Source organism: Pogoniulus pusillus, chromosome 4, assembly GCF_015220805.1.
Source record: "Pogoniulus pusillus isolate bPogPus1 chromosome 4, bPogPus1.pri, whole genome shotgun sequence".
Taxonomy (NCBI): Eukaryota; Metazoa; Chordata; class Aves; order Piciformes; family Lybiidae; genus Pogoniulus; species Pogoniulus pusillus.
Genome location: NC_087267.1, coordinates 19,591,332 through 19,870,064, shown reverse-complemented (window position 1 = coordinate 19,870,064; position 278,733 = coordinate 19,591,332). Strand labels below are relative to the sequence as shown.

At 53.7% G+C, this 278,733-nt stretch overlaps 10 protein-coding genes across 15 annotated transcripts in view; 6 read left to right on the top strand and 4 right to left on the bottom strand.

Moving 5' to 3' along the window:
* The first annotated feature begins 68,485 nt into the window (after nucleotides 1-68,485).
* On the top strand, nucleotides 68,486-137,227 carry SLC6A15 (solute carrier family 6 member 15). The gene is made up of 12 exons (XM_064142330.1): nucleotides 68,486-68,801; nucleotides 91,239-91,707; nucleotides 108,020-108,177; nucleotides 111,587-111,713; nucleotides 114,067-114,248; nucleotides 115,441-115,551; nucleotides 124,095-124,336; nucleotides 124,459-124,651; nucleotides 126,909-127,101; nucleotides 128,750-128,909; nucleotides 131,590-131,752; nucleotides 134,582-137,227. The coding sequence occupies exons 2-12, from the start codon at nucleotides 91,419-91,421 to the stop codon at nucleotides 134,951-134,953; spliced, it is 2,190 nt and encodes a 729-aa protein (XP_063998400.1). The 5' UTR covers nucleotides 68,486-68,801; nucleotides 91,239-91,418; the 3' UTR covers nucleotides 134,954-137,227.
* Nucleotides 137,228-139,284: 2,057 nt separating this feature from the next.
* NME6 (NME/NM23 nucleoside diphosphate kinase 6) lies at nucleotides 139,285-145,474 on the bottom strand. 4 transcript variants are annotated; one of them, XM_064142332.1, is made up of 7 exons: nucleotides 145,345-145,474; nucleotides 145,106-145,208; nucleotides 144,983-145,022; nucleotides 143,925-144,085; nucleotides 143,517-143,676; nucleotides 143,134-143,167; nucleotides 141,342-141,396 (listed from the first exon to the last, which is right to left on the bottom strand). In XM_064142332.1, exons 1-5 carry the CDS (start codon nucleotides 145,444-145,446, stop codon nucleotides 143,531-143,533), a joined length of 552 nt encoding a protein of 183 aa, XP_063998402.1. In that variant the 5' UTR covers nucleotides 145,447-145,474; the 3' UTR covers nucleotides 141,342-141,396; nucleotides 143,134-143,167; nucleotides 143,517-143,530. The 4 variants fall into 4 exon arrangements, 3 of the variants coding, with proteins under 3 accessions (XP_063998403.1, XP_063998404.1, XP_063998402.1); XR_010302090.1 differs by lacking the exon at nucleotides 143,925-144,085 and having other exon boundaries at nucleotides 139,285-141,396; nucleotides 143,071-143,167; XM_064142333.1 differs by lacking the exon at nucleotides 143,134-143,167 and having other exon boundaries at nucleotides 139,285-141,396.
* A 23-nt stretch (nucleotides 145,475-145,497) lies between these two features.
* LOC135174789 (rab-like protein 2A) lies at nucleotides 145,498-153,600 on the top strand. The gene is made up of 8 exons (XM_064142331.1): nucleotides 145,498-145,672; nucleotides 145,789-145,818; nucleotides 145,983-146,062; nucleotides 148,273-148,352; nucleotides 150,306-150,417; nucleotides 152,472-152,569; nucleotides 152,794-152,877; nucleotides 153,168-153,600. The coding sequence occupies exons 1-8, from the start codon at nucleotides 145,566-145,568 to the stop codon at nucleotides 153,246-153,248; spliced, it is 672 nt and encodes a 223-aa protein (XP_063998401.1). The 5' UTR covers nucleotides 145,498-145,565; the 3' UTR covers nucleotides 153,249-153,600.
* Nucleotides 153,601-155,733: 2,133 nt separating this feature from the next.
* GCC1 (GRIP and coiled-coil domain containing 1) lies at nucleotides 155,734-160,266 on the bottom strand. The gene is made up of 2 exons (XM_064142329.1): nucleotides 158,798-160,266; nucleotides 155,734-157,198 (listed from the first exon to the last, which is right to left on the bottom strand). Exons 1-2 carry the CDS (start codon nucleotides 159,833-159,835, stop codon nucleotides 155,894-155,896), a joined length of 2,343 nt encoding a protein of 780 aa, XP_063998399.1. The 5' UTR covers nucleotides 159,836-160,266; the 3' UTR covers nucleotides 155,734-155,893.
* Nucleotides 160,267-161,332: 1,066 nt separating this feature from the next.
* ARF5 (ADP ribosylation factor 5) lies at nucleotides 161,333-167,879 on the top strand. The gene is made up of 6 exons (XM_064142328.1): nucleotides 161,333-161,569; nucleotides 162,132-162,212; nucleotides 162,951-163,060; nucleotides 163,357-163,428; nucleotides 166,064-166,189; nucleotides 167,147-167,879. Exons 1-6 carry the CDS (start codon nucleotides 161,503-161,505, stop codon nucleotides 167,231-167,233), a joined length of 543 nt encoding a protein of 180 aa, XP_063998398.1. The 5' UTR covers nucleotides 161,333-161,502; the 3' UTR covers nucleotides 167,234-167,879.
* Nucleotides 167,880-169,369: 1,490 nt separating this feature from the next.
* On the bottom strand, nucleotides 169,370-192,040 carry MAPK8IP2 (mitogen-activated protein kinase 8 interacting protein 2). Of its 2 annotated transcripts, XM_064142324.1 has the most exons (13): nucleotides 191,934-192,040; nucleotides 184,129-184,234; nucleotides 182,927-183,160; nucleotides 181,440-181,545; nucleotides 180,945-181,076; nucleotides 178,773-180,818; nucleotides 177,131-177,206; nucleotides 176,692-176,864; nucleotides 176,499-176,608; nucleotides 174,694-174,813; nucleotides 174,507-174,577; nucleotides 172,961-173,059; nucleotides 169,370-171,172 (listed from the first exon to the last, which is right to left on the bottom strand). In XM_064142324.1, exons 1-13 carry the CDS (start codon nucleotides 191,996-191,998, stop codon nucleotides 171,100-171,102), a joined length of 3,411 nt encoding a protein of 1,136 aa, XP_063998394.1. In that variant the 5' UTR covers nucleotides 191,999-192,040; the 3' UTR covers nucleotides 169,370-171,099. The 2 variants fall into 2 exon arrangements, with proteins under 2 accessions (XP_063998394.1, XP_063998393.1); XM_064142323.1 differs by having other exon boundaries at nucleotides 178,773-181,076.
* Nucleotides 192,041-196,502: 4,462 nt separating this feature from the next.
* Nucleotides 196,503-202,259, top strand: CHKB (choline kinase beta). Its single transcript, XM_064142322.1, has 11 exons — nucleotides 196,503-196,726; nucleotides 197,358-197,466; nucleotides 198,211-198,324; nucleotides 198,440-198,573; nucleotides 199,667-199,771; nucleotides 199,993-200,051; nucleotides 200,684-200,771; nucleotides 200,860-200,968; nucleotides 201,068-201,174; nucleotides 201,291-201,372; nucleotides 201,456-202,259. The coding sequence occupies exons 1-11, from the start codon at nucleotides 196,557-196,559 to the stop codon at nucleotides 201,510-201,512; spliced, it is 1,134 nt and encodes a 377-aa protein (XP_063998392.1). The 5' UTR covers nucleotides 196,503-196,556; the 3' UTR covers nucleotides 201,513-202,259.
* Nucleotides 202,260-204,429: 2,170 nt separating this feature from the next.
* CPT1B (carnitine palmitoyltransferase 1B) lies at nucleotides 204,430-220,205 on the top strand. Of its 2 annotated transcripts, XM_064142326.1 has the most exons (19): nucleotides 204,430-204,496; nucleotides 206,168-206,327; nucleotides 207,160-207,299; nucleotides 208,167-208,338; nucleotides 208,577-208,678; nucleotides 208,757-208,894; nucleotides 209,398-209,475; nucleotides 209,569-209,676; nucleotides 210,830-210,914; nucleotides 211,020-211,215; nucleotides 213,390-213,575; nucleotides 213,664-213,769; nucleotides 214,376-214,492; nucleotides 215,189-215,353; nucleotides 216,015-216,149; nucleotides 217,470-217,622; nucleotides 218,217-218,330; nucleotides 219,088-219,180; nucleotides 219,964-220,205. In XM_064142326.1, the coding sequence occupies exons 2-19, from the start codon at nucleotides 206,187-206,189 to the stop codon at nucleotides 220,051-220,053; spliced, it is 2,319 nt and encodes a 772-aa protein (XP_063998396.1). In that variant the 5' UTR covers nucleotides 204,430-204,496; nucleotides 206,168-206,186; the 3' UTR covers nucleotides 220,054-220,205. The 2 variants fall into 2 exon arrangements, with proteins under 2 accessions (XP_063998396.1, XP_063998395.1); XM_064142325.1 differs by lacking the exon at nucleotides 204,430-204,496 and having other exon boundaries at nucleotides 205,862-206,327.
* A 2,372-nt stretch (nucleotides 220,206-222,577) lies between these two features.
* On the top strand, nucleotides 222,578-225,097 carry LOC135175042 (rheacalcin-1-like). The gene is made up of 5 exons (XM_064142870.1): nucleotides 222,578-222,644; nucleotides 223,761-223,873; nucleotides 224,487-224,630; nucleotides 224,823-224,928; nucleotides 225,030-225,097. The coding sequence occupies exons 1-5, from the start codon at nucleotides 222,578-222,580 to the stop codon at nucleotides 225,095-225,097; spliced, it is 498 nt and encodes a 165-aa protein (XP_063998940.1).
* Nucleotides 225,098-236,651: 11,554 nt separating this feature from the next.
* Nucleotides 236,652-278,733, bottom strand: part of SHANK3 (SH3 and multiple ankyrin repeat domains 3) — a 235,853-nt gene continuing 193,771 nt past the window's right edge. Inside the window, 7 exon segments of the mRNA XM_064142320.1 lie at nucleotides 236,652-237,326; nucleotides 258,838-261,098; nucleotides 261,100-261,197; nucleotides 269,548-269,647; nucleotides 271,845-271,972; nucleotides 273,356-273,379; nucleotides 276,674-276,754. Of these exon segments, the coding sequence (XP_063998390.1) occupies nucleotides 236,744-237,326; nucleotides 258,838-261,098; nucleotides 261,100-261,197; nucleotides 269,548-269,647; nucleotides 271,845-271,972; nucleotides 273,356-273,379; nucleotides 276,674-276,754 (3,275 nt within the window). The 3' untranslated portion in view covers nucleotides 236,652-236,743.

The window sequence follows — 278,733 nt, the reverse complement described above, 5'->3', positions numbered from 1 at the left end:
TTTCACTTTCCCAAATTCTGTTTTTGAGACTTAACTACGAGGGGCTCCAAAATGTACCCTGGTGCTAGGCCAAGAACCTGCACCTATGTCTGGATCTGGGCTGATTCATTCTTCACTCATTTCATATAAGCTGGATAATAGCACCCATTATAAACACCTCAGACTATAAAAACCAGCCTTAGGAGGCTCTACCATGAAAGGATCAGCGTTGTAAGACTATCAAAATAGATTCCCTATAGGCACGGCAATCATAAAGCTTCAGACTGCTTTCTGTATGCACACTGCAGTTTTACTTTTGCTTCAGATTCAACACTCATGAGAGCACACCTCGAGCACTGTGTCCAGTTTTGGACACCACAGTATAGGAAGGACATTGAGGATCTGGAATGGGTGCAGAGAAGGGCGACGAAGGTGGGGAGAAGTCTGGCAAACATGGCCTATGAGGAGTGGCTGAGGGAGCTGGGGGTGTTTAGTCTGGAGAAGAGGAGGCTGAGAAGAGACCTTATTGCTCTCTGCAACTACCTAAAAGGAGGTTGTAGTGAGGCTGGAGCTGGTCTCTCCTCCCAAATTACTACTGATAGGACAGGAGGAAAATGGCCTCAAGTTGTGTCAGAGAAGGTTCAGGTTGGATGTTGGGAGGAAGTTCTTTCCTGAGCAGGTGGTCAGGCACTGGAACAGGCTGCCCAGGGAGGTATTTAAAAGGAGAGTGGATGAGGTGCTTGAGGCTATGGTCTGGTGATGAAGGATGCTGGGATGAAGGTCGGACTGGATGATCCTGGTGGTCCTTTCCAACCATAGTGATTCATAGTGCTTAGATGTTGTGCTGAGGGATTTGGTTTAGTCAAGGACTTGTCAGTGTGAAACTGATGATTGGACTCGATGAGCTTGAAGGGCTTTTCCAATCAAAGAAATTCTGTGATTCAAGTCATCTTCATTTCCATGACAAATGATCTTCTCTTATCACAGAAATAAGGAAAAAGAAGACTCAGAAAGCCCAAGCAGAATTCTCATGCATTTAAACTTAAGCACATATGTAAATGCCCTGTGGCTGTGGCAGAGCATATACACTTTGGAGGGAAAAGCTGAGCCCTAGAAACCAGTAGTAAACCTTTCTTTGACTTCAGCAGATGCCAGCTTTTAGCACACATCTTTTAATGCCCAATACTTTGCATTAATCACATCATCACTTCCAGCATGTGTGAGAATGAAGCATGCTTTAATGTCCCAGAACTTAGTTCAGATTTATTTATCTATCAGTATATAAAAGATATAGAATCTCAGTAATGTCTAGCAAACTTTCAAGTTATTGATGGTGACTATCATGGTAAAGAGTCCAGCAGTACTGTGGCAAGTCTTCCCTGTGAAGAGAAATCATGAGGGAGTCCTATGCCTCTGCATTACTGAGAGCAGAAGAAAGACCATGTCCTCTGATGGAAAGTGACTTGAAGCTAGAGTGGAAATCACAGAACATTAGGGATTGGAAGGGACCTCAAAAGACTTTCCAGTCCAACCCCCCTTCCAGAGCAGGATCATAGAATCATAGAATGGTTTAGGTTGGAAGGGACCTCAAGGATCATCCAGTTCCAAGCCCCCGCCATAGGCAGGGACATCTCCCACTAGAGCAGGTCACTCAAGGCTTCATCCAGCCCATCCTTGAACACCTCCAGGGAGGGAGCATCATGTGATAATAGTGTCCAAGTATATGCACTGTACCCATCCCCAAGAAGGCAAAGCATCAGAGCTGAAACACAAAACTCTTTTATTCAGGTGGAATTTTTTTTCTTCTTCCCCCATCTCCCCCATATTCACATATCAAAGTAAATCATTCCATTAACACTAATTCCTTGGATCTCTTTTGTCTCCAGTCAATGAATGTTCTTAAGACAGAGGTTTTCTTTAAGGAGGTAAACTAAGCAATAAAAGGACATCTGCAGGGCCCTTGGTGGTCAGCTGTCATACCTATGCAGGCAGTTTTATTTTGCTGACAAATAACATTAAGCCACAGCTCTTCAGATCTCTGCATGCAGTGATTTTCAGTGGGCTCTCTCTGGGTTTCATAACTAAATGCACTGAGAAGTTTGATGCACATTTAAATGCTCAGCCCCTCCTGACCTTGATTGGATTGGTGTATATCACCCTCATGTGTCACATTCAGTTACACAACCAAATTTTAGCTTTATCCCAGAATTTACCTACAAAGTGTGTCCCAGCCTGTTCAGTATTTTTGTTGGTGATCTGGACCAGGGGATTGAGTTCAGCATCAGTAAGTTTGCAGATGACACCAAACTAGGAGCAGGTGTGGAGCTGTTGGAAGGTAGGAGAGCCCTGCAGAGGGACCTGGACAGACTGGATGGGTGGGCAGAGGCCAGTGGGATGAGATTTAATAAGGCCAAGGTTCTACACTTTGGCCACAACAACCCCAAGCAGCACTACAGGCTGGGGACAGAGGGGCTGGAGAGCAGCCAGGCAGAAAGGAAGCTGGGAGTGCCGGTAGAGAGTAGCTGAAGATGATCCAGCAGTGTGCCCAGGTGGCCAGGAGAGCCAATGGTGTCCTGGCCTGGATCAGGAACAGTGTGGCCAGGTTCTTCTGCCTCTGTACTCAACACTGCTCAGGCCACAGCTTGAGTGCTGTGTCCAGTTCTGGGCTCCTCAATTCAAGAGAGATGTTGAGGTGCTGGAATGTGTCCAGAGAAGGGCGACAAGACTGGTGAGGGGCCTGGAGCACAGCCCTGTGAGGAGAGGCTGAGGGAGCTGGGGGTGTGCAACCTGGAGAAGAGGAGGCTCAGGGCAGAGCTCATTGCTGTCTACAACTACCCAAAAAGAGGTTGTAACCAGGTGGGGTTGGTCTCTTCTGCCAGGCTACCAGCAACAGAACAAGGGGACACAGTCTCAAGTTGTGCAATCAGGGGAGGTCTAGGCTGGATGTTAGGAGGGAGTTGTTGTCAGAGAGAGTGATTGGCATTGGAATGGGCTGCCCAGGGAGGTGGTGGAGTCACCATCCCTGGAGGCATTCAAGCAAAGTCTGGGTGAGGCACTTAGTGCCATGGTCTAGTTGACTGGCCAGGGCTGGGTGCTAGGTTGGACTGGATGAGGTTGGAGGTCTCTTCCAACCTGGTTGATTCTCTGATTCTAAGGAAGAGCTGTTATTGACTAGGAAAGTATCTCATAGACTTGTATGGTTCCTCAGACAGAAGCTGTTTGTGTAAAAGTAAGAAGGCAGTAGTGTTCAATAGTTTGAAGCAGAATTTGCTGCTATTTTTTTTTCCCTGTCAGTGATCAGGTTTTAAAGGCAATTTCTATTTTAGGATAGCTGTCCACACTTGAGATCACAAAAAGAAGTTCAGCCTCATTCTGGCCCTGCAAGGCATTATGTATAATCCTGGAAGTAATGGTAACAATATACCTGTGTCTTCCTTGTTCTGCTGATGCAGCTGGTCAGGAAGTGGGTGGTTAGAAATGGGAGGATAATTGTACTGTTTCCAAGCATGTGAGAATCATGAGTAAGCCCAGAAAATACCATTTGTCTGACTTGATGCTCACAGGATTAAAAATAATAATAATAATAAGGAAGAAAAAAAAAGAGAGAGAGAGAGAGAGAGAAACAGTTTTAACTTCCTTTTGATTTATGATTTCTGAGTCTTCAGATTATACCAAGGTTAGAGGCTGCAGCTTTTTTCCACTTATGGTAGGATTAATATACTGCTGATATATAAATAAGCATATAATGTATGTATAATAAGGAGAAATATAGAATCATAGAATCAAGCAGGTTGGAAGAGACCTCCAAGATCATCCAGTCCAAGCTATCACCCAGCCCTATACCAGGAATATTAGATTACATGATGTTAAACTGTAGAATCATAGAATGACTAAGGTTGGAAGGGACTTCAGAGATCATCTACTCCAACTGCCTTGCCATGGGCAGGGGCACCTCTCAGTTAGACTCGGCTGCTTAAGGCCTCATCCAACATGGCTTTAAACACTCCCAGGGAGGAAGCATCCACAGCCTCCCTGGGCAGCATATTCCATGGTCTCATCACCCTCTTAATGAAGAATTTCTTCCTAAGACCCAGTCTAAACCTACTCTCCTTCAGCTTCAAACAATTCCCCCTTCTCCTATTACTAGACACCCTGATGAAAAGTCCTTCTACAGCCTTCCTGTAGGATTATTCTATTCTACCCTAATTGCATTACATGATATTACATTACATTAGAAATCATAGGACTGTAAAATCAGCCAGGTTGGAAGAGACTTCCAAGATCATCCAGTCCAACCTAGCACCCAGCCCTAGCCAGTCAACTAGATCATGGCACTAAGTGCCTCATCCAGGCTTTGCTTGAACACCTCCAGGGATGATGACTCCTCCACCTCCCTGGGCAGCCCATTCCAATGCCAATCACTCTCTCTGACAACAACTTCCTCCTAATATCCAGCCTAGACCTCCCCTGATTGCACAACTTGAGACTGTGTCCCCTTGTTCTGTTGCTGGGTGCCTGGCAGAAGAGACCAACCCCCACCTGGCTACAACCTCCCTTCAGGTAGTTGTAGACAGCAATGAGGTCAGCCCTGAGTGTCCTCTGCTCCAGGCTGCACACCCTCAGCTCCCTCAGCCTCTCCTCACAGGGCTGTGTTCCAGGCCCCTCACCAGCTTTGTTGCCCTTCTCTGGACACATTCCAGCACCTCAACATCTCTTTTGAATTGAGGAGCCCAGAACTGGACACAGCACTCAAGCTGTGGCCTGACCAGTGCTGAGTACAGGGGCAGAATAACCTCCCTTGTCCTACTGGCCACACTGTTCTTGGTCCAGGTCAGGATGCCATTGGCTCTCTTATCCACCTGGGCACACTGCTGGCTCATCTTCAGCTACTCTCTACCAGTACCCCCAGGTCCCTTTCTTCCTGGCTGCTCTCCAGCCACTGTCCCCAGCCTGTAGTGCTGCTTCAGATTTTTTTTTTCTTTAATTGATCAGTTACTATTAAAAAAAAATGCAGTGACATGGTCTCCTTTTCTTAAAGCATTCTTAAACCAGAACTGTTGAAATAGACACAGGTTTGGCTTAAATTAACCCATTATATCTGAATTTTACTTATAAATGCCTTTGGGGGTTTTTCTTTTACTGAATGAGGCAAAGATTTCTTTGGGTGTGTTCAAAATAAAGTGCACATTTACCAATTTACTTCTTTGCATACAGAAATATCTGTGTCAATGCAGACATTCTCCTCCAAGGGCTGGTCAATATATCATACTGGAACGTGTCCAGAGAAGGGCAACAAAGCTGGTGAGGGGCCTGGAGCACAGCCCTGTGAGGAGAGGCTGAGGGAGCTGGGGGTGTGCAGCCTGGAGAGGAGGAGCAGCAGGGCTGACCTCATTGCTGTCTACAACTCTCTGAAGGGAGGCTGTAGCCAGGTGGGGTTGGTCTCTTCTCCCAAGCAAGCAGCAACAGAACAAGGGGACACAGTCTCAAGTTGTGCAATCAGGGGAGGTCTGGGCTGGATGTTAGGAGGAAGTTGTTGTCAGAGAGAGTGATTGGCATTGGAATGGGCTGCCCAGGGAGGTGGTGGAATCGCTGTTCCTGGAGGTGTTGAAGCCAAGCCTGGGTGAGGCACTTAGTGCCATGGTCTGGTTGATTGGACAGGGCTGGGTGCTAGGTTGGACTGGATGATGTTGGAGGTTTCTTCCAACCTGGCTGATTCTCTGATTCTGTGATTTACTTTATAGCAGTTGCTGAGCACAGTCTCGGTAGCTGTGCCATCACAGACATAAACATGCAAGCCTGCTGTGAGTGTGGGTGAACACAGATTACAAGAATAACAATGACTTTATTAAAAACTGGATTTTTGAGGTCACTAAATACCTTCAGTCATTGTACTTAGATTTGTGAATGCAGAGCAGTCTTGCACAAAGTCTGAGATTCATAGAATTCTTTAGGTTGGAAGGGACCTGGAAGATCATCTAGTTCCAAACTCCTACTGCCACAGGCAGGGACACCTTCCACCAGCCCAGGTTGCTAAAGGCCTCATCCAACCTGGCCTTGAAGACCTCCAGGGAGTGGGCACTCACAGCCTCCCTGGCAACCTGTTCCAGTGTCTCACCACCCTCACTGTAAAGGATTTTTTCCTAATCTCCACTCTAAATCTGCCCTCCTCAAGCTTCAATCCATTCCTTCTCATCCTTTCACTACAAGCTGTTGTTAAAAGTCCCTCTCTGGCTTTCTTATAACCCCCTTCAGGTATTGGAAAACTGCTAGAAGGTCTCCCCAGAGCCTTCTTTCCCCAGGCTGAACAGCCCCAACTCCCTCAGCCTCTCCCCATGGGGAGGTTCTCCATCCATCTGATCATCTTTGTGGCCCTCCTCTGGACGTGGCTCCATGTCCCACTTATGCTGGGGGTACCAGAACCGGAGGCAGTGTTCCAGGTGGGGTCTCACAAGAGCAGAGTGGAGGGGCAAAAATCACCTCCCTCATCCTGCTGTTCATACTGCTTTTGGTGCAGCCCAGGACACAGTTGCCCTTTTGGGCTGCAAGCTCACAGTGCCAGCTCATGCTGAGTTTTTCAATAGCTGATTATACTTCAAAGTCAGACCTTTTAGATTCTTAATTATCAGTTTGTTAGATTCATTGATCTAATGCAGTGATTTAAATTAGTGACAAGTGAGTGTCAGCTTGATCCCAACGAGGATCTTCACAAAACTCCTTATTTGCATGGATAAATGATTCTTAGATGCAAGGCTTTGTATATGGATAACAAATGAAGCTGCTGACTGCTTACCTCTGAAAGCATGGTAAAAGAAACATTAACTGCAGGCAGCAGTCAGTTACCCCAACTGCACCACTTGATTTCACAGAATCACAGAACATCAGAGGTTGGAAGGGACCTCCAGAGATCAAGTCCAACTGCCCTGCCAAAGCAGGATCCCCTAAGGTAATTCACACAGGAATGCATCCAGGTGGGTTTTGAAAGTCTCCAGAGGAGGAGACTCCATGACCTCTCTGGGCAGCCTGCTCCAGGGTTCCATCATTCTCACTCTGGAGATACTCAGGACTTGCCTGGACGTGATCCAGTGTGATCTGCTCTAGGTAGTCCTGCTTTGGCAGGGGGGTTGGACTGGATGAGGTTTTGGGGTCCATTCCAGCCCCTGTTATTCTGTGTTTCTGTCTGATTCTTTTTTGCTCTGTCTCAGTTCTAGTTTAAATTTCCCACAGACTCAAATGTAGTTAGTAGAACCAATAACAATTTATAGGATGCCTTTCCCTCCTCCCTCCCTCCTTTTTATCAAGAAAGGGAACTAGATGGAGAGAGGGAGAGGTGAAGCACACCAAAGTAAATAGTCTCACTTTGATTTGGAAATTGAAAGAGAAAACTTTAACAAAAAATAAAAGGTATTTGAGGAAGGGAAGTTACAAAAGGTATAGGGAAGGGATAACATGATAGAAAATATGTAAATACAACCAGATTGATGGCAATAGTTCTGTCCATCTCTTGGATTATGGCCACATGATAAAACAAAGGGCACCAGGAAGCAGGATGGCAACCCCAGCCAGCAGGGAGAGAGAAAGAAGAAGTTCCTCTGGTTTTATATGGGGTCTTAGATAGGAAGTGGGAGTGGGCTAACCACCACACCTGGGAGTGTTCGGACCCTGGGGAGGGGTCAGAACCACTTGGGGTCAGGGTCAACACCACTGCCCCAGGAGGGGTAAGCCTTTACATCTCCCAAACCCAGAGCACCTGGGTTCTGTTGGAGTCTCCTCCCACCCCAGATGTGACCACTTTGCCGTCCCTGCCCACTCCCCTTTTTAATGGCCCCAGGAAAGGCAGAAGCCTCAAGCTGTGCCCATCTGGGCAGAGGGATCCTCCTTCTCTCATCACTGGTGAGTGCCCTTGGTGTGCACTGGGCGTGTGGTGGAGGGGATCTAAAGGCTGGGGGGCCTGGTGGCCCCCCGGTTAGGCAGGATAGAGAACTGATGATCACTCTGACATCACCTGTGGGTGCTGGCTGAGCCTCTCTCTGTTTAGCTGCTTCTTTCTGCTCACTTGTAAAGCTCTAACAATGGCAGGAATGAATCTGTGAACCATTTTGAGAAGCGTTGACTTACCATGGAGGAAATGTCTGAGAATTCCTAGCAGGGAAAATGGAATGGAACTCAAATCCCATTGACATTCTCTTATGTCAGAGTGGCTCAAACTGTCTTGTTTTGTAACAGAGTTAAAACTATCTTTATTCAGTGAGAGGTGCTCAGCTGTCATTCCTTTCCCATACCTTTCTCACCTGTTACCACTCTTGACCACATTTGCCAGAGGAAGATTGAAAGGTATAAAAAATAAAACTTAAGGTTTCTACTATAGAGACAAAAACAGATAACTGAGGATATCAGAGAGCCTCTTAGAAGAAGGCTGCTACAAAAACATGCCTTGGATTAGTGACGTGAAACTTTACACAGGGAAGAAACTATGAGAATGGACTCACTAAGGGCTCGCTGAAGAGCAGCAAAGTGCATCTTAGATTAAAGCTAGAGACAGCTAAATTGGCCTTCCTGTCTCCTCTACTTTTTGTAGTGGATGATACCAAAGCTTTTGCTCCATTCCTTTGAGCTGCTCAGTGAATGATGTGCATTTGTGTCTGGATTAGCAAAGGAAGCAAGATGGCTTCACAGAAACATCAAAAGTGTCCCTTTCTCTCAGCTGTATGAAACCTCACTGATAATGACTGATGGATGGAAGAACAGGATGGATGTGCTATGCAAACAGCCCAGGAATGCAGGAGATGAGGCTTGTGGAGGTTGCCTCACCAAAGAGTTCAGCACTGACTGTTGGTTCAGACTCAAGTGCCATTGGGAGATGCTTCCTTTGCACTCAGCAGAGTCTTTTGTTTCCTGAGACTACAGCTGTGCAATGGAACAGGGCTTTGCTAAGCTGTGCAGCAGGCTTTGAGAAACCACAATCCAAGTGCTCATTCAAATCTATGACTGTTGCCACAGTCACAGCAGAATGACCTTGTTCAAGTCCCACACTTGCTGTCGGTGCATAGACAATCAGTGCCCTGTTGGCTATGGCAATGAGGAGCTGGCTTCTGCTTGCAGGGTGTTTGGATGGGAACCCAGGCAGTAACCTGAATTTAAAACAGCTGCAGATAGACTAGGTCCCAAAGATCTGTAGTATTGCCAACTCCATCCAGGCCAGGAAGAAAGGGACCTGGGGGTACTGGTGGATAGTAGGCTGAAGATGAGCCAGCAGTGTGCCCAGGTGGCCAGGAGAGCCAATGGCATCCTGGCCTGGACCAAGAACAATGTGGCCAGTAGGACAAGGGAGGTTATTCTTCCTCTGTACTCAGCACTGGTCAGGCCACACCTTGAGTGCTGTGTCCAGTTCTGGGTTCCTCAATTCAAGAGAGATGTTGAGGTGCTGGAATGTATCCAGAAAAGGGCAATGAATGGTGAGGGGCCTGGAGCACAGCCCTGTGAGAAGAGGCTGAGTGAGCTGGGGGTGTGCAGCCTGCAGAAGAGGAGGCTCAGGGCTGACCTCATTGCTGTCTACAACTCCCTGAAGGGAGGCTGTAGCCAGGTGGGGTTGGTCTCTTCTGCCAGGCACCCAGCAACAGAACAAGGGGACACAGTCTCAAGTTGTGCAATCAGGGGAGGTCTAGGCTGGATGTTAGGAGGAAGTTCTTCACAGAGAGAGTCATTGGCATTGGAATGGGCTGCCCAGGGAGGTGGTGGAGTCACCGTCCCTGGAGGTGTTCAAGCAAAGCCTGGCTGAGGCACTTAGTGCCATGGTCTAGTTGATTGGACAACGCTGGGTGCTAGGTTGGACTGAATGATCTTGGAAGTCACTTCCAATCTGGTTGATTCTAAGTGTCCACAGGATACAAGTTCTTGCCAATTTTTAAAAGCTTCTTTTTAACAAATATTAAAATTATCTGGAGCTCCATTCCCTCACAGCCTCTTTTTTTTTTTCTAGGCTTTTTGTTGTTGTTGGGTTGGTTTTTGTTTCTTCTTCAGTCTGTATGCTTCATGGTAAGCTTTTCTTTTCATATAGGCAGTCTACAGATGAATAGCAAAATGCTAGAGTTGGAAGGGACCTCCAGAAAGAGAGTCCAACCCCTTTGCCAAAGCAGGATTTGCTGGGGTGATCCTTGCAGGAGTGCATCCAGGTGGGTTTTGAAAGTCTTCAGGGAATGAGACTCCACAGCCTCTCTGCGCAGCCTGTTCCAGGGCTTCCTCACAGTGAGGAAATTTCTCCTCATGTTGAGGTGAAACCTTCTGTGTTCCAGTTTGTACCCATTGCTCCTTAGAATCACAGAATCAACCAGGTTGGAAGAGACCTCCAACATCATCCATTCCAATTTTGCACCCAGCCACCACCTCCCTGGGCAGCCCATTCCAATGCCAATCACTCTCTCTGACAACAACTTCCTCCTAACATCCAGCCTAGGCCTCCCCTGCCGCAATTTGAGACTGTGTCCCCTTGTTCTGTTGCTGGTTGCCTGCCAGAAGAGACCAACCCCACCTGGCTGCAGCCTCCCTTCAGGTAGTTGTAGACAGCAATGAGGTCAGCCCTGAGCCTCCTCTTCTCCAGGCTGCACACCCCCAGCTCCCTCAGCCTCTCCTCACAGGGCTGTGCTCCAGGCCCCTCACCAGCTTCGTTGCCCTTCTCTGGACATGTTCCAGTACCTCAACATCTCTCTTAAAGTGAGGACCTACTCCTTTACAACAGCAGCCACATTTCACATGGCCAGTACTCTAATTGCACTGATCTCAGAGAAAGGTGGCCATCTTCCTAGCAGCCATGTTTCAAATCAATAAGCATAACCAATCAGATGAATTGGTGTTCAAGCAAAGCCTGGGTGAGGCACTTAGTGCCATGGTCTAATTGATTGGCTAGGGCTGGGTGATAGGCTGGACTGGATGATCTTGGTGGTCTCTTCCAACCTGGTTGATTCTATGAATGAGTTAAAAGATGGAGAGAGACAAACAGATTAAAAAGTAGTACAGAGTAATCCATCTTTGGGCTCCTCAATTCAAAAGATGTTGAGATACTGGAATGTGTCCAGAGAAGGGCAATGAAGCTGGTGAGGGGCCTGGAGCACAGCCCTGTGAGGAAGTCCAGATGGCCAGTGATGTCAAGGCAGTAGTAGAACAGCAGGTGATCAGAAGAGCTGTAAGAGACACCACCTGAGAGGAAAGCAGTAATATTCAGCTACTACACTGCCTACTATTTCAGCACAGCAGTTGCAGATATAGCAGGGAAGATACCCACAGCACCTCCATACCCTGGTAGCTAAGTTTGGGATCAGTATTTGTGTGCAGAACTGGAATCATCTCAGTCTTCTGTTTTTACAGGAAGTGCTTGTGCTGGGGACATTCTCAGCTGAAATGAAATTACTGCTTAAGCAAAGCAGGGTTAGTCAACAGGAGGCTCAGCAGGACCAGTTTTAACCAGAAACATTAATATCAAATACAATTTGCAGCTCTTGCATGGTGGGAAGTGATTCACAGTAGGTGAACACTTCAGGTTATCCATAAAGTTAAATAAACCAGCTCCTGTAGTACACCTGTCTAATCACACAGAACAGCTTTCTGAAAAGCTGAATTTGACTTCTGACAACATTTATAGAATCACAGAATCGGTCAGGGTCAGGAGGGACCACAAGGATCAGCCAGTTCCAACCCCCCTGCCATTCCCAGGGACACCCTACCCTAGAGCAGGCTGCCCACAGCCTCCTCCAGCCTGGCCTTAAACACCTCCCTTCAGATCCTGGAAGGCCACAAGAAGGTCACTTGGGAGCCTCCTCTTCTCCAGACTGAACAGCCCTAACTTCCTCAGTCTGTCTGGATAGCAGAGCTGCTCCAGCCCTCTGAGCATCCTCCTGGCCCTTCTCTGGACATGCTCCAGCATCTCCACATCCCTCTTGTCACAGTGGCTCTAGAACTGGATGCAGTACTCCAGGTGGGGTCTCAGCAGAGTGGAGGGGCAGAATGATCTCCCTGGCCCTGCTGGCCACACTTCTCCTGATGCAGCCCAGGCTCTGCTTGGCTCTCTGGGCTGCAAGTGCACACTGCTGGCTCATGTTGAGCTTCTCATCCACCAGCACCCCCAAGTCCTTCTCCTCAGGGCTGCTCTCCAGCCACTCACTGCCCAGCCTGGATTTGTGCTTGGCATTACTTCAACTCAGATGCAGGACCTTGCACTTGATCTTGTTGAACCTCATGTGGTTGGCTTGTACCCACCTCTCCAGCCTGTTCAGGTGCCTCTGGATGGCATACCCATTATGGGATACTGTGTTTTGCAAAGCTGTCTGCTTTAGAGCAGAACATAAATTTAACAAAACCTTTCTTTTTTAGCAATGTTTTCTTTTTAAACAGAAGTGTTTCTTCTCTCTCCAGGCAATGAAAGAATGAGGTTTCAATCTCCTCAAGAAGTGTATGAGTGTTTACGGAGGCCTATTCCCTACTTTTGAACCAGTCATGGATATCAAATATGAAAGAGAAACAGAAGCCTCCAAACTGTTACACTCATAGAAAATCAAGTTTTCTGAAAAGACAACTTGCCCAGGGGTAAGTTTCCCCAAACTCTGTTCTCACTCCTAGATAGACACCAAAACATCCATTACACAAGCAGCTAAGAAAAGAAATAATCCAGATATAACACTAAGCCCTGACACAAGGCCTCCAAACTTAGGAGAAAATCCATACAGGGCTGCTTCCTTCCTTCCCTTCTCCACCACTGCTGATACAATATTAAAACTAGAAAGATGCTACCCACATTTAGTCTACATTTACTACTTAGTACCAATGGAGTAATGGTATCATGATGCTGGACACAAAGATGGCATCAAAAGTACTCTACAGAATGCACATTACAAGAAATTGAGCTTCCTTAATCATAGGATGTTAGGGGTTGGAAGGGTCTTCCATATATTGATTTCAACCCCTGTGCCAGAGCAGGACCATGGAATCTAGTGCAGGTCACACAGGAACACATCCAGAGAGGTCTTGAAAGCCTCAAGAGAAGAAGACTCCACCACATCTCTGGGCAGCCTCTTCCAGTGCTCCCTGGCCCTTACAGTAAAGAAATTCTTCCTCATGTTGAACTTCCTGTGGTTTCCATCCATTGCCTCTTGTCCTATCCTAGGGCACAGCTGAGAAGAGTTTGACCCCTCCCTCTTGACCCTCAGATTTAAGATACTTATAAACATTGATTAGATCCCCTCTCAGTCTTCTCTTCACCAGACCAAACAGCACCAGATCCTTCAGCCTCTCCTCATAAGAGTGCCCCCCCCCCCCCGCCTTCATCTTCAGAGCCCTCTCTTGGACTCTGTCCAGTAGACCACTGTCCCTTCTGAACTGGGGAGCCCAGAACTGAATGCAATAGTCCAGGTGAGGTCTCAGCAGGGTAGAGGAGAGCTTCCTTTGATCTGCTATATGCACTCCTCTTAGTGTCCCCCAGGATCCCCTTGGCCTTCTTTGCCACCAGGGCACGTTGATGTGCCATGGATAGCTTTTTGTCCACCAGGACCACCAGGGCACATTGATGTGCCGTGGATAGCTTTTTGTGCACCAGGACTTTCAGGTCCTTATTTAATCAATAAAGATACCACTAATGGAATCTTAGAATCAACCAGGTTGGAAGAGACCTCCAAGATCATCCAGTCAACTAGACCATGGCACTAAGTGCCTCAGACAGGCTTTTCTTCAACACTCCAGGGACAGCGACTCCACCACCTCCCTGGGCAGCCCATTCCAATGCCATTCCAATGCTTTTCTTCAACACTCCAGGGACAGCGACTCCACCACCTCCCTGGGCAGCCCATTCCAATGCCAATCACTCTCTCTGACAACAACTTCCTCCTAACATCCAGCCCAGACCTCCCCTGATTGCATAACTTGAGACTGTGTCCCCTTCTTCTGTTGCTGGTTGCCTGGCAGAAGAGACCAACCCCCACCTGGCTACAGCCTCCCTTCAGGTAGTTGTAGACAGCAATGAGGTCAGCCCTGAGCCTCCTCTTCTCCAGGTTGCACACCCCCAGCTCCCTCACTGCTAACAGCAATGATGGGATGCTTTCAGCCCTGTTGTCCGAATCATTGAAGAACTTGTTGAACAGTTAGAGGGGACAGCATTGATCCCTGGGAGACCCAATGTGTGACCAGCTGCCAGATGTCCCTTCTTAGCTGACAAACTCTGATGCATCTCCTGGAAACCTTAATGAATTTTAGAGGTCACTGAAATTTTAACAGAACAAGGTAAGGGCAATAATATTTCTCTTACATTTTGGCAGTCTGAAACATCACTCCTGTTCGCAAATGATTTAGCCAACTGGCAACAAACTCAGAATCACAGGATTGCTTAGACTGGAAAAGACCTTCAAGATCATCGAGTTAAATCATCGGTTTTACACTGACAAGTCCTTGACCAAACCAAATCCCTCAGCACAACATCTAAGCACTATGAATCACTATGGTTGGAAAGGACCACCAGGATCAGCCAGTCCGACCTTCATCCCAGCATCCTTCATCACCAGACTATAGCCTCAAGCACCACATCCACTCTCCTTTTAAACACCTCCAGTGATGGTGACTCCACCACCTCCCTGGGCAGCCTGTTCCAGTGCCTGACCACCTGCTCAGGAAAGAACTTCCTCCCAACATCCAACCTGAACCTCCTCTGACACAACTTGAGACCATTTCCTCCTGTCCTATCAGTAGTAATTTGGGAGAAGAGACCAGCTCCAGCCTCACTACAACCTCCTTTTAGGTAGTTGTAGAGGGCAATAAGGTCCCCTCTCAGCCTCCTCTTCTCCAGACTAAACACCCCCAGCTCCCTCAGCCACTCCTCATAGGCCATGTTTGCCAGACCTCTCCCAGCCTCATCACCCTTCTCTGCACCTGCTGCAGTACCTCAATGTCCTTCCTATACTGTGGTGACCAAAACTGGACACAGTGCTTGAGGTGTGGTCTCACAAGTGCTGGGCTCAGGAGCATGATCACCTCCCTACTGCTGCTGGTCACACCATTTCTGATCCAGGCCAGGATGCTGTTGGCCACCTTGTCTGGCTGGGCACACTGCTGGCTCATGTTCAGCCAGTTGCCCACTCAGGGTTTTTGATAGCTGATCTCGTGTATCAAAAGAAGATGTAGAAACAACTGAAATCACGATTCTGGGTGCCATGCTCTTTTCTAATGTTTAATGTTCTTCTTTATTAAGCCATGGCTGACTCTAAATCGAGTTCTTAAGCCACTCCAAACATTTGGCATGGCTTGCTTCTAGAGAGCAACTGTTGTGGTTTATAGTCTCCAAATCTCCTAGCTCGAATTTTATGTGTATAAATACAAATCACACTTAAGTGCTGTTGTTTGGCCAGCATCCCCTGCAGCTTAAAATTCCTAAGCTGTGAGAAACCAATTCAGAATGCATATCAGGGAATGTTCAGGTTTTCTCCTTGTAAATGATGATTTTTATGGGCTTTCCAGTAAAATAGGCTAAGCAACAGAGGATCTAGCTGCAGCATTCTTGCCTAGCAGTGGACTCCTCAAGTACCTTTGCTTATTGTTCATTCATTTAAAAGATTAATCAGTGAAACAATTACCCAGAGTTACACAAGGCAAGCCAAAAATAAAGATTCAGTATAAATAGCGTAAATATGGGGGTTAACCAAAATGTTGCCTGTTTAAAATTAACTACTCAGACTTTAGGGATATAAAGATACAGAAGGAGGAAAGTGCACGAAGGAAAAAAGGAAACTGTCATGTGTCATAAAACCATCATAGAATGCCTTAGGTTGAAAGGGACCTTAGATATCGTTTCATATAATCAACCAGGTTGGAAGAGACCTCCAAGATCACCCAGCCCTAGCCAGTCAGCTAGACCATGGCACTAAGTGCTTCATCCAGGCTTTGCTTGAGCGCCTCCAGGTATGGTGACTCCACCTCCCTGGGCAGCTCATTCCAATGCCTGAACTTTCTTGTTGTGAGAAAATGTTTCCTAATGTCCAGTCTAAACCTACCCAGTCATGCCTTGATGCCATTCCCTCTTGCTCTATCACTATTTACCTGTGAGAGGAGACTGGCAGTAACCTCTCCTTTCTGGTGATGAGGTCTCCCCTCAGCCTCTTCTCTTTCAAACTAACCATCCCCAGCTCCTTCAGTTCCTCTTCATCATACTTATTCTCCATGCCCTTCCCCAGCTTCTTTGGCTTCTTCTGCACTCCCTCCAGCACCTCCACATCCTTCTTGTAATGAGGTGCCCAAAACTGAACACAACACTTGAGGTGTGGTCTCACCAGAGAAGAGTTGAAGGGCACAATCACTGCCCCACTTCTGCTGAACTCAGCATTTCTAACCCAAGCCAGAATGCCATTGGCATTCTTTGCCACCTGGTCACACTCCTTGCTCAAATTCAGTTGCTAGACAGCTTTCCAGCCACACTTTTCCTTGATATGAGCTTAGATATGAAATAATATCTTCTCTTCTAATTGCTTACTTTAAATGCTTTGGCAGTAAACCAGGTTCTTTCCATTTCTTGAATCTGGGCATTTAATGAAGAATTGTGTGTAATGCATGAAAAAATATATCTCTTTAATTACGTTTTAGGCTTTTCCTGGTGCTAGGTCAGGTTGGAGTGAGGTAGTTATGCTTCTGACAGAGAGGGAGAGGGAAATTTGTTCTGTTTCAAAACAGAGTCCAGAAAGTAGAAGACATTGGGAAAGGGGCAGCTTGTACAGCTCACTAAGCAACGCTGCATCTGAGATGGCAGTTTGCACATGAGGAGCAAGGGCTGCAGGAGGGCACATTTTCTGAAGGTCCAAGTGAGTAAATTCAAACTAGGGCTGACACTTCTATTTGTTCTTTCCAATGGTTACCAGGCTTACTCTGAGAAAGCAAGAGAGGTAGGGAGAGAAAGAAGAGAGATGGAGGAGGTTATTTGTCTTTTACACCTCTGTCAGAAAGTCTACCTTGCTTAGGTTCAAAATCATCCTTAGTATCATAGAATCAACCAGGTTGGAAGAGACCTCCAAGATCATCCAGGTCAACCTAGCACCCAGCTGTGTACAGTCATCTAGACCATGGCACTAAGTGCCTCACCCAAGCTTTGCTTGAACACCTCCAGGGACGGTGACTCCACCACCTCCCTGGGCAGCCCATTCCAATGCCAATCACTCTCTCTGACAACAACTTCCTCCTAACATCCATCCTAGACCTCCTCTGATTGCACAACTTGAGACTGTGTCCCCTTGTTCTGTTGCTGCTTGCCTGGCAGAAGAGACCAATCCTGACCTGGCTACAACCTCCCTTCAGGTAAGAGAGGTTCAAAGTCATGAAGCTTCATTATATGGCAGCAAGGCCACACATTCACCAAATTATGATCATTGTCATGGAATCATAGAACCAGTCAGGGTTGGTAAGGACTACAAGGATCATCTAGTTCCAACAACCCTGCCATGGGCAGGGACACCTCACAACTACATCAGGCTGCCTAGAGCCTCATCCAGGCTGGCCTTAAACACCTCCAGGGCTAGGCAACCTGTTCCATGTCTCACCACCCTCATGCTGAAGAACTCCTTCCTAACATCCAGTCTGAACCTACCCACTTCTAGCTCTGTTCCATTGCTCCTACTCCTATCACTACCTGACATCCTAAAAAGTTCCTCTCCAGTTTCTCGTAGGTCCCCTTAAGATACTGAATGGTTAGATCTCATTTCACTGTCCTGCTCCTGTGTCAGCACTGAAATTCTTAAGGCAAGTAAAAAAGGAGCTTCATTCCATAAGCTGATGGCCAGGACTTGGACAGTGCTGGAGGATTTTCTCTTTCTATTTCACCAAGACTGTTTCTGCACTTTAATTCATCCCAACACAAGTTCTTTGTGCTCAGCTGGATACTCAACTCAGATCCCCATAAATCCATCTGGCTTCTGTTTTTAACCTGCAGTGGTAAAGTGCAGGTGGAGTATGCAAAAAGCACCCCTTTCCATAATTGCTCTGCTTCTGTTCCCTCAACGTGCAGCTTGGTTCCTACATGACTCTCCTGGGGTGCAGGTGATGTATGTTTGAATCCCTCAGGTGAAGGAGGGAGCTCAATCCAGGTTGCCTGTTTCCTGGTTGAATGCTTGAACCTCTGTGGCTACTATCCCCTTCCTCAGCTGAAACTGTAAAGAAAGGGAGGTCCTGTCAGCTTGTGGCAGACCCTGGAGGAGCCTGGCAGGGAAACAGTTTGTTTCTGGAACTCAGTCAGGCTTAGACAGGAGATAAGTATCACCTGGGGCTGGGGAAGCCTTGGGCACGCACTGAAACAGAATGTTAGAGGTTTAGAGAACTTCAAAATTAGACAGGGAGGAACCAACTGATCTTAAGAGCCTTCAGGCTGGGTGGGAGTACAAGGGGATTTTTTTTTTATTGCAGGCATCTCAAATGTACCTGAGCACTGCTTAGGTCTCCCACTGTGCCTCATGGAAAGATGCTCTGGCAGATGGAATTAGGTTGTTGAATACTTGAGTAATGTGAGGTTCAGGTGCTAAAAGCTTCTGTGATTTGCAGGTAATTCTCTTCTTGCAGAAAGGAATTTCGGGGGGGGGGGGGGGGAGAAAGAAAAAGGCATTTTCTCAGAAAGAATTCAAGTATAGCAAATGAGCTGTTACTGTTAGAAATAGCATAGAATCAGCCAGGTTGGAAGAGACCTCCAAGCTCATCCAGGCCAACCTAGCACCCAGCTCTGGCCAATCAACTAGACCATGGCACCAAGTGCCTCATCCAGTCTTCTCTTGAGCACCTCCAGGGACGGTGACTCCACCACCTCCCTGGGCAGCCCACTCCAATGCCAATCACTCTCTACAATGTCTCTTAGAATCATAGAATCAACCAGGTTGGAAGAGGCCTCCAAGCTCATCCAGTGCAGCATATCACCCAGCCCTACCCAGTCAAAGAGACCATGGCACTAAGTGCCTCATCCAGGCTTTTCTTGAACACCTTTTTCTTTTCTTTTTCCTTTTTCTTTTCTCTTCTCTTTCTTTTCTTTTCTTTTTTCTTTTTCATATATTTTTCCTTTTTTTCTTTTTTATTTTTCTTTTCTTTTTTTCTTTGTATTTTTATTTCCTTTATTTCCCTTTTTGATTATTTGTTTGCTTGCTTGCTTGCTTGCTTTATTTCTTGGTATAAATAACTCTTGGAAATACATCTTAGAATACTGATTGGCACTTTTTGATACCTGTCCACTTTTCCATGAGAATTATCAATCCATGTTATCATTGCAGTGCACTGAGAAACTCCAGCTGTCCAAATCAATATTTCCAGCCCTCTCATTTAAATCTGAGCTCTCAATGTTGTTGGCTGGCTGCAACACACTAGGGCCATCACATGCCTCTCTGTTGCTATCAGCAACAGTACAGAGGCTGAGAGCTGGTCCCTTTACATCACGTGGTGAACTCCACCATACCATGGTTTCAGACAACCTTTCCTTGAATTGCTTAAGCTGATCACAGGATCATAGGATCACAGGATGTCAAGATTGGAAAGGACCCAAAGAGATCGAGTCAAACCCCCCCTGCCAGAGCAGGACAATACAATCTAGCTCAAGTCACAGAGGAACACATCCAGATGGGCCTTGAAAGTCTCCAGAGAAGGAGACTACAACCTCTCTGGGGAGCCTGTTCCAGTGCTCTGTGACCCTTACAGTAACGAAGTCCCCCTTGTGTTGAGGTGGAACTTCCTGTGCTGCAGCTTACACCCATTGATTCCTGTCCTATCCCAGGGAGCAAGTGAGCAGAGCCTGCCCCCCGCCATCCTGACCCCCAGCCCTCAGATATTTATAGACATTTATTAAATCCCCTCTCAGTCTTCTCCAGACTAAACAGTCCCAGGTTCCTCAGCCTCTCCTCACCTGGCAGTGCTCCAGTCCCCTGATCATCCTCGTAGCCCTTTGCTGGACCCACTTCAACAGATCCTTATCTCTCTTAAACTGGGGAGCCTGGAACTGAATGCAGTACTCAAGATGAGGTCTCACTAGGACAGAGTAGAGGGAAAGGTGAACCTCCCTTGATCTGCTGGATACACTCCTCTTAATGCACCCAAGGATCTCATCGGCCTTCTTGGCCACAAGGGCACATTGTTATCCCATGGATGTTATCCACCAGCACTCCCACATCCCTCTGCACAGGGCTACTTTCCAGCAGATCACCTCCCAGCCTGTACTGGTGCAGTTTGTTGTTGTTCCAGAGGTGCAGGACTCTGCACTTGTCCTTGTTGAACCTCATTTGATTCCTCTTTGCCCAGCTGTGCAATCTGCCCAAGTTTCACTGAATGGCCACATAGACTTCATCTGCATCAGCCAAGCCTCCCAGTGTGGTGTTGTTGCAGAGGTTATTCTGCGACCTACGCCGATTAGGCAGAGGGCACAAATTAATATGAGAGGATCTTTGTAAACAAATATATATTTGTATTAAACTCCTATATTTTCAACTCTGGTCAACCCCAACCACTGAACTTTAATATTAAATTGTTCTTTACACAGTTATGAAGACATTATGGGAATATATATCTACAGAAACTTATGAATAACTAGCAAACATTCAAACTATTAACAGAGAGAGAGTTTTCCCTGTGGCTTAATGCCACCTGGGGTCTTATACTATTTGCCCAGCAAAGCTGAGCTGAAAGCTGCTCTCTGCTTTCTGGCAGAGGTAATAGAAATTACAGAGGCATTCAAGTATTTACTCACAATTTGGATTAATAAGAAATTATCCTCCAGAGCTATGTCACAGCCTATTGCAAGTGTCCAATCCTTCAGGGTCTCTGTTTGTGGACTTTAAGGCTGGAATCCTCCAGTTTCAGGGGAAATGGCAGTCTCTGACCTTGCTGCTGGCTCCTGCTGGCTGCTCTCTCTCCAGGGGTACACAGGCAGGATCTTAAGGTGCAGAGGCAGGATTCTGTGCAGTCTGAGCATGGGTCTAACGCTGGCTAAAGGCAGGCAGGCAAGCAATGTGGCGGAGCCGCAGGTAATGTGGGGAAGGCTGCACCTGAGCCTGTGTACCCTATTTATTAACTGTGGGCCAAGAGTTAATGGTCTCATTGGCCACTCGAATGACCAGTCAGGTTGGCAGTCAGCCAAACCTTCCCATACTAGGCAAAAGGCACTTGCCTGGACTATCCCAAATATGGGAATCCCATGGGCCCAGCACCAGGCAGGCACGAGCTGGGCGTGTGGGGACTTACACAATCAGGTGTCCTGGGCAACTGACTTTATGGCCCCAGTCTGTTGTGCCCCTTTGTGCTTGTTTACCCCCTGGTGCAGGCAGAGAGGCATAAATAAGCCTGCTTTGGGGCCTACAGGCCCTCCACAACAGGTGTCATCAGCAAACTTGCTGAGCTGCCTCTTTCTGTCTGTCTGTCCCCTCATCAGCATCATTGATGAAGATGCTGAACAGGACTGGACCCAGCACTGACTCCTGATGTTAAGATCATATGATTCTCCAAGATCTGTACCAGAGCCACTGAAAAATAAAACTAATTCTTTTTTTCTTTGTTACTGTAATAGGCTCACATAGCATCCAACTCTGACTTTCCCTCTGAAAGGAAGGGTTAAAGCGAGTAATCAAAATTTATTGCCCTCTTTTTGCCTATTTATTCACGTTGTGAAGATATCTCAGGTTTGGGTTTATCTTCAGACTGTATTTTTGGAGTATTCACTTCAAATGCCAGCCAGTACACAACCAGCTGAAGAGCAGGGGTGAGGAAATGGTGTTAAAGGTGGGGGAACATGGGGTTACATCTCTAAGCTACCTTATCTGCAAAACTGCTTCAGGTCACAAGTGAAAATTAATTTCTTGCCATTAACTTTCTCATGAACTGGCTGCAGATCCACACTGAGTTCAGCTCAGGGGAGGCTTAGGACTGGAATAGCAAGAGCATTGCAGGTCAAGCATGCTGTGCCTTGGCAGAAATATAAGACCCAGTTTTAAAGTGAACTTCTGTTGCAGCCATGAAAATTACAGTGAGCATCATTGGGAAAAATCTTTTGTCCAGGTTTGCATTCTCACTTGCTACACACTGAGGCATAATTACATGAGTAAACCCCATCAACCTCATACAGCAATAAATCATAGAATAACCAGGTTGGAAGAGACCTCCAAGATCATCCAGGCCAACCTAGCACCCAGCCCTATCCACTCAACTAGACCATGGCACTAAGTGCCTCAGCCAGGCTTTGCTTCAACACCTTCAGGGATGGCAACTCCACCACCTCCCTGGGCAGCCCATTCCAATGCCAATCACTCTCTCTGACAACAACTTCCTCCTAACATCCAGCCTAGACTTCCCCTGGCACAACTTGAAACTGTGTCCCCTTCTTCTGTTGCTGGTTGCCTGTCAGAGGAGCCCAACCTCCACCTGGCTACAACCTCCCTTCAGGAAGTTGTAGACAGCAATGAGGTCAGCCCTGAGCCTCCTCTTCTGCAGGCTTCACACCCCCAGCTCCCTCAGCCTCTCCTGTTCTTTAAGCTAAACAGTCCCAGCTCCCTCAGTCTCTCCTCATAAGGAAGATGTTCAACTTCCTTAATCATTTTTGAGGCTCTGTGCGGAACTCTCCCAAGCAGCTCCCTGTCCTTCTTGAAATAGGGGTCCCAGAGCTGGACATAATACTGAAGATGGGGCCTCACCGGGGCTGAGTAGAGGGGAAGGAGAACCTCCTTCAACCTACTAACCACAGCCCTTCTAATGCACCCCAGAATGGCACTGATCTTCCTGGCCACAAGAGCACACTGCTGGCTCATGACCATCCTTCCATCCACCAGGACTCCCAAGTCCTTGTCCCTTTCACTGCTCTCCAGCAGCTCAGTCCCCAACCTATACCAACACAAGGCATTGCTCTTTCCCAGGTGCACAACTCTCCACTTGCCCCTGTTGAACTTCATTCCATTTCTCCCTGCCCAACTGTCCAGCCTGCCCAAGTCTCTCTGAACAGCAGTACAGCTCTCCATTGTGGCAGCCACTCCACCCAGCTTGATGTCATCGGCAACCTTGCTGGGAGTGCACTCCATGGCCTCACCCAGGTCATTAATGAATACATTGAATAATACTGGTCCCAGTACTGACCCCTGAGGGACTCCACTAGTTACAGGCCTTCAGCTAGACTCTGTCCCATTGACCACAACTCTCTGACTTCTTTCCTTTAACCACCTCACTGCTTGATCATCCAGAGCACACCTCTTCAGCCCTAAGCTGTAACCATTCCAGTCAAGAATTTCATAGAAGAGACATCCAAGATGATTCAGTCCAACCTATCACCGAGCCCTATCCAAGCAACTAGACCATGGCACCAAGTGCCTCATCCAGTCTTTCCTGGACATCTCCAGGGATGGCAACTCCACCACCTCCCTGGGCAGCCCATGTGCTATAATCCTGCAGAACAATGCAGGAACCAGATTTATTCTTTTTTCTCTATTTTTTTTTTATTTTGGGGGGGGGGGGAGGTGAACACTGAATATTCTTAATTCTACTCGAATTTCTAGAAACACAAGCAAATTTGCTGCGATGAGAGACGGGGAGCAGCTTGATGCAAGCTAAGTTCCATTTATTGTTCTTTCAGCACTTGGTTATATACTCTTAATGTCCAAGCTAAAGATCATGTCAAATCCTAATTGGTCATCAAGACAGACCTCAATGCAGACATCAAGACAGACCTCGTACCTTAGCAACTGGATAAGCAAGGATTAACAAAAACCACAAGTTCCTGCTTCACACTGTTTTATCTGTGGCAACATCCTCTAAGGTCATTTCGACCCTCTGTTTTACTTCACTCAGTACTTTTCCACTTAGACGTTCTGACCCCATGGCTTATGTTCCAGGGTGTCAAGATGTACAGGGTTAACCCTCCAGGGGAAGTTGTCACAGGCCTCTCTGCCTGCTATCTCTGCTTGCTGCGGGACCGCCATAAACAAACCTATGGACCAATATGGTCAAAGGTCAGCCACGAGGGAACTCCAGAGGATTCAATGTGAATTATGCAGAAGCCACTTCATGTATCAGCCTGAATATATACACTCAGCCAGTAGAGCACACGCCTACACATTAGCATAATTAGCCAGGGACAACCCACCACATCTGCATACATACACGCCTTGTTATTCTCATGTGCTAGTTTGAAGCAGGCTAGAATGTTTTGGTGAAAAGAACTAGATAATTGGCTGAAAAAGGAAAGCAATGGTTGTGTCTCCTTCCCTCATCAGTCCTGCTGAGAAGTATGGGAACAAGAAGTAAACATTAGATAACATTCTCCATTTTGTCTCTCACTCTGCTTTTGCCTTCAGACCGAGCCACATCTCCTTAACCTCACTGCCACTAACCTTGCTCCTTAACCTCTTGTCTGCACCTCTATTTTTTCTCAAGATTGGGGTAAGGTTGAGAGAGTAAGGGGGAGGTGCTGGGGTGGTTGAGAACCCCTCCTGGGGACTCAGGTTTCTGGGAGGGGAGTTGTGCTTCTGTATTACTTTTCCTTTGTATATTTCTGTATATAACTGTATATACTGTAAATAGCTGCTTGTATATTGTGCTGCTGTAAATAAATAGCTTCATTTATATTCCTGGAGCCCTTCTGAGTTAGCTGGGGCAATTCCAAAAGTGGAGGGGGGGAGGCAGATAACATCCAAACCACCACATCTCATTAGCAAAGTCTCCATTATCTACCCCTTCTGAGATAAGGTGGCCAGCTGCATGTGAGAACCAAGGTATTGTAAGGGTCTGCCTGTTGTCATTTCTCTTCACTCCATTCCCACAGCTCTCCTGCACCCCACAACTCTACTGCATCCTGCATTCCCACAGGAAGTGACCTTGAACCTGACCCTAGGTGGTCTTGACCCTTCAGGGCTGGGTCTGAACACCACCAGGTGATGGTTAGCCCACTCCCCCTTCCTGTCTAAAGATCCATAAAAGCAGGAGGACTTTCTAATCTCTCTCTCTCTCTCTCTCTCTCTGCTCCCTGATTACCAGCATCACCATCCTGTTCCTGGCTCTCTGTTTTACCATGTGGCCATCACCCATGAGGCAGACAAAGCCATCACCATCAAAATTTGGGTTGTATTTACACATTTTGTATTTGTTTTCCCTTCCCTGTACCTTTGTAACCTCCCTCCCTCAAATACATTTTTAATTTATTGTTAAACTTTTCTTTTTAACTTCCAAATGGAGTGAGATTCATTTATTGGGGTGTGCTTACCTTTTTCCTCTCTCTACATCTAATTCCTTTCTTTTGGGAAAGAAGGGAGAAGAGGGAAGGGCACTCTATCAATTGTTCATTGGTTCTGTCAAATATATTTGAGTCCCTGGGAATTTAAATTAGACCCAAGACACAAGATCAAGCAGTTGTACAGCATTAAAAGTCCTACCACTCCCAACACAAACTCTGCATGTGAAATCCTGCTTTTCCAGAAATGGTGCTTATCCTGTCACCTCATCACAATGTTGTATCCCCACCTAGCAGTCATCATGAAATAGTCTCTTACACTCTAGACCAGGGGTCCTCAAACTACAACCCGTGGGCCAGATACAGCCACCCAGGGTCCTCAGTCTGGCCTGCCAGCATTTACATGTGCTAGTTTGAAGCAAGATAGAATGTTTAGGTGAGAAGAACTGGATTACAGGCTGTGAAAGTAAAACAATGGTGATGTCTACTGCACTCATAGGCTTGCTGACATGTATAGGACCAAGAAATAAAAACACAGATAACCACTCTCACTTGGGCTGCTGGCTGAGCTGCAACTTACACTCTAACTTCACCTTCCATTTTGGACTAATCCACTTGGCTTCCTAACTCCCCTGGCCAAACCTCCACTCTTCCTTGGGACTGGGGTAAGGTCGAGAGGGGCAGGGGGATGGTGAAGGGGCAGTTGAGAGGCCCTCCTGGGGACTCAGGTTTCTGGGAGGGGAGTTGTGTTTCTGTATTACCTTTTACCTTGTCTATTTCTGTCTATAACTGTATATATTGTAAATATCTGCTTGTATATTGTGCTAGCTGTAAATAAATAGCTTCATTCATATTTCCAGAGCCGGCTGAGTCTAGTTGGGGTGATTTCTGAAGTGGGGGGGAGGGGGGGGAACACCCTAACCATCACATTACAGACACCCCCCCTCCATCAGGGGTTGGAGGGGAAGCCAAGCCGCCACTTCCTGCCACTTAATCCACTCGCAAGCCTCCACAGCCCCCAAGTACCTGCCAGGACTGGGCTGGAACCAGCATCCCATCCTCGACCTGCCCTCACCGTGAGGCACCTCTCGGCTATGAACCGCGCCGCCGCTGCCCTGTCCTACTCCTCTTCTTTCTCATTGGCACTCAACAAAAGCAATGATGTTCATGATTCTGCACAACTTCTGATTTTCCTTGGTGGGACAAATGATTCTTCCAACGTCACAGAGGAGCTTGCTACACTGAAAAGCATCAAAGAACAGCTACAGGAGAGGACATCTATGAGAAGGTTTACGAAACTGTGAATGATTTGAAGCTGGACTGGGGTAAACTATTCAGTGTGACAACTGATGGTGCTCCTAGCATGGTGGAGTCCATGAAAGGAGTGGTTCACACACAGTATCACACACACAGTATCATCAGGGTTGGAAGAGACCTCACAGATCACGTAACATTTATGTCAGTGTTCAGTTAAATATGTTTAAAACATAGGCAAGCAGAACATATATTTTACCTATGCATACTTTTTTTTCCCTGCATTTCAGTCCAAACAGTTAGAGACTGTTCTACAGCCCACACCCAGCAAATCCTTCAGTGCTCGACAGTTCTATACAAGCCTTGCATATAAGCTGCAGTTAGTATCACAGTATCACAGTATCACCAGGGTTGGAAGAGACCTCACAGATCATCAAGTCCAACCCTTTACCACAGAGCTCAAGGCTAGACCATGGCACCAAGTGCCACGTCCAATCCTGCCTTGAACAGCTCCAGGGACGGCGACTCCACCACCTCCCCGGGCAGCCCATTCCAGTGTCCAATGACTCTCTCAGGGAAGAATTTTCTCCTCACCTCCAGCCTAAATTTCCCCTGGCGTAGCTTGAGGCTGTGTCCTCTTGTTCTGGAGCTGGCCACCTGAGAGAAGAGAGCAACCTCCTCCTGGCCACAACCACCCCTCAGGTAGTTGCAGACAGCAATAAGGTCACCCCTGAGCCTCCTCTTCTCCAGGCTAAACAATCCCAGCTCCCTCAGCCTCTCCTCGTAGGGCTGTGCTCAAGGCCTCTCCCCAGCCTCGTCGCCCTTCTCTGGACACGCTCAAGCATCTCAATGTCCCTCCTAAACTGGGGGGCCCAGAACTGAACACAGTACTCAAGGTGAGGTCTAACCAGTGCAGAGTACAGGGGCAGAATGACCTCCCTGCTCATGCTGACCACACCATTCCTGATGCAGGCCAGGATGCCACTGGCTCTCTTGGCCACCTGGGCACACTGCTGGCTCATTTCAGGTGGGTATCAACCAGCACCCCCAGATCCCTCTCTGTTTGGCTGCTCTCCAGCCACTCCGACCCCAGCCTGTATCTCTGCATGGGGTTGTTGTGGCCAAAGTGCAGCACCCTGCACTTGGAGCTATTGAACCCCATCCCATTGGACTCTGCCCATCTGTCCAGGCGGTCAAGGTCCCACTGCAGAGCCCTTCTGCCCTCCAACCCATGGTTGCATGCATTAACAAAGAGATGGGCAAATGCAACCATTCATATCCAATGGCCATACACTGCAGCATCCGCCAATGAGCACTGTGTTGTAAATCACTGAAGCTGGACTCTGTCATGAAAACTATGGTTTCTTGTGGTAGCTTCATCAGAGCTCATGCACTAAACCACAGACAGTTTCAGGAATTTCTGTCTGAGCTAAATGTTGCCTATGAAGATATTCAGTACCACACAGAAGTCCATTGGCTGAGTTGAGGGAGAGTTTTGAAACGATGTTATGACTTACTTCCACAGGTTTATGATTTTATGCTTTCTAAAACCAAAGAAGTACCAGAGCTCAAAGATGCAGAATGGAAATGGCACCTTGCATTTCTGACAGAGGTAACAGAGCTACTAAAAAATTTCAGTAACCAACTTCAAGGAAAGGGGGAGCTCATCTGTGATATGTGTTCGCATGTGAAAGCATTTCAGGTCAAATCAGACCTGCTCATTAACCAAGTAAAGGAGGAAAGCTTCTGCCACCTTCCCACAACTCAAAACCTGTCTGCAGAGAAAGCAGCAGTTGCATTCCCAAACAAAACATTTATGGAGGTACTAAAAATGTCACAAAAGGAGTTTCAAATTAGATTCAAAGAGCTTTGTCTCCATGAACAGGACACACAGCTTTTCCAGAACCCTTTTCTGTTGATGTTGAAACTTTCAGACAAGGGAGGTTATTCTTCCCCTGTACTCAACACTGGTCAGGCCACAGCTTGAGTCCTGTGTCCAGTTCTGGGCTCCTCAGTTCAAGAGAGATGTTGAGATATTGTAACATGTCCAGAGAAGGGCAATGAAGCTGGTGAGGGGCCTGGAGCACAGCCCTGTGAGGACAGGCTGAGGGAGCTGGGGGTGTGCAGCCTGGAGCAGAGGAGGCTCAGGGCTGATCTCATTACTGTCTACATCTACCTGAAGGGAGGCTGTAGCCAGGTGGGGGTGGTCTCTTCTGCCAGGCAACCAGCAACAGAAGAAGGGGACACAGTCTCAAGTTGTGCAATCAGGGGAAGTCTAGGCTGGATGTTAGGAGGAAGTTGTTGGCCGAGAGAGTGATTGGCATTGGAATGGGCTGCCCAGGGAGGTGGTGGAGTTGCCATCCCTGGAGGTGTTCAAGCAAAGCCTGGCTGAGGCACTTAGTGCCATGGTCTGGTTGACTGGACAGGGCTGGGTGCTAGGTTGGACTGGATGATCTTGGAGGTCTCTTCCAAGCTGCTTGATTCTATGATTCTATGTTGATCTGATTTACCAAATGGAATTGGCTGAGCTACAGCCTTGTGACTTTCTGAAAGATGCATTCAAATCAAGCAGCCTCACTAATCTCTATTCATCTCTCCTCTCAGAGACATATCATAATCTCAGGAACCATGCACTCAAAATTGCAGCCACCTTTGGCAACATCTATGTCTGTGAGCAGACTTTTTCCCCAATGGAACATCTGAAATCTCCAATCAGATCCAGACTAACTGATGAATGCTTGCATCACTTGCTATGACTGGCAGTGACAAATATGGAACCTAACATTGACCATCTCAGCAGCCAAGAGCAGGCCCATAGTTCACATCGAAATATGATTTGGTTTTTGTTGGTTACAATTGTTCTTCATTTTAAATATTGCATTCTTTTTCCTGGTGTTTTTGGGTTTTTTTGGGTTTTGGGGTTTTTTTTTTGTGCACTACTACAAATAAAATCTGTGCAGTGTGCACAGGAATTAGTTCATTTTCTTCCAGGCTATAGTCTGGCCCCCGGCAGTGTCTGAGGGACAGTCAACCTGCCCCCTATTGAAAACGTTTGAGGATCCCTGCTCTAGGCTGTTAACCTCTGTCTTTTCAAACTGCCTGGGTTGAAATGGCAGTATCCAGTCGAGTCTGTAGGTGCCTACAGGCAAAAATGTGGGTAAGTGTAGAGTTGTGCACCTGGGAAAGAGCAATGCCTTGTGTTGGTATAGGTTGGGGACTGAGCTGCTGGAGAGCAGTGAAAGGGACAAGGACTTGGGAGTCCTGGTGGATGGAAGGATGGTCATGAGCCAGCAGTGTGCTCTTGTGGCCAGGAAGGTCAGTGCCATTCTGGGGTGTATTAGAAGGGCTGTGGTCAGTAGGTCAAGGGAGGTTCTTCTTCCCCTCTGCTCAGCCCTGGTGAGGCCCCATCTTCAGTATTATGTCCAGTTCTGGGACCCCCATTTCAAGAAGAACAGGGAGCTGCTTGGGAGAGTTCTGCACAGAGCCTCAAAAATGATTAAGGAAGTTGAACATCTTCCTTATGGGGGGAGACTGAGGGAGCTGGGACTGTTTAGCCTGGAGAGGAAGAGACTAAGGGAGACCTGATTCATGTTTTTAAATATGTAAGGGGTGAGTGCCAGGAGGCTGGAGCCAGGCTCTGCTTGGCGAGGCTCAATTGACAAGGGGCAATGGGTGGAAGGTGAGGCATAGCAGGTTCCATCTGAACCTGAGGAAGGATTTTTTCACTGTAAGAGTGACAAAACACTGGAACAGGCTGCCTGGGGAGTTTGTGGAGTTTCCCTCCCTGAAGATATTGAAGAACTATCTGGATGCATTCCAGTGTGATCTGCTCTAGGTAATCCTGCTCTGGCAGGGGGGGCTGGACCAGATTACAGAAAAGAGTGTGCCCACAGCATGAGGATTAAAGGATTCAATCTCATCACTGAAATATTAGAGTCATCTGATTTCACACATCTTAAAATCCATGTCTCACCTACTCTTTCTTTGTCTGAGTTCCTCAGGATATGTATGCTTATCCAGGGCAAAAAGAAAACAGAAAGAGGACCTTTCTTTCACTTCAAGATGAATGTGGGGAAATGCTAAATAGTTGCACAACCTCTAAATGAAGCCATGACCCAGACATGGAAAACAAACAAACAAACAGCACCGATTAAAATCACTGCCTGTTCCAAAACACAGAATCTCAGTGGGTTAACTTTGTGTCTTTTGAGTCATTCTTGCTGCATGCCGAGGCACATGGAAGCCATTTCTCTTTATTGCATTTACAATTCACTCAGCAAACTTCCAATAAAAAAGAGCACAATGTGGAAAGAAAGTCCAGTGCCCATAATTAACCACCCACAATGAACTTTGGATTGTCAGAAGTCCTGATGTTTGATTTTACAGAAGTTAATCTAGTTCCTCATCAAGATGCTCTGTTGATAAAGAAATGAGTTTAATATTCCCCAAAGCCCTTGGAATGTAACTTTTATAACCAAGTTAAAGAAGTTATGTAGGCTCCAGGTGAGGCAGGAAAGATGGTAAGTTCCAAATTGTACATATTTCTCATCCCACATCATCTTACTTTTACTGCCAATATCAACTGCAGGGAGATGAGAAGTGAAATTAATCAGAGAGTAAGGAGACAAAGCTGGTGAGGGGCCTGGAGCACAGCCCTATGAGGAGAGGCTGAGGGAGTTGGGGGTGTGCAGCCTGCAGAAGAGGAGGCTCAGGGCTGACCTCATTGCTCTCTACAACTACCTGAAGGGAGGTTGCAGCCAGGTGGGGTTGGTCTATTCTGCCAGGCACCCAGCAACAGAAGAAGGGGACACAGCCTCAAGTTGTGTCAGGGGAGGTCTAGGCTGGATGTTAGGAGGAAGTTGTTGGCAGAGAGAGTGATTGGCATTGGAATGGGCTGCCCAGGGAGGTGGTGGAGTCACCGACCCTGGAGGTGTTCAAGAGAGAACTGGATGAGGCACTTAGTGCCATGGTCTGTGTGACTGGACAGGGCTGGGTGCTAGGTTGGACTGGATGATTTTGGAGGTCTCTTCCAGCCTGCTTGATTCTATGGTTCTATGATTCTATGAAATGAAATAACTAAAGTATAGCAAATAAACTGTTTCTGTTTGAAATATGGTCCAGATATATGGCTTATAGTTACAAGGAAAAGACACTGACTCACCCGACTGTGGACATGGCTTTCCCATTCTACCCAGCTTGAGCTCTGCTGTGCTCCTGGCTAGAGCCAGAGATATGATGGCTTCCAGTAATGCAGGTTGCAGATGGCAAGGATGTGGAAGTGATGATTTTTCAAATGGATGTGGTATTTCCTCAATACAATTCTAGGGGGGAAAGGCAGTGTGGTGCTTTGGCTGTTCCCTGCCCCCCCACACACTATCGAAATCACCCAGACTAGACTCAGCCAGCTCTGGAAATTGAAGGAAGCTTATATTTACAGCTCAGCACAATATACAAGCAGAGATTTACAGTACATACAGCCATGGACAGAAATATATCAGTTAAAAAGCAAAACCAGTTAAAAAAAACACAACAGTCCTCCCAGAAACCAGAGTCCCCAGGAGGGACTCCCAACCACCCTTCCACCTTCTCCCACCCCTCTACCCTACCCCAGACATTGCCTTGAGCCCCAAGGAAGAATGGAGGGTTGGCCAGGGGGGCTAGGAAGCAAAGTGGATTAATCAGAGAGATGGAGGGTGAGGTGAGAGAGAAAAATGCAGCCCAGAGCTCAGGCAGTGCCTGAATGCCCGAATGCCTTATCTGTGTTTATACTCCTGTCTTACACCTCTCAGCAAGCCTATGAGTGAAGCAGACATCACCATTGTTTCCTTTTCACAGCCTGTGATCTAAACCTTCTCACCAAAACATTCTAGCTAGCTTCAAACTAGCACAGGCAGTTAAGAAATTTCTAGTCAGAAGATGTAAAACCCCAATTTTAAGATCCGTGTTGGACACCCCCTCTGTTTCAGAGTAATGATTTCACTGTAGTTGTAACAGCTTTTATGTTCAAAGATGAAGCAATTAACAAGCAATAAATGTATATATAATGACCCAGCCCAATCCAGTCAACTAGACCATGGCACTAAGTGCTTCAGCCAGGCTTTGCCCGAACACCTCCAGGAACAGTGACTCCACCACCTCCCTGGGGAGCCCATTCCAAGGCCAATCACTCTCTCTGCCAACAACTTCCTCCTAACATCCAGCCTAGACCTCCCCTGACACAGCTTGAGCCTGTGTCCCCTTGTTCTGTTGCTGGTTGCTTGGCAGAAGAGACCAACCCCCACCAGGTTGGTTCTGTGACATACCATCTGATGCTATAAGAACAAACAAAAGCCTAAAAGTACTTTCTTGTGCAAAACCAGGTCCAAGAAAATAAGTAAAGAGTGGCAAACTGATAGCACTCAGGGAGACTGAAGACAGACAAAATTTTAGTTGTAATGTGTGCTAGTCTGAAGCCAGCTAGAACGTTTTGGTGAGAAGAACTAGATCATAGGCTGTGAAAGGAAAACAGTGGTGATGTCAACTCCCCTCAGAGTCTTGCTGAACAAGAAATGAAAACATTAGATAACATTCTCACCATTTTGTCTCACTCTCTGGCTGGGCACTGACTGAGCTGCATCTCTCTAACACACCCTCCACTCACTTTTGCTTCTTAACCTCTTGGCTGAACCTCCATTCTTCATTGGGACTGGGGTAAGGTTCAGAGGGGCAGGGGGAAGGTGCAGGGGTGGTTGAGAGCCCCTCCTGGGGACTGAGATTTCTGGGAGAGGAGTTGTGCTTCTGTATTACCTTTTACCTTGTCTATTTCTGTCTATAACTGTATATACTGTAAATCTCTGCTTGTATATTGAGCTAAGCTGTAAATATAAGCTTCATTCAATTTCCAGAGCTGGCTGAGTCTAGTCTGGGTATTTCTAAAGTGTGAGGGGGAGGGGAACAAGCAAACCATCACATAATGAAATCAAAGCCAACAGTCTACCAGTACTACAAGTATTTCTTACCTTTTACCCCAACTTTCTGTTCTTACAAGCCTGTAGAAACTCATGTACAAAGAAAACAATAAAGAGGGGGGGGGAAAGGCTAAGACTATGGTTTTTGATCAAGATAAAAATGGGTATGCATCATATACCTTACTACTCACAACACTCAATCCATGGAGCAAAGGTTAAAGCAAAAACCAACGACTGATTGCTCAGTTTATAGTCATCTATTGGAAACTACTGAGTACTATTAATATTAATTAACATTCATAGATGTTAACATTAATTAATATTAATTAACATTAATAGATGATTGGTGAGCAACTGATGTCATTTACCTGGACCTGAGCAAGGCCTTCGACACTGTCCTGCACCACAGCCTGGTCTCCAAGCTGCTGACACATGGGTTTGGTGGGATGGACCATGAGATGGATGAAGAAGTGGCTTGATGGCTGCACCCAAAGAGTGGCTGTCAGTGGCTCCATGGCCAAGTGGAGGCCAATCACAAGCGGAGTCCCTCAGGGATCAGTCCTGAGCCCAGTCTTGTTCAACATCTTTGTGGGTGCCATGGACAGAGGCACTGAGTGCAGCCTGAGCAAGTTTGCTGATGACACCAAGCTGTGTGGTGCAGCAGACAGGCTGGAGGGCAGGGATCCATCCAGAGGGATCTGGACAGGCTGGACAGGTGGGCACAAGACAACCTCAGGAGGTTCAAACAGACCAAGTGCAAGGTCCTGCAGCTGGGTGGAGGCAATGCCAAGCACAAATGCAGGCTGGGCAGTGAGTGGCTGGAGAGCAGCCCTGAGGAGAGGGTCTTGGGAGTCCTGGTGGATGAGAAGCTCAACATGAGCCAGCAGTGTGCACTTGCAGCCCAGAGAGCCAAGCAGAGCCTGGGCTGCATCAGGAGAAGTGTGGCCAGCAGGGCCAGGGAGGTGATTCTCCCCCTCTGCCCCGCTCTGCTGAGACCCCACCTGGAGTACTGCATCCAGTTCTGGAGCCACTGTGACAAGAGGGATGTGGAGATGCTGGAGCATGTCCAGAGAAGGGCCACGAGGATGCTCAGAGGGCTGCAGCAGCTCTGCTATGAGGACAGACTGAAAGAGTTGGGGCTGATCAGTCTGGAGCAGAGGAGGCTCCCAGGTGACCTTCTTGTGGCCTTCCAGGATCTGAAGGGGGGATAAGAAAAAGCTGGGGAAAGACTCTTCAGGCTGTCAGGGAGTGACAGGACTGGGGGGAATGAAGCAAAGCTGGAGGTGGGGAGATTCAGAGTGGACATGAAGAGGAACTTTTTCATCATGAGAGTGGTGAGAGCCTGGCATGGGTTGCCCAGGGAGGTGGTTGAGGCCCCATGCTGGCTGGAGGTGTTTAAGGCCAGGCTGGCTGAGGCTGTGTGCAGCCTGCTCTAGGGTAGGGTGTCCCTGGGCATGGCAGGGGGGTTGGAACTGGCTGATCCTTGTGGTCCCTTCCAACCCTGACTGATTCTATGATTGCAATGTTGTTCAGCTGTTCATTTCAACACAAACTGTCAGAAAGATCTGGCATAAAATAAAAAGACAAATTACAGAGGTAAAGGTTTACAAAATGTATTTTCACTCATACTACTTTAGTCAAAAGGAAGTCAGTTGTGACATTCCTAGATGTTTTGCTTTTGAACTCTGAGACTGGGCTCTAATTTTCTGCATATCCCTTTTCTGTTTGCTGCTGTTGTATTCATTTTGATCCATGTCCATCTTATTCTGTTCCATCTGATGGCAAAGCTAAGATAGGTAAGTCCTTGAGACTTTTAATTTCAGCCCACAGCCATTATATAAGTGGTCTAGAGGCCAGAAGTGTCTTATCCTGCCCCACAGTCTAGGCAAAGCTATGAATTGAGACAGATTTAATTGTGGCACAGTTTCACAGAAGCCTGAGCCTGTGAGCACAGAGTGGACACAAAGTGCTGTCAAGGCAATGTTTCAACTGCCAAGAGCAAGTCTGGAGATCAAAGGCAAGAGCCAAAACTCCTAATCTCTCTATGAAAGGCTCAGGATGCCCAGGCTTCATGGCAGGCTCTGATCAGACCATTATTCGTTATTACTTCTGCTATTTCCACCCACAGGAAAAAGGAATGAGCCTTGCCTGTGAGTGTTTTAACAGGCAAGACAGAGACTCTCAGGAAAATCCTATGGCCAGGGGATGAAAGAACATTCCCACCCCTCACCCCCCCAAATTCTAACGTATATGAACACTGAGGGTTTAGATTTGAGAGTAAAAGTTAAGTCCCTTGTGAGTGTAAAATTCCTTCAGATTTTATTTATTTGCTCTGACAACTGTAAGGAAAAAAAAATCTTATATCATATCATAGAATCAAGCAGGTTGGAAGAGACCTCCAACATCACCCAGGCCAACCTAGCACCCAGCCCTGTCCAGTCATCTGGACCATGGCACTAAGTGCCTCAGCCAGGCTTTTCATGAACACCTCCAGGGATGGTGACTCCACCACCTCCCTGGGCAGCCCATTCCAATGCCAATCACTCTCTCTGCCAACAACTTCCTCCTAACATTGCAGCACCTCAACATCTCTCTTGAATTGAGGAGCCCAGAACTGGACACAGCACTCAAGCTGTGGCCTGACCAGTGCTGAGTACAGGGGCAGAATAACCTCCCTTGTCCTACTGGCCACACTCTTCCTGATGCAGGCCAGGATGCCACTGGCTCTCTTGGCCACCTGGGCACACTGCTGGCTCATCTTCAGCTACTATCCACCAGTACCCCCAGGTTCCTTTCTGCCTGGCTGCTCTCCAGCCACTCTGTCCCCAGCCTGTAGTGCTGCTTGGGGTTGCTGTGGCCGAAGTGCAGAACCCTGCACTTGGCCTTGTTCAATCTCATCCCATTGGCCTTGTTGACTCAAGTGGATTCACTGAATAGTTGAGCTTGGTCATAGAAACATTGGTGTTGCCGTCAGCATCCACTAGGAGCAACCTATAGCTAACGTTCTGCTGAGCTATTCTTGTGTATACCAATGTGGTTTATTAGCAGGCACACCTGTGGTTAGGGACAGGGAAAACAAAAGAACTCACTGCAAGGGAAGGAGGAGAAGAAAAAAAGTCATCTCTGTTCCTCTTCTCTCCTTTCCTCCCCATAAAATAGACTTGTTCTTAACTCTTTTCATTCCTCACTCCTGAGTGTCATAAAATCCCTTGGAACAAGAGGTTGAATCACAGAATATTAGAGGTTGGAAGCGACCTCCAGAGATTCCCCTGCCAAAGTAGGATCCCCTAGGGTAGTTCACACAGGAATGCATCCAGGTAGGTTTTGAAAGTCTCTAGAAAAGGAAACTCTTTGGGTAGCCTGCTCCAGTGCTGTGTGACCCTCCCTGTTGTGAAGGTTTAGGTGCTACCCACCTCACTACTCTTATGAAATCACCCAGACTAGACTCAGACGAGATGGAAGTTAAGGAATGAAGCTTTTTCTCTACATCTTAGCACAATATACAAGCAGGTATTTGCAGGTATGCAGGTGACACCAAGCTGTGTGGCACAGTCGACTTGCTAGAGGGCAGGGATGCCATCTGGAGGGACTTGGGCAGGCTGCAGAGGTGTGCCCAGGCCAGCCTCATGACATTCAACAAGGCCAAGTGTAAAGTCCTGCACCTGGGTCAGTGCAATCTCAAGCACAACTCCAGGCTGGGTGGGGAATGGCTGAGAGCAGCCCTGAGGAAGAGGACCTGGGGGTCTGGGGTGATGAAAAGCTCAACATGAGCCTGCAGTGTGAGTGCAGCCCAGACAGCAACTGCGTGCTGGTTGATCCAAGTCATTGAGCCTGAACCAAATGACCTTTCACTCTTGCTAGAAAGTTCTCTGGAGGTATTCTTTTCATGACATTTGACTGTTAATCCTGTTACTGATTTTTTTCTCCTTTCCTTCTTACAATTCAGAGGAGCAGTCCTGAAATAAAGGCAGCATCACTAAAATAAGTCACAAGGGAATGCAAGAAGTTTGAGATGCTCAAATTACATATGCTGATTATGTGTCACTGCTACTCCATTAACTCCTAAGACATGAGGAACCCACTCTTGTAATCAATATTTTAACTCAAACTGGTGTTTGGAAAGAGTGGGCTCAGACCCAAGTTAATTGTGAAGGTGACTGTTCAGTGCAAATGCTTGAGATGAAGTTAGTAGTAAGAGGATGTCACCAATGCTTGCTGTCGTTTGTGTGCTCTTCTAAACTTCTGAAGTGCTGTGCTTATCTCGTGGGACACTCCTAGAGGTGTTTAAGGCCAGGCTGGATGAGGCTCTGAGCAGTATGATCTAGGGGAGAGTGTCCCTGGCCATGGCAGGGGGGTTGGAACTAGATGATCCTTGTGGTCCCTTCCAACCCTGACTGATTCTATGAAAAGGAAAAGTAATGTTTTACTGCACACCAGCTACACTACAATGATGTCATAGAATCATAGGATTATAGAATCAACCAGGCTAGAAGAGACTTCCAAGCTCATCCAGGTCAACCTAGCACCCAGCCCTATCCAGTAAACTAGACCATGGCACCAAGTGCCTCATCCAGGCTTTTCTTGAACACCTCCAGGGATGGTGGGATGGGAATCATCAAAGAAACCTGTTGGAGCTGAGAAGGAGGATTCCCTGTAGTCACTCACTCTAAATTCCCCATGCTGCTAAGGGCAGTATATCCATGCCTACTCCTCTTCCTGCTCTTCCATGTTTCCTTTACAGATCATGAGATGTGCATCCTCACTGTGGTCCCTTGTTTCTGAACTGATGAAATTCCATTTCCTAAGCTGCTCCCTGGATGTTCAGGAAAGGACAAGGACCATGTTTTAAGAACAAGGCTGTGTGAGGCAGCACCCTTTATGAGCCCTTTTCTCTTGCAGTTGTCCTGCCCTGCTTATCCCTACTCGGTGCTAGCTACAGTCAGCAGGAGGAAAAACCTATTGCTGCTGCCAAAATGACTTGATGATTTATCACCCTCCCTTTAACGTTAGACCAGCATTTACTCCCTGCCTTTTCTTATTTCCTAATTTACAAAGCTTCTAGCAAAAAATGATGCTGAGAAATAAGTGTGTCTGGAGCTGTCAAGACAGAACTGAAAGCCTTGACTCTTAATCTATAGTTGAAACCTGGTAATCAGGTGACAAATACCCTTTGACAGATGCATATGAACACACCAGACCAGATTATTAATTAGTCTCCCAAAGGGATTTTTTTTAGTGGTTATGTCTGAGCCATTCAAGCTGCCCAAAGACACCTGACAGAAATAGTTTATATTAGCTAAGTATTAAGAATAAACCTTGTGATACAACTGGATTTCACTAACTCTTAATCTCTCCTTAAAAGAAGTAGGTTTAAAATACCTTTGAAGGTGTGAATTTTCAATTGCAAACAAAAGGCTGGCTGCATATGTTTTACTGTTTAGAGTATGTTATTGTTATGGGGGGTTTATATTTTTCATAGAGTCAGAGAATCAACCAGGTTGGAAGAGACCTCCAACATCATCCAGGCCAACCTAGCACCCAGCCCTAGCCAATCAACAAGACCATGGCACTAAGTGCCTCAGCCAGGCTTTGCTTCAACACCTCCAGGGATGGTGACTCCACCACCTCCCTGGGCAGCCCATTCCAATGCCAATCACTCTCTCTGACAACAGCTTCCTCCTAACATCCAGCCTAGACCTCCCCTGATTGCACAACTTGAGACTGTGTCCCCTTCTTCTGTTGCTGGTTGCCTGGCAGAAGAGACCAACCCCACCTGGCTACAGCCTCCCTTCAGGTAGTTGTAGACAGCAATGAGGTCAGCCCTGAGCCTGCTCTTCTCCAGGCTGCACACCCCCAGCTCCCTCACCCTTTCCTCACCAGGTCCCTCACCAGCTTCGTGGCCCTTCTCTGGACATGTTCCAGCACCTCAACATCTCTCTTGAATTGAGGAGCCCAGAACTGGACACAGCACTCAAGCTGTGGCCTGACCAGTGCTGAGTACAGGGGAAGAATAACCTCCCTTGTCCTACTGGCCACACTCTTCCTGATGCAGGCCAAGATGCCATTGGCTCTCCTGGCCACCTGGGCACACTGCTGGCTCATCTTCAGCTACTCTCTACCAGTACTCCCAGGTTCCTTTCTGCCTGGCTGCTCTCCAGCCACTCTGTCCCCAGCCTGTAGTGCTGCTTGGGGTTGCTGTGGCCGAAGTGCAGAACCCTGCACTTGGCCTTGTGGATTGCTGAGCTACAAGGTAGACAGTTACCATATGCCTTTCATTGTGCTTCTCTCCTAGCAAATGAGATCCCAAGTGTCTAAAAGGTCCTGCTGCCAACAGTGATTTCCTCAAGGTAGGAAGATCATGTCCATCATGGGGAGACATCTGCTTCCAGAGAGCTCCTCAGCATTCCCTCTGTTTCCTGCTCTAGTGCCTATGTGCTGTTCAGGCTACTCATTCCATAGTAGGACAACCACTGGAAATGTAAGGGAAACAGTTCTCCATTGGAGCAGCCTAACTGGGGCAGCACTCCAGATATAGTCTCAAATCTATCATTCTGTGCCTGCAGAACACAACTGAATGTGCTGATGTATGGAATGGGCGCAAGAGCTGCACTGTAACAGCAGAACACCTCATGTCTTTTCTCCTCTAATGATAACTGTTCCCCACATGGCATAAGCTGTGCAACTGAAAACCTGTTTAAATCGTGCCTGCTCAGGGATCTCTCCTAAGTTTTTTGTATAAAAGATGTCCCCTCCCCTGAAAAAAAACCCACACATTTCTGCCAGCTACCTTCTCTTCCCTGCCACTGCTCGTCATAAGCATAGCTGGAGACACTGCAAACCATTTGCCTCTTGGTTCTGAATGGAGGAATAGAGTCATAGAATCAGTCAGGGTTGGAAGGGACCACAAGGATCAGCCAGTTCCAACCCCCCTGCCATGCCCAGGGACACCCTACCATAAAGCAGGCTGCACACAGCCTCAGCCAGCCTGGCCTTAAACACCTCCAGCCATGGGGCCTCAATCACCTCCCTGGGCAACCCATGCCAGGCTCTCACCACTCTCATGCTCAAAAACTTCCTCCTCACATCCACTCTGACTCTCCCCACCTCCAGCTTTGCTCCATTCCCCCTAGTCCTGGCACTCCCTGACAGCCTAAAAAGTCCCTCCCCAGCATTTTTGCAGGCCCCCTTCAGATCCTGGAAGACCACAAGAAGGTCACCTGGGAGCCTCCTCTTCTCCAGACTGAACAGCCCCAACTCTTTCAGTCTGTCCTCACAGCAGAGCTGCTGCAGCCCTCTGAGCATCCTCGTGGCCCTTCTCTGGACATGCTCCAGCATCTCCACATCCCTCTTGTCACAGGGACTCCAGAACTGGATGCAGTACTCTAGGTGGGGTCTCAGCAGAGTGGAGTAGAAGGGGAGAATCACCTCCCTCGATCTGCAAGGAAGAAAGAGTTCAGTAAAATGGGCATTGTTGATGGATTGTCAGCATAACAGGGAATTTTCTGCCCTTGAAAGTTGTACATTCTTGTTCACAAGATGACCAGAATAAGACTATCTTTTAAGTTTGCAGTGAGAGGATTAGGTTATGTCCTGCACTTAATTGTTTCATTGCTTGGGTGGATTTAACTTTTTTTTGAGAGAGAGCATAAGAGAGATTTATCTGCAGCCCTGTGGAGAAGGACCTGGGAGTGCTGGAGGACAAGAAGCTATCCATGGCACAGCAATGTGCCCCTGTGGCCAAGAGCACCAACGGCATCCTGGGGTGCATCAAGAAAAGTGTGTCCAGCAGAGCTAGGGAGGTTCTTCTCCCCCTCTACTCTGCCCTGGGAAGGGCACATCTGGAATACTGTGTCACATTTTGGACTCCCCAGCTCAGGAGAGGCAGGAACCTGCTGGAGAGAGTCCAGCAGAGAGCCATAAGGATGACTGGGGGACTTGAGCATCTCCCCTGTGAAGAGACAGTGAGAACCCTGGGGCTGCTTAGTCCAGAGAAGAGAATCATAGAATCAGTCAGGGTTGGAAGGGACCACAAGGATCATCTAGTTCCAACAGCCCCTCCCATGGGCAGGGACACAGTACAGTAGAGCCTCATCCAGCCTGGCCTTCCTCCAGAAGGCTGAGAGGAGATCTGATCAATGTTTATAAACATCTGAGGGCTGGGGGTCAAGAGGGAGAGGGCACAAACTCTTCTCAGCTGTGCCCTGGGATAGGACATGGGGCAGTGGATGGAAACTACAGCACAGGAGGTTCCAGCTCAACATGAGGAAGAACTTCTTTACTGCAAGGATCAGGGATCACTGGAGAAGGCTGCCCAGAGAGGTTGTGGAGTCTCCTTCTCTGAAGACTTTCAAGACCCATCTTGACGTGTTCCTGTGTGACCTGCCCTAGACTCTGTGGTTTGAGCTGGATTCTCTGGTCCTGACCTGGCAGAGGGGGTTGGACTTGATGATTTGTGGAGGTCCCTTCTAACCTCCAACACCCTGTGATCCTGTGATCTGTGAGAATTTCTCTTTTAAGCTATTTAGGAATTTTAAAAAGCTCAACTTCTTGCTGCCTTGACCTCAAGGAATCCAGCAGTGGAATAAGAGTTCTACCACAATGCTGAGCTTGTTCTAAAGCAGGATAATTTTTTTTCTGTGCTATAAGTCCAGCTGCAACTTGTTGAGAGCTGTAGACACATTAAGGTACTGAAAATTACACCCAATTAGAAATGCATCACAGTAGAAGTATTTAATGGTTTTTGGCAGGCAAACTTTTCTGAATGGGTAACTTCATGTAGCATAGAATCATAGAATCAGTCAGGTTGGAAGAGACCTCCAACATCATCCAGGCCAATCTAGCACCCAGCCCTGTCCAATCAACCAGACCATGGCACTAAGTGCCTCAGCCAGGCTTTGCTTGAACACCTCCAGGTACAGCGACTCCACCACCTCCCTGGGCAGCCCATTTCAATGCCAATCACTCTCTCTGACAACAACTTCCTCCTAACACCCAGCCTAGACCTCCCCCACCACAACTTGAGACTGTGTCCCCTTCTTCTGTTGCTGCTTGCCTGGCAGAAAAGACCAACCCTCACCTGGCTACAGCCTCCCTTCAGAGAGTTGTAGACAGCAATGAGGTCAGCCCTGAGCCTCCTCTTCTGCAGACTGCACAACCTCAGCTCCCTCAGCCTCTCCTCACAGGGTTTGTGTTCCAGGCCCTTCACCAGCCTTGTTGTCCTTCTCTGGACACGTTCCAGCACCTCAACATCTCTCTTGAATTGAGGGGCCCAGAACTGGACACAGCACTCAAGCTGTGGCCTGAGAATTGTTGAGTACAGAGGCAGAATAACCTCCTTTGTTGTGCTGGCCACACTGTTCCTGATCCAGGCCAGGATGCCATTGGCTCTCTTGGCCACCTGGGCACACTGCTGGATCATCTTCAGCTACTATCCACCAGTATCCCCAGGTCCCTTTCTTCCTGGCTGCTCTCCAGCCACTCTGTCCCCAGCCTGTAGCGCTGCTTGGGGTTGTTGTGGCCAAAGTGTAGAACCCTGCATTTGGCCTTGTTAAATCTCATTCCTTTGGCCTCTGCCCACCCATCCAGCCTGTCCAGGTCCTCTGCAGGGCTCTCCTACCTTTCAAAAGATCAACACCTGCTCCTAGCTTGGTGTCAACTGCAATGGTATGTTGTGATTAATCTCAATTATCTTTGGTACCTTTAATCCACATGCAAGGCCAAATACCTGGGGAAATCTGTTAGAGAAACCATTTAGTGGGCTTCTTCTGTGGAAAAGTGAGTGGCACCTGAATACTGCATTGTGTTTGGGGCATTTCCTGCAAGGAAAGAGTGATAAAGTCAGAGAACAATCATAGAATCAATACTAGGGGTTGGAAGGGACCTCCAGAGATCATCATGTCCAACCCCCCTGCAAAGGAGGGTCACTTATAGGGAGGTCACACAAGTACACGTCCAGGCAGGTTTGAAGTTCTCTAGAGAAAGAGACTCCAGCACCTCTCTCTGCAGCTGCAGCAACAAATGCTGGCACTCACCAACTGTTCTCACTGCGGACTCCATAATTAAACAGTTCAACAAGGCCAGGATTAGGGGGAAGGATTTAGACAGGTTGAGTTAAACCAGATTCTGAAATCACTGCGCTGCCTGTTTTGACCTGCCTCTAGCATGCCACACTGCCTGTTGCTCTTCCCCACTATTTTGGACTTTGTGGAGTACTGCTGCATGCCAGGACAGCATCAACCTGCCCAGCACTTATTAGTTCCCATATGTGAGCGGGCTAGAAAGGCTAATTCCCCTTACCTTGATTCATGCTTCTGAACCAAAACACAAAAGAGGAGGAATCAAAACTCTTGGGAAAGATGGTGCTGAGTTTAAAAAATGCCAAATGCAATGCAGCAGATGTTTATCTTGAAGCACAACTGATACCTTTGCTGTACAGCTCAGCCAGCTGTGCCTGCATGTGCCATTGTCATAGAATCATAGAATCAGTCAGGGTTGGAAGGGACCACAAGGATCATCTAGATCCTACCCCCCTACCAGGGGCAGGGACACCTCACACTACATCAGGCTGTCTACAGCCTCAACCAGCCTGGCCTTAAACACCTCCAGGCATGGGGCTTCTACTACCTCCCTGGGCAGACTGTTCCAGTGTCTCACCACTCTCATGCTGAAGAACTTCTTCCTAACATCCAGTCTGAATCTACCCATTTCTAGCTTTGTTCCATTCTTCCTAATCCTATCACTATGTGTCATTCTAAAAAGTCCCCACACAGCTTTTTTGCAGGCCCCCTTCAGATACTGAAAGGCCACAAGAAGGTCATCTGGGAGCCTCCTCTTCTCCAGACTGAGCAGCCCCAACTCCCTCAGTCTCTCCTCATAGCAGCCCTCTGAGCATCCTCATGGTCCTTCTCTAGACATGCTCCAGCATCTCCACATCCCTTTTGTAATAGTGGCTCCAGAACTGGATGCAGTACTCCAGGTGGGGTCTCAGCAGAGAGGAGTAGAGGGGGAGAATCACCTCTCTCACCCTGCTGGGCACACTCCTCCTGCTGCAGCTTCTCATCCACCTGCACCCCCAGGTCCCTCTTCCCAGGGCTGCTCTCCAGCCACTCACTGCCCAGCCTAGATTTGTGCATGGCATTACCTCCACCCAGCTGCAGGACCTTGCACTTGGTCTTGTTGAACCTCCTGAGGTTGGCTTGTGCCCACCTCTCCAGCTTGTCCAGGTCCCTCTGGATGGATCCCTGCCCTCCAGCCTGTCTGCTGCACCAGGCAGCTTGGTGTCGTGCATAGAACGATGGTGCCCAGAGCAAATGTCTGAAGATGTCTCTAATTAACGTGCTGACCCCTGTGGGCTATGAACAATGCTGCTGTAGAATTGTTTCTCAGCAGTCCTAAGGTGATTCTGAGGTCTTTGAGTGATCAGAATGATTTGAAAACACCTGCTAATGAACAGCACTTGTGTTGGGGTTGAGATGACCCATGCAGCTACCTGAAAAAATCATTTATTGCAATAGTTCTCATCAATGAGTAGTTAAATGAATATAGACAGTAAGGGCAGGGAATTATCTCACTCAGTGTACATAGTACACCTCCTCTAGCTACCCATAACCCCTGTATTGATGGAGAGAAATGAAGGCACCTCAGGAGCAGCTGATCTTGTCCTGAGGTCAAAGGACTTGCACTTCAAAATTGCCTAAGGTTCTGATGTCAAAGCCCAAGAGCATCCTGGCCTGGATCAGAAATGGTGTGACCAGCAGCAGTAGGGAGGTGATCATGACCCTGTACTCAGCACTTGTGAGACCACACCTCGAGCACTGTGTCCAGTTTTGGTCACCACAGTATAGGAAGGACATTGAGGTGCTGGAGCAGGTGCAGAGAAGGGCGATGAGGCTGGGGAGACATCTGGCAAGCATGGTCTATGAGGAGCAGCTGAGGGAGCTGGGGGTGTTTAGTCTGGAGAAGAGGAGGCTGAGAGGGGACCTTATTGCCCTCTGCAACTACCTAAAAGGAGGTTGCAGTGAGGCTGGAGTTGGTCTCTCCTCCCAAACTACTACTGATAGGACAAGAGGAAATGGTCTCAAGTTGCATCAGGGAAGGTTCAAGTTGGATGTTGGGAGGAAGTTCTTTCCTGAGCAGGTGGTCAGGCACTGGAACAGGCTGCTCAGGGAGGTGGTGGAGTTGCCATCACTGGAGGTGTTTAAAAGGAGAGTGGATGTGGTGCTTGAGGCGATGGTCTAGTGATGAAGGATGCTGGCATGAAGGTTGGCCTGGCTGATCCTGGTGGTCCTTTCCAACCATAGCAATTCCTAGTGCTTAGATGTTGTGCTGAGGGATTTGGTTTAGACAAGGACTTGTCAGTGTGAGACTAATGATTGGACTCGATGAGCTTGAAGGGTTTTCCAGTCTAAGAAATTCTGTGATTCTATGACTTGCCCTTCAAAATTGCCTGTGGTCTCTCACAAACCAGCTGGCAGTGTCTATGCTGCAACCAAGTTCATCTGTAAAGCATCCCATCAGCAGTGTTTGTCTTTTGGGTCCATAGCCATCACCAAGCTCCATCATTATCCATTTTCAAGCACAAAACCTCTATTTTGAGCTCCCATATTATTTTAGCAGAAGGCAGTCCAAAAGGAGCTGCTTAGTTGGATAGTGATGTCACATCCCCCTGCAAGCTGTTGGGGTCAAGGGGTTATATGACAGGCAGGTGGTTTTATGACATGCTTGTGTGAGGACTGGCATGGTACTCTGGAAAGTAATACAGGATACATTCCTAATGCCAAAGAGCTCTAAAGTGAGCTGTGAGTTCTGACTTTGCTACCTCTAGTCAGCAAAGAGCAGACTGCAGTTACATTGTCCCAACGTCAGGCAAAGAAACTGATTCACAGGATCACAGAATGTCAGGGGCTGGAAGGAACCTCCAAAGCTCATCCAGTCCAAAGCCTCTGCCACAGCAGGATCACCTATATTAGATCACACAGGAACCCCTTCAGGCAAGTCTTGAATATCTCCAGAGAGGGAGACTCCACAACCCTCCTGGGCAGCCTGTTCCAGTGCTCTGTCACCCTCACAGGGAAAAAAATACTTCCTCAGGTTCACATGGAGCTTCCTGTGCCTCAACCTCCACCCATTGCCCCTTGTCCTGTCACTGGGCATCACCCAGCAGAGCCTGGCTCCATGCTCCTGGCACTCACCCTTTATATCTTGATCAACATGAATGAGGTCACCCCTCAGGCTCCTCCTCTCCAAGCTAAAAAGCCCCAGATCCCTCAGGCTCTCCTCATAAGAGATGTTCCATTCCCTCAGTCATCTTTGTGGCTCTGCACTGGACTGTCTCAAGCAGTTCCCTGAGATCCTTCTTGAACTGAGAGGCCCAGAACTGGACACAGTACTCCAGATGTAGCCTCACCAGGGCAGAGTAGGGGAGGAGGAGAACCTCTCTTGACCTACTAACCACAACCCTTCTAATAGACCCCAGGATGGCACTGGCCTTGCTGGCCCACAAGAGCATATTGCTGGCTCAGTATAAATCTAGGCACGTAACATTTATGTCAGTGTTCAGTTAAATATGTTTAAAACATAGGCAAGCAGAACATATATTTTACCTATGCATACTTTTTTTCCCTGCATTTCAGTCCAAACAGTTAGAGACTGTTCTACAGCCCACACCCAGCAAATCCTTCAGTGCTCAACAGTTCTATACAAGCCTTGCATATAAGCTGCAGTTAATATCACAGTATCACAGTATCAGAGTATCACCAAGGCTGGAAGAGACCTCACAGATCATCAAGTCCAACCCTTTACCACAGAACTCAAGGCTAGACCATGGCACCAAGTGCCACGTCCAATCTTGCCTTGAACAGCTCCAGGGACGACGACTCCACCACCTCCCCGGGCAGCCCATTCCAGTGTCCAATGACTCTCTCAGTGAAGAACTTTCTCCTCACCTCCAGCCTAAATCTCCCCTGGCACAGCCTGAGGCTGTGTCCTCTCATTCTGGTGCTGGCCACCTGAGAGAAGAGAGCAACCTCCCCCTGGCCACAACCACCCCTCAGGTAGTTGTAGACAGCAATAAGGTCTCCCCTGAGCTTCCTCTTCTCCAGGCTAACCAATCCCAGCTCCCTCAGCCTCTCCTCGTAGGGCTGTGCTCGAGCCTCTCACCAGCCTCGTCGCCCTTCTCTGGACACGCTCAAGCATCTCAATGTCCCTCCTAAACTGGGGGGCCCAGAACTGAACACAGTACTCAAGGTGTGGTCTAAGCAGTGCAGAGTACAGGGGCAGAATGACCTCCCTGCTCCTGCTGGCCACACCATTCCTGATGCAGGCCAGTAACGGGCAGGAGATTATATCATCGTCAAATAAAGTATTCACCTTTCTGTCCAGTTTAAGACTTCTTCTACAGGTGAAAAAAAAACCCCAAAAGCTTAGATTTGGCAGCACAGTCAAAAGCACATATGAAAGATCATGTTGGAACCCAGAAAGAAGTAAATGTGTTTGCTTAAATTTTTAGGATTCAATTATTCTGCATCTGTTGCTTTAAAGAAGAAAATGTGATAGTCTGAGAATAATTTGGGGGTCTCTGGTTGCTGACAAGAATACTTTAACAAGCAAAATTACTAAAGGCTAAGAGTCAAATTTGACTTTGGTGTAGGAGACTGGATAGGACTGGGTGCTAGGTTGGACTGGATGATCTTGGAGGTCTCTTCCAACCTGATTGATTCTGTGATTCTATGAACTGTATCAGGAACAGTGTGGCCAGTAGGACAAGGGAGGTTATTCTTCCCTTGTACACCACACTGGTCAGGCCACACCTTGAGTGCTGTGTCCAGTTCTGGGCTCCTCACCTTCAGTTCTGTGTCCAGTTCTGGGCTCCTCAATTCAAGAGAGATGTTGAGGTGCTGGAATGTGTCCAGAGAAGGGCAACGAAGCTGGTGAGGGGCCTGGAGCACAGCCCTGTGAGGAGAGGCTGAGGGAGCTGGGGGTGTGCAGCCTGGAGAAGAGGAGGCTCAGGGCAGACCTCATTGCTGTCTACAACTACTTGAAGGGAGGCTGTAGCCAGGTGGGGGTTGGGCTCTTCTGGCAGGCAACCAGCAACAGAAGGAGGGGACACAGTCTGAAGTTGTGCAATTAAGGGAGGTCTAGGCTGGATGTTAGGAGGAAGTTGTTGTCAGAGAGAGTGATTGGCATTGGAATGGGCTGCCCAGGGAGGTGGTGGAGGCACCATCTCTGGAGGTGTTGAAGCAAAGCCTGGCTGAGGCACTGAGTGCCATGGTCTAGTTGATTGGATAGGGCTGGGTGCTAGGTTGGCCTGGATGATCTTGGAGGTCTCTTCCAACCTGATTTATTCTATGATTCTATGATCTAGTCCAACCCCTCTGCAGTCAGCAAGGTTGTTCTCAACTGTACCAGGTTGCCCAGGTATGTGATGACTACAATATTCCACAACAATACATAACAGCACTGATTTGTTGCATCATTTCTGATGACATATTTCGTAGCTGATAATGCTTGCTAACTGTGGCAGCTCAGTTTTCTGTGACAGGCATAAGAACGAATATTTATCAGCTATAAGCCAAAAAGAGACTGAAATGCTGCTGCCAGTTACAGCTATTAACTTTCCTTCACAATGTGGCATTGTTGGTTTTGGCTTTAGCATACACTGCAGTGAAAGGGACATTATTTGCTGTGTGCAGTGGTGCCATATGTATTTCATAGAAGATTATGATTACTAGCAGGAACAAAGAGTCCATTAAGGTTTTACACAACAATTTAATATCAAATAACATTCCACAATCCTTTGCCTTAAGACAAAATGTAACATATTTAAAACAGCCCATCAGAATTCCTTTTACATACAGTGTGGTGGTGCTCAAAATCAAATGTTTTATAGACGGGATCACAGGATGCTAGAGGTTGGAAGGGACCTCTGTAGATCATCAAGTCCATCACCCCCTGCCAGAGTGGGACCATAGGATCTAGTTCAGGTCATACAGGAGCACATCCAGACAGGGCTTGAAAGTCTCCAGAGAGGGAGACTTCACAACCTCTCTGGGCAGCCTGTTCCAGGGCTCTGTCACCCTCAGTGTTGAGGTGAAACCTTCTATGGTCCAGATTGTATCCACTGCTCCTTGTCTTATTACTGCAGATCACCAAAAGGAGATTGGTGCCATCCATTTGATACCACTTCTCAAATAGAATAGAATCATAGAATCAGTCAGGGCTTAAACACCTCCAGCCATGGGGCCTCAACCACCTCCCTGGGCAACCCATGCCAGGCTCTCACCACTCTCATGCTCAACAACTTCCTCCTCACGGACACTCTGATTCTCCCCACCTCCAGCTTTGCTCCATTCCCCCCAGTCCTGTCACTCCCTGACAGCCTGAAAAGTCTCTCCCCAGCTTTTTTGTAGGTCCCCTTCAGATCCTGGAAGGCCACAAGAAGGTCACCTGGGAGCCTCCTCTTCTCCAGACTGAACAGCCCCAACTCTTTCAGTCTGTCCTCACAGCAGAGCTGCTGCAGCCCTCTGAGCATCCTCCTGGCCCTTCTCTGGACATGCTCCAACATCTCCACATCCCTCTTGTCACAGTGGCTCCAGAACTGGATGCAGTACTCCAGTGAGGCCTCACCAGAGCAGAGTAGAGGGGAAGAATCACCTTCCTGGCCCTGCTGGCCACACTTCTCCTGATGCAGCCCAGGCTCTGCTTGGCTCTCTGGGCTGCAAGTGCACACTGCTGGCTCCTGTTGAGTTTCTCATCCACCTGCACCCCCCAGGTCCCTCTCCTCAGGGCTGCTCTTTCTTTTTTCAGTGAAAAAAAGGTGCTCTATTTGAATTCTATTAATCTTATTCATGCATATGTTCAATCTCCCAAACCTAGTCACTTTTCAGCATCTTGCTACCTTGACCAAGCCCAAGATACATTTGCTCATTTAAGACCAGATATGAATAGATTAGGACCCGAAAAACTTGGTACATCACGGATAGGTGAAACTCCTGAAAACATAATAAATTCAAAGATTTTTTTTCCCAGTATACAATTCAGATTTCTTTTCTTTCTATGATCTACTAATGACATCTCTCTGAGACTTTTTTCTCTTTCTCTTTTTCTTTTCTTTTGCTTTTCTTTTTCTTTCTCTGACTCTTTTTCTTTCTCTTTCTCTCTCTTTCTTTTTCTTTCTTTTTTCTCTTCTTTCTTTCTTTCTTTCTTTCTTTCTTTCTTTCTTTCTTTCTTTCTTTCTTTCTTTCTTTCTTTCTTTCTTTCTTTCTTTCTTTCTCTTCTTTTGCTTTTTCTTTCCCTTTTTCTCCTCTTTCTCTTCTTTCCCTTTTTCTTTCCCTTTTCTCCACTTTCTTTCTCTTCTTTCCCTTTTTCTTTCCCTTTTTCTCCTCTTTCTTTCTCTTCTTTCCCTTTTTCTTAACCTTTTTCTCCTCTTTCTTTCTCTTCTTTCCCTTTTTCTTTCCCTTTTTCTCCTTTCTTTCTATTTTCCTTTTTCTTTTCTCTTCCTTTCTCTTTCACTTTTGCATTTTCTTTCTCTTTCTCTGACTTTTTTCTTTTTCTTTTTTTTCTTTTACTTTTTCTTTTTCTTTATCTTTTTCTTTTTCTTTCTTTTTCTTTCTCTGAGTCTTTCTTTTTCTTTTTCTTTCTTCCTCTCTTTTTCTTTTTTCTCTTTTTCTCTGACTTTTTCTTTTTTTATTTTTCTTCTTTTTTTCTTTTCTTTCCCTTTTTCTCCTTTCTCTTTCTTCCTCTTTCTTCCTCTGACTCTTTTTCTCTCTTCCTCTTTTTCTCTTTCTTTCTTTTTCTTTTTGTTTTTCTTTCTCTTTCTCTTTCTCTTTTTTCTTTCTTTTCCTCCTCTTTCTTTTTCTTTCTCTCTTTCTCTTTCTCTTTCTCTTTCTCTTTTTCTTTTTCTTTTTCTTTCCCTTTCTTTCTCTTTCTCTTTTTCTTCCTCTTTCTCTTTTTCTCTTTCTTTCTCTTTCTTTCTCTCTCTCTTTCTTTCTTTCTCATTCTGTTTTCCTTTTTCCTGCAAAGTTTATGTTACAAGAGAAAAAAATCCACTCTTCCAGGTTCGGAAACTCAATAAAACTTAATTAAAGCTGGAAGGAGATTTGTCAAGAAATCCTGTCAAGGAGAACTGAAGAGAAAGTCTGTGCCATTTCTCAATTATCCTTCGAGGTTACTCTTCAACTGTTTCCCCTCATTGCTAAGGTAAGGTACTGACATGTTGTAAATGGGCTAGAAGAGGCAGGCCTTAGGTTGCAAATTTGTGCTTGGTTTTCATAGTTGCTAGCAGCATCTTAGCAGGGAAATCTCTCCAGGTAAGAAAAGAGGTAAAAAAAGGAGTCTATGGACTGATGTGCAAACAGAGGATCAGAGGGCAACAGCAGTCTGGTTGGTGCAGGCAGATGAGTCAGAACAATTGCTCCACTCATAATGAGAATGATAGCCTGCAGGTCTCAGGCTGTGGGTGACTTGTTCACACAGACCACTGCGCTGCCCTGAGTCACGGTGCAATATGCAAATCCCTGGCAAGTCATGCGGAAGCAAAGCCTGCTGCTTCCCCACTCCAGGGATGGGTGCTCTGTAGATGTAAAAGGCAGGCATGTAGCTTAAAAGATCTTTGCCACAAGATTTACTTTATTTGTGTTTTTGTAGGTGAGGTATCCTTCCCCCTCCAAAACCTTTCTGAGTCACCAGACTATGCCAGGGAGTAGCAACAAAGACGGGAATGAGGATAGCATCTTCAGAACTTACTTTTGATTGCTCTTCACTGCTTGAAGGACTTTGAAATGTGTCTGCAGTGTGTCCAGAGAAGGGCCAGGAGGATACTCAGAGGGCTGGAGCAGCTCTGCTGTGAGCACAGACTGAAAGAGTTGGGGCTGTTGAGTCTGGAGAAGAGGAGGCTCCCAGGTGACCTTCTTGTGGCCTTCAGGATCTGAAGGGAGCCTACAAAAAAAGCTGGGGAGGGACTTTTCAGGCTGTCAGGGAGTGCCAGGACTAGGAGGAATGGAGCAAAGCTGGAGGTGGGGAGAATCAGAGTGGCCGTGAGGAGGAAGTTGTTGAGCATGAGAGTGGTGAGAGCCTGGCATGGGTTGCCCAGGGAGGTGGTTGAGGCCCCATGGCTGGAGGCTGTGTGCAGCCTGCTTTAGGGTAGGGTGTCCCTGCCCATGGCAGGGGGTTTGAACTAGGTGATCCTTGTGGTCCCTTCCAACCATGACTGATTCTGTGATTCTATGATTCTATGAAGGAAATGCTTAAGGAGTCCATTTCTGGACAGCAAAATTCTGTAACTAATGGAGAATTTTGTAGTGCTTTATACTCCTGTGTATGCAGTAACCTTGCAGCTCCTTAGTATCTTTACTATCTTAGTGTATTTCTTAAAGGGGAAGTTGAAAAGCAGAATTTCTGTACTGTTGTGATGGTTTGAGTGTTACCTGCCCCCCTACACATAAAAAAATCACCCAGACTCGACTTAGCTGAACTGGAAATTGAATGAAGCTTTATATTTACAGCTTAGCACAATATACAAGCAGATATTTGCAATAGATACAGCTATAGACAGACATCTACAAGTTAAAAAGGTGATACAGAAACACAACAGCCCTCCCAGAAACCTGAGTCCCCAGGAGGGGCTCCCAACCACCCTTCCACCTCCCTTCCACCCCTCTACCTTATCCCAGACTTTGCCTTATGTGCAAGGTGAGTTTGGAGAGTCAGCCAGGGGGGTTAGGAAGCAGATGGATTAGCTACACAGACAGCAGGTTAGGGAGAGAAGGGAGGCAGCCAAAGCCAGAGAGAGCAACTCTGTTATCTCTATTTATGTTCTTGTTTTCACACATCTCAGCAAGCCTATGAGTGCAGTAGACATCACCATTGTTTCCTTTTCACAGCCTATCATCTAATGCTTCTCACCAAAATATTCCAGCTAGCTTCAAACAAGCAAAACTGTCAAAGCAGTATGGCATATTTTTCTAGATCTCAGATCTCTCCCTATCTTTAAGAGCTTTAAAGATGCAAAATTAATTCTAGTTACATTTTGAGCATTGCTTTTCACCACGAATTTAATATCCTGGCCTGGATCAGGAACAGTGTGGCCAGTAGGACAAGAGAGGTTATTCTGCCCCTGTACTCAGAACTGCTCAGGCCACAGCTTGAGTGCTGTGTCCAGTTCTGGGCTCCTCAATTCAAGAGAGATGTTGAGGTGCTGGAAGGTGTCCAGAGAAGGGCAACAAAGCTGGTGAGGGGCCTGGAGCACAGCCCTGTGAGGAGAGGCTGAGGGAGCTGGGAGTGTGGGGGTGTGCAGCCTGGGGAAGAGGAGGCTCAGGGGGGACCTCATTGCTGACTACAACTCCCTGAAGGGAGGCTGTAGCCAGGTGGGGTTGGTCTCTTCTGCCAGGCAACCAGCAACAGAACAAGGGGACACAGTCTCAAGTTGTGCTGGTGGAGGTCTAGGCTGGATGTTAGGAGGAAGTTGTTGTCAGAGAGAGTGATTGGCATTGGAATGGGCTGCCCAGGGAGGTGGTGGAGTCACCATCCCTGGAGGTGCTGAAGCAAAGCTTGGCTGAGGCACTTAGTGCCATGGTCTAGATGATTGATTAGGGCTGGGTGCTAGGTTGGCCTGGATGATCTTGGAGGTCTCTTCCAACCTGGATGATGCTATTCAATTCTATTCTTTCCACATCTCCAAAGAGTTTTTGATGTATTTACCCCTTTCCCAGCACTACTAATTTGTGCCAATTCTGTGGATAGAAACCTCCTCAAGCCTCTTTTTTTTTCTCATGCTGTCCCAAGGATATTCTCAGCAGACACCATGAGCTTGTCTCTCACTTATTTTCTTTAGAGCACTTCATGAGCTGTGGAACTAAAAAAGAGATTCCCTTTTTGATGTCAGCTAAATGCAATGAATGATGCATCTTTGGAGCACATCTCTTGTGTATCCTTGAGTCAAAAAAGGGATTCCCTTTTTGATGTCAGCTAAATGCAATGAATGATGCATCTTTGGAGCACATCTCTTGTGTATCCTTGAATCCTCCAACCTGGTTGATTCTATGATCTCACGGCTATGAGCAAGTGCTGTAAGTAACCCTTTTGGTTTAGCTGTTATTAGTTACAAGTCAGAGAAGAAGTTGAACATCAGCAGAAGCCTTTGAAAAACAAATTGTATAATAAGCAGGCACAAGAGAATAAAAGATAGGAGGATGAGATATGAGGATTAGGCATCTGTCTGGTAGTAATGGAGCTGTATCAGGAACTGGTTTACTCTTGCTACCAAAATGCACAGCATCAGCCAAACGCAAACAAACCTCCAGGTACCGAAAGGAGGAGCTTACAGCTGAACTGAATTAATCGTTTGGGAAGTGGGGGGGGGGGGGGAATGTAAATACAAAAAGCTCTTTCATTCAGGCTACAACATGCAGAGAAACATGTGATGTAGCCCTGAACTTTGAACATAATGAAATATTCCTCACAAGATGGTGAAGCAGGAGGAGAAAAAAAAAAGTCCATTCCAAAGCTAAGCAAAATATTAATGTAGATGCTGAGTTTGATGCTTTCCTGTTGAGTTTCAAACTGCTGAACCTGATCATAGACTCAACCAGGTGGGAAGAGACCTCCAAGATCATCCAGTCCAACCTGATGTGATCTGCTTCACTGAATTGCAGCTTTAATGAAATATTTGCTCTCAGCTCCTAAATGTCTGCAAATAAGTTTCCATCCCGCTTTATTTTGTGTTGTATCTTTTGCTGTTGTTCCTTCCCCTTGCCCTTGAAGAGATACTCTTTCTCTGCATGTTCACTGATACCTGTGTCATTTTACCATCTCCATCACAGCAGTAACCATCTGGTAATGGATTCGATGATCTCCGCTTCTCATTGTTGCTCCCACTCCCATCACGCAGTGGTTTTATCTCTGCCTCTGCTGTGTGTGAGTAGCAGTGGGGTTTTGAGGGAAAAGGACACACATAGCCTGACTTTCCATGTTAATTACCTCTTGGCCAACAAACCCTTTCTGATCCATGCTTTCTATTCTGTTTTCACTCTTAGTTAGGCCTGATACAAAACAATTTGTACTTGAAAATGAAGTCTGAGCTTCTCCCATCCTACAATGCGGGTAGGGGATTGGGATGTCAGTTTCCTGCCTGGGGACTGTGCTAGTTTAGAACAGCATAGAATCAACCAGGTTGGAAGAGACCTCCAAGATCATCCAGTCCCACCTATCACCCAGCCCTATCCAGTCATCTATACTGGATGCTTGAAGCTAGCTAGAATGTTTTGGTGAGAAGAATTAGATTACAGGCTGTGAAAAGGAAACAATGATGATGTCTGCTGCACTTACAGGCTTGCTGAGATGTATAAGAACAAGAACATAAATATAGATAACAGAGTTGCTCTCTAGGCTTTGTGGGCTGCACTTCTCTCTCTAACCTAAATGGCCATTTGTGTGACTAATCCATTTGCTTCCTAACCCCCCTGGCCGACCCTCCAATCTTCCTTGGGCGCAAGGCAAGATCTAGGGTAAGGTAGAGGGGTGGGAGAAGGTGGAAGGGTGTTTGAGAGCCCCTCCTGGGGACTCTGGTTTCAGGAGGGGCTGTTGTGTTTCTGTATTACCTTTTTAATTTGTATATATCTATATATATGTTACTACCTGCTTGTATATTGTGCTAAGCTGTAAATACAAAGCTTCATTCAATTTCCAGTTCAGCTGAGTCTAGTCTGGGTGATTTTGTTAAGTGGGGGGGGGCAGGGAACACCCAAACCATCACAGGGACTGCTATGATTCCAGGAAACATCGTGTTGTGAAAATCTCTGAACAGCTAGAAATTTCAAACCAGCTTGTTTGTTTGTTTGTTTGTTTGATTTTAAGTGCATTCTCTTTTGCCTGCAGGTGTCCTTGTCATGAGGAATGTGTTTGAAATCACCTCGCCCAAAAATCAACTCCTTTCCGGAGTGCACAGGAGAGGAATGAAGTTTCAACGGCAACTTTCAAAGTTTCAAACGTGGGTTTTGTACTGCATTAGCACAGCCCATTGGTGTTTTTAACTCTTAGTATGAAAGGAGTACACTTTGAGGAATTACTTTTCACATCAACTTTTGCATTTTAAACTTTGATTTTGTTCTGTATTAGAACAATTCAGAATGATTTTTTTTCTTAACTTTAAATGTGAAAAGAGTGGAAGTAATCTCTAGGGTGTGCAGATGACACCAAACTGGGAGCAGGTGTGGAGCTGTTGGAGGGTAGGAGAGCCCTGCAGAGGACCTGGACAGGCTGGATGGGTGGGCAGAGGCCAATGGGATGAGATTGAACAAGGTCAAGTCCAGGCTTCTACACTTTGGCCACAAACCCAAGCAGCACTACAGGCTGGGGACAGAGTGGCTGGAGAGCAGCCAGGAAGAAAGGGACCTGGGGGTACTGGTGGATAGTAGGCTGAAGATGAGCCAGCAGTGTGCCCAGGTGGCCAAGAGAGCCAATGGCATCCTGGCCTGAATCAGGAACAGTGTGGCCAGTAGGACAAGGGAGGTTCTTCTGCCCCTGTACTCAGCACTGGTCAGGCCACAGCTTGAGTGCTGTGTCCAGTTCTGGGCTCCTCAATTCAAGAGAGATGTTGAGATGCTGGAACATGTCCAGAGAAGGGCAACAAAGCTGGTGAGAGGCCTGGAACACAGCCCTGTGAGGAGAGGCTGAGGGAGCTGGGGGTGTGCAGCCTGGAGAAGAGGAGGCTCAGGGCTGACCTCATTGCTGTCTACAACTACCTGAAGGGAAGCTGTAGCCGGTGAGGGTTGGTCTCTTCTGCCAGGCAAGCAGCAACAGAACAAGGGGACACAGTCTCAAGTTGTGCAATCAGGGGAGGTCGAGGCTGGATGTTAGGAGGAAGTTGTTGTCAGAGAGAGTGATTGGCATTGGAATGGGCTGCCCAGGGAGGTGATGGAGTCACTGTCCCTGGAGGTGTTCAAGCAAAGCCTGGATGAGGCACTTAGTGCCATGGTCTGGTTGATTGGACAGGACTGGGTGCTAGGTTGGCCTGGATGATGTTGGAGGTCTCTTCCAACCTGGTTGATTCTGTGATTCTATGATATCAATCTAAAATGATACCTCAGGCAAACAAAATTCTCAGATTACAGAGCAATTAACACATAGTAGCAAATATATATCCACCCATACATATAGATAGATAGATAGATAGATAGATAGATAGATAGATTGATTTTCTGCCACACAGAAATGGCTCCTATGTTAGAGAATCTGAGGGCACTTCACTAAAGTGAAAGGAAAGCAATTTTAAAGTATCTCCATAATTGAGAAGCAACTGCTCCATTCCCAATTGATAAAAATCAGGCTTTGAAGTAAATTACATGCTCTTCAAAATGACAGCCAGAAGCGAATACCTACTGCCAGGAGAACAGGATTCTATCCTAGGGGAGAAGGATTATAATCTCTACATCCAAACAAGCCAGAGGAATGTAGGACCTTGCTGCCTGTTCCGTATGATTTTATTTCAGCTTGCTTTTGGGACCCATGCCCAATGTGAATAGCTTTCAGGAATACTTTCTTCTGCTCCACAGGGAAGGAAATAAGTGAATAACGAAACAGTAACTGGTACAGCTTATGCTTAGTCTAAGAAGATGTAGAAAGTAAAGGATTTCTGCATATTTGCAAGTTAAGGCAACAGTTTATACTTGAGTCTTGTATAGCCAGAGGACAACAAGTTCTTGCCAGAGAGAGTGATTTCCATTGGAATGGGCTGCTCAGGGAGGTGGTGGAGTTGCCATCCCTAGAGGTGTTGAAGCAAAGCCTGGCTGAGGCACTTAGTGCCATGGTCTAGATGACTGGATAGGGCTGGGTGCTAGGTTGGACTGGATGACCTTGGAGGTCTCTTCCAACCTGCTTGATTCTATGATTCTGTGATTCTAAGGGGGAGAGCTGGCAGGATATCATTCTCCTAATTACATACCACAGACAATGTCATCCAATACATGCCCTAGAATATGAGCCCTAGCTGCTCACTTAAGCAATAAAGGAACAATATATCAATTAAGTAGATTTTCCTCATGCTGTTTCACCATCACTCTACTTTGACCTGGTTTTAAGTCATGTGAGAATCCACTCAGATAGACACTGGAGGTATCCAACACTTCTGCCCTGCAGAATGAACAAGGCATTGCTTTATTCTGATGCCCTTTTTAGTAGGCACAGTCTCTCAAGGGTCCCTGTAATTGTGGACAGAAAGAAGTCTTCCAGAAAAAGACAGAGTTCCTAATTTGCATCCACCCTTGGACCAATAGGCTGCATACTAGGAGGAAGTTCTTGCCAGACAAAGTGATTTGCCATTGGAATGGTAAAAGGCAAATGACATTGGAATGCCCAGGGAGGTGGTGGAGTCACCGTCCCTGGAAGTGTTCAGGAAAAGCCTGGCTGAGGCTTCTCGCTTCCACTTCTCCTGCTGGCAAGCTTGGAGCTGCATCTCTCTTCTAACCTCACCCTCTGTTTCTTTGACTCATCCACTTTGCTTCCTAACCCCCTGGCCAAACCTCCATTCTTCCTTGGGACTGGGGTAAGGTTGAGAAGGGTAGAGGGAAGGTGAAGGGGCAGTTGGGAGCCTCTCCTGGAGACTCAGGTTTCTGGGAGGGCTGTTGTGTTTCTGTATTACCTTTCACCTTGTCTATTTCTGTCTATAACTGTATATACTGTAAATATCTGCTTGTATATCCTGCTAAGCTGTAAATGTAAAAGCTTCATTCAATTTCCAGAGCCACTGAGCTTAGTCTGGGTGATTCTCTCAAGCGTGGGGGGCAGGGAACACCCAAACCATCACAGCTGTGAAAAGGAAACAATGGTGATGACTACTGCACTCATAGGCTTGCTGAGATGTCTAAGAACAAGAGCATAAATATAGATAAGAGAGTCTCTCTCTGGGCTTTTTGGGCTGCACTTCTCTCTCTAACCTGCCTGACTAATCTTTGTGTTTCCTAACCCCCCTGGCTGAGCCTCCAAAGTCACCTTTGAACGTAAGGCAAAGCCTGAGGTAAGGTAGAGGGGTGGGGAGAAGGTGGAAGGGTGGTTGAGAGTCCCTCCTGGGGACTCTGGTTTTTGGGAGGGCTGTTGTGTTTCTGTATTACCTTTTTAACTTGTTTATTTCTGTCTATGTTGTCAATACCTGCTTGTATATTGAGCTAAGCTGTAAATATAAGCTTCATTCAATTTCCAGAGCTGCTGAGTCTAGCCTGGGTGATTTTCTTAAGTGTGTGGGGGGGGGAGTGGGGGGCAGGTAACACCCAAAGCATCACACTGGGAATCTCTACAAAGTAGAACAGTCTTTAGACCAGAACAAATAGGAGGGAGTCTGATATTCACTACAACATCAAAGGAGTTGTGTCTTTGTGCTTAGAAATTGAGAATAAAGAGGCATTCCCATTGAGCGGATTCAGACACAACAAAGGTTTCAGATGCTGACTGTGGACTGAAAAGGATTCAAACAGAAAACCCACCAACTGCCCTTCATTTCCAGCCAAAAAAAGTCCTGATTTACACTGCAAACCATGAAAAAATAGCAGGCATGGGGGGAGGGAGGGGAATCACAGAAGTGGAAAGTCAGTGAACACAAAAATGCCACTAACCCAGCAGCAATATGACTATAAATGGAGTTTTAGGACTTTGGAGGAAGAGGTTGTGGAGTCTCCTGCTCTGAAGACTTTCTTGTCCTGTCTAGATGCATTCCTCTGTGAGCTGAGCTAGATTGTATGGTCCAGTATCTGAAGGGAGCCTACAAAAAAGCTGGGGAAGGACTTTTCAGGATATCAGGGAGTGACATGACTGAGGAGAATGGAGGAAAGCTGGAGGTGGATAGGTTCAGAGTGGACATGAGGAGGAAGTTGTTGAGCATGAGAGTGGTGAGAGCCTGGCATGGGTTGCCCAGGGAGGTGGTTGAGGCCTCATCCCTGGAGGTGTTTAAGGCCAGGCTGGATGGAGATATGGGCAGCCTGATCTAGGGTAGGGTGTCCCTGCCCATGTCAGGGGGATTGGAACTAGATGATCCTTGTGGTCTCTCCAACCCTGACTGATTCTATGATTGTATGATTCTATGATTCTGCTCTGGCAGGGGGGTTGCACTCCATGATCTCTTTGGGTCCTTTCCAACCCCTAACATCCTGTGATCCTGTGACAGTAAAGTCTGACTTGGATTTTCTTTTCCTGTTTTAAATTGGTATTTGGGGTTAAAAACTCTTTAGAACTGGAGCTCACAAATGGTTTTCTGGAAATCCAGGTCTAGGTAATGAGGCTGAACAAGATTTAACAGAGCTTCTCTGAGGTATTTGCAGGAAAAAAGACTGCTTTCAAGACATGAAGTCAGTGCTAAGCATACAAGTATGCCAGGTATCTAAGATCAAAGCTAGTCCCTAAGCTTTAGAAGCAAACAAACAAACCACAAAAAAAAAACCCAACCCAAACAAAATCAAACCAAAACCAACAAACACAACAACAAAAAAAGGTCAACCGTGCCAAAATTTGGGAGTCTCAGATAATCAAGGCTACTTACATTAGTCATAGAATCATAGAACTGTCAGGTTTGGAAGGGATCTCAAGGATCATCTAGCTCTAAACCCCCTGCTATGGGCAGGGACACCTCCTACTAAATCAGGTAGCTCAGAGCCACATCCAGCCTGGCCTTAAAGACCTCCAGGGATGAGGCTTCCACCACCTCCTTGGGCAACCTGTTTCAGTGTCTCACCACCCTCATGCTGAAGAACTTCTTCCTAACATCCAATCTGAATGGATCCACTTCTACTTTTGCTCCATTTCCCCCAGTCCTATCACTACATGACAGCCTAAAAAGTGCCTCACCATTTAGTAAAGAAGAAGCAGGGTAAAGAAGACAACTGGAGTGGTGAACGACACAGAAAATCAAAACCAGTATGTTGGGAGAAAGAAAATACAAACAGTGGTGAGAGTGACAAAAGCAGGAGTCAAGGATATAAGACAGAGGAAGACTCTATCTTATGTTTGTCTTGAATTTCCTAATTCAGCCAGGAAATTGGATGCCACTTCAGATACTGGAAGGCTACTATGAGATGTCCTCAAAGCCTTCTCTTCTTCACACTGAAGAGCCCCAACTCTCACAGCCTGTCCTCATGGCAGAGCTGCTGCAGCCCTCTGAGCATCTTCGTGGCCCTCCTCTGGACTGGCTCCAACGGTTCCATGTCCTCCTTGTGCTGGGGGCTTCAGAACTGCACACAGTACTGCAGAGGGGGCCTGAGGAGAGCAGAGTAAAGGGGTAGAATATAGAATCATAGAATCACAGAATCACAGAATCATAGAATCAACCAGGTTGGAAGAGACCTCCAACATCATCCAGGCCAACCTAGCACCCAGCCCTATCCAGTCAACTAGACCATGGCACTAAGTGCCTCAGCCAGGCTTTGCTTGAACGTCTTCAGGGACGGCAACTCCACCACCTCCCTGGGCAGCCCATTCCAATGCCAATCACTCTCTGTGAAGAACTTCTCCTAACATCCAACCTAGACCTCCCCCGGCACAACTTGAGACTGTGTCTCCTTCTTCTGTGTCCCTGGCAGAAGAGACCAACCCCACCTGGCTACAGCCTCCCTTCAGGTAGTTGTAGACAGCAATGAGGTCTGCCCTGAGCCTCCTCTTCTCCAGGCTGCACACCCCCAGCTCCCTCAGCCTATTCTGGCTCATCTCACTATGAGATCATAAAACCAACCAAAGCATAGCAAAAGAGTACACATAGAACAGTTTAGCTAGCTCAAATGTAAGGACAACCTCAAGCCTTGTGTGTGCAGTTTCAGGCAAGAATTAGACGAAAAGTACCATTTAGAACTGAGTCTTCAGTCTAACACTCAAAATGTGGTATGTGATGTCGTGACACAGGCAAAAGTGATTTTCTGTAGAGAGATGTTCTGCAAACTTAGGCTGAAAATAAATTAATGAAATCCTGCCATTTCATCATTTTATCACTTCATTGAAGACTGAACAGATGACTGAGCAGATCATTATGCTCAGCTGTATGCTGGACAATAGATTATGTGCCACTGTGATGTGAGGAGGAGGTTCTTGCCAGAGAGAGTGATTGGCATTGGAATGGGCTGCCCAGGGAGGTGGTGGAGTCACCATCCCTGGAGGTGCTGAAGCAAAGCCTGGATGAGGCACTCAGTGCCATGGTCTAGTTGGCTGGATAGGGCTGGGTGCTAGGTTGGCCTGGCTGATCTTGGAGGTCTCTTCCAACCTGGTTGATTCTATGATTCTATGACTGGCCCCAGCACTGGTCCCTGGGGGTCTCCACTGGTCACAGCTCTCCAGCTGGACCTGGCACTATTGATCACCACTCTCTGAACTCTGTCTTGCAAACAGTTCCTAACCCACCTCACTGCCTGCTCTTCCATCCCACACTTCCTCAGCTTGCTCACTAAAATGTCATGGGAGATGGTGCCAAAGGCCTTGCTAAGGTCAAGGTAGACTACATCCACTGCTCTCCCTGAATCTACCCATTCAGTTGTGTCATCACTGGATGCTATCAGGTTAGTCAAGCATGACTTCCCCTTGGTAAATCCATGCTGACTACTCCTGATAACCTTCTACCCTTCCAAGTGCCTTGAGATGCCCTCAAACAGGAGACGCTCCCTCATTTTCCCAGGGATGAAGGTGAGGCTGACTGGTCTGTAGTTGTCATTATGGTTGAATATGGCACTGATACACTCAGAGGCTTTTTCAACTGATCTTTCACCACGTGTTGCCCAGTTGTTAGTAATTCCTGTGTGCAATTGTAAACATATAGGACAAGGGAGGTCATTCTGCCTCTGTACTCAACACTTCTCAGGCCACAGTTTGAGTGCTGTGTCCAGTTCTGGGCTCCTCAATTCAAGAGAGATGTTGAGATATTGGAACGTGTCCACAAAAGGGTGACAAAGCTGGTGAGGGGCCTGGAACACAAACCCTGTGAGGAGAGACTGAGGGAGCTGGGGGTGTGCAGCCTGGAGAAGAGGAGGCTCAGGGAGGACCTCATTGCTGTCTACAACTACCTGAAGGGAGGCTGTAGCCGGTGAGGGTTGGTCTCTTCTGCCAGGCAAGCAGCAACAGAACAAGGGGACACAGTCTCAAGTTGTGCAATCAGGGGAGGTCCAGGCTGGATGTTAGGAGGAAGTTGTTGTCAGAGAGAGTGATTGGCATTGGAATGGGCTGCCCAGGGAGGTGGTGGAGGCACCATCCCTGGAGGTGTTGAAGAAAAGCCTGGATGAGGCACTTAGTGCCATGGTGTAGGTGATTGGATAGGGCTGGGTGCTAGGTCGGACTGGATGAGCTTGGAGGTCTCTTCCAACCTGGTTGATTCTATGATTCTATGATTCTATATTTCAGTCGTCTTCTAACCAGACTCTTAAATACTGCAGCGCAGTTATCCACAGAGTAACAGACAATCCACGTTTGACAACATGGAAACAGATGTGTCCTTTGTTAGAGCCACCAAAAAAAAAGGAGCAGATCTCTTGTCATAGAATCATAGAAACACAGAATGGGCTGGGCTGGAAGGGATCTTCAAAAGTCATCTAGTCCAACCCCCACTGCAGTCAGCATGGATATCCTCAACTAGATCAGGTTGCCCAGAGCCCTGTTGAACCTTACCTTGGATATCTCCAGGGAAGGGGCCTCAAACCACCTCCCTGAGCAACCTATTGCTGTGTTCCACCACCCTCATAGTAAAGAAACTGTCCCTAACTTCCAGTCTGAATCTGCTCTTCTCCAGTTTGAAGTCATTGCCCCTCCCTTCTGTCACTCACTGCAGGTCTTTGTAAACAGTCTCTCTCCATCTTTCTTGTAGGTCCCCTCCAGGTACTGTAAGGCTGCTATTAGATCTCCCTGGAGCCTCCTCTTCTCCAGGCTGAACAACCTCAGCTCCCCCATCCAGTCCGTGTAGCAGAGGTGCTCCCACCCCGTGATCATATTTGTGGTGCTCCTCTGGACCTGCTCCATCCAGTCCTTGTCCTTCCTATATTGAGGACTCCAGACCTGGACACAGTACTCCAGGTGAGGTCTCACCAGAGTAAAGTGGCAGAATCACCTCTCTGGGTCTGCTGGCAATGCATCTTTTGATGTAGCCCAGGATGTGATTGGCTTCAGGGCTGCAAGTGTGCACTGTCTGCACTTGAACTTCTCCTCCATCAGCAGCCCCAAATCCTATTCTTCTGGGCTGTTTTCTATCACCTCTTCCCCACCAGTCTGTATTGATAGTGAGGATTGTCCTAGCCCAGGTGCAGAATCCTTGCACTTGCTCTTGCTGAACCTCAGAAGTATTTTAGAAAATATTTAGAGCTGAAAACTGTGATAAAGTTCCAGCCAGACACTAAGGAGTCCAGCATTACTGCAACGTGTAGGAGCAACTGCTGAGGCTGAAAAGCACTCACAGTACTTGGCAGTACCTCAGCAGATCACATGCTGTATAACCATTGCCTGGCACATCTGAAATCACAATGACTTCTCACCTGATCCCAGATATGTTGGCATACTGCTTGTAGGTCACTGCTCAGGAAAGAACTACATCAAAGTGTAGAATGTTTTTCAGAGTCGTGGTAAGAACAATTAGGAACATCACTACTGTGCTTGTTTGCTTGCCCAAGTAAGTCTGCTCGTGCCATCACAAAGCACCTACAGGATGGCCAAGGGATCAGGCCCAGCCCCCATGGGTTTAGGAAGGGCAGGTCCTGTCTCACCAACCTGATCTCCTTCTATGCTCAGGTTTCCTGCCTGGTGAATGTGGGGCAGGCTGTGGATGTAGTCTACCTGGACTTCAGCAAGGCATCTGACATCATCTGCCACAAGAAGCTCCTGGCCAAGCTGGCAGCTCGTAGCTTGGACAGATTCACCTTGATATGGGTCAAGAACTGGATGGATGGCAGGGCTCACAGAGTGGTGGTGTATGGTGCCACATGCAGTTGGCAGCTGTCACTAGTGGTGTGCCCCAAGGATCAGGGCTGGGCCCAGTCCTGTTCAAAATCTTTACTGATGATCTGGACCAGGGGATCAGGTCTAGCATCAGTCAGTTTGCAGATGACACTGAGCTAGGAGCAGGTGTGGAGCTGTTGGAAGGCAGGAGAGCCCTGCAGGGGGACCTTGCCAGCCTGGATGGGTGGACAGAGGCCAAGGGAATGAGATTTAACAAGGCCAAGCGCAGGGTTCTGTACTTTGGCCACAACAACCCCAAGCAGCACTACAGGCTAGGGACAGAGTGGCTGGAGAGCAGCCAGGCAGAAAGGGACCTGGGGGTACTGGTAGAGAGTAGCTGAAGATGAGCCAGAAGTGTGCTCAGGTGGCCAAGAGAGCCAATGGCATCCTGGCCTGGATCAGGAACAGTGTGGCCAGTAGGACAAGGGAGGTTATTCTGCCCCTGTACTCAGCACTGGTCAGGCCACATCTTGAGTGCTGTGTCCAGTTCTGGGCTCCTCAATTCAAGAAAGATGTTGAGGTGCTGGAAGGTGTCCAGAGAAGGGCAACGAAGCTGGTGAGGGGCCTGGAGCACAGCCCTGTGAGGAGAGGCTGAGGGAGCTGGGGGTGTTTAGCCTGGAGAAGAGGAGGCTCAGGGGAGACCTTATTGCTGTCTACAACTACCTGAAGGGAAGCTGTAGCCAGGTGGGGTTGGTCTCTTCTGCCAGGCAACCAGCAACAGAACAAGGGAACACAGTGTCAAGTTGTGCCAGGGGAGGTCTAGGCTGGGTGTTAGGAGGAAGTTGTTGTCAGAGAGAGTGATTGGCATTGGAATGGGCTGCCCAGGGAGGTGGTGGAGTCACCATCTCTGGAGGTGTTCAAGCAAAGCCTGGCTGAGGCACTTAGTGCCATGGTCTAGTTGATTGGACAGGGCTGGGTGCTAGGTTGGACTGGATGATGTTGGTCTTTTCCAAGCTGGTTGATTCTACGATACTCTATGATAACTGTGGACTTAGGAAGCCATCACTATAATCACCACCACTGATACACAAGGGGACAACTGTCACTGTCAAAGATGTTAAAGAGCAGTGGTGCTTCCCAGCAACTCAGTTGCTGACAGACTGTAGCTTAGAGGAATTATCTTTGTGTTCAGTAGCTACCAATAGCTTTTTCTCTGTGAATTTGTCCTATCCCCTCTTTTACATCTATGTAAATCCATTCCATGAGATGGACTAGCAAAGGGACCCCTGTAAAGATGTCAGGTAGCAGATGGCAAAACACACAATCGGTTTGCTTCCAAGTCAGTTGGCTGGGATTTACAGGCCAGTACATGTTTGCATCTTCAGTCTTTATTAGGTGTGTCGAACTCACTGGGCCTGGATAAGCTACCTGAGGATTTCCTTCCCTCCAAAGGTGGTGTGCTATGTGCAGGTGAGGTTTGAAGTGCTGGGTAAAAGAGACATGTGGACAATTTCCACTTCTTCTGTTCCATACTTGGTGTGCTGTGTGCAGGTGAGGTTTGAAGTGCTGGGTAAAAGAGACATGTGGATAATTTCCACTTCTTTTGTCCCATACTATATGGAAAAGTACATGGATCTTAATGTCTGCTATCCTAGCAAAGCTATTGATTCACAAAGGCTGGTTTAGGTGTGAGACCTCACCTCCAAGGATGCCTCCAGTTCTGGACTCCACCGCCTCCCCGGGCAGCCCATTCCAATGCCAATCACTCTCTCTGACAACAACTTCCTCCTAACATCCAGCCTAGACCTCCACCAGCACAACTTGAGACTGTGTCCTCTTCTTCTGTTGCTGGTTGCCTGGCAGAAGAGACCAACCCCCATCTGGCTACAACCTCCCTTCAGGTAGTTGTAGACAGCAATGAGGTCAGCCCTGAGCCTCCTCTTCTCCAGGCTGCACACCCCCAGCTCCCTCAGCCTCTCCTCACAGGGCTGTGCTCCAGGCCCCTCACCAGCTTTGTCACCCTTCTCTGGACACATTCCAGCACCTCTACATCTCTCTTGAATTGAGGAGCCCAGAACTGGACACAGCACTCAAGCTGTGGCCTGACCAGTGCTGAGTACAGGGGCAGAATAACTTCCCTTGTCCTCCTGGCCACACTGTTCCTGATCCAGGCCAGGATGCCATTGGCTCTCTTGGCCACCTGGGCACACTGCTGGCTACTCTCTACCAGTACCCCCATGTCCCTTTCTTCCTGGCTGCTCTCCAGCCACTCTGTCCCCAGCCTGTAGTGCTGCTTGGCGTTGTTGTGGCCAAAGTGTAAAACCCTGCACTTGGCCTTGTTAAATCTCATTCCCTTGGCCTCTGCCCACCCATCCAGCCTGTCAAGGTCCCCCTGCAGGGCTCTCCTACCCTCCAACAGCGCTACACCTGCTACTAGCTTGGTGTCATCTGCAAACTTACTGATGCTAGACCTGATCCCCTGGTCCAGATCATCAGTGAAGATGTTGAACACGACTGAGCCCAGCACTGACCCTTGGGGCACCCCACTAGTGACAGCTGCCAACTGGATGTGGCACCATTCACCACCACTCTCTTTCAAGTCTTTCACATTTTGCTGTTGTACCTTTGAATTTCTTTTCTACAACCCTTCCTTTCCATCCAGACTCAGTTTGCTTTCCTCTTTAAATATAAGTGCAAGGGAAGGATAAAGATCTGATAGAAGGGCAATGGGCAGACTTAATGACATAAATTTTAGGGGAGGTTGTTAAAAGGAAATATTATCTTTACGTGACTACAGCATCTCTAGGCTACAAGGACGGTCCCTGCCATGCTCTTCATGGTCTCTCTCCATCCCTTCGGTGCGCAAGCCAGCCTTTTCCAGGTCTCCATCCTTCCATGCGGCTATTCCTGATGCTGCGGCTGTCACCTTTCTCCTGACCGTCCATCTTCCTCACACGGGGCCACATCCCTCGCTCCCACTCACGCCCATTTGGATAATCTCCCCCCTCTCCATGGAAGCTCACACCCGTGAGCCCGCTTCCCGCCCGCAGGCCCCCCGGGGCCACCGCTCTGCCTGTGCGCCGCTATCCCGCCAACACGAGGCTCACGGCTGCGGCTCCGCTGGCCGCTCGCAGCCCATGTGTGGGGCACACTGGATCGGGACTCGCTGACCGTCACGCGTCCGGACGCGATGCGGCAGGGCACGGGGCACCCGCGGTGCCAGAGCTATTCCGCAGGGCATTTGTCGCGGCGGCGGCAGCGGACGCCTCCCGCCTCCTCCGCCTGCCGCTGCCGCCTCTGCCTCCTCGCCTCCCGCGGAGGAGATGCTGCTGCAGGCGGGGGGGCGCTGCTCCTTACGTCAGGAGGTGCGGTTCCCCCGGCCCGGCGCTGCCCTCCCCTTTCCTCTCCCCCCGCCGCTTTTATGTCTGTCTTTAAACGCCGTCGCAGTGAGGGTTGAGCACATGTGCCTACCACCGCCTGCTCGCAGCTGAGCTCCGCGCCTGAACGGACGCACTCTCCACCCCTGGCCCCTCATCATCCCTCGCTTCCTGCCGCTGTCGCGGGCGGAGGTAAGGCAAGGGAAGGCGGCGGCTGCGGAGGGCGGGCGAGCAGGGCGCCGCCGCGGTTCCGCGCGTTCACAGCCCGGCCCTGCGGACGCGCCGCATGCAGAGCATGGCCGGCGCCGCCGCCTCGCCTGTGCCTCGCTTGCGCCTCGCTTGTTTCGGGCGGGCGGGAAGGGGCATGGGGTGCTGGGAGCGGGGTCCTTTTCCGTCCTGTGTACGTTTTCCTGCGGAGGAGCCTGGGGGTCCCTCCCCGCTGTGGGGAGGCTGCCTTCGCCCCGGCGCCAGCATCTTGATGGCAGGGAGGGGACCAGCCCCACGGAAGACAATAGCGAGCGCTCGCTGGAAGCCGCCCATGTGTTTTAACGCGGCAGTAGGTTAGGAGGAGGTACGGGGCTGTTTTAAGAATGATTACTGAGGGTGGGGAATTTACATCCTTTTGCTGCCATGAGTTGTGGAAATGTCATTAAACATCTCCCTCGTGATGTCTAAAGCACCTTCAGTGTATGTGCAGCGCATGTTTCACGGGGAGAGGGGCCGAGGGCTGTCTCCATCGCGGGAGCACCGTGCTGATGCGCCTCCTTGCGCGGGTATCTGCGGGCTCGCAGGTAGCGGGACGAGCCTTGTCGTTGTGGCGGATGAGGGAGGGAGCGGGGATACCGCCAGTTGCGCCGGGAGCGGCCCGCGGGCGCCCATCCCCGCCTTGTGACGGCGGCAGCGTGCGAGGCTGAGTCGCAGCAGGGCGAGGGCTGCGGTCGCCCGTGTTCGGTGGCTGCGTGGAGGAGACGCAGGAGGTAGGTGGGGAAGTCCCGCGGCTGCCCGGGCCCCGCATTGTTGCTGCGGAGCGTGGGCGTCGCCCGGCGGGGGCAGGCGCGGGTCCCTCCCACCGCCGCCACCCGCATCCCTCGCCCCACGCCCGGCTGGAGCAGCCTCGGCGGCCTGGGTGCTGGTGCACCCTGGTGTCGGCCATGTTTGGGTGGGAATGGTGATGAGGACCTTTTCTCGACCTTCCGCGTCTCGGATTTATCTTCTCTTTATTGGCTGCAGCCCCCTGTGTACTACGGCACATCCACGGACCGTACCTAGAGTTTTCCCCCTAGGGGATTTTTTATTTTTCCTCTTCCGTTTTCCATACTCATTCTTATTTCCCATGCCTATATTGGCTGGGTTCTGTGGCGATTTTGCCAGTGTTAGTTCGAACTGGAACACCTATGCTTTTCTCGTCGAAGTAAACGAGACGGTTGGAATATGCCTGCCCAGTCACACCGGCCTCCCACACGAGAGGTTCCACCTAAGTAAATGACACGTTGTTTTGGTTGTAGAAAGGACTAAGCAAGACCTCATCCTCATCAGCCATTTTATTTGCTGTGAGGTGTTGCTACATAGTAAGATCAACTGTTGTGGTGTTGATTTCTGAGAGAAGCCTCTTTATTTTTAAGCAGTGTGTCAGCATCACTATGTCACTGACATACTATAGGACACTATATTCTCCCTGCAAAGAAAGTGTAGATGAAGGAAGGGTTTTGTTATGTCATGCACATGTGCACTGGATGTATTATGCAAACAGCTCACTCTGATTAAAGAAAAAAAACAAACATTCTTTTTTATTCTGTTTTAGTAGTGTGATTCCTGTTCTCAATGTCTCATTAAAAAGGACACCTTTAAATACACAGGTTGCTTAATTTTTGCCTTGGCTAACAGACGAGGTTCTGGTTTACACCCAGACCATAGCAAGTGGAGAATGGAATTGAAAGCCCACATTTGGTGCATGTCCAGCACTCCATTTGGCTGTAGCCAGGTGGGGTTGGTCACTTCTGCCAGACAACCAGCAACAGAACAAGGGGACACAGTCTCAGGTTGTGCTGGGGGAAGGATAGCCTGGGTGTCAGGAGGAAGTTGTTGTCAGAGAGAGTGATTGGCATTGGAATGGGCTGCCCAGGGAGGTGGTGGAGTCGCCATGCCTGGAGATGTTCAAGAAAAGCCTGCATGAGGCACTTAGTGCCATGGTTTAGTTGACTGGATAGGGCTGGGTGCTAGGTTGGACTGGATGATGTTGGAGGTCTATGATTCAGCTGTGCGTTTCAGATTCCAAACCAAAAACTGCCATTGGTTTCGAAACCTAACCACTCGATAGCTGTTCAGATGTGTTACCAATAGTAAAACAGAGTAAGTGAAACTGCTAATCATTTTTAAACTAGTTTTGCAGCACAGGCTGGTTCCTGTTGACCTTCTGTATCATCTTTGCCTGTTTTTTTTTTTCTGGCAGGCAAGCAAATCACAGAATCAACCAGGTTGGAAGAGACCTCCAACATCATCCAGTCCAACCTAGCACCCAGCCCTATTCAGTCATCTAGACCATGGCACTAAGTGCCTCAGCCAGGCTTTGCTTGAACATCTCCAGGCACAGTGACTCCACCACCTCCCTGGGCAGCCCATTCCAATGCCAATCACTCTCTCTGACAACAACTTCCTCCTAACATCCAGCCTAGACCTCCCCTGATTGCACAACTTGAGACTCTGTCCCCTTGTTCTGTTGCTGCTTGCCTGGCAGAAGAGACCAACCCTCACCTGGCTACAGCCTCCCTTCAGGTAACTGTAGACAGCAATGAGGTTGGCTCTGAGCCTCCTCTTCTGCAGGCTGCACACCCCCAGCTCCCTCAGCCTCTCCTCACAGGGTTTGTGTTCCAGGCCCCTCACCAGCTTCATCACCCTTCTCTGGACACGTTCCAGCACCTCAACATCTCTTGAATTGAGGAGCCCAGAACTGGACACAGCACTCAAGGTGTGGCCTGACCAGTGCTGAGTACAGGGGCAGAATAACCTCCCTTGTCCTACTGGCCACACTGTTCCTGATGCTGGCCAGGATGCCATTGACTATCTTGGCTACCTGGGCACACTGCTGGCTCATCTTCATCCTATTATCCACCAGTACCCCCAGGTCCCTTTCTTCCTGGCTGCTCTCCAGCCACTCTGTCCCCAGCCTGTAGCGCTGTTTGGGGTTGTTGCGGCCAAAGCTGCACCTGGCCTTGTTAAATCCCATCCCATTGGCCTCCACCCACCCATGAGAAACACGTAGTGTAGATGAGAACCATGCTTGGTCACCTGTCTTTTCTCTATTGTGATTTGCAGGAGCCTGGGTGCACAAAACTTGTCAAATGTTTCTTTTACCTGAAAATTTAAAACAACTACCAAGAAAAAAAGCCAAGCCCAGATGTTTCAGAACCACAATCTACTAATTACAGCTGTTCCTTTTGATGCAAAATGCCTTGTTGAGATACTATGGACTAGTTGTTGCTTAAGTGGGATGGAATTATAGCCCTTTGGGAATGTTTGTGGTAGGACCTTTTTTTTTTTTGGAGAGGACATTAATTATTTTACATTTTCTAGTGTACAAGCAGAAGGGTCCACAATGTTAAGGGCACGTCCACAATGTTAAGGGCACATCCCCAACATTAAGGGCACGTCCACAACATTAAGGGCACGTCCACAACATTAAGGGCACGTCCACAACATTAAGGGCACGTCCACAACATTAAGGGCACGTCCACAACATTAAGGGCATGTCCACAACATTAAAGGCACGTCCACAACATTAAGGGCACGTCCACAACATTAAAGGCATGTCTGCAACATTAAGGGCACGTCCACCTGTGTCTCCAGCACTGTTTCACTCATATCAAGGAATAATTTCCTTGCTCAGAATACAAAAAGTCTAAATTTTGGAAGGACCCTTCTTTGTCCTTTGCTTGTAAAGTTTATGGCTTGTAAAAAAGATATAGCAATAACAGCTTTTCTGCGTGACATTAAGATCTCTGAATTCTCAGCTGGTGGCAGAAGGACTTTGATACGTCAGCAGGTGGTATCTCCAAAGTTATGCAATTCTCTGCTTCCTTGAAATCTGATTTAAAGTAACTTTATCACTACCCAGGAAATGTTGTAAAATGATTTAGGGGGTAGAAATCTAAACATTATAACTGAGCACAGCTCTACTAAAGAGCTGGATGCACAGTTTCTGACAAGCCCATCCAAAGTAGCGTGAAAGAGCAATGGTACCTGCCAGAATGGTTGCTTTAGGCAATGGCAGTAACTGTACTGAGCTGCTCAGAGGGCTACACTAAAATAGAGGTATTCATTCTTACATTTCAAACCGTAAAACTTACTCTTAGCTCTTAAAAGGTTCCTAATTTTCTCCATGGAGAAAGAGAAGAAAAAGGTTCTGTTAGTGCTGTGGACTGCAGTGTTTCAAATCTAACGTTTCCAGCAGTCTTTGTTTCCCACATTGGGAAAATACTGGGGTTTGCTGCTGAGAAATGGTATTGGTTTTGCATTTCAAGCATGTAGTGCAGTGCCAGTGATTCAGCATGCTCTTCTTAAACCAAAACGGAGAAGGGATGAGAAACTGGAATAGGATGTGTATGGTGCAAGAGTTCCTATAGTGGAGTTGGTGTTAATCATCTTCTTTTTATATATGGACAGGGATTTACTGTAACATAACTCATGAAAGCATGATTGATGCAATGAGTAATCACTTGAGGGTCGCAAAACTTCTGCAGATAATATCTGTGAACAATTCAGCTTCTCTACTTATGTATGAGAAACAGATAAAGAAGTGATCTTGTCATTCTTCCCAAGGACTGTTTGATTTACTTGCTGATCCATTCAGATGCACATGAGGCATGAGAGTTAAAGTCAGGCCACACTTACAGTCCTGTGTCCAGTTCTGGGCTCCTCAATTCAAGAGAAATGTTGAGATACTGGAACATGTTCAGAGAAGGGCAATGAAGCTGGTGAGGGGCCTGGAACACAGCCCTGTGAGGAGAGACTGAGGGAGCTGGGGTTGTTTAGCCTGGAGGAGACTCAGGGGTGACCTCATTGCTGTCTACAACTCCCTGAAGGGAGGCTGTAGCCAGGTGGGGTTGGTCTCTTCTGCCAGGCAACCAGCAACAGAACAAGGGGACACAGTCTCAAGATGTGCAATCAGGGGAGGTCTAGGCTGGATGTTAGGAGGAAGTTGTTGTCAGAGAGAGTGATTGGCATTGGAATGGGCTGCCCAGGAGGTGGTGGAGTTGCTGTGCCTGGAGTTGTTGAAACAAAGCCTGGCTGAGGCACTTGGTGCCATGGTCTGGTTGACTGGACAGGGCTGGGTGCTAGGTTGGACTGGATGACCTTGGAGGTCTCTTCCAACCTGATTGATTCTGTGATCCTGTGAAATGAAGTACACTGTTTAGAAAAGAATGGAGACTTTTCCTGCAAAAGATCTACTTGATTTGATAAGTTGTTTCCAGAAGTTTGTTTATGCTCACTCAGGCTATTGATGAATTGGACTGAGTAAAGCCTTTTTAAATTGGGATTTTCAGAAGGGAGTGTTGGTTTTGGTAGGGATTACAGTGTAAAAAGCAATTGTGTTTTAATTCATCACAGAAGCTTTGCTGAAAGTTGTTTAACACTTAATTGTTGCAATGTGTGCTAGTTTGAGCCTAGCTGGGGTATTTTGGTGAGAAGCATTAGATGATAGGCTGTGAGAAGGAAAAAATGATGATGGCTACTGCACTCATAGGCTTGCTGAGATGTATAAAAAGAAGAACATAAATATAGATAACAGAGTTGCTCTCTCTGGCTTTGCCTGCCTCCCTTCTCTCTCTAACCTGCTGTCTGTGTAGCTAATCCATCTGCTTCCTAACCCCCCTGGCTGACTCTCCAAACTCACCTTGAATGCAAGGCAAAGTCTGGGATAAGGTAGAGGGGTGGAAGGGAGGTGGAAGGGTGGTTGGGAGCCCCTCCTGGGGACTCAGGTTTCTGGGAGGGCTGTTGTGTTCCTGTATTACCTTTTTAACTTGTAGATGTCTGTCTATAACTGTATATACTGTAAACACCTGCTTGTATATTGTGCTAAGCTGTGAATGGAAAGCTTCATTCAATTTCCAGCTCAGCTGAATCTAGTGTGGGTGATTTTCTTAAGTGTGGGGGGGCAGGTGACACCCAAACCATCACTGAGTGTTACAGTGGGATGTTTTAAACATGAAATTGCTTTCTAAATGGCTTTTTTGCTAGGGGCTTGTGCTGTAACTGCAAGAACATGAGGCACTTGTACCTATGCTTCCAAACTCATAAGCAAGTTTGGGGGTTTTCTGCTTGTTTTTCTCCAACAACCTCCATCCTCACAACTTAATTGTTCACTGGTGTTATGCAGTTGAGAGAACTGGAAGTGTGATTTTTTTTTTTTTTTGTCTAGTAAATAGCTGGATGTTGGTGTGCAGATCTGTCTGATAGAGATGGGCCAAGAGGCAGCCTGTCATAAGATTCATTAGCAGTGAATGATGCTAAGAATCAAAGCAGGCAGCTTTGGACAGACTTAGAATCATAGAATCAATCAGGTTGGAAGAGACCTCCAAGATCATCCAGGCCAACCTAGCACCCAGCCCTGCCTAGTCAGCCAGACCATGGCACTGAGTGCCTCATCCAGGCTTTGCTTGAACACCTCCAGGGACGGCGACTCCACCACCTCCCTGGGCAGCCCATTCCAATCCCAATCACTCTCTCTGACAACAACTTCCTCCTAACATCCAGCCTAGACCTCCCCTGGTACAGCTTGAGACTGTCCCCTTGTTTTGCTGCTGGTTGCCTGGCAGAAGAGACCAACCCCCACCTGGCTACAGCCTCCCTTCAGGGAGTTGTAGACAGCAATGAGGTCCTCCCTGAGCCTCCTCTTCTCCAGGCTGCACACCCCCAGCTCCCTCAGCCTCTCCTCACAGGGCTGTGTTCCAGGTCCCTCACCAGCTTTGTCACCCTTCTCTGGACACATTCCAGCACCTCAACATCTCTCTTGAATTGAGGAGCTCAGAACTAGACAGAGCATTCAAGGTGTGGCCTGAGCAGTGCTGAATACAGGGGCAGAATAACCTCTCTTGTCCTACTGGCCACACTGTTCCTGAGCCAGGGCAGGATGCCACTGGCTATCTTGGCTACCTGGGCTCACTGCTGGCTCACCTTCAGCCTACTATTTCCAGGGGAGCACCTGGGTGAAATGACTCTGGGGTCACCAGTATGGTTAGATGGTCATTCTCCGTTTGTTTCCGTGTTGCAGAGACCTATATGCTTTCTTGCAAGAGGCATGCACAACTAACTTAGTGTACATGTTAATGTAATAGTGAATAGCTCCAGTTGGTCCAGGGTTACAAGCATGGCATGGATAGGGTGATACACAATAACATTCTGAGGGTCAGCCCCAGGGCTGGCTAACCCATTCCCCTTGGGCTGGCTAACTGCCCACATGCTGCTGGCACTCCACCCCCTGCAGCTGCATGTCGGGGGTGCTACCCAGCGCCTGCTATCTTAACTCCCAAAACGGACTCAAGGACACTTCCCAGCACGGGTTGCTCATGTTTATCATTTCATGTCCTGTTAGCAAAAATCTCTCACATGCTCTCCACCAGCACCCCCAGGTCCCTTTCTTCCTGGCTGCTTTCCAGCCACTCTCTCCCCAGCCTGTAGCGCTGCTTGGGGTTGTTGTGGCCAATTCCCAACTAGGCATTGCAGAGAAGAAAGATAGGGAGAAAAGGGCACGTGGCAAAATCTTTCAGTGTTATCTTCTGGCATTTGGACTAATGAAGTTCCTTTGAATCTTGTTGCAAATGCTTGCAGCTTGGTCAGTGGAGGCTTTACAGGTCTTATCTCCCTGTGCCAGCGCTTCTGAATGCAGGGCTGAAGCTGAAGTGAAAAGTTCCATTGCAAGCCTAGATCTCCCAGGATGCTAATTTGGGTCTGAATTCTCAGTTGCAAGGGATTATTACTGCTTAATCTGCTAATAATGTGGCAGTCTAATCAGGTTACTTTACTCCAGCGTGCTGATGCATTAAGAGTTGATTGCACTTCTGCAGAAGAAAATAGCAGAATTCTCACTGTGTTCTGAGAAAGTGACTTTTGAGTCTGCAGTTTGCTTGATGTGTCAAACACAGCTCACTGTTGTATCTTGTTGTAAGTTGCAGCAAAAGAGGTTCTGCCTCAGCACAAGGGGGAACTTCTTTACTGTAAGAGTCACAGAGGACTGGAACAGGCTCACCAGAGAGGCTGTGGAGTCTCCTTCTCTGGAGTCTTTCAAGACCTGTCTGGATGTGTTCCTCTGTGATCTGTGTTAGTATTGTCCTGGTCTGGCAGGGGGGGGTTGACTCGATGATCTCTTTGTGTCCCTTCCAACCCATAACATCCTGTGATCCTGTGATCTTTCAATATGAATAAGAATTAGAGATTTTAATGTATCAAGGGCAGTGAGACTTAAGATGTCATAAAAATATCTGATCATCTTTGAAATGGTCATTCCAGGGCTGGAGCACCTCTCCTGTAAAGACAGCCTGAAAGAGTTAACGTATCATGTGCATCCTAAAGAAGGGGAAGCTCGGGCAAGACCTTTGAACAGCCTTCCAGTGCTGAAAGGGTGTTTGTAGGGAAGATGAGGAGGGACTCTTTACCTAAACCTGTAGCAACAGATCAAAGGATAATCATAGAATCAGTGAGGTTGGAAGAGACCTCCAAGATCATCCAGTCCAACCTAGCACCCAGCCCTAGCCAGTCAACTAGACCATGGCACTAAGTGCCTCATCCAGGCTTTGCTTGAACACCTCCAGGGACGGTGACTCCACCACCTCCCTGGGCAGCCCATTCCAATGCCAATCACTCTCTCTGACAAGAACTTCCTCCTAACATCCAGCCTAGACCTCCCCAGCACAACTTGAGACTGTATCCCCTTGTTCTGTTGCTGGTTGCCTGGCAGAAGAGACCAACCCCCACCTAGCTACAGCCTCCCTTCAGGTAGTTGTAGACAGCAGTAGTGTTAGAACCTAACCCCAGTCTGCTGAGTATGACCCCCACATTTTCCCAAGCCCCATTGACTACTACAAGTCTGCACAGCTACAGTGCTGTGGGAAACACCCTGCTTAATGCAAGGTTAATACAAGGGGAATTAACATGATACTGTGCTAAGAATAAAAGTATCAAGCCCAGCTTATTTTGAAGCGTAGTAATGCAATGTTTAATGCATGAATTGACAGAATGATGCAATTTCTGTTGGAATTGACTCATCTGTGAGAGGTCCACAGAAATCATGTTGCTGTGCTGCAAGTTGCTCTGTCTAAAATAATGAGTACAGGTGTGACCTTTTAAAAAGATTTTAATAAATAGAGATAGGTGGTTTGGGTCTTTCTGACCAAAAATACCCTTTGCTTATTACTCAGCACTGGTCAGGCCACACCTTGAGTGATGCATCCAGTTCTGGGCTCCTCAATTCAAGAGAGATGTTGAGGTTCTGGAATGTGTCCAGAGAAGGGCAACAATGCTGGTGAGGGGCCTGGAGCACAGCCCTGTGAGGAGAGGCTGAGGGAGCTGGGGGTGTGCAGCCTGGAGAAGAGGAGGCTCAGGGCAGACCTCGTTGCTGTCTACAACTCCCTGAAGGGAGGCTGTAGCCAGGTGGGGTTGGTCTCTTCTGCCAGGCAAGCAGCAACAGAAGAAGGGGACACAGTCTCAAGTTGTGGTGGGGGAGGTCTAGGCTGGATGTTAGGAGGAAGTTGTTGTCAGAGAGAGTGATTGGCATTGGAATGGGCTGCCCAGGGAGGTGGTGGAGTCACCGTCCCTGGAGGTGTTCAAGCACAGCCTGGATGAGGCACTTAGTGCCATGGTCTGTGTGATTGGATAGGGCTGGGTGCTAGGTTGGACTGGATGATGTTGGAGGTCTCTTCCAACCTGACTGATTCTGTGGTCCTGTGAAATGAAGTACACTGTTTAGAAAAGAATGGGAGGCTTTTCCTACAGAAGATCTACTTGATTTGATAAGTTGTTTCCAGAAATTGGTTTATGCTCACTCAGGCTATTGATGAATTGGACTGAGTAAAGCCTTTTTAAATTGGGATTTTCAGAAGGGAGTGTTGGTTTTGGTAGGGATTACAGTGTGAAAAGCAATTGTGTTTTAATTCATCACAGAAGCTTTGCTGAAAGTTATTTGACATTTAAAAGTTATTTAACATTTTCTAGAAGTTATTTAACATTTAATTGTTGCAGTGTGTGCTAGTTTGAGCCTAGCTGGGGTATTTTGGTGAGAAGCATTAGATGATAGGCTGTGAGAAGGAAAAAATGATGATGGCTACTGCACTCATAGGCTTGCTGAGATGTATAAGAAAAAGAACATAAATAGAGATAGCAGCAATGTCTTGGGTTCAAATGCAAGTTCCCAGAGACTCTTATAAATTTGGTAGACCCAATGACAATTTATAGGATTTATAGAGTTTATAGAGTGCCCTCCCCTCCTCCCCCTCCTTTCCCCAAAAGACAGGGAGAGAGATAAGAGGTAGGGACACCCCCAATAAATCAATCTCGACTCGATTTGGAAGTTAAAAAGGAAAAGTTTAACAATAACTTAGAAAAAGGGATTGGAGGTAGGGGAGTTTACAAAGGATAAGGAAGGGAAAAACAGCAAAATACAAAACAGGGATGGATACAACCCGAGTAGTGTGATGGTGTCTCTGCCTCGTGGCTGGTATGCAGTATCAGTGTGTGTGTGCGGTCATGAACGCAGGTAGGGAGAAAGAGGGCGAAAAGAGAAAGAGACAGGAGAACTCCTGTCTTTTATACCACAGGAAGTGGGGGGAGTGGGCTAACCATCACCTGGAGTGTGGCCCACCCCTGAGGAGGGGCCAAGACCCCTAGGGTCAGGTTCAGGGTCACTCCCCCAGGAGTGTTAACCCTATACATTCCACCCCTTGGTTAGACCACTTCCACCTTCCTAAGAACAGTCTTCTTCTCCAAAAATGGGAAAAAAAAGTTGTCCATGGGTTAAGAGTTCTTAAAGTCCTTCTTGGTTCCCGGCTGTATCCCAAGGTGATGTGCTCCTCTGGTCCGGTGCAGGTTGCTGAGATGTGAGCAGGGCAGGAACGGAAGAAAAGTCAGTGAAGCAGGAACAGTTCTTGTTGGAACTCAGGAAAGTCTTTTCCCTCTGTGAAGGAAAAAACATCAGGAACAGTCTCTTCATGTCTGGCATCAGGGGAACAGGTGTGGATGAGATGGCTGTAGACATCCTCTGGAGGGAAATCAGGAACAGTCTCTCACTGCAGGGCATCAGTGACGAATCAGATGCAGGGTTCTGGTTGGACGCCGTGGTGTGATGCGATGTTGTAGGACTCTGGATAGCTGCTGCTGTCATGTAGGTTCTGTTGGACGCCGTGTAGTGGTGAGGGTATAACTACAAAAACAACTTGTAACCCCTTATGAACTATGATACAAGTATTGCACAACTATGATACAACTATTATACAACTATAATACAAGATAACCTGAAAGTATCTGGAACACATGGAATCAACTCTGAGATTTCAAAACCTTTTCAGCTAAAGAGAGGTTTCTCTGAGGGACACACTCGATAACACCAGTTTCCATCATCACCCAGTATGTGTGACCAGGACCCTCTGCAGATACCACCCCTTTGATAGGTTTTCCCCCACCAGAGGCAGGAGCCACCCACACGGTCTTTCCCAGTAGATTCCTTTCACAGACTACAGGAACTCCATCTCCCTCAACTATGGGCAGTAGGGCAGACTGAGCAGGACCAGCTCTGTTAACTGATCCCCTGCTGTTCACCAGCCAAGTGGCTTCTGCAAGGTGCTTCTCCCAGTTTCTGAGAGTTCCACCTCCCATAGCCTTCAGGGTGGTTTTCAGCAGGCCATTGTGTCGCTCAATCTTTCCTGCAGCCTGTGGGTAGTATGGGATGTGATAAACCCATTCTATCCCATGCTCTTTTGCCCAGTTGCTTACAAGGTGGTTCTTGAAATGGGTCCCATTGTCTGACTCAATTCTCTCTGGGGTACCGTGTCTCCACAGGATGTGGCTCTGCAGACCCAGAATGGTGTTACGGGCAGTAGCATGAGGTACTGGGTAGGTTTCCAGCCACCCCGTGCTTCCCTCCACCATGGTTAACACATACTGCTTGCCACTGCGAGACCGAGGCAGAGTGATGTAATCAATCTGCCAGGCCTCCCCATACCTGTACTTTGACCACCTTCCCCCATACCACAAAGGCTTCATGCGCTTGGCTTGCTTTATGGTGGCACAGATGTCACATTCATGGATAACCTGAGTTATGGCCTCCATGGATATGTCCACGGACCTGTCTCGGGCCCATTGGTATGTGGCATCTCTTCCTTGGTGACCAGAAGAGTCATGTGCCCACCGAGCTAAGAACAGTTCACCTTTGTGCTTCCAGTCCAGGTCAATCTGACAGATGTGGGCAGCCTGGTCAGCTTGGTGGTTATGCTGCTGCTCTTCAGTGGCTCTGCTCTTTGGGATGTGAGCACTGATGTGGCGGATTTTAACTGGCAGTTTGTCCAGGCGTGCAGAAATGTCTTGCCAGAGATCAGCAGCCCAAATAGGCTTCCCTTTTCTCTGCCAATCATTTCTCTTCCACTCCTTCAGCCACCCCCATAAGGCATTTGCTACCATCCATGAGTCGGTGTAGATGTATAGCATTGGCCACTGCTCTCGTTCTGCAATGTCCAGGGCCAGCTGGATGGCTTTCACCTCAGCATACTGGCTGGATTCGCCTTCTCCATCTCTTGCCTCTGCAACCCTGCGTGTGGGGTTCCAGACGGCAGCCTTCCATCTCCGCTTGCTGCCTACCAGGCGGCAGGATCCATCTGTGAAGAGAGCATATGCCTTTTCCTCCTCAGGAAGGTCACTGTATGGGGGGGCTTCCTCGGCACGGGTCACTGCCTTCTCTTCTGCTGGCTTTCCAAAGTCAGTGCCCTCTGGCCAGTTGGTGATGACCTCCACAATGCCTGGACGCTCGAGAGTCCCCATCCTAGCCCTCTGAGTTATCAGAGCCATCCACTTACTCCAAGTGGCATCTGTGGCATGGTGCGGAGTCGAACCCTTCCCTTTAAACATCCAAGTCAGGACCGGAAGCCTTGGAGCTAAAAGGAGTGGTGACTCCGTCCCAATCACCTCAGAGGCAGCTCTGACTCCCTCATAGGCAGCTAGGATTTCTTTCTCTGTGGGGGTATACTTGGTCTCTGAGCCTTTGTACGCCTTGCTCCAGAACCCGAGTGGGCGGCCTCTTGTCTCATCAGGAGCTTTCTGCCATAGGCTCCAGCTAGGACCATTCTCACCGGCTGCTGTGTAGAGAATGTTCTTAATCTCTGGGCCGGTTCGAACTGGTCCCAAGGCCATGGCATGGACCACCTCTCGTTTGATCTGGTCAAATGCCACCTGCTGCTCAGGTCCCCACCCAAAGTTATTCCTCTTTCTTGTAACGTCAAAAAGGGGTTTCACAATTTGACTGTACCCGGGAATGTGCATCTTCCAAAAGCCCACAAACCCCAGGAAGGATTGTGTCTCCTTCCGGTTAGTGGGTTCCACCATAGTGGCCACTTTATTCACCACATCCATAGGGATGTGGCGTCGGCCATCCTGCCATCGAACTCCCAGGAACTGGATCTCTCTGGCAGGCCCTTTCACTTTGCTTCTCTTAATGGCAAAACCTGCATCCAACAGGATATTAATGATCTTCTCACCCTTCTGGAAGACCTCCTCTGCTGTCTCACCCCATACAATGATGTCATCGATGTACTGCAGATGTTCCGGAGCTCCACCCTTCTCCAGTGCAGTCTGGATGATGCTGTGGCAGATTGTAGGGCTGTGCTTCCACCCTTGAGGCAGTCTGTTCCAGTGGTACTGGACTCCTCTCCAGGTGAAGGCAAACTGCGGCCTACATTCTTCTGCAATGGGGATGGAGAAGAAGGCATTAGCAATGTCAATTGTGGCATACCATTTGGCCTCCTTCGTTTCCAGTTCATACTGCAGCTCCAACATATCAGGCACGGCTGCGCTGATTGGAGGAGTCACTTCGTTCAGGCCTCGGAAATCCACCGTGAGTCTCCACTCCCCCGTCTCCTTTCGCACTGGCCATATCGGGCTGTTGAAGGGCGAGTGGCTCTTGCTGATGACAAGCTGCTGCTCCAGGCGGCGAATCAGCTGCTGTATGGGTAGCAGGGAGTCTCTGTTGGTGCGGTATTGCCTGCGATGAACTACACGAGAAGCAATAGGTAACTTGACATCTTCCACCTTGTGGGTACCAACCACGGAAGGGTCATCTGACAAGCCAGGCATGATAGACAGCTGCTCTTTGTCTGCAGTCTCTACAGCTGCTATGCCAAAAGCCCACTTGTTCCCCTTCGGATCTTTAAAGTACCCTTCCCGGAGAAAGTCGATCCCCAGGATGCAAGGTGCATCAGGGCCAGTTACTATGGAGTGCTTCTCCCACACATTCCCGGTGAGGCTTATCTCAGCCTGCAGCACAGTCAACTCCCGAGACCCCCCTGTGACTCCTGCAATTGTAACAGTATCTGTCCCCCTGTGGCTGGAGGGGATCAGAGTGCATTGGGCACCGGTGTCTACCAACGCTCTGTACTTCTCGGCTTCAGAAGTGCCAGGCCATTTCACAAACACGTCCCAATATACTCTGTTATCCCTGGCCTCCGCCTGGCTGGAGACAGGGCACCTCTAATTCTGAGCAGTGTGACTGCATGAGGCACATGGACCTGAGTTACTGGCTTCACCACCCCTTGAGCGAGAGCGCTGCCTGCGGGACACTGGGGCAACCCCTCTTCTGGAGGAGTTATTCCCTGTGTTTGTCCCCTGCAGTTCCCTTACCCTGGCCCATAGAGCTGAGGTGGGCTGGCCATGCCATCTGTCCATGTTTTCCCCATGGTCACACAGTGTTCTCCAGAGTGACCCCCTGTGTGTACCCTGTCTGCTCTGGGCTGGTCTCCTGCGGGGAGGAGGAGGAGCACGGCGTATGTTCCTTACAGCTGAGACTTGCACCCATTCTGAAGGTGAAGAGCAGTCATCCTCTGCCTTCTGCATTTCAGAGAAAGAGGCTTTTAGCTCGTTCATTTCTTGGGTGAGGGTCTCTACAGTGGCAATTAAGGTTTTCCTCGACAAACTGTCTTCAAACTGTCTTAGGTCATTCACAAACTCCCTGATTGTGGGAAGGTTGTTGGGGTCTCTGCCCAGCAGCAGTGCTCCCAATGTGGGGGCATATGTGGAAGGGGCACACTGAGTCAGTTTCTTTAAGAGGGCTGGCTTCATGCGGACATCATCAGGGTCCGAGGGCCTCTGGTCGGCTCCATAAATTATCTCTTGAACCGCCATTTGCCTCAGGTATGAGATCCCCTGTTCCATATCTGTCCATCTAAGGGGATGGAAAATCATGTCATCCTTAGTCGGGTACCTGTACCTCACAGCTATCAGAAGCCTGGCCCAAAGTGAGTGGGTACCATCGAGCCTTCCCAGCTCCTTATCCACACCTCCATCCCTCGACAAGGATCCCAGCTGCTTCGCCTCCCTGTGATCTAGGTCCACTGTTTCTGCTCCTGCATCCCAGCATTTCAAAAGCCAGGCTAAAAGGGACTGTCCGTTTGCCCTTGCATACTCCTGCCTTATGTGCCTGATTTCCTTTCTGGGCGTGGAGCTGATAAGGATCACTCCATTATCAGGTCCATTTCCAGCTGGTTGCTGTTGCTGGGGGGTGCTGGTTCCCGAAGAGGTCCCTTGCCCTGGATCGGTATCTGCGGGAGGGTTTTGATTTGATCTTGCTGGCCGCGTGGTAATTGGCGCTAGGTGAAGGGGGCTGGGCTGAGGGGGCAGGGTCCGGGGGGCTGCCCTGGGCGGGACCGGAGGCGGAGTTCGGGGCGGAGCCACGCTAGGGGCGGTCTGCCCTGTCGCCCAACCCCCGCATCTGCAGCTCGGGCAGTGAGGACCACCCCTCCCCCTAAGCACCCTAATGGCAGCGCCCACCCGATATTTCCACGTGTCCCAGTTCACCGCTATCTTATTAATTCCCAAACCCAAATTTACACACAGTGAAATAACAGCTATCCAGTACCATTTTTCCCCCAAAATATCTGGAGCTTCTGTGCTCCAATGCATATACTCAGATTGATTCCATGTTCCAGAAACATTTCTAAACACAGTGATATTACTAACAGAATTCAGGAAATAGGCATAGACTCGGGCAGGCAAATGCTTAGAATATTCCCAGAGCATATCAATGACAATCCAGAAGACATGGTAACTTATAAACTTTAACAGCCAGCCCCACAACAGCCATGCAAATGCGTTAATGATTAAGACTTTCAGAATATCCATTTTTTTTTTAACTTCCAAATCTTCTCTGAAAGAATTCTTTCTACCTAGCCCCACGTTGAGACGCCAAATAAATTGTCTTGGGTTCAAATGCAAGTTCCCAGAGACTCTTATAAATTTGGTAGACCCAATGACAATTTATAGGATTTATAGAGTTTATAGAGTGCCCTCCCCTCCTCCCCCTCCTTTCCCCAAAAGACAGGGAGAGAGATAAGAGGTAGGGACACCCCCAATAAATCAATCTCGACTCGATTTGGAAGTTAAAAAGGAAAAGTTTAACAATAACTTAGAAAAAGGGATTGGAGGTAGGGGAGTTTACAAAGGATAAGGAAGGGAAAAACAGCAAAATACAAAACAGGGATGGATACAACCCGAGTAGTGTGATGGTGTCTCTGCCTCGTGGCTGGTATGCAGTATCAGTGTGTGTGTGCGGTCATGAACGCAGGTAGGGAGAAAGAGGGCGAAAAGAGAAAGAGACAGGAGAACTCCTGTCTTTTATACCACAGGAAGTGGGGGGAGTGGGCTAACCATCACCTGGAGTGTGGCCCACCCCTGAGGAGGGGCCAAGACCCCTAGGGTCAGGTTCAGGGTCACTCCCCCAGGAGTGTTAACCCTATACAAGCAATGAAAAAGAAGAAAAAAAAGAAAGAAGAAAAGAAAAAAGAAAAAGAAAATAAAAGGAAAACAAAAGAAAAAAGAAAATAAAAAGAAATTTTTTTAAAAGGAAAATAAAGAAAATAAAAGGTAAAAAGAAAATTAAGAAAAAAAGAAAATTAAAAAAAGGGAAAAAAAGAAAGAAAAATAAAAGAAAAATAAAAGTGAAAGAAAAAAAATTAAAATAAAAGGGAAAAATAAAAGAAAAAGGTGCTGAAGAAAAGCGTGGATGAGGCACTTAGTGCCATGGTCTAGTTGATTGGCTAGGGCTGGGTGCTAGGTTGGCCTGGATGATCTTGGAGGTCTCTTCCAACCTGGTTGATTCTGTGATTCTATGATTTGAGGTAGTTTCACATGTGCAGCTGTTACCTTAAGTACAGAGAGAAACCATTTAATTTCGTACTGAACTTCACACTAATTAACTGAGAAGCTGCTCTGCTTTTACATCCATGGAATGAAAAGCAAAGCTTGAAATGTCTCTAAAAGTAGTGGTTCAAGTACCAGGTGTTGAGGCTTCCAGTCCAAAATCTGCATTAGGACTTGTGATGGTTTGGGTGTTCCCCACCCCCTACACTTTGGAAATCACCCAGACTAGACTCAGCCATCTCTGGAAATTGAATGAAGCTTATATTTACAGCTTAGCTCAATAGACAAGCAGATATTTACAGTATATACAGTTATAGACAGAAATAGACAAGGTAAAAGGTAATACAGAAACACAACAGCCCTCCCAGAAACCTGAGTCCCCAGGAGGGGCTCCCAACCGCCCTTCCACCTTCCCCCTACCCCTCTCAACCTTACCCCAGTCCCAAGGAAGAATGGGGGTTCAGCCAGGGGGGTTAGGAAGCAAAGTGGATTAGTCAGAGAGATGGCAGAGAGGCTAGAGAGAGAAAAAAAATGCAGCTCTGAGCTCCCCAGCAGAAGAAGTAGTGCCTTATCTATGTTTGGGTCTTGTTCTTATACCTCTCAGCAAGCCTATGAGTGAAATAGACATCACCATTGTTTTTCTCTTTCACAGCCTGTGATCTAATCCTTCTCACCAAAACATTCTAGCTAGCTTCAAACTAGCACAGGACTGCTTTAATGTTTCAACTTCATGTATTACAGGCATTTGCATTCTGGTTCTACCTAGGTATCTCAGAGCTACAGAACCATACATGGACCAGAAGAGGGTGTAGACCTTTGAAGAGTATAACCCAAAAAGAGAACATAAACACAAAGAAACCTGAACAGACAATCATTAGCCCACCTGTATGGAAAATGGTAGTAGGATTTCTCTGTTCTCTTGACAGCTCTTTCTCCCCATTACACTGCTGTCTGTAGACCTGAAGCCCTTCTTTTAAGAACTGGTGTTAGGCAATACAAAGCCTGGTACTAGTTCTACCGTGCATCCAAAGGAAGGTTTATAGCGCCCTGAGCCCTTCCAGAGACAGTGGTGGGCATGAAGCAGATCACAAGCCAAGGCTCTACTGTGCTTAAAAAATGTGGGCTGAGTGCCAGAGCTGGAGTTGCTGAGAGGAAGCAGTAACAGGAGAGAGAAGGAAAGTGAGAAGGCAGTGACAGGAGTCTAGAGGATAAATGAAAAGAGCTTAAAATGGAGTTCAGTAGGCAACTAGAATGAAGGTCAACTTCCAAATCCTTGGAAGCTGTTGAAAAAGGTAATTGTCCTGTCAGCCACCAGGCTGCTCATAGTACTTGTGGTGGCAGAGGTTGTAGTCATAGAATCATAGAATCATAGAATCAAGCAGGTTGGAAGAGACCTCCAAGATCATCCAGTCCAACCTAGCACCCAGCGCTATCCAGTCAACTAGACCATGGCACTAAGTGCCTCAGCCAGGCTTTGCTTGAACACCTCCAGGGATGGTGCCTCCACCACCTCCCTGGGCAGCCCATTCCAATGGGAAATCACTCTCTCTGTGAAGAACTTCCTCCTAACATCCAGCCTAGTCCTGTTGTTGTGAAGTCTTATCCTGATAAGCTGTGGGCTGGGTTCCAGTGCCTGTCACTGAAGCAGCAGGGACCCTCTGGAGCTCTCAATTATTGTGCCAACAGTCCAGTAACAACTTGCAGTTCTCAGCTGTGTGTGAGTGCATTAGAATGTGGTACAGGCTTCATCCAGTAACACCTTGGCAGTTCTCAGCTGTGTGTGAGTGCATTAGAATGTGGTACAGGCTTCATCCAGTAACAACTTGCAGTTCTCAGCTGTGTGTGAGTGCATTAGAATGTGGTACAGGCTTCATCCAGTAACAACTTGCAGTTCTCAGCTGTGTGTGAGTGCATTAGAATGTGGTACAGGCTTCATCCAGTAACAACTTGCAGTTCTCAGCTGTGTGTGAGTGCATTAGAATGTGGTACAGGCTTCATCCAGTAACAACTTGCAGTTCTCAGCTGTGTGTGAGTGCATTAGAATGTGGTACAGGCTTCATCCAGTAACAACTTGCAGTCCTCAGCTGTGTGTGAGTGCATTAGAATGTGGTACAGGCTTCATCCAGTAACAACTTGCAGTCCTCAGCTGTGTGTGAGTGCATTAGAATGTGGTACAGGCTTCATCCAGTAACAACTTGCAGTTCTCAGCTGTGTGTGAGTGCATTAGAACGTGGTAGAACCTTCATCCAGGAACAACTTGCAGTTCTCAGCTGTGTGTGAGTGCATTAGAACATGGTAGAACCTTCATCCAGTAACAACTTGCGGTTCTCAGCTGTGTGTGAGTGCATTAGAACATGGTAGAACCTTCATCCAGTAACAACTTGCAGTTCTCAGCTGTGTGTGAGTTCATCAGAACATGGTACAGCCTTCATCCTATGGGCAGGTGTTACAGAAAGTCCATGAGCAAAGCCTGTATGTAGGAGTAATTTCCGATTCCCATCACTTAGCAGTTCTTGATTAGCCTTCTTGTCTTCCCTCTTCAGGGTTTTCATGAAGCTTAACACGTAACCTAAATCCCTCTTAAGACTCTTAATTGTGCAGATGGCTTTGCATGTCCAAGTTTTATGCCATTTGATTAGAGAAGAATTTCTCAAACAAGCATTCCTCCCCAGAATCTTCTGCTTGCCTTAGCAAGGCAGCTTGCAAGCAAGTCTGTCTGTCTGTCTTTTTAAACAGTCATTTTTATGTCTGTAGAAACATGTTTGAAACAGCAGGGTTAGTTAGAGCTTTTCAGAGAGGCTATTACAGAAATAACCCACATCAAAGCTCCTCAGAGGTGAGCATCTCAACCTTTGAAAAGATGTATCAGGAACAGTATGGCCAATAGGAAGAGGGAGCTAATTGCTGCCTACAACTACCTGAAGGGAGGCTGTAGCCAGGTGGGGGTTGGTCTCTTCTGCCAGGCAACCAGCAATAGAACAAGGGGACACAGTCTCAAGTTGTGCAATCTGGGGAGGTCTAGGGTGGATGTTAGGAGGAAGTTGTTGTCAGAGAGAGTGATTGGGATTGGAATGGGCTGCCCAGGGAGGTGGTGGAGTCACTGTCCCTGGAGGTGTTCAAGAAAAGCCTGGCTGAGGCACTTAGTGCCATGGTCTGGTTGATTGGACAGGGCTGGGTGCTAGGCTGGACTGGATGATCTTGGAGGTCTCTTCCAACCTGGTTGATTCTATGATTGTGATGATATCTTCAGTGATGAAGAATGCAGGAGAGTAATTCAGCATTGCTTTTGAAGCTTTTCAAGAGGTGCCTCCTCTGTATGTGACTTTAGTTGCTGCACGACTTTCTGAAGTGATGAGGAAAAGTTTATCTGCTTTGTTTAAAATGGTATTTTTAGTAAAATGAAGTCCAGCTGTTAGCCTGGGAAGTAATTTAATTTGGTTCCTAAATTTTGCCCCACATTATGCCTGATTAGAAGAATCTTGTTACACTGACAAAATCATAGAATCACAGAATCAGTCAGGGTTGGAAGGGACCACAAGGATCATCCAGTTCCAACCCCCTGCCATTGGCAGAGACACCCTACTCTAGAGCAGGCTGCCCACAGCCCCATCCAGCCTGGCCTTAAACACCTCCAGCCATGGGGCCTCAAGTACCTCCCTGGGCAACCCATGCCAGGCTCACACCACTCTCATGCTCAACAACTTCCTCCTCACTTCCACTCTGACTCTCCCCACCTCCAGCTTTGCTCCATTCCCCCCATTTCTGGCACTCCCTGAGAGCCTGAAGAGTCTTTCCCCAGCTTTTTTTGCAGACCCCCTTTAAGACACTGAAAGGCCACAAGAAGGTCACCTGAGAGTCTCCTCTTCTCCAGATTGAACAGCCCCAACTCTTTCAGCAATTAGCCTATCAGTCTTCAGGGAATTACCCAAACCAACCCCAAACCCTTAGCAAGCAAACAAATATATTCTGCTTGTAAGTCTTTAAGACTAAACAGTGGACTTAATTCCTACAATTTGAAAGTGATTTAGCATCCCTTTCTTCTCTTTTAACTAGAGAAGAGCACATTTAGATTGGACATTTAGATTCTCTTATCTACAGATATCTCAGTGGTGTGATGGTTTGAGTGTTCCCTGCCCCCACCCCTCCCCACTTTGGAAAATCACCCAGACTAGACTCAGCAGCTCTGGAAATTGAATGAAGCTTTGTATTTACAGCTTAGCATAATATGCAAGTAGATATTTACAATATAGGCAGAAATATACAAGTTAAAAAGGTAATACAGAAACACAACAGCCCTCCCAGAAACCTGAGTCCCCAGGAGGGGCTCCTAACCTCCCTTCCACCTTCTCCCACCCCTTTACCTTACCCCAGACTTTGCCTTATGCTTCAAGGTAGTTTGGAGAGTTGGCCAGGGGGGTTAGGAAACAAATGGATTAGTCAGACAGATATCAGGTTAGGTTAGAGAGAGAAGTTCGTCCTAAAGCCTAGAGACTCCCTTATCTATATTTGTTCTTGTTCTGATACATCTCAGCAAGCCTATGAGTGCAGTAGACATCACCATTGTTTCACAGCATATCATCTAATTCTCCTCACCAAAATATTCTAGCTAGCTTCAAACTAGCACAAGTAGAGAAAAGCAAATTTAGATTGGAAATTAGGAACAAGAAGATAGTGGAACAGGTTGCCCAGGGGGAGGTAGTTGGGGTCCCATCCCTGGAGTTATTTGAGGTCAGGCTTGACAAGGCTCTGAGCAGCCTGATCTAGTTGAGGATGTCTCTGAAAACTGCAGAGGGGTTTGGAGTAGATGACCTTTGGAGGTCCCTTCCAACCCAAACCATTCTATGATTCTTTTTCTCCTCATCAAATCACTGAGATAAGAAGAAATCACTGGATCACAGGATATTAGGGGTTGGAAGGGACACAAGGAGATCATGGAGTCCAAGCCCCCTGCCAGAGCAGGGCAATACTAACACAAATCAGGGTCTTATAAAATCACTGTGATAAGAAGAAATCACAGACACAGGATCACAGGCTCACAGGATACTAGGGGTTGGAAGGGACCCAAGGAGATCATAGAGTCCAACCCCCCTGCCAGAGCAGGACAATCCTATCCAACACAGCTCAGAGCCTTATCAAATCACTAAGAATAAATGGGTAAACCAAAGCATATGAGTTCTAATCCTTTTTTCTGCATAGTTCTGTAACATATTTTTAAATCTTTCTCTTTCTTTTTTTCCCCCCCCACAGATACTTTCAGTAGAACAAACACTGAGAAGCAGAAGTCCTTACTCTTGATTCTGAGGTGTCAAAGGCTCATCGGGCAGCATCGTCAGTCTGTTTCCTCTGCATTCTTGGCCAGAGGGGGAGCTTTCTTCAGGGCCTGTCCATCTCTGCACTTGACTTGTTACTGTTTTTCTCATACTACAAATGCCTAAGAACAGCAAAGTAGTGAAAAGAGAACTAGATGATGATGTCATTGAGTCGGTTAAGGACCTCCTTTCTAATGAAGACTCTGCAGATGATGCCTTTAAGAAGAGCGAGCTGATGGTTGATGATCAGGAAGAAAAAGACACAGATGTTGAGGAAGGCTCTGATGTGGAAGATGAAAGACCTGCTTGGAACAGCAAACTCCAGTATATTCTGGCACAAGTTGGATTTTCTGTGGGCTTGGGGAATGTGTGGCGGTTCCCATACCTCTGTCAGAAAAATGGTGGAGGTAAGTCTTGGTTTAACTGGTTGACTGGTTAACTAAATGATCAGGCTAACCTTTGAGATCTCAAAGTTGTCAGAGACAGCCACAGGGGGTCAGGGTTTTCTTTTAATACCTGCCAGAGCCTCTGAGGAAAAACACATCTGTTCAAGTAGCAATGCTTACAAGAGTGCACATTTGAGGGGATAAAGTTCTTGATGTGACCCTTTTACAGCCAATGGTTTAATTTCGCTTATTAGAATATTCCAATGAGCCTTAAACCACAACAAACTCTGACTAGTGGATGAGCAAAACACATTTATGAAGAGGTAGAGCTACCTGGGATGTGGCTATTATTGTGTTAGTGCTCTTTGCAGTACTCAGACAATCACAGAATCAGTCAGGGTTGGAAGGGACCACAAGGATCAGCCAGTTCCAAGCCCCCTGCCATGCCCAGGGACACCCTACCCTAGAGCAGGCTGCACACAGCCTCAGCCAGCCTGGCCTTAAACACCTCCAGCCATGGGGCCTCAACCACCTCCCTGGGCAACCCATGCCAGGCTCTCACCACTCATGCTCAAAAAGTTCCTCCTCATGTCCACTCTGAATCTCCCCACCTCCAGCTTTGCTCCATTCCCCCTAGACCTGTCACTCCCTGAAGAACCTGAAGAGTCTTTCCCCAGCTTTTTTGTAGACCCCCTTTAAGACACTGAAAGGCCACAAGAAGGTCACCTGGGAGCCTCCTCTTCCCCAGACTGAACAGCCCCAACTCTTTCAGTCTGTCCTCATGGCAGAACTGCTCCAACCCTCTGAGCATCCTCCTGGCCCTTCTCTGGACATGCTCCAACATCTCCACATCCCTCTTGTAATAGTGGCTCCAGAACTGGATGCAGTACTCCAGGTGGGGTCTCAGCAGAGCAGAGTAGAGGGGGAGAATCACCTCCCTGGCCCTGCTGGCCACACTTCTGCTGCTGCAGCCCAGGCTCTGCTTGGCCCTCCAGGCAGCAATAAATCTATACATTGAATCTGGGTCCACTTAAAAGCCAAACTACACTTTTAAATACCAAAGCAGTTATCAGTTTTTATTGTTTAGCGGCACCAAGCTTCACACCCTAACTTTTTCAGTTGCTTTTAGCTCCCAGGCAATTTGTCTGTAATTTACTTTCTGGAAGAAGAACAAAACAATGGTGGAGCAAAAAGGATTTTTTTTTCTTATTTTCCTTTTTTTTCTGTTACTGATAACAATTGAAGTTATTAGATTAAGGGACTTCATCTTGTTTGTGCTGTTATATAGTTAACTATTTGTCCTCAATAACAAATTACTTTTCTCATAGAACAGTAACATCAAGCTGCTTGTTAGCTTTCCTTTTCATAGAATCATAGAATCAAGCAGGTTGGAAGAGACCTCCAACATCAGCTAGGCCAACCTAGCACCCAGCTCTATCCAGTCAACTAGACCACAACACTAAGTGCCTCATCCACCTGAACACCTCCAGGGATGGTGACTCTACCACCTCCCTGGGCAGCCCATTCCAATGCCAATTACTCTCTCTGTGATTAACTTCTCCTAATATCCAGCCTAGACCTCCCCTGGCACAATTTGAGACTGTGTCCCCTTTTTCTGTTGCTGGTTGCCTGGCAGAAGAGACCAACCCCACCTGGCTACAGCCTCCCTTCAGGTAGTTGTAGAGAGCAATGAGGTCTGCCCTGAGCCTCCTCTTCTCCAGGCTGCACACCCCCAGCTCCCTCAGCCTCTCCTCACAGGGCTGTGCTCCAGGCCCCTCACCAGCTTCATTGCCCTTCTCTGGACACGTTCCAGTATCTCAACATCTCTCTTGAATTGAGGAGCCCAGAACTGGACACAGCACTCAACTTGTGGCCTGAGCAGTGCTGAGTACAGGGGCAGAATAACCTCCCTTGTCCTACTGGCCACACTGTTCCTGATGCAGGCCAGGATGCCATTGGCTGTCTTGGCTACCTGGGCACACTGCTGGCTCATCTTCAGCTACTCACTACCAGTACCCCCAGGTCCCTCTCTGCCTCGCTGCTCTCCAGCCACTCTGTCCCCAGCCTGTAGTGCTGCTTGGGGTTGTTGTGGCCAAAGTGTAGAACCCTGCACTTGGCCTTCTTCAATCTCATCCCATTGGCCTCTGCCCACCCATCCAGCCTGGCAAGGTCCCTCTGCAGGGCTCTCCTACCTTCCAACAGATCCACACCTGCTCCTAGCTTGGTGTCATCTGCAAACAGACTGATGCTGGACTCAATCCCCTGGTCCACATCATCAATAAAGATATTGAACATGACTGGGCCCAGCCCTGATCCTTGGGGCACACCACTAGTGACTGACTGTCAACTGGATGGTCTTGAATGTAGTATGAAATAGAAGGCTGAAGACCTTCCTTCCTTGGTAAAAGGTCTGCTTTATCCTGTGCTGTACTGTACCCTACATGAATGCACATCCTGTCATATCTAATTACTTAGTTGGAATCAAAACACAACTTCTGTCACTTCTAGTGATAGAAAAAGAGAATCTGTATTACAAAATAGAAAATAAAGGTCAATGGTCTAGTGATGAAGGATGCTGGGATGGAAGTTGGACCAGATGATCCTGGTTTAGGTTGGATGTTGGGAGGAAGTTCTTTCCTGAGCAGATGGGCAGGCACTGCAACAGGCTGCCCAGGGAGGTGGTGGAGTCACCATCCCTGAAGGTGTTTAAAAGGAGAGTGGATGTGGTGCTTGGGGCTATGGTCTAGTGATGAAGGATGCTGAGATGAAGGTTGGCTTGGCTGATCCTGGTGGTCCTTTCCAACCATAGCAATTCCTAGTGCTTAGATGTTGTGCTGAGGGATTTGGTTTAGTCAAGGACTTGTCAGTGTGAGACTGATGATTGGACTCGATGAGCTTGAAGAGCTTTTCCAGTCTAAGCAATTCTGTGATTCTGTGTTTGTTTTTTTCCCCCCTGCTGGATTTTCAATGTTGAATGCCAAAACTGATGTAATTGAGGAGTGTAGAAATGAGCCTAGAATGTAATCAGAGTAAAAGTCTGTCATTTATTTGTTTTCTCTCAGACATTTGAAGCATTAAAAACTGAGTTTATACATTCAAGCATTCCATCTCCAGGATAAAATCTGAATTCTTCAATAACCTTCTTACTGTAAAATTTTGCTGGTCACTCTCAATTTAACTTTTTTGTTCTTCCTCTATTCTGGAAAGAAAATCTTTTAAGTGGTTGATTTAATAATTTGCATTATATATATATATATATATATATATATACATATATTTCATCTTTAACAGTGTTAACTAAGAAAATACATTGAAGGTGGTTTCTCATCCTCCCTGTTTTATTCAGTGGCTGACAGTTTCATCTGGACTCCCAGATACAATATAGATGTGATCAGGCATCACTGCTGGTACTTGAAAAGCCTAAATACAGCTGTTAGCTAACAGCTTTTAAAGCAAACTGCTTCATAGTTTAGGTATAGCTCTTAAAACGTTTAGATCCTGTACCACTGCCTCCTTAGTATGCTGGCAAGATGTGGCCCAAAGGATAATCACAGAGTCACAGAACCTCAGAGGCTGGAAGGGACCTCCACAGATCATTGAGTGAAGCCCTTCTGCCAAGGCAGGATCACACAGTGCAGTTTGCACAGGAGTGCATCCAGACAGGTTTTGAAAGTCTTCAGAGGATGAGACTCCACAGCCTCCCTGGGCAGCCCATTCCAGTGCTCTGTCACCCTCATTGTAAAAGAAGTTTCTCCTGAGGTTGAGCTGGAACCTTCAATGTTCCATAGAATCAGCCAGGTTGGAAGAGACCTCCAAGCTCATCCAGTCCAACCTAGCTCCCAGCCCTGTCTAATCAACTAGACCATAGCACTAAGTGCCTCATCCAGGCTTTGCTTGAACACCTTCAGGGATGACTTTTCTGTGTCCTTTGCTCTGCCAGTGAGGAGGTGCACAAGAAACTGGGAGGGAGCACAGCCAGGAGAGCTGATGCAAAGTAGCCATTAGGACACTGTACACAACACATAAACTGAGGAGGAGATGGCAAGGATTGATGTATTACTGTTTATGGACTGGCTGGGCAGTGGACAGCAGGTGATGAGCACTTGAATTGTGCATCAGTTTGTATCCATTGCTCCTTGTCTTACTGCTGCTGACTGCCAAAATGAGATTGGCCCCAGCCACTTCACACCCACCCCTCAGGTATTTATAGACACTGATCAGATCTCTCACTCTTCTCTTCTCCAGACTAAGCAGTCCCAGGGTTCTCACTCTCTCTTCATAGGGGAGATGCTCAAGTCCCCTAATCATCCTCCTGGCTCTCCACTGGACTCCGTCCAGCAGGTCCATGTCTCTCTTGAACTGGGGAGCCCAAACTGGACACAGTATTCCAGGTGTGGTTTCACCAGGGCAGAGTAGAGAGAGAGAAGAACCTCCCTAGCCCTGCTGGCCACACTTTTCCTGATGCACCCCGGGATGCCACTGGCTCTCTTGGCCACAAGGGCACATTGCTGGCCCGTGCAGAACTTGCTCTCCACCAGCACTCCAAGGTCTTTCTCCACAGAGCTGCTTTCCAGCAGGGCAGCCCCCAACCTGTACTGGTGCCTGCTGTTATTCCTCCCCAGGTGCAGGACCCTGCACTTGTCCTTACTGAACTTCCTGAGGTTTGCCTTTGTCCAGCTCTCAGCCTGCTTAGGCCTGGTTGGATGGCAGCACAGCCTGACAGGTATCAGCCACCCCCCCCCAGCTTGGCATCATCAACAAACTTGCTGAGGGTGCACTCAGTGTCCTCACCCAGGTCGTTGATAAAGATACTGAAGAAGAGTGGAGCCAGCACTGATCCCTGTCTGTTCCAGAAGTTTGTTTTGTGTACTTGTGTCTCTTTTGAAAAGTCTGTGTTTAATGTAGCATTCCTGATTTTGCAAGCCCATTGGATTTTCATAGAACCATAGAATCAACCAGGTTGGAAGAGACCTCCAGGATCATCCAGTCCAACCTAGCACCCAGCCCTGTCCAGTCAACTAGACCATGGCACTAAGTGCCTCAGCCAGGCTTTGCTTGAACACTGTGCTAGTTTGAGGGTAGCTGGAATGTTTTGGTGAGGAGAACTAGATTAGAGGCTGTGAAAGGAAAACAAGGATGATGTCTGCCTCGCTCATAGGCTTGCTGAGATGTATGAAAATAAGAATCCAAACATAGATAAGGCACAGCTTCTCCTGCTGAGGAGCTCCAAGCTGCATCTCTCTCTCTAACCTCACCCTCTGTTTCTCTGACTAATCCACTTTGCTTCCTAACCCCCTGGCTGAACCTCCATTCTTCCTTGGGACTGGGGTAAGGTTGAGAGGGATAGGGGGAAGGTGGAAGGGTGGTTGAGAGCCCCTCCTGAGGACTCAGGCTTCTGGGAGGGCTGTTGTGTTTCTGCATTACCTTTTACCTTGTCTATTTCTGTCTATAACTGTATATACTGTAAATATCTGCTTGTCTATTGAGCTAAGCTGTAAATATAAGCTTCATTCAATTTCCAGAGCTGGCTGAGTCTAGTCTGGGTGATTTCCAAAGTGGAAGAGGGGGGGGGGTGGGTATACACCCAAGCCATCACAGACAAGATGAGGAGGAATGGGTTGAAACTGGCAGAGGGGAGAGTCAAACTAGAAGTTAGGAGGAAGTTCTTTCCAGTGAGGGTGGTGAGACATTGGCACAGGTTGCCCAGGGAGGTTGTGGCTGCTTCCTCCCTGCAGGTATTTTAGACCAGATTGGGTGAGGCCTTGAGCAATCTGTTCTAGTGGGAGGTGTCCCTGCCTATGGCGAGGGGTTGGAGCTGGATGATCTTTGAGGTCACTTCCAACCTAAACCATTCTATGACCCCTTCCCCATTTTGGCTAAGGTTGTTATATTTCTCTAGTAGTTTATCTCTCCTTATACTGCTATATTTAAACTATAAGAGATACAACTTCATTTTTCCCTGACTTCCCCCCAACAAATTCATGTTGTAGTGAGTTTATTCTACTGGGGGTGGGATTGTGGTGGTTTGGGCATTCCCCACGCCCCCACACTTTGTACAGTCACCCAGACTAGACTCAGCTGGCTCTGGAAATTGAGTGAAGCTTTGTATTTGCAGCTCAGCACAATATACAAGCAGATATTTACAGTATATACAGTTATAGACAGAAATATACAAGGTAAAAGGTAATACAGAAACACAACAGCCCTCCCAGAAACCTGAGTCCCCAGGAGGGGCTCCCAACCTCCCTTCCACCTTCTCCCACCCCTCTCAACCTTACCCCAGATGTTGCCTTGTGCCCAAGGAAGATTGGAGGGTAGGCCAGGGGAGTTAGGAAGCAAGTGGGTTAATCAGAGAGATGGCAGGTTAGGTTAGAGAGAAAAAAATGCAGCCCAAAGCCCAAACAGAGAGCAACTGCCTTAGCTATGTTTGTGTTCTTGTTCTTATACCTCTCAGCAAGCCTATGAGTGAAGTAGATATCACTATTGTTTCCCTTTCACAGCCTGTGATCTGTTTATTCTCACCAAAACATTCTTGCTAGCTTCACACTAGAACGGGGATCCATCCTTTAGCTGTAAGTGAAAGAAAGCATCTGCAGCAACTGATTGTAGATCTGTACAACAAATTCCAGAGGGGCAACCAGAGCCTGGGCTGCAGCAGGAGAAGTGTGGCCAGCAGGGTGAGGGGGGTGATTCTCCCCCTCTACTCCTCTCTACTGGAGTACTGCATCCAGTTCTGGAGCCACCATGACAAGAGGGATGTGGAGATGCTGGAGTGTGTCCAGAAAAGGGCCAGGAGGATGCTCAGAGGGCTGCAGCAGCTCTGCTGTGAGGACAGACTGAAAGAGTTGGGGCTGTTCAGTCTGGAGAAGAGGAGGCTCCCAGGAGACCTTCTTGTGGCCTTCCAGGATCTGAAGGGGGCTTCCAAAAAAGCTGGGGAGAGACTTTTCAGGCTCTGAGGGAGTGCCAGGACTAGGGGGAATGGAGCAAAGCTACAGGTGGGGAGATTCAGAGTGGATGTGAGGAGGAAATATTTCAGCCCTGACTGATTCTATGATTGGCTTCGTTGTTGAACTTTTCCTCCATAATTTATAACTGTGCCTAGAATTCAGCATTATTTTGTAAGTTCTGATCTAGAGCTTATTAGCAGACTCAAAATTCAGTTGTACTTCAGTGGGCTGTAAATGTATGTGTAGTTTTCAAATACAGTTTTTCACTGGTTGAAGGGATTGTTGTTTTTTAAGCACAGTCTTGAAACAGGCACACTTGAGAAGACTTACCAGTAGGATAGACTGCAAACCTACAGATAAACCATAAACTGTTTTAGAAAGGTTTTCCCAATAAAAGTTTGTATTAGGTCATGGTAAACCATTTCACTTGCAGGACATTAGTAGACCTTGGCAGGCTGGATGGGTGGGCAGAGGCCAGTGGGGTGAGATTGAACAAGGCCAAGTGCAGGGTTCTACACTTTGGCCACAACAACCCCAAGCAGCACTACAGGCTGGGGACAGAGTGGCTGGAGACCAGCCAGGCAGAAAGGGACCTGGGGGTGCTGGTAGAGAGTAGCTGAAGATGAGCCAGCAGAGAGTCAATGGCATCCTGGCCTGGCTCAGGAGCAGTGTGGCCAGTAGGAAAAGGGAGGTTATTCTTCTCCTGTACTCAGCACTGGTCAGGCCACTCCTTGAGTGCTGTGTCCAGTTCTGGGCTTCTCAATTCAAGAGAGATGTTGAGATGCTGGAATGTGTCCAGAGAAGGGTGACAAAGCTGGTGAGGGGCCTGGAGCACAGCCCTGTGAGGAGAGGCTGAGGGAGCTGGGGGTGTGCAGCCTGGAGAAGAGGAGGCTCAGAGGTGACCTCATTGCTGTCTACAACTCCCTGAAGTGAGGCTGTAGCCAGGTGGGGTTGGTCTCTTCTCCCAGGCAAGCAGCAACAGAAGAAGGGGACACAGTCTCAAACTGTGCAATCAGGGGAGGTCTAGGCTGGATGTTAGGAGGAAGTTGTTGTCAGAGAGAGTGATTGGCATTGGAATGGGCTGCCCAGGGAGGTGGTGGAGTCGCCATCCCTGGAGGTGTTCAAGCAAAGCCTGGCTGAGGCACTTAGTGCCATGGTCTAGTTGACTGGGTAGGGCTGGGTGCTAGGTTGGCCTGGATGATGTTGGAGGTCTCTTCCAACCTGGTTGATTCTGTGATTCTCTGATAAAACACCCACATCAGCCCAGTCTTTAAACATGTGTTTAACTTTGCAGCCTTGTGGTTAAGTTTGTGGACTGGGACACTGAAGAGCTGGGTTCAGTTCCTGCTCTAGTGCAGTCATCCAGAGGGACACAGGGTAAGTCACTTAGGCCCCAGTTTTCTTGAGCTGTTTAGGCTTGTGTCTGCTCAGCTGTGCAACACCTCTCTGATTCAGAGCTCGGGTCCCAGCTGCAGCAGTGATATACGATTTAAGGAAGCTCTGCACTGTTGGCTTTCACTTCATTGTATGGTCACATCTTTAAAGACAGTGATGCCAAAGTTTCCCATTTCTCATTTGAATTGTCAGTCTACTAATCTCAACAGAAGAAGTTTTCACCCCTGCTAAACCAATTGTATTTGATGGTATTCTTTGCCCTGCATAGTCTTGACACAGATTATCCCCCTCCTTCTGGAGTGTGGTTGGTACTCTATTTGTGTTTTCCTCTCATTTATTTCCTTCTCTTCATAGTTGTGATGGTTTGGGTATTACCTGCCCCCCCCCACACTTTGGAAAATCACCCAGGCTAGACTCAGCCAAGCTGGAGATTGAGTGAAGCTTTGTATTTACAGATTAGCACAATATACAAGCAGGAATTTGCAATCTACACAGAAATATGCAAGGTAAAAAGTAATACAGAAACACAGCAGCCCTCCCAGAAACCTGAGTCCCCAGGAGGGGCTCAAAACCACCCTTCCAACTTCCTCCCACCCCTTTGCCTTACCCCAGACTTTGCCTTATGCTCAAGGTAGCTTGGAGAGTTGGCTAGGGGGGTTAGCAAGCAGATGGAGTACTCACACAGACAGCAGATTAGGTTAGAGAGAGTGACTCTGTTATTTATGTCTGGGTTCTTGTTCTTATACATTTCAGCAAGCCTATGAGTGAAGCAGACTGTGGTAGTTTGGGTGTTCCCTGCCCCTCCACACTTTGGAAATCACCCAAACTAGGCTCAGCCAGCTCTGGAAATTGAATGAAGCTTATATTTACAGCTTAGCTCAATATACAAGCAGAGATTTACAGTATATACAGTTATGGACAGAAATAGACAAGGTAAAAGGTAATACAGAAACACAGCAGCCCTCCCAGAAACCTGAATCCCCAGGAGGGGCTCCCAGTTGCCCCTTCACCTTCCCTCTACCCTTCTCAACCTTACCCCAGTCCCAAGGAAGAATGGAGGTTCAGCCAGGGGGTTAGGAAGCAAAGTGGATTAGTCAAAGAAACGGCAGAGAGGGGTGAGGTTAGAGATGCAGCTCAGCCAGTTCCCCAGCAGAAGTAGAAGCGAGACTTCCCTATCTATGTTTTGATTCTTCTTGTATCTCTCAGTAAGCCTACAAGTGAAGTAGACATCAGCCTTGTTTTCCTTTCACAGCCTGTAATCTAGTCCTTCTCACCAAAACATTCTAGCTAGGCTCAAACTAGCACCTAGACATCACCACTGTTTCCTTTTCACAGCCTGTAATCTAATTCTTCTCACCAAAACATTCTAGCTAGGCTCAAACTAGCACCTAGACATCACCACTGTTTCCTTTTCACAGCCTGTAATCTAATTCTTCTCACCAAAACATTCTAGCTAGGCTCAAACTAGCACCTAGACATCACCACTGTTTCCTTTTCACAGCCTGTAATCTAATTCTTCTCACCAAAACATTCTAGCTAGGCTCAAACTAGCACCTAGACATCACCACTGTTTCCTTTTCACAGCCTGTAATCTAATTCTTCTCACCAAAACATTCTAGCTAGGCTCAAACTAGCACCTAGACATCACCACTGTTTCCTTTTCACAGCCTGTAATCTAATTCTTCTCACCAAAACATTCTAGCTAGGCTCAAACTAGCACCTAGACATCACCACTGTTTCCTTTTCACAGCCTGTAATCTAATTCTTCTCACCAAAACATTCTAGCTAGGCTCAAACTAGCACCTAGACATCACCATTGTTTCCTTTTCACAGCCTGTAATCTAATTCTTCTCACCAAAACATTCTAGCTAGGCTCAAACTAGCACAATAATAAACAGGAAGACCTTCACATTTTATGCACCTGCAGAGTGAACTGTAAGAGACACTAAAGCACTGAATGGGAATCTGCCTGCTACCTCGGCAGGAATAATCACAGAATCACAGAAAGTCAAGGGCTGGAAGGGACCTCAGAAGATCATCCTGTTCAACCCCCCTGCCAGAGCAGGATCGCCTACTCCTGATCATACAGGAACTCATCCAGGCAGCTCTTCAGTTTCTCTAGAGAGGGAGACTCCACAGCTCCCCTGTGCAGCCTGTTCCAGTGTTCTGTCACCCTCACAGTGAATATATTTTATTTCATGTTTCCATGGAACCTCCTATGCCACCCATTGCCCCAGGTCCTGTCATTCACCATCATCCAGCAGAGCCTGGCTCTGTCCTCTTGGCACTCACCCTTTTGTCATGGGTTATCATAGCATCATGGAATCAACAGGCATTGCAAAGTTAGCTTCTGGGTTGCTAATTCATAGCATCACAATCATAGAATCAACAGGCATTGCAAAGTTACTTTCTGGGTTGCTAATTCATAACATCACAATCATAGAATCAACAGACATTGCAAAGTTAGCTTCTGGGTTGCTGATTCATAGCATCACAATCATAGAATCAACAGGCATTGCAAAGTTAGCTTCTGGGTTGCTAATTCATAGCATCACAATCATAGAATCAACAGGCATTGCAAAGTTAGCTTCTGGGTTGCTAATTCATAGCATCACAATCATAGAATCAACAGGCATTGCAAAGTTAGCTTCTGGGTTGCTAATTCATAGCATCACAGAATCATAGAATCAACAGGCATTGCAAAGTCAGCTTCTGGGTTGCTAATTCATAGCATCACAGAATCATAGAATCAACAGACATTGCAAAGTCAGCTTCTGGGTTGCTTATTCATAGCATCACAGAATCATAGAATCAACAGGCATTGCAAAGTCAGCTTCTGGGTTGCTAATTCATAGCATCACAGAATCATAGAATCAACAGGCATTGCAAAGTCAGCTTCTGGGTTGCTTATTCATAGCATCACAGAATCATAGAATCAACAGGCATTGCAAAGTCAGCTTCTGGGTTGCTAATTCATAGCATCACAATCATAGAATCAACAGGCATTGCAAAGTCAGCTTCTGGGTTGCTAATTCATAGCATCACAATCATAGAATCAACAGGCATTGCAAAGTTAGCTTCTGGGTTGCTAATTCATAGCATCACAATCATAGAATCAACAGACATTGCAAAGTCAGCTTCTGGGTTGCTAATTCATAGCATCACAGAATCATAGAATCATAGAATGAACAGGCATTACAAAGTTACTTTCTGGATTGCTAATTCATAGCATCTTAGAATCAACAAGGTTGGAAGAGACCTCTCAGATCATCCAGTCCAACCTAGCACCCAGCCCTCTCCATTCAACTGGACCATGTCACTAAGTGTCTCATCCTCCCCCATAACTTACTACAAACCTGCCCCTGAAGGAAAGTAAATTGATACACCTTAGAATTTGAAAAGTCAGACAAATGAAATTGCATTTTTGCATTTTAAACTAAATGTAAGAGTACAGAGAGAGTTACAGAGTATAGGAACCTTAAAGAAGAGAGGGATGGGGTCAAGTGGCGGTGAAGCTGCAAAGCAGCAGCCAAAACAGTGGCAGGGCAAGATAGCAGCAGGCGCAGCAAAGGGGAGAATACAAGCTGTGCCTGCAGACATCAAGCTTTTGATGCTCCAGTGAAAGTACATTAACTTATCCATTGTTGGCATTTTATTGCCTATCCCTGGAATGTTCATCTCTCTGCTCAAGACTCCTGTACTCCTCCACTTCTGAGTTTCTCTGTTCCTACTTCTTTTTACGTCTGAGCTAGAAATCTAGCTCCAACGGCCACACCTTTACATCTGTATCAACATGAATGAGGTCACCCCTCAGGCTTCTCTCCAAGATAAAGAGCCCCAGATCCCTCAAGCTCTCCTCATAAGGAATTTTCCATTCCTTTCACCATTCCTATGGCTCTGTGCTGGACTCTCTCAAGCAGTTCCCTGAAATCCTTCTTGAACTGAGGGGCCCAGAACTGGACACAATATTCCAGATACAGCCTTTGCAGGGGAGAGTAGAGGGGAGGAGAACCTCTCTCCACCTGCTAACCACAGCCCTAATATATAAGTGGGCACTTTCTAGTATGATGAAATGGATAGACAAATCATGCTGATTAGCTCTGAGAAGGGTTATTGTAGCCTCAAAGCTGATAGGTTGACTCTTCAAAGCTTGGCATGAGTTTTGACCCAGTGCTGCTCAGATGGCATTGTTGCAGGGCATCATACCATGAAAATAAGCAAGATGGAACAGCAGCCTTCAGACAAATATTCTTTGTCTGCTCCATTAGTAGGCTTTGGTCAGATTTGTCTTTTTTTCAGGTTCTTCAGAGAGTCAGGACTGTAGTTACTCCATGCTTAGGATCATTCAAAGCTCTTTGTAATGGAAGATGATGTCAAATTTGTGCATATTTCATGAAGAGCAACTCAGCAAGTGGACTTGAAGAGGAATGGATACTACCAGAAAATCTAAGGCCTCCTGAACAGCTTAGGAAAAATTAACTTCTCTAAAATGAACTCTAATCCATGAGCTAAGCTGCCTGCTAAGGATATGACATGACAGGGGATTTCGATAGACTCCTAAACAAAAGCCCTAGAAAGTTGATGCTGGATGAAGAAACCTGAAGCAGGACTTTGCTGGAGTTGAGGATAAATACCAAATTGGTTTCTGAACTGTGCCCAGCTTCTCTCTCACCAGAGATAATAAACTGACTAGACAACTTAATAGCTCTGACTCCTAAGCTTTTGCAGTCTTTGGATCTTTGCTTTACAGCTTGCTCCAACATGCTGCAGTCTGCATCCCTCTAAGTGCTTTTCTTTAGCCTTACAATGGCTGCAACCAAAAGTCCTAAGCTATTTGAGATAAGTGGCCAGCACAGTACTCTATATTTTAGCATGAGAGCCAGGCATAACAAAATTAGCTTCTGGGTTGCTAATTCATAGCATCACAGAATCACAGGCTCACAGAATCATAGAAGCAACAGAAATTGCAAAGTTAGGTTCTGGATTGCTGATTCATAGCATCACAGAATCATAGAATCAACAGACATTGCAAAGTTAGCTTCTGGATTGCTGATTCATAGCATCACAGAATCATAGAATCAACAGGCATTGCAAAGTTAGGTTCTGGATTGCTAATTCATAGCATCACAGAAGCACAGAATCAACAGGCATTACAGAGTTAGGTTCTGGGTTGCTGGTTCATAGCATCACAGAATCATAGAATCAACAGGCATTACAAAGTTAGCTTCTGGGTTGCTTATTCATAGCATCACAATCATAGAATCAACAGGCATTGCAAAGTTAGCTTCTGGGTTGCTTATTCATAGCATCACAGAATCATAGAATCAACAGACATTGAAAAGTTAGGTTCTGGATTGCTGATTCATAGCATCACAGAATCAACCAGGTTGGAAGAAACCTCCAAGATCATCCAGTGCAACCTAGCACCCAGCCCTGTCCAATCATCTAAACCATGGCACTAAATGCCTCATCCAGGCTATTTTGGCCACAACAACCCCATGCAGAGATACAGGCTGGGGTCGGAGTGGCTGGAGAGCAGCCAGACAGAGAGGGATCTGGGGGTACTGATTGATACCCGCCTGAACATGAGCCAGCAGTGTGCCCAGGTGGCCAAGGGAGCCAGTGGCATCCTGGCCTGCATCAGGAATGGTGTGGTCAGCAGGAGCAGGGAGGGCATTCTGCCCCTGTACTCTGCACTGGTTAGACCACACCTTGAGTACTGTGTTCAGTTCTGGGCCCCCCAGTTTAGGAAGGACACTGAGATGCTTGAGCGTGTCCAGAGAAGGGCGACGAGGCTGGTGAGAGGTCTTGAGCACAAGCCCTACGAGGAGAGGCTTAGGGAGCTGGGATTGGTTAGCCTGGAGAAGAGGAGGCTCAGGGGTGACCTTATTGCTGTCTACAACTACCTGAAGGGTGGTTGTGGCCAGGGGGAGGTTGCTCTCTTCTCTCAGGTGGCCAGCACCAGAACAAGAGGACACAGCCTCAGGCTGTGCCAGGGGAAATTTAGGCTGGAGGTGAGGAGAAAGTTCTTCACTGAGAGAGTCATTGGACACTGGAATGGGCTGCCCGGGGAGGTGGTGGAGTCGCCGTCCCTGGGGCTGTTCAAGGCAAGATTGGACGTGGCACTTGGTGCCATGGTCTAGCCTTGGGCACTGTGGTAAAAGGTTGGACTTGATGATCTGTGAGGTCTCTTCCAACCTTGGTGATACTGTGATACTGTGATTTTTGTTCTGCTAGCTCTAGTGCTAAATATCCTATAGCAGCAAGGACAAAGCTGGACTGTGAACTTGTCACTGTATTTAGTGTAAGGATATATTTGCATGCAGTTAGTTTTACTGACATAAAGGGAGTTGCATCCTCAAGTTAGAATTGTGTTTGACAACTTCCTGGGAAGAAGACCTTAAGAAAAGGAATTGCTACATACACACATATCTATATAAATTATAGATATAATATATATTTTTTATATATATATATATATGTGTGTATAATTTTATGTAAAAGGTGGAGCTGCATTTTCAATCCATCTTTCAGAAGACTTTGTGAGTACAGCAAGATCTGGATCTACAACACTGCCTTTCATTTCACCTCAGGTCTGTGATTTCTGTTGGAGCCTGCTTAGCTGTGCATTGTACATTCCCCTTTCTGAGCGTCTGAGGTGCCGATGGAGAAGTCAGCAGTCTTCTGAAACCCCTTATGATTGGGTGAAATTAGAATGTTTTCTGCATTTACTCTATGAATTCAGTCTTGCTGCTCTGCTACGAGTCAAGATCGTAGAATCAGTCAGAGTTGGAAGGGACCAGAAGGATCAGCCAGTTCCAACCTCCTGCCATGGCCAGGGACACCCTACCCTAGAGCAGGCTGCCCACAGCCCCATCCAGCCTGGCCTGAAACACCTCCAGCCATGGGGCCTCAAGCACCTCCCTGGGCAACCCATGCCAGGCTCTCACCACTCTCATGCTCAACAACTTCCTCCTCACGGACACTCTGAATCTCCCCACCTCCAGCTTTGCTCCATTCCCCCCAGTCCTGTCACTCCCTGATATCCTGAAAAGTCCCTCCCCAGCTTTTATGGAGGCCCCTTTAAAATACTGGGTGGCCACAGGAAGGTCACCTGGCAGCCTCCTCTTCTCCAGACTGAGCAGCCCCAACTCTTTCAGTCTGTCCTCAGTGCAGAGGAGAGCATCCTCATGGCCCTTCTCTAGACATGCTCCTGAATCTTCACATCCCTCTTGTCACAGGGACTCCAGAACTGGATGCAGTACTCCAGGTGGGGTATCAGCAGAGCAGAGCAGAGGGAGTGAATCACCTCCCTGGCCCTACTGGCCACACTTCTGATGCAGCCCAGGATCTGGTTGGCTCTCTGGGCTGCAAGTGCACACTGCTGGCTCATGTTGAGCTTCTTGTCCACCAGCACCCCCAAGTCCCTCTCCCCAGGGCTGCTCTCCAGCCACTCACTGCCCAGCCTGGATTTGTGCTTGGGATTGCCTCAACTCAGCTGCAGGACCTTGCACTTGGTCTTGTTGAACCACATGAGGTTGACTTGTGCCCACCTCTCCAGCCTGTCCAGGTCCCTCTGGATGGATCCCTGCCCTCCAGCCTGTCTGCTGCACCATACAGCTTGGTGTCATCAGCAAGATGCAGAGTTTTTAAAGACACATTAATCCATCTCCTGATGCCTCCTTATATCACTGAAACATTTCATCAAATCCCCCAAATGTTCATAAAAGCAAACAACTCGTTCAGGAAATAATTCACTTTCAGTCAGGTTTGCCTCAGTGTTTCAGTGCTTTGGAAATTCAGTGTCTCTGAAGATGTATGGCAAAGATTCAGGTACAAATTGCTCTTCACATGAGGTCAAAAAAGCTCTGCAGCAAATGATTAAACTTAAAACTGCAGCAAATTAAAACCTAAAGCTATTGGAAGATTTCATATCTGTTGTGTGAAGTTCTTATTCTTCAGCTCTTATCCATGCTTTGTTCCTTTCACAGGTGCCTATCTTGTGCCATACTTGGTCTTGCTGCTGATAATAGGAATTCCACTCTTCTTCCTGGAGCTTGCTGTGGGGCAGAGGATCCGCCGAGGGAGTATCGGTGTGTGGAATTATATCAGCCCCAAACTCGGAGGAATTGGATTTGCCAGCTGTGTAGTAAGTTTTCAGCATCAGTTGTGTGGTTTGCCTTCAGTCTGTACGATTCACACTTTGTTCTGATGTGGAGAAAGGCCACTGATTTGTAGCCAGGTATCAAGGTCGTTTTGCAGTGTTTCAGAAGATCTTAGAATCATAGAATCAAGCAGGTTGGAAGAGACCTCCAAGATCATGCAGTCCAACCTAGCACCCAGCCCTAGCCAGTCAACCAGACCATGGCACTAAGTGCCTCAGCCAGGCTTTGCTTGAACACCTCCAGGGTCGGCGACTCTACCACCTCCCTGGGCAGCCCATTCCAATGCCAATCACTCTCTCTGCCAGCAACTTCCTCCTAACATCCAGCCTAGACCTCCCCTGATTGCACATCTTGAGACTGTGTCCCCTTGTTCTCTTGCTGATTGCCTGGCAGAAGAGACCAACCGCACCTGGCTACAGCCTCCCTTCAGGGAGTTGTAGACAGCAATGAGGTCAGCCCTGAGCCTCCTCTTCTGCAGGCTGCACACCCCCAGCTCCCTCAGCCTCTTCTCATAGGGTTTGTGTTCCAGGCCCCTCACCAGCTTTGTTGCCCTTCTCTGGACATGTTCCAGCACCTCAACATCTCTCTTGAATTGAGGAGCCCAGAACTGGACACAGCACTCAAGGTGTGGCCTGACCAGTGTGGAGTACAGGGGCAGAATAACCTCCCTTGTCCTGCTGGCCACACTGTTCCTGATGCAGGCCAGGATGCCATTGGCTCACTTGGCCAGCTGGGCACACTGCTGGCTCATGTTCAGCTGCTATCTACCAGCACCCCCAGGTCCCTTTCTGCCTGGCTGTTTTCTTTTATTATTATTATTAATAGCTAATAAATCCCTCTTATCTGAATCAAAAAAAATCTTGTCTCTTATTTAAAAATAGTTAACAAATTGTTGCCTCTTGTAAGACTTTTCACTGCTTGACAATCACCTTTGTGTTTTTTTGTTGTTCGTTTTTTTAAATGGTGAAACACGAAAGTGAAGACATTTAAAAGTCTCCTGTTATACTCAGTCACAGCATCACAGTATCACCAGGGTTGGAAGAGACCTCACAGATCATCAAGTCCAACCCTTTACCACAGAGCTCAAGGCTAGACCATGGCACCAAGTGCCACGTCCAATCTTGCCTTGAACAGCTCCAGGGACGGCGACTCCACCACCTCCCCGGGCAGCCCATTCCAGTGTCCAATGACTCTCTCAGTGAAGAACTTTCTCCTCACCTCCAGCCTAAATTTCCCCTGGCGCAGCCTGAGGCTGTGTCCTCTCGTTCTGGTGCTGGCCACCTGAGAGAAGAGAGCAACCTCCTCCTGGCTACAGCCTCCCCTCAGGTAGTTGTAGAGAGCAATAAGGTCACCCCTGAGCCTCTTCTCCAGGCTAAAGGATCAAAAATAATTTGTTTTCTCAATTGCTGAGATGGTCTATGCAATAAATGAAGATGGAGCTTCTTGTAACCTTCCAATACCTGAAGGGGGCTTACAGGAAGGCTGGAGAGGGACTTTTAGGGTGTCAGGTAGGATAGGACTAGGGGCAGTGGAGCAAAACTAAAAGTGGATAGTTTCAGATTGGATGTTAGGAGGAAGTTCTTCCCAGAGAGAGTGATTGGCATTGGAATGAGCTGCCCAGGGAGGTGGTGGAGTCACCGTCCCTGGAGGTGTTCAAGAAAAGCCTGGATGAGGCACTTAGTGCCATGGTCTAGTTGATTGGATAGAACTGGAATGGATGATCTTGGTTGGATAGGTGTGCTAGCTGTAAATAAATAGCTTCATTTATATTCCCAGAGCCGGCTGAGACTAGTCTGGGTGAGTTCTAAAGTGGGTGTTCCCCGCCCCCCCACACTTAGAACTCACCCAGACTAGTCTCAGCAGGCTCTGGGAATATGAATGAAGCTATTTATTTACAGCTAGCACAATATACAAGCAGATATTTACAGTATATACAGTTACAGACAGAAATAGACAAGGTAAAAGGTAATACAGAAGCACAACTCCCCTCCCAGAAACCTGAGTCCCCAGGAGGGGCTTTCAACCACCCCTGCACCTTCCCCCTGCCCCTCTCAACCTTACCCCAGTCCTAAGGAAGAATAGAGGTTCAGCCAAGAGGTTAAGAAGCAAAGGTGAGTGGAAGGTGAGGTCAGGGAGATGCAGCTCAGTCAGCAGCCCAAGGCAGAGTGAGACAGAATGGTGAGAGTGTTACCTAATGTTTTCCTTTCTTCTTCAGCAAGACTCTGAGGGGAGCAGACATCACCATTGTTTTCCTTTCACAGCCTATGATCTAGTTCTTCTCACCAAAACATTCTACCCTGCTTCAAACTAGCACAATAGGTTGGACTGGATGGATATGTTGGATAGGTTGGACTGGATGATTTTGGAGGTCTCTTCCAACCTGGATGATTCTATGATAAGTTCTTCACCATGAGGGTGGTGAGACCCTGGAACAGGCTACTCAGGACTGTGATGGAAGCCCCATTCCTGGAAGTTTTTAAGGCCAGGTTGGATGTGGCTCTGAACAACCTGATCTAGCATGAAGTGTTCCTGATCTAGTGGCAGGAGGCTTGGAGCTAGATGGTCCTTGTGGTGCCTTCCAACCCTGACAATTCTATGATTCTATAATTTAGGTGTTAATCTGTACTGTGCCCTCTTTAATGAGTTAAACAATGAAGGCTTCTAACAGATAAAGTCACTGTGTAGAAAACTTCAGGTAATTGAATGGAACAAGCCCTTCACTTCTTACTGCAGCTAAAATTAGCATCAGTGGCTGATGTGCAGGAATAGGCAGTTCAGTACACTTATATTTTTTAATACGTTGTTGTGCTAGTTTGAAGCTAGCTGGAATGTTTTGGTGAGAAGAAGTAGATTAGAGGCTGTGAAAGGAAAACAAGGCTGATGTCTGCCTCGCTCATAGGCTTGCTGAGAGATATAAGAACAAGAATCTCAAACATAGATAAGGGAGTCAGTCATTCCACTTCTTCTTGGGGCATTGCCTGAGCTGCACTTCTCTCTAGCCTCTCTGCCATCTCTCTGGTTAATCCACTTTGCTTCCTAACCCCCTGGCTGAACCTCCATTCTTCCTTGGGACTGGGTAAGGTTGAGAGGGGTGGGAGGAGTTGGAAGGGAGGTTGGGAGCCCCTCCTGGGGACTCAGGTTTCTGGGAGGGCTGTTGTGTTTCTGTATTACCTTTTACCTTGTCTATTTCTGTCTATAGCTGTATATACTGTAAATATCTGCTTGTATATTGAGCTAAGCTGTAAATAAAAGCTTCATTCAATTTCCAGAGCCAGCTGAGTCTAGTCTGGGTGATTTCCAAGATGTGGAGGGGGCAGGGAACACCCAAACCACCACAAATGTACAAATGTAGTTAATAAATGCAACATTTTAACCTCCTTTTGTTTTTTACAGGTATGTTTCTTTGTGGCCCTGTACTACAATGTCATTATTGGATGGAGTCTGTTTTACTTTTCCCAGTCTTTTCAGCATCCTTTACCATGGGACCAGTGTCCTTTAGTTAAAAATACTTCTCATACCTGTAAGTCTATATTAACACTCTTTAAAATCAACCTGAAGTGTATAAGAGCAGAGATTTTGAAACACAAAGGGGAAAAAAAAAAAGATAGAAATGAAACCCACCCACAATTCAAAGAGCTATTTGGGGGGGGGGAGGGGGAAAGTGTTGCATGTAAAGGTGGGTTTACATCTCATTAAGAGGTCACAGTACAGTACTTGGAAAAAATACAACACAGACCTAATAAAAAACCCCAAAACCTTATATATTGCATATGAAAAGGAGCAGCAATGCCAACAGCATTTGATAGTGTAATGAAATTAGAGTCCTGCTTAGTGTAGGGGAGAAAAAAGAAGTCTGATTGTTTGCTTCTGATGTTGATGCTACTTTTCCTGCCTGCTTGTTGAAAAGCAAAGGTGGGAGAGGGATATTTCTCCATTCCATTTAGCAGGGTATTTCCTGACAAAACACATAGCAAAGAAGAAATGGAAAGCTAGAAACAGCAATGAAGTGGTTGTGATAAAAGTGTTGTTTGCTTTGCAGAGCAACAGAAATGAGATCATTGATCGTAGGTTGCTACAATGAGATAGTTTGGCGTGGAAACGTTGTACGACGTCGTTAGCAGCTCTCCAGCCCTTGGTGCAACAGAACAAGGGGACACAGTCTCAAGTTGTGCAATCAGGGGAAGTCTAGGCTGGATGTTAGGGGGAAGTTCTTCCCAGAGAGAGAGATTGGCATTGGAATGGGCTGCCCAGGGAGGTGGTGGAGTCACCATCCCTGGAGGTGTTCAAGAGAAGACTGGCTGAGGCATTTAGTGCCATGGTCTAGTTGACTGGCTAGGGCTGGGTGCTAGGTTGGGCTGGATGATCTTGGAGGTCTCTTCCAACCTGGTTGATTCTATGATTCTATGATTTTGGTCATCCTGTCATTATTACATGCTTTGCATTATTGAAATATCTCAATTTCATCATATTTCCATAGCTAAACACTTCTATAATGGTCTGTTGTGTTTGGTTGGGTTTCCTTTTCACCTCTTCACGAAGATGATCAGTGGGGAGGTTTGAAAAGTCAGGCAACCTTTCCCCAGTGGATGCATTAAGAGTCGCTCGCTTCGGTTGTGTGACATAATCCGTGTCTCTGAATGCTGCCACACAGTCCCACCGACTGCATGTGTTCCTTAATCAAGTCACAGGCCTTGTCTGCATGCTCTTAGCCTGGCTAAATAGTAAGTCAGAGTGTGTCAGCCCAGCGTCAGCAGAGGTGATCTGAGCAAAGCTTCAACTACATTCAGTCACATCCTCTACCTTCTCAAAGTTCATCATCGCACAGTCCTAGAACAGCTCAGGTTGGAAGGGACCTCAGAGATCATCTACTCCAGCCTCCTCGCCGTGGGCAGGGACACTTCTCCACTAGACTCAGCTACTCAAGGCCTCATTCAGCCTGGCCTTCGACACTCCCAAGCAGGAGGCAGCCACAGCCTCCATGGGCAGCCTATTCCAGAGTCTCTCCACCCTCCTACTGAAGAACTTCTTCCTGAGATCCTTCTCTCCCTCATCTTAAAATCATTCCCCTGTGTCCCACCACTAGACACCCCTATGGAAAGTTCTTCTGCACCCTTCCTGTAGCATCCCTTCAGGTACTGGCAGGCAGCTCTAAGGTCCCCCCAGAGTCTTCTCTTCTCCAAGCTGAACACCCCAGCTCCCTCAGCCTGTCCTCATAGCAGAGCTGCTCCAGCCCTCAGATCATCTTTGTGCCCTCCTCAGACCCACTCCAACAGTTCTGTGTCCTTCTTGCGGTGGGGACACCAGAACTGGATGCAGGATTTGAGATGGAGTCTCACAAGAGCAGAGCTATCTTGGTTCTAATTTAGATTCCCAGGTGGGACACTGGAACAGGTTGCTCAGGGAGGTAGTTGAGGCCCCCATCCCTGGAGATATTCAAGGTCAGGCTGGACAAAGCTGTGAGCAACCCAATCTTGTGCAGGATGTCCCTTTTCACTGCAGGGAGGTCGAGACTGGACGACCTTTGGAGGTCCCTTGTAACCCAGACTTTTCTGTTATTCTGTGACCAAGTCCTGCCTATATTTACCACTTACTTAAGTGAAACCATACATTCTGCCTAGGGCTCAGCTTGGCCATGTGCAGACGAACATGTTATCAGCAAAATGGTGTTTTAAAAGCCTCTACCCAGAGCCTTCCACAAATACCAGACACTTTTTATTACAGAGGGTGCCCTGAAGCTCCTTGTAGATTTAATTTCACAATAAATGGTGGCATAATCACAAACACTAGGAACTGGTACAGCATTGTTATGTGAAATGTTGGAAAAGATACTTCTGTCCTGAACCCATTCTGTGCTTGCTAACATCTCTTGACAGTTGTGGAGCCTGAGTGTGAGAAAAGTTCAGCAACCACTTATTACTGGTACAGAGAAGCACTGAATATTTCTAGCTCTTTGTCTGAAAGTGGGGGTTTAAATTGGAAGATGACTATCTGCTTGCTGGCTGCCTGGGTCATGGTATGCCTGGCCATGATCAAAGGCATTCAGTCTTCAGGCAAAGTGAGTACCCTGTTTGCTTAAGTGACACTTTTACTGTGAAACATCTAGCAGCGTTTTAGTTCACCCCTCCCTCTGTTTGCTCTCATGAGATCTGTAGGAGCAGGTTAGAAGCTGTGACTCACCCAAGTATTTGTATAATCTCAAAATGAGGACTGTTAGAAGTTAAGCAGCAGAATTGTAGTAATTGTAGTGGGAATTGTAGTCATTTAGTGGGAGCTGAGATCTGAAGAAGGACCACTTCTGTTCTTGTCGACGTAGCTGTTGCAAATAACTGTACCTGAGCTTTATTGTGCAGCACAAGGAACTAAGGTCTCCATGTGTGCTCCCAGGGTGATTGCAGTGCACTGAGGTCCTCAAAAGGCTTTACCATTTCTCTTTCATTCTCAGTGTCATTGGCAGCTAGCTTCTGTCATGAGCACAGGTGCTTGCTTTCAGGGTTCTTAGTTGTTTCTCTAGGCTAACATCTAACCATCCCTTTGCATCTGAATATATCACCTTGACTTCTTTCCTCTACATGCAGCCAGCTGGACTGGCTAGGGAAGGATTTGCAAGCTCTGTTGATCTCGGTGGGATTTGCAGATTGAAAAATAATCTGTCCTAATAGAAAAATTCTTTGCTATTAAAGAAGTTTGGCAGCGAGGTGAAAAACTCGATTGGAGTTTGCTTTTGGCAGTCAGCACAACTTAGTGATTTGAGTCCTTTGGTTCTGTACTTTCTGTTGACTCTGGCCTTCTCTCCCTGTGAAGACAGAGTGCTGCCTGTCTTTACCATACTGTGTACTTGAATTAAAGTGCAATGGTAAAGCCAAGCACTTCTAAAACATTCTGCTTCTGTCCTGGTCTTCATCTCATTGAATTCAGACGGAGTTTCCCTTAAGCCCCAGCAGCGCGTGGTCAGTTGTGCAACGCGATGCCAACTGGGTAGTTTTAATACCACACAGGATTTAATTCACACTCAGATGTCACATACAAGTCTCATTACACTTAATTTACACGTGTGATTCTGCTTTCTGCTGCAGAGACAGAGGGGAGTGGGATGTGTTCTGCCTGTTGGTTAGAGCCTCTGATTATCAGTTCAGTCATACAGCTAAAAGATACTGAGTAGTGAGTGAAGAAATTGAAAATAACCTTCCATGGACATCATGTTAAATTTCCTTTTTTAATGTCTTTGTTTGTGGTTTTTTTTTCCCCAGATCATGTATTTTAGTTCCCTTTTCCCTTATGTGGTACTTTTATGCTTTCTGATCAGAGGACTGCTCCTTAATGGGTCAGTGGATGGAATTCGTCACATGTTCACACCCAAGGTAGGTGCTTAGTTTATATTTGCAATGCATTCAAGTTTCAGTTGCACCTTGACCTTTTATGAGTGCTCTCATTTAAGCTTGCTTTCTTCATAGAACAGTTTGGCCATTGTTCTGTTTGATTTCACTTGTTGGTCTCAGTGGCACAATATGGAGCCCTCAAAAGGGTCTAGTTAAAAATCATATAATCATAGAGTCAACCAGGTTGGAAGAGACCTCCAAGATCATGCAGGCCAGCTTAGCACCCAGCCCTAGCCAGTCAACTAGACCATGGCACTAAGTGCCCCATCCAGTCTAAGTGTTTCCAAGGGTCTGTGTAGCTGCACCTCCCTTAAGTGAAGGTTTACCATAGCTGGCTGCCTTTACAAAGCTAAGCAAAGTGCATATTTACAGGATTCAGGATGATTGGAAAGATCCAAATGAGGAAAACAGAAGTGAATCCTAAATCTTGCCATTCTCCAGGGTTGAGATGTCCAGTTCCAGGATGTCACAGTGAAGTGCTATACCTTGAGCACTGTCCTGGCTTTACATAATGAACTTGTCCTTTCAAGAGTGGAGCAAGTCCTAGAAACAAACTAATTCTGTTTACATAGTAGTTCAAAAATACAGGAGACCTGTCTTTAATACTAGCTTGGCTCTTCTTTTCTTGCCATATTGCTTGTTCCTCTGCCAAAGGCAGCATGTCCAAGAACAGGTTTTTCACTTTTAGCACTCTAACTGGTAATGTGTCCTAAAGGAACTTCAGATTCTGTAACTACAGAGATGAGAAGGGATGTTATGAATCGTTGTTTAGCCTGAAGACTGAAATCCTACCCACATCCATCTCAAATGCTTGCCATTGTAGCTATGCTACAGTGTAGGGAGAGCCATACTGAGCAATGAGCAATGCTGGATTTCATACTGTGCTACGAAATAGAGTTCCAAACAAGACCATTTCATAGTACAGGGGAGCAGAGCAGGAGGGAAGTCTCAAAAAATTGAAAGCCACCTAACAGGACGATTCAGATCAATGCACACAGTAGCTAATGCCAGATGAGAGGCTGTTGCCAGATTCTTTGATGTTTTGAGTCTGGAGAGCTGTCATCCTGTTAACGTGACCCGGCGCTGCAGCACAGGGGCGTGCTCTGCTTTGCTCTGCCTCGCCTCTTCAGAGGCTCACGCTTCTGCAAGAGCTTGCAGGCTGCCCAGGCAAATTCAGGGCATTCCAGGAGCAGAGAAATGTAATGGTTACTGATGGGCTGCATGTCTACAGCAGAGGTGGAATACAGACTTCCTGAAGTCCTAACTTGATTTCTCGACCGCACTGCTAATAATTTCCACCTTCAGAGAAGTAGCATTAGATACTGAGGGAAAGTAAACATGGAAAACTCCCCTTAGAAACATAGAATCAGGCAGGTTGGAAGAGACCTCCAACATCATCCAGGCCAACCTAGCACCCAGCCCTAGCCAGTCAACCAGACCATGGCACTAAGTGCCTCAGCCTCTTGAACACCTCCAGGGACGGTGACTCCACCACCTCCCTGGGCAGCCCATTCCAATGCCAATCACTCTCTCTGCCAACAACTTCCTCATAACATCCAGCCTAGACCTCCCCTCATTGCACATCTTGAGACTGTGTCCCCTTGTTCTGTTGCTGCTTGCCTGGCAGAAGAGACCAACCCCCACCTGGCTACAGCCTCCCTTCAGGGAGTTGTAGACAGCAATGAGGTCAGCCCTGAGCCTCCTCTTCTCCAGGCTGCACACCCCCAGCTCCCTCAGCCTCTCCTCACAGGGCTGTGCTCCAGGCCCCTCACCAGCTTCGTTGCCCTTCTCTGGACATGTTCCAGCACCTCAACATCTCTCTTGAATTGAGGAGCCCAGAACTGGACACAGCACTCAAGGTGTGGCCTGACCAGTGCTGAGTACAGGGGAAGAATAACCTCCCTTGTCCTACTGGCCACAATGTTCTTGGTCCAGGCCAGGATGTCATTGGCTCTCCTGGCCACCTGGGCACACTGCTGCCTCATCTTCAGCTACTATCTACCAGCACTTCCAGCTCCCTTTCTGCCTGGCTGCTCTCCAGCCACTCTGTCCCCAGCCTGTAGCACTGCTATACCAACACCTCTTTACTATTTCATCTTTCATGAGTTAGAGTCATAGAATCACAGAATCAATCAGGGTTGGAAGGGACCACAAGGATGAGCCAGTTCCAACCCCCCTGCCATGCCCAGGGACACCCTACCCTAGAGCAGACTGCACACAGCCCCATCCAGCCTGGCCTTAAACACCTCCAGCCATGGGGCCTCAACCACCTCCCTGGGCAACCCATGCCAGGCTCTCACCACTCTCATGCTCAACAACTTCCTCCTCATGTCCAGTCTGAATCTCCCCACCTCCAGCTTTGCTCCATTCCCCCTAGTCCTGGCACTCCCTGATATCCTGAGAACTCCCTCCCCAGCTTTTTTGGAGGCCCCCTTCAGATCCTGGAAGGCCACAAGAAGGTCACCTGGGAGCCTTCTCTTCTCCAGACTGAGCAGCCCCAACTCTTTCAGTCTGTGCTCACAGCAGAGCTGCTGCAGCCCTCTGAGCATCCTCGTGTCCCTTCTCTGGACACGCTTCAGCACCTCCACATCCCTCTTGTAATGGTGGCTCCAGAACTGGATGCAGTACTCCAGGTGGGGTCTCAGCAGAGCGGAGTAGAGGGAGTGAATCACCTCCCTGGCCCTGCTGGCCACACTTCTCCTGCTGCAGCCCAGGCTCTGCTTGGCCCTCCAGAACTTACTGTATAGATCTACAGTCAGTTGCAGCAGATGCTTTCTTTAGCTTGTAGCTTAATTATGCAGTTGTTTCGAGTGTCAAACAAACATGAAAGAAATACAGGTTTTAATTTCTTCTACTGGTTTCCAGTTCTATGTCTTAAAATTTAAGTTGCAGTTTAAATTTGAGGTTAGAAGGCCTATATGCCCTCTGTACAGTGCAGATAGAAACCTTTAGAGGTATTTTCATTATAACCTCTGATTGATTCTGTGCTCAAGCACTAGTTTGGACTCAGAAGCTTGTATGAAACTCCCTGAAGAATGCAGTCTCCCCCACCTGCTGTTTGCAGTCACTTTATTTGGGCAGGCAGACTAACTGATCTAGGTTGAAAATGATCCAGGTAGATCTACAGATGAGGGGGGGGGGGGGGGGGGGGGACACATCTTTTCAGCCCTAATTAGTTCAGAGAACAACCATGCTGCTGACGACAGATGCCCACAGAATAGTTGAGCCAGCGCAGCAGAGCACTGCCACACAGAGCATCACAGAATGTCAGGGGCTGGAAGGGACCTCGAAGAATCACCCAGTCCAGCGCCCCCCTGCCAGAGCAGGATCACAGTATCACAGTATCACAGTATCATCAGGGTTGGAAGAGACCTCACAGATCATCAAGTCCAACCCTTTACCACAGAGCTCAAGGCTAGACCATGGCACCAAGTGCCACGTCCAATCCTGCCTTGAACAGCTCCAGGGACGGCAACTCCACCACCTCCCCGGGCAGCCCATTCCAGTGTCCAATGACTCTCTCAGTGAAGAACTTTCTCCTCACCTCCAGCCTAAATTTCCCCTGGTGCAGCCTGAGGCTGTGTCCTCTTGTTCTGGCGCTGGCCACCTGAGAGAAGAGAGCAACCTCCTCCTGGCCACAACCACCCCTCAGGTAGTTGCAGACAGCAATAAGGTCACCCCTGAGCCTCCTCTTCTCCAGGCTAAACAATCCCAGCTCCCTCAGCCTCTCCTCGTAGGGCTGTGCTCAAGGCCTCTCACCAGCCTCGTCGCCCTTCTCTGGACACACTCAAGCATCTCAATGTCCCTCCTAAACTGGGGGCCCCAGAACTGAACACAGTACTCAAGGTGTGGTCTAACCAGTGCAGAGTACAGGGGCAGAATGACCTCCCTGCTCCTGCTGACCACACCATTCCTGTCTGATCTGCTATAGGATCACCTATAGCAGATCAGACAGGAACCTATCCAGGTGGGTTTTGAGTTTCTCCAGAGGGGGGAGTCTACAAGTCTCCTGGACAGCTTGGTCCAGTGTTCTGTCACTCTCACAGTGAAGAAATTCCTCCTCATGTTTACATGAAACTTAGGTGCAGGTGTGAGAGCACAGGGCTGCTGAAGAAGGGGGGAGAATTTTCCTGGGTGGCATTTGTTGAACAAAGCAGAAATTCCAAGTAATGACCTAATGAAAAGTGGACTCAGAACTGCTCGAGAGAGTGCAGCGCAGAGGCACAAAGATGATGAAGGGAGTGGAACATCTCTCTTACCAGAAGAGCCTGAGGGAACTGAGGCTATTAACTTGGAGAAGAGGAGCCTGAGGGATGACTTCATCGATGGTTATGAAGATGTAAAGGAGCCAAGATCTGCTGGGTGATGCCCAGTGACAGGGCAAGGGGCAATGGGTGGAAGCTGAGGCATAGGAAGCTTCATGTAAACATGAGGAGGATTTTTTTCACTGTGATGGTGACAACACTGGAACAGGCTGCCCAGGGGGGCTGTGGAGTCTCCTCTGGAGATGTTCAGCACCTGCCTGGATGGGTTCCTGTGTGATCTGTCTGGGTGACCCTGCTCTGGCAGGGGGGTTGGACTGGATGACCTTTAGAGGTCCCTTGCAGCCCCTGGCATTCTGTGATTCTGGGAAGATCCAAAAGGAAGGTCTCTGGAAAGCCCACTGGAGTCAGCTCCCGCAGTGGAACTGGAGACCTGCACAAAGCTGAAGTACAGGGGGCAAATCGGTGACAAATTCACCTTGACATGCTGGGCGATGCATGCACAGCTGAGAGCATCCTGCCTCGGGTGACACCAAACGGTAGGTTGCAGGCAGCGCTTGGCTGCTGCAGCCCTCGCTGGTGGCGCTGGCGGAGAGTGCCCCTGCGGCGCCCTCTAGCGGCACAGCCCCGGCATGACTCTGGCACAGGCTGACTCAGCTCCCGGCAGTGGCTACTTGGGCGTTGTAATTGGGACAAAAAGTGCAAGTCACAGGATGGTTTAGGTTGGAAGGGACCTCAAAGATCATCCAGTTCCAACCCCCCGCCATAGGCAGGGACACCTCCCACTAGAACAGATCGCTCAAAGCCTCATCCAACCTGGCCTTGAACACCTCCAGGGAGGGAGCAGCCACAACCTCCCTATTGAACCTGTGCCAGTGTCTCACCACCCTCACTGTAAACAACTTCCTAACATCTAGTTTAAATCCCCCCTCTGCCAGTTTCAACCCATTGCTCCTCAACCTGTCATGACAAGACCTTGTCAATAGTCCCTCCCCAGCCTTCCTCTAGATACTGGAAGACCACTGTGAAGTCTCCTCAAAGCCTTCTCTTCTCCAGGCTGCAGAGCTCCAACTCTTGTGTAGGCTGTCCTCATAGCAGAGGTGCTGCAGCCCTCTGAGCATCTTCATGGCCTTCCTCTGGACTCATTCCAACAGATCCATGTCCTTCTTGTGTTGGGGGCTCCAGAACTGTGCACAGTAACAGTTTTTTTGAGGAACAGTAAAGTCAGGAACAGGTTTTTTTACTGACATATGTTTTTTATACATATATACATATATATATATGTTTTTATTCCCATCCCCCCCAGTATATTGTATTTTACCTGTATAAAAACGAATAGGAGGGAATCTGCTCCCTATCTATATTTCATTTTCCTGTATGGGAAACTGAAGGTGTTTTGAATTACTATCATGATAATAGCAGATGGTTTTTTTTCCTGCCAAGCAAGACAGTCAGTGTCATGATGCTGGCATTTGTGCTGATGCTTTTTACGTCTCCTCTTTCTTCTGTTAAGCCCAAGGTTTAAAGGAAACAAAATGCAAATCACCTGCACAGATGTGAGGTCTTTCACTGTTAAATGAATGGAAGCCCTGAATCAAATTGAGAAGATCTTAGAGTTACAGAATGGTGTGGGTTGGAAGAGACTTTCAAAGGTCATGTAGTCCAGCCCCTATGCACTGAGCAGGGATGTCCTCCACTAGATCAAGTTGAGCCTCACCTCAGGGAGCTTAAGCTACCTCCCTGAGCAACCTGTTGGGTGTTACATCACGCTTACGATGAAGAACTTCCTAACATCCAGTCCAAATCTACTCTTCCCTAATTTCAAACCATTGCCCCTCATCCTATCACTGCAGATCTTTGTAACCAGTCCCTTCACAGCCTTCTTGTAGGCCCGCTTCAGGTACTGGAAATCTGCTATTAGGTCTCCTCTGGAGCCTTCTTTTCTCCAGGCTGAACAACCCCAGCTCACTCAGCCTGTCCTCATAGGAGAGGTGTGCCAGCCCCCTGATCATGCCTAAATTTCACATAGAATCATAGAATCAGCCAGGTTGGAAGAGACCTCCAAGATCATCCAGGCCAACCTAGCACCCAGCCCTGTCCAGTCAACCAGACCATGGCACTAAGTGCCTCAGCCAGGCGTTTCTTGAACACCTCCAGGGATGGTGACTCCACCACCTCCCTGGGCAGCCCATTCCAATGCCAATCACTCTCTCTGACAACAACTTCCTCCTAACATCCAGCCTAGACCTCCCCTGGCACAACCTGAGACTGTGTCCCCTTGTTCTGCTGCTGGTTGCCTGGCAGAAGAGACCAAGCCCACCTGGCTACACATGTACCTCTTTTTAATGTAGATATAGACAGATGTTGACTGATCATGTTGTAACAAAGATAGTTCTTGAAGTGTGGTCATCTCAGTGAGCAACGCAACTCAGTTTTTCGATAGAAGGCTTAGTTGTCCCTCAGATACATGACCCATTTAGGGTAAATTGAAGGCATCTGGATTAAGGGAGATCTGATTTATGGACTATACAGATTGTGGTGGCCAGCATTTATTGAAGGCATCTGAACTAAGGGAGATCTGATTTATGGACTATACAGATTGTGGTGGCCAGCATTTATTGAAGGCATCTTGATTAAGGGAGATCTGATTTATGGACTATACAGATTGTGGTGGCCAGCATTTATGGAAGGCATCTTGATTAAGTGAGAGCTGATTCCAGCAACAGAACAAGAGGACACAGTCCTGAGTTGTGCCAGGGGAGGTTTAGGCTGGATGTTAGCAGGAAGTTCTTCACCAAGAGAGTGATTTGCCATTGGAATAGGCTGCCCAGGGAGGTGGTGGAGTTGCCGTCCCTGGAGGTGTTCAAGCAAAGCCTGGATGAGGCACTCAGTGCCATGGTCTGGTTGACTGGACAGGGCTGGGTGCTAGGTTGGACTGGCTGAGCTTGGAGGTCTCTTCTAATCTGGCTGATTCTATGATTCTGTGATTCATGGACTATACAGATTGTGGTGTCCAGCATTTATTTCCTACCTTGTGTTTTGCTTTACCTACTTGCACGGAATAGAATTCCATGTAAGAGCATTTACCTCCTGCTCCCTTTTTTTCTCTGATAAGTAACAACAAAGCAACTCTGAAAACAGTTAACTGCATTCATATGAGGATTGATCACCTCCAAAATGCATCTTAATGCTAACAAGTGTCCATCCTGTAAAACAAAGGCAGTAAATACTGTATTAAAGAGAGCTAAAAAGGTGGATATTTGTGCTTATTTCTGGCTGTAGCTCCTGCTCCCCTTTTTTCTTTGATAAGTGACAACAAAGCAACTCTGAAAATAGTTAACTGTGTTTATGTGTGGATTGATCACCTCCAAAATGCATCTTAATGCTAACAAGTGTCCATCCTGATAAAAAAAGGCAGTAAATAGTGTGTTAAAGAGAGTTAAAAGGTGGGAAATGCTGTACTAAAGAGAGTTGAAAGGTGGATATTTGTGCTTATTTCTGACTGTACCTCCTGCTCCCTTTTTGACTTTGAAAAGTAACAACAAAGCAACTCTGACAATAGTTAACTGCATTTATATGAGGATTGATCACCCCCAAAATGCATCTTAATGCTAACAAGTGTCCATCCTGTAAAACAAAAGAGGCAGTAAATAGTGTATTAAAAAGAGAGTTAAAAGGTGGATATTTGTGCTTATTTCTCTGGCTGTGCATCCTGCTCCCTTTTTCTCTTTGATAAGTAACAATAAAGCAACTCTGAAAATAGTTAACTGCATTTATATGTGGATTGATCACCCCCAAAATGCATCTTAATGCTAACAAGTGTCTATCCTGTAAAGCAAGAGGCAGTAAATACTGTGTTAAAGAGAGCTGAAAGGTGGGAAATACTGTATTCAAGAGAGTTAAAAGGTGAATATTTGTGCTTATTTCTGGCTGTAGCTCGCTGTTACTTTAATTAAGATGTAGCTCCAGTAAGTGTCTCATTGTTGGGAAGATAACTTGCTAGCATGGTTCTCTTTTAAGGGTTATATACTATGGAATAAATGCAAATGCTGGCCCCTAGGTTTGCTCAGCTTGAGGTTTTGCATTCAGCTTTTCATTGTTGTCCTGGGGAGAATGTTTGCAGTAGAGCATTTAGCACTTGATAATGTAGGTTGTCTTCCTGTTTGTTTTTTTTTTTTCTCTCTCTCTCTCTTTTCTGTTGTCTTTTCATATAACAGAAATTGCACTTTATAGCTGACATATATTATATCTAATTTCAAACAGCTTGAAATAATGCTGGAGCCCAAGGTCTGGAGAGAAGCTGCTACTCAGGTGTTCTTTGCCTTAGGGCTTGGATTTGGTGGAGTCATTGCCTTTTCAAGCTACAACAAGAGAGACAACAACTGCCATTTTGATGCTGTACTGGTGTCCTTCATCAATTTTTTCACTTCTGTGCTGGCAACTTTGGTGGTGTTTGCAGTTCTGGGCTTCAAAGCCAATATCATAAATGAAAAATGTGTTATCCAGTATGAATATCAATTTTCTTTTCTTTAAAAAAAAACAAACCATTATTTTTATGGTCTATTTAATTTCTGAGTCAGTGCAGATCACTGAGTTTAATTTCTCTCTTTTGTTGTGTTTTTTGCAGAAATTCAGAGAAGATCTTAAAGCTTTTGAAAGTAGGCAATCTGAGCCAGGATATGATACCACATCATATCAATTTCTCCAGCATTACAGCAGGAGATTACAATTTAGTTTATGACATTATTCAGAAAGTGAAAGAGGAAGAGTTTGATGCCCTTGGCCTGAAGTCGTGTCAAATTGAAGATGAACTTAACAAGGTGAGAGGAATAAGTAAATCTTAAGTGCAAGAGATTCTGAGCAGGTTAATATTTGTTAAGCCCGAGTAAACTGTGGAGTAGAGTGAGAGTATCACTACAGGAGCAGTACAGCCTGTAGCAGTATAGAATCATAGAATCAACCAGGTTGGAAGAGACCTCCAAGATCATCCAGTCCAACCTAGCACCCAGCCCTGTCCAGTCAACTAGACCATGGCACTAAGTGCCTCAGCCAGGCTTTGCTTGAACACCTCCAGGGATGGTGCCTCCACCACCTCCCTGGGCAGCCCATTCCAATGCCAATCACTCTCTCTGACAACAACTTCCTCCTAACATCCAGCCTAGACCTTCCCTGATTGCACAACTTGAGACTGTGTCCCCTTGTTCTGTTGCTGGTTGCCTGGCAGAAGAGACCAACCCCCACCTGGCTACAGCCTCCCTTCAGGTAGTTGCAGACAGCAATGAGGTCAGCCCTGAGCCTCCTCTTCTCCAGGCTGCACACCCACAGCTCCCTCAGCCTCTCCTCACAGGGCTGTGTTCCAGGCCCCTCACCAGCTTCATTGCCCTTCTCTGGACACATTTCAGCACCTCAACATCTCTCTTGAATTGAGGAGCCCAGAACTGGACACAGTATTCAAGGTGTGGCCTGACCAGTGCTGAGTACAGGGGCAGAATAACCTCCCTTGTCCTGCTGGCCACACTGTTCCTGATACAGTACATCCTGTAGAGGTCCATATGAAAATCTGGTTCTATGCAGGGTTGCTTTTCAGCTCACCTGAAGACTTTTGAGGCTGATACCTTAGTTTAGTCCTTGCTGATTTAAGTCACAGAATGGCTTAGGTTAAAAGGAACCCAAGAGGACATCTACTCCAACCTTCCTGCCATGAGCAGGGATGCCTCTCAACTAGACATGGTTGCCCAAGGCCTCATCCAACCTGGCCCCAAGTACCCCTCTGAGTGCAGGGAATCCACATCATCTCTAGGCAACCTATTCATTACTGAAGAACTTCTTCCTAAGATCCAGCCTCACCCTACCCTCTCTCCACTTCAAACCATTCCCCCTTGTCCCATTGCAGGACATCCTTATGAAAAGTTATCATTTCCAGCCCTCCTGTAGGTTCCTTTCAGGTATTGGAAGGCAGATAAAAGGTTCCCCCAGAGTCTTCTCTTCTCCAGCCTGAACAACCCCAGCTCTCTCAGCCTATCCTCACAGCAGAGCTCCTCCAGCCCTTGCATCATCCTTATGGCACTCCTCTGGACTCACTCCAGCAGTTCTATGTCTTTTCTTCTGATAGAGAGAAGCATGTGGAGAGAAGGTTTCAGGAGATGCAGAGGGCTTGTTGACTTCAGTGATACTTACATCACTCTTCTTATTAGGGGAAGCTTTTAAAGTTCTGTCTTACACTTTGGCCACAACAACCCCAAGCAGCACTACAGGCTGGGGACAGAGTGGCTGGAGAGCAGCCAGGAAGAAAGGGACCTGGGGGTGCTGGTAGAGAGTAGCTGAAGATGAGGCAGCAGTGTGCCCAGGTGGCCAAGAGAGCCAATGGCATCCTGGCCTGGATCAGGAACAGTGTGGCCAGTAGGACAAGGGAGGTTATTCTGCCCCTGTACTCAACACTGGTCAGGCCACTCCTTGAGTACTGTGTCCAGTTCTGGGCTCCTCAATTCAAGAAAGATGTTGAGGTGCTGGAATGTGTCCAGAGAAGGGCAACAAAGCTGGTGAGGGGCTTGGAACACAGCCCTGTGAGGAGAGGCTGAGGGAGCTGTGGGTGTGCAGCCTGGAGAAGAGGAGGCTCAGGGCAGACCTCATTGCTGTCTACAACTCCCTGAAAGGAGGTTGTAGCCAGGTGGGGTTGGTCTCTTCTGCCAGGCAACCAGCAATAGAACAAGGGGACACAGTCTCAAATTGTGGCAGGGGAGGTCTAGGCTGGATGTTAGGAGGAAGTTGTTGTCAGAGAGAGTGATTGGCATTGGAATGGGCTGCCCAGGGAGGTGGTGGAGTCACCGACCCTGGAGGTGCTGAAGCAAAGCCTGGATGAGGCACTTAGTGCCATGGTCTGTGTGATTGGATAGGGCTGGGTGCTAGGTTGGACTGGATGATCTTGGAGGTCTCTTCCATCCTGGTTGATTCTATGATCCCTCTTCTCCTTCAGGATTTAATCAGTGACAATCCATATACACACAGACTATCAAATTACCAAGAAGTGCTGGTACTGCAGAACAATAATATAGGTTGTTTTTTTCTCTCTCTTAACAGGCAGTTCAAGGAACTGGTTTAGCTTTTATTGCCTTCACAGAAGCAATGACCCATTTCCCTGCTTCTCCCTTCTGGTCAGTCATGTTCTTCCTCATGTTGGTAAATTTGGGACTTGGAAGTATGTTTGGAACCATTGAAGGCATCATCACACCCATTGTTGATACTTTCAAGGTCAGGAAAGAAATTCTTACTGGTGAGTGAACTATCTTCTCACTGGAGCAGGGGCATCCTCCACTAGATAGAGGAGGTGGGCTGGAGAGGTGGGCACAAGGCAACCTCAGGACGTTCAGCAAGACCAAGTGCAAGGTCCTGCAGCTGGATCGAGGCAATGCCAAGCACAAATGCAGGCTGGGCAGTGAGTGGCTGGAGAGCAGCCCTAAGGAGAGGGACTTGGGGAGCTGGTGGATGAGAAGCTCAACATGAGCCAGCAGTGTGCACTTGCAGCCCAGAGAGCCAAGCAGATCCTGGGCTGCATCAGGAGAATTGTGGCCAGCAGGGCCTGGGAGGTGATTCTCCTCCTTTAATCCTCTCTGTGAGACCTCACCTGGAGTGCTGCATCCAGTTCTGGAGCCACTATGACAAGAGGGATGTGGAGATGCTGGAGTGTGTCCAGAGAAGGGCCAGGAGGATGCTCAGAGGGCTGCAGTAGCTCTGCTGTGAGGACAGACTGAAAGAGTTGGGGCTGTTCAGTCTGGAGAAGAGGAGGCTCCCAGGTGACCTTCTTGTGGCCTTGCAGTACCTGAAGGTGGCCCAAAAAAAAAAAAAAAAAGGTGAGGAACTTTTCAGGCTCTCAAGGAGTGACAGGACTAGGGGGAATGGAGCAAAGCTGGAGATGTGGAGAGTCAGAGTGGAGGTGAGGAGGAAGTTGTTGAGCATGAGAGTGGTGAGAGCCTGGCATGGGTTGCCCAGGGAGGTGGTTGAGTCCCCATGGCTGGAGGTGTTTAAGGCCAGGCTGGCTGAGGCTGTGGGCAGCCTGCTCTAGGGTAGGGTGTCCCTGGGCATGGCAGGGGGTTGGAACTGGCTGATCCTTGTGGTCCCTTCTAACCCTGACTGATTGTGTGATTCTATAGATCAAACTGGTCACAGCCCTGTCCAGCCTTGCCCTCCATGGATGGGGCCTCAACAGCCTCACTGGGCAGCCTGTTCCCTTGCTCCACTACCCTCATGCTAAAGCACTTGTTCCTAACATCCAATCTAAATATGCTTTCATTTCAAACCATTATCCTCCTCCTGTCACTGCAGGTCTTTATAACCAGTCCCCCTGCAGCCTTCTTGTAGGCCCCCTTCAGGTACTGGAAGGCTGCTATTAGTTGTCCCCAGAGCCTTCTCTTCCCCAGGCTGAATAACCCCAGCTCCCTCAGCCTGTCCTAATGGAACTTTATGCCATGAATGATCTGTTAGAGGAAATTTATTCAGCCTTGATCTTGTCTAGAATTAGAGTCTGAAACTTTGGTTCTTTTCACTTCTGAGTTGCCAGGCATGACCTGGTCACCAAGTAACGTGTGATGTTCAGCTTACCAATTCACTCTTGCCTTGTTATTCATGTTAAGTTGATTGTGCCATGAGAAAGTCATTTGAAAGCCTGCTGCTTGCTCAGGACTGCTGTCATACAGCAGTTCCAGTAACTGTCATTTGATCACTTTTCTCTTGCATAGGGAATAGGTAAGATTGGGTTAATACACTCAAAACCGAGACCCTTAGAAAGCAAAGCGTTATCAAATTCGATGATGTGCCATAATGCATTCAAATGTATCTGTGCTGTTCCAAACTCTCTTTGTTTCCCTCTTCATCTGTGGAGCTTTGTTAGGCTGACAAGTCCCCGTTTCTGTCCTTTGTTCCAGTTATCTGCTGCTTGGTAGCATTTTTCATTGGGCTGATCTTCGTGCAGCGCTCTGGCAATTACTTTGTGACGATGTTCGACGACTACTCAGCTACTCTGCCCCTGCTGATTGTGGTCATTCTGGAGAACGTTGCAGTCACCCGAATTTATGGTGTGGACAAGTAAGTGAAGGAACTGCATCCCCCCCCCTTCCCCCCTCCCAGTCCATATCAACAGTGTTTGTTACAGTGATTCACAGAATCACACAACTCACCAGGTTGGAAAAGAACTTGGAGGTCATCAAGTTCCAACCTATCACCCTGCATCATCGACTAAATCGTGGCAGTGTTTTAATCATCTTGCTCAGGGGGTGTGAAATGGACACATAGAATCATAGAATCAGCCAGCTTGAAAGAGACCTCCAAGATCATCCAGGCCAACCTAGCACCCAGCCCTATCCAGTCAACTACACCATGGCACTAAGTGCCTCATCCAGGCTTTGCTTGAACACCTCCAGAGTCGGTGACTCCACCACCTCCCTGGGCAGCCCATTCCAATGCCAATCACTCTCTCTGACAACAACTTCCTCCTAACATCCAGCCTAGACCTCCCCTGATTGCACATCTTGAGACTGTGTCCCCTTGTTCTGTTGCTGGTTGCCTGGCAGAAGAAACCAACCCCACCTGGCTACAGCCTCCCTTCAGGTAGTTGCAGACAGCAATGAGGTCAGCCCTGAGCCTCCTTCAGGCTGCACACCCCCAGCTCCCTCAGCCTCTCCTCACAGGGCTGTGCTCCAGGCCCCTCACCAGATTTGTCACCCTTCTCTGGATACATTCCAGCACCTCAACATCTCTCTTGAATTGAGGAGCCCAGAACTGGACACAGCACTCAAGCTGTGGCCTGACCAGTGCTGAGTACAGGGGCAGAATAACCTCCCTTGTCCTACTGGCCACACTGCTTCTGATCCAGACCAGGATGCCATTGGCACTCTTAGCTACCTGGGCACACTGCTGGCTCATCTTCAGCTACTATCTACCAGTACCCCCAGGTCTCTTTCCTCCAGTGGCTCTGGCTGGCTGTCAATTTTGATCTGGTTTTAAGGACACGTTTGGAGCAAGATGTAATGCATCAGGATGGTGCACTGGAGCCCAAAGCACATTTGCAACTGATCTGAAGAGAGGAAAATGCAATCAAAGAGACACAATTAGAGAGTTAAAAAGGAGGATGGGGGTGCAAGCATGAGGAATTTCTGTGGAAGTAAGATGGCAAATGAAAGGACTCAGGAAGTAAGAGGTCTCTCTCTGCCCATGGCAAGGAGGGTGGAGCTAGATGATCTGTAAGGTCCCTTCCAGCCCAAACCCTTCTGTGATTCTAGTAGCTGTGATCTAAGGAGCAGATGAGGATGAGTATTCTGAACAGACCCTGCAGTGGTCCAGGCAGCCTGAGTAAGAAACAAAGCAAACTCTTAATGGCAGTGACAGTAAGAAAGTTCCAGTTCATGAGCTAGGTTTAGTTTGGGGTGTTGTAGCATTTAGTTGTTCTTTGCATGAGTTGGCAGAAAGGAAATAAAGTGATATTGAAGAGTAGGGAAGGTGAAAACTTAGTTGGAAGCAGCACAGTTGTCAGTGAAGTTAAGTACCCTTCTATCAGTGATGGCTGAAAAGACCACCCAGTCCCTCCAATTTTTTTGGCATCTCGTGACTGAAACCACCAGAATGTGTTCACCAAGTGACTCCTCCTAGAGGTGCTCCAGCCCTCTAAGCATCTTTGTGACCCTCCTCTGGACCTGCTTCAGCAGCTGCATGCCCTTTGGATGCGGGGCAGGCACCAGAACTGGATGCTGTGATCCATGTGGGGTCTGACAAGAGCAGAGTAGAGGGGGGAGAAATGACCTTCCTCATGTGTCATTCTGTGAGTTGAATTACCTTTGCAGCACAGCCCAAAGAAGCAGTGTACTAAGTCACAGTGCTGGGTTGTGATGCCTTCTGTTCGTCAGACCTGAACTAGGAATACAAGCTCTCGTTTTCAGGCCATCAGGTGATCCAAACTGCTGACAGTTTCTTCTCAGGGGAGAATCACAGAATCAGTCAGGGTTAGAAGGGACCACAAGGATCAGCCAGTTCCAACCCCCCTGCCATGCCCAGGGACACCCTACCCTAGAGCAGGCTGCCCACAGCCTCAGCCAGCCTGGCCTTAAACACCTCCAGCCATGGGGACTCAACCACCTCCCTGGGCAACCCATGCCAGGCTCTCACCACTCTCCTGCTCAACAACTTCATCCTCACTTCCAGCCTGAACCTCCCCACCTCCAGCTTTGCTCCATTCCCCTTAGTCCTGTCACTCCTTGATATCCTGAAAAGTCCCTCCCCAGCTTTCTTGGAGGCCCCCTTCAGAGACTGAAAGGAGATCTGATCCATGTGTACACATAGCTGAGGGCTGGGTGTCGAGTGGATGGGGACAATCTTTTTTTTTGGTGGTGTGCAGCAATAAGACAAGAAGCAATGGGTACAAACTGGGACACAGAAGGTTTCACCTCAACATGAGGAGAAACTTCTTTACAATGAGGGTGTCAGAGCCCTGGAACAGGCTACCCAGAGAGGTTGTGGAGTCTCCTGCCATGGAGACTTTCAAATCCTGCCTGGATGCATTCCTGTGTGGACTACCCATGGGGATCCTGCCTTGGCCAGGAAGTTGGAGTGGATGATCTCTGGAGGTCACTTCCAACCTCTGAGGTTCTGTGATTCTGTGATTTCTAGACTTGGCATCTTTTCAATGTGTCCTCAAGTCAGATGCTGTGTATCACTGACAGTACTTGAAACCCCAGTGTCTGCACTAACAATTAACCTTTTGTTCCCTTCACAGATTTATGGAGGATCTGAAGGATATGCTTGGGTTTTCTCCAAGCCAGTATTACTACTACATGTGGAAGTATGTTTCACCTTTAGTATTGCTGTGTTTGCTGGTAGCTAGCATTGTCCAAATGGGATTAAGTCCTCCTGGCTACAACGCTTGGATTGAAGATATGGTATGTATAGAACAGATACTACCAACATCATTATGATCAAAGAATCAACCAGGCTGGAAGAGACTTCCAAGATCATTCAGTCCAACCTAGCACCCTGCCCTGTCCAATCAACTAGACCATGGCACTAATCTCTCACCACTCTCATGCTGAAGAACTTCCTCCTCAAGGCCACTCAGAACCTCCCCACCTCCAGCTTTGCTCTATGCCCCCTAGTCCTGTCACTCCCTGATATCCTGAAAAGTCCCTCCCCAGCTTCTTTGCAGGCACTCTTCAGATACTGAAATTAGTGCTACCCCCATGTCAGCTGGGCACAGATTTCCAGATCCATTGCCAGTACTGTTTAAGTTTTGGATGTGTGTGCAGGTAGCACAGGAGAGAGCAGGCCTCTCCCAGGGGTGTGCCATGGCCACCCACCAGCATCTCATCTTTCTTCTTCCACCCAGTATCAATTCAGGAATTACAGAATTGCTTAGACTGGAGAAGACCTTCAAGCTCATCGAGTCCAATCATTAGTCTCACACTGACAAATCCTTGACTACACCAAATCCCTCAGCACAACATCTAAGCACTATGAATTGCTATGGTTGGAAAGGACCACCAGGATCAGCCAGTCCAACCTTCATCCCAGCATCCTTCTAGCCATCCACTCTCCTTTTAAACACCTCCAGGGATAGCAACTCCACCACCTCCCTGGGCAGCCTGTTCCAGTGCCTGCTCAGGAAAGAACTTCCTCCCAATATCCAACCTAAACCTCCCCTGATGCAACTTGAGGCCATTTCCTCCTGTCCTGTCATTAGTAATTTGGCAGAAGAGACCAGCTCCAGCCTCACTACAACCTCCTTTTAGGCAGTTGCAGAGGGCAATAAGGTCCCCTCTCAGCCTCCTCTTCTCCAGACTAAACAACCCCAGCTCCCTCAGCTGCTCCTCATCAGTCATGTTTGGCAGACCTCTCAGGAGAGCTTACCTGATTTTAAAACCCCTTGTAGACCTGACAAAGGCACTGTTCACTGAGGGCAATGCTACGGCAGTGCAACCAGAGCACTGACTGCAGGTCCCTGACATTCAGTGGATGAAGTCCATTGATGAACCATTGGCCCACAAGCCTGGGTGCTAGGTTGGACTGGATGATCATAGAGGTCTCTTCCAACCTGCTTGATTCTAAGATTCTATGAACATTTACCATCTGTACAGAGAACCTTCAAGCTAAAAAATGCCATATCTTAATAAACTATTGGGTAAGGGCTTGTTAGATGTTGGGTCTTATGCAGGCTCCTACCCATGACAATGGAAAAAAGTAAACAAACACAAAACCAAACTGAAAAATGCCACAAAACCCCCAACAAACTCAAAACAAACAAACCACTTAAAAAAAAAACCAAACCAAACCCAATCCTGTGTGTGCAAACAGCTCAGTACTGCATGTTGGCTCCAGCAAGAGATTCAGTCTAGTTAACTCCTAAGAGTTCATCAAGCTCATAGGTTCTTCAGCCCTCAGCTGTTGCTACAAGGCTTGGTATACAAAATACAGGGGGGGGCAAAAAAAGTCAGTTAAATTAATCTCAAGGACTCTTTGGAAAGTGTTGGGACTGGCTGAGGCACTTAGTGCCATGGTCTAGTTGACTGGCTAGGGCTGGGTGCTAGGTTGGCCTGGATGATCTTGGAGGTCTCTTCCAATCTGGTTGATTCTGTGATTCTATGATTCTGTGATTCTGAAGTGACCCTTTGTGGCAGCGATTCTCGGATGCAGTAGATGTGTAGGGTGCAGACACTGGCCCAGTGAAAATGTCTTACAGTTCACACATGAAGTTTACACAGAGTAACCTGAGGCAGTCCCTGTCCAGACCAACTCTCAGCCTACAGAACAAGGACTCACTTTCCAGGCACGGTCACACATTGCACTGTGCAGTTGTCTCTTCTGAACATCCCTTAAAGGACCAGGGAATAACTACAGACAAATGTAGCAGAAAGCCTGATGTGAAAAATCTTGATGTGGGTTCTGCTAGAGCACTCTGAGCACTCTGTGGGACATTACTTTGGTCCTAAGTTCTTCACAGAGAGAGTGATTGGCATTGGAATGGGCTGCCCAGGGAGGTGGTGGAGTCACCATCCCTGGAGGTGTTCAAGCAAATCCTGGATGAGGCACTTAGTGCCATGGTCTAATTGATTGGACAGGGCTGGGTGATAGGTTAGACTGGATGAGCTTGGAAGTCTCTCCCAGTCATAGATTCTATGATTCTATGACTGTTCAGATTTGAGACCTTTATTGGTGCCCATGCTGTGGGTGCAAGGGGACAAGGTGAGTGTGTGTTTGATGACTGTGGGCTTGCTCTTTATATTTTTGAAGTAAAGATCATAGAATCATAGAATCAACCAGGTTGGAAGAGATCTCCAAGGTCATCCAGGCCAACCTAGCACCCAGCCCTATCCAGTCAACCACACCATGGCACTAAGTGCTTCAGCCAGGCTTTGCTTGAACACCTCCAGGGACGGTGCCTCCACTACCTCCCTGGGCAGCCCATTCCAATGCCAATCACTCTCTCTGCCAGCAACTTCCTCCTAACATCCAGCCTAGACCTCCACTGATTGCACAACTTGAGACTGTGTCCCCTTCTTCTGTTGCTGGTTGCCTGGCAGAAGAGACCGACCCCCACCTGGCTACAACCTCCCTTCAGGTAGTTGTAGACAGCAATGAGGTCAGCCCTGAGCCTCCTCTTCTGCAGGCTGCACACACCCAGCTCCCTCAGCCTCTCCTCATAGAGTTTGTGTTCCAGGCCCTTCACCAGCCAATGTGTTAATAGCCTCTCTCTCTCTCTTCCTGGGGTTTCTCAGGCTACAGAGGAGTTCCACAGCTACCCAACCTGGGGAATGATTGTCTGTATATCTCTGATGGTGTTGGCCATACTGCCAGTCCCCATAGTCTTTGTGGTGCGCCGTTGTAACCTCATCGATGACAGCTCCGGCAGTTTGGCATCTGTATCCTACAAAAGAGGACGGATAATCAAAGAACCTGTTAACCTGGAGGGAGATAACACGAGTCTAATTCATGGGAAGAGTCCAAGTGAAGTGCCCTCTCCAAATTTTGGCAAGAACATCTATCGGAAACAAACTGCATCTCCAGCTCTGGACACTGCTCCCAATGGTCGCTATGGGATTGGGTACCTGATGGCAGACATGCCTGATATGCCAGAGTCTGATCTGTAACTGCAGAAAAGAAATGCCATTTGTTGTCTCCTCTCTTCTCTCTCACTGACCGTGGCTCTCCAACGAGGGGTGGTCACCTTCACATGCTAGGGTGTGATCTCAGGTGCTCCCTAGCGGCAGCCTTCACAACGCCGCGACTGTACCTACAGGTTGAGAGAACTCCCTTTGGAGGAATCCTCTGGGTTTTTATTTGCACTGGGGGGAACACATTCACAACCACTGGCAGGCTACATCTATCAGCATAGCCACAAATTGGATTGAAAAAAAACAAACCAACCCCCCCCCAAATATTCATTTCTAAACTCAAAGTTTTCTATCTCTGAAGTCTTACTCAAAGGATAAAACACATCTGAGCTAATACTGCTGGTCTCACTCACACAATAACATGTTTCTGAGTTAATACCACTGGCCAAGCCCAGGTCTCACTCAAATGATGAACTATTTCTGAGGTAACACCACTGAAAAATCTGTTTGTTTGTTTGCTTGCTTTTGTTTCTTTGCTTTTGTTTGCCTTTGCTTTGTTTGCTTTTGTGTCTTTGTCTGCTTTTGCTTCTTTGTCTGCTTTTGTTAGTTTGCTTTTGTTTGCCTTTGTTTGCTTTTGGTTTTGTTTGTTTTTGTTTGCTTGCTTTTCTTTGCCTTTGTTTCTTTCTTTTTGTTTGTTTGCCTTCGTTTGGCTTTGGTTTTGTTTGCTTTTCTTTGCCTTTGTTTCTTTCTTTTTGTTTGCCTTTGTTTGGCTTTGGTTTTGTTTGCTTTTCTTTACCTTTGTTTCTTTGTTTTTGTTTGCCTTTGGTTTTGGGCTTGTTTGCTTTTGTTTGTCTTTGCTTTTGTTTGATTGACTTTGCTTTTGGTTTTTGTTTGCTTAGGTTTCTTTGTTTGCTTTTCTTTGCCTTTGTTTCTTTGTTTTTGTCTGACTTTGTTTGGTTTTGGTTTTGTTTGTTTTTGCTTTTGTTTCTTTTTTTGCTTTTGTTTGTCTTTGCTTTTGATTTTGGTTTTGTTGCTTTTGTTTGCTTTTCTTTGTTTTTGTTTCTTTGCTTTTCTTTCTTTGCTTTTGTTTGCTTTTGTTTCTTTGCCTTTGGCTGCTTTTGGTATTGTTTGGGTTTTGTTTTGTTTGCTTTTGTTTCTTTGCCTTTGTCTGCTTTTGGTATTGTTTGGGTTTTGTTTTGTTTGCTTTTGTTTCTTTGCCTTTGTTTGCCTTTGTTTGCTTTTGCTTTTGTTTGTTTCTTGGTTTGTTTCCCTTTGTTTGTCGTTGTTTGCTTTTGTTTCTTTACCTTTTTTTGCTTTTGTTTGTTTCTTGGTTTGTTTGCCTTTGTTTTTGTTTCTTTGCCTTTGTTTGCTTTTGTTTGCTTCTTGGTTTGTTTGCCTTTGTTTGCTTTTGTTTCTTTACCTTTGTTTGCTTTTGTTTCTTTGCCTTTGTTTGCTTTTGTTTGTTTCTTGGTTTGTTTGCCTTTGTTTGCTTTTGTTTGTTTGCCTTTGTTTCTTTGTTTGCTTTTGTTTGTATGCTTTTGTTTCTTTGTTTGGGGGGATTTGTTTGTTTTGTTTTCCTGCTTTCAGGTTTAACTCTCCAGTATTAAAAGCGAGCTCAGAAGCAGTTCAAACCAAACCCACGTGTGTGTGTAAACACAGGTGCATATAGACCTTCTGTAGATATGCTGTACCTCCTTTATGAGCACTGATAATTACTTTAGGCTATTAGCAGAGGGGAAAAAAACCCCAAACCCCACAAACCTGCAAACTATTTTCATATGTAATAGCTGTATAGAGCAATAGCATTAGAAAAAAACCAAGGAGTGGACTTACAGGGAGGCTAGGCAGGATTCCCTGTCCACTGGGGAACTGCATAAACTGTGGCTGTATATTTTTGTGTACAATAAATCTGCTTTTTATTTCAGTGTGAAAGCAAAGTTAGAGTGAGTCACTCCAAGAATATTTAAAGGATGGTGCAGATTCTGCATTTTTTTTCTATGCTGTGTGCCTAAAACAAACAAAAAAAAAAAAGAAAACAAAAGAATCTTGATATTTATTGTGGTTACCAGATTACATATATCTTATATTTATATAATATAGTTGTAATGTAAATATGTATATGATTATGTATCTCAGCATTTCCAAAGTTGAAGCTCAAGACAGCTGTTGGTTTTTTTTTTTTGGTTGGTTTTCATTAACTTCCCTTAAGTTTTGCTTCTGTTTTATGCAGATTATTTTCTCCAGTCAGCAATTGTTAAGAACTGTTAATGGCATTACATTTTAACCTAGGAATAAAGAGATTGACAAGTGGTTGCTCTGTGGTTTCCTAACACACATAGTAAAGCCACCTCCTGAAGGAAGCTCAAAGGTGATCTCATTGCTGTCTGCAACTACCTGAAGGGAAGATGTAGCCAGGTGGGGGGGTCGGGCTCTCAAGACCAACTTGGTCTTGTTGAACCTCATGAAGTTGGCTGGCCAGGTCCCTCTGGATAGATCCCTCCAGCATGTCTGCTGCACGACACAGCTTGGTGTTGTCAGTAAGGTTGCTGAGAGTGTGTGATGGTTTGGGTGTTCCCTGCCCCCCTACACTTTGGGAATCACCCAGACTAGACTCAGCCAGCTCTGGAAATTTGAATGAAGCTTATATTTACAGCTTAGCTCAATATACAAGCAGAGATTTACAGTGTCATATAATCATAGAATCAACCAGGTTGGAAGAGACCTCCAAGATCATCCAGTCCAACCTATCCCCCAGCCCTATCCAGTCAACTAGACCATGGCACTAAGTGCCTCATCCAGGCTTTTCTTGTGGACCTCCAGGGACGGTGACTCCACCACCTCCCTGGGCAGCCCATTCCAATGCCAATCACTCTCTCTGCCAACAACTTCCTCCTAACATCCAGCCTAGACCTACCCCAGCACAACTTGAGACTGTGTCCCCTCGTTCTGTTGCTGCTTGCCTGGGAGAAGAGACTGACCTCTATCTGGCTACAGAGACAAGGTAAAAGGTAATACAGAAACACAGCAGCCCTCCCAGAAACCTGAGTCCCCAGCAGGGGCTCCCAACTGCCCTTCCACCTTCTCCCACCCCTCTCAACCTTACCCCAGTCCCAAGCAAGAATGGAGGTTCGGCCAGGGGGTTAGGAAGCAAAATGGATTAATCAGAGAGACAGCAGAGAGGCTAGAGAGAGAAATGCAGCTCAGAGCTCGCAAGCAGAGGAAGCCTTATCTATGTCTGGATTCTTGTTCTCTTACCTCTCAGCAAGCCTATGGGTGAAGTAGACATCACTCTTTGTTTCTCTTTCACAGCCTGTAATCTAGTTCCTCACACCAAATCATTCTAGCTAGCTTCAAACTAGCACAGGCTGCACTCAGTGCCTCTGTCCATGGCATACACAAAGATGTTGAACAAGACAAGTTCCAGGACTGAACCCTGAGGGACTTCACTTGTCACTGGCCTCCACTTGGACATGGACCCACTGACAGCCACTGTCTGGGTGCAGCCATCAAGCCAGTTCTTCATCCATCTCGTGGTCTACCCATCAAACCCATGTGTCATCAGCTTGGAGACCAGGATGCGGTGCGGGACAGTGTCAAAGGCCTTAGGTCCAGGTAAATGACATCAGTTGTTCATCTCTCATCTGTTAACTTTGTGACCTGTTCATAGAAGGCCACCAGGTTTGTCAGGCAAGATTTGCCCTTGGTGAAGCCATGCTGATTGTAGCCAATCACCTCTTCACTATTCTTCTGTCTCAGTAGTGCCTCCAGGAGGATCAGCTCCATGATCTTACCAGGCAGAGGTGAGAGTGGCTGACCTGGAGTTCCCTGGCTCCTCCTTCCTAGCCTGTTTGAAAATGGGAGTTCTGTTTCCCCTTTTCCAGTCAGTGAGGACGTCACCAGACTGTCAGGACTTTCGGAATAGAAGAGAGATTTAGCAAGATTTTGGGGCTTTGTATGTGATCAGTGTCGAAATGTCAAATGCTCAAAGTGGAGATGGAGCTGGGTGTGAGGGATGGTGTGGAGTATCCCTTCAGTGGGGAAGGTGAGCCCCATGTGGATGGGGAGCCAGGAGATTTGCACTTACAAATCAAAAATGGATTCAACTGAGGTAAATACAAGTCTTAGAAACTGCAATTCAAGAGTATGATTTTGAGAGCATAGGAAAGTTCCCTGCCACACAAAGGCAAAGGAGCAAATGCTTAGACAAATCAGAACATCGTAGCAATTTCATAAAACTTCTTAGGGATAACTCTTGTCTAGGAAGGATAATCCAAGATAACATTCCATTTGCAAACTGGGAGCTTCTGAAACAATATCCAGTCATCAGAAACTAGAATGAGTAGCATCAGTTGAGAAGAAGCTGTCTGTTAATGATCAGACTCAAATTTATTAGAAGTTAATGCACATAAACCAGGTTTAGTTATCTGAAACACAAGGATTAACCTATGGCAGGGACCTGATCAGTCCTGTATTAGTTAGTGTGTGATGAACTGCTCTTGGAGTCAGAGAGCAACCATGTACAGATCCACAGATTGCACCAGGTTGGAAGAGACCCTCGAAAGTCATCTTGTCCAACCCCCTACAGTCAGCAGGGACACCTCCAACTAGATCAGGCTGCCCAGGCCCACATCAAGTGTGAGCCTGAATTCCCTTGCAACAGGGCCTCAACCACACCGCTGGGCAGCCTGTTGCAGTGTCACCCCATGCTTGCTGTAAAGAACTTCTTCCTGATGTCTAATCTAAATCTACCCTGCTCCAGTTTCCAAACCGTTGCCCTTTGTCTACAACTCCAAGCCCCTCTAACCAGTCCTTCCTCAGCCTTCTTGTAGATCCCCATATACTGAAATGCTGCTATAAGGTCTCCCCAGGGCCAATTTCCAGGCTGAACAGCCCTAATTCTTTCAGCCTGTCTATCTGTTGGAGGGTAGGAGAGCCCTTGATAGGCTGGATGGGTGAGCAGAGTCCAATGGGATGAGACTGAACAAGGCCAAGTGCAGGGTCCTACACTTTGGCCACAACAACCCCAAGCAGCACTACAGGCTGGGGACAGAGTGGCTGGAGAGCAGCCAGGCAGAAAAGGACCTGGGGGTACTGGTAGATAGTAGCTGAAGATGAGCCAGCAGTGTGCCCAGGTGGCCAAGAGAGCCAATGGCATCCTGGCCTGCATCAGGAACAGTGTGGCCAGTAGGACAAGGGAGGTTATTCTGCCCCTGTACTCAGCACTGGTCAGGCCACACCTTGAGTGCTGTGTCCAGTTCTGGGCTCCTCAATTCAAGAGATGTTGAGGTGCTGGAAGGTGTCCAGAGAAGGGTGAGAAAACTGCTGAGGGGACTGGAGCACAGCCCTGTGAGGAGAGGCTGAGGGAGCTGGGGGTGTGCAGCCTGGAGGAGGCTCAGGGCTGACCTCATTGCTGTCTACAACTACCTGAAGGGAGGCTGTAGCCAGGTGGGGTTGGTCTCTTCTGCCAGGCAACCAGCAACAGAACAAGGGGACACAGTCTCAAGTTGTGGCAGGGGAGGTCGAGGCTGGATGTTAGGAGGAAGTTGTTGCCCATTGGAATGGGCTGCCCAGGGAGGTGGTGGAGTCACTGTCCCTGGAGGCGTTCAAGCAAAGCCTGGCTGAGGCACTTAGTGCCATGGTCTGGTTGACTGGGCAGGGCTGGGTGCTAGGTTGGCCTGGATTATCTTGGAAGTCTCTTCCAACCTGGTTGATTGTATGATTCTTGCTCCTACCTTCACCTCTCCACATCTCCTTGCTGCTGCTGTTCCTGATAACCATGTGGCCACCATGCTACCTCATGTTGGGGCCTGCATCCAAGAATCCATCTCAATCCCAACAATCCACTGCCAACCAAGCTGGTTTTGTACATATATCTGTATCTATTCCCTTCTTTCATATTTCTGTGACCTTCATTTAGCTTAAATACCTTTTATTTATTGTTACAATTATCTTTTAACTTCTAAATCAGTGCCAAGCTGTTCTTTGGTTGCTTTATCCCTTTTACTCCTCTGCCTGATATTTCCATACAGGGAGAGGGGAAGGCACCCTAAATTCTGTTCCACTGGGCTTGTGTGCTCCAGGAAAGCTTACATGGCAACAATCTTTTCAAGTGCTGAACAGAACAACACTGTGAGATGCCAGAGAATTCATGGCTTGGGTCTTGTATCAGGTTTGTTGTTCTCACACTGTAAAAACGAGGATCCAGTAAGGACAGAGGTGCCTGAGAAACCAGGCATAGAACAAAACCAGAGGTGAAAGAAAGACTCTGTGCCAAAGGGATTCAATCCATCTCAGTACTGGGAGTGCAGCCTTGGAGTGGGAAGGCTACAACCATGTCCTCAGGGAGCCTTTGTATAGGGCAAACCCATCAGTTCAACTATCAGACTTGCAGCAAGCTGAGGATTGGATACGTCCAGGTTGTCTTCTAGAAGGGAAGAAGCATCTTGCCAGTCCATATATCTATCCATCCATCTTCAAACCTGGGAGTAAAACAAGATATGAGGAAATCCAGAGCAAATATCTAAGAAACCAAGGTACTGTGTGCTGAAGCTGGCAGAAGGCTGTGGTGACCACAGCTGCCCAACAATTGCCACGGCCTCGTGGTGTTGGGCCACCTGTGAGTCCCTGCAGTATGTTCTCAGCCTCCTTTCTCCATTCTCAACCCTCAGCTGACCACTGTTGTTTTACTGAAAACTCATCCTGTGCTGTAAGTGCCTCTTGCAGGAGTCAGGAGCCCACAAGGGCACTTGAGAAGTGGTAAAATAATAAACATGACATCAGGTTGACAGAATTCAGTTTGTGACCTACAAACAGCACTACTCTGTGAGGACACCTAAGAGAGGACAAGAACAGCTCCATTCATCATCAGCAAAAGCAGCACCAGGACTGGGTTCATTCCAGAAAGGAAAAACAGACAGGTTGAGAAAGTTTGGGTTGTTTAGTTTGGAGAAGGCTCCAAGGGGACCTTATTGTGGCCTTTCAGTATCTGACAGGGGCTACAAGAAAGCTGGGGAGGGACTTTTTAAGGCGTCAGGTAGTGATAGGACCAGGAGGAATGGATCCAAGCTAGACGAGGGGAGATTTAGATTAAATGTTAGGAAGAAGTTCTTCACCATGAGGGTGGTGAGACATTGGAACAGGTTGCTCAGGGAGACGGTGGGAGCCTCATCCCTGGATGTTTTTAAGGCCAGGCAGGACATGGCTCTGGGCAATCTGACCTAGTAGAAAGTGTCCCTGCCCATGGCAGCCTTGACAATTCTGTGATCCTTCTGCCTAGGATCAAAGTCCCAAGACATGAGGAGTTTTTCTCAAAGAAAAAGGCCTCCTCTAACCACTGTGCCAGGAGAAAGCTACCAGGTGTCCTTCCACACTTACTTGAACTCTGGTGCACACCTCTAGGAAAACAGAGTCTTATTTGTACCATTCCAACAGGCTCTGAGAAAGGAATTCCCCAAGACACAACATTTCATGGCAACAGACAAGAGACATGAGGTGGCACTGTGCTGTGATTGATCATTCTGCAGAGAGGAAAAATAACCAGCAGAGGAGAGGATGATTGCAAGCAGATCTGTGCAATCACTGTACTTGTTCAGTCTCTGCCCTGCTGGCCTGGGCTCTGCCAGCAGGTGAGGGTCCCTGCAGCAGTCACATCTGCTGCAGTGCAGTGGATGTCAGGCTTGCAGCTTCCTCTGGGACACCAGGCTCCCAGCTGGACCAGCTCTCTCCATGCTTCGTGTGGGGTCAGAGCTGGAATGATCTTTCACAGAATCCCTGACTGGTTTGGGTTGGAAAAGCCTTTCAAGCTCATCCAGTCCAACCCCCTTGCAGTCAGCTGGGACATCCCCAAACAGAGCAGGTTGCTCAGAGCCCCAAAACAACCTGACCTGGAATGGTTCCAGGGATGGGGCATCTCCCACCTCTCTTGGGCAACCTGGACCAGTGTCTCACCATCCTCAGTGCCAAACCTTTCTCCCATATGTCCAATCTAAAGCTGCCCTCTTTTAGTTTAAAGCTGCTGCTGCCTCTCATCCTGTCACTAACAGGCCCTGCTATAAAGCTTTCCTGCCTCTCTCTTACAACCCCCTTTCTAGAGTCTGGCTGATGTAGTTGCCAAGCCACTCTCCAGGTATCTGAAGTCACGACACACAAGTGACCTGTCTGTGAAGGTGACTTGTCCATGAAGCAAGGACAGGAGAATCAGCATGACTAATGCTCACCACAGCCAGTTGTGCCTCTCTTCTCCTTAAGAGCCTGTAGGAACAGAGCAAACACTAAGAATCTGAGGCTTACTACCAGCAAAATCAATCCTACCCTAAATGGAACCAGCATCCCCCTTTCCACCTAGCTCCTTGATGAGCTCACACCCAACAAAAATACAATGTGCAAGGTAGGATCTGAACAAAAGCTGGAGTGCTGCTGGCTTGAGTTGTTTCTCAAGTGCCCCAGCACACAGATGCTGCAGAAGTAGCACAATCAAAGCAGCACACCAGCACTTGCTTCTCAGGCCCTTCCAGGCCCAGAGAACACACCACAGCTCCACCTCTTGCCACAGGGCTGACCCAGGAGCCTGGCAGCTCCTTCCAGCTCCAGCAGGCCGTACCCCCCAGAGTGTCTTCAGCCCTGGACAAGGTGGACACGCTCCTCTGCGTCGTAGTAGACAGGCCCACAGCGCAGACGTGGTTCCTCCTGCTGGTACCAGAGCTGCTCGTTGAACTCGGGGAAGAAAAAAGCAATTTCCTTGCTGGCTGATGCTGGAGAATCTGAGAGAAGACAGATGAAAAGCAGCTGAGGTGCCAGCTTGGCACTGCAAACACCTGCTGGCTGCCCAAAGAGAAGCGCCAGGCTCGGTCACAGCAGGAGAGGTGGAGATGGGGGTCTGCAGAGGTGAGCAGCTCCTTTGCTTGGGCTCCTCAGTTGGCAAGCAAGTAAAGGCAGGCACAATGCCACCTCTCGTGCCTCCCTGAGCTCCAGTCTTTGCCCAAGACTCGGCCAAGGAGGACAGGTCTACCTGAGCCATGAGTGGTATTCCTGGTGTCAGTGAGGCCATAAGCTCCTCGGATGGAGTTCGGGACGTTGTTTCGGGCTCGGAATACTTTGGTGGGACCCATCAGGGATCTCCAGAGTGGGACAGCATTCTCATGAGCTAAGATATAAGCCCACATGGGGCCACTGAGGAAAGGACGAGGGAAGAGCAGAGGTAGATAAGGTTACAAGAGGGCACAACTGCTTCATTCTCAGAAACACAGCAAGTGCAAAGAAGCAAGGATGTGCAGCTGTCACTGGGGACCACAGACCTTCCATCTCCCTCGGCACTGAGACCATGGCTCAGGACCAAAGCACAGAATCATGGAGTGGTTTGTTTTGGAAGAGACTTCCAAAATTAATCCAGTCCAAAACCCTGCAGGTCAGCAGGGACATCCTCCACTACAGCAGGTTGCTCACAGCCATGTCCAGCCTCACCTTGAACGTCTCCAGGGATGGGGCCTCAGCTACCTCCATCAGCAACCTCTTGCAGTGTTCCACCACCCTCATGGTGCAGAACTTGCTCCTAACATCCAATCTCAATCTGCTCTGCTCTCATTTCAAACCATTGCCCTCATCCTGTCACTGCAGGCCTGTGCAAACAGTCCCTCTGCAGCCTTTTGGAGCTCCCCTTCAGGTACTGGCAGACTGCTCTTAGGTCTGCCTGGAGCCATCTCTTCTCCGGGATGAACAACCCCAGCTCCCTCAGCCTGTTCTCATGGCAGAGCTGCTACACTCCCCCGATCATCTCCACGGCCCTTCTCTGGACCTGCTCCATCAGGACCTCCTCCTAGGAGATGGCACCACAAGCTCTGCGGATGCCACCCCACCGCCGACTGCTGCTGTCAGGGCAGCGCTGGCTCCCAGCATTTCTCCACCCCGTTCCCAGAGCCTCACAGCTCCATACACCACAAGCACCAGCTCGGGATGCGGCAGATCCCACGCCGAGGAGGACCCTCCAGAGGCAGCAGCATTGCTCCGGGGTCCACCGGCACCGGGACGCGAGCTTCCTCCCGCGCCCCGCGCAGGGGACACGGCAGGTACCTGGCCATGAACTCCACCAGCCGCTGGTAGAAGAAGCGTCCTGCGGGAGAGAGTCGGTCCCTGTCGCACGGCCTGACTCCGCCAGCACCGATCCCCCCGCCCGGCCCGGCCCGGCCTGCCTACCCGCGTGCTCCCGGTAGAACTGGCGGCTCTCTTCCCGCCCGCAGCGCAGCTGCTTGGCTCGGACGATGAGGAACTGGTTGCTGAGGATGGTTTCGTGCACGGCCTGCGGGCAGAGGCGCAGCGGCTGGGCGGGAGGCTCGCACCGCCGGGACGCCCCGTGCCGGAGCCACACAGCGGAGGGGACCGGGCCAAGCCGGTGCGGGCGGAGGCGGGGGCGCCTGGGCCCGCCCAGCCCTCACCTCTAGCACCAGCGGGTGGGCTACGGCATCCGGCTTCAGCAGAGCCAGCGTCAGCTGCAGCGGCCGCCCGCAGCGCCCCGCCAGGGCCGCGGCGGCCGCCATGACCGGCTCCCGGCGGCGCGGCGTGACGTCACAGGGCAGTCGCGCGTGCGGCCGCCCCGCCGGGGCCGGGGCCGGGGCGGGCCCCGCCGGGTCGCGTAGCAGCGGCGGGACGCGGGGCCATGGCGGATGCGGCGGCCGAGGAGCGGAGCCGGGACGAGGCCGCGGGCGGCGCCGAGGACACCGTGAAGATCATCTGCCTGGGCGACAGCGCCGTGGGCAAGTCCAAGTGCGTGGCGGCGCGGGCAGGCGGCCGCCGCCCGGCCGGGGTCCCGCGGGAGGGAAGGGGCGGCCCGGGGCTGCTCGGTCCCGTGGCCTCACGGCGGTGTGGTGCTCTCTCCGCAGGCTGCTGGAAAGGTTCCTGCTCGACGGCTTGTATCCTTGTGCTGAGCCGCCTTAGGCCCCGTCCTCCCTCCCGGGCCCGGTGGAGAGCGGCGGGAGAGCGCCAGTGCGAGCAGGGCCCCGGCTAGGGGAGCGAGCGGAGTTGCGGGGGGGGCGGGCGGGCATGCTCCTCGGTCTGCTCCTTGACTCGGACTCAGCCGCCCCCAGCAGCTCTCCACCTTCGCCCTGACGCTCTACAAGCACCGCGCTCAGCTGGACGGGCGAACGGTCGTCGTGGGTGAGTGGGGACGCCTGGCGCGGGGGCCGGGGCCGGGGCCGATGCAGGCTCCGTGCCGGGAAGGAGACGGCGCCGGGGCTGTTGGCGTGCGCGGCGGGACACGGACCTAAAACGATGGCACGGGAGCTCCGTGTGGTGGGCAAGGGGATGCCAACGATAGCTCGTCCGGGCAAACGGAAGAGCGAAGGGAGCGCAGAATCGCAGACGGGGGAGGCTGGCAGGGACCTCCGAAGACCATCCCGTCCCACCCGCGTTCAAGCGAGGCCACCTAAAGCCAGCTGCCCAGGCGGCTTCTGAGCGCTTCCCAGGGTGGAGCCTCCGCGGGCAGCCTGTGCCAGTTCTGGGGCACCCTCACAGAGATGAAAGTGTTTGCTGGTGTTCAGAGGGAAGCTGCTGTTTGTGCTCACTGCCTCTGCCCTGTCACTGGGCACCACTGCAGTGAGCCTGGCTCCATCTGCTTCCCTTACACTCTCCCTTGAGATGTCTGTGCCCGTTGATGAGACCCCCTGAGCCTTCTCCGTGCTAGGCTTAACCGTCCCAGTCTTCTCAGCCTTGCCTTACAGGAGAGGTGCTTGTGTCCCTTCATCTCTGTGGCTCTCTGCTGGACTTTCTCCGGGATGTCCATGTCTCCCCTGTACTGAGGAGACCAGAACTGGACAGAGAACTCCACGTGTGGCCTCACCAGTGCTGAGCAGGGGCTAGGAATATTTACCTCATGCAGCCCAGGGTAACATCAGCCTTCTTTGTGGCAAGGGCAGGCTGCTGGCTTCTGGTCAGCTTGGAATCGAACAGGAACCCCGAGGCCTTTTCTGCGAAGCTGCTTTCCACCTGAATGGTCCCCAGCAGAAACCAGTGCTATGAGGTTGTTCCTGCCCAGCTGGAGGGCTTTGTCCTCCTTGATGGGCTTCCTGAGGTTCCTGCAAGCCTGTTTCTCCAGCCTGTCCAGGCCCTTCTGAATGGCAGCAAACACAGAGCTGGTTTGGTTGGAAAAGACCTTTAGGATCGTCAAATCCAGCCATTCTCTAACTGCCAAGTCTGGTGCTGAACCATGTCCCTCAGCACCACATCTCTGCCTCTTCAAAACACCCCCAGGGATGGGGATCCAACCACCTCCCTGAGAAGCCTGTTCCAGCCTTTGAGAACCCTTTCAGTGAAGTTTCTTTTAAAGTTCAACCTAAACCTTCTCTGATGAGACTTGGGGCCATTTTCCCTCATCCTATGACTTGTTACTAGGGAGAAGAGATCAAACCCACTTGGCTCCAGCCTCCTTTCAGGAAGCTGTAGAGAGCCAAAAGGTCTCCCCTCACCCTCCTTCTCTCCAGGCTCAACAACCTCAGGTCCCTCAGCCGCTCTTCACCAGCCCTGTTCTCCAGACCCTTCATGAGCTTTGTTGTCCTTCTCTGGACCTGCTCTATCTCCCCAGTATCCTTCTTAGAGTGAGGGGCCCAAAGCTGAACACCAGTACTCAAGGTGTAGCCTCACCAGTGCGCAGCCAAGGGGAACAAATCCCTGCCCTGCTCCTGCTGGCCATACCATTGCTGATACAAGTCAGGATGCTGGTGGCCTTGGCACACACTGGCTCATCTTCATCTGCTGTCTACAAACACCCTCAGGTCCTTCTCCACCAGGCACTGTGCAGCCACTCTGCCCCAAGCCTGGAGCCTTCATGGGGTTGTTGTGACCCAAGTGCAGGACCCAGCCCTTGGCCTTGTTAAACCTCATAGAGCTGACCTCAGCTCACCAGTCCAACCTGGCCAGGTCTTTCTGCACAGCCTTCCTGACCCTATTTCAGTTTATCTGAGGTGTGAAACTGCCTCCAGACTCCTTTACATCTCCAGTGTGGTGATTTAAGCAAGAAGAAATATGCCACAAGCTAATCACAAACCAGCCTGCAGTGGTCTTTAGCTGCCCACCACCACTAAAAGTCCAAGATCTCCTATCTCAGTAGACCTCCTGTTTTAATTTCTGGGGGTTTAATTCATTTTAATGTAATCTTCCTGATCAGTGCTAGCACAGCTCATAGCTAAGCCCAGCTAAGAAAAGGTCCTAGTTTTGCATAATCTCTTAGCCCTGGAATGTTTCAGATTAGTGAGGTGAAACCTGAGGAGCTGGAGTGGGCTTTGCACCCTGGCTCTCAGCTGTGATGAAAGTAGAGCTTGGCAAGTTGTGGTATTCTAAAGCACCCTTTCTTTCTTTCTGTGTCTTTGCAGACTTCTGGGACACAGCAGGACAGGAGAGGTTCCAGAGCATGCACCCATCCTACTATCACAAGGCTCATGCTTGTATCATGGTAAGGGCAGAGGTCTCTCTGTGAGTTCTGGTGGCACTTGGGCTAAGAGCAGTCCCCAGCTGACCCTTGGCTTGACTGTTGCTGGTGGTGATTGTGCTGCTTTGTATTTCTTGCCTCTTCCAGTGCTTAAAAATCTTCCCTGTGTTGTTCCTTCTGCTCCCACCAGGCAGAACTGGTGTAGCTGGGTGTGTTTAGCTCTCTCCTGGCTTTCCTACACTCCCTGGCTTTGCTGTCTTTTACCTTGCTTTACATTTGTCCCTGTGACTGAAGGTTTGGACTTAGAAGCAGTCCTGTCAGAGGTGGTGCAAGAGAGAGGGACATTCCTTTTGTGTTCCAGATGGGACTGTTGGACTATGCAGTATAGAACTCTTCTGACATGTTCTGCAGGGTCCTACCTCAGACATTCTTTGATCTGCCTTTTTCTATTTCCCTGCACTTTGCACTTCCTATTTCTTATCTCAAATCAGTTTTGTTTCCTGCCTCCTAACCCTTTTAGGCCTCTTGCTTTGAGCTGTTGCTTGAATTTCCATCTATTTCTCACCACTTGTGAGCATCACTCAACTCCACTGATCATTTTAGTTGTTAAACTAGAGAAACCTCACAGCTGATCCTATGTAGCAGAACAGATCTGCCCCAGTGCTCACTCACTATCATGGGGGATTGAGTTCTTGTTGTGGTACAAAAAGAAGAATGTAAAGGAAAATGAGGGTCTGTGTCCTGGCTGGGCATCTCAAGGCTTGCTGGACATCCATAGAATGGGTTGGAAGGGACCTCCAAAGCTCATCCAGCCCAAAACCCTGCAGCCAAGAGGGACATCCTCCACTACAGCCACGTCCAGCCTCACCTTGAACGTCTCCAAGGATGGGGCCTCAACTACCTCCATCAGCAACCTGTTGCAGTGTTCCACCACCCTCATGGTGCAGAACTTGCTCCTAACATCCAATCTCAATCTGCTCTGCTCTCATTTCAAACCATTGCCCTCATCCTGTCACTGCAGGCCTTTGCAAACAGTCCCTCTGCAGCCTTTTGGAGCTCCCCTTCAGGTACTGGTAGACTGCTCTTAGGTCTGCCTGGAGCCTTCTCTTCTCCGGGATGAACAACCCCAGCTCCCTCAGCCTGTTCTCATGGCAGAGCTGCTACACTCCCCTGATCATTTTCCTCTGGCCCTGCTCTATCAGGTCCATAGCCTTCCTGTGCTGAGGGCTCCAGAGCTGGACACAGCACTGCAGCTGAGGTCTCCGCAGAGCAGAGCAAGATTTCCTTTACATTCTTCTTTTGTACCACAACAAGAACTCAATTCTCCATGACAGTGAGCAAGTACTGGGGCAGATCTGTTCTGCTACATAGGATCAGCTGTGAGATTTCTTTAGTTTAACAACTAAAATGATCAATGGAGTGATGCTCACAAGTGGTGAGAAATAGATGGAAGTTCAAGCAACAGCTCAAAACGAGATCTAAAGGGGTTAGGAGGCAGGAAATCCTCTCTCCATCTCTGGCCATGCTGCTTTTGATGCAGCCCAGGCTGCTGTTGGCCTTCTGGGCTGCAAGTGCACATTGCTGGCTCCTCTTCAGCTTCTCATCCACCAGCAGCCCCAAGTCCTTCTCTTCATAGCTGCTCTCAATCTCATCCCCAGCCTGTGCTGATATCCAGGATTGCCCCAACCCAGGTGCAGGACCTTGCACTTGGCCTTATGGAACCTCACAAGACTCTTCTCAACTCACCTCTCCAGCCTGTCCAGGTCCATCTGGATGGTTCCCATCCCATCCTTGCCAACCACACCACTCAGTCTGTTTTCATCCCCTTCCCCTGTCACCCTTCATAACAAAGGCTAGATGCCTTTGGTGATGTCCTCCCAGGAGAATGCTGGGTTGTGGACCTGTGTTTGGAGCAGTGGGGTGATCAGGAGCTGCCCTGCTGCTGGCCCCACAGCACATCTGGTTGTGTTTTGGAAGGTGTTTGATGTGCAGAGGAAAGTCACCTACAGGAACCTGAGCAGCTGGTATAAGGAGCTGAGAGAATTCCGACCAGAGATCCCCTGCATTGTGGTGGCCAACAAAATTGATGGTGAGTTCATCAGCTCCTTCTTGCAGCCACTTGGGGTGGGGATGGGATTGTCTTCTGACCTAGCTGAGAAAGAATCTCCCTCATCTCTTAGATTCAGAAGAGTTTTTCAGTGTTAGGCCAAATGAACAGCTCAGTCTGGTCATGCAGGATCCTCTGCTGTCCTTGCAGGACTTCTCTGGTCCTGCTGGCCACACTATTCCTGGTGCAGGCCAGGATGCCATTGGCCTTCTTGGCCACCTGGGCACACTGCTGCCTGGAAGTCCTTCTGTCCCTGTACTCAGCACTGGTTAGGCCACATCTTGAGTGCTGTGTCCAGTTCTGGGCCCCTCAATTTAAGAAAGATGTTGAGGTGCTTGAACATGTCCAGAGAAGGGCAATGAAGCTGGCGAGGGGCCTGGAGCACAGCCCTGTGAGGAGAGGCTGAGGGAGCTGGAGGTGTGCAGCCTGGAGAAGAGGAGGTCCAGGGCTGACCTCATTGCTGTCTGCAACTACCTGAAGGGAGACCGTAGCCAGATGGGGGTTGGTCTCTTCTGCCAGGCAACCAGCAACAGAACAAGGGGATACAGTCTCAAGTTGTGTCAGGGGAGGTCTAGGCTGGAGGTTAGGAGGAAGTTGTTGTCAGAGAGAGTGATTGGCATTGGAATGGGCTGCCCAGGGAGGTGGTGGAGTCACCGTCCCTGGAGGTGTTTAGGAGACTGGATGAGGCACTTAGTGCCATGGTCTGGTTAATTAGGTGTTAGGGGATAGGTTGGCCTGGATGATTTCAAAGGTCTTTTCCAACATGTTTAATTCTGTGACTCTGTGATCCTCTCATTGCTTGGACTGTGCAAAAGGACTTGGTGTTCACAGGCATGTGAAAGACAGAACCTCTGAGTAGGAGAATCCTGCTCATAGTGCTCCACGTGTGAGTGGACAGTGTTCCAAGGGACCCCTCAGCCCTGCTTTGGATTGGTGCGTTCTGCCCAGGCCACAAAGGTGCTCAGCTGACAGTTCTGGCCCAGGCCCAGCCTGCAGGATCCCTGTAGAAGAGAGGCTCTTGGGCAGTGCCTCCTGGGCAGCATTTGGAGTTTGAGCTGCTCTAGGTGTTGCTTTTTCTGTTCTGTCCCACTCCTGTGCTGGCCTGTGGGGCATTTGTGGATCAGAACCTCCTGTGAGCACACTCTGAATTTGTCTCCAAACTCAAAGGAAGCTTCTGGCTGTGGCTGGGGTGGCTGCACCTAACCTGCCTCTGCTGGGTCACTTGGACACTGTCAGCATATCCTTGAGTCATACAGTGGAGGCAGCAGAGAGTGAGGGCAGTGAAGAGCTCTGGTTCCAGTGGCCAAATTGGAGGCAGAGGCAGGCTGAGAGAGTTGACATTGTTCAGCCTGGAGAGGAGAAAGCTCTGAGGAGACCTTATTGTGGCCTTCCAGTATCTGAAGGAGTCCTACAGGAAGGCTGGGGAGGGACTTTTTAGGATGTCAAGTAGTGGCAGGACTGGGGGGAATGGAGCAAAATTAAGAGGAGATTCAGACTGGACATTAGGAAGAAGTTCTTCAGCATGAGGCTGGTGAGACACTGGAACAGGTGGCTCAGGGTGCTGGTGGAAGCCTCATCCATGGAAGTTTTTAAGGCCAGGCTGGATGGGGCTCTGAGCAATGTGATGTAGTGTGAGGTGTCCTTGCCCAGGGCAGGGCGGTTGGAACTAGATGATCCTTGAGGTCCCTTCCATCACTGAGAATTATTCTGTGACTCCTGCTGGCAGCAGTGTCCAGGTGATATGGACAGCAGAACTGGCATGTTCTGGAGCTGCAAGGCAGGATCCATGTAGAGCCTCTCAGAGTCCATCTGACATTTAGTCAAGCAGCAGAGATCAACCCACCAGAACCTTTTTGGGTCTTCCTAGCAGGGGTTTGTTGAAGCTGTGGCTTTTGGGAAGGGCTCTTCTGCTCTTGTACCTCAGTGAGGTCTCAACAGCTAAATTGGTCTCCAGCTGTTCCACCCCACTCCTGCATGTGCTGGCATTCTGCCTCCAGTGGTGTCCTGCTGACCACTTCTCCCTTCTTTGCCCTCAGCTGACACGAAGGTGACCCAGAAGAGCTTCAACTTTGCCCGAAAGCTCAGCTTGCCCTTTTACTTTGTGTCTGCTGCAGATGGCACCAATGTAGTGAAGGTAAAACACAGCTCTTGGGCTTGGCACTCCAGACAGCCCTGCAGCTGGAGCCTGCTGTGTAGGCACAGAGAGCAGAATGTGGGTCAGCCCATCTCTCTGGTGGCTTGCGAGGACCTGGTAGCTGGAGGTGGTTTCTTTGCTTGGGGGGGTGGGCACAATGCCCACATGTTAGGGAAAGCCAGTGAGTGGCCCTTGCTCTGTGTGACAAGCATTCTCCTCCTCAGCTCTTCAATGATGCCATCAAACTGGCAGTGGCTTATAAGCAGAATTCGGCAGATTTCATGGACGAGGTCATGAGAGAGTTGGAGGTAAGAAGGGCTCACTTCTCCTCCCAGGGCACTGGCAGCTCTGCTCAGATTTTGCCCTTCAGGGACAGCAGAGCCTGTGGCAAAATAGTGAAATTTGGACACGAGGGGAGATTTGCCTTCTGCTGGTCACAGCACAGGGTCTGTGTGCTGTTCTTGCCTAGGCTGGAAGGGGTGAGGTGGCGACTCTCCGAGGAGCCCACACTGCCCTAGGCTGAGTTTGAAAGAAGCAGAGCAGAATGGAGGTGCTGCTGATCTGCTTCTCAGCAGCTCCTTGTCCTGCTCCTTTCCAGAGCTTTGACCTGGAGGAGAAGAGTGAGAACTTGTTGGATGAAGAGGAAAGCTGCCCTGAGGAGAAGCCTCCATCTGCCTAAGGGATGGACTCTGTTCTTCCTCTTGCTCTAGATCTCTGGGGCTGGTTAGAGCTGGCCCTCACTGAGGAGGACAGGGGCTTTCTTCAGGCCCAGGAAGCCCAGGTGATGGGCCCCTGGGTCTCCCTCCTTGTGGGAGAGACTGTCTGGGCATGACTTGCCCCAGCCACTGCACATCAGTCAAGGAAGGGGCAGGAGCATCCACAAGGTTGCTGGTTCCTGAATGCTGCCTGTGGCAGAGCTTGCCAGGATTGCTGAGCCACTCCTGGAGGTGCAGGGAAGGGTCCTGCCCATATGCTGACTGGAGAAAACAAATCCTAAAGGAAGCTTTTTAAAAATAAAGCTTTGACCTTCATCCTTCCTGCTGCACTTGGCAGCCCTCTGACAGTACACTGCAGGTCCACCTGCCAGTCCTCCCCAACCTCTGCCCACCCCATGCCTTCTGCTGCAGTCTTCTGGGTTCCCTCCCAGGTGTGTTGTGGGGCAGCCAGACCCAGGACGTGGGCTGCTGTGTCCAGGCACCACCAACAGTCCCTGTGCCTGGACCTGAAGCTCTGTATGGAAACAGACTTGGCATGAAAAGTGCTCAGACTCCCCAGGGCCCAGCCTACCCCAGACAGTGCCAGGCTTCCTGCCCATCCCAGGGGATTTGGTACTCTCTGCCCAGCTTCCTGTCCTCTCACAGAAGGTAGGAAGCAGTGGTGTGGGCTGGACAGGCTGGAGAGATGGGCTTCTGTGAACCTCATGAGGTTCAAGGCCAAGTTCAAGGTCCTGCAGCTGGGTCAGGGCAACCCCCAGAATCAGTCTAGGCTGATGGATGAAAGGCTGGAGGGCAGCCTTGGTGAGACCCCCCCCATGCAGTTCTGGGGCCAGCTCTGGAGTCCTCAGCACAAACAGGGACCTGCTGGAGCAGGGCCAGAGGAGGCCACAGCAATGCTGGAAGCTCTCTGCTGTGAGGCTAGGCTGGGAGAGTTGGGATTGTTCAACCTGCAGAACAGACTCCAGGAAGACCTTCTGGTGGCCTTTTAGGTCTTAAAGGAGCTGAGAAGAAAGTTGGGGACAATTTTGAGCAGGCCCTATTGTGACAGGACAAGGGGTGATGGCTGGAATCAAGAGGGACATTTAGATGACAGAAGAGAGATGTTCTTCATACTGAGGGTGGTGAAAGCCTGGCCCAGGTTGCCCAGACAGGTGGAGATGTCCCATCCCTGCAGGACTCAGCATTATGCCCTTGGGCCACCCCAGAGCCAAGGCCATTTGGTGCTTTCCTTGTGTGTCCTGTCCCAAGGGAGCAGATCCTGGGGTGGCCGCAGTAGGAGAGGACTGGGAGACTAGTGAGTGCCATCTGCTGGTCCCTGTACAGCGTGAAGCTGGCGTGGGAATGGAAAAAGGGGAGAGTAAAGAAAAAAGGAGGTGGAAAGGGGGAAAGAAAGGGGGAGGGGGTGAAAAGAGGGAAGTGAGGTGAGAAAAGGGAGAGGAAGAGAGAAAATGGGAAAAGGAGGGAAAGGAGGGGAAAAAAAGGGTGGGGGAGAAGAAGGAGTGAAAAAAGGTGGGAAAAGAGAAAAGGGGGAATTAAAAAGAGGGGGAAAAAAATCAGGGGAAGAGAGGAAAAACTCTTCTGCTGCAGGAGCATGCTGGGTGTGTGGAGCAAGCTCCTCAAGCCCTGGGCAGCAACAACCCTTGCACCAGGCCAGGTGAGGGGGAACCTGCTGGGAAGCAGCTCCATGGAGAAGGATCTGGCAATGCTGCTTGGCCATGAGCCAGCAATGTGCCCTCATGGCCAAGAAGGCCAAGAGTGTTGGGGAGCACAGAGAAGAGTGTGTCCAGCAGGTCAAGGGAGGTTCTCCTGCCCCTCTGCTCTGCCTTGGTGAGGCCACAGCTGGAGAACTGGAGCCAGTGCTGGGCTCCCCAGTGCCAGAGACTGGGAGCTACTGGAGAGCGTCCAGTGGAGGCTGGGGAGATGCTGAGGGGCCTGCAGCATCTCTGTGAGCAGCAAAGGCTGAGAGCCCTGGGGCTGCTGAGCCTGGAGAAGAGCAGCTCCAGAGGGCAGCTGAGCAATGCTCAGTGAGAGCTGAAGGACTGCAGGGGGCAAGAGGATGGGGTAAGACTCTTCTCAGTGGTGCCCAGTGCCAGGCCAAGGGGCACCAAATGGAAGCCAGGAGGTTCCATCAGGAGCAACTTGTTGGCTGTGAGGGTGCTGGAGGCCTGGAGCAGGCTGCTCAGAGAGGTTGTGGAGTCTCCTTGTCTGGAGAGCTTCCAGCCCCACCTGGCCATTGTGACCCTGGGCAAGCTGCTGTGGGTGCCCCTGGTGGAGCAGGGGGGTTGGACTGGATGAGCTCAAGAGGTCCCTTCCCACCACACCATGTAACAGAGCCTCTCACCCCACACCTGCCAGACAGGGACATCTCAGTGGTGTGGAACAAAGTCTCCATATCTAGACCTACTTTGAAGTCAAGCTCCACCCAGGAGCAGATTCCCACACCAGAGGATTGTGACAGCAGTGGAATTTTTGGCACAATTCTACTTTAAGTTATTTTGAAACCCACAATCCTTTGCTGCAAGCTCCAGGGCATGATCAGAGATGCAGTGACACCACAAGTGAGCCATCAGGAACATGTCCCCACACCGAAGGAGGAAGAGTCACCATCTCATCTCTTCCCTGAGAGCCACCAGCTGCTGGCAGCTGAGTGTTTAGTAACCTCTTGTTTTTCTTCTGGGCTGAAATGAAGGATGGTCAAGATGGCAGTGAGGGTCTGCTGGCGACCAAGAGAATCTGGAAGAGTCAAGAATCTGTAGACAATGTTCTTGAGATATTCCAGGTTGGCTCCTTCCCTACTCTTATCCCTAAAGTTCTTCTGGATTTGGCTGCGAAGCACAGCAGCCTCTTCCTTGTGCTTCTCCTCCTCCATCAAGACCTTCTCCTGCAGCTGGTGAACTTGCATCTCCAGTTTGTGCTTCTGCTTCCTGAGGGCCACGATCTCCACCTCTTTGCGAGCCAGCTGCTCTGCATACAAGAAGAAGGTGGACTCCTTGGCGGTGGAGAGCTGGAGAGCCTGGGGGAGGATCTCAGAGGCGTCATTACCTGGTGGGTCGCTGCTGGCGAGCTCAGTCCCTGACGCCAGGTAGGTTTTGGAGCCTTGGAGGCCGTAAGGCAAGGTGATGGATCTCAGCTGCTCCAGCTCTTGGTCCTTCTCTGCCAGCACGGCCAGCGCTCGGTCCCTCTGCTTGTGCATCTCCTCCTCCAGCCTCAGGGCCCGTTCCCTGTAGTCCAGCTGGCACCGTTCTAACTCCTGCCTGTGGAGCTGCTGCAGTTGGGACATCTCTTGTTTCTTGGCCTCCAGGTCTTGGTGGTGCCGCTTCTCCAGCTCGTCACAGGCCAGCTGCAGCGTGATGTACTTCTCTTTCAGGTCAGCCAGCTGCTCTTGAGCTTCCTCCAGTTCTTTAGCCAGGTTGCCATCTTTGGTTGATTTGTTCTTGAGGACTACCTGTGCCCTCATCTTGTACCTTTCAAACTCTTCCTTCAGCTGCTTCAGCTCCTGCTGGTAGTACAAAGCAGTGGCCTTCTCACCATCCCCAGCCTCGGAACCCTTTGGAAACTCCAACTCACACAACTTCTCAATGTCCAAAGCTGGTTGACTCTTCTCAGCTGCTGCCTTCAAAAGCTTTTTCAGCTTCTCCATCTTATCCTTTAGCACATTGACATCAAGGTTGGCTTCTTCTAGGTGAACGTTGGCAGGGGAACGGCTGGAGGCAGCGATGGCCAAGGTCTTGTTCTCCAGGTCCAACTGCACAATGCGGTCCTTCAGCTTCTGAATGACCACTTGGTCCTTCTGCTTGGCTTTTTCATAAGTCCCAAGCAGCTCTGAGACCTCAGAGACTTTACCTTCCAAACTGGCCACTCGTTGCTCCTCCATCTGGGCGTGCTGGCGGAGCTGCTCCTCAGCTTGTGCTGTCTGAGGGACACAAACCCAGGACAGATTATGTCAACCACCTAAGCAGGAGGTTCAGTTCTCCCTCTGGTGGGCTCCAAACCTGCCATGGGACCACACTTTCTCCTAGAATCCAACCCACCACTACCCCAACTTTCCTCCTGGGGAGAAAAGAAACCCTTTGAGATCTGGAAAACAGCAGGACTTGACAATCACCATCATGAAGCAAACCAGAGGAGGAGTCAGGTTACCCTCTCCTCTGGCAGAGAGAAGCTGTTGAAGATGACTCCCCAAAAACAGGTAAAGTGCCTCAAACCAACCTGATTCTTAGATGAGGAAAGGACCAAACTCATTCCACAGTGCAAGTTGATGAGGAAGGTCCCACCTCAGGCGGGACCAGATGCTTCCAGATGTTCATTCAGTTAGTGGTACCAGCCCCTGTAGATGTTGCTCCATAGGTTCCTCCTTTCCACCCCACCTCTCTGGCCTTTCCCAGGAGTCTTCCTGCTGGATTTGCTTTTCTTCCTTCCCTGAAGCACCCCAAGATTCACTGAAGGTCAGGTTTTATGAGCTTCTGGAGTTGTCCCTTGCCTTGAACATGGACACTTCCCAGACAAGGTATAAAGGGGCAGAGAAAAGCTGTCTCCTCCTAAGCTTGGTCACTGACACAGCACTTAAGAGAATAATTTAGGTTGGAAGAGACCTTGAAGACCATCAAGTCCAACCTTTACCCCAGCACTGCCAGGGCACCACCAAACCATGGTCCTCTGCACCACATCTCCACGGCTTTGAAAGCCCTTCAGGGATGGGGACTCCACTATTGTCCTGGGCAGCCTGGGCCAGGCCTGGACAACCCTCAAAGGGCACTATTTTTTCCTCATGGCCAACCTAAACCTCCCCTGAGACAACTTGAGGTCATTTCCTCTTGTTCCCTCCCTTGGGAGAAGACCTTGATGCTACCAGCCTCCTTGCAGGGAGCTGTAGACAGCCAGAAGGTCTCCCCTCAGCCTCCTTTTCTCCAGGCTCAACAACCCCCACCCCCTTAGCTGCTCCTCACAAGTTCTCTAGACCCTTCTCTGTGCTCCAGACCCTTCCCCAGCTTTGTTGCCTTTCTCTGGACCTGCTCCTGCACCTCAATGTCCTTCTTGATTTGAGGGCCCCAAAACTGACCCTAGGATTTGAGGTGTGATCCCAAATACTCCTGCTCAGAACCAAATGTCATTGTTGGGGTTGGAAAGGACTTTAAAGGTGATCCAGTTCCAACCCCTGCCATGGGCATGGACACCTCCTACCAGGACCAGGTTTCTCCAGGCCTCATCCAACCTGGCCTTGAACATCTCCAGGCTTGGAGCCTCCACAACTTCCCTGGGCATCCTGGGTAATAAGTCACCATCTCATCACCTCCAAAGCTGCTCCCAAACCCACCACCCTCCGATGGATGACATCTCCCCTGGATCACAAACAGCTTTTGATCTCCTCCAGGACTATCATCTCACCAAGCAAAGCCTGGAGGCTCTCACCTATTTGGACCTTTTGGGGACTAGGAAGGGGAATTTGTGCTCCTCTAGCCTGAAACCCTACTCCAGTTGATACTGATCCATCCCAGAGCAGGACGGGGGTTACCTTCTTCATCTCCTGCAACAGCTGCACTTGGAAGTGGTTCTTCAGGCTGGTCATCTCCTCCTGCAGGTCCTGTATCCGAGGGTCTGGCTTGTTGTTCTCCTCCTGAACAGCTCTCAGCTCTCTCTTCAGGTCCTCCACCTCCTGGCTCAGCTCCTTGATCTGCAGCTCGTAGCCCTCAGCACGATCAGCCATGCAGGACCTCCTGGACAGAGCCTCTCTGGTCTCCTCCAGCTTCAGCTCCACGTCCTGCCTCAAGGTCCTCTCGTTCTGCAGCAGCTTCTGAAGCTCCCGGAGCATCACGGCATGGTCGCCCTGCTCCTGAGCTCTGTCATGCTGCTGAGTGATCAAACGAGCCTTGGTCTCAGCAAGCTGCTCCTGAAGGGACCTCAGCTCCAGCTCCAACTTCTCCGTCTCGTCCCCTGCTTTCTTCACAGTGTCATCCAAGTCCTGCTTCATCTTCTTCTTGTCTGCTTGGTAGGAGGCTTCCATGCGGGACTTCTCCTGTGTGACTGTTGACAGAGCACTGGTCAAGGTGGCTAGCTGGGTCTTCAGCTGGAGAACTCTTCTGTCCACCTCCCCAGGAGCAGAGGACACCTCCCCGCTGCTGGTGCTGACACCACTTTCAGAGCCGCTCGTCTCTTCCGGTCGAGGAGAGGAAGCAGTGGCTGCAGCTTTGTCATCCTCAGATCCCAGTTCACCCTTGGTACTGGCCAAACTGGTGGCAGTGTCTGCGCTGGCAGCCGTCCCCACACTGTCCTCACTGTGAACCGAGCTCCTGTCATCAGCAGAATTGGCAAGGGAGGAGCTGCAAGGAGCCACCTGAGCACTGCTCAAGGCCACATCTGCCTCATGGGATGCGGACAAGACCTTCAGGCTGGCTTCTAGAGCTTCCTTCTCCTTCATGAGGCTCTTGTAGGCTCTGACCACATCCTTCAGCCGAAGCTGGTACTGCAGGAGCTGCTTCTTCTGTGACTCAATAGTGTCCAGAAGATCTTTTTTACTTGGGCCACCTCCAAAATTCATCCCAAACTTCTCCATAATTCAGGCAGCCTGAAAGGAGGAAAAGAGCACTAAAGTTAAACCAGCAGCAAAGACACCACCAGCACAGGGCAGGAGGATGAGGTCTAGCAGAATCCCACCATCCTGACCTCCTCAGACCACCACAAGTGCCAGTCACAGCCGATGCTTCCCAGTACTCAGCAGTGGGACCAGGTCTGTTTGATGTCCCCAGCAATGGTCTGGACGAGGGGGATCAAGGCACTCTCAAGTTTGATTGGGTGGAGTGTTGATCTGCTGCAGAGTTGGAGGATCTGGCCAGACTGCATCCATTGGCTGAGGACAGTGGGATGAGGTTCACCAAAGCCAAGGGCTGGGCCTGCTCTTGGGTCACAACAACCCCATGAAGGCCCCAGGCTGTGGGCAGAATGGCTCAAAACTACCCAGTGGAAAAGACCTGGGAGTGCTGCAAGACAGCCACTGAAGATCAGCCAGCAGTGTTCCCAGCTGGCCAAGAAGGTCACCAGCAGCCTAGCTCGAATCAGCAATGGTGCGGCCAGCAGGGGCTGATTTTTCCTCGGAACTGGGCACTGATGAGGTCACATTTCAAATCCTGGGGTCAGTTTTGGACCCTTCGCTCCAAGAAGGTCATTGAAGAGCTGGATTAGACCCAGAGAAGGGCAACGATGCTGGGGAAGGATCTGGAGGAGATGGCTCTAGAGTACTTGTGAGGAGCAGCTGAGGGACCTCAGGGCAGAGGTGGCTTTTGGGTAGTGGCAGAGAGGCCGGTGGGCCAGGGGAGAGCTGTTGGTCAGACGAAGCTTTTGGTGAGTGGAAAAGAGGCCAGTGGGGCAGGCCTGGGGGGCTGGGTGGGGAGGAGACGCGACTGTTGGGCGGCAGCAGGGACCGGTGGGGGAGAGGAAGCTGCGGGGCACGGGGAGACTGCAGGCAGCAGGGGTAGCTTTGGGGCAGCGGCCGTGAGGCCGGTGGAGCAAAGGAGGCAGTGGGGCCGCTACGGAGGGCTCGGGACGGGGAGTGGATGTGGCAGGGAGGCACTCTGGGGGAAGCTGGGGGCACAACGCGCGGCACGGAAGGGCCAGGGGGAAGCGGCGGCTCTGGGGCAGCGGCGACGAGACCAATGGAGCAGGGGAGGCCGTGAGAGCACAGCGGAGTGTCCCAGGCGCCCGCGACGGGAGCGTCTCCATAGCAACCCTCTCGTCCCATCCCCTCTGGCCTTACCTGCGGGGCCGCAGCCGGCGGCGACTGCGCAGGTGCGGAGCGCCGCGTGCCACTTCCGGTGGCGCCTCACTTCCGGGGGGCGGCGCTTCCGGCGGATCCCTGCCGCGCACTGCGCATGCGCCGCTGCGGTCAGGGAGCAGGCCGCAGGGAGGGGCGGGGCCGAGGGGGCCGCGGTCAGGCGGAGGGGCGGGGCCACGCCGTGCGCCGGGGGCGCGGTCTGTGCGTGTTGGGCGGGGTTTGTGCGGGAGTGGCGTAAGCTGATTGGGTGCGTTCGCTGAGGGGGCGACGAGTGGGCGTGGTTCGCTGCGTGTGGGCGGAGCTTCCGTGCGCCGGGGTGGAGCCTGCGGAGCGCGGAGGCAGCGGAGGTGACAGCGCGGCCCGGCCCGGCCCCGATCCGGTCCCCTCCCAGTCCCCTCCCGGTCCCCTCTCCAGTCCCCTCTCCGGTCCCTGCCGCTGCTGCCACCACCGCCATGGGCCTGACGGTGTCCGCCATCTTCTCCCGCATCTTCGGCAAGAAGCAAATGCGGATCCTCATGGGTGAGAGCGGGGGCGGCGGAGCAAGGCCGAGGTGGGGGCGGGGAGGGGTGGGATCGGGATTGGAGTGGCAGTGGGGAGTGGCGATGGAAATGGGTTTAGGATTGGAATTGGAATCAGGACAGGGATGAGGATGAGGCTGGGATCAATATATGGGTGGAAACGGCCTTGGCGACAGGTCTGCGGATGGGGATGGGAATGGCATCGGGATCAGGATGAGAAGGGGGTCGAGATCAAGATGGGATTTGGATCAGAATCGAGGTGGAAATGAGATCAAGGCGGGAACAGGATTGTGATGGGGATGAGGTTGGGGTTGGTAAGGGGTTAGGAATGGTCTTGGATTTGGGGTGGAGGTGGGAATAGATTTAAGGATGGGGTTGGCATGGGGTTAGGGAGGGGGATAGGGTTGGGGTTAGGATAGGGATGGGTTTGGAAGAACGATGGGGATAGAGTTGGGATTGAGATCAGGGTCAGAGTTAGGATGGGCATTGGGATGGGATGGGGATTGGCTAGGGTTGAGGATGGGGCAGGTACCAGTGCCAGTGCCACCACCTCTTCCTTATAGTGGGGCTGGATGCTGCTGGCAAGACCACCATCCTCTACAAGCTGAAGCTGGGGGAGATTGTCACCACCATCCCCACCATCGGTGAGTGCCTCAGCAGTGGGCTGGGTCCCCATTGACCACTGGGTACTGGGAAGGGCCCCATTGCTCCCCTGCCAGATCACAGAGTGGAGCCTTCAGTGCCATATTCTGTAGCATCTTTCACCCAAGCTAGTGGAGAAAATGGCTGGAAAAAGGGGCAGAGAAACCTCGTGGAGTTCAGCCAGGGGACCACCAAACAAACACAGGCCTTGGTTCCTGCTAGAGAGCAGCTCTGGGAAGATGGTCCCGGGATGGTACCTGAGCAAGCCCCATGCGTGGGGCCACCAGACCCTGGGCTGCCCTTAGTATTGAGAGTGGCTTGGGAGAGGAGCTCCTGTCCTACTCAGCTCTGCTGAGCCACTTCAGGGTACTTAGGTGCTCAGTGCAGAAGTGGGGGGATCACAGAAACGTCAGGTTGGAAAAGATCCCTAAACCATGTCCCCAAGCACCACATCCAAACGACTTTCAAACACATCCAGGGTTGGTGACTCAGCCACCTCTCTGGGCAGCTGATTCCAATGTCTGACCAGATGCTGGAGGGATAATGATGACGGTAAAGGAACTGGAACATGTCCTAGAAAGACAGGCTGGGAGGACTGGAGCTGCTTACCTTGAGAGGAGGTGGCTTGGGTGGGGGATCTCATCCATGGAAGGAGTAAAGAAGATGGAGCCAGGCTCCTCTCACCTGTACCCAGCAGCATTGGACACCTTCTCCCCGTGTCTCTTCTGCCCTCCTTGCAGGGTTCAACGTGGAGACTGTGGAGTACAAGAACATTTGCTTCACTGTCTGGGATGTGGGTGGCCAGGACAAAATCCGACCCCTCTGGAGACACTACTTCCAAAACACACAGGTACCTGGGCTGGGGGCTGTCTCCTGCTCCCCAGTGTTGGTGACCTTGCTGGCAGCACTGGGATGCTTTGCTGGTATTTGCCCCATGGCTGTGTCCTGCTCCCCAGTGTTGGTGACCTTGCTGGGAGCACTGGGATGCTTTGTTGGTATTTGCCCCATGGCTCTCATCAGAAGGGTCTTTTGGAGGAGCAAGTGAAGAGACAACACCAACCCTGGGGTGCTCAGGGTGGGTCTCCCTTGGCTGGGGTAGTGGGAGGCTCCTCATCTCCACCTGCTCCAGCCTAGCTTCTCCCCTAGGGTCTCATCTTCGTGGTGGACAGCAACGACCGAGAGCGAGTGCAGGAGTCTGCTGAGGAGCTGCAGAAGATGGTGAGTGATGAAAGTGTCTGTCAGGGAGGTGAGCTGTCCCTCAACCATCCTCCTGCTCACACGGCTCTGTAGGAATATCTGAGTGACTGCCAGAGGGACCAGGACAAGCAGAGGAACCTTTGAGTGACCAGAGGAGCTGTAAGATGGCCAGAAGAGCTGTACATGCCCAGAGGAGTTGTAAGATGCCCAGAGGTGCTGTAGGTGCCCATAGGAGGTGTAGGTGACCAGAGGAGCTGCAAGGTACCCAGAAGAGCTTTAGGTGACCATAGAATCGTAGAATCAAGCAGGTTGGAAGAGACCTCCAAGATCATCCAGGCCAACCTGGCACCCAGCCCTAGCCAATGAACTAGACCATGGCACTAAGTGCCTCATCCAGGCTTTTCTTGAGCATCTCCAGGGATGGTGACTCCACCACCTCCCTGGGCAGCCCATTCCAATGCCAATCACTCTCTCTGGCAACAACTTCCTCCTAACCTCCAGCCTAGACCTCCCCTGCCACAACTTGAGACTGTGTCCCCTTCTTCTGTTGCTGGTTGCCTGGCAGAAGAGACCAACCTCCACCTGGCTACAACCTCCCTTCAGGTAGTTGTAGACAGCAATGAGGTTAGCCCTGAGCCTCCTCTTCTGCAGGCTGCACACCCCCAGCTCCCTCAGCCTCTCCTCACAGGGCTGTGTTCCAGGCCTCTCACCAGCTTTGACCAGAAGAGCTGTAGGTGCCCAGAGGAGCTGAGGGTGCCCAGTGGAGCTGTACATGACCAGAAGAGCTGTAAGGTGCCCAGAGGAGCTGTGGGTGCCCAGTGGAGCTGTAAGTGACCAGAAGAGCTGTAAGATGCCCAGAGGAGCTGAGGGTGCCCAGAGGAGCTGTAAGTGCCCAGAGGAGCTGTGGGTGCCCAGAGGAGCTGTGGGTGCCCAGAGGAGCTGTAGGTGACCAGAAGAGCTGTAAGGTGCCCAGAGGAGCTGAGGGTGCCCAGAGGAACTGTAAGTGACCAGAAGAGCTGTATGGTGCCCAGAGGAGCTGTAGTTGACCAGAAGAGCTGTAAAGTGCCCAGAGGAGCTGTAAGGTGCCCAGAGGAGCTGTAGGTGCCCAGAGGAGCTGTAGGTGACCAGAAGAGCTGTAAGGTGCCCAGAGGAGCTGAGGGTGCCCAGAGGAGCTGTAAGTGACCAGAAGAGCTGTAAGATGCCCAGAGGAGCTGTAGGTGACCAGAAGAACTGTACGTGACCAGAGGAGCTGAGGGTGCCTAGAGGAGCTGTAAGGTGCCCAGAGGAGCTGTAGGTGACCAGAGGAGCTGTGGGTGCCCAGAGGAGCTGTAAGGTGCCCAGAGGAGCTGTAAGGTGCCCAGAGGAGCTGAGGGTGCCCAGAGGAGCTGTAAGGTGCCCAGAGGAGCTGTGGGTGACCAGAAGAGCTGTAAGGTGCCCAGAGGAGCTGTGGGTGCCCAGAGGAGCCGTTGGTGACCAGAGGAGCTGTAGGTGACCAGAAGAGCTGTGGGTGCCCAGAGGAGCTGAGGGTGCCCAGAGGAGCTGTAAGTGACCAGAAGAGCTGTAAGATGCCCAGAGGAGCTGTAGGTGACTAGAAGAGCTGTAAGGTGCCCAGAGGAGCTGTAAGGTGCCCAGAGGAGCTGTGGGTGTCCAGAGGAGCTGTAAGGTGCCCAGAGGAGCTGTGGGTGCCCAGAGGAACTGTAAAGTGCCCAGAGGAGCTGTGGGTGCCCAGAGGAGCTCTAAGGTGACCAGAAGAGCTGTAAGGTGACCAGAAGAGCTGTAAGGTGCCCAGAGGAGCTGTAAGGTGCCCAGAGGAGCTGTGGGTGACCAGAAGAGCTGTAAGGTGCCCAGAGGAGCTGTGGGTGCCCAGAGGAGCTGTAGGTGACCAGAGGAGCTGTAAGGTGACCAGAAGAGCTGTGGGTGCCCAGAGGAGCTGAGGGTGCCCAGAGGAGCTGTAAGTGACCAGAAGAGCTGTAAGATGCCCAGAGGAGCTGTAGGTGACTAGAAGAGCTGTAAGGTGCCCAGAGGAGCTGTAGGTGACTAGAAGAGCTGTAAGGTGCCCAGAGGAGCTGTAAGGTGCCCAGAGGAGCTGTGGGTGACCAGAGGAGCTGTAAGGTGCCCAGAGGAGCTGTGGGTGCCCAGAGGAACTGTAAAGTGCCCAGAGGAGCTGTGGGTGCCCAGAGGAGCTCTAAGGTGACCAGAAGAGCTATAAGGTGACCAGAAGAGCTGTAAGGTGCCCAGAGGAGCTGTAAGGTGCCCAGAGGAGCTGTGGGTGCCCAAAGGAGCTGTAAGGTGCCCAGAGGAGCTGTGGGTGCCCAGAGGAGCTGTAAGGTGCCCAGAGGAGCTGTGGGTGCCCAGAGGAGCTGTGGGTGACCAGAGGAGCTGTAAGGTGACCAGAAGAGCTATATGTGCCCAGAGGAGCTGTGGGTGTCCAGAGGAGCTGTAAGGTGCCCAGAGGAGCTGTGGGTGCCCAGAGGAGCTGTAAGGTGCCCAGAGGAGCTGTGGGTGCCCAGAGGAGCTGTGGGTGCCCAGAGGAGCTAGAGAACCCTCCCGGATCCTTGCGCGTATCTGAGCCGTCTCTCGCGTGCTGGCACCGTGGTCTCAGGGCTGGATGGAGAGCCCAGCGGTGCCAGCTGGGTTGTCCCCACTGTCCCCACAGCTGCAGGAGGACGAGCTGCGGGACGCCGTGCTGCTGGTGTTTGCCAACAAGCAGGACATGCCCAACGCCATGGCCGTCAGCGAGCTGACCGACAAGCTGGGGCTGCAGACGCTGCGCAGCAGGACCGTGAGTCACCAGGGACAGGTCCCCTCAGGCCTGCTAGCATCCACAGAGGCACCTGGCCAGGCTGCAGCCATAGCCTGAGGTCAATGGAATCAGGTGCACTGGGGCCAAGGGTCACAACAGCCCCAGTTGCCAGTGGTGGTCCCCAGGGCTCACTGCTGGGACCAGTTCTGTTTGGTGTCTTCAGCAATGGTCTGACCAAGGGGATCAAGGCTCCCTCAGGCAGCTTGCAGATGACACCAGGTGGGGTGGGATGTTGATCTGCTGAATGGTTGGAGGATCAACAGAGAGATCTGACCAGGCTGGATCCATGGGCCAAGGCCACTGGGATGAGGTTCACCAAGGCCAAGGGCTGGCTCCTGTTCTTGGGTGACAACAACCCCAAGAAGGCTCCAGATTGGGGGTAGAGTGATTGGAAACTGCCCAGTGCAGGGGTTGGTGGCTGGAGATGAGCCAACATGTGCCAAGTTGGCCAAGAAGGCCACCAGCAGCCTGGCCTGGATCAGCAATGGTGTGGCCAGCAGGAGCAGGGCAGGGATTGTCCCCCTGCACTGGGCACTGCTGAGGCCAAAAGTGGAATGCTGGTGTCAGTTCTGGGCCCCTCACTCCAAGAGGATCATTGAGGGGATGGAGCAGGTCCAGAGAAGGGCAACAAAGGTGGGAAAGGATCTGGAGGGGAAGGAGAAGGGTCTGGAGAACTTGTGAGGAGCAGCTGAGGGAGCTGGGGTTGTTGAGCCCAGAGAGAAGGAGGCTGAGGGTAGACCTTCTGGCCCTGGAGAGAAGGAGACTGATGCCAGGCGAGGATTGATCTCTTCTCCCAAGGGACAGGACAAGAGGAACTGGCCTCAGGTTGCCCCAGGGGAGGTTTAGGTTGGGCATTAGAATAACACTCTCCACTCCAAGGTTTCTCAAAGACTGGATCCACCCAAACCAAGGCTCTTCTGTCCCTTCCCTTGGCAGTGGTACGTGCAGGCGACGTGTGCCACTCAGGGCACAGGGCTCTACGATGGACTGGACTGGTTGTCTCACGAGCTCTCCAAGCGCTAAATGCCTGGGACGGTAGCCCAAGGAGCAGATCAGCTGGGGACATCTCTTCCAACTGCTGTTTGGCTTTTTTTTTTCTCTTTGGTCTTCTTTATCTCCCTGGGGTGGGGTGGGGTGGGATGGGAGGGGTTGTTTGCCCTCTTTTGGTTTTGTTGGTTTGGTTCCTTTCTCCTCAGCGTGGCCTCGACTCTCTCTCTCTCTCTCTCGCTCTCTCTCTCAATTCCTCAGCGTGGCCTCGTCTCTCTCTCTCTCTATTTCTCTTGCTCTTGTGTTTTATCTGGTAGGACTTGAACCTCGAGGAAGGACTTCTTTGGGCAGCTCCATTGTCATGGTGGTCCTCTCGCCTTCGACACCCCCCAGCAGTGCTGGCCACCCTTCCCCACCTGCATGTGCTGTATGAAAGAGCTTGCCCAGATATTCCCTGGGTGGCATGTCCCCAAATCGTCCTCGCCCAAAGGCTGGTGGGGCTGGGACCAGGAAGGATCCTCCTTTGATTGGTTGTTTTTTTTTTGTTTGTTTGTTTGTTTGTTTTTCTTTCTCCTCCTTGGATAGACCTTCTTGACCTCTTCCTCTTCAGGAGGGGAGGGGGATGGCTGAAGAACGTTGCTGTTGTACATTGAGTGATTAAACACCACCACTTCGTACCCTGTGCCCGCTGTCTTCCTGGTCTGGCTTCAGGTGCCACCCTCAGAACCTTCCTCCTCCCCCAACCTGCCTCTTCCAGGAGTGTGAGGAGCTGAGCTTTAATCCAACCCCCATGTGACCCTAAACTGGGATGTGGAGGTGCTGAGAGACACCTCCAAGATGCATTTCAAGGTCCTCTTGGGGTCAGGAGGTATCTGAGCCATTTTGAAGTGGTTTTGGTTGGAAGAGACTTTGAGGGTTATGGAGTCCAACCCTTGCCCCAGCACTGCCAGAGCACCACCAACCCATGGCTCTCAGCACCTCATCTCCACAGCTTTGAAACCCTTCCAGGGATGGGGACTCCACTGCTACCCTGGGCAGCCTGGGTCAAGTCTGAGCAACCCTCAAGGGGCAGAAACTGATTTTCACAGCCAACCTGAATGTCTCCTGTGGCAACCTGGGGCCACTTCCTCATGTCCTGTCAACTTGGGAGAAGACCTCAGTGCCACCAGCCTACTTTTAGGGAGCTGTGGAGAGCCAGAAAGTCTCTCCTCAGTGTCTTTTGCTCCAGGCTCATCAGCCCTAGCTGCCTCAGCTGCTCCTCACAAATTTTCCAGACCCTTCTCTGTGCTCCAGACCCTTCCACAGCTCCTTCTCAGGCCCCTCTAAGTCCTCCTAAACCTCCACAGGGGCAACTTGAGGCCAAGTTCCCTGCCCAGGAGTTGATTGCAGGACTCACCCAGGCCGAAGGGGCTCCTCAAGCTCTGCCACTGCAGGTGCAGCTGTGCCACCTCTCAGGAGGGATGATGCCAGTGCAGGTTCCTTGGCACCTTATGCTGAGCATGGGGAGGTGCTTGGGAACTCCTGGCTGCTGCCTTCTCCAGGCTTCTGTCCCACAGGTTCTGCTCCTCTTGCACACCCCTACCATGCTCCACTGACCCCCACACCCTGTGCCACTGCTCACACCACACTTGGGTGTCCCATGGAGCAGCAAGTCCAGAGATGGGCAACAAAGCTGGTGAAGAAGGAGAAGGGTCTGGAGAACTTGTGAGGAGCAGCTGAGGGAGCTGGGGTTGTTGAGCCTGGAGAGGAGAAGGGTGAGGGGGGACCTTCTGGCTCTCTACAGATGCCTGAAAGGTGGTTGGAGCCAGGTGGGCATCAAAGTCTTCTCCTAAGTGATGAGACAAGAGGAAATGGCCTCAAGTTGACCCAGAGGAGGTTGATTTTGGCCATGAAGAACAATTTCTGCCCCTTGAGGTTTGTCCAGGCCTGGCCCAGGCTGCCCAGGGCAGTGTTGGAATCCCCATCCCTGGAGGAGTTTCAAAGCCGTGCAGATGTGGTGCTGAGGGCCACGGTTTGGTTGTGCCCTGGCAGAGCTGGGTTAGGCTTGGACTCCATGGCCTTGGAGGGCTCTCTCCTAACCCAACCCATTCCATGGTTCCACTCTTGCATGGCTGCCCCGTGCCCACCCTGTGCCCACCCCAGTGCCCACAGAAGGTTCCCTCAGGCCCAGGGTCACACCAAGCATATATTTTATTGAAAGACCAGGTGGGTGATGAGGTGGCAGCGAGGGGGCAGAACCGGGCACCGGGGTTTGTACAAGTGGCAGCTGCTGGGGGGTTGGGGGGGGGGTCCTGGTGTCGGTTGGGTGCCAGATAAATACCGGGGTGCGGCGGGTGGCGGTGCGGGCACGACACGGGCACGGGGCGAGGCACGGGGTGAGGCACGGGGCCGGCAAGCAGAGGAGGCCACCGGGGCCAGCAGCCCAGAGAGGGGATGGCCCCTGCCCAGGCCACCGCCAGGCCTCCCTCCGCAGGGCAAACACAGCCAGGCTGGGGGCGGGGGGGGTCCCGTGGGGCTGGTGGCACTGTCTGTGTGTCCCCTCTGCACTGTGGGGAGCCCCCCGACCCCGCCCCAGCCGAGTATGGGTCCTGCATCTCATGGTCACCCTGGCTCCATGGCTATCATGTCTTTATGGCCACCATGGCCTCGTGGTCAGCTTGGTCCCATGGTCAGCATGGTCCTATGCTCACCATGGCTCCATGGCCTCATGGTCAGCCTGATCCTGTGACCACCATGGCCTCATGGCCAATGTGATCCCATGGTCTGCATGATGCTAGGGTCACCATGGCTCAATGGCCACCATAGCTCCATGGCCACCATGGCCTCGTAGTCAGCATGGTCCCATGGTCACCATGATCCCACGGCCACCGGGACTCCCTGGTCACCATGGCTTCATGGCCACTGTGTTCCCATGGGCACCACAACCCTGTGGCCACCAGGACATCCTGGTCACCATGGCTTCATGGCCAGCATCATTCTATGGCCAGTGTGGTCTCAAGCCCTTATGGCCACTATGTCTCCATGGCCACCATGGCCCCCACAGCCCCATGGTCAGCATGATCCTGTGGTGTTGTGGCCACCACGTCTCCACAGCCAGCATGGCCTCATGGCCAGCAGGGCTTGTGTGGCTTCACTTTGGTGTGGTCCCATTGCCAATGTGGCCCCATGCCACCATGGCCAGCCTGGCCTCAGGTCAGGGTGCTCCCATGGCCACCATGGACCCCCCCAGGGCAGGAAAAGGTGGCAGAGCAGTGGTGGTGCAGGGGCTGGGGACAGGGCAGGGGCCAGGAGCTGCTGGCAGGCTCGGAGTCCAGGGAGCCTCCCTGGGGCACGTAGGCTTTCCAGGGTGGGGGGGGGGCTGCAGATATGGGGTAGGGGCCCCCCAGAAGGCTGGGGGGTGGTGCTGCTGCTATGCAAGGTGGGGGACAGCACAGAGAGGGTGTCATGGCTGGGAGTGCTCACCCCAGCACCCCCCTCCCCCTGCAGCCATCAGCCCCCCAAGGCCTTCCCCAGTCCCACCACCCCTCCCTGAGTCCCCACTCCCCAGCTGATGTGTGCCCCCCATTTGACCTCTGCCCCCTGCAGGAGTGGGGTGGGCTCCTGGGCTGGCTTTGCTCATGCAGGGGAGGGGAAGCTTCTCCCCCAGCCCCCCCCCCCCCCCCCCCCCCCCTTTAGGCTCGGCTATGTCACCCCCCAGGGCTGGGGGAACCCAGGACCCACCCACAGGGTCCATGGCTGTGGGGGTGGCCCCCGGCCCCCCTCCCCCCCCAAAAAGAAGCAGCAGTGAGGGTGTGCCTGGGGGGGACTCTGGTGGGGCTGGAGCAGGGGGGCGGGGGGGGCCAAGCCGGCTGGCAGAGAGGACTCAGAGTCTCTGGGGGGGCACTGGGCAGCGCTGCCCCCTCCTATTCCAGGTAAATGTCCTCTGTGGGGCAGGCATATTCCAGGTGCTCCTGGTAGTATTCCTGAAAGGCTCGGCTGCCAGGGGGCACAGCGGGCTCAGGACGGGGCACTGGCACCCCCTGCGCCCCCAGCCCTGGCACTGGCACTCCCTGTATCCCCCAGCACAGCCAACACCCCCTCCCCCCCAGCACTCAGATCCCTGTACCCAGATCTTGGCACCCCCAGCTCTGGCAGAGCCAGTCCTCCTGGCACTGCCAGCCCCTGCTAGCCAGCACAGCCAGATCATCCTGCACACAAAGCCCTGGCACACAAACCTCCAGCCCAGACCTGGCACCCAGCACCCAGCTCCCCTGCATCCATTTTAAGCCCCTTCACCACACCTGGCACTCCCAGCCCTGGCATTCCTAGCTTCCAGCACCAGACACCCCAGCATGCCCAGACCCCTGCCACCCGGCACCCCTGCCACCCACACACTCACATCCCTAACCCTGGTGCCCTCAGTTCCCTTAATCCACAGACCTGGCGCATCCAGCCCCCAAACCCCCCCGCCTGCCCAGCACCCCTGGCGCCCACATACCCACCACCCAGCTTCCTCACACTCCCAGCCCTGGCACCACCAGCACTGGCACCCCCAGCCCCCAAGCTCCCCAGCATGTCCAGACCCCTGCTACCCAGCACCTCTGGCACCCACACACCCACCACCAAGCTTCCTCACACTCCCAGCCCTGGCACCACCAGCCCTGGCACCCCCAGCCCCCAAGCTCCCCAGCATGTCCAGACCCCTGCTACCCAGCACCTCTGGCACCCACACACCCACCACCAAGCTTCCTCACACTCCCAGCCCTGGCACCACCAGCCCTGGCACCCCCAGCCCCCAAGCTCCCCAGCATGTCCAGACCCCTGCTACCCAGCACCCTGGCATCCCCAGCCCCCAAGCCCCCCCAGCATGCCCAGACCCCTGCTACCCAGCACCCCTGGCACCCCCAGCCCCCAAGCCCCCCAGCATGCCCAGACCCCTGCTACCCAGCACCTCTGGCACCCACACACCCACCACCAAGCTTCCTCACACTCCCAGCCCTGGCACCACCAGCCCTGGCACATCCAGCCCCCCAGCATGCCCAGACCCCTGCTACCCAGCACCCCTGGCACCCCCAGCCCCCAAGCCCCCCAGCATGCCCAGACCCCTGCTACCCAGCACCTCTGGCACCCACACATCCACCACCCAGCTTCCTCACACTCCCAGCCCTGGCATCCCCAGCCCTGGCACATCCAGCCCCCAAGCTCCCCAGCGTGCCCAGACCCCTGCTACCCAGCACCCCTGGCACCCCCAGCCCCCAAGCCCCCCAGCATGCCCAGACCCCTGCTACCCAGCACCCCTGGCACCCCTAGCCCCCAAGCCCCCCAGCATGCCCAGACCCCTGCTACCCAGCACCCCTGGCACCCCCAGCCCCCAAGCCCCCCAGCATGCCCAGACCCCTGCTACCCAGCACTCCTGGCACAAACACACCCACCACCCAGCTTCCTCACACTCCCAGCCCTGGCACCACCAGCCCTGGCACATCCAGCCCCCAAATCCCCCAGCATGCCCAGACCCCTGCTCCCCAGGCACCCACACACCCACCACCCAGCTTCCTCACACTCCCAGCCCTGGCACCCCTAGCCCCCAAACCCCCCCCAGCCTGCCCAGACCCCTGCTACCCAGCACCCCTGGCACCCACACACCCAGCACCCAGCTTCCTGGCACCCCAGCCTTTGGCACCGCAGTGCCTTCGCCCCCAGCCCCCGTTCCCCGGCACTGGCAGTGCCAATGGCCCCACCGGCAGTGCCACTGCCCATGTGCCCCCGTGCCCGTGCCCAGCATACCCGACACACTCGGCCACGTGCCGCATGGACTCCTGTGAGACGAAGACGTGGCAGGCGAAGCGGCTCAGCACTGGGTGCTTGGTGATGAACCCAAAGTAGCTGCCAGGGCAGGAGGGGTCAGGGGGGAACCCCAGTGCTGCCCTGGGAAAGAGCACCCCTGATCCTGTCCCCCAAGGTAGGGGCAGGTCTGTAGAGGGGACCCCAGCAGGGCTTTGGGGCTTGGGATTGAGTAGGGGCACCTGGACTGGCACCACAAGGGACCTAAGGGGGCAGCCTTGGAGCTGAAAATGCTGGAGGGCATCTGAGGAGGGGCAGGAGGGGTCTCCTTTGGGGGTGGGGGTGCCAGAGAGGTGGTTGCAGGGGGAGCCTTGGGGTTGGGGGGAGGTACTGGTCTGGAGAGTACTTTGGGACTGGGAGTACTGGAGGGGGCTCCTTTGGGACTGGGCGCATTGAGCAGGGGGTTGGGGGCACCTTTGGGGCTGGGAGCACTGAAGAGGGGGTCTGGAGGATGGTTTGGGGCTGGGGGTGCTGGTCTGGAGGATCCTTTGGGGCTGGCAGTAGTGGGCTGGGGAGGGTCTCTTGGGGCTGGGAGTACTGGAGGGTCGGTCTGGAGGGTGCTTTGGGGCTGGCAGTACTGGGCTGGGGGGGGTCTCTTGAGACTAGGAACACTGAAGGGAGGGTCTGGGGGATGCTTTGGGGTTGGGGATGCTGGTCTGGAGGGTCCTTTGGGGCTGGCAGTAGTGGGGCTGGGTGGCGGGGTCTGGGAGTACTGGAGGGTGGGTCTGGAGGGTGCTTTGGGGCTAGGGGTGCTGGGCTGGGGGAGGTCCCTTTGGGCTGGGAGCACTGGGCTGAAATGACCTATTGGGGCTGGCAATACTGGAGGGGGGCTCCAGGGGATCGTTTGGGGCTGGGGGGCTGGTCTGGAGGGTCCTCTGGGACTGGCAGTACTGGAGGGGGCTCCTTTGGGGTTGGAAACACTGGGCTGGGGAGCGGTCCCTTGGCTGTGGGAGTGCTGAAGTGGGGGGAGTCTGGGGGCTCCTGGGGACCAGAGTAGGGATCTGACGTTCTCACAGGACTTGGGATCCTGGTCTGAGAGGGGCTTTTGGGGCTGGGAGCACAGAACAGGGGTCTGGGGGGCTCTTTTGGGGCTGGGAGCACTGAAGAAGGGTCTGGGGGGCTCTTTTGGGGCTGGGAGCACTGAAGAAGGGTCTGGGGGGCTCTTTTGGGGCTGGGGGCACTGAAGAAGGGTCTGGGGGGCTCTTTTGGGGCTGGGGGCACTGAAGAAGGGTCTGGGGGGCTCTTTTGGGGCTGGGAGCACTGAAGAAGGGGTGGCTTTGAGGGCTGGAGTTGCAGGTTGCAGGAAGTCCCTCATGGCTGGGAGCAGTGGAGCAGGGTCTGGAGGTTCTTTGAGACTGGAGGGGGGGGGGGGGGGGGCGTTCTGGAAGCACTGAAGGAGGAGCCAAGGGGTCCTCAGACTCTGAGAGTGTTGGAGGGGCCGGGGGGGTGCCATGGTCTATGGTCTATGGGGTTGGGGTGGGGGTCTCACCAGCTGTTCCGTGGGTGGCACCCACAGAAGGAGATGTTCTTCATCTGGAAGAAGTGGCTGCACCGCTCGAACTAGGGGAGTGAGGGGCACAGCCGCCCTGTGGGTGCCTGGCTGGAGGGCAGAGCAGGTGCCCAGACACCCCCAGCAGTGCCCCCCGCCCTAGGCATGCCCACCGCAGCCCCGCTACCTCCTCGTCCTGGCTGTACTCTGTGACGGTGAGGATCAGCTTGATGCCCTGCAGCGTGATCTCCAGGTCGCAGCTGGCCGGCGGGCGCAGGTGCACCGTCAGCTTCCTGGTGGTGGCAATCTGGGGAGGCAGGGGGGCACCAAGGCGGGGAAGGGCACAGAGGGGTTGGGGTTGGGAGAGCCCTCCAAGGTCACTGAGTCCAACCATCAACCCCACGCCCACCATGGTCCACTGAATCGTGGCACCAAGTGCCGTGCCCACAGGTTTCTCGAACACCTCCCAGGGATGGGGACTCCAACACTGCCATGGGCAGCCTGAGACAAGCCTCAAGGGGCAGGAATCGTTCCTCATGGCCAACCTCAACCTCTCCTGAGGCAGCTTGAGACCATTTGAGCAGGTCAAGGGAGGTGATTCTCCCCCTCTACCCCGCTCTGCTGAGACCCCACTTGAAGTGGGGTCCAGTTCTGGAGCTCTCATTACAAGAGGGATGTGGAGATGCTGGAGTGTGTCCAGAGAAGGGCCACGAGGATGCTCAGAGGGCTGCAGTCAGGACAGACTGAAAGAGTTGGGGCTGTTCAGTCTGGAGAAGGGAAGGCTCCCAGGTGACCTTCTTGTGACCTTCCAGGATCTGAAGGGGGCCTACAAAAAAGCTGGGGAGTGACAGGACTGGGGGGAATGGAGCAAAGCTGGAGGTGGGGAGAGTCAGACTGGACGTGAGGAGGAAGTTGTTGAGCATGAGAGTGGTGAGAGGCTGGCATGGGTTGCCCAGGGAGGTGGTTGAGGCCCCATGGCTGGAGGTGTTTAAGGCCAGGCTGGATGAGGCTGTGGGCAGCTTGCTCTGGGGTAGGGTGTCCCTGGGCATGGCAGGGGGGTTGGAACTGGCTGATCCTTGTGGTCCCTTCCAACCCTGACTGATTCTATGACGCTATGATTCTGTGATTTTCTCTTGTTCTGTCCCTTGGCAGAAGGGACCAACCCTCACCTGCCTTTAGCCTCCTTGCAGGGAGCTCTAGAGTCCAGGTCTCCCCTCAGCCTCCTTCTCTCCGGGCTCAACAACCCCAGCTCCCTCAGCTGCTCCTCACAAGTTCTCCAGACCCTTCTCCTTCCAGATCCTTTCCCAGCTTTGTTGCCCTTCTCTGGACCTGCTCCATCCCCTCAATGATCTTCTCGGAGTGAGGGGCCCAGAACTGACACCAGCATTCCACTTTTGGCCTCAGCAGTGCCCAGTGCAGGGGGACAATCCCTGCCCTGCTCCTGCTGGCCACACCATTGCTGATCCAGGCCAGGCTGCTGGTGGCCTTCTTGGCCAACTTGGCACATGTTGGCTCATCTCCAGCCACCAACCCCCGCACTGGGCAGTTTCCAATCACTCTACCTCCAAGCTGGAGCCTTCTTGGGGTTGTTGTCACCCAAGAACAGGAGCCAGCCCTTGGCCTTGGTGAACCTCATCCCAGTGGCCTTGGCCCATGGATCCAGCCTGGTCAGATCTCTCTGTTGATCCTCCAACCATTCAGCAGATCAACATCCCACCCCACCTGGTGTCATCTGCAAGCTGCCTGAGGGAGCCTTGATCCCCTTGGTCAGACCATTGCTGAAGACACCAAACAGAACTGGTCCCAGCAGTGAGCCCTGAGGACCACCACTGGCAACCAGCCAGCAACTGAAAGTAACTCCATGCACCACTACTCTTCAGGCCCAACCATCAGCCAGTTCTTAACCCAACAACTCCTGTACCCATGAAAGTAGGCATTAAGAGGGCAGGCTGAGTTTGGGGTGAGGAGAGGGAGACCACCACCACCACTGACCTTCTGCATGGCTGCACAGAGGATGCCATTGCCTTGGTGGTACGGGACCTCCACTGAGCCCAGGAACTGGACGTTGAACCTCTCCACCCAGCATGGATTCCTCTTCAGACCTGCATGGGGAAGGTGGAGACAGTGCCCCAGGACCACCAATGCCACCCACTATCTCTCTGGAGAGCCCCTCACGGGGTCCTACCGATGGTGTCCCTGGCTTGGCCAACCACCTCGTGGGCGTAGAAGGCTGGGAAGATGCCGCGCTCCCCTGTCCGCATGTTGTAGCCCCGGTACCAGTAGTCATCCTCCTCCAGCTCCACCAGGATGGGGTCATCCACATCTAGCTCCAGCTCATCCTCGTGGCGAGGGATGAACCTGGGTGGAGATGGGTGGAAGAAGGAGGTGAAACACTCTAACAGCTTGCCCAGAGAAGTGGTGGAAGCCCCAGCCATGAAGAACACTGATGGGGCCCTGAGCAACCTCATCTAGTTGGAGATGTTCCTGGTGAGGTGAGCACAGGGAGGCTGAAGAAGGTGACCTTGGAGGGCCCTTTCCAACCCCATGTATTCTGTGACATGGGAGTTCCTGCAAGAGCCCCCAGCATTGCCCACGGCCGTGGTGATGGTGGGCTTGGTACTCACCTGAAGACAGCGCGGTGGGTCTGCTCCCGCTCCTCCCCATTGACCATGCAGGAGAACAGCCCAAAGGACTCTGTGCCTGCAGAGGAGATGGAGGAGGTTACCATGGGGTTGGGGAACAGCTCTCATCCCACTATGTGCTGGGGGAGGCTGCAGAGCTGCTGGCTATCACCTATGGATTCAAGGCTCTGACTTTGGGGGGTGTCTCCCTGAGCCCACAGCCATGGCTGTTGAGTCTAGCTCCAGAGTGGAGAACCCATGGCTGTTGGGTCCAGCTCCATTGTGGAAACCCCATGGCCTTGGTGTCCAGCCCCATGGTGGAGAACCCATGGCCTTGGGGTCCAGCCCCATGGTGGAGACCCCATGGCCTTGGGGTCCAGCCTCATGGTGGAGAACCCACAGCTGTTGGGTCCAGTTCCATGGTGGAGAAGCCATGGCCTTGGGGTCCAGCCCTGTGGTGGAGAACCCATGACATTGGGTCCAGCCCCATGGTGGAGAACCCATGGCCTTGGAGTCCAGCCCCATGGTGGAAACCCCATGGCAGTTGGGTCCAGCCCCACGAGATAGAGGCCATGGTTGCTGGGTCCAGCCCTATGCCAGAAAACCTTAGGTCCAGTCCCATGCCCCCCCATGCCAACCTGCCCCATCTCCCATGCTGTACCATGTTGTGCCATGCCACCCAGGGATGATGCCATGGCCAAGGGAGGATGGTGAAGGGCAGCCAGCCTGCCAACAGCACACCAAGCAGCCCAGGATGCATAGCATGGCATTGAGTGGCATGGCATGGCACATCACAGCATAGCACAGGCATGGCACATCATGGCATTGAAGGGCACGACAGCACATCCTGAGTTGACATGACATGGCACAATATGGCACAGTATGGCATGGCATGGTACAGCCCAGAATGACATGGCACAGCAGGGCAGGGCATGATGCAGCATTGCACATCTTGGCATGGCACACAACAGCATGGCACAGCACAGCACGATATGGCATAGCATATCATGATGCTCAGAGGGCTGCAGCAGCTCTGCTATGAGAACAGACTGAAAGAGTTGGGGCTGTTCTGTCTGGAGAAGAGGAGGCTCCCAGGTGACCTTCTTGTGGCCTTCCAGGATCTGAAGGGGCTTACAAAAAAGCTGGGGAGGGACTTTTTAGGCTGTCAGGGAGTGACAGGACTGGGGGGGATGGAGCAAAGCTGGAGATGGGTAGGTTCAGGCTGGACGTGAGGAGGAAGTTGTTGAGCATGAGAGTGGTGAGAGCCTGGCATGGGTTGCCCAGGGAGGTGCTTGAGGCCCCATGGCTGGAGGTGTTTAAGGCCAGGCTGGATGAGGCTGTGGCCAGCTAGGGTGTCCCTGGGCATGGCAGGGGGCTTGGAACTGGCTGATCCTTGTGGTCCCTTCTAACCCTGACTGATTCTCTGATAGCAGGGCAGGGCATGCTGCAGTATGGCACAACATAGTATGGCAGGGCATGGTGCAGCATGGCACAACATAGTATGGTGGGGCATGACACAGCACGGCTCACGATGTGACACACCATGACATAGGAACCGTGACTTGACATGGCACAGCATGGCACGGCATGGCACGGCATGGCACGGCATGGCAGCAAAGGGCACGGCCCGGCCCGAGTGACTCACTAGAGGAGCGTGAGGTGCTGTTGACGAAGACGTTGAGGAACTTCTTGGAGAAGTGGAGGTCGGCCTCCGGGGATGAGTCCTCGGAGGAGCTGTGGGAGTCGGGGGCGCCCAGCCCGTGCCCGTCGCCGTCATCGCCGGCGGGCAGCAGGTCGCTGTCGTCGCTCAGCACCGAGGTGCAGCGCCGCAGGCTGACCAGCTCCAGCTGGGTGTGCTCGTCCACCACCAGCGTGTACTTCAGAGCGTCGTAGGCCAGCGACTCGTCCCGTGCCCGCGGCTCTGCCAGCCCGGGGGTGCCAGCTGCCGGCCCCCCGAAACCTCCCTGCAGCTGCTCCTCGGGAAATGGGGAACCCTTCAGGTAGGGCAGCTCCTCCTCCTCCTCTTGCTGCTGGCTGGAGAAGGCCATGGTGAACCCGCGGTTGGTCTTGGCGGTGGAGACGTCCAGAACGGGCGAGACGGCATCGGGCCCCGGCGGAGCTAACCGAACGTCATCGATCATGGCATCGGCCTCCAGGACGCCCGAGTCCAGGTCCCTGTCGACGGCCCAGCCCTGGGGGCCGGTGCCCGGCGGCGCCGCGGCGCTGCGGTGCTCCCCGACGCCAGGCTGGCTGCCAGGGGAGCCGCGGGGCGGGGCGGGGCGGCAGCCGAAGCTGGCCAGGACCTCGGTGGTGCCCAGCCGGTCGATGGTAACGGGCGCGATGGTGTCGTTGGTGGGGTTGCTCATGAAGAGGAAAGGACCCGGCTCATCGCTGGGCAGCTCGGGCAGCGGCTCGGTGCCCGCCTCCCCGTCCTCCCGCAGGGAGCTGCGCAGTGTCTCCATGTCCACCAGCTCGATGGCACGGGGCAGGGCGCCCGGCTCGCCCGTGCCCAGCGGCGAGGGAGGCGTGCCAGGCTCCAGCGCCTCGCTCAGGATCTCGGGCTCCAGGTCTGAGGCTGGCGAGATGGTGTCACAGAGCGAGTGGCCCTGCTGGAAGCACTCGTCCGGGCACTTGATGGGGTAGGAACCCTCCGATATCATCTTGTTCACCAGGTTGCTGAGCAGCCAGGGCGAGTCCGAGTCCTCGCTCAGGTCCGGCTCCGACTCCGAGTCCGACTCGAAGTCGCTGTTGTCCTCCTCGTCCGCCTCGGGCAGCAGCTTGGGCCCCACGGGCAGGTAGAAGGAGCGCCGGATGCTCTCCAAGCCGTGGTCCGGGTCGATCTTCAGGTCCAGGGGGCTGGAGGCGTCCGTCTGCCCGGCGGGCACGGCGCAGGGGTCAACGGGGCTGAGGCTGTCGTAGTAACCCTCTATCTTCAGCTCCGCCAAGCTCTCCCTCCTCACCACCTCCCTCTCCGGCTTCTCCTCCACCACCACCTCCTCCTCCTCCTGCTCCTTGCCCTTATCCAGCAGCAGGGCGTCCTTGATGCCCATCAGGCCGGGCACCTCCAGCTCGGGCTCCATGTCGGAGGCGGGGGAGCTGGCCTCCTCGATGGAGTTGGTGAGGTGGGAGGACCTGCCGCTGCTGCTGGCGCTGCTGAGGTCCAGCTCGGTCTCGGAGATGGAGGAGATCATGTTGCTGACCAGGTGCCCGCCGCCGAAGGCCGCCGCGATCTCCCCCTCCACCTCCGAGTCGGAGCCGGGTGAGCTCAGGTCCTCCCCGTGCCGCCCGCCGGGCACGAAGCCTTTGCCGGTCCTGCTGGTCAGGTCGGCCTCGATGCCAGGGTCCGAGGAGGGCGAGGTGGTCTCCGAGGAGCCCGAGGGGTGCCCGCGCACGCTGACTGCCCGCCCGGGCTGGGTGCCCTCCCCGTCGGAGCTCAGCGACTCCGCGGGGCACAGGTAGGTGCCCCTGGGTGACGGCCGCTGGGTGAGGGCCAGGGCCGCCGGCTCCTCCGGGTCTGGAGGGGAGCCGGGCTGCTCGCGGTGGGCTGCGGGGGACCCCGGGCTCCCGGTCCCCGTGCCACCTCCTTGGCCGGGCCTCGCTTCGCGCCTGGGCGTGGCACGGTGCCCGGCGGCGGGTGCGGGTGACGAGGTGGCATCGGGGCCGGCGGCGTGGCCGGGAGGTGCCGCGGGCCCTGTTGGAGAGAGAGAGGGGTGAGGGGGCAGCGGGCAGGGACGGGCAGGGGCGTGTGGAGCTTGGAGCGCAGAGGAGATGAGGTTCATGTTCAAATCTTGCCCGCTGCCCGGGGGCGAGGGGTTACCATGTGCCAGCCACCCGGGGCTGTTGCCCTGCGAGTCAAAGGGGCAGGAGGGCGGCAGCGAGGCGGGGGGCAGCCCAGGGGGCGTCTCCAGACAGGGGCCATCCTGGATGCAGGCGTGGGGCGACGAGTGTCCTGCAAGGGAAGGCAGAGCCCCACCGTCACCAGAGCCTACCCACGGGGTGCCTGGTGCTGCCCCACCGCCCCGCTCCGGGGTCAGAACACCACCAGGAGTTAACCCAAGGGATCCCTGGTGCCAGCCCTTCACCCACAGCCCTCTTCTAGAGGCAAAACACCACCACAGGACTTAACCCAAGGGGTGCCCAGTGCCAGCCTCTGACCCGCAGCCCCTTACCAGGGCCAAAACCCCACCAGAAGTTAATTCAGGAGTTACCCAGTGCCAGCCACTGCCCCACAGCTTTGCACGAAGGCCAAAACCCTACCAGATGTTAATACAAGGGGTGCCCATCCCCATGCCCATGCCCACTCCAAGCTCACCGGTGTGTGAGGAAGTGGAGCAGGAGGAGGAGGAGTTGCGAAGGGCATCCTGCCAGGTGGTGCAATGAGTGGGCACGGGGAAGCTGCCGTTGTTGTTCAGGGAGTCCTGGGGGCAGAGCAGTGCCAAGGCGTGAGCAATGGGTGGGTGAGTACTGGGGTGGGTGGATTTGGGGCAGCCAAAACAAGGGGCAGGGCCTTTGGGGTACATCCGGGGCCATGGCAAGGGCAAGGAGCTACAATTCCCATAGAGGGTGGCACAAGGACACCCAAGGCCCTGGGGATGCCCCCTGGCATGGCTGGTGCTCCTGACCAGCTTGTCAGTGCCCGTGCCACGTGCCCAGGGACTTTGCTGGGATTACAGCTGCTACGTCCCCAGCTGCCCCAGCCTGGCAGCACAGGACAGGGAGACAGTGAGATGCCTGCCCCACACTGCCCTGAGCACAACAGCCTGGCACTGCTGTGGCCCCCACAGGCTGTGCCTGTTGCCCCCAGGAGTGGAGCCTGACTTGATGAGCTGGGCATAGCTGCCACTCCCTGAAGCCAAGAGGCACCAGGAGGTGGGATCATTCCCTCAGGAAGCACAGGAAGTGATAATCCTGGTGGGGCTGGCACTATGTGCCAGTGGGCACGCACCAGCATGGCACAGTGGGGAGGGCCAATCACTGGCCCAGGGAGGAGTGCTGGAGTGATCCAGGGATGGGTGTTGGGAGGCAATGAGGTCTTATCCCGCCCTGGAACCAGTGCATATGGGACGGAGTGGGGAAAACTGGGATTGGCACCCTGGACACATGGGTTTGGGCATCACCATTACAATAGAGCAGAGTGACAGCAGGATGTGGCTGTGCCAGCACAACCCCCCGGGTGCAGCGGGTTCCCACCCTGGAGGTTTGGCATTCTCCTGTGCCAGCACCACCCCCCCCCCCTCCCAAATCCCAGTGCCCTCTTGGGAAAGGGTGCCCAGCATCTCAGAAGCCCCCCCCCGCCTTGGCACCATGGCAACACCGGTGGCTGCAGGCGGCTGCCCACGTGCTGCGGTGGCGAGGCTTGGCACACACGTGCACGGGGACACAGGGGCATCCCTGCAGTGCCGCCCCAGCGGGGACACCCCACATGCACCCACCCCCTGGGGGAGCCCCGGATCACAGGCATGGAACAGGGAGGGGCACAGCACATGAGGCTGGCACACAAAGCCAGCTATGCCCACGGTCAGCAACCAGCCCTCAGGCACAGAGACAGCCTGGGCAACTTGGTGCCATGAGTGGGCACAAACCCTTCCCCAGTGTCCCCAGCTTGGCTGGTGCCATCTTTGCTTTTCTGTGCCCACCCTGGTGCCTGGGGCAGGGGTTCCTTTCCATGTCACACCCTGCAAAGCCCCCCCCGCCCCTCTTCCACCAGCCTTGGGGCAGGGTACAGAGACCCCTGGGGGGAAGGGGGCAGTGATCCCAGGGTTGGGGGCCAGAGATCCCTGCCTATGGTCCCAGCCTTACCTGGGTGCCCGGGGCAGTAAGGTTGAGGGTGGTAGGTCGCAGCTTCTGGGTCTCCTCCAGAACAGGTGAGGGCACCGGTGAGGCTGAAGGGGATGGGGGAGCATCGTTGCCTTCTTCCTCCTCCTCCTCCTCCTCCTCCTCCTCATTGTCATCGATCATCTCAAACTCCTGGAAGTCCTCCTGGAAGGTGCAGACCGGGTGCGGCTGCTCCCCGCGCTCCAGCACCAGACAGTCCTGGGGAGGTGGCACGGAGTGAGAGTGGCACGGCCACCAAGGGATGGCCCTGCTAGCACCATCCCTGCCCCGTCACGCTGAGGGGCTCCAAGGGCAAAGTGTCCCCTGCCAAGGACCCTCTGCCAGCACCTTGCCTGTCCTGGCCCCAGTACCCAGCACTCCATGGTTGGGATGACCCACACAGATGTCTGACAGAGCCACCAGGGCCACCAAAGCCACTGAAGCAACCAGAGCCCGGGGAGTCACCAGAGTCTGGGGAGCTTCCAGAGAGAGCACAGGGGAGCTACCAGACCCACTGAAATCACCAGAGCCACCAGAATCACCAAAGCCAAGAGACTGGAGCTATCAGAGCCACCAGAGCCATGTGAGGCACTGAAAATGCCAGAGCCACCAGAGCCATGTGAGGCACTGAATGTACCAAAGCCACTGGAGCCACTGAAGCTGCCAGTCACTGAAGTTACTAGAGCCACCATAGCCTGGGAAGACACTGAGCTACCAGAGCCACCAAAGTCACTGGAGCCATGAGAGCCACCAAATCTGTGGGAGCTGAGGGAGCCATAGGAGCCACCAGAGCCAGGGAAGCCACCAGAGGTACCAAAGCCACCAAGGCCACCAGAATCAGGAGAGACACTAGACCCACCACAGCCACCAAAGCCACGGGAGACACTGGAACCATCATGGCCAGGGGAACAAGGTGGCAGGCGGGCACCTAGCTGGTAGGGCCAGCATGGGATTGGCTGCTGAGTCCCCTGTGTCCCTCCTGCCCCCTGTGACCGCCTCATGCAGCTTGCCCAGGTGTGATGGGAGGTCCTAGGGTGCCCAGCCATGCTGAGGTCCTTGGGCTCAGCACTCTGCGGCACATCCCATTGGTAGCCAGACACAAGGAACATGCACCTTAGGCTCCAGGACAAGCTTTGCTAGGCTGCTGCCCCCTCAGTGCCCTCCCAGTGCCCCTCCAGTCCCCACACCTTTTCATAGTGGTCCGAGTCGTAGTTGAGGCCGATGCCGCAGTCATCTGTGATCTCTGACAGGTCTTCGTCATCAAACTCCTCCAGGCTGATGTCCTGGGGGGGCCTGGGCAGAGGGGCCGGCATGGCAGCATGAGTGACACGACCACAAACCTCAGGGAGATGCCACCAGCTCCCCACCGTGGCACCACGAAGGCTTGAAGAGCCAAGTGGCACCACAAGCATGGGCTGGCAGTGCCCCAACATCAGTCCAGGCATCATCTGGGACCGCAAGCAGAAGACAAGGGAGGTTGGAGGTGACAGGGATGGCAAAGGCCACAGGGGTGCATGGGACCATGTCCCCTCCCACCCAGCTCAATGCCAGCCTCGTGTTATCCTGGTGGTGTTATGCCATGAGCCAGCAATGTGCCCTCATGGCCAAGAAGGCCAAGGGTGTCCTGGGGAACATAGAGAAGAGTGTGTCCAGCAGGTCAAGGGAGGTTCTCCTGCCCCTCTGCTCTGCCCTGCTGAGGTTGCAGCTGGAGAACTGGAGCCAGTGCTGGGCTCCCCAGTGCCAGAGACTGGGAGCTACTGGAGAGCATCCAGTGGAGGCTGGGGAGATGCTGAGGGGCCTGCAGCATCTCTGTTGAGCAGCAAAGGCAGAGAGCCTCTGCTGAACCTGGAGAAGAGCAACCGCAAAGGGCATCTGAGCAATACTCAGTGAGAGCTGAAGGACTTGTGAGGGGCAAGAGGATGGGGTCAGACTCCTCTCCTTGGTGCCCAGTGCCAGGCTAACGAGCAATGGGCACCAAGTGGAAGCCAGGAGGTTCCAGCAGGAGCAACTTGTTGACTGTGAGGGTGCTGGAGGCCTGGAGCAGGCTGCTCAGAGAGGTTGTGGAGTCTCCTTGTCTGGAGAGCTTCCAGCCTCACCTGGCCACTGTGACCCTGGGCAAGCTGCTGTGGGTGCCCCTGGTGGAGCAGGGGGATCGGACTGGATAAGTCCACGAGTCCCTTCCCACCACACCATGCTAGGATCCCATGAGAGCCTATCAGATCTGGCCAGGCAGAGGTGCTGATGCCACCACCATGATGGGCACCAAATTCCCACCTCAGCAAAATCCATCCAGCCAAACCCACAGCAGGTGGAGCACTGATGGCCCAACACTCTGATCTTGCCCATGGTGCCACCAAAGTTGCTGCATTCAAGGATAACAGCAGTCTGAGGAACCTGGGAGGTGCAGCAGCACCTGGTTGCCAGCAGGGATCTTCTGGCCACCTTACTGGGGGACAGCAGCACCTGGGCAGGGCTTGTGGGGCTCCTCTGGTGGTGATGATTCTGGGTACACACTGGGACCTCGTTGATGTCTTGATGGGACCCCTTTGGGGTCTACTTAGGGCTTACTGCAGTCTTGCTGCAGCATCACTGGAGACTTGATGACATCTTATAGGAGTCTTGCTGGGGTCTCAGTGAGGTATTTTTGGGACCTCATTGGGGTCCTGATGGAGCATCACTGGGGTCTTGCTGGGGTCTCATCTGGGGTCTAGCTGGGGCACAGCTAGAGCATTGTTGGGGTCACATCTAGGGTCTAGCTGGGGCAACAGATGGAGCCCTGTTGGGGTCTCATTTGGTGTCTAGCCAGGGCACCACTGGAGCCTTGTTGGGGTCTCATTTGGGGTCTAGCTGGGGCACCACTGGAGCCTTGTTGGGGTCTCATTTGGGGTCTAGCTGGGGTACCACTAGAGCCCTGCTGAGGTCTCATTTGGGGTCTGGCTGGGGCACAGCTGAAGCCTTGTTGGGGTCTCATTTGGGGTCTAGCTGGGGCACCACTGGAGCCTTGTTGGGGTCTCATTGGCTCCTATCTGGGGCACCGCTGGAGCCTTGTTGGGGTCTCATTTGGGATCTATCTGGGGCACCACTGGAGCCCTGTTGGGGTCTCATTTGGGATCTAGCCGGGGCACTGCAGGAGCCCTCTTGGGGTCTCATTGGGTCCTATTTGGGGCACCACTTGAGCCCTGTTGGGGTCTCATTTGGTGTCTAGCCAGGGCACCACTGGAGCCTTGTTGGGGTCTCATTTGGGGTCTGGCTGGGGCACCGCTGGAGCCTTGTTGGGGTCTCATTTGGGGTCTGGCTGGGGCACCACTGGAGCCTTGTTGGGGTCTCATTTGGGTTCTAGCTCAGGCACCACTGGAGCCTTGTTGAGGTCTCATTTGGGGTCTGGCTGGGGCACCACTGGAGCCTTGTTGGGGTCTCATTGGCTCCTAGCTGGGGCACAGCTGAAGCCTTGTTGGGGTCTCATTTGGGATCTAGCCAGGGCACTGCAGGAGCCCTCGGGGTCTCATTGGGTCCTATTTGGGGCACCACTTGAGCCCTGTTGGGGTCTCATTTGGGTTCTAGCTGGGGCACCGCTGGAGCCTTGTTGGGGTCTCATCTAGGGTCTAGCTGGGGCACTGCTGGAGCCTTGTTGGGGTCTCATCTAGGGTCTAGCTGGGGCACCACTTGAGCCCTGTTGGGGTCTCATTTGGGTTCTAGCTCAGGCACCACTGGAGCCTTGTTTGGGTCTCATTTGGGGTCTGGCTGGGGCACCGCTGGAGCCTTGTTGGGGTCTCATTGGGTCCTATTTGGGGCACCACTTGAGCCCTGTTGGGGTCTCATTTGGTGTCTAGCCAGGGCACCACTGGAGCCTTGTTGGGGTCTCATTTGGGGTCTGGCTGGGGCACCGCTGGAGCCTTGTTGGGGTCTCATTTGGGGTCTGTCTGGGGCACCACTGGAGCCTTGTTGGGGTCTCATTTGGGTTCTAGCTCGGGCACCACTGGAGCCTTGTTGAGGTCTCATTTGGGGTCTGGCTGGGGCACCACTGGAGCCTTGTTGGGGTCTCATTGGCTCCTAGCTGGGGCACAGCTGAAGCCTTGTTGGGGTCTCATTTGGGATCTAGCCAGGGCACTGCAGGAGCCCTCGGGGTCTCATTGGGTCCTATTTGGGGCACCACTTGAGCCCTGTTGGGGTCTCATTTGGGTTCTAGCTGGGGCACCGCTGGAGCCTTGTTGGGGTCTCATCTAGGGTCTAGCTGGGGCACTGCTGGAGCCTTGTTGGGGTCTCATCTAGGGTCTAGCTGGGGCACCACTTGAGCCCTGTTGGGGTCTCATTTGGGTTCTAGCTCAGGCACCACTGGAGCCTTGTTTGGGTCTCATTTGGGGTCTGGCTGGGGCACCGCTAGAGCCTTGCTGGGATCTCATTTGGGGTCTGTCTGGGGCACAGATGGAGCCTTGCTGGGGTCTCATTTGGGGTCTGTCTGGGGCACAGATGGAGCCTTGCTGGGGTCTCATTTGGGGTCTGGCTGGGGCACAGCTGGAGCCTTGCTGGGGTCTCATTTGGGGTCTGTCTGGGGCACAGATGGAGCCTTGTTGAGGTCTCATTTGGGGTCTGGTTGGGGCACAGATGGAGCCCTGTTGAGGTCTCATTTGGGGTCTGGCTGAGGCACTGCTGGAGCCTTGTTGAGGTCTCATTTGGGTTCTAGTTGGGGCACTGATGGAGCCTTGTTGAGGTCTCATTTGGGGTCTGGTTGGGGCACAGCTGGAGCCCTGTTGAGGTCTCATTTGGGGTCTGGCTGAGGCACTGCTGGAGCCTTGTTGAGGTCTCATTTGGGTTCTAGCTGGGGCACTGATGGAGCCTTGTTGAGGTCTCATTTGGGGTCTGGCTGGGGCACAGCTGGAGCCCTGTTGGGGTCTCATTTGGGTTTTAGCTGGGGCACCACTGGAGCCTTGTCGGGGTCTCATTTGGGGTCTAGCTGGAGCATCACTGAGCTCTTCCTGGGCCCTCGGTGGGGTCTTGTTTGGCCTCACTGGACTCAGTGCCAGCACCCAGCTGGCAGCAGGAGCAGACCCACACATGGTGGTGGCTTACAGCCCCCAGAGCTGCTCCCCCCCACATCCTTTGCCCCCCTTCTGCAGCACCTGGTCCCTGTTGCGCAGGGAGGAGATGTCCCCTAATCACTTAATGCCCAGAAGTAGGACACAGAGAGCACAGCCAATATGGGCAGATTTGTGAGGAAAACAGCAGGCTGCTGCTGATGGCACTGAGTGGCCTCGACTGGTAGTGGGGCAGCCCCAGCCAGCAGTGGGGCAGCCCCAGGGAGCAGAACCTCAGGGACAGCAGGAGCAGAACCCCTAGGATGAGGAGAGCAGAGCCTCCAGAATAGGGGGGGAGCAGAACACTGACGACGGTGCAGAGAAGAAACTTCAGGACAGGGAGAGCAGAGCCTCCAGGATCAGGGGAATCATAGCCCCCTGGATGGGGAGAGCAGAGCCTCCAGAATGGGGGGGAGGGAGCAGAATTCAAGGGTGGGAGGGTGCAGAACTTCCAGGATGGGGAGAACAGAGCCTCCAAGATGGGGAGAACATAGCCCCCAGGATGGGGGAGAGCAGCACCTTCAGGTTGGGAGAGTGGAGCAGAGCCCTAAGGATTAGGGAAGCAGAACCTTGAGGACTGGTGGGGGAGAGGAAGCAGGACCCCCAAGATGGGAAGAGCACAGCCTCAAATATGGGGGAGAGTAGAACCTCAAGCAGAGCCCTGGGGTTGGTGGCAACCAGACATCAGCATTTGCTCTGCTGGCCACAGGGCTGGGTACAGAACCTGCAGGGACCTCCTGCACTCCGCAGGGGTGAACAGGGGCCTCAGGCATCCCTCATCCACCTGGATGGACAGGGACCAGATCTGCCACGAGTCCTCCTGAGGTGAGCACCTGCTTGGGTGCTGTGAACCAGGAGCAGGGCAGGTTCTTCTACAACCCTGGACTCTGTTCACCCAAGGGACTAGCTTCTCCAGCAGCCCATGTCCTGGTCAAGGGGTGGCACAGCATGGCACAGCCTGGCGTGGCCAGGTTCCAGCTGCCCAAGGAGGCCACGTCCCCCCTCATCAGGGAGCCACCATCGTGACAAACCACGGCTGAAATTTCTAGGTCACAGCACTCAGGAGCTAAGGCAGGCATGGCAGGGAGATGGGGCATCATGGTGGCATCAGGCCACCACAGCAGGACAGGGGTGGTATGGTGGGGTGGGGTCGCCACAGCAGGATGGAGTTGCCGTGGAGAGAGGAACACAGCAGGACAGGGCTGCCACAGTGGGATAAGGAGATGTCACTGTGGGATGGAATGACAGCAGCAAGCTGGGGCCACCACGAAGCGATGGGGTGGCCATGGTGGGATGGGAGCACCACAGTAGGATGGTGGGTTCTTCTGGCAAGATGCCATGGTGAGCATGAGGCTCACACACACACAGGGGGCTGGGTTTGCCATGGTGGGGATGGCATCACACTGGGGCCACTATGGTGGGATGGGGTTGCCATGGTGGGATGGGACCACCACAATAGGATGGTGGCTTGCCATGGTGGGCTGCCATGGTGGGCTGCCATGGAGGGCTGAGATCACCACAGTAGGATGGGGCCACCAGCCAGAGCTGAGGGGGCCCTTGGGGATCTTGGCCACGTCCCAGCTGCAGCAGCATTGCTGCGGGCACAGGACACTGCCAGGGGCACCTGGGACACATGGGAGACAAGGAGCAGATGGGAAGGGAGGGGTCCAGGCAGCATCAAGTGAGGCAGACCTCAAAGAGGTCAAACATCCTCTGTTGCCAGGGAGGGATGCAGGAGCAGCCCCAGGAGGAGGGAATTTCCTGCCCATTTCCAGAGCAGCTCCCAGGACACCTGGGCCTGGCAGAGCTTCTCCTGCCACAGCTTTTCCTGCAGCAACCAGCCAGGGACTGGCACAGCCAATGTGCCACCAGCCCACCTCATGCCCATTGTCATCCCCCCTAGGGAGCTGAGTGCTGGCCCTAGGGGTTGTCCTCCACCCCAAACCTGTGACCAGCACCTAGACCAGCAGGCAAAAGCCACCCAAGAACCCTGCTGAGGTTCTACTGCATGGGCACCACCATGGCCCTTCCAAGCTTTGCCAGCTTCTCCTTCTCCCTCCCAGGGAGGATACCAAAGGACCTCCAAAGAATGTCCCACCATGCTGTGTGTCACCAGGAGGAAGGACATGAGGGGACTCTGCAGAGTGCCCCATCACGTTAGATGTCACTAGGGAGAGAGGGGATGACAAGAGGCCCTCTGGAGTGCCCCCCACCATGTTAGCTGTCACCAAGGAGGGGGATACATGGGGACACAAGGGTGATGAGGGGATCCCACTCTCTTAGCCTTGGCATTGCTACCCACCAAAGGGCTTTGTTCTGCCCATGACACTGGCCGGGGCTTGGGAACAATAGCTGGGACATGTCCCTGGCCCAGGCCCAGCTGCAGCGAAGGGCAGGGACCTGCTGTGAACACCACGGGAAGAGGGACATGGGAAAGGGGGCGCCAAGGGAAGGAGACAGAGTGAGGAAGGGGAATGCCAGGGCGAGGGGACAGAGTGGGGAGGGGGATACCAGGGGACATCTCATGCCAAGGGAAGGGGGATGCCAGGGGAAGAGGACATCTCAGGAGAGGAGGATGCCAGAGGAAGGAAGGGCACAGCCACGTCACCTGCCCAGAGCAGGCCATCAGTAACCAAGGGCACAGCCCACACACCCCCAGCCCCTCTGCCTGCAGCCCATACCCCACCAAAGCCCCCCAAAACCCCTGTAGATGCCCCACAGATATCCCTCCCGATACCCTCCTAGATGCCCTCTGCTGTCACTCTCCACCCTTCCAATCCGGTCCCCATCGGGGACCCTCGATGAGGGGGTTTGCCCTCCCCTGCTAAACCTCCCCCCAGCCCCTGCGGGCCCATTCCCGGGGGTCCCGCATCCTGCATCCCGGGGCCGCTGCGGAGCCTCGGGAGAGACAAAGGGGCGGCGGCGGCAGCTCCCCCCGCACCGGCGGGATACAGCGGCACCGGGGAGGGGGCGGTGGGACCGGCGGGGGTGGGTCTGGGACCTGGGGGTGGGTTCTTGGACTGGGGAGGGGGTCTGGAGCCTGGGCTCGGGGGCGTGGGGGGTTGCTGGGACCTGGGGAGGGGCGGTCGGGAAACCTTGGTGGAGGCGGGGAGGGCTGGGGAGGGGGTCTGGGACCCTGGAAGAAGGGGGCTCTGAGATCGGGAAGGGGGTCTGGGACGAGGAGTGGGGGTTATGACCCGGCGGGAGAGGACAGACACACTGAAATCGGGGAGGGCGTCTGGGGCGAGGGGGGAACGTCCTGACCCCAGGGCTGGGGGGTCTGGGCCCGGGGAGGGTTAAAACCAGCAGAGAGTTGAGCCTGGGAGCGGGGGACATTGCGCCGGGGACACACACACACACCGTGACCCCAGGAGGGGAGGTCTGGGGTGGCAGGGGGAAATGAGACCGGGGAGAGGCGGGGGGAGCTGAGAGCAGGGATCGACCACCCCAAGCCGTGGTGATGGGGGGGGGAGTCTGAGATGGATGTGGGGTGTCTGGGACCGGTCGTGGGGGAGGGTGTTGACTGTCCGTGAGTGGGGTCAGTGGGGCAGGGTACAGAGTGCCCCCCCCCCCGCCTCGTTTCCCAGCACCCGGTGATGTTTGGGGTGGGGGTGGGGGACGGGATGCGTCCGGCGGCTGCTGCGCCGTTAAGGGCGGTGCGAGGCCCCCGCCGCACCCCAAGGTGAACGGAGAAGGCGGGGGGCGGTGGGGTGCGGAGGATGCAGCCAGGGACACCCCCCCCAACAACACCCCCCCACCCCCACCCCGCTCCGCGGTACTCAGGGTAGCGGGCAGAGCATCCCGCAGTGCCCGGAGGTATCTCAGGGGGTACGTCCCGCATCTTCCCCTCACCCCCCAATAATAACCCCCCCTGGGGCTTGTGCGTGCCCCACACCCCCTAACCGCGGAGCGGACCTGACCTGCAGCCGGGGGGGGACAGCGAGTGGAAGGTGGAAAGCGAGAACATCTCGGCTCGATCCGCCATCTTCTCCCGGCCGGGGCTGCGCCGGACTGCGGAGAGCGGGGGGGGGGGGGGGCGGGGGGAGCGGGAGGGGGAGGGGGGACACGGGAATGGGGGGGGGGGGTGGTCAGAGGGAGGGAGGAGTCAGAAGGGGCGGGGGATGAAGGATGAGGGGGAAGTGGGGAGAGAGGGGTATAGGGGCGATGTAGGGAGGGGATGGGGGCGGTATAGGCGGGTGGGAAGGGAGTAAGTGTAAGAAGGGGATGGGGGAGTGCTATAGAAGTGGTATAAGAAGGGGATGAAGCGATATAGGGAGAGGCGAGGGCTGCGTGATCGGCAGGAGGGGTGGTATAGTAGGGGCAAGGGGGAGCATAGAGAAGGGATGGAGCAGTATAGGGAGGGGCTGAAGAGGGGATATAGGGGCGGTACAGGGAAGGGATGGTGTGGTACAGGGAGGGGCAAGGGTTGCGTGATCGGGAGGAGGGGTGGTATAAGAGGGGCTAGGAAGGGTATAGAGAGATGAAGCAGTATGGGGAGGAACTGAGGGAGGGTCTGTAGGGGTGGTATAGTGGAGTGATGGGGGCCGTATAGGCGGGGGGGACCAGATATAGGGAGGAGCGGGGGCTGCAAGGTGGGGAGGAAGGGCTGGGGAGGCTAAAGGGGTAGTATAAGGAGGGGCGAGGAGGGATTTAAGGTGGGGATGGAGCGGTATAAGGAGGGGCTGGGGACAGTATAGGCGGCGTTGCAGCAGCTATAGGGAAGGTATGGAGCGGTATAGGAAAGGGTAGGGGTGCGGAATTAGGAAGGAGGGGTTGTGGGGAGCTATAGGAGCGGTATAGGGAGGAGTTTGGAGCTTTACAGGGAAGCGATAGGGCGGGGGCAGTAGGTGGTCTAGGGAGGGACCAGAGAGGATATAGGGAGGGGGTGTATAGGGAGGGAGAGGGGGGGCCGGTGGATCTAGAGAGGAGCAGGGAGGAGCCGGGAGGGGTCTCTGGAGAAGAGGGGCAGAGGAATAGAATAGAGAAGGGGTTGGAGGTGGTATAGAGAGGGGGGAGGGGGCGTCCAAAGGAAGTCTGAGAGCTGCATAGAGCGGAAGCAGGGGAGCTATAGGTAGATGTAGGGGGTCTATAGGGAGGGACGGGGGGCTACAGGAGGGTCCATACCCTATAGGAGGGTCTCTAAGGGGGCTTTATAGGAAGGTCCGTAGGGGGTCTATAGGAGGGTCTTCGGAGGGAGAGGGGATGGGGGGATGGGATAAGGCGTCTATAAGGAGGTCTACAGGAGAATCTATAGTGGCGTACAGGGGTCCTTAGGGCGTCATTAGGGAGATGCAGGGGTCTATGGGGGGGGTCAACAGGAGAGGTCTCTAAGGGGTCCGTAGGCAGGTGTGGGGTTCACAGGAGGGTCCATAAGGAGCGCAGGGGTCCACAGGGGGCGGGCGGAGCCGCCAGAGCCGGGCAGAGGCGGCCGCAGGAGCTGTCCGCGGCCTGGTGCTGAAGCGGAGCTGTCCCGGTGCTGAACGGCCGCGGCCGTGCCCGCTGCCCCTGCCCAGCGTCGACGGCCCAGAGCTGCCTGGTGTCTGTGCCCGGCTCTGTGCCCGGAGCTGCCTGGTGTCTGTGCATGGGACTGCCCAGCCTCTGTGCCTGATGTTCGTGCCAGGCGTCCGTGCCCAGGGCTGCCTGCTGCTTGTGTCCGGTGCCGATGGCCCAGAGGAGCCAAGGGGGAGGAGGGGACTGTGCCCGTTGAGTGCTGAGGAGGATCTGGGGGATCCCAGGGGTGAGCGTCCAGAAGCCACAAGGCGCTCCGGAGGGATTTGGGGGTGGAGAGAAGTTCAGGATTCCACAGCCTCTGCTTCCTACTCCCCCTACCCCCACAAGCTGTGCCACTCACCTCATACCAGGCACTGGGCACCGGCGGGCGGGTGCCCCCCTCTGGTCTCAAGGAGAACCAGAGGGTGTTGGGGTGGGGCCTGCACCCCCAAAAGGGCCACGGTAAGCATCCCCCCTCCCCTCCCGGCCAAGATCAGTCCCCCCTGGCAGCAGCAGATGGCACAGCAGCACAGATTCTGCCTGCCTCCCCTCCCTGCTGACCCATCTGCTGCTGCAGCATCAGTCTCGTGCCTCCCACCTCCACCCCTGGCACCCCAGAGCCCTCCCTCCCCTAATCCTAGCTCAGCCTGAGCCCCCCCCCAGGACAGCTTGGAGCTGCCCCAGACACGGCGTCCGCCTCCCTGCTGGCACCAAGGCCCCAGTACCCAACAGATCAGCCAGACACAGATGCCAGTGGTGGCTGGCTTTTATTGTGCAGCAAAGGGAAGAGGATGGGGTGGGCATAGGGTGGTAGCTGCCTGTGCAGTGGGCATGAGACGACAGCTAGAGGTGGGGGTGGGCATGAGGTGGTAGCCACTTGGGGTGTGGACATGGGGCAAATGTGTCCTTGGGTGGGCAAAGGACAGTGTCTGTGGGGTGGACATGGGTTGGAAGTAGACCATGGGGTAGTGGCCATGGGTGAGGTGGCCATGAGCCAGTGCTGATGGGGTGGGCAAGGGACAGTGTCTATGTGGTGGGCATGGGGTGGCAGTTGGCCATGGGGTGGCAGCCATGAGTGAAGCGGGCATGAGGCAGTAGCCATAGGGTGGGGACAGAGTTGCAGTGTTTGTGGCGTGGGCAGGGGTAGTAGCCATGGGTGGGGTGGGCACAGGGTGGCAGCTATGGGTTTGGTGGACATGGGACAACAGCTGTCTGTGGGGTGGGCACAGAGTGGCAGTCATGGAATGGCTGCATCTCCACCACCTTCAGCACGATCACAGTTCAGGCAGTGGGAGGCACAGGGTGGGCTCTGCCCCTGTCATGAGCAACCCACCAAGCCCCCTGGTGCCCACCTAACTTGTGCCCAGCACCAGGTCCAGGTATGCCCCAGAGATCAGGTCATTCTTAGACACCCCCAGCTCCACCAGCAGCTGCTCTGCCACGCGTTGCCCATCCTCCTCGCTCTGCCCCTCGCTCAGCATCACCTGCAGGTACAGTCATAGTCAGGGGTGGGTGTGAGCCCCTCCGGGTGTCCCCTGGGCTGGCACTTGTGCCCCCTGATTCACCTCAAGCTCCAGGAAGTCCCCCAGCCCCTCCACACTGTCCAGGTGCACCCGTGTCTGGCCGCACAGGAAGAGGAGTCGCCGTTTCCTCACCACCCCTAGCATGCCCAGTGCTTGCCCCAGCACCACCTGGCACCAACACACAGCTGCTCTGGCACAGCCCGGAGCACCAACCAGTGCCCCGGGGTGCCCATGAAGGGTTCAGAGATGTTGGAGGGAGGTGGGGGGTGTGTCTCAGTGCTCACCTCCAGCCCGTCAGGGTCATCCGTGGGGGTGATGGTGAAGGTGGAGAGCTTGGGGCCTGTGGTGTCAGGGCGCTCATAGAAAATCAGCTCCCCCTGGCCCTGGCAGGGGCAGCGACAGGGACAAGGGAAGTCAGGATCAGGCTCAGGGACAAGCACCAGGGGCAAGATCCAGATTGGAGCCAGGATCAGGGGCAGTGCCAGGAGCAGGGAAAGTCAGGATCAGGCATGATCAGGGAAAAGGAAAGTCATGGGCAAGGAAAAGGAAAGTCAGGATCAGAATCAGGGTCAGGATTGGGATCCAGGTCAAGCTCAAGAAAAGTTAGGATCAGCGTCAGGATCAGGCCGAGGATGAGGGAAAGTCAAGGTCAGGGTTAGGCAAGCCAAGGCAAGGTCAGGCAGGACAGCTCAGGGTGGATCGAGGTCAGGTAAACAGGCAAGGTGAGGCCAGGCTGGGTCAGGGTCAAGGTCAGAGTAAGGAATCAGATTAAGGAAGAGTCAGGGTTGAGGTTAACCAAGATCAAGCAGGGCTTGGGTCAGGTTAGGATCAGCCTTGGGCAGAGTCTAGGCAAGGAAGGCTCAGGAAAGGTCAGAGCTTAGGTAAGGCAGGGCCAGGTTCAGGCAGGGTCAAGGGTTAGGCCAGATCAGGCAGGGCCAGGGCTAGGGCCAGGCAGGACAAATCAAGAGTTTGGGTCAGGCTGGATCGAGACTGGGCAGGGGCAGGCTCCAGATCAGGCAGGCCGATGAAGGGGTCGGGGCAGTGTTGGGATCAGGATCAGGCAGGGCTTGGGGCAGGGTTAGGTCAGATCAGGTTCAGGAGCAGGGGGCAAGCCTCCCACCCGCACCTTCCCGAGCCCTTTCCCTCTCCCAGCACTCACGGCGGTGCGGCGCAGCTTGAGGCGGCCCCGTGGCACACGGAAGAAGGTGTCGGCCTGGACCAGCAGCTGCCCCTGCCCGTGCCCCTGCCCGCCGAGCCGCTGTGCCGCGCTCCGCACCCCCTCCCGCAGCCGAGCCTTCACCTCCACGTTCCGCCGCATCCCCGCCGCATCCCCGCCACGCCGCCGGCCCGGCCCCGCCCCCTGGCGTCACACAGGGCGCGAGTGCTCATTGGCTGCGCCTCTAACGCCATCACGGGGCGCGCGTTCCTATTGGCCTAGAGCCTTCCCCACCTGGCCGCGCCCGCGTCCCGCCCCCAGCGGGTCGGGCTGGGCCGAGCCGGGCCGGGCCGGCAGGGCAGGGCCGGGCAGCGATGGCGGCGGCGGAACGTGGCAGCGGGATCGGGACCAGAGCCGGAGCCGAGGCCGTGCCCGGGACCGTGCCCGCCCCCACTCGCCTGCAGGCCTATGCCTGGTGCCGGGAATTCCTCTCCGGCTCCTGGAAGCTCATCGGACCCGAGGAGTTCTTTATCGAGCCCATCAGGTAGGAGCCGTCACCGGGAGGCCCTGCCCTATCCTCCCGACCCCGGGTTCCTGTCCTGTTCCACCGCGGGGCACCGGTAGCCAAGTGCCCCTCCCTGTCTTCCCTAGTGTCCCGGTTCCCCTCCCGGTGCCCAGTCCCTCTCCCGTTACGTCCCAGACCAGTGTTCTTGTTCTCTTCCCAGTGCTTCTGTTGCATCCGCAGCCAGTGGCCAATGTCCCCCCGTTGGACCCGCAACCCAGTCCCCCTCCGAGCTGCCCCTCACAACCAGCAGCTCTGTACTCCTCCCAGTGGCCCCCAGTTCCCTCCCCGTCTGTTGCCCCAATCCCTCTTCCAGTGCCCCAGTTGCTGCCTTGGAAGGTGTCCCTGTCCCTCTCCCAGTTCCTCTGTTACCCCCCGACCAGTGTCCCTGTCCCCCTCCCAGCTGCCTTCCTGACTGGTATCCCACTCCCTCTCCCAGTTACTCCACCAGCACCCTTGTCCCTCTTTCCTACCAGATCCTTCAGCTCTCCCCACCCTACTCCCCCTCCCCCCCTCCATTTCCCCTCTTTCGGTCCCATCACCGCCCCGGGGGGCTCCCCAGTTCCCCCTTGCCCCATTCCCCAGTGCCCCCCCTGACTCTCTGTGCCCGCAGCGGGGGGCTCAGCAACCTGCTCTTCAAATGTGCGCTGCCCGACCACGTCCTGAGCGTCGGGGACGAGCCCCGCCAGGTGCTGCTGCGTGTCTATGGGGCCATCCTGCAGGTCAGTGCCCCCTGGCATCCGTGCACCCACCCTGCCACTAGTCACCTCCCTCCCCGTGACCAGTACCCCCTGCCCCCAAAGCGGCACTCCTGCGGCACTCGAGGCTCCTCCACCATTGCCCTTATCCCCCACTGTGTGGGGATCCTGGGGGCCTACTGGGAACTGAGGGAGGGTAACTGGGAACACTGGGAGGAGGTCAAAATCGCTGGTCAGGGGTGCACCTTGGAGGGGAACTGGGACACTGGTTGAGGGCAGCCACTGGGGGACACTGGGAGAGGGACTGGGACACTGGTTGTGGGGGTAGCAGGGGTGCGGGGATGCGGTGGGTAACTGGGGGACAGTAGGGTAGCAGCCAGGGGGACAACAGGGACACTGGTGGGAGAGGCAGCTGGGGGACAGTAGGGGGTCAGAGGAGCGACTGGGTGACACTGGGAGGGAAGCATGGACACTGGAAAGGGGACAGAGACACTGGGTGTGGTGGTGACTGGGGAGACACTGAGACTCCAGTCATGGGAACACCTGGAGCACTAGTTGGGGTGGGGGCAGCTGGGGGACAGTGGCAAGGGAACATGGAAAGTAGGGGAATAACTGGGGGACACTGGGAGAGGAACAGGGACATTGGGTAGGGGGCTGCTGGGGGGCACTGGGACAGCGGAGGGGTGGCTGGGGGGGGCACTGGGACAGCGGTCACAGGAGTGACTGGGGGAGTCTGGGGGGGGTTGTCCCTGACTGCCAGTCTCCCAGGGCGTGGACTCACTGGTGCTGGAGAGTGTCACCTTCGCCATCCTGGCCGAGCGGGCACTGGGGCCGCGGCTCTACGGCGTCTTCCCTCAGGGCCGGCTGGAGCAGTTCATCCCAGTATGGAACTGGGGTCCCAGCGCCCCTGATGTGCTGAGGACCGCCTCGGGGAGGGGTTTCCTCCTCCTCCTCCTCCTCCTCCCCCAGCGCCGCTGCCTCGTGCCTGTCCCCCCAGAGCCGTCGGCTGCGCACTGAAGACCTGCGGGACCCTGGCATCTCCAGGGAGATCGCGGTGAAGCTGTCACGGTTCCATGGCATGGTGATGCCTTTCAACAAGGAGCCCAAGTGGCTCTTTGGGACCATGGAGTGGTGAGAGGGGGCTTGGGGTGGGGCCTGGGGCAGGGGAGGCATGAAGGGATGGGTTGGAGGAGAGCTTCAAGATCCCAGAGCTCCAGGACAGTGTATTGGGAAGGGACCTCTGGAGCTCATCCAGTCCAACCCCTCTGCTCCACCAGGGGCACCCACAGCAGCTTGACCAGGGTCACAGTGGCCAGGTGGGCTTGGAAGATCTCCAGATAAGGAGACTCCATGACCTTTCTGAGCAGGCCAGCACCCTCACAACCAACAAGTTGCTCCTGATGGAACTCCCTGTCTTCCAGTTGGTGCCCCTTAGCCTGGCACTGGGCACCACTGGAAAGATCCAAACCTCATCCTCTTGCCCCCCACAGGGCCTTTATCTCTTGCTGAGCATTGACAAGATACCCTCTGGGGCTGCTCTTCTCCAGGCTCAGCAGTCCCAGGGCTCTCAGCCCTTGCTCCTCACAGAGATGCTCCAGGCCCCTCAGCATCTCCCCAGCCTCCACTGGACTCTCTTCAGTAGCTCCCAGTCTCTCTGGCACTGGGGAGTCCAGAACTTGCTCTTGTTTTCCATCTGTGACCTGCCTAGGGCAGAGTAGAGTGTGAAGAGAACCTCCCTTGAGACCGTCCAGCTCAAACTCTTCTCCCAGCACTGCTAGGACACCACCAACCTGTGGCCCTCAGCACCACAGCTTCACTGCTTTGAAACCCCTCCAGGGGTGGGAACTCCACTGCTGCCCTGGGCAACCTGGGCCAGGCCTGGGCAATCCTCAAGGGGCACAAACTGTTCTTCATGGCCGACCTGTAACCTCCTCGAGGGCAGCCTGAGACTGTTTCCTCTTCATCCATCAGACAAGACTAGAGATGATGTCACCTCCCAGCTTGCTCCAACCTCCTGTCAGAGAGTTGTGAGGAGCCAGAAGCCACCCCCAGGTCCTTCAACCACTGGCATCCAGGTCTCAGAAGGCCTCCTAGCCAACCACTGGCAGATCCCGTGGGAACAGGGCTTAGGGCAGCTCCTCAGTGCCAGGCTGAGGACAGAGAAGGGAGTCCTATGGGATGGCAGTACTCAGGGGTGTCTGTGCCACCTGGCTGCTGTCCGCAGGTACCTGAAGGAGATTTCAGAGCTGACCTTCACTGAGGAGGAGCAGCTGAAGAAGTTCAACCACCTCAAGACCTACAACCTGCATGAGGAGATGAAGAACCTCAGGTGAACTTGACCTTACATGGGGCAGGGTGGTCTCAGCTTCTCTGGAGGGAGAGTCTCTGCTGTTCTTCTGGGTGCCTGCCACCTGAGGAACCTCAGGGACAGCTTGTGGAGATGTCCCCACATCCACAGGCAGGGCTCCTCTGGCTCCCAGCCGTGTCCAGAGCTCTGCTAGTGGCAGTGTTGGCCCTGCCCTTGCTGAACCCTCTGCCCCTTGACCGCAGGGAGCTGCTGGAGGCCACCCCCTCGCCTGTGGTATTCTGCCACAATGATGTCCAGGAAGGTGAGTGTGGCCTCCTGCCCCTGCCAAGACACCCACCCCCCCGGGTATGCCCTGGGCATCCCCTGGGCGCAGCCTCAACCTCCTGCCCCTTACCTGTGACCTGCCAACTCCTTCCTGGGCACAGTCTCAACCACCCGGCCCTTGCCTCAGTCGTGCCAGGTCCCTCCCTGGGAGCAATCTTGGCCTCTTGTGCCTATCCAGCTCTTGCCAGTACTCCCCCAGAGCTCTTCTGTGTACAGCCTCTGCCTCCTGTCCCTGCCCAGGTTCCCCCCGAGGTTGATCCTTGACCTCCAGCCCCTTCCAGGTTCACCCAGAACCAACCGTGGGCACAACCTAAGCATTCTAGTCCCTGCCCAGATCCTGCCAGGACCTCCCTGGGCACATCCTCAACTTCCTGCTCCTTTCAAAACCCCTGAAGGACCTCCCCCAGGCTCCTTTTGGGCACAACCTCAACCTGCCCTTAAGGGGCAGGTCCTGCCAGATCCATCCTTGGGCACAACACTGGCCTTTTGCCCCTGTCCAACTCCTTCCAAGATCCCCTCCAAGACCCTTCTGGACACAACCTCAGCCTTCTGCTCCCCACTCAGGACCCCTCCAGAACCCCCCACCTTGATCCCTCCCCATTCCTGCAGGGAACATCCTGCTGCTGGCTGGGCATGAAGCTTCCTCCTCAGACAAGCTGATGCTGATCGACTTCGAGTACAGCAGCTACAACTACAGGTGCCTCTGGGGAGGGGGCTCTTCTGGACCCCCTGAGGAGGGGGTCTGGAGAGGGCCTCTATTCACCCCCACCTCTTTATTCCCCCAGGGGTTTTGACATTGGGAATCACTTCTGCGAGTGGGTTTACAACTACACCCACCCAGCCTGGCCCTTCTTCAAGGCCTCCCCAGAGAACTACCCCAGCAGGCAGCAACAGGTAGAAGACCCCCTCCACCCCCCAGCACTTGGGGAAGGGGGGGAAGGTGTGGCAGTGTCGTGGGGAGAGTCCCCAACCCTCCGTCTGCACTCCCTGCAGCTGCATTTCGTCCGGCACTACCTGTGGGAGGAGGTAGGGCGCCGCGGGGACACGACGCCGGAGGAGCAGCTGCGTGCAGAGGAGGAGATGCTCACCGAGATCAACCGGTGAGGGGCACGGCATAGGGCGAGGGGGGGAAGGGGAGGCACAGCCCCGTCTGCTGGTGGCACAGAGCTAGGGAGCAACAACCTTCCCCTTGTCCTTTGACTGTTTTCTCCACCAGCTTCGCCTTGGCCTCTCATTTCTTCTGGGGGCTGTGGTCCATCCTGCAGGCCAAGATCTCCACCATCAGCTTTGGCTATCTGGTGAGTCCTACCCCGGGCTGGGGGGGGAGGGCTCTGGAGAGGGTCCCAGGCAGCTCCTAACTTCCCTTTTGCTGCTCCTCTAGGACTATGCAGAGAGCCGCTTCCAGGCCTATTTCCAGCACAAGGCACAGTGCTCCTGAGAGTCACTCCCTCAGGGCTGCCTGGGACCCCTCCTTCAGCCCTCCCTGGCCCCCTGCCCCACCTCTGCCTGACCTCCCCCACAGCTCTGCTTGGACCCCCACCCTCACCTCTACCTGACCCCCACGGCCTCCCCCTTCCTGCCTTGACAGTGCCTGGACTGTGGGGCAGGACAAGGACAGGCTTTGCCCTCCCTGGGGAGGGGGCTAGAATTGTTTGGGGTGGGGTTGTTCTGGAACGGTTTTGGGGAAGCTGGTGCCCACTTCGGGTACCCCCCAAGGTGCAGGGAAGAGGGTGGGGAGGGTGGGGGGAATCTGTGTCCCCCAGCAAAGGAGACAACCCTCCCTGGGGAGGTGGGTTGTCTCCTTGTCCCTGCATTGCTGGCACAGAGCAGGGCTTGAATCTGGGGGCCGGGGGGAGCACTGGTGAGACACCCCTGCCCTGGCCAGTGTGGGGCACAGAGCGGGCACAGCTGCCAAAGTTCCCCTCTCTGGGCTCCCAGGGGGTGCTGAGAGCCCCCAGGGGGCTGCTGTTGGGCTCCTTCTCGTGCCCTCCAGAGCTCTGGTCACCCCCAGGCCTCCTGGGGTGAGGGGCAGTGGCTAGGGGATGGGGGCTGCTGTGTGTGTCCCCATCTCCGATGGCAGAATGTACCCTCCCTTCAGACCAATAAATGCTGCGGTGGGGCATGGCCTCAGCTGGCTCTTGGTGGTCCCCTGGCCACCGCCTGCTCCTCCCCAGGATGTCCCAGAGGGTTAGGCAGCTGCTCCAGGATCTTTGGTTGCTGAAGGTGTGGGACTGGGTGGGGAGGGACTTCTTCGTGGCCGCGTTCAGTCGTCACCTTCCCCATGGTGTCCCCTTTCTATGGCCACCCTTCACAGCTGTCTTCCCCGGGGTCACTTCCTCCAGCACCCCCTTGACTCCACCATCCCCATGGTCACCTTTCCCTGCACCTCGTGATCAGCTCCTCTGTGCCTTTCACCTTCCTTGTGGCCACCTTTCCCTGTGCCCTATGGCGTCACCTTCCATGGTCACCTTATCTGTAGGTCACCTTCCCCTACACTCCGTGGCAACACCTTCCATGGTTACCTTCATCCTGGCCACCTTCCCTTATGCCCCATGGCATCACTTTCCCTGTGGGCCACCTTCCCCATGGTCACCTCATGGTCACCTGCCCCATGTCCCTCTCTGCACTCCAGCTCCCTCTGCCCGTCCAGCAGCTGCCAGCAGCAGGCACGTGGTGCTGTACTGGGTGGGTGCCAGGGCCCAGCCCTCCCTGGCACAGCCCCAGCTGCCCCTTCACCCACATACCAGCTATTTATAGCCTGCAGGCACTGCCACACTGTGGGGCACAGCCAGGGGCTCCCTCCCTGGCACCAACCCCTGGAGCTTGCATGGGGCAGTCTCACCCTGGGGTGGGCAGAGGGCATGTACCCTGCTACTGTCACTCAAATGCGGGCATGGCCCTGGCTGTGACCTTAAAATGGTGGCCAGAGGTCTCCTCCAGGGCACTTCCAGCTGTGGTGGATAGTGTGGGCACAACGGGCACTATGGACACTGTGAGCATGACCAACACCATGGGCAGCTGCTTCTGGCCCATTCCCAAGTGGGCAAGAAGGTCAAGGCCAACGTCTTGGCAGCAGCAGCCTCTCCTCTGCCTGTCCTTGCCTGGTGCTGCCCTGGCACTGCCCTGCCATGGCAGGATCCATATGTGGCCCTTGTAACCCTGCCACGGTCACCCACCCCTGGGACAGGCACACAGTCGTGGTGCCCACGAGGTGGGGTCCCCTCCCAGGGTGCCAGTCTGTTCCCAGAGTGTGAGGCCGGTTTGGTGAGTGCTGGTTCCTGCCCGGGCTGCCAGTCCGTGCCTGAGGCTGCTGAGCCCATCCCAGGATGTGGGTCCCTGCCTGGGATGTGGCTTTCCTCTTGGAACTTGCCACCCCCGATCCCTGACCGGGGTTGCGAGTTCCACTCTGAGATCCCGGGGTCCCGCTGCCGGCCCCCGCCTGGGAGCTCTGCTCTGTCCCTGGGTCCCGCTGCCGGCCCCCGCCTGGGAGCCCTGCTCTGTCCCTGGGTCCCGCTGCCGGCCCCCGCCTGGGAGCCCTGCTCTGTCCCTGGGTCCCGCTGCCGGCCCCCGCCTGGGAGCTCTGCTCTGTCCCGGGGTCCCGCTGCCGGCCCCCGCCTGGGAGCTCTGCTCTGTCCCGGGGTCCCGCTGCCGGTCCCCGCCTGGGAGCTCTGCTCTGTCCCTGGGTCCCGCTGCCGGTCCCCGCCTGGGAGCTCTGCTCTGTCCCGGGGTCCCGCTGCCGGCCCCCGCCTGGGAGCTCTGCTCTGTCCCGGGGTCCCGCTGCCGGTCCCCGCCTGGGAGCTCTGCTCTGTCCCGGGGTCCCGCTGCCGGTCCCCGCCTGGGAACTCTGCTCTGTCCCGGGGTCCCGCTGCCGGTCCCCGCCTGGGAGCTCTGCTCTCTCCCGGGGTCCCGCTGCCGGTCCCCGCCTGGGAGCTCTGCTCTGTCCCGGGGTCCCGCTGCCGGTCCCCGCCTGGGAGCTCTGCTCTCTCCCGGGGTCCCGCTGCCGGTCCCCGCCTGGGAGCTCTGCTCTGTCCCGGGGTCCCGCTGCCGGCCCCCGCCTGGGAGCTCTGCTCTCTCCCGGGGTCCCGCTGCCGGCCCCCGCCTGGGAGCCCTGCTCTGTCCCTGGGTCCCGCTGCCGGCCCCCGCCTGGGAGCTCTGCTCTGTCCCGGGGTCCCGCTCCCATTCCCTCTGTCAGCCTGGGGTCCTGGTGGCGGCGGCAGTGCCGTCCGCGGCCCCATGCCCGCTGCGGGGGCGGAGCGGCGCCGCGGGCGGCGCAGGGGCGGGGGGGCGCGGGGCAGCCGCTGCCGTTCGTGTGCCTGGCGCGGGGCCCGCCCGGTGCCGCTGACCCGTGACGGGTGCCCGGCTCCGCGGGCCTCGCAACCGCCGACCCCGACCCCGGCGCTGCCGCCGTCCGCCCCCGAGCAGGTACCGGCCGCCGGGCGGGGTGGGGGGGGGACCCCAGTCCCGCAGCCCCCGGTCCTGCAGCCCCTGACGCTGCGGCCCCCACTCCTGCAGCCCCCACGCCCTACAGCCTCTGACCTTGATGACCCCCCCCAGTCCTGCAGGCCCTCACCCCACGGCCCCCACTCCTGCAGCCCCCACGCCCTACAGCCTCTGACCTCGATGCCCCCCCCGTCCCGCAGCCCCCGCTCCTGCAGCCCCTGGCGCCGCAGCCCCCACCCCTGCAGCCCCCACGCCCTACAGCCTCTGACCTTGCTGCCCGCTCCAGTCCTGCAGGCCCCAGTCCCGCAGCCTCCCAAACTCGCAGCCCTCGAGCCCTCAGCCCCCCACTTCTGCACTCCCTGACCCCACAGTCCTCCACCCCTCGAGCCCACAGCCCCCCAGCACTGCAGCCCCTAAGCCCTCAGCCCCCCCAGCACTGCACCCCCTGATCCCACAGCCCCCCACTCCCACACCTCCTGAGCCCACAGCCCCCCAGCACTGCAGCCCCTAAGTCATCAGCCCCCCTCACTGCACCCCCTGACCCCATAGCCCCCCACTCCCACACCTCCTGAGCCCACAGCCCCCCAGCACTACAGCCCCTAAGCCCTCAGCCCCCCCCAGCACTGCACCCCCTGACCCCACAGCCCCCAGTCCCACACCTCTTGATCCCACAGCCCTTCAGTCCTGCAGCCCCCCAGCACTGCACCCCCTGACCCACAGACCCCAGTCCTGTAGCCACTGGTTCTTCACCCCCCCCCCCAACCCCTTGTTGGGGGTAGCAGGGAGCAAGCCCATGGAGGGGCTCTTCCCACTCACAGGTGTGGGTCCTGTGGGATGTCTGGGAGCCTGCAGTGGCATTGCTGCGCCTGACGGTGCTGTGCCAGGCCTTGCCGTGCACTGCCAGGCAACATCGGACCATGCTGTGCAGTGCCATGCCCTGCAGTGCTATGCCAGGCTGTGCCCGGCCATGCAGTGCAGTGCTCTGCAGGGTGATTGTCTGCAATGGGGCCTGCTGCCCTGCTGTGTTATGCCAGGCAGTGGTCACTGTGCCTTGGCTCATGCCAAGCTGGTGCTGTTCCAGCTCAAAGACACTGATGCACAAGGGCACCCAGAGCTCACCTGCACCAGGGGCATCTCACAGCACCCAGGGGCCCAGCATCAGCTGTGCCCACGCAGGAAAGTTTCCCAAGGTCCCAGCTTTGCCATGTTTCAGTGCAGAGGTGGTGTGTGCCATGTACTATGCTGTAGTACGGGGACAGCATGTGCCATGTGCTGTGTGCCATGTTCCTGCACAAGGACAGCATGTCCCATGTGCCATGTTCTGGTACTGGTGCAGAGATGACGTGTGCCACACGTTGTGTGCCACACTCCAGCACAGGGACACTGTGTGCTATATGCCCTCCGAGGCCACCCGCTGACAGGGCTGTGCCCATGCCCGTGTCCCCTCCTCGGTGATGCTACCAGCACTGAACCTTCCCTCAGTGGGCACTGTGCCAGCACCCCATGACTGGCAGGCAGCACAAGCACTGGGCTTGGCAGAGCTCCCATGGGACAGGCGTGGCCATCCTGGCACTGCATCCAGTGGGTGTCGCTCATGAGGGGGGTGTCCATTCCTGTACTCAGCACCCACTGGTGCCCCCACCACCACTGCAGGTGCCCACAGCTACCCACCATGGCAGAAGCTCACCAGGCTGTGGCCTTCCAGTTCTCTGTCACCCCCGAAGGCTTGGACTTCCACCTCAGCCGTGAGGCTTTGCGCCAGCTCTACCTCGCAGGCATCTCCTCATGGAAGAAGCGCTTGGTCCGTGCCAAGGTGGGCACCCAGGGGGCATCCAGGTGGTCAGAGGCCCCCCAGCCTTGTCCACCTTGGCATCCTTTCTCCCCTTGTCCCTTGTGTGTCCCTTGCAGCTTGCTCACTTTGTCCTCTTTGCCCAACCTGTCCTCCTTTTCCACCCTGTCCTTCTTACCCACCTTGTCCTTCTTGCCCACCCTGCTCACCTTGTCCCTTGTGACTCCCTTGCAGCTTGTCCACCTTGTCCTCCTTGTCCACCTTGTCCTACTTGCCCACTTTGCTCATCTTATCCCTTGTACCTTGTTGTCCTTGCCCACCTTATCCCTCGTGTCCTTTGCACCTTATCCTAGTTGCCCACCTTATCCTAGTTGCCCACCTTATCCCTTTTACCTTGTTCATCTTGTCCTCCTTGCCCACCTTGTCCTTGCCCACCTTATCCCTTGTGCACCCCTCACACCTTGTCCTTGCCCACCCTATCCCTTGTGCATCCCTCACACCTTGTCTTCCTTGCCCACCTTGCCCTTGCCCACCTTATCCCTTGTGTCCTTTGCACCTTATCCTAGTTGCCCACCTTATCCCTTGTGCACCCCTCACACCTTGTCCTTGCCCACCTTCTCCCTTGTGCACCCCTCACACAATGTCCTCCTTGCCCACCTTCTCCCTTGGGCACCCCTCACACCTTGTCCTTGCCCACCTTATCCCTTGGGCACCCCTCACACCTTGTCTTCCTTGCCTGTCTCCTCTCTCCTTGTGTCTCCTTGCTTGTGTCACTTTGTGTCACCGTACCCTTTGTGTCTCCTTTGCATCTCATTCCCCCTTGTGCCCACCACCTGACCATTCTCCATGCCCACAGAACAGCTTCTTGACTGGTGTCTACCCAGCCTCTCCATCCAGCTGGATGGTGGTGGTGATGGCCACTGCTGGCTCCTTCTACTGCCAGGTTGACCCCTCCCTGGGGCTGATCGCCCGCATCCGCCACTGCCTGCCTGAGAGGTGAGCATGGGGGCACCACCCTATCCCCACCCTGCCCACCAAACCATGGCCATGTGCCCACTAACCACAGCCTTTGCTGGACACCACGCCTCACAGTCCATGGGCATGGTCCCACCAGCCATGCCCCTTGGTGGTGGACAACCTCCTCCAACTCATAGCCATGGTCTTACCCACCATGTCTCAGTCCCTGGGCATGGTCCCACCAGCCATACCCTTTGGTGAGGACCAACACATGTCCCTTGACACCATGGGCACAGTCCCACCAGCCATACCCCTTGGTGGTGGCTAAACCCCTCCAACTCATGGCCATGGTCCTACCCACCCAGTCTATAGGCATGGTGCCACTGTCTCTGCTCCTTGGTCAGGACCAACACACATCCCTCAACACCATGGGCATGGTCCCACTAGCCATGTCCTTTGGTGGTGGATAGCCTCCTCCAACACATGGCCATAGTCCTACCCACCATGTCCCAGTCCATGGGCATGGTCCAACCAGCCATGTCCCTTAGTGGTGCCCAATCCCCTCCAACTCATGGCCATGCTTCTACTCACCATGTTCACATCCCACCTCATGGACATAGTCCCACAGGCCACGTCCCTGAGGCCACACCACCTCACACATCTACCAGTCCCACCCACCCTGGCTTCCAAAGCCCCTCACCCCACCTCCCCGTGGGCACCTGCACCATCTGCTAGGGGGTCCCATCCCATCCCTGTGGTCACAGCCCCACTTGTGAACCTGCCTTGGTGGGTCCCACTCCACATGCCCCAAACACTATGGGTGTGCCCTTGCATGGGGACATCCCTTCTGGGTTCCCAGCAGCTGGTCACATCCCACATCCCACCTCACCCCATGTGGTCCTGCAGCCACCTGCTGAGCGCCGAGAGCCGGACGGTGGTGAGCGTTGCAGTCTTCTCCACCGGCGTCTGGCTCTCGACCGTCCTCATCTTCCGCCAGCTGCTGAAGCTTCTCCTGTCCTACCATGGGTGGATGTTTGAGCCCCACGGCAAGATGAGCCGCAGCACCAAGATCTGGGTGGTGAGACCTGGTGGGGTGGGGAGGTCTTCTGATGGTGGGGACAAGCTACCTCCACGCCATGGTATGGAGATGGCGGGTGCCAGGGTGCTGGAGAAGTCTTCTCATGGTGGGGATGAGCTGACTCCACATCGTGGTGTGGAGATGGTGGGTGCCAGGGTGCTGGTGAGGTCTTCTGATGGTGGGGGTGAGCTTTCCTTGCTCCCTGTCATGGAGATCCACCTCCTCCCTGTGCCCACAGGCGCTGATGAAGCTGCTGTCAGTCCGCAAGCCTCTGCTCTACAGCTTCCAGACCTCCCTGCCCAAGCTCCCTGTGCCCTCCGTGCAGGCCACCGTCACCCGGGTGAGGACAGGGGGACAGGGTGGGTCCAGCCATGGTGGGGTGGAGGTGGGAAGGTGACTCTGGCTCCTCTCCCTGCAGTACCTGGAGTCGGTGCGTCCGCTGATGGACGATGAGAAGTATGGCAGGATGGAGGCTCTGGCCAAGGAGTTCAAGGAGCAGACAGCTCCACGGCTGCAGAAATACCTGATCCTCAAGTCGTGGTGGACAACCAACTATGTGAGCACCCTCAGCTCCTCCAGACACCCCTCACGGGCTGCAGCTGGTGACCCTAACCCAAGCCTATGCTCCTGTTGCCACTGGAGGTGGTGACCCTGGGCCCATCATCCTGTTGCCCACTGGAGATGGTGACCCTGTGCCCATCATCCTGGTGCCCACTGGAGATGGTGACCTGTGCCCATCATCCTCTTGTCTCCTGGAGACAGTGACCCTGGGCACATGACCCTGTTGCCCACGACCCTGTTGCCCACGACCCTGTTGCCCACTGGAGATGGTGACCCTGGGCCCATCATCCTGTTGCCCACTGGAGATGGTGACCCTGGGCCCATCATCCTGGTGCCCACTGGAGATGACGATGACTGCAGCCTCCGGTTGTCCCTTCACGATGATGAGGAGGGAGCCCTTGAAACCTCCTGGATGTCCCAGATGGGTCATTATGGCAGGGTGGAGAGTCCTGCACCCCATTCCTGTTCTGATGCCCATCCTTGTGCCCATCACCCCAGGTGAGCGACTGGTGGGAGGAGTACATCTACCTGCGTGGCCGCAGCCCACTCATGGTCAACAGCAACTACTATGCCATGGTAAGGGCTGGGTAAAGGGGCAGAGGTGAGAACCTCTAAGGTCACCAAACCCCACCCTGAGATGGTGACCAAGCCCCCATCCTTGGTCTGCAGGACTTCCTCTACGTGACCCCCAGCCACATCCAGGCTGCCCGGGCGGGCAACGCTGTCCATGCCATGCTGCTCTACCGCCGCAAGCTGGACCGGGGAGAGATCCCCCCCGTGAGCACCCTGGGGCTTGGGGAGGTTTGGAAGGGGGGCAGAGGGCTCTGGGGGATGAGGGTTGTCAGAATTGAGGGGTTTCTGGTGGATCTGGGAGGGGTGGGGTGGTGGGACTGGGGAGACTTGAGGACAGCTGAGGAACAGGAGAGGTTGTGGGGCAGGAGGAGGACTGAGGTGAGTCGACTGAGGTGAGTCACTGTGGGGCTTGTTGGGGGGGGCTTGGGGCTACTAGGGGTTCAGGGGGGTCAAGGGGCTTCAGGGACTGGGGGGCCCATGGGACTGGAGGACTCTGGTGGGTCTGGCTGGGGGTTGGTGGGTCTGGAGGTTTTGGGGAGAGCAGAGGGACAGGGGAGGTTGTGGGCCAAGGGTAGAACCAGGAAAGAGTCACTGTGGGGTTGGTGGGGGGACACGGGGCTGGGGGTGTCTGGTGGGACTGGTGGGAGAGGGGTCTTGGGGCTAGGATGGAGGGGCATGAGGCTGAGGGTGTCTGAGTGGTGTGTGGTAGGACTGAGGAGTCCTGAGGCAAGTAGAGGGATAGGAGTGGTTGTGAGTCAAGTGTAGGAGCGGGGTGGGGGTGTCACTGTGGGGCTGCTGGGGGGGTACAGGACTGGGGATGTCTGGTGGGGCTGGGGAGTCTTTGGGACAGCTGAGGGACAGGAAAGGTTGTGGGGCAGGAGGAGGACCAGAGTGAGTCACTGTGGGGCTTGTAGCAGGGGGGGGGTGTCTTGGAGCTGCTAGGGGTTCAGGAGGTCAAGAGGCTCAGAGGCTGGGGGGCCTACAGGACTGGGGGGGAGTCTGGTGGGTCTGTGTGGGGGTTGGTGGGACTGGAGGTCTTGGGGACAACAGAGGAGCAGGGGAGGCTGTAGGTCAGGGGTATCAATATAGGACTGGGAAGGGGGGGGCGGTTTTGAGGCTGCTGGGGGTCTGCAGGGGGTGCTTAGGGCTGGGGGTGTCTGGGGGGGTTTGGGGTGAGCAGAAGGGCAGGGGAGAATGTGGCACTATGGGACTGGAGGGGGTGGGGGGAGGGAATCTTCGGGATGTGGAGATTCCCGGGGAGGATCTCAGGCTCCCAGTTTGGGGGCTCAGGGGTCAGATGGGGTGGGTCACAGCCCTCCCAGCCCCTCTCTGATGGCTGTGCCCCCCTCCCCCTCAGATGATGGCACTGGGCATCGTGCCCATGTGCTCCTACCAGTCAGAGCGGATGTTCAACACCACCCGCATCCCGGGCAAGGAGACAGGTATGGGCCTGGCGAGGGGAGCCTGGGGGGTGAGCTCCTGGTGCCATCAGGTGCCCATGACCACCATCCCCCGCTTCTCAACGTGCCCGTGTGCCCACCCCTCAGACACGCTGCTGCACTTGTTGGACAGCAAGCACCTGGCCGTGTACCACAAGGGTCGCTTCTACAAGGTCTGGCTCTACTACGGGGGGCAGCTGCTGCCCCCCTGCGACCTGCAGCTCCAATTCCAAAGGATCCTGGATGACCCCTCCCCGCCCCAGCCCGGAGAGCAGCACCTGGCGGCGCTCACTGCTGGAGACAGGTGGCCAACGGGAGAGAGGGAGGGTGGGGGGGAAATGGGGGTGATTGGGTCAGGGGGGGCAAAGGGGACAGTGGGAAGGGTGGGGGTGATGGGGACAAGGGGGCAAAGGGGACAGTGGGAGTGGAGGGGGTGATGGGGACAGGAGGGCAAAGGGGACAGGGGGCATGGTGGGGGTGATGGGGACAAGGGGGGCAAAGGGGACAATGGGAATGGTAGGAGTGATGGAGATGGGGGCAAAGGGGACAGTGGGAGTGGAGGGGGTGATGGGGACGGGGGGCAAAGGGGACAATGGGAACGGTAAGGGTGATGGAGATGGGGCAAAGGGGACAGTGGATGTGGTGGGGGTGATGGGGACAGGAGGACAGTGGGAGTGTTGGGGTCAATAGGGAGCATAGGGACATTGGGAATGATGTTGACAGTGGAGATGATGGGGACAGTTGGAGCAGTTGAAGCAATGAGACAATGGGGACAGGGGGACAAAAGGGACAGTGGGAGTGGTGAGTGCAATGGGAATAATGGGGACAGTGAGGCAAAGGGGACAATACGAGTAGGGGAACTACAGGGACAGTGGGGACAAGGGGACAGTGGGGCAGTGAGGAGTCGGAGCAATGAGGACAATACAAGTGGAGGGAACAATGGGGATGATGGGGGCAAGGGGACAATGAGGACAGTGGGGAAAATGGGAGCAGTGAGTGCTATAGTAGCGGGGGGACAATGGGACAATGAGGCAATGGGGACAAACAGGGACGAAAGAAGTGGGGGGAACAATGGGGACAATAGGAGCAAGGGAACAATGGGGCAATGAGGCAATGGGGAAAATGGGGACACTGGGGACAACATGAGTGGGAGGGACAATGGGGATAATGGGACAAGGGGATGATGTGACACTGAGACAGTGGGGACAATAGGAGGGGTCAGGACAATGGAGACAGTGGAGATGATAGAGACAATGGTAACAGTGGGGATGATGGGGACCATGAGGGCAATGGTGATGGTAGGGACAGTTGGGCAGTGGGGACAAGGAGGCCATGTGGGCAATGAGGACAGTTTGGACAATGGGGACAATGGCTCGTTGGTGGCTATGGAGACAACGGGACAATGAGGGTGATGGAGACAATGGCACCATGGTGACCACAGGGACAATGGGACAATGAGGGCAATGAGGACAATGGGACAATGTGGATGATGGGGACAATGGGACAATGGTGGCGATGGGGACAATGAGGTCAATGAGGACAATGTGGGTGATGGGACAACAGCAGCAGGATAGCCATGGGGACAATGGGACAATGTAGGTGATGGGGACAATGGCAGCATGGTGGCCATGGGGACAATGGAACAATGAGGACAATGTGGGTGATGGAGACAATGGCAGCATGGTGGCCATGGGGACAATGGGACAATGTGGGTGATGAGGACAGTGGGACAATGGTGGCCATGGGCACAATGGGACAATGAGGGTAATGAGGACAATGTGGGTGATGGGGACAATGGCAGCATGGTGGCCATGGGGACAATGGGACAATGAGGACAATGTGGGTGATGGGGACAATGGCAGCATGGTGGCCATGGGGACAATGAGGGTGATGAGGACAGTGGGACAATGGTGGCCATGGGCACAATGGGACAATGAGGGTAATGAGGACAATGTGGGTGATGGGGACAATGGCAGCATGGTGGCCATGGGGACAATGGGACAATGAGGACAATGTGGGTGATGGGGACAATGGCAGCATGGTGGCCATGGGGACAATGGGACAATGTGGGTGATGAGGACAGTGGGACAATGGTGGCCGTGGGCACAATGGGACAATGAGGGTAATGAGGACAATGTGGGTGATGGGGACAATGGCAGCATGGTGGCCACAGTGGGCAGGGTGCCTGCTGGAGTGGCCGGATGGTGGAGCGTCGGAGGAGTTGGGCATCCTGGGGCTACTGGAGATGGTGTGGGCACTGGGGACAGCAGTGGGTGCAGGTGGCTGGGTGTGATGCCACCCGCGGGTGGGCACTGTGGGTGTGGGTGAGGTCTCAAAGCCTTCCCAGGTTAGTGGCCACCACCCACATGCCCCCACGGCTCCTGGAGCCACCGCACCTTGCGGCCCCCAACAAGCAGAGGCTGCAGCGAGATTCTCAGGAGGCTGGTGACTACCGCCCTGATGGGCACTCTGCTGCAGGGTGCCCTGGGCAGAGGCCCGTGCCCGCTTCTTCAGCCAGGGGAAGAACAAGGTAGCCCTGGATGCCATCGAGCGGGCAGCCTTCTTCTTGACGCTGGACGAGGAGGAGCACGGCTACGTCGAGGGCCAGGAGGGCTGCATGGATGCCTACGCCAAGTCCCTGCTCCACGGGCAGTGCTACGACCGGTGCGTGCCACCCCCCAGCACCCTCACCCCGTGCCACCCCCCCAAAACCAGCCGTGGTGCCCACCCTGCCCTCACCCCTCGCCTGCAGTTGGTTCGACAAGTCCTTCACCCTGGTGGTCTACAAGAACGGGAAGCTGGGTGCCAACGCTGAGCACTCCTGGGCTGATGCGCCCATTATTGGGCACCTCTGGGAGGTAAGGAGTCCGGGGGTTGCTGCCAGCACTGGGCATCATTCCATGGGGCTGAGGAACCCCCTCCCCCCATGTTGGGCACCCCTCCTTGGGCACCCACGTTGAGTTCTAGGTTGGTAACCTTCAGCTGGCCGTTCTCCAGCTGGGGATCCTCATTTGGATGACCCCCAAAGGTTGTCACCACCAGGGTTGGGGAACCCCATGGGGCACCTCGGGTGGCACCTTTCTGGGGCACAACAAGGCTGAGCAGTTGCATTGGGCACCCCTGTTAGGGAACTCCAGGTTGGTCATCCCTCAGCTGAGGACTCCTGTGGGGTGCCCTGGGGCTCATGACACCCATTTAAACTACCACTGGAGGTTGGCACCCTCAGGGTGGGCATCCTCTTTAGGTACCCTGGGGCTGAAGACCCCTAGGGCAAGAGATCTCCAGCTGGCACTGCCAAGCTTGGAACCCCTCTTTAGAGGGCAAAAGGAGTCAGAAGGTTCTGGGGATGGGGGCATCCTGGGGCGAGCTGGGGTTGGATGGGACAATGAGGGGGCTCCAGGGGGCATACTGGGGGCGTGGGGGGAGTCTGGTGCCTCCTCTGACTGGCAACCTGTGCCCCCTAGTTCATGCTGGCCACTGACAAGTTCCAAATGGGCTACACAGAGGAGGGCAACTGCAAGGGGCAGCCCAACACGGCCCTGGCACCCCCCCAGCGTCTGCAGTGGGATCTGCCTGAAGAGGTGAGTTCTGACCACTGCAGGGGGGCTTGGGTGCCCCCTGTGCCACCTGGCATTGGGGCAGGCTCTGTGCCCCTCACAGGCACCCCTCACTACTCCCCTCAGACACCTTCCATGGCAATGGGATAGGTTCTGTGCCTGCCCTGGGCAACATCCTGTACTTCCCCCAGGCACCCCCATGGCATTGGGGTGGGCGATGTGTCCCCCTAGACACACCTCTCTGCCCCCTCAGACACCTCATTGTGCCCACTGGTGCCCAGTGCCCAGTGCTCAACCACAGTCGTGGCCTGCTGTCCCATGTCCACACCAAAATGACTGCCCAGTGCCTGGTGCCCACACCACAATGGTGGCCTGGTGCTTGGCTCCACATACCCATGCCATGAAGTCTGCCTGATGCCCACACCTCAATAGTGGCCTGATGGTCTATGCCCACATCATGATGGTGGCCTGGTGCTTGGTTCCCCATACCCATGCTATGGTGCATGTACAGTGCTTGGTGCCCACACCACTATGGTAGCTTGGTGCCCAACGCCCACACCATCACAAGTGTCTGATGCCTGGTGCCCACACCATGATGGTCACCTAGAGCCTGGTGCCCACCTCATGACAGTGGACTGGTGCTTGGTTTCCCGTGGCCACACCATGACACGTGCCTGGTGTGCCCGTGTCATGACACATGCCCATGGGCATGTTCCTCAGTGCCGTGCAGCCATCGAGGGGTCTCTGCGGGTGGCACGGGCGCTGGCACAGGACGTGGACTTCAGCTGCTTCCAGTTCTCAGCCTTTGGCAAGGGCCTGATCAAGCGGTGCCGCACCAGCCCCGATGCCTTCATCCAGATTGCCCTGCAGCTGGCACACTTTCGTGTGAGGCATGGGAATGGGCACGGGGACTTGGGGATGGGGGCATGGGCATGGGGGCATGGAGACATGGGCATGGTGACATAGAGACATGGGTGTGAGAGCATGGGAACAGGGACATGGGGACATGGGCATGGATGTGGGCATGGGAACATGGGAACAGGGATATGGCCATGGATGGACCATGGGGATGGGGACAAGAATGGGACGGGGATGTGAGGATGGAGACTGAAGGACATGGGGACATGGGGATGTGAGGACAGGAATGGGGACATGATGGAGGGGTGGGCACGTGGGGATGGGGACAAGGATGGAGACATGGGGACAGAGGACATGGGGTTGGGGACACGGGGATGTGATGACAGGAATGGGATGAGGAGAAGGATGGAGACTTGGGGACATAGGGATGCGAAGACAGGAATGGGGACACAAAGGAAGGGTGGGGACAGGGCATGTGGGAATGAAGATGGCGCCATGGGGACAGGGCACACGGCGATGGGGACACGGGGATGGGGCACAGGGATGAGGCCATGGACAGAGATGAAGCTGGGGACACAGCACCAGAGATGGGGACTGGGAGGAGGATGGAGCCACTGGGCCATGGGGCAGGGGTTGGGGACAAGGCCACCAGCCCCTGGGGACATGGTGGGGCGCTGGTGGCCGGCAGGACAAGGGCTGCTTCTGCCTGACCTACGAGGCCTCTATGACGCGGCTGTTCCGCGAGGGCCGCACCGAGACCGTCAGGTCCTGCACAGCCGAGGCCACCGCCTTTGTGCGCAGCATGGGGGACCCTCACCGCAGCGTGAGTGACACCGGGGACACCCCGGGACACCCCAACCTCCCCCTGCCCCCTGCCCCAGCCCCGACACTGCACTGGAGCCTCACCACCCCTGCTGGCACAGCCCCCGCACAGGTCCTCAGCCATCCTGGCCTTGGTCACTGAGGAGGTCCCCATCCATCCCCTGGGGAGGTGCCCAACCCCTCGTGGAGGTCCCTGTCTCTAGAAGAGGTCTCCATGCCAGCAGAGATCCCCATTCCTCATGGAAGTCTCCATCTCTGCTAGAGGTCCCTGTTCCTTGGGGACATCTCCATCCCTAGAGAAAGGGACTGTATCTGCAGGAGGTTCTCCTCCCTCATGGACATCTCCATGCCTTGAGGACATAGAATCATAGAATGGTTTAGGTAGGAAGGGACCTCAAAGATCACCCAGTTCCAAACCCCCCCGCCACAGGCAGAGACACCTCTCGTCCTTCATAGAGGTCATCCCTCATGGAGGTCCCTATCCCTGGGAGACATTCCCAGCCCTTACAGACCTTTCCCATCCCTCATGGAGGTCCCTATCCCTGGGAGACATTCCCAGCCCTTACAGACCTTTCCCATCCCTCATGGAGGTCCCTATCCCTGGGAGACATTCCCAGCCCTTACAGACCTTTCCCATCCCTCATGGAGGCCCCTATCCCTGGGAGACATTCCCAGCCCTTACAGACCTTTCCCATCCCTCATGGAGGTCCCTATCCCTGGGAGACATTCCCAGCCCTTACAGACCTTTCCCATCCCTCATGGAGGTCCCTATCCCTGGGAGACATTCCCAGCCCTTACAGACCTTTCCCATCCCTCATGGAGGTCCCTATCCCTGGGAGACATTCCCAGCCCTTACAGACCTTTCCCATCCCTCATGGAGGTCCCTATCCCTGGGAGACATTCCCATCTCTGGCAGAGGTCTCCATCCATCATGGAGATCCCCATCTCTCATGGAGTTCCTCATCCTTCACGGAGGTCTCCATCCTTTGGGGACATATCCGTCTCTTGTAGAGGTCCCATCCCCCATGGAGGTCTCCATTCCCACAGAGGTCCCATCCCCCGTGGAGGTCTCATCCCTTATGAAGGTCCCCATCCCCTCATGGAGTTCCCAGCTCCCACAGAACTCCCCATCCTTCATGGAGATGCCATCCCCCATGGAGTTCCCCATCCCTTGGGACCATTCTCATCCCCCGCTGAAGTCTCTGTCCCTCATGGGGGTCCCCATACCCCCTGGCGGTGCCCACCTCTCAGAAGCAGCTGCCTTGCGGGGCCGGGTGGGCACCGGCATGTGCCCCACGGGCGCTGTGCCTTCCGTCGGCAGCGCTCAGAGCGGCAGAAGCTGTTCCAGCTGGCAGCCACCAAGCACCAGCAGCTGTACCGCCTGGCCATGACGGGCGCGGGCATCGACCGCCACCTCTTCTGCCTCTACGTCGTCTCTCGGTACTTGGGGGTCCACTCCCCCTTCCTCGATCAGGTGCGACCCCGGGCACCCCTCGGTGCCCACCCCGGTGTGTACCCCAGTGCCCACCCCGTGACGCCCGCCGGTGTCCCGCTCGTCCTGCAGCCTGCCCTGTGTGTGCGGGCAAGGCGGGAGGGTGGCAGTGTCACCGTGTGGGGTGCACCGGGAGTCCACAGGGTGCGGGGAGGGCATGGGCGGGTGGCACGGGGCACGGTGGGGTGCCCGCAGGTGCTGTCATAGCTCTGGCAGCTCTCCACTATTGGGTGCATTGGGTCACGGTGGGGTGGCACAGAGCACAGCAGGGTGCCAGGGGTTGGCGTGGGTGACAGTGGGTGCCCTCAGGTGCTGTCATAGCTCTGGCAGCTCTCCACCACTGGGTTCAGAGGGGCACAGTGGGGTGGCATGGGGCATAACAGGCTGCCAGGAGGTGGCATGTGGCACAGTGAGGCACAGTGGGCGGCCCTCAGCTGCTGTTGGAGACCTGGCAGCTCTCCACTGGCCGCAGTGGAGCACAGTAGGGTGGCATAGGGCACCAGTGAGTCAGAGTAGGGTGGCATGGGGCACAGCAGGGTGGCATGGGGAACAGTGGGCGACAGCGGGTGCCTGCAGGTGCTGTCGGAGCCCTGGCGCCTCTCCACCAGCCAGACCCCCCAGCAGCAGCTGAAGATGTTTGACCTGACAGAGCATCCTGACCACGTCTCCACCGGGGGTGGCTTCGGCCCTGTGAGCACTGGGGGGCGCTGGGAGGGCACTGGGGGGCACTTGGCAGAGTGCCTGGTGGGGCAGGAGTTGGGGTCCATAGCGCAACCTCATACACACCATGGCTCTGGGGCAGGTGGGTGCCCCCTACTGGGGTGCTCCCAGTCCTATAGAGCAGGTGGGTGCTCAAAGAGGTGCCCCCAGAGCTGTGGCATGGGTGTGTGCCCTACATGGGTAATGCTGGAGGTGCCCCTAAACTCACAGCCCACATGAGTGCCCCATGTTAGGTTCCTTTAGCGCCATGGCCCTCAAGTGGGTGCCCACAGCCCACGCAGGTGCCCCAAGTAGGTGTCCCCAGCTCCATAGCCAAGACAGATGCCCCGTGGTGAAGGTAGATGCCCCATGTGGGTGCCCTCAGCCCCATGGCAAAGACAGATGCCTCACGTGGGTGCCTCCAGCCCCATGGCAAAGACAGATGCCCCATGTGGGTGCCTCCAGCCCCATGGCAAAGACAGATGCCCCATGTGGGTGTCCCCAGCCCCGTGGCCAAGATAGAGGCCCCATGTGGGCGCCCCCAGCCCCATGGCAAAGATAGATGCCCGATGTGGGTGTCTCCAGGCCTGTGACCAAGACAGATGCCCCAGCTGGGTGCCCCCAGCTCCATAGCCAAGATAAGTGCCTTGGTTGGGTGCCCCTATGCCCGTAGCTCAGCTGGGTTACTCCAGGTGGGTACCCCTTGGCAAGTGCCCCCCAGGGGTGGCAGTGCCCTGTGCCCATGCAGGTGGCAGACGATGGCTATGGGGTGTCCTACATCATCGCTGGGGAGAACCTCATCACCTTCCACGTCTCCAGCAAGTTCTCCAGCCCCGAGACGGTGAGGGGGACCCCCCGAGCTGGGGGGGTACAGGGGGTGCTGGGCAGGGTGAGCACAGGGCAGGCTCTGACTGTGCCATCCAATCTAAGGGAGGGAGAGGGTCCCAAAACCTCAATCCTGACCACCCCCATGGCCCAGACCAAATCCCATAGGGCCAAGACCCCCACTCATCACAGGACCTCCCCCTCCGTGGGACCCCCACCCACTCCCTCTGGGGCCCCCACCCCTCACAGTACCCTGCCTATGGGACCTCCGCCCCCTGTAGGACCCCCCCACCCATGACAGGACCCCCCTCCATGGGACCCCCACCTCTCACAGCACCCTCTCTATGGGACCTCCACCCTCTGTAGGACACCCACAACCCATCACAGGACCCCCCTCCATGGGACCCCCACCCACCACCTGTGGGACCACTCACAGTACCCTCCCTATGGGACCTCCACCCCCTTTGGGACCCCCACCTGTCACAGACCTCCCCCCCACTATGGGACCCCCACTCATAGCAGTACCCCCCCCAATGAGACCCCCCACTCCCTGTGGGACCCCCCCACCCCATCCCAAGCCCTCTCCCATGGTACCCCCCAACCCTGCTCACTGCTCTGGGTGCCACCTGTGCCAGCCCTGCCAGGGTTTGGGGGGTGTGTGAGAGGATGTGGCATCCTCTGGCATGGGGGGTGGTGGTGCCAGCTGCCATCCTGAGGGCACGGGGTGTGCCCCGGGGGCAGGGGGATGGCAGATGGCACCCTGGGGGGGCAGGGTGGGTGACAAGTGGTGCCCCCCCAGGACTCGAAGCGCTTCGGAGCCCACATCCGCCAGGCCATGCTGGACATTTCCCAGCTCTTCGATCTGCCCCCTGCCAAGAGGGCACAGTGAACAGGCACTGGGCACTGCCCCCCCTGCCCTGTGGGGGCACAAGGGTCCGGGGGAGGTGCCAGGCTGAGCCCTGGCACCGGGTTAAGGGCGGGGGGGGGGACGACACAGGGAGGGTATTACTGCTCTGTGTGTGACTCAAATAAAGGCTGCAGGTGTGACACGTGCCTTCTGTGCCTGCTGTTAGGCTGGCACCACTGGGAAGGGATGGGGCACCATGGGGTACCCACTGGGCACCCATGAGGGTTCTAGTATCCCCTTGATGGGCACTGTCAGCAGTTTGAGGGAGGGGGGAGCGAGAGATGGAAGGTGGCAGTTTTGGGGCATTAAGAGAGTGCCCAGTGAGTTGTGCCCATGTCTGTGGGTGAGCTGTGCCCATCAGCAAGTGGTGCTCGTTAGGGCAGTTGTAGTGAGTTGTGCCCCTCGCTGAACTGTATTCATGGGTGCCCACCACTAAGCTGTGCCCGTGGCTGAGCCATGCCAGGTGAGCTGTGCCTGTGCCCGTCTCTGAGCTGTGCCTGCTGAGCCGTGCCCGACGCTGACGTGGGTGCCGTTGGCAGTGCCAGGTGGTGTGCACTGGGGCAGGGTGGCACAGAGAGTGCTGTGCTATGCCCCTTGGCTGTGTCTGGCTCAGCAGGACGCTGTGCCCCTGCCAGCATCCAAGCTTGGCACCACATGGCATGCCTTCAGTGCACCCAGCCAAGCCTACCGCAGAGGTGGGTAGTGGGAGTGGGGGCAGTCAGAAACCCCATAGTGGGGGCACATCCTGTACCCAGCCCCTGTACTGGAGTGCTAGTGCCAGGGGATGCCAGCGTTGGGGGGATGCCCTGTGGCAGGGAGATGCTGGTGGAAAAGAGGTACTAGTGGCAGGAGTGTGCCAGTATTAAGGGGTGGCAGCGGCAGGGAGATGCCAGCGGCAAGAGGTGGCAGTGTCAGGGGGATGCCAGTGGCAGAGGTGTGACAGTGCCAGGCAGGGACTGTGGTGGGTCTAGGGGCATCAGGAGGTGCTAGGAGGTGCCTGGTGCCACCATCCGTGGCAGTGCTGGAGCCATGGAAAGATCCCATCTCCTTATCTGATCACAGCCTGGCATCATGCCCAGCCCTGGCACCACACCTCCTACTGACATGAGTGCTCCAGCTAAGCACCCCCTGGGTCCCTCCTGGCACCTACTGTCCTCCTTTGTTCCTCCTGGCATCTCCCTGGCACCCCATGTCCCTCTAGTGTCCCTCTTGGCACTGCCTGTCCCCTCTGGGTTCCTCCTGGCACCCACTTGTCCTACTCTGAGTCACTCCTGGCACTCAATGTCCCCCCTGTGTCCATGCTGGCACCCTCCTGGTACCCTGGGGTCTCTCCTGATGCCCACTCTGGTGCACCTACCCTGTGTTTATGCCCACCCTGAGTGTCCCACCATGGCTCTGTGCCCACTTGGGGGGGCTTAACATGAGTCTGTGTCTTCTCTAGGAGTCCCACCATGCATCTGTGCCCATGCTGAGGGGCACACCATGGGTTTGTGCCCACTCCAGGGGCCTCACCATGGATCCGTGCCCACCCTGGGGAGGTCTTACCATGGTTCTTTGTCCTTCTTGGGGGTCCACCGTGGGTCTGTGCCCACTCTGGGGGTTCCACAGTGGATCTGTGCCTACTCAGCTGAAGCCATGGGGCGGGCACATCTCCCTTTGATCAGGTGCCAGCACATTGGGTGCTCCAGCAGTGGGTGCCACCTTGCTGGTGCCCACATCCCAGCCTATAAAGGTGTGGGGGTGCCAACATCCCAACCAGCTGCTACCAGCTTCACCTCACTGCCAGAGCTGCCAGGTGGGTGCCAGGGCAGGGGGTGGGTAATGAAGTGAAGGGTGCCCAGAGAGATGCTGGACGCCCCTGGGGCAGGCAGTGGGTGCTGGGGCAAGTGAGTGCCAGGGCAGGTGGTGTGGTAAAGGGTGCTCATGGTGATAGGTACTGCAGAAGGTGGTGGGTACAGGGACAGAGGGTGCCAAAGGAAGTAGTGGGTGCCCAGGGAGATGGTGGGTGCCAGAGCATGGTGCTGGGACAGGCTGTGGGTGGCCAGCTGGGTAATGGAATGATGGGTGCCAGGGTAGGTGATGGGTGCCAGATCAGGGAGTAGATGCAGGGACTGGCAGTGGGTGCCCAGGCAGGCAATGTGTGGTGGGTGCTGGGGATGCAATGTGTGCCCAGGTGAGCAATAGGGCAGTGAGTACCAGGGCAGGTAGTGGGTACTGTAGCAGGCAGTGGGGGCTAAGGTAAGTAATGGGTGCCATGGCAGGTCCTGGGTGCTGGGGTGGGCACTGGGTGCCCAGGAAAGCAGTGGATGGGTATAAGGGTAGGCAATGGACCATGGACCATGGGTGCCCAGGTTGGTGACAGGTGATGGGGGTAGGTGATGGGTGCAATAGGTGCCCACCAGCTATGGCAGGCAGTGGGTGCCCAAGCAGGTGGTGGGTGCTCTGGGCATGGGGGTGGGTGCCCAGGGAGTGACCCTCACCCAGCTGTGCTGCAGACCTGGACAGGATGGGCCCCGTTGCTGTGCTGGGGTTTGTGGTGCTGAGCTGCCTGCTTCTACACCCCCCACTGCCTGGTGAGTGCCCAGTGCCCATGCTCTGCACCCTGCACCCTGCACCAGCACTCTTCATCCTGTATCCCTGCCCCTTGCACCCAGCACCCTGCACCCTTCATCCTACACCCCTGCACCAGCACCCTTCATCCTGTATCCCTGCCCCTTGCACCCAGCACTCTGCACCCTTCATCCTACACCCCTGCACCAGCACCCTTCATCCTGTATCCCTGCCCCTTGCACCCAGCACTCTGCACCCTTCATCCTGCATCCCTGCCCCCTGAACACAGCACCCTTCATCCTGTGCCCTTGAACCCAGCACCCTTCATCCTGCACCCTTGAACCCAGCCCTTTTCATCCTGCACCCAGCCCCTTTCATCCTGTACCCTTGAACCCAGCCCCCCTGCACCCAGCCCCTTTCATCCTGTACCCTTGAACCCAGCACCCCTGCACCCAGCCCCTTTCATCCTGTACCCCTGCACCCAGCCCCCCTGCACCCAGCCCCTTTCATCCTGCACCCTTGAACCCAGCACCCCTGCCCCCAGCCCCTTTCATCCTGTACCTCTGCACCCAGCACCCCTGCACCCAGCACCCTTCATCCTGCACCCTTGAACCCAGCACCCCTGCCCCCAGCCCCTTTCATCCTGTACCCCTGCACCCAGCACCCCTGCACTCAGCACCCTTCATCCTGCACCCTTGAACCCAGCATCCCTGCACCCAGCACTTCATCCTGCACCCTTGAACCCAGCACCCCTGCACCCAGCCCCTTTCATCCTGCACCCTTGAACCCAGCACCCCTGCACCCAGCCCCTTTCATCCTGTACCCTTGAACCCAGCACCCCTGCACCCAGCCCCTTTCATCCTGCACCCTTGAACCCAGCACCCCTGCACCCAGCCCCTTTCATCCTGTACCCTTGAACCCAGCACCCCTGCACCCAGCCCCTTTCATCCTGCACCCTTGAACCCAGCACCGCTGCACCCAGCCCCTTTCATCCTGCACCCTTGAACCCAGCCCCTTGCATCTGAGACCCCTGCACCCCAGAGCAGGCAGGGGTGCTTTGAGCCCCCCCCTCGGAGCAGCTCCCTGGCTGCAGGGAGGGTCTCGGGGCAGGTGCTAGTGACCGCTCGCCCTCTCCCCAGTCGCCCCCCACCCAGGGGTGCCGGTGGCAGTTAAATGCCCCCCGGGCTGGCTGGCACTCAGGGGGCACTGCTACGGCTACTTCGGACAGGAGCTGGCCTGGAGGAAGGCAGAGGTGGGTGCTGGGTGTTGGGTGCTGGGTGCCAGGTAGTTATTGGGTGCTGAGGGTGCAGGATGGTGCCCAGAGGGTGGGTAGAGGTGGGCAAAGAGCTTGGGGCAGAGGGTTCTGGGTGCAGGGTTTTAGGGTGCTGGGGGGGTGCAGGATGATTCCCAGGGGGTGGGCAAAGAGCTTGAGGCAGAGGGTGTTGGGTTTTAGGGTGCTGGGGGATGCAGGATGATGCCCACGGGATGGGCAAAGAACCTGAGGCAGAGGGTGCTTGGCGCAGGGTTTTAGGGTGCTGGGGGTTGAGGATTAGGTCCAGGGGGTGGGTAAGGTGGGCAAAGAGTGTGGGGCAGAGGGGGCTGGGTGCAGAGTTTTAGGGTGCTGGAGGGTGAAGGAAGATTCCCAGGGGGTAGGCAGAGGTGGGCAAAGAGTGTGGGGCAGAGGGTGCTGGGTGCAGGGTTTTAGGGTGCTGGGGGATGCAGGATGATGCCCGGCGGGTGGGTAAGGTGGGTGAAAGGAGGGCAGGGTGCTGGGTGCCAGGGTCGCTGGGTGCTGAGGCTCAGGGGACGCTGAGGGGGCGTCCCCCATCTCCCACTGTCTCCCCACCATGTGCCCCCCATGCCAGGCCTGGTGCCGAGCCACCCGCGGCGGGTGCCACCTGGCCTCGCTGCCCAACCGCGACGAGCACCGAGCACTGGCAGCCTTCATCGCCCAGCGCCAGAGGCAGGAGGAAGAAGAAGGCGACGTCTGGATCGGGTTGCACCGCCGGGTGAGGGCTCCCCGTGCCCACCAGCGTGCCCACCGTACCACCCCCCCCCCCCCCCCGGCTGGCACCCTGGTCCTGCACCCAGACCCTCAGCTGGGGTCACATTCTACCCCCAGCCCCTGCGCTGAGCGGGTGCCGGTGCCCTCTGGGGTGCCCCCCCCCAGGGTGCCCCCCTCACTGCCCCTCTCCCCGCAGGGTCCCGCGTGGCTGTGGGCGGATGGACTCCCCCAGCGCTACTCAGCCTGGGACGGCGACGATACCCCCCCGGGGGGTCCTTGCGTGGCTCTGGAGGACTCAGCGGGTGAGGGGGGGACGGACTAGGGGTGGTGAGGGATGGGTGGGGGTTGGGGGGAGTCCTCCAGAGCCCTCACCCCCAGCGCTCCCTCCTCTTCCTCCCCGCAGGGTTCCTGGCCTGGGACGATGACGCCTGCGGGGAGCGGAAGCCTTTCGTCTGCAAGTGCGCGGCTTAAGGGGGGCACAGTGTCCCCCAATGCATGCCACTGCACCCCCTTCAGCCCAGAGCCCAGTGCACCCCAGTGCACCCCAAACACCAGTGCGTCCCCACTGCATCTCACCTCAGTGCACCCCAAACCCCAGTGCACTCCAGTGCACCCCACCCCAGTGCACCCCAGGCACCCCAAACACCCCAAACCCCAGTGCACTCCAGTGCACCCCACCCCAGTGCACCCCAGGCACCCCAAACACCCCAAACCCCAGTGCACTCCAGTGCACCCCACCCCAGTGCACCCCAGGCACCCCAAACACCCCGAACCCCAGTGCACTCCAGTGCACCCCACCCCAGTGCACCCCAGGCACCCCAAACACCCCAAACCCCAGTGCACTCCAGTGCACCCCACCCCAGTGCACCCCAGGCACCCCAAACACCCTGAACCCCAGTGCACTCCAGTGCACCCCACCCCAGTGCACCCCAGGCACCCCAGGCACCCCAAACCCCAGTGCATCCCCACTGCATCTCACCTCAGTGCACCCCAAACCCCAGTGCACTCCAGTGCACCCCACCCCAGTGCACCCCAGGCACCCCGAACCCCACACCCCAGTTACCACACCTCACCCCAGTGCACCCAGACACCCCAACCCCCACACCCCAGGGCACCCAGACACCCCAACCCCCACAACTCAGGACATCCCAGCACATCCCAGACACCCTAAATCTCACACCCCAGTGCACCCCAGCATGCACCAGTGCACCCCAGACACCCCAAACCCCACACCCCAGTGCACCCCATTGCCCCCCCCCCCAAAGCCCACGCTCCAGTGGCCCCCATTGCCCCCCCCCCAGGCCCCATACCCTCACGTTCCAGTGCCCTCCAGACCTCCAAACCCCAGCACCCCATTGCACCCCAGTTCAACCCAGTGCACCCCAGCTGCCCAGAGCCCACACTCCGGTGCCTCCCAATGCCCCCTACCTGCCAATAAAGTGCCCTTGAAGCCCCCCTGGCTGGCTCCATATTTTCCTCTGCAGTGGCTGTGGCCCTGGCATTGCCCACCCTGGCACAACTTGCACGCATGTGGTGATGGGGAAACCCATGGGTGTGTACCTGGGGAGGTCCTCAAGGCAGGAGGTGCCCAGTTCAGTGAATGCCTAGATCTGTGCCAGGGCAAAAGGTACCCACCTGCGTGCAAGAGCGACAAGAGATGACCAGGTCTATGCCAGGATGAGGCCAGTTCCATACCAGGGAAGAGGGCAGGAGTTAGCCAGTTTCAGGCCAGTATGAAGGGCAGGAGCTGCCCAGCTCAGTGCCAGGATCAGAGTAGAGGACGCCAGGGGTGCCTGTGCCACATTCATCCTGCAGCAGGCTCTCCACCCCGCACTGTGAGGATCACGAGGGTCTGCCCATGGTGCCCACAGCTTTCTACACCCTTCATTCTGCCCACACTGCCCATGAGGCCCATGGCTTTCCACACCCCTCACACTTGCCCATTCCTCCCACACTGCCCACCCTTCCCATGGTGCCCACATGGCCCATGCTGACTACACCTCTCCACTCTACCCATACTGCCCATGATGCCCACACCTCTCACACTGCCCACCCTTCCTATTCCACCCACACAACCCATGGTGCCCATGCTGCCCACACCTCCCACACTGCCCACCCATCCTGTCCTGCCCACAGAGCCAATGGTACCCACGCTACCCACACCTCTCACACAGCCCATCCATCCTATTCTGCCCACACATCCCACACTGCTCACTCATCCTATCCTGCCCGCAGAGTCAGTGGTACCCACCCTACCCACACCCTCCCACCCGTCCTACCCACAGAGCCAATGGTACCCACGTTACCCACACCTCTCACACTGCCCACCCATCCTATCCTGCCCACAGAGCCAATGGTACCCACGCTACCCACACCTCTCACACAGCCCATCCATCCTATTCTGCCCACACATCCCACACTGCTCACTCATCCTATCCTGCCCGCAGAGTCAGTGGTACCCACCCTACCCACACCCTCCCACCCGTCCTACCCACAGAGCCAATGGTACCCACGTTACCCACACCTCTCACACTGCCCACCCATCCTATCCTGCCCACAGAGCTAATGGTACCCACGCTACCCACACCTCTCACACTGCCCACCCATCCTATCCTGCCCACAGAGCCAATGGTACCCACACCTCTCACACCTCTTACACTGCCCACCCGTCCCATTCCGCCCACACACCCCACGGTGCCCATGCTGCCTACACCTCCCCGCTCTGCCCACGCTACCTACAACCGAGATACCAACACGGGCATTGACTCAATCTCAATGAAAGGCTTCCCCCCGGGGGGGGCAGAGGGAGTGGTATCAGTACCCCCCTGGGGTGTGTTCAGCTGGCAGCTGGGAGTGAAACGAGAGGACCATGCAACGCTTTCTTAGAAATTTATTACATAATAATAATAATTAATAATAATAATTAATAATTAATAATTAATTAATAATATAAGAAACATAGATCTCTGTGGGATGTATCACAACGTCGAGGGCAGGAGCCCCGCGGGGGCAACCTCCGCAGCTCCGTACAAAAAGAAGGGCGAAAAACCAAACCGACCCCTAGGGAGGGCAAATTAAACCCAAAAAGGAAAGAAAAAGAAGAAGAAGAAGAAGAAGAAATCCTGCCCGACCCAACCCAGCCCAACCCAACCCAGCAGCGGGCACAGGTGCGGCCCGTGCCCACTGACGCGCAGGGCAGGGCGAGGGCGAGGCTGGGGTAAGGGAGCGGGGGAGAGGGCACGCGGAGCCGGTTTATGCACATGCAGCGGGTGAGAGGGAGCGTGGCTGGGAGGTGGCACATGCATGGGAGAAGGAGGGGGAGAGGAAGCAGAAGGGTTGGCACCCACGCGGGGCGCAGCGGTGGGTTGGCACCCAGCACGGTTGAAGCGGTTGGCAGCCGGCGCGGGCGTGGCCGTGGTTTGGCACCCGGCACGGTTAAGCGGTTGAGCGCCCGCTTTGGACACAGCTAAGCGGGCTGGCATTGCTCGGGCATGGCTGCAGCTGGCACCGTGTGGTCATAACAGCTGTGGTTGTGGCCCCATACAGGCAACCACGTGGCCACGGTTGTAGTTGGTGCCACACAGGCACAGGCTGCAGCTTGGTGCCATTGTGGTTCCAGCTGTAGGTTGGCGCCGAGGCAGGCAACGAGGCTGAAGCTCGGCACCGTGCGGTTACAGCTGCAGGTTGGCACCACATGGCTACAACTAGCGGTTGGCACCACTCAGGCAGGGTTGTGGCCAGGAAAAATCCACAGTGGTGCCCACCAAGCGCTTTGGGTTTGGTTCTTCTTCTAGAGTCCAAGTCACAGGGCCGGGGGAGGGTTGATGGAGGACCAAGGTTGGGGAGGTGGGGGGCATGGGGTGGGGGGTGATGGCATCAGGCTGGGCAAAGGGGAGACCCCAATGAGTCCTAAGAAACTAAAACAACCCCAAAGCGACCCCAAAACAGCTCCTTGGAGCCCCAGAATAACCTCTTGGAGCCCCACAAAAAGAAACCCCTTGGAGCTCCCACAGAAACCCTTGGAGCACCCCCCAGAAAAACCCCTTGGAGCTCCCCCCCCCCCAAAATAAACCTCCTTGAATCCTCCCCCCCCCCAAAAAAAAAACTTTGGAGCCCCCAGAAAACCCTTTGGAGCCCCCAAAACCCCTTTAGAGCCCCCCCAAAAGAGCCCAAGTTGAGTTGGTTTTGGAACCCAACCAGAGCCGAGTGTCCCTTTTTGTACAGGAGATGACCTCAAGTCCTGGAGAAGAGAAGCCACAAGAATCACAGTAACGGTCCCGGTGGCACCAGGATGGCACTGGCAAAGGGGAGGTGGTGGGAGGGTTGGTGCCACAGTTCGTGTGTGTGTGGGGGGTGTGTGTGGGGCTCCTCCTCGCCTGCCACCGCTCTGCCTTCTCCTAGATGGCTTTGGCACCGGGGAAAGGTCCCTCCGGTGCTGGAGGTGCAGCGGTGGCCAGAGCAGGATGGAGGTGGGAAGCTCTTTTATCTACACCAAAGGCAGAGGTGGGGAGGGGGGGTCCAGGTTTTCCTGGCTCAGCTGGGAAAGGAAAGGGAGTGGCCGATGGGGTGGGCATGGCTCTGCCAGGGAGGGGGGTGACAGCTCTGCCAGGGTGGTGGGAACGACCACGGGACAAGCCCTTGACCCTTGGCCATCAAAGACCTTGGTGAAGGTGGGTGAGTGGCTTGGCCCCAGTTGGGTGCTGAGGTGGTTGGATGTGGCCAAGTGGACCAAGAGCTTGACCCTGGTGAAGGCACCACTGGGCATCACATTGCCAGAGCAAGTGCTTTGGCCTCAGTTGGGTGCTGAGGGTGGGTAGATGTGGCCATGGGACAAGACCTTGACCTTCGGCCATCAAGGTTCTTGATGAAGGCACCACCAGGCACCACATTGCCAAGGTGAGTGGCTTGGCCCCAGTTGGGTGCCAAGGATAGCCTCCCTGGTACAGGTGGCACTAGTGGGCACAGATGGGCACAGGTTGGGATTTGTGGTTGAGGGTGAAACAAGCTGGGTGGCTGAAGAAGGGCTGGATGAAGGAGCTTCAGCACTTGGCATGGAACCAGCCATGGCACCCCAAACTGGGGCACCTTCAACCAGTGTCCTTGGTGCCATCTGGGGACAGTGATGTCCCCAAACCCAAGGCCACCTGGCTCTGCCATGTCTGGTGGTGGGCATGGGAGGGAGAAGGAGGGCACAGCACTGAGTGGCAGTGGGTGATGAGGAGGGTGAGGCTGTGGCGGCTGGGGCAAGGGAGAAGGTTTGGGGTGAGCAGCAGGTTTGGGGAGAAGGTTTGAGGAAAAGGTTTTGGGGAAGGAGAGGTCTGGGGTGAGGAGAAGGTCTGGGGTGAGGGAGAAGGTTTGGGGTGAGATGGTTTGGGATGAGGAGAAGGTCTGGGGTGAGGGAGAAGGTTTGGAGAAGGTTTGGGGTGAGGGAGAAGGTTTGGGGTGAAGGAGATGGTTTGGGGTGAGATGGTTTGGGGTGAGGAGCAGGTCTGGGGTGAGGGAGAAGGTTTGGGGTGAGGGAGAAGGTTTGGGGTGAGATGGTTTGGGATGAGGAGCAGGTCTGGGGTGAGGAGCAGGTGTGGAGGTGAGGAGCAGGTGTGGCAGCCCCTTGCAGCCCTTGGGGACAGGGTTGGTGGCCCCAGCAGCAGGGGTTGGAAGTGGCCTTCTCTGGGTGTGCGTTGCCTGACTCGGGACGAGCCGTGGTGCCCTCCCCCGCTGGCAGCAGTGGCCTTGGCCCCGGTGCCAATGTCAGGTGGGGGTCACCCAGTGTTTGCCAACACAGGTACGGCTGCAGCTGCTTGGCACGGGAGCTGGGGGGGTGCAAGGGGTGGGTGCCAGGGTAGGGGTGTTGGGGGGGTGGGTGCACCCACCATTTCCAAGAGGATATTGAGGGGGACATGGGGAGGAGGAGGAGGAGGAGGAAGAAGAGAAGGAAGAAGAGAAGGAAGAAGAGAAGGGAGAAGGGAGAAGAGAAGGGAGAAGAGAAGGGAGAAGGGAGAAGGGAGAAGAGAGAAGAGAAGGGAGAAGAGAAGGGAGAAGAGAAGGAAGAAGAGAAGGAAGAAGAGAAGGGAGGAGGAAGAAAAGGTCTCCTCAGAAATGGCGAGAAGGCTCCAGCTCTCCTGGTCCCGGGGTGAAGGTCCTGCAGCCTGTTGGTGGCTGCAGGAGGTGGCCTCTCGGTGGCGAGAGGAGGGTGCAGGCAGGGTCTTCTCCTGGTGGCCCCAGAAGCAGCTGCGGAAGGGGCAGAGACCCCCCGGGCTTTGCCCGGTGCCCACCCAATGGGCAGCCTGCACTCAGGCCAGCACATCTCACGCTGCCAACTCCCTGCTGCCATTGGGCCTGGAGGACTACCAGGGCCCCCTGTTGGGGGCCACCTGGGTCTTCATGGGCCATCAAGGTCGCCATGGGCTACCAGGGCCTCTATGGGGCCACCAAGGCTTCCATGGGCTACCAGAGCCTCTATGGGGCCACCAAGGCTTCCATGGGCTACCAGGGCCTCTATGGTGCCACCTGGGTCTCCATGGGCCACCAAGGTCTCCAAGGGCCACTTGAGTCTCCAAAGGTCACTTGGATCTCTGAAGATCACCAAGGGTCTCCAAGGACCAGGGGTCTCTGAAGACCACCAGAGTCTCCAAGGACCACCCAGGGGTCTCCATGGGCGACCCAGGGGTCTCTAAGGGCTGCCAGGGTCTCCTCTCCCTGCGGGTGAGGTGGGGCAGGTGCAGCAGAGGTGGGCATGGAGCAGAGTGAGCGAGGCGGGCAGGGGCTGGCAGTCCCAAGCAGAGTGGGTGACACAGCCAGGGACAAGTCAACAGCGGTGAAGGGACTTGGTCAAACCATGGCACACAGATGCCCGGTGGATGCTGCTCTGCAAGGGCCACCCATGCCAACTATGCCCACCCATGCCCACTCATGCCAGCTGTGGCCCTGCAGCAGGAGCAAATGCCAGAGGAGCCAGACTGGGGACAGCCAAAGGCTTTGCAAGTGTGCCAAGCGGTGCCAAAGCCAGCCAGCCAGGGCACAGGTGGCACACCACAGGCTGTCAGCAGGCACATGGATGGGTAGCTCTGGAGCAAACTCAGCTGAGCTCCATGGGTTGGGAAAGCGGTGCCCAGGGATGTGCCAGGCTCCTCAAGGGGCTGTGCTGTGGCAAGGCTGGCATGCAGCACACTCACCATGACGTAAGCTGGCTGCCTGCGGGGATGGGTGCTCGCTGCTAGCCTGGGATGTGCCAGGCATGGAGATGGAGAAGCCACATCAGCCTGGAGTGCCAAGTGAAGGTGCCAGGGATAAGCTAAGTGCCAGTGCTAGAGGACAAGTGATGGTGCCACAGATGAGCCAAGCAATGGTGCCAAGTGGAGGTGCCAGGTATAAGCCAAGCAATGGTGCCAGATAAGCCAGGAACCAGTGCCAGGGGACACATGATGGTGACAGGGATGAGCCATGCACTGGTGTCACAGTAAGCCAAGTCTTGGTGCCAAGGTGAGCCAAGAACCAGTGCCAGGGGACAAATGATGGTGACAGAGATAGGACAAGTGCCAGTGCCAGGGTGAGCCAAGAGCCAGAACACAAGCAGTGGTTTGGTTCGTGCCTGGGTGTCAGTGACCAGCACCACGGGTGTGGGCACAGCAGAGCAAGAAGCTGGCACAAGGATGAGCTGAGGGGGCAATGGCAGAGCTGGGGGGTCTGGAGGGAGATGACAGCAGTGGCATCAGTGCCGAGGTGTAGCCATGCCAGTGGCATAGGTGCCAGTAAGCCCTTGTGACGGAGGGAGTGCCCAGCAATGCCAGCACAGGGGAAGGAGCCAGGATGTGGGCAGCAGAGGGAAGGGACAGAGGGGTGCTGGCACAGGGCATGGTGGGGGCTGTGTTGGCACATGCTGCTGGGCACAGGTGCCAACAGGGTGAGTTTGGAGGGAGAAGGTACCAGGTAGGTGGGAGGGTGAAGGTGGAGCTGAAGAAGGTAAAGGAGATGGGCATGTGGGCTGGGTGAAGGTGCCAGGTACACAGGAGGGTGAAGGTGAAAGGTGCCCAGGAGGGATGAGGGTGCTGGGCACATGGGATGGGTGATGCTGGGAGGTACCCAGGAGGGGTGAAGGTGCCAAGCGCATGGGATGGGCTTAGAGTGGAAGGGCACAGGAAGGATGAAGGTTCTCAGTAGGCAGAGGTGGGGTGTGAAGAAACTGGGCACACAGGAGGGTGAAGGTGCCCAGTGCACAGAGGGAGTGCCCAGTGGGGGTCCTGCTGGGGTGGAGAATCTGGGGGCACCTGGTGGCAAAACGGTGCCTGTCTGGCCTGTGCCCATGGGCCAGAGAGGTGGCAAGGGCACGACCTGGACGGTGGTGCCCTGCTGCAGGATAGAAAACATTGGCAGAGGGAGTGGGCCAGGGGTGTCCACTAGGGCATGATGGCATCTGGCAGAGCAGGTGGTGGCTCGGGCGGGTGCGATGGCTGCGGGCACCTTTTGGGTGCCTCCTGGCTCGCCCCGAGCTGGGGCACGAAGCCTGGGGTGTCCTGGGGTGTGGGCCATGGGCTGGGCACTCTGCTCCAGCTCCAGGCCCCTCCTGCCATCCCCGGGTGCCCACCAAGGCTGGAGGGCAGTGGGTTGGCAGCTGGGGAGGTCAAGAGGCCCCGAACCCCCAGGGTCCAGTGGGACAGAGCTGTGTGGGCACGTGCCCAGCAAGAGCTCAGGGAGAAGGGATGGCACCCTGGCACCTCAGGAACCATCCCAGAGGTCCTGCTGTGCCAGCACAGGGCAGGAACCAACCCAAGGAGGACCTGCTGTGCCAGCAGAAGGTAGGAACCAACCCAAGGAGGCTCTGGTGTGCCAGCACAGGACAGAAACCATCCCAGGAGGTCCTGCTGTGCCAGCAGAAGGTAAGAACCAACCCAAGAAGGCTCTGGTGTGCCAGCACAGGACAGAAATCATCCCAGGAGGTCCTGCTGTGCCAGCACTGGACAGAAACCATCCCAGGAGGTCCTGCTGTGCCAGCACAGAGCAGGAACCAACCCAAGGAGGTCCTGCTGTGCCAGCACAAGGTAGGAACCAACCCAAGGAGGTCCTGCTGTGCCAGCACAGGACAGAAACCATTGCAGGAGGTCCTGCTGTGCCAGCACAGGACAAGATCCATGTCAAGGAGGTCCTGGTGTGCCAGCACAGGGCAGGAACCACCTCGGGGAAGTGCTGGAGCTCAGGAGGGTCCTGCCTCCTCAGCACCAGGCTGGACCTTTGCCCTGGCTGAAGGTTGTCAAGGCTGGGAGATGTGAGGGTCAGGAGGAGCCTCCATCTCCTCCCCTCTAGCACCAGAAGAGTTAATGCCTTCATGGGGGACTTGGCTTTTGGGGACACTGGACACCAAGCCACCTCCTCCTGAGCTGGGCCAACACTGGCCACTCCACAGGCAGGGGCACCATGCTGGGGCATGTCTGATGCCACCTCCTCCAGCATCAGGGCTGGCTGGGGCCACCTCAGTGCCCACAAAGCTCCTGGGCAACGGCATGGCTCCCAGCAAGCCCTGATGGCCTCCATGATGGTGCCACCACCAGTGCCCAGGCTTCCCACTGGCATGGCACAAGCCAACCTGGCCACCAGACCCTCTCTGATGGCATCCTCCTGCTCCCATCAACTGCTCTGGGAGGTACCAACAGGTGCTGTGGGCACCATGGCTGCCCTGAGCAGATGAGGGATGAGAACATGGTGCCATCATGGGGTGGTTGGAAGCTCCAGCTCCCTGGGGGGGGTGGAAGACCTTGGAGCGTCCCAAAAATGCCAAGTTTGGTGGTTTGGTTCCCAAAATGTCCCCAAGCCAGAGGACCTTTTTTTTTGGGGGGGGGGAGAGGTGTGTGTGGGTGTGAGTTGTGGGTTGGGTTTTGTTGGTTGTTTATTGGGTTGGGTTTTTTTTTTCCCTTTCCAAAGGTTTTAAACATTCATGGAGTCAGTCACTAAAAAGTCCTCCCCATCAGCCATGGGTGGGGTTGGCACCTGGGCACCACCTCAGCAGCTCCAGAGATTGGTGGAGCCAAAGCCTATAGGGCCAGGGTGGCTCTAGGTGTACATCTAGAGATGGTTGCTCTCTCTCTCTCTCTCTCTCTCTCTGTCTCTCTCTCCTTCCAAAGATAGAGACTAAAAAGATGCAAAATAAGGGTGGGAGCCACACAGGGTGGGGACCCTGGAGCTCAGGGTCATCATCTCTTGTTGGTCACCAACAGCTCCCTACACCATGGGGACCCTGGAGCTCAGGGTCATCATCTACTCCCTACACCATGGGGACCCTGAACCTCAGGGTCATCATCTCTTCATCACCAACAGCTCCCTACACCACAGGGACCCTGAACCTCAGGGTCATCATCTCTTCATCACCAACAGCTCCCTACACCACAGGGACCCTGAACCTCATGGTCATCATCTCTTCGTCACCAACAGCTCCCTACACCACAGGGACCCTGAACCTCAGGGTCATCATCTCTTCATCACCAACAGCTCCCTACACCACAGGGACTCTGGAGCTCAGGGTCACCATCTACTCCCTACACCATGGGGACCCTGAACCTTAGGGTCATATTCTTTTGTTGGTCATCAACAGCTCCCTACACCATAGGGACCCTGGAGCTCAAAGTCATCATCTCCTACTGGTCATCATCTGCTCCCTACATCAAAGCAGGGAGGTTAAAGATGGACCCACCAATGTCCCCACCTTGGAAGCAAGCCCCCCCCCCCCCCCAGGTCAAGAGGAAAGAAAAGACCTCCCCACCCTCCCACCATCCCCTCACTGAACATTGTCCAAGCAATGGCTGCTGCAGCCCCACCCGCCCCACCATGCTGCTTCTGGACATGTACTTTTGGTTCCCCTCTCTCACCAGCACACAGAGTCCAGGGATGGGCCTGCTCAGGTGGCAATCATTTTTCTGGCTGGTTGGGCAAGGATGGTAGGTGAGCAGGTCTGGGGGTCACCACGGGCCTCTAGGTGTCATCACAGATGTCCACCCAGCTCTGGGCATCACCACAGGCATCCACCAAGCCACCACCAGAGTGGCATGACCCTTCCATGCAGAACCTCCAGAGCTCTTTCCCTTCAAGCACCAGCACAGCCACCTGTCTGGTTTGGCCACCCACACAGCGTCAGGGCCAGCAAGGTGGCCATGGCGTCTCCTGCCAATGCTGAGTGCCAGAACCGGTGCCAGCTCTGCCTGCCTCCTGCAGTAGCCCCTGCCCTGATGTGCTCCCACCACGCTGGCCAGCTTGGCACAGCTTGGGGTGGCCACGCCATGGCTCACCTCAACTTGCTCGAGATGTGGCCTCCAGCCAGCCTGGAGCAGCTTGGGGTGGCCTTGGCACAAGCTGTACCTCACCCTGCCCAAGATGTGGCCTCCAACCAGCTCACCTGCCAGCTCGGAGTAGCTCGAGGTGTCCACGCCACGAGCGAGCCCAACCTGCCCACGATGTGGCCTCTGGCCTGCTTGAAGCAGCTCAGGTCACGCACGACTCGCACCAGCACAACCCGCCCGAGGGGCAGCCTCCAGCCAGCTCTCTGCCCAGGCTGGGAGCAGCTGCACGCCCACGGCGTGGGGCACCTCAGCCTACCCGAGACGCATCCACCAGCCACCTCGCCTGCCTGCCTGCTCTCTGACCAACACCTCCCTGCCTGCCCGCACCTGAACAACGCAGCCCATGCCCAGGGCTCCACCAGAAGCCCTCTCCTTGTTCCCCCTGAGGCTCAGCTCCCGGCTAACCCCCAACCCACCTGGCCCAAGCATTGCTCTCGGAGGCGGCGGGCACCACGCAGGAGAGGACGAGCAGCCGAAGCAGTCAGAGGTGGGACTCTCTGAGGAGCAGCAGAAGAAAGGGGCTAATTTCATGCAACATTCCTTGTCCCGGGGTGGGGGAGGGGAAGGGGGGAGTCGGGAGAGGGCTCCTCGTTTAGGGGGGAGGAGGGGGGGAAGGGGGAAGGTGGGGGTGTCTGCGTCGGGGTGGGGTGGGCAGGAGCCCCTTGGGGGCTCCTTACCCTTCAGTGCAGTGCTCAGAGTAGAAAGAGAATCCAAGTGTGGGCTTTATTGGTCTGGTAGAAACCCCTCACCCCGTGGTGCTGCCCGTGGTGGTGGCGGCCCTGGGCGGGGGGCACGGTCAGCTGTCTACCAGCTGCTTGAGCGCCCTCTCAATGTTCATGCGGTGCCCGACCCTGGTCACCCCCAACTCCACGAAGTCCTCCTTGGTGAGGGCGGGCAGGTGGGTGCCCTCTATCTCGTGGTCCTCAAACTTGTCGCGGTGCTCCACCAGGTTGATGCTCTCCAACCAGTCCCCGACGTCGTACTTGTTCCAGAGGTGGAGGGGTTTCTGCATGAAGGGCCGCGGCGGGTGCAGGGCGTGCAGCGCCGGCGGCTGCGGCGGCTGCTGCGGCGGCCCCGGCGGCGGCGGCCCCGGCGAAGGGGACGGGGACGGGGAGCGGCTGCGGGCGCTCACGCTCCTGACCACGAAGCGGACCTCCTTGGGTTCGTGAGGGATGGAGAGGCTGGAGGATTTGAGGATGGTGGGAGGGGTGAGGCCGTAGGGCCGGACGGTGCTGAGGGGCTCTGCCCGCTCCAAAGGCGGCTTGACGGGGCTGGGGGTGCGGCGGGTGACGGGGTAGCGGGTGCCGGGCCGGACCGTGTAGGTGGTGGCGGAGCTGCGCTGGGAGATGGTGCTGAGCTCTCCTAAACTACTGAAAAGTCTGCGGAGAAGCCGAGGGGAGAGAAGAGAGCAGAGGGCACAGGGGTGAGGAGCGGGGGCCACCGGCGGGCACGCGCGACACACACGGGGAGCGGGCGGGGGGCGGGGGGCGGAGGGCAGCCTGCAGCAGGCGGCTGGGGGGGAGGGGGAGGCTGTGGTGGGAACAAAAGGCTCGGAGAACTTCAGCCAAGGCTTCCCTGCCAAGGGTTGGTCCAGAGGAGGTGGAAGAGGTTTGAGCAAGGAGCTCCTCCGGTTCCCTGCTCTAGCTGGGGTGAGGCTGAAGCTCATCCAGAGCCGCCCAGGGAACGAAGGTAGCCTGGGAGGGTTCACATGATGAAGGCTTGCTGAGCATCCTGCATCTCGTCCTGTCCCAGAGGCTCACCAAGGAGATAAGCCCGGCAGCCCCACCATCCATCAGGGACCTCCTCAACCCCCCTCACTACCATCAATGTCCTCTTAGGTCTCAGCAAGGAGATAAGCCCAGCAACCTCACCACCCATCGGGGACCTCCTCACTTCCATCAACAAGTTATGTCTCACCAAGAAGATAAGCCCAGCAACGCCACCATCCATCAGAGACCTCCTCACTTCCCCTCACTACCGTCAACAAGTTGTGTCTCACCAAGGAGGTAAGCCCAGCAGCTCCACCATCCATCAGGGACCTCCTCACCTCCCCTCACCACAATCAATGTGCTCTTGGGTCCAGCCACAGCCCAGAAGCAAACCAGTGCTCCTGAGGACATTACCCTGTGGGGCAGAGCCTCTTCCCCAGACAGGACAGAACCTTCTGGCATGTCCCCAGAGCATGGTGTAAGAACAAGAGGACCACCACACCACCCAAGGGTGGAGAGGCAAGGTCTGAAAAGCACCTGGTGCGAGGACAAAAGGACCACCACACCACCCAAGGGTGGAGCAGCAGGGTCTGAGCAGTACCTGATGATGGTGGTCACCTTGTGTGAGCTGAGGCAGCCCAGAGTGGTCTACTCCATGACATGTCTACCTCCCACCAACCTCACCTCACTCTGTCATGGTGGATACAGGCTATGGAGCTGGGCAGAGGCAGCCCCTCCTGCAGCCCCTCCCAAAGCTCCGATGGGGAACCTGGGGACACCAGGGGATGCCCTTCTGTCTCCAACTCCCACCTTCAAGACCTCCTCTGACATTAACTCCTGCCCTGCTCTCCAGTCCCACCAACCCCATGGAGGTTCCAGGATGGGGCAGAGTGTCTGGAAAGGGTGGAAAAGGACCTGGGGGGTGTTGGTCAACAGTGGTTGGAAATGAATCAGTGTGTGTGTCAAGGTGGCCAAGAAGGCCACCAGCAGCCTGTCTTGGATCAGCTGATGTGGCCAGCAGGAGCAGGGCAGGGATTGTCCCCCTGTATGGGACATTGCTGAGGCCACACCTGGAATCTTTGGGTTAGTTTGGGGCCCTCACTCCAAGAACTATGTTGAGGGGCTGGAGCAAGTCCAGAAAAAGGCAACAAAGCTGAGAAAGGGTCTAGAGAAGAAGCAGCAGTTTCTGGAGAACATGAAAGGAGCAGCTGAGGGACCTGGGGGTCTTCAACCTAGAGAAGAGGAGGCTGAGGGAAGATCTTCTGGATCTACACAACTTCCTTAAAGGAGGTTGGAGCCAAGTGGACATTAAGGTCTTTTCCCAAGTGACAAGATAGAAGGAAAGAGCTTCAGGTTGCCCCAGAGGACTTTGAGGTTGGCCATGAGGAACAATTTCTGCCCAGGGCAGGGCTGGAGTTCCCATTCCTGGAGGGGATTCAGAGCTGCAGAGCTGTGGTGCTGAGGCCCATGGTTTGGTGGTGCCCTGGCAGTGCTGGCTCAGTGGTACCCCAGCACCTTGGTGTCCATGCCACCCACCAAGCTCTACTATCCCACCTCATTGCCTTCCTGGCACAGATGGAGGCTCTGAGAACCTGCTCTTGGCAAGAGAACCTAAGTGAACCACCCACACCTGATGGCCCCAGCATGCAGGACCTCCACTCCTGGAAGGCCAACAAGCACTAAGAGGTTCTGAGATGGCTCCGAGCTGGGCTGAACAGAGAGCTGAAGCTCTGCTGACGGTCTGTGGGCTCCACTCATCTCCTCCCTCTCTGCTCCTGCTGCCTTGGCTCAGAAAGCAGGAGAACAGCAGAGGAGTGTGACAATGACTCACGGCTGGGAAGCTCCATCAGTGCAGAAGAGCTTGAACGACCTTGAGAACAAGATAAACTGCAGCAGAGGGCTGGCCAAGGACCTCCACCCCATCCTGGAACTGACAGAGTGATGGAGGGAAAGAGAAGAAGAATGATAAAGGTCTGGGGCTCCTGACAGAGCCCAGGAAGGGGTGACTGGGGGGCAACAACATGGCCATGGGAGGTCAGACAGAGCACTGCGAGACCTGAGGTGAGCTTCTCATAGACACATGGATGTATCCATATCACCAAAGAGACACCACCACCTTGGCTTGACATTCTGTGTAGAGACCTGCACCCTCATGTCCAAGGAAGGTCAATGTGAACAGGAACAGCTGCAGACAGAGCAGCTGATGTGCCAGAGGTGTGCTCAACCTGCCCAATGGCATCTCCAACTGGTCCAACACCACGTCCAATCTGCCCAACAGCATCTCCAACATGCCCAACACCGTGTCCAATCTACCCAATGGTATCTCTAACCTGCCCAACGCCATCTCTGACTTGCCCAATGCCATCTCCAACTCCAATCTGCTCAACACCATCTCCGACCCACTCAACATCATCTCCAACCTGCCAAATGCCATCTCCAACTCCAACCTGCTCAACACCATCTCCGACCTGCTCAATACCATCTCCAACCTGCCCAATGCCATCTCCAACTCCAACCTGCTCAACACCATCTCCAACCTGCTCAATACCATCTCCAACCTGCACAATGCCATCTCCAACTCCATCCTGCTCAACACCATCTCCAACCTGCTCAATGGCATCTCCGACCTGCTCAATGGCATCTCCGACCTGCCCAACGCCATCTCCAACTCCAACCTGCTCAACACCATCTCCGACCTGACCAACACTGTCTCCGACCTGACCAATGTCATCTCCAACTCCGACCTGCCCAATGCCATCTCCAACACCAACCTGCTCAACACCAACTCCAATCTGCTCAACACCATCTCTGACCTGCCCAATGCCATCTCCAACTCCAATCTGCTCAACACCATCTCTGACCTGCTCAACAGCATCTCTGTTTCCAACCTGCCCAACACTGTCTCCAACCTGCCCAATGCTATGTCCAGGCCATAGGCCAGGCTGAGCTGAGGTCTCCTCAGCTCTCTGCACCATTTATTCTTTTGCAAGGCTGGAGGGTGGCTTTGGGGGCAATAGCTGGAACCACACATGAGCTATCAGTGGCACATCCAAGCTCCTATGGCTTGATCTCCTCCATGCCCTTCCAATGGCCAAGATGCTGGTGCCACAGTAGACCTTCCTGGGCGCAGCTGGTCAGGAGATGTCACCTAGAGGTCTGTTGTCTTCTGCAGAGCAGCTTTGGTCAGCACAAGACACTGCTGGCAACTTGCTGTTGGCTCCGGACACCTTCAGCAGCGCCGTGCTCTGATGTCCTCTCCAGCTCTGGGAGCTGACCACACCATATGTCATCAGTCCAGTTATTTTGTCAGCAAAGCTTCACCCTGCTCTGAAGCTCTTCTGGAGGTCATCACTCACAGGTGGCACCTTGGCACAGTGTCCATTCCAAGGACTTCATGCAAGGAGACAACATCTGCTCAGGGATTTCTTCTTGGACCATAGCTCTTCTTCACTGCAGGTTCCTGCTTGGCATATCATGTCTGAGGAACACAAGCTGATGGAGATGTTCTCCAGCCAAGCTGTGGCCAAGCCCTGCTATGGTTTAAGATGCTGCTCTCAAGGGCTTCAGCTTTGTCAGGTTGTGTGGGCACCATGGCATTTTCCACTTCTCTCCTTGAGGCAACACCAAATCCATGGAGCTCATGAAGGAAAGTGAGATGCCTTCCTCACTTGGTGGTGCTCCAGCTACACCTCGGTGGACCAGCAGCACTGGTTTCTTTGTGGGTTGGGATGTTGCTGAGTTCAAGCCTGTCTTTTGGGGTTGTTCAGCCTGGAGAAGACTTCTGGTGGCCTTTCAGTGCTTAAAGGGGCCAAGCTGGGGACCAAGTTTTGAGCAGGATCTATTGTGCCAGGACCAGAGAACTCAAAGAGGGAGATTCAGAGACAGATGGAAGATGTTGTTCACACTGAGCCTGTGTGCAGGTTGCCCAGAGAGGTGGGAGATGCCCTGTCCCTGGAACCATTCCAGGTGAGGTCATTTGGGGCTGTGAGAAACTTGCTCTAGTTGGGGATGTCCTTGCTGACTGCAGGAGGTTGGACTGGATGAGCTTGGAAGGTTCCTTTAACCCAACTCATCCTGCAGTTCTCTGAACATGTGGAAGCCAGGTTCTGGCAGCCCTGTCCCAACCAGCTGGGTGGTAGCTCTCCCAGCACCACCACTAGCAGCTTCTCCCTTCCTGGATTCCTTCTTCAGCACAGCCATTGAGCAAAAAAAAAGCAATCCAAAATCTCACATCCTTTGAGAAGCAGAAGACAAGACCTGATTGGTGAACCAGCTCATGTGTGTGGACCTGACTGTAATCAGCCAAGAGCCACAAGAAGTCTCCTGGGGAGCAGCTTTGCAGGCACAGGAAGCCCAGGCTGATGAGAAGGGAAGTTCTGAGCAAAGCAGGGTTTGTGGGCCAGCTAATGAAGCCTTCTGGGAGCACTTTGCTGGAGGTGTGGAAGAGAAGATTTCTTAGGTGAGTCACTCATGGCTGAGGAACCTTCCTTTGAACTCCACATCTCAGCCCAGACACCTTCAGGGGCAGTGGAGTGAGGACAGAGTCAGTCACAAAGGAGGCTCCAAAGTGAAACACTTGGCTCATGCTCATCAGATCCTTCATGACCCTGCCCTTGGCTTCCAGGTGTTTTCACAGCACCCTCCAAAAGCATCTCCAGGGCTTTCCATCAGACCTAGGTGAAGGACCCTCCTCCTGCCAGCAATGACCTTCACTAACTCAAGAGCGGGACATGAGGCTGCTCTCTCGAGGCTCAGTCACAGCTGGTGTCACCTGATGCTCTCACTCACAGCTGTGATCACAGCTAGGACATACTTCAGGGCTCTACAGCTCCCTCCTCCAGAATTGTCTCATCAAAATCTGGGGCTTGGACTAGATGACCATGAAAGGTCCTTGAGCCACAGCAACATGCCTTTGTGGCCAGGAAGGCCAAGGGTGTCCTGGGGAACATAGAGAAGAATGTGGCCAGCAAGTCAAGGGAGGTTCTGCTGCCCCTCTGCTCTGTCCTGGTGAGGCCACAGATGGAGAAATGGGGCCAGCTCTGATCTCCTCAATTCCAAAGAGGCTGGGAGCTACTAGAGAGAGTCCAGTGGAGGCTGGGGAGATGCTGAGGGGCCTGGAACATCTCTGTGAGGAGCAAAGGCTGAGGCCAGACTCTTCTCAGTGGTGCCCAGTGACAAGACAAGGGGCAAGGAGCACCAACAGGAACCCTGGAGGTTCCATCAAGATGTGTGGGGGGCAAGAGGCTGAGGCCAGATGTTCTGCAGGACCAGGCTTTGCCTTCAGCTGCCCACCTCTGTCAGCACTGCCCTGCCTCTGCTCTCCTGCATGCCACTCAGAGAGCTCAGACACCTTCATGTTTCCTGCTCATGGATGATGGTGGGGTTTCCACACAATGACTAAGTCCACGAAGTGAAATGGGATCCCACCACCCTGTCTGCTGCCAACCTGCTTCCACCAGGAGAAGTGAGAATCTGCCTCTTGCTCTTCATTTCTCTGGAGAGCTCCCAACTCCACTGTGGTCACTGTGATCTTGGGCAAACTGCTGTGGATGATGCTGCTGAAGCAGGTGAGGGCTGGACTGGATGAGCTCCAGAGGTCCCTTCCCTCCCCACTGCGCTGGGATTGAAGGATTTGGGGTACTTTTGTCTCTGTCATGTCTTCTCACCCAGAAAGAACTTCTGCATAGCAACAAGTCTTCTCCTGCACCTCCAACACCCTGCACCTCCAACACCCTGCTCCTGAACCACAGCCTGGACAAGGACCACTCACTCTGCCCAGAAAGGTTGGAGATTCCTCATCCCTGGAACCATTTGGAGCTCTGAGCAACCTGCCCTGGTTGGGGATGTCCCTGCTGACTGCAGCAGTGGTGGTGGGGGCCTGTAGATCAGATGAGCTCTGATGGTCCCTTCCCACCCAAAGCCATTCCACAATTCCATGAGCTGACTTCCTTCTGCTTCCTGCAAGAGCAGAGAACTCCCAGAAGCAGCACAGATCCATCCCCTCCCTTGGCCCTGGGGTGACCAAGATGACAAAGCTCTGGAGTCCACGTGGTGACCCACAGCATGGCTCAGGCCAGCCCTACGCTGCTGCTGGGATGTCCCACAAGAGGCCCTCGTGTGACAGGGTAGGTTCTTACACCAACCCTGGTGCCACATCAGGTAGGATGAGCACTGCAGGTCACACTGAGGCCTGCAGGACAGCAGCCAGAAGCTCCACCAGCACAGGAACTACAGGCAGGAGAACACTTCACAGCACCCCTGTAGGCAAGGCCTTCTACACCCTGGAGTAACAAATTAAGCCACCTAAGCCAGACCTCCTGCATGCCACAGCACAGGGTGGTACCTCCTGACCTGCCACCCTGCCAAGCTGCTGCAGTTGCACTGCATGGGCAGGAGAAGGGAGATGTAGCTGAAGGTGACCTGTGTGTCACCCACCAAAGCAGGTCCAAGCAGCATGGGTGGAACCCTGGTTTGACCTGCAGAGCCATCCCAAGGTGGCTTGGAGCACTAGAGAAGGCTGGGGCCAGGGGGACAGCAGCACACACAAACAGCAGCTGTGCCACACCGCACAGTCTGGTAGGGACAGGACAAGTGGAGAAGGCTGTGGAGAGCCGAGGCAAGCAGACATGGATGGAACACAACACACGTGTGCCAGGCTGGAGGATGAGGAGGACTTGATGGAAGCAACAGAAGACCCTCCCCCACTCTGTGTCCCATGACAGGCAGCTCTGGAGGAACTGAAGAGACAAACAAAGGTGGGGGTGGCCTGAAGCTCTTGTCCCCTGAGGAACATCTCAGTTTGACCTGGAGGAAGCTGCAATGGATTCAGGTGAATGGTTTTGTGGAGTTGTGTCCAACAGCTTCAAGCAGAGGAAGAGAAGCCGCTCCAGAAAGCTGTGGTGGCCACCACCACCATACTACCTCACCCTGGGAGGAGAAAGCTGAAGGTCTAAGCAAGAGGATGGGCTCATTGATGAAACCTGGACTCTTAAAGGTCTTCTCCAAGCTAAAAGAGTCTATGAAACCACTGCTCCTACTGGTCTTCATGACCCCTCTTGTGACAAACTAAGGTTCTTCTCCTTTTCACTCCACCTAAACTCCTCCCTGGTGGAGGAGTCAAGAACTTCCTTGAGCTGACCTGGGGAAGCTGGCAGGGAAGGACAAGGTGAGGAACCTCAACTGATCCCTGAAGCTGCTGCCCTGAGTCTTTGGGCTTCACTGCAGCTTGATGTGCAACCAAAGGTTGAATCCTGAAGTGAGGATGAGTCACCTATGGATCATGCACTGCCCTAGGTCCTTCTCCTCTTTCTGGAGAGTGAGTCTAGACAAGTGTGGTTTGATCTCACAGTCAGGTGAGATCAAACCACACTTGTCTAGACTCACTTCTCCCAAACTGAGTCTAAGACATTGTCTATGGTTGTCCAGCCTGGAGAAGAGGCGGCTGAGGGGAAACCTTCTGGCTCTCTACAGCTCCTTGAGAGGAGGCTGGAGCCAAGTGGGGGTTGGTCTCCTCTCCCAAGGAACAAGGGATGAGACAAGAGGAAATGGCCTCAAGCTGCCCGAGGGGAGGTTGAGGTTGGCCATGAGGAACAATTTCTGCCCCTTGAGGGTTGTCCAGGCCCACGGCAGTGTTTGAGTTCCCACTCCTGGAGAGGTTTCAAAGCCCTGGAGATGTGCTGAGAGCCACAGTCAGGTGGTGATCAAGAATTAAAGGGCAGAGAGCAAGAGGATGGGGTCAGACTCTTCTCAGTGGTGCTCAGTGCCAGGCCAAGGGGCATCAAGTGGAAGCCAGAAGGTTCCAGCAGGAGCAACTCACTGGCTGTGAGGGTGCTGGAGGCCTGGAGCAGGCTGCTCAGAGAGGTTGTGGAGTCTCTTTATCTGCAGAGCTTCCAAGCCCTCCTGGTCACTGTGACCCTGGGCAAGCTGCTGTAGATGCCCCTGGTGGAGCAGGGGGGTTGGACTGGATGAGCTCCAGAGATCACTTCCCACCATACCGTGCTGGGATTTGGAGATTCTGTGAAAGGTTGGAGCAGATAAGATATGTGGAGGTCCTTCCAACCTGATGTTCTAGGACTCAATGATTCCATCATCAAAGGTGCTCAGCTGAGCAGGCACAAATCCAGGTTCATCACTGATCTTTTTGGACCAAGATGAAAGCCAATCCCACTCCCAACCTCAGTCCTGACCCTAATCTCAGCTCAAACTCCAACCCAAACCCGAACTTCCACTCTACCTTCTCCAGGAAGCAAACGAGAATGATGCTACCTGTGATAGACCATGGGCTGAAGCTCACAGGGAAGCACCAGACAAGGTCCTGGGGCATCCAAAGTAGGGGACCAGCCATGCCTAAAGCTCACACCAGCTGGTGATGCTGGCACTGCCAATGAGATACTGGCTCAGCCCAACAGGGACCATCTGACTCCCATCCAACACCACCATCCCTGGACACCTTCCTACCAAATGGAAGCTGCTCAACAGCATCCCAACGACCCAAGTGCAGAAGATGGACCAAACAGCTAAACCTACCCTGTCCTGTGGCAGGCAGCACCAAGCTGAGAGACACGCCTGAGCCCATGGTGCCAACCTGGGTGGTATCTCTCCAAAGATGGTGACACCAGCAGGAGGACTGAATGCATGGACATGGGCATGGGCATGACATGAGAAGCCTCCCACCAATGACCACGCAAACCAGGTGAGAAAGCTGGGGATGGGCTTCTGAGCAGGTCTTGCTGGGACAGCACCAGGGCTGGTGGGCTTGAACTCAAAGAGGGAACTTCAGGCTGGAGAGATGTTGTTCTTCACACTTGAGGGTGGTGAGAGCCTGGCCCAGGCTGCCCAGAGAGGTAGGAGATGCCCCAATCCCTGGAACCATTCCAGGTGAGCTTGTCTGGGGCTGGGAGCAACCTGCTGTGGTTGGGGGCATCCCTGCTGACTGTAGGGGTTGGACTGGATGACCTTGAAAGGTTCCTTCAACCCAAACCATTCTGGACCTCCATGGTTCTATGGCTTGCTGCAGGCAGAACCTACAGCAGGACTCTTTTCACCCAGCTCCAGCCAGACCCAGGGGTTCTGCCACTTCTTGCTCCCAAGGACTCCCTTGCTCAGAAGGACCCAAGGGGGGCAGATGAGGACTCCCAAGTCTCCCACAGCTCCACTTTAATCAGCCTGGAGATGGAGAGGAGCTGACTCCGGGGATGGCATCAGTGTGGTGGGATGGGAAGGTGGTAGCCAGGAGGATCTGGCAGGAGGAACCTCCTACTGCTGCCCTTCTGCTCTCCTGGGACTGGCTCTGCCCAGCTGGGCAACAGGAAGGGGACATGGACCCGGGGAAGTCAGCACTTGGCAGAAAATGAGAAGTCAAAGCCACCAGGAGACCAGCCAGAGCTGGGCTCCAGGTGGGGTTCACACAGGGAAGCGACACGGATGGAGGGAGCTGGGGCCACACACACCAAGGGTCAAGAACCAGGACAGACAGACACAGGAAAAGCACAACCAAGAGCACACCATTGGCCATGCACGCTGGGGAAATTCTCCTGGGGGGCTCCCAGATCAGAACAGCTCCCCCCCACTGCCCACCCAGGCCTGCAGGTCATCTCCTGCTGATGGAGAGGGATGGTGTTCCTCAGCCCAAGGGACCTTCTGCAGACAGGAACAGCCTTGGCAGCATCCCACCGCCTGGCACAGCCTGGTGAACACATCTCACCAGCCAGGGGCTTCTGAAGGGCTCTGGTAGCCAATGGGACCTGCTGGGCACATGGGCAAAGAGCCACACCAGCGAGGACACTGAGACCTGCTGGGGAGGTGGCCAAGGAGCCCCTGGCCAGTTATCTGGACCCTAGTGTCCATAGAGCTGTCTCAGGTGACCTCTTAGCCATGGTCGACACTTGTTGGCTCCCGAGGGTGGCAGCAGGTTCAGCTCCACCCTAACTGAGATCCTTTCCTTGGTTGAGGTCTTTCCCCACCCAACTGAGAACCTTTCCCACCCTAACTGCGACCCTTCCCCACCCAACAGAGATCCTTCCCACCCTAACTGCGATCCTTCCCCACCCTGGCTGTGATCCTTCCCTGGCTGCGATCCTTCCCCACCTGCAATCCTTCCCACCCTGGCTGTGATCCTTCCCCCACCCTGGCTGTGATCCTTCCCCACCCTGGCTGTGATCCTTCCCCACCCTGGCTGCGATCCTTCCCCCACCCTGGCTGCGATCCTTCCCACCCTGGCTGTGATCCTTCCCCCACCCTGGCTGCGATCCTTCCCACCCTAACTGTGATCCTTCCCCCACCCTGGCTGTGATCCTTCCCCCACCCTGGCTGCGATCCTTCCCACCCTGGCTGTGATCCTTCCCCACCTGCAATCCTTCCCACCCTAACTGCGATCCTTCCCACCCTGGCTGTGATCCTTCCCCCACCCTGGCTGTGATCCTTCCCCCACCCTGGCTGTGATCCTTCCCCCACCCTGGCTGTGATCCTTCCCCCACCCTGGCTGTGATCCTTCCCCCACCCTGGCTGCGATCCTTCCCACCCTGGCTGTGATCCTTCCCCACCTGCAATCCTTCCCACCCTAACTGCGATCCTTCCCACCCTGGCTGCGATCCTTCCCCCACCCTGGCTGCAATCCTTCCCACCCTAACTGTGATCCTTCCCCCACCCTGGCTGCAATCCTTCCCACCCTGGCTGTGATCCTTCCCCCACCCTGGCTGCGATCCTTCCCCACCCTAACTGAGATCCTTCCCCACCCTGGCTGCGATCCTTCCCCACCCTGGCTGCGATCCTTCCCCACCTGCAATCCTTCCCACCCTGGCTGTGATCCTTCCCCCACCCTGGCTGTGATCCTTCCCCACCCTGGCTGCGATCCTTCCCCACCCTAACTGAGATCCTTCCCCACCCTGAGATCCTTCCCCACCCTGGCTGCGATCCTTCCCCACCCTAACTGAGATCCTTTCCCACCCTGAGATCCTTTCCCACCCTAACTGAGATCCTTTCCCACCCTAACTGAGATCCTTCCCCCACCCTGGCTGCGATCCTTCCCCACCCTGGCTGCGATCCTTCCCCACCCTGGCTGCGATACTTCCCCACCCTGGCTGCGATACTTCTCCCACCCTAACTGAGATCCTTCCCCACCCTAACTGAGATCCTTCCCCACCCTGGCTGCGATCCTTCCCCACCCTGACTAAGATCTTCCCCCACCCTGGCTGCGATCCTTCCCCACCTTGGCTGCGACCCTCCCCCACCCTGAAATCCTTCCCCACCCTAACTGCGATCCTTCCCGGCCCTGGCTGCAATCCTTCTTCACTCATCTAGGTGCTTCCCCAGCCTTGCTGAAGTCTTTCTCCACCCTTTTTGAGGTCCTTCCCTACCCTTGCTGAGAACCTTCTCCACCCTCTTTAAGGTCCTTCCCTACCCTTCCCAAGATCCTTCTCCATCCTTGCAGAGAACCTTCTCTACCCTTGCTGAGAGGTCCCTCTCCATGAAGCTGAGCTCTGCCCCTGCACAGCCCTTGCTGGTTGTCCCCTAGAGACCCTCTTGAAGGTCTCACCCAGGCCAGGGTTGTGGATCCCATGGAACCCTGAGGGAATTCCCTCAGCGAGGAGCAGCAGCACAGACACCACAGCACAGGGACACCACGGGGACACGGACATGCTACAGGGGGCACACCGGGCTGGGTTTGGGGACACACTCAGGTGCCAGAGCTGGCCCTGCTGCCTGCTCCTGGTTGGTTGATCGGTTGGGTGAGTCAGGAGAGCAGGCAGCAGGGCCAGGGTGGCACCACAGGGGGTCCAAAGGTAGGGCTGCTATGGGATGAGGAGATGTCACTTACACAGCTCGCCCACCCGCCGGTGGCCAGAGGTGGTTCTAGACAGAGCAGCGTGGACATGCAGATGGAGAGCAGGAAGAGAGGCAATGAGAGAGAAGGTTAGCACCACGCTGGGGTGGCCACCAGCCCGGCCGTGCCAACCAGCCCCACGCCGTGCCAGGCGTCGGCGCCCGCCCAGGTGGCACGGCCCCCGCTGCTGGCATGGTGGCACTGTCTGGGGTGGGTGGCTAGGGGAGCTCTGGGGAAGGGGGGAGCCCAGGGATGGTGGTGGTGGTTGTGGGAATACCCGGGGAGGGGCCACCTTGGGGTTTCTGGGGCTGGTGGAGGTCGGTGATGGTTCCATAGTGGGTGTGGGTTGATCCAGGTGGTGGCTACAGGAAATGGGACACTCAGAACGGCATGGGTTGGACAGCTGAAGCCTGGAGGACTCGACAGAGCTGCTTGGCAGGAGGAGGAGGAGAGAGGAGGGGAAGAGAGGGGGGAGAGAGGAGGGGAAGAGAGGGGAGGAGAGAGAGAGGAGGGGAAGGAGGGGAGAGAGAGAGGAGGGGAAGAGAGGGGAGGAGAGAGAGAGGAGGAGAAGAGAGGAGAGGAGAGAGAGAGGAGGGGAAGAGAGGAGAGGAGAGAGAGAGGAGGGGAAGAGAGGGGAGGAGAGAGAGAGGAGGGGAAGAGAGGGGGGAGAGAGAGGAGGGGAAGAGAGGGGGGAGAGAGAGAGGAGGAAGAGAGGGGGGAGAGAGAGAAAGGAGGGGAAGAGAAGGAAGAAAAGAGGATAAGGAGAAGTAAGAAGAAGGAGGAGGAGAAGAAGAAGAGAAGCAAAACAAAGTGGAGAAGGAGAAAGAGAAGAGCCAGGACAGAGTTTGGGGAAGGGCAGAAGAAGGAGGAGAAGGAAACAACAAATGCATGAGAAAAAAAAAACAACCCTGCTCCAGAGCAAGAAGGAGAAAGAGCTAGAGAAACCCAGGCCAACATCTCCACCCACCAGCTGAGGAGGTGCTGCAGGCATGGCTGTGAGGACAGCAGCTCAGGGTCAGGGAGATGCCACCCACCAGGGCCCTGCAAGCCAGCCAGGGCTTCCCAGAGGGACTATCAGTCTCCTTGGCACTGAGCTCTGCCTGAGGCCCTCGCTGAGGCCAGGAGAACATCAACCCTTGCTCTGCATGGAGCAGGAGGGAAAAAGGACACCAGCTGGAACCCGAGAGGTTCCATCAGGAGCAACTTGGAGAGCACTGGAGGTCTGGAGCAGGCTGCCCAGAGAGGTTGTGGAGTCTCCTCTGGAGAGCTCCCAAGCCCACCTGGCCATTGTAACTCTGGGCAAGCTGCTGAGGATGACCTTGATGGAGCAGGGAGGTTGGACTGGACGAGCTCCAGAGGTCCCTTCCTACTCCACCATGCTGGGATCTGGGACAGGTCACATCTCACAGGAGACCACAGCTGGAAAGTGCTGCTGAGACCCCCCCCAGCAGGGTCAAGTGAAGCCCAGGCTGTTTGAACTCCAGGATCTGGAGTTGGCCAGCCAAGAGGGATCCATGGTCATCCCTTGGGAATGGCATTCCATCTGTGTCGTGGTAACCAATTGCACTGGAGCAGCGATGCAGCAGAGCAAGAGGACTTCTAACTGCACTTGGAACCTTCTCCCACAGCTTGGTCCCCAGACGTGCATTTTCTTGGCCAGTTTTGCAGATGGTCCTGCACAGGACCAGGAGTCCTTCAGCCAGCAGCCTTCTCCTGCCTGTTGTCCTCCTCATGAGACAGGGAGGACCAGGAGCAAACTCAGGATCAGGAAATACCAGAGAGGTCCTGCCAGGGACCCAATTGTTGCACAGGTCTCAACTGACCTCATGTGGCTGCAAGCCTGGTCTGTGCTCCTCGGAGCTTTGAGTTGTGCTCCTCGGAGCTCTGCTCCCTCTGAGCTTTGAGTTGTGCTCCTCGGAGCTTTGAGTTGTGCTCCTCGGAGCTCTGCTCCCTCTGAGCTTTGAGTTGTGCTCCTCGGAGCTCTGCTCCCTCTGAGCTTTGAGTTGTGCTCCTCGGAGCTCTGCTCCCTCTGAGCTTTGAGTTGTGCTCCTCGGAGCTCTGCTCCCTCTGAGCTTTGAGTTGTGCTCCTCGGAGCTTTGAGTTGTGCTCCTCGGAGCTCTACTCCCTCTGGGCTTTGAGTTGTGCTCCTCAGAGGTCTGCTCCTCCAAGCTTTGAGTTGTGCTCCTCAGAGCTCTACTCCCTCTGAGCTTTGAGTTGTGCTCCTCGGAGCTCTGCTCCCCCTGAGCTCTGAGTTGTGCTCCTTGGAGCTCTACTCCCTCTGGGCTTTGAGTTGTGCTCCTCAGAGGTCTGCTCCTCCAAGCTTTGAGTTGTCCTCCTCTAAGCTTTGAGCTGTGCTCCTCTGATCCCTTCCTTGTAGGAAAAAGGAACTGAGGGCTGCAATCCCATGGAGGCCTCCAGCCTTCTCATGCATTGCCCATGGGACTCTCCAAGCCAAGCTCATCCTGAGCTTCCTCTGGAGACCATGCCCAAGCCTGGCAGCTGCCTACAAGAGTTCTCCTGTGACTTCCACCTCTGGCCTGCTAAAGCTCCAGGAACAACTCTCAGGGCTCTCCCCCTGAGCTTGGGTGATAACCACAGCAGGATGGGACCTCCTTGGAGCAACAAGCAACCTCCCCAGGCTTTAACTCTTCCCTCCTTTGGGTCACCCTGACAATGGCAGTGTCTTGGTGGGACCCAGAGCTCTCTGGCCAAGCTCTCCCTGCTCTTCTCAAATCTGGCTCTGAACATGAGACAGGTGATGAGTTGCTCTTCTGCTAACCAGAGGGGATGAGTGGATGGCCATGGTTAGTAGATGTTAGTGACCAGATGAAGTGACACCAGCTGTGACGTGGACACATGCTCAGACTTGCTACCCACAATGCCCCTGGCTCCTTGTAGGCAACCAACATCAACGTCAAAACCAGACCCTCCCCAGGCACCAGTGGCAGGAGGTGTGGAGCTGGTGTTGGCTCGGTGTCACCCTGGCAGAAGGCAGTGTCTCCAGGCTGTAGGTTCTCTCTCAATCCCCACCCCAGATCCTCACAGCAGCGCCTAGAAACTCTTCTGAACACCCAACCTCTATAAGCTGACCTCCAACCAGCTGATGTCCAAGCAGCTGACATCAAACCAGCTGACATCCAACCAGCTGATGTCCAAGCTGATGTCCAAGCAGCTGACATACAAGCTTGCATCCAAGCAGCTGATGTCTAACCAGCTGACATCCAACAAGCTGACATCCAAGCTGATGATGTCCAAACAGCTGACCCCCAACACACTAATCTCCCACCAGCTTCTCTCCTGCTTTCCTGCTGTCTGCAGAGCCACATATATGTAGAAGAGCTACAGAGGTGGACCAGGCTCATCTTCATCCTCACATCCCGATGGTGAAGGCTGGGAGACTTCCATGGCAACCAGGAAGGAGGAGAACCTCCAGTAGCTGCTCTGAGCTGCCAGGAGCTGGTGTGGCAAGCTCTGCTGTCACCCAGGGGCCCTGCTGCAGAACATCTCCATGAGCAGAGGCCTCCTTCCCAGGTGGCCATGGAGTGAAGGATCTTTTATGGTGACCTACGGAGATGCTTTAAGCACCTTCAGGACCAGCTGCTGCAGGAAAGCTTGGCAGAGGACCTGCAAAGTCTCCATCATAGGACTGCAGGTCCACCTTCTCCTTCAGAGCTGCACCCTGGGGTGCCTGGGGAGCTTGTGGGCCACCACCAGCTGGGAGCTACAGGCTTTGTGGTCATTGGTGGCACCAGATTAATGGTTGTACCAAATGATCTCAAAAGCCTTTTCCAACCAAGACAACTCTGTGATTAGCACCCTGGGTTTGGGGACATCTTGCTTGATGTCACCAGTGGATGCTGCTGCCACCTGGTCAGGGCTTTCAGCACACTGGCACAACCCAGCTAGGGCTCTGCAGTTCAGCTGGAAGGTCACCTCCTCTCCAAACTTCAGCATAGCTCTGGCCATCTTCTCTCCAAACCTCAGCATAGCTTTGGTCACCTCCTCTCCAAACCTCAAGGAAGCTTTGGTCACCTACTCTCCAAACCTCAAGGAAGCTTTGGTCACCTCCCCTCCAAACCTCAGAGTAGCTTTGGTCACCTCCTCTCCAAACCTCAATGAAGCTTTGGTCATCTCCTTTCCAAACTTCATGGAAGGTTTGGTCACCTCCTTTCCAAACCTCAATGAAGCTTTGGTCACCTCCTTTCCAAACTTCATGGAAGGTTTGGTCACCTCCTTTCCAAACCTCAATGAAGATTTGGTAACCTCCTCTCTAAACCTCAGCATAGCTCTGGCCACCTCCTTTCCAAACCTCAATGAAGCTTTGGTCACCTCCTTTCCAAACTTCACGGAAGGTTTGGTCACCTCCTCTCCAAACCTCAATGAAGTTTTGGCCACCTGCTCTCCACACCTCAGCATAGCTTTGGCCACCTGCTCTCCAAATCCCAATCCCCCACACTCCCCCAGACCCCTTCCAGATCTCAAGAGGGCCTCAACACCACCCGTCTCCAGCTTCCCACCATCAACCCCATGAAGGAAGCTCAGCTCTACTTTGGGCAGAAGCTGAGCCACCATGAGTAGCCCCCCCCAAAAAAAAGCCTACAAGGAAGCAGGGGGTTGTGTCTGCAGCGGCTGGAAGCTTGCACCAGAGATGTTAACACCACTCGTTGATGAGTTGAGAGACAAAGAGGTGGCTTTACCCTAGGAGCTAAATGTCTAAGGGACCTGATTTTTCTTCTCTCCCTCTTTCAGATCTGCAGGAAATACAAAGCAGGTGGTGGTGGTGGGTTTCCAGAGCAGCAACCTGAAAGAACTCAACAACGGGTGGCAGCTGCCACTTCTGCTTCCCACCAGACGTGGCCAGGCTGTGGCTTGGAGACAAAGAAGAGCAGCAAACAGAAGAAGACACAAAGAGCCCTACTGGAGGCCCCCCCAACCACTCTTGGGACACCACGAGAAGCTTCTGGCTGGGGGTCATCATGAGCTGGCACTTGGAAGTTGTTAAAGGGGGTGTGGGGGGTGTGTGGTTGGCCACCAGCCCAGCAGCAGAGGTGGTGGAGGATCTAAGAGTGAGCATGAGGGGTGGTGAGGGATGAGACAAGGCTGGACGGCCACGGCCAGTCACGGGACAAGGGGACACACTCAACATGAAGCCACCTTCAACACAGGGGTTGATGCTGCAGGCGTGGGAGGCCTTGAGTCCCCTTGCAAGCCCATGGGCGAGTCTTGGGATGGGGGTGTCTCTGCCTTCCTGGTGAGTGTAATGAGGAGCAAGCACCTCCTGTTCCTCAGCATGGACTTTACTGGGGCAGTTAGGTCTGACCCAACATCTCCTGCTGAGTGGAGTGGCCACTTGGCACTCTGCCCGAGACCCTCAAGGTGCCAAGATGTTTGGTGACTCTCTCCTGCAGCTCAGCTCAGCAAAGGCCACTGCAGGCTGGGACACTGGGTCTTCCAGGATCCTCACCTCTGCTGTGGCTGAGAAGAGCTGCTGGTGGCCTTGGGTGGGCCTCCAGAGCAATGCTTGGGGTTGCTCCCCGTGGAGCTGAGTCCATCTATCCCCACCTCAAGGGTCAGCATCATTTACACGGGGCAGTAGGAATGGAAACTGTCCTCTGCTCTGCCACTGTCACCCTTGCAGCTCACAGTGGGGACATATTTGAGAGCAAAACCTTCATGGGACAGCACAGCAGAGCTTCCCTCAGCCCTAGCCCATCACAGAGGCCCCAAGGAGAGGGGAGGACCAGAAGGAATCATCTCTACAGTGGCCTGGACTCTGATCTCAGCATTTCTTGGGCTCTTTCTCAGGCTCTCTTGTCAAATGTTCCCCTGGGGAAAACCAGCTTGGAAGGAGACGTAGCCAGAGTTAGTGTGGTGGAGAAAGGGTTTGGGTCTTCTGCTCTTGGACTCCCCAAAAAGGAGCCTCACACGAGGACCATCTGCTCTGCAGGGCAAGAAGTCTCCTGCTCTACGGCCACCACGGGCAGGGACAAATGAAGAGGAGTCTCCTGCTCTACAGCCAGCATGGGCAAGAAGTCTCCTGCTCTATAGCCACCATGGGCAAGGAGAAGTCAGGAGAAGTCCTCTGCTCTTCCATGGAACTGCTGTGAATTCAGAGTTTAAAGTGGTTAGAAAGAAACCCCAACACTGCCACCAAGCTGCTCCTGGGATGGACATGGTCAACTTGAGGACAGCCCCTGCAAAGGACACCTCTCATTGTTCTCAAGCTCTGGAGAACTCCAACCCACCTCTGGCTTTTGTTAGGAGCTCCAGTTTGGCTCAGCACCCTTTCAGGCCAGGGTCCTTTGGTGGTCCCAGCATCATGGAGGACTTCAGATGGGCTCTACCTGCATCCCCCCAGATGCCTGGCCCTTCAGGAGATACTCAAGGACCAAAGGGAGGTTGCTTAAGGAACCTAGTCCAGTGGGAGGTGCTCCTGCCCATGGCAAGGACTTGGAACTAGATAAACTTTGAGGTAGGTCCCTTGCAACCCAACCCAATCTCTGGACCTATGATGACAATCCTACATCAGCATGGTCCCACCTCACTCCCCCTCAGCAGCATGGCTGAGGTCAGGGGGCTGCTGAGAGAGGGTCAGGCAATGCTGTTGCCCCCAGAAGTCCAGACACTGGGACCTGGCAAGGGTGGCCTAAGCTCACTCAACATCTCTCCAGGTTATCTTCTGAACCCACAGCAGTTTGGTGGAAGAGGACTTGTCTCACCCAAGGGCTGGCAGCATTGCCCCTGGCTGCTTGAGGTGCCTCAAGTCTTCGACACCAACCAGGAGCATAAAACCTTCAGAGATGGCTTCCAGAAGTGGGCTGAGAACTTTGGACTCTGAAGGACAGCAGCAAGTGCCAGACAGTGGGTGGGTGAGGAGAGGATGGGCAGGACTTTCCTGGTGCAGGAGGACAGAGAGGGTCTGGAGAACTCAGGAGAAGAAGCTGAGGGACCTGAGGATGTTCAGCCTGCAGAAAAGGAGGCTGAGGGGAAACCTTCTGGTTCTCTACAGCTCCTTCAGAGGAGGCTGGAGCCAGATGGGGGTTGGTCTCTTCTCTCCAGGAACAAGGGATGGGACAAGAGAAAATGGCTTCAGGCTGTCCTAGGGGAGGTTGAGGTTGGCCATAAGGAACAATTTCTGCCCCCTAAGGCTTGTCCAGGCCTGGCCCAGGCTGCCCAGGGCAGTGTTGGAGTCCCCAGCCCTGGAGAGGTTTCAAAGCCATGGAGATGTGGTGCCTGAGGGCTGTGGTGTGGTGGTGCCCTGGCACTGCTGGGTCAAAGATTGGACTCCATGAGCCTCAAGGTCTCTTCCAACACAACCCATTCTGTAGGAGGTGCCAGGCAGCAGCATTGTGTCACAAGTTGGGTCTGGCTGCTCCTGGGAAGGATGGGATGAGGGCACCACACCACTGCTGGAGGCACTGGGGTCAAAGGGAAGACAGGAAGGGGTTAAAGAGAGGCAGAGGATGGAGGAGAAGATCTTCTAGAGATAGAGGAACCTGCAGCTCTCTGTGAGGAGGCTGCATGAGGGACTGGATAGACCTGGGAGGAGGGAGGACAGGCAGCAAAGGGCCAGTGCCTGGCTGGGGAAGCTGTGGAGATGCCATGCCTGGTTGCCAGTGAAGGCTGCCCAGGTTCTCTGGTGCCACTGAGGTCATGCACAGTCAGCACTCTTTGGGAGAAGGGGGCATGAGGTGGCTCATTGCAGGAGATGCCCAACATCCAGCACAGGTCCCCACAGCTCCCAGCTGAGGGAGCTGGCACCACGAGTGGCACTCAGATCCCCAGGGAATGGCCAGAACGTGCACTTGGGGTCAAGCCCAGCCAGGCAACTGCAGCTGGAAACTCATGTTTGGTGTTTGCCAAGAGGTGGATCACCAGCAGCTGCCAACCCAGGCACCAGCAGATGTGGGCCAAGGGAAGGATGGATCTTCCTGAAAGCTCCCTGGGGGTATGGCAGGAGAAAACATCTTGTCCCTCATGCTACAGCTTGGAGTGCCACCAGCAGTGCTAGCACCACGTGGACTCAGAACACACCATGCTGAGCTGGTTGGAAAAACCTCTCCAGAAGAAGCTGTCCGTGGCTTGGAGCATCCTGCTGACCCAGCAACTACCCACTGGTGATGCTGGTGGGACCTGCTGCCGTGGGAGGTGGCACAGTGCTGGGTCCTCAACTGGCAAGAGTGAAGCTGGAGATGTTGGATCAGCTCACGCTGGAGCTCCAGATCTCAGAGCCCCAAGGGCTCTACTTTGGGCTCTAGTGTGGAGGTTTTGGTCCAGGTTCAGTTTTGGTGGGGTCTAGGCTAGGGGCTTGGGGCAGAGAAGCTGCTGCCACCACGAGAACAGCAGCTCAGAACAGAGCCTGGGTGCTGGTGGGTGGCCTGGCACGGAGGGCACAGCAGGCAGCAGCAGGGACACAAAATGGTCCATGATGCCCATGGAGTGCCACAGTCACAGCTCCAGGCTGGGAGAGGGAACTGGCATCTCCTGGGTGCCATGAAGGAACCCAAGGAGGACTTCATAAGAGGAAGAGGCTCCTGCTTGGCCTGGGCTCCCTCTGCTGGGACCTGTTGGATCTCCTGGACTGGGTGAGCTTCACATTGGGCTGTGTACGGAGGAGAACAAGGCCCAGAGAACAGCACCACGCTTGGGTGCTGTGTAGATAACTTCTGAATCCCCATCCCACAGGCCTGGAGACCTGCAAGCCCCAGCACCACACTCAGCACCCCCTGAGCTCTGTGCTCCCAGTCCCCACCCAGAACATCTCTCTGTGGGCCACCAGAGCTGGATCATCCCAGGAAGAGCCCTGAGCTCTGCCTCAGCAGTGGACAAGCACCATGGGATGCTGGCTGTCACCTTTCTAGGGGCTGTCCCGACCCACCCTGGTGGCACCTGCTCAGCCACGGCCAAGCCAAGCTCTAGCACCTGGGGGTCCTCTGGGATGGGAAGCACTGGAGGAACACAGACCCTGCTGGACTGTCCAGGAGGAGACACTGAGGAGAGGAAACCCACGAGCAGAGATACAGCAGCTTCACAACAGCATCAAGACAGGAGGAACACCAACAAAGGGGAGAAGAAGGTTTAGAGGTGGGGCAGGGAGGGGAGGAGGGGGAGAAGCAACAGTGCAAGGCCACCAGGTGTGCGCAGTGGGGACAGAGAGAGAGAGAGAGAGAGAGAGAGAGAGAGAGAGAGAGAAAGGAGCCATGGACCAGGTCATGCCAGCTTCTGGAAAGCATCTCAGCAGTCTCCACTCCCCGAGAGCAGTCCTGCCCCTCACAAACACGCTGCCGCTGGGCTCGCTCCTCAGCCTTCCTTCCTTCCCACCCCAACTCCATCCCCTTCTCCTCTTCCTCCTCCTCTTACCGTGCCGCGACCACCGGTGACTTCTTCCCGGGATCTAAGGTGGAGCCGGCGGGTTCCTCGCCCAGCGAGCGGGTGTCCTTGTTGAGCTGCTGGAGCCGGGAGCTTAGCTCACTGATCACAGTTGGCTTGTCGTCGTCAGCCCCGTGGAGGGGCCTGCTGCTCTCCACGGGGTCCCCCCATAGCTTGGACCTTCTCTGAAAGAGGTAGCGTGGCCGGCCGATGCTGGCGGACGCCAACGTGGCCGCGTGTTGCTGGGAGATGAGCTCGCTGTCCGAAGACTGCTTCAAAAGTGGGTCCCTGAAAGTAACTGGCCCCTTGCTGAGCTGGGACTTGAGTTTGGGCTTTGGAGGCACTGGTGGCTTCTCGAGTATAAAAGTTTGTCCATCCGCAAAGGAAGTGTAGGTGTCGGTGGGCTCCCCGCTCTCCGACGACAGGGTCGACATGCTGGAGACCGTCGAGATGGTGCTTGTGGTCTCCAAGTGGTGGTCGCTCGAACTTCTGGTGTCCACCTCTTCCACGCCCGAATCGGCGGCGGATTCGGGGCCTAAAGGGGCTTCAGAAGGCTTCCCTGAGGGTGTTGTTGTTCCGCCGGTGGGAGAAGGTGCTACTGCCGCCGCTGGTACGGGTGGCACGCCCGGCGGCGCCAGCTGGCTCACCGGGGTGCCCGGGGTGGTCACCAGCACCCCGTTGGCGAACTCGTCCGGTGGAGGCACCAGCCCTATCTTGGCCAGCTCCTCCCGGGTCTCCTCATCGCTCGAAGACAGCTGGGCGGGTGGGAGGGTGACCGTGTAGGGTTCCACCTCTTCCTCCGAGCTCCCTTGGCCCAAGGTCTTGTCTGAGGCCGGGCTGACCGGGGGCTTCCCCACGGGGCTGGGCTGGGGCTCTGCCGGGGCTGCCTGGGCTGGCTCCGGGTGGCCTTCGGGGACCATCGGCTTCTCCTCTTTGATCTCCAGGCTCATCTCGTCTTGGCCGTTGCTCGTGGCATGAACCATGATGAGGCCGGCGGTCTTCTGCTGCGAGGTGTCCACGATGCTGATGATCATGGACTTCTTGTCCTCCGGCTTCTTCTCCTCCTTGCCGGCCACCTCCACCCGGGCCTCAGCCTCCTTCCTCAAGGTGGATGGGGTGCCCCAGGGGCTCTTGGTGGGGGCCAAAGTCCCGGATTCAGTCCCGATGATAATGCCTTTCCCGACGGGTGAGTAGGCAGGGGACACCAAGGCCTCCAGCTCGACCCGCTCCGGCTCTTTGGTTTGGATGTCCACGAAGAGGGGCGCAGCGCGGTCCGAGTCGGGGCTGTGGATGGGGGTGGGCGAGCGGGATGGGACCTGGCTGGAGAGGGCCCGTTCCCTTGCGGCCAGCGCAAGCGCCAGAGGCGAGTTGGGGTCCAGGGGCTTCCCCGTCAGCGGGTGGATGAAGGTGGAGGAGGAGGAGGGGGAGGAGCTGCTGATCAATGGCTTTAAAGCTGAGACGGGGGAAGGCAGGAGAACGTCTCGGCTGCCCAACAGGCGCTCGTCAATGGACCGGGACTGCTGCAGGGAGGGCATCTCGCTGCTCGGGGGGGTGCCCTCGATGGCCCCCACCGAGAGGAAGACGGTGGATTTGCGCCGCTCGTCCAGGCGCCGGTCGCGGTCCTTCATCACCCCGGTGATGGCTGTGGCGAAGGGGATGCCAGTGGCCTCCACCGGGGCCATGCTGGCATGGTGCTGGTACTCCAAGGCCCCGCCGCCGCCCAAGCGGTGGCCGCGGCGGGTGGGAGAAGGCTCCCTGGAGAAACCTCCGGTGATGGCCAAGGCCGCTCGCTCCTGAGCGTCCTCCACCTGCAGCTGCTTCACCAGGGGACTCTTCTTCCTCTGGGGCTTGGTGGGGGCGAAGAGGCTGACGTTGAACTGGCCCATGTTGGCGTAGGGGTTGTCAATCACCCGCCCCTTGCGCTTCAGCTTCTCCGGGGGCGTCGCTGAGGGGCCCGGCCGGGGGATCTCGGTGGGCTCCACGGGAAGGTGAGAGGAATCCTGCAGGATTATCATGGATCGGGCCCTCTTCTGCCTCTCGGGGTAAGGGATGGAGCTCCTGGCTTGGTCGTACATCTCCGCCGCCGAGATGACCTGGGGGAGGCCGTGGAGCTTGGCCTCCAGGCTGGGTTTGAAGCTGGAGCGGATGGTGTCGTAGGCTCTGCCCGGCGGAGGGGGCGGCGAGAAGGAGGGTGGAGGCCCCGTGTCGAAGTAGTATGGAGACGGAGGTGGCGGCGGGGCTGTCTGGGGGGGGCGGGGGGATCCCGTGGCCTTCCCGGACGGTGTCTTGCATGGATGTGCTACGGGGAAACTTCCCATCCAGCAGGGAGGCAGCCAGCTTCTCATCTTCACCTGGGCAACGAGAGCAGAGGATGAGTCAGACAGGAGGTCTCCAGAGCACCCACGGAATCATCACACAATGCTCTGGCTTGGAAGGGACCTCCAGAGGGATGAGAATCACAGAAGCTAAGGGGTTGGGAGGGACCTCCAGAGGGATGAGAATCACAGAACCTTAGGGGCTGGAAGGGACCTCCAGAGGGATGAGAATCACAGAACCTAAGGGGTTGGGAGGGACCTCCAGAGGGATGAGAATCACAGAACCTAAGGGGTTGGGAGGGACCTCCAGAGGGATGAGAATCACAGAACCTAATGGGCTGGGAGGGACCTCCAGAGGGATGAGAATCACAGAACCTAAGGGGTTGGGAGGGACCTCCAGAGGGATGAGAATCACAGAACCTTAGGGGCTGGAAGGGACCTCCAGAGGGATGAGAATCACAGAACCTAAGGGGTTGGGAGGGACCTCCAGAGATCATTGAGTCCAACCTCCCTGCCAAGGCAGGATCACCCAGGGTGGTTCACACAGGGATGAATCTAGGTGGATCTTGAAAGGCTCCAGAGAAGGAGACTCCACAACCTCTCTGGGCAGCCTGCTCCAGGGCTCTGGCACCCTCACTGGAAAGAAGCTTCTCCTCAAGCTGAGGTGAAACCTTCCATGTTCCAGTTTGTATCCCCTGCTCCTTGTCTTACTGCTGCTGACCACCAAAATGAGATTGGCCGCAGGCACTTCACACCCACCACTCAGATATTTGTAGACACTGACCAGATCCTCTCTCAGCCTTCTCCTCTCCTGACCAAACAGCCTCAGGGCTCTCAGTCTCTTTTCACAGGGGAGCTGCTCAAGTTCCCCAGGCATTGAGGCACTAAGTGCCATGGTCCAGTTGATTGGACAGGGCTGGGTGATAACGTTGGGCTGGATGATCTTGGAGGTCTCTTCCAACCTGGTTGATTCTATGACCCTATGATCCTCCTGGCTCTCCACTGGACTCCGTCCAGCAGGTCCATGTCTCTCTTGAACTGGGGAACCCAAACTGGACACAGTATTCCAGGTGTGGTCTCATCAGGGCAGTGAAGAGACAGAGAAGAACCTCCCTAGCTCTGCTGGCCACACTTTTCCTGATGCACCCCGGGATGCCACTGGCTCTCTTGGCCACAAGGGCACATTGCTGGCCCGTGCAGAACTTGCTCTCCACCAGCACTCCAAGGTCTTTCTCCACAGAGCTGCTTTCCAGCAAGGCAGCCCTCAACCTGTACTGGTGCCTGCTGTTATTCCTCCCCAGGTGCAGGACCCTGCACTTGTCCTTACTGAACTTCCTGAGGTTTGCCTTTGTCCAGCTCTCAGCCTGCTTAGGTCTGGTTGGATGGCAGCACAGCCTGACAGGTGTCAGCCACCCCCCCCAGCTTGGCATCATCAACAAACTTGCTGAGGGTGCACTCAGTGTCCTCACCCAGGTTGTTGATAAAGACATTGAAGAGAACTGGAGGCAGCACTGATCCCTGGGGAACACCACTGGCTGCAGGCCTCCAGCTTGACTCCTTCAGTGCCACTGATGACAACCCTCTGAACTCCGTGGTGGAGTCAGTTCTCAATCCACCTCACAAACCAACCACATCTCCTGAGCTTCTCCATGAGGATGTGGTGGGAGATAGGTCAGCCAGTCCAATCCCCACTGTAATCAGCAGGGGCATCATGGCATCACAGGAGCATTCTGGTTGGAAAAGAACCCCAGGGTCATCAAGTCCAACTGTTATCCCTGCTCTACGAAGTCCACCCTTAAACCACAATGCCCAAGCACCACATCCAAACGACCTTTAAACACATCCAGGGGTGGTGACTCAACCACCTCCCTGGGCAGCTCATTCCAGTGCCTGACCACTCTTTCCATGAAAAAATGTTTCCTAATGTCCAGTCTAACCCCACCCAGTGGCAGCTTGAGACCATTCCCTCTTGTTCCCTCGCTAATTACCTGTGAGAAGAGACCAGCACCAACCTCTCCATGACATCCTTTCAGATCATCTACTAGAGCAGGTTGCCCAGAGCCCTGAAGATCTCAACCACCTCCCTGGGCAACCTGTTGCAGTGTTTCACCATCCTCATGGTGCAGAGCTTGTTCCTAAGATCCCATCTAAATCTGCTCTGCTCAGACTGGGTCAGGGACATCCCCTTCCTGCCCCCACCTCACCCCAACCTCCTTCCTCAGATGGCTTCCTACTTCATCTTTGCTTTGCTTGTTGTAGGTGGTGGCTCGCTGGGCACAGAGGGGTGGCCAAAGCCTCTCCTGATGTCTTGCCCTCAGACAGTTGTGCCCCACACCCCTCCCCAGCCTGGATGCTCTCCAGACCTCTCGCTCCACCCAACCTGCCAGCACGCAGTCGCCGAAGTGCCAGACAGCTCAGTGCCACCAGGCTGTGCAGCTCGCACCCAAGGGTGTCACCTCCCAGCAGCAGCTCCTCGTCTCCTGTCACATCTCCACCTGCTAGACAGAGCTGAGGAGCAGGCTCCACAGAGATCCTAGGGGGGGGGGGGTTCCTGGGTGAAGGGGATTCTGCCCCTCTGCTCCACCCTGCTGAGATTCCCCCTCCTGCAGTGCTGGGTCCAGCTCTGGAGTCCTCAGCATAGGAAAGACTGGAAGCCATTGGAGTGGGGCCAGAGGAGGTCACAGCAATGCTGGGAGGGCTGCTTTGGGTTGTAAGAACCTTCCAAGTTCATCCAGTCCAACCCCCTGCACTCAGCAGGGACATTCCCAACCACAGCAGGTTGCTCACAAACCCAAATCACCTCACCTGGGATGGTCCCAGGCATGAGACATCTCCCTCCTCTCTGGGCAGCCTGGCACAGGCTCTCACCACCCGCAGGGGCAAACATTTCTCCCTCCTCTCCACTCTGATGCTCTCTTTCTGTTCCAAACCATCACCTCTGGTCCTGGCACATCAGGCCCTGCTCAAAACTCTGTCCCCATCCTTCTTCTAAGCACTGAAAGGACACCAGAAGGCCTCCCTGGAGCCTTCTCTTCCCCAGGTTGAACACCCCCAACTCTCCCAGCCTGGCCTCACAGCAGAAGGCTTCCAGACCTGCCAGCATTGCTGTGGCCTCCTCTGCCCCTGCTCCACCAGGTACAAGTCTCTGCAGTCCTGAAGACTCCAGAGTTGGCCCCAGCTCTGCATGGGAGGGTCTCATCAGAAGGGCAGAGTCCCTGCCCACCTGCTGCCCACACTGCTGGGGACCAGCCCAGGCCACAGTTGGGTCTGGGCTAGGAGGACACATGGCTGGCTCATGTCCACCCTTTCTCATCCACATGCTGGTAGACATCACAGAGACAGCAGCAGGGCTGCAGGTGGTCACCATCAAGCCAAGCAACCAAGCTTCCTCCAGCCTCCCCCTGCCAAAGCCTGCCCCTCCTCACCAGGACCTGCTCCAGGATGCTCACCTTGTCCTTGCCACATCTCGTCCCCACTCCAGACAGCACCCAGCTGCTCCCAAGGTCTCAAGCTGCTGCTGGGAGAAGGCTGCAGGTGACAGAAAGCCACTCCTCTGGCACAGCAGTGTGGTGCCCACCTGCTCCTGGGGCTGTAAAGCTGCTTCTGGGCTGTCCAAAGCCACCCTCTGGCACAGCAGTGTGGTGCCCACCTGCTCCTGGGGCTGTAAAGCTGCTTCTGGGCTGTCCAAAGCCACCTCCTTGGCACAGCAGTGTGGTGCCCACCTGCTCCTGGGGCTGTAAAGCTGCTTCTGGGCTGTCCAAAGCCACCTCTTTGGCACAGCAGTGTGGTGCACACCTGCTCCTGGGGCTGTAAAGCTGCTTCTGGGCTGTCCACCAGCAGCCCCAGCACTTGGCAGCTGCCCCCTGGCATGACGTCACCAGTGCCCATGGTGGGAACAAGGAGTGGTCTTTTTGGCCAGAGCAGGATCTTCTCATCTCCTCAGGCTGCCCAACCTCAATCTGGGCTATTTTGGGGACTTTTCACCACCAAAGCAGCAGGAGGAGCTGGAAGCACGGAACAAGCTCAAAGAGGGATGGACAAAGCCATGGAGGAGGCACCTTTTTAGGGCTATCATGTGGCCAGAACCCTCTGAGCTGAGGACTGCAGTGACAGCAACATCATCTCCTTGGCCTCTTCTCACCCCTCCCTGGGCAACAACAGAAGAGCAGCGTTCAGGAGGAGCTCCTGCACTAGCTGGAGCCACAGTGTGCTGCACTGCAGCCACTGGCACCTTCCCAAGCACCACCGAGATCCCAAAGCCCTCCAACCCTTCTGCTGAGTCTGCTTCCTGCCTGAGCAGGGTCAAGAGCTGCAGTAAGGACATCTCTGTCACCCTGACTGCTACAGAAGATGGTCCAGAGCCAGGAGCTTGTCCCAGGGCCATGCTGACTACCCTGCAGATGGACATTGAGCTATTTCAGGAGATACAAGTGGAGAGCTTCATCCTTCTCAGACCTCCTGGTCTGCAGAGAACAGACTTGGCCTGGGGGCCGCAAGGTCAGAGGAGACACCAGCTGCAAGGTCAGGTTGGTTTGGGCTCTGAGCAACTTGCTCTGGTTGGGGATGTCCCTGCTGAGTGCAGGGAGGGTTGGACTGGATGAGCTTGGAAGAACCCTTCAACCCAAAGCAGCCCTCCCAGCATTGCTGTGGCCTCCTCTGGCCCCACTCCAACAGCTCCACATCTCTTCTACCCGGAGTAATGTCTGCTCCCTGTGACCAGCACCATCTCCTGCTGCTCCTTAGCAAGACACTCAGCAGGAGCAGAGGTGGCTGCTGGGAGAGGTGGGAGGAAAAGTTCTTGGCAAGGCTCTTCGCTCTCTACCTGCAGACTCTGCTCTGAGGTGGCTCCTCTGTGCCTGCCACCAGCTCCTGCATAGCAACCACATCAGCTGCTCCTCCACCTCTCCTCTCCTGCTTGCTCCTGCTCATGACAGGGCCTCCATCTCCCTGTTTCTCCACCATCTCTCCTCCAAAGCCTTGCACTTCTCCATCCCCTCCTCCATCTCTTCTCCAGCCTGGTAGATCAAAGCACATCAGCCCAGTGCTGCCTGGCAGTACCCACTAACTGCCCCAGAAACCACAGAAGAAGGCAAGCAGGAGACAACAGGTGAGGACACACCTATGGGTAGGGGGGACAACAGCAGCCCTTAGCAACAGCAGAAATGGCAGGAGGACGAGGCAGGCCCAGGGATCTGCAGAGCTCAGGCAGTGTTGGAAAGCTTGGTCTGGAAAAGACCTCATCAAGGCCAACCACTGACCCAGCACTGCCAGGGCACCACCACGCCATGGCCCTCAGCACCACATCTCCATGGCTTTGAAACCCCTCCAGGGATGGGGACTCCAGCACTGCCTTGGGCAGCCTGGGCCAGGCTTGGACAAGTCTCAAGGGGCAGAAACTGCTCCTCATGGCCAACCTGAACCTCCCCTGCGGCAACCTGAGGTCACTTCCTCTTGTCCTGTCTCTTGTTCCTTGGGAGAAGAGACCAACCCCCACTGGGTTCCAGCCTCCCAGAAGGTCTCCCCTCAGCCTCCTTCTCTCCAGGCTCAACAACCCCAGCTCCCTCAGCTGCTCCTCACAAGTTCTCCAGACCCTTTCCCAGCTTTGTTGCCCTTCTCTGGACAGGCCCCAGCCCCTCAATGTCCTTCTTGGAATGAGGGCCCCAAAACTCACCCCAGGAGTCCAGTTTTGGCCTCAGCAGTGCCCAGTGCAGGGGGACAATCCCTGCCCTGCTCCTGCTGGCCACACCATTGCTGATCTTTCTTGACCACCCTGGCACATGTTGGCACATCTCCAGCTGCTGTCACCAATTCCTCAGGTCCTTTTCCACCAGGCAGTTTCCAGCCACTCTGCCCCCAGCCTGGAGCCTTCTTGAGCTTATTGTGACCCTAGAGCAGGACCCAGCCCTTGGCCTTGGTGAACCTCACTCACTGGCTTTGGCCCATCACAGTGTTGTAGTGGCTGCTGAAAGCTTGGGTGGCAGCTGAAGTGAACCTGAGAACCTCCTGAGGAGGAGAAGGTGTTGGGAGTTGACTCAGGATGGTCCTGGGAGGGGATCAGGGAGGACATCTCTGCTTCCCCAGCAGGCCTTCCTGAAGCCAAAGGATTTTTGAAGCCATGGAGATGTGGTGCTGAGGGCCATGGGTTGGTGGTGCCCTGGCAGTGCTGGGCTAAGGATTGGACTCTTTGAGCTTCAAGGCTTCTCCCAACCTGAACTCTTCTTCAACTCCATCCATGCAAAGCCACCTTCTGCATCACCTCTGATCTGCTGAGGGAAGAGACCTGCAGCCACCAGGAGAGCTCTGCAGGCTTCCCAGTGTCTGAAGCTCCTGAGGCTGGAGCAGATGGTGTGGTGGCTCTCCTGGAAGGCTGACAGATCTTCTCTCAGCCTCCCCACTGCAGAACATTTCTTCTCTCCACATCTTGGTGGGAAGAGTTCCTCCCTTCTGCTCCCTGCTGCTCCCTGCATTGGCCAACTGAGGGTTAAACCCCACCACTGCCTCCAGACACTTGGGAGATGCAACCATGGAATTCTTTGATCTTCTGCCAGGAGTGCCTGGGAAGCCACCTCAGCTTTGTGATCCAAAGACCCAAAGCAGACAAACCTCCACTGGTTTGGTTTCTTTTTCATCTTCTTCCTTGCTGTGAGGAGTGGTTTTTGATCATGAAGTCAACTGACTGTGTAGAGAGAAGCCTGCTCCGTGGGTGGGAAATGACAGCTCAAGAGGACTTCTAAAAGAAGCCCAATTGCAACCCAATTTCTCCTGCTTGCCTGCTTGCTATTTTAGCTCTTCTGGAGTTCCACAACGCTCATTAGCTGGGCTCCAAGAGCTGCTGCTTCTGCTGTCTGCTGTGGCCAGCAAAGTGGAGACCAGGAGCTGCTGTCCTCCTCCACAGCAATGCTTCCCCTGGGTGCAGACTCAGCCAGCTCTTAGATGGAGGACAAGGAGGAGCTCTGTGAAGTTCTCCCCTGGGCTCACTGCTGGATACTGCAGCCACACAACTCCACCCCGTGCTCCTGAGAGGACATCTCCAGCTCTGCTGTCCCTCTTCCTTTACATACATCAGCTCTGACTCATCGCTGAGGAACCCCTGCAGGTGAGGGGTACCTGCTGGGAAGGACCTGGCAGTGCTGGTGGACACCAAGTTGCCCAAGAAAGCCAAGGGTGTCCTGGGGGAATGGAGAAGGGTGGTCAGCTGCTCAAGGGAGGTTCTCCTCCCCATCTGTTCTGCTCTGGGGAGGCCACAGCTGGAGAACTGGAGCCAGTGCTGGGCTCCCCAGTGCCGGAGAGACTGGGAGCTACTGGAGAGAGTCCAGTGGAGGCTGGGGAGATGCTGAGGGGCCTGGAGCATCTCTGTGAGGATGCTGAGAGCCCTGGGGCTGCTGAGCCTGGAGAAGGGCAGCCTCAGAGGGCATCTGAGCAATGCTCAGCAAGACCTGTGAGGGGCAAGAAGATGTGGTCAGATCTTCTCAGTGATGCCCAGTGCCAGGACAAGGAGCACCAAGTGGAACCGAGGTCTCATCAAGAGCAACTTGTTGGAGAGGGAGCTGTAGAGAGCCAGAAGGTCTCCCCTCAGCCTCCTCTTCTCTCCAGGCTCCACAACCCCAGCTCCCTGGGCTGCTCCTCACAAGTTCTCCAGACCCTTCCCCAGCTTTATTGCCCTTCTTTAGACCTGCTCCAGCTCCTCAACGTCCTTCTTGGAATGTGTGGCCCAAAACTGACCCCAAGATCCTGGGTGTGGCCTCAGCAGTATCTAGTCCAGGAGGACAATCCCTGCCCTGCTCCTGCTGGCCACACCATTGCTGATCCAGGCAGCCTGCTGGTGGCCTTCTTGGCCACCTGGGCACACTACTGGCTCATCTCTGCACTGCAAACCTTTAGGGACAGGGTCTGAAGACCCCAACAGAGCCCAGACAAGTGCCTCTTTCAGCCCATGTCCTCTTCTCGCCCAGTGAAGCACCAAGTTGTCACCTGCTCTATGGTCCCACCTTGGTACCCATCATGGTCTGACACACAACCAACCCTCCAGCATGCCCAGCCCAACATGGCCCAAGAGAAGATCAGCCACCAACCCTCCCTGCCACTGTGGAGGGTGGGAGAAGCTTCCTGACAGTGCCAAAAAGTAGACCAAGTGAGGATGGACCTCTGGAGGTCCTCAGTCTCTCCAGTCCAGCCTTCTCAGAGCAGTAGAACAAACATCTCAGCAACCCTCAGAGCAGAACCACGCTCAGCATCTGCCACCATCGCTGCCTTCCAACTCAACTGTGATCTCCCAAGACCTTTAGCCCCCAGGCAGGGCCCAAAGCCCTTCCCCTGATCCTTCTGCAGGCCAGATGTGGACCTTCAGTGACCTTGAGAAGAGGCTTCCCCACCACTTGGGCCTTACCTACAGACTTGGTCCTGGGGATGCCCTTGCGCAGCGAGACGTGAGGCTTCTCGGCCAGCACCCCGGCGTGGGCAGCCATCCCTTGCCGCTCGAACAGGGACTGTGGGAGGGGACAAAGGACATTGGGGCCTGCACCAGGTGGCCCTCCCAGGGGCCCTTCCAACATCCAGCCTGGATGTGGGGAAGATGGAGCTGGCAGGTCCCAGAGCATCACCTCCGCCAACCACGACTTTCTGGAAGGGGCTCCAGCATCACCCTGCAAGCTCCAGCCCTGCCCCAACATCGCCCTGCAGCTCCAGCCCTGCCCCAACATCACCCTGCAAGCTCCAGCCCTGCCCCAACATCACCCTGCAGCTCCAGCCCTGCCCCAACATCCCAGTGGAACTCCAGCTCTGCCCCAACATCCCAGTGGAACTCCAGCCCTGCCCCAACATCCCAGTGGAACTCCAGCTCTGCCCCAACATCCCAGTGGAACTCCAGCTCTGCCCCAACATCCCAGTGGAATTCCAGCTCTGCTCTAATATCGCCCTGCAGCTCCAGCCCTGCCCCAACATCCCAGTGGAACTCCAGCTCTGCCCCAACATCACCTTGCAAGTTCCAGCCCTGCCCTAACATCCCAGTGGAATTTCAGCTCTGCTCTAATATCACCCTGCAGCTCCAACATCACCCTGCAAGCTCCAGCCCTGTCCCAACATCCCAACAGAGCTCCAGCCCTGCCCCAACATCACCCTGCAGCTCCAGCCCTGCCCCAACATCACCCTGCAAGCTCCAGCCCTGCCCCAACATCTCAGCGGAACTCCAGCCCTGCCCCAACATCACCCTGCAAGCTCCAGCTCTGCCCCAACATCACCCTGCAGCTCCAGCTCTGCCCCAACATCACCCTGCAAGCTCCAGCCCTGCCCCAACATCTCAGTGGAACTCCAGCCCTGCCCCAACATCACCCTGCAAGCTCCAGCCCTGCCCCAACATCTCAGTGGAACTCCAGCCCTGCCCCAACATCACCCTGCAAGCTCCAGCCCTGCCCCAACATCTCAGTGGAACTCCAGCCCTGCCCCAACATCACCCTGCAAGCTCCAGCCCTGCCCCAACATCTCAGTGGAACTCCAGCCCTGCCCCAACATCACCCTGCAGCTCCAGCTCTGCCCCAACATCACCCTGCAAGCTCCAGCCCTGCCCTAACATCCCAGTGGAATTCCAGCTCTGCTCTAATATCACCCTGCAGCTCCAATATCACCCTGCAAGCTCCAGCCCTGTCCCAACATCCCAATAGAGCTCCAGCCCCGCCCCAACATCACCCTGCAAGCTCCAGCCCTACCCCAACATCCCAATAGAGCTCCAGCTCTATTCCAACATCCCAATAGAGCTCAAGGTCTGCTCCAACATCGCCCTGCAGCTCCAGCCCTGCCCCAACATCCCAGTGGAACTCCAGCGCTGCTCCAATATCACACTGCAGCTCCAGCCCTGCTCCAACATCCCAACAGAGCTCTAGGTCTGCTCCAACATTACCCTGCAGCTCCAGCTCTATTCCAACATCCCAACAGAGCTCCAGCCCTGCCCCAACATCACCCTGCAAGCTCCAGGCCTGTCCCAGCATCCCAATAGAGCTCCAGCCCTGCCCCAACATCCCAATAGAGCTCCAGCTCTACTCCAACATCACCTTGCAAACTCCAGCCCTGCCCCAACATCCCAATAGAGCTCCAGCTCTGCTCCAACATCCCAGTAGAGCTCAAGGTCTGCCCCAACATCCCAGTGGAACTCCAGCTCTGCTCCAATATCACCCTACAGCTCCAGCTCTACTCCAACACCACCCTGGGGCTCCAGGTCTGTCCCAACACCACCCTGGGACCCCACAGTCCCATCAGGCCATGGTGGTTTCCCCTCAGCCATGTTCCCATAGCCATGCTGGTGTCCCCTCATCCCCAGCAGACCACATTGAAGTCCCCTCAGCCCTGGTCCCACAGCCATGGTGGTGTACCCCCAGCCATGGTCCCACAGTCATGCTGGTGTCCCCCCAGCCCCATCAGGCCATGGTGGTGTCCCTCTGGCCATGGTCCCACAGTCATGCTGGTGTGCCCCCAACCCCATCAGGCCATGGTGGTGTCCCTCTGGCCCCACAGTCATGCTGGTGTCCCCCCAGCCCCATCAGGTCACAGCGATGCCCCTCTGGCCATGGCCCCACAGCCACACTGCCATCCCAGCAGCCCATACCGTGGTCTCCCCAGTCCCCGTCCCACAGCCCCACTGGTGCCCCCCAGCCCCCCCAGGCCAGGTGAGCACCCCCAGCCCCGCTGGCTCACACTGATCTCCGCGGGGGTCATCCTGCGGCTCGTTGGCCGCTGCTTGACGGTGGCCGCCCTGGAGTCCGCCTCCACCATGTCCGCCCTCAGCGCCGGCTCGGCCGCGGCCAGGATCTCATCCAGCTTCTCTGCAAAGCCAACCCAGAAGCCAGCAGGTCAAGGAGGCTCAGGCAGCTGCCCCAGGACAGACCCCACCTCCGCCTGCCCCGCAGCCTGCTGAGCATCAGCAACAGCTCCCCGAAGCTGGGCTGGATGAGGCCTTGAGCCACCTGGGCCAGTGGGAGGTGTCCCTGCCCATGGATGACCTTTAATGTTCCTTCCAAACCAACCCATTCTGCGATGGGGAAGTGGCTGCTGGGTTGTCTCCTCCCCAGCCAGCAGCTGAGGAAAGTTTTGGAGGTGTTTCTGGAGCCACCCAAGCAGGCATATGCACCTCTGACCTCCAGGGTTGGTCCTGCCAGCTCCCAGGGCAGGGACCGCTCTTGCTTGTCCCACAGGCTGAGGAACCTTCAGCCTTCCACTAGAAGAAGAGCAAATTCCAGCCCAGATCTAATTTTGATCTCCAGAATGAGCCTGAGCCCCCCCACCCTGAGTCCTCATCCCTAGAGGGGCTCCAAAGCACTGGAGACGAGGTGCAGAGGGACACAGTTTGGCAGTGACCTGGCAGTCAGCAGTCGGACTTCACCATCTTAAAGGTCTTCTCCAACCAAACCCATTCAGACCACCACCAGTGTAGAAGAGTCAAGAGGTGATGGAGCTCTCCAACCTGACAAGAACCTCCTGCTCCTGTAGTCCCTCAGGCAATGTCCCTTCTACAGCCACTATGTATGGAGCCCTTCTGCAGCTAGCTTCACCCCAGCCAGCCTGAGCACCAACAACGTGGCCTCCATGGTAGGTGGCCCTCTCCACCTCGAGCCAGGACACTCAGAAGCCAAACCAGCTTCTCCTCAGCCAGCTGCTGGGTTTTCCCCACCTATGGGCACTCTGAAGACTCAGACCAGGCCAACTTGGCCAAGAAAAGTTGGCTCAGATGATCCTTGAGGTCCTTCCAATCTGGCCTTCTAGCACTTCAAGGGCAACTAGATGAGGATTAAAGGTCCCTTCAACCCAAGCCAGTCTGGGACTCTGACTGTGCCTTGGGCCAGCCCTTGGAGCTGCCACCATAGCCTGCCCACGGCTCAGGTCCATCCTCAGGGGCATCCATGGCATGGGGACCACCAGGAGCAGCAGCACCTGCAGAGTGCTGGGCATGGCCAAGAATGTGGCTGCCACTTCACCTGGCAGGGGCTGGAAGAGCCTCTTCTGAGGGCTCCACCCATAGGGATATTCCTACACCAGGCACGTGGATAACATGGAGGGGGTGGGGAGGAAGCCAACCCTGGAGGATCCCCTGGAGATGCCTGGAGCTGAGCCATTTTTTCCCAGGGACAAGGAGCTGGGGTGCAGCTCGAGTGCCTGGGTGGGCACTGGTGGGAAGGGAGGAGCCCCAGGACATGTTTGGTTTCACTCACCCCCTTTTCTTCTCCTCATGGAGGCTTGGAATCAAGAAACAGAGACATGATGAGTGGCATGCACCTTCTGCTCCCACCCAGCCCGGCCTGGCTTGCTGGGCTCTGGGGGTGCTGGAGCTCCCCATGCATCCTCCTTGGGATGGCCAAAGCTGGTCCTGGCCCCACACTCCAGCGAGGACCAAGCCAAGCTGGCTTCTCCACAGCCCCACCACTGGACCAGCCCTTAGTGAGCCTCCCTCCTCTTCCTTCACTCTCAGACCAGAAGAGCAAGGAAAGGAGAGCAGGAGAAGGTCTGGGTGGCCTTTAATGCCCCAGCCATGGAGAAAAGCCCTTTAGGAGCTGCCAGTCTTTCCATGCTCTCTTAAGGAGCCATCTCCTTGACTTCCAGCATGGCCAGCAGCTTGCTGGGAACCTGCTCCTCAAGGAGACTGGCCCAGCATGCCAGAAGATGTCAAGGCAGGTGCAGGACAGGACCAGGCTGCAAGGACAAAATGACAGGCACCACCCAACCAATGTGCCCTTAAGAAGCCGCAGCTGGAGGTGTCCTTCTCCCCACCAGCACTCAGGAGAGGAGATGAGGCTCTGAACCCCCTCACCATCGAGGCTTGGGTGGGTGCTGCCCCCAAACCAAGCAGAGCTGGTGGGTGGGCCACCAGCAGCACAGTGTCACCCCCCCAGCCCTTCCTTGGGGCCGTGTGGTGGGACAGGGCTCAACCTTCTCCCTGCTCCGAGGACGTGGAGCAGGGCCCAAGCACTGTGGGCTCCTGGAGATGAGGACTATGACACATCCCCACCTCCCTCTCCCGGCAGAGAGCTGCTGCTCCTCAGCCCCTCTCCAGGCAGAAGAGGCAGCGTCTGGAATGCCAAAGCCTCCTGCAGCTGGGGAGGACTCATGGTTGATGCATCCTCTGGCAGAGCTGCTGCTCTGCTCTTCCTGAAGTCCCTTCTCCTCCAGTCCCCACCAGCTTCTGCTCACCCAAGCACATGGACCCTTCCTCACACCTCTCTGGCTTCCCTCGAGCCCAGGGGGAGGTCCCACACCCCACCTGGCACCCCCCAGAGCTGTGGTTGGGGTTGTCCCTCCGTCACGAGGTGTGACTCAAGCTGCTGTTCACCAGAGGTGGGCTAGGTGAAGCTGGGGAAGGTGTCCTCAGAGGCAAGGAGCTGATGAGACACCATCACCATCAGCACCATCAGCCCTGGAGGCTGTCTGCAAAGGCAAGAGCCCAGAAAGGCAGATATGGGCTGCTCTGAGGCCTCCCCTCAGGGCTTCTGGTGGCCACCACACCTTCAGCTTCAGCAGCAAGGGCTGGGTGGGGGGATCACAGCAGGGAGCTCAGCAGAAAAGAAGCCATCACAGCCACCAAGCAGCTGCTGCAAACCCTTAACCACTCAAGATTTGTCCCTTCAGCCCCACGGTTGATCATGAGGTTGACCCTCCCCAAGGTCCACATCTTTCCAGGGACCTCCAAGGGGTGGGACATGACTGTGGGAGAGGGCCCTGCACCTTCCTTCCAAGCCCTGAAGAAGAGGGGAGGTGGTGAGTCCCTGCCTGGCTTTCTGCCCCTCTGGTGGGTGCCCTCTCAAGCAGGAGGTTGGACTTGGTGCCCTCCAAGGTGTCCCCTCTGAGAGGCTGTGGCCACCAAACCCATCCCTGCATCCCCACCACAGCAGGACCATCACCAGAAGAGCTGAAGCATGGCCCAAAGTGGCACTGGGCACTCCTGAAGTGGGTGCCACTCACTCTGCCTGTGCTCTTGTTGGGTTCCGCATGGCACATCCAACATCCCACCCTGTGCTAGCCTGCAACCACCCATCTTGGCAGAGCCAAGCTCATGTGGCACCAGGGCAGAGTCCCTCCACATTTCAGCCATTGCTCTGCCAGATAGCCTTGGTGCTGCCACCACCAGGACGTGCCCACCTTAACTGCATGGAGGTCAGTGGGCACCAGAAGAGCTGGCAGGTCGGGGCACAGTGTGCACTAGGAGAGCTGGGAAGGGCTGGGCTCAGTGGGCACCAGCAGAGCTGGGGAGACCGAGGGGCTTGGGCACAGGATCTGTGGATGCCAGGCTGGGGTCGGGGCAGGGGGGCTTTGAGCAGCACCAGGAGCTGAGGGCTGGGGCTGCCAGGGCAGCTGGAGATGTAGGCAGGGGGGGTGGGGGTGGCAGGAGATGTGGGCAGAGGCACAGGAAGGTATGGGGGGCACAGCTCTCAATGAGCACAGCCTAGGGGGGACACAGCCTTGGAGGGGGGGTGGGTACTGAAGGATAAGCACAGTCTGGGGTATGGTACAGCCAGAGGGTGCACAGCCCAGGTGGGGCACAGCCCAGGTGGGGTCTGCCAGGTGGGCACAGCCCAGGGAGGGGAACAGACAAGGGGGCATAGCCTGAGGTGAGCACAGCCTGGGGGAGGCACACACTGGAGTAGGGGCATAGCCCAAGAATTCTGGTGAGGGGCAGGGTCCTGGCTCTTTCGTGGGGGGGTTCCTGCATCTCTCTGCCAACAGGGTCTCATCCCCTACCCCCACTGCCACGATGGATACCCTGGCACAGGAGCTTCCTTGTGCTCCTGCCCAGCCATTTCCCCTGGAGATGGCTACCATGAGGAGGGTTCTGCTGCCCCATCCCCCTCCCCACATGCCACCCATGCACACCCCTGCATGGTGAAGGAGCCAGGGTAGCCTCTGCTGCTCCATCCCCATGCACACAGTGCTCACCCTGCATGCAGATAGAGCTGGGGTGGGCTCTGCATCTCCATCCCCATGCCCACCCTGCATGGAAATGGAGCTGGGGAGGGCTCTGTTCCTCCATTCCCATGCCCACCCTGCACAGAGATGGAGCTGGGGAGGGCTCCGTTCCTCCATCCCCATGCCCACCCTGCACAGAGATGGAGCTGGGGTAGCTTCTGCTGCTCCCTCCCCATGCCCACCCTGCACAGAGATGGAGCTGGGGTAGCTTCTGCTGCTCCCTCCCCATGCCCACCCTGCACAGAGATGGAGCTGGGGTAGCTTCTGCTGCTCCCTCCCCATGCCCACCCTGCACAGAGATGGAGCTGGGGTAGCTTCTGCTGCTCCCTCCCCATGCCCACCCTGCACAGAGATGGAGCTGGGGTGGCTTCTGCTGCTCACTCCCCATGCCCACCCTGCACAGAGATGGAGCTGGGGTGGCTTCTGCTGCTCCCTCCCCATGCCCACCCTGCACAGAGATGGAAAGCTGGGGGAGTGGAGGGGGTGGCTTCTGTCACTCCATGCCCACCATGCACCCACCCCACCCCCTCCTCCACCCCCCTTCCAACAGCCATGCCCAGCAAAAGCCTTACCCAGCTCCTCCAGCTCGGCGGTCATGGACTTGGAGCGCAGGGTGAGGGTGGTGCTGGGGGCTCTCTTGGGGGGCGGCGGCGCTGCAAGGAAGAGAGATGGCATCGTTTTGCCCTTCCTGTCCAGCAGCCTTCTCGGGGTGGCAAGGTGGAGGTGCCACTTCTTCTCCACGGCCTGGATCTCCTCGTACTCGCGGGAGGAGGAGTCGCACTGCTGCAGGATCTTGTTCAGGCTACGCGTGGAGGCAAACTTCTTCATGGTCCTGGCTGGCACGGCCGCGGGCACCGGGCGCCTGGGGCGCCGGGCACGGAAGCAGGGCAGCTGCCACAGACAGCCCTCAGCGGAGTAGAGTCCGAGTCATGGCTTTCCCCCCCCAACAACGCCCCCCAAAAAAAGAGCCAACGACCAAACAAACCAAAAGCCAACGCCTCGCCCTGCGACCCACCGGAGATGCTGCCGCTCGTGGGCGAGTTTACGGCAGGAAGGGGGGTGCCCACCCGCGGGGTTCCGGCTGCGTGCCCGCCGTGGGTGCCATGGAGGGGGGCGGGGAAGGGGGAAGGAGGAGGAAGCAGTCCGAGGAGGGCTCAGCTCAAGCTCCGCTCCCCAAAACGATCCCCCCCCGCATACACACAACCCACCCTCGGCGCTGGCACCTAAGGCAGAGGAGATGGCAGCGGCCGGCTCCGAGCCGGGCAGCCTTGGCGCACAGTGGGCATCGGGCTGGCAGCGGGCCGTGCCGGGAGGCGGTGCTGTGCCAGGATAAGGAGAGGTAGCAGCGTGAGATGCCGTGCCAGGATGAGATGCAATGCCACGACGAGGTGCCGTGCCAGGCTGTGGTGCCGCCCGAGGGGCTCCCTAGCCAGGCTGACCAGCGGCGGTGCCCCCGGAGGAGCCGCATGCCATGAGCCCAGCGAGCAGGGAGCAGTTGCTGGCTCTTCCTCTTCACTTGGGTACCTCCTCCTCCTCGCCCGCTGGCTGCCAGCGCTGGATTCAACGCTCAGCCATTGCCATGGCAACGCCAGCTCCGGGCTGCGCTGGCACTGCCTGCATCACAGCACTCAGCAGGGGCGGATTCCACCCCAAAAATGCCAATGCCAGTGCCAGTGCCACGGGGACGAGGGGAGCCTCAGAGGAGGGGGCAGGGGGTGGGTCTGATCCCCCTCCCACCGTGACAGGGCCCCTGCCAGGGCAGGACTTGGATCCCTGCCACCACTGGAAGAGCATCTGGCCAGCTGGGTGGGCGAGGGGCACGGGCAGCGAGGGGCAGCGCTTGGGCAGCAGGGCAGAGGGCAGCAGCAGCAGCGTTGGGTGGTGCCGGCACTGGTCCCAGCACCAATCCCAGCACTGGTCCCAGTTCCTCCTCCCTGCCCACGGCTTCTGCTTTTGTGCCGTGACAACAAAATTGCAGCTCCGGGTGCCAGGGCTGAGCTGCCTCCCGCCCCCTCCGCACGTGTGCAGTGCCAGCAGAGTGCCACCCAGCACCCCCCTCAGCAACCAGCACCTCCCTCCAGCACCCAGCAGTCCCCACCAGTACCCTGCTCCTGGCACCATGATCCAGCACCCCTAACTGAACCCTGATCCACAACCTGGCATCCCCCACCAGTACCCTGCTCCTGGCACCATGATCCAGCACCCAGCACCCCTAACTGTACCCTACTCCAGAACCTGGCACCTTGCTCCAGCACTCCTACCAGCACCCACTACCCCTGCCAGTGCCCAGCACCTTGCTCCTGGCACCTAGCACCCTGCTTCTGCTCCACAGAATCTCCCCATAGAGAGTGGGCACAGACAGGAACAGTCTGCCCTGTGCTGCCAGATGTTGTCTTCTCAGCTGGCTGCCCTCAGATGTGCCCCTGCCCCCCACAGCTAGCTGTTCCCTGCCATGATTCCATCACCAACCTTCCCCCTGGAGCCCACCTCTGCCCTCAGAGTCTGTGGACCAGGTGGCGAAGGCCCAGAGCCTTCTGGTGGCACCAAGACCACCTGTGGTGGTTGCCCTGAGCAAAGGCAAGTCCCACAAGTGGCCAGGGGCACCAGCAGCTTCTAGCCACGAGCTCCACCC

Bases quoted from the DNA above. Each gene is read 5' to 3' on its own strand.
- SLC6A15 (XM_064142330.1), top strand. From the start codon at position 91,419: ATGCCTAAGAACAGCAAAGTAGTGAAAAGAGAACTAGATGATGATGTC. The intron at 108,178-111,586 runs GTAAGTTTTCAG...TGTTTTTTACAG, and splicing joins TTGGATTTGCCAGCTGTGTA to GTATGTTTCTTTGTGGCCCT. The intron at 114,249-115,440 runs GTGAGTACCCTG...TTTTTTCCCCAG, and splicing joins GCATTCAGTCTTCAGGCAAA to ATCATGTATTTTAGTTCCCT.
- LOC135174789 (XM_064142331.1), top strand. From the start codon at position 145,566: ATGGCGGATGCGGCGGCCGAGGAGCGGAGCCGGGACGAGGCCGCGGGC. The intron at 148,353-150,305 runs GTAAGGGCAGAG...GTGTTTTGGAAG, and splicing joins AGGCTCATGCTTGTATCATG to GTGTTTGATGTGCAGAGGAA. The intron at 152,878-153,167 runs GTAAGAAGGGCT...GCTCCTTTCCAG, and splicing joins AGGTCATGAGAGAGTTGGAG to AGCTTTGACCTGGAGGAGAA.
- MAPK8IP2 (XM_064142323.1), bottom strand. From the start codon at position 191,998: ATGGCGGATCGAGCCGAGATGTTCTCGCTTTCCACCTTCCACTCGCTG. The intron at 181,077-181,439 runs GTGAGCTTGGAG...CTTCCCTTGCAG, and splicing joins CTCCACTTCCTCACACACCG to GACACTCGTCGCCCCACGCC. The intron at 177,207-178,772 runs GTGAGTCACTCG...TCTCCTCTGCAG, and splicing joins CAGCACCTCACGCTCCTCTA to GCACAGAGTCCTTTGGGCTG.
- ARF5 (XM_064142328.1), top strand. From the start codon at position 161,503: ATGGGCCTGACGGTGTCCGCCATCTTCTCCCGCATCTTCGGCAAGAAG. The intron at 163,429-166,063 runs GTGAGTGATGAA...CTGTCCCCACAG, and splicing joins CTGAGGAGCTGCAGAAGATG to CTGCAGGAGGACGAGCTGCG. The intron at 166,190-167,146 runs GTGAGTCACCAG...TTCCCTTGGCAG, and splicing joins AGACGCTGCGCAGCAGGACC to TGGTACGTGCAGGCGACGTG.
- GCC1 (XM_064142329.1), bottom strand. From the start codon at position 159,835: ATGGAGAAGTTTGGGATGAATTTTGGAGGTGGCCCAAGTAAAAAAGAT. The intron at 157,199-158,797 runs GTAACCCCCGTC...TGTGTCCCTCAG, and splicing joins TGTTGCAGGAGATGAAGAAG to ACAGCACAAGCTGAGGAGCA.
- CHKB (XM_064142322.1), top strand. From the start codon at position 196,557: ATGGCGGCGGCGGAACGTGGCAGCGGGATCGGGACCAGAGCCGGAGCC. The intron at 198,325-198,439 runs GTATGGAACTGG...CTGTCCCCCCAG, and splicing joins GGCTGGAGCAGTTCATCCCA to AGCCGTCGGCTGCGCACTGA. The intron at 200,772-200,859 runs GTGCCTCTGGGG...TTATTCCCCCAG, and splicing joins TACAGCAGCTACAACTACAG to GGGTTTTGACATTGGGAATC.
- NME6 (XM_064142333.1), bottom strand. From the start codon at position 145,446: ATGGCGGCCGCCGCGGCCCTGGCGGGGCGCTGCGGGCGGCCGCTGCAG. The intron at 145,023-145,105 runs GTAGGCAGGCCG...TCTCTCCCGCAG, and splicing joins GTTCTACCGGGAGCACGCGG to GACGCTTCTTCTACCAGCGG. The intron at 143,677-143,924 runs GTAGACCTGTCC...GTCTTCTCTCAG, and splicing joins GAATACCACTCATGGCTCAG to ATTCTCCAGCATCAGCCAGC.
- LOC135175042 (XM_064142870.1), top strand. From the start codon at position 222,578: ATGGGCCCCGTTGCTGTGCTGGGGTTTGTGGTGCTGAGCTGCCTGCTT. The intron at 224,631-224,822 runs GTGAGGGCTCCC...CTCTCCCCGCAG, and splicing joins GGATCGGGTTGCACCGCCGG to GGTCCCGCGTGGCTGTGGGC. The intron at 224,929-225,029 runs GTGAGGGGGGGA...TCCTCCCCGCAG, and splicing joins GGCTCTGGAGGACTCAGCGG to GGTTCCTGGCCTGGGACGAT.
- CPT1B (XM_064142325.1), top strand. From the start codon at position 206,061: ATGGGACAGGCGTGGCCATCCTGGCACTGCATCCAGTGGGTGTCGCTC. The intron at 209,476-209,568 runs GTAAGGGCTGGG...CTTGGTCTGCAG, and splicing joins ACAGCAACTACTATGCCATG to GACTTCCTCTACGTGACCCC. The intron at 217,623-218,216 runs GTGCGACCCCGG...GGGTGCCTGCAG, and splicing joins ACTCCCCCTTCCTCGATCAG to GTGCTGTCGGAGCCCTGGCG.